Genomic DNA, 288,358 nt, shown 5'->3' on the forward strand with positions numbered 1-288,358 from the left:
GCATAGACATGCACAAACACACCCATTCTGTCTGTGCAATCCGAACACACTTTATCGTACACTTATTAAAGCGATTACTTTGATGAAAAGCAGCCTTAACTGGGGGAAATAATCAGCGTGAACTTTACTGTATGAATGAAGCAGCTGCAACAGAAATAGGATGAAAGATGCCCAAGTTCAGTCAATAATTCAATTAATCAATAATATAATAATCAATAATAATTGCAATAAATAATGATTCCACCATGTGATATAGTTGAAATCACACAATGCACGCATGTACTTTTCAGCACGTTTGATATAACATTTATTGATTCCGCCAAGTAACATACACTACTGTTAAAAAAAGTCAAGAGGTCAGCAAAACTTGTTCATGTTTTTGAAAGTCTCTTATGCTCATTAAGGCAGTAATATTGTAAAATATTACAATTTAAAATAGTGGTTTTCTATTTCAATATATTTTAAACCTGAATTTTCAGCATCATTACTCCAGTCTTCAGCGTCACATGATCCTTCAGAAATCATCTCATCTGCTGATTGGGTGCTCAAGAAGCATTTCTTCTTATTATTATTATTAATGTTGAAAGCAGTTTTGCTGCTTAATATTTTTGTTAAAACCATGATATTCTGTCAAGTTTCTTAGACAAATATAAATTTCAAAAGAACAGGATTTATTTGAAATAGACATTTTTTTGTCTTAAAAAATGGAAATCTTTACAGACAATTTTTTATATATTTCATGAATCTTTTCTGACTAAAAGTATTATTATTTTTTTAATTAAAAATGTCTGATCACAAACTTTTGAATGGTAGCATAGTTTAAAACACACAATGTGCAATATTCCATTCAGCACATTTGCTGTATGTGGCGTAGTCATATACACCCATCTGACTGTATGGAGGTTGTTAGCGCTGCTTTCACACATGAACGTTCATATTGTGCTCCCTAATCAGGCCGAGTAATGAATGCTGCTGTTGACTCATGCAGGTCTGCCCGTTTTTAAAGATCAGAAAGGAGACATCATTATAACACCACTCTGAGCATATGCTTAACTGGCTCAGTGCCAGCCAGCCTTGTCATTAGTCAGACGTATTAATCACGACTCTCCGCTCTGAAGAGCTCTCCGTTGCACGCTAACTCCAGCCGCCTTGTTTCTGCCACCTAGACTTTAAGAGCTATACCGGTAAGGTGTGTATGAGCGTCCTCGGTAATTGGGTCCCAGGATGCTTGCCCAAAAGCACAGCTTTGATCCAGTGATATCAGGCTTTTAGGACTGTGCTTTCAGGTTCCAACTGTATCCTGTGCTGGACCTTTGACCCCGATACGCTGGAGCAGAATGAACGTTCAGTTGCTTTTATCAGTCTAGAACTGATGGGCCAGAGAGACAGAGCTGGCTTGCGCTGATATGATTTTGGTGATGAGAAGCACTACAATAAGAGTGTGTGAAGTGCTGCCATTATCGGCTACTCATATTCATATATTAGCACTGTTGTTCATAACTGCCATTCATTTTGAAACTCTCAGCTGTAATGACGGTTATGGACATTAAATTGAGTGTTATGTTACACGTGGATGGATGATAGATGGATGGATGGATTTAAGAATGCATTATCGGTGTTAAATTTATTCAAATGGATATTGACAGCTTCTGTGGGGTGTGTCCAATTCAATTCAAATTCACACTGATGAGTGTAAAGTGAGATAGTTCTTAAGTTCTGAATCTTTCACAGCCCTAGTGCATATTATTAAAAACTTTTAGTGTTTATTCATGATTAAATGTTAAACAGGTTAAAATGTTTGTGTATGTGTGTTAGAGGTCTTCTCGGATCCTAGTCTGTACCCAACCCAAATCACTTCTTACCTGAACCTGATGTGTGCATAAATAACATTTTTTAAAGAATACCAGACCCGATACAATTAGACCCAAGTCTGACCCGACAGCATTCTGCAGTCAGTCAAGATAAATCCCGGTGCTGCTCACTTATTTGGCCACTGCTCCATTACTTTCATTTATTTATTCACTTAATTTATTATTACTTTATATTGTTGCCCAAGAGTCAAGGCCACTAATACTTAACCTGACCCGTTTCCGAGGCACTCGTCGAAGTTTTGGACCCGAACCCGGTTTGGGTCTCGGGTTTTTGGGATCCAAGTGGATTTGTGAAGACCTCTAAAGTGAGTGTTTGTCCTCAGGTGCTGGAAGACAATGATTACGGCCGTGCGGTGGACTGGTGGGGTCTTGGTGTGGTCATGTATGAGATGATGTGTGGCCGACTGCCTTTCTACAATCAGGACCATGAGAAGCTTTTTGAGCTCATTCTAATGGAGGACATCAAGTTCCCCAGGACGCTTTCTGCTGATGCCAAGTCCCTGCTGTCAGGTCTGCTCATCAAAGATCCCAATAAGAGGTACAAACCCAGAAACCAGATTCATCACAATACAGATCAGGTTGATTTCTTTATAACAGTTTTTTCTATATTTCATTTGTGTACAATCATTAGTTTCCTTCTGGCTAAATACATGTCCCGTCCTTTTATTTTTCCTGTCAGACTTGGTGGAGGTCCGGATGACGCGAAGGAAATTATGCGACATAGTTTCTTTGCTGGAATTGACTGGCAGGATGTCTATGACAAAAAGGTAACTTAGAATTTTTGCTGTCCTGCTTTCTCCACTACACATAAAGGCTCCCCCTTCCTTTCCCTCTGTACAGATAAAAACATTATTAAAATGATTCCGGTTCACATGAACTAACAGAACTAAAAACGATGTACTATGCGTGCCAGACAAGTAATTTGCTGGTCATTTTGTAAAGAAAACCTACCCAGCGCACATACGTATTCAATGTCAAACGCGCTTGCCTATAGACTAAACACGTAAAGCTTACATACATGCTGTCACCGTTCTCATAGAGTCACGTTTTTTGAAGTTTGCATTAAGATAATGGTATTGTTTCAAAACTTATTTAAAAAAACTTAATTTAGATCACATTTTAAAACATATTTCCAAGTTTGTGTTCTCAAGCCACTAAACACAGCTGCCATGCAAATGAACGCATTAGGAGTTTACTGTTTTGGTTGAAAATGGTGTTGTGTATGTGGCACCAAAGTAAATTATTATTTCCATTCCAAAAACTTACTTTAGCTGGAAAATATTTTTTTAGAGCTGATGTATAGCCAAAACAGTCTCTCTTCTATTAATTTCCTATTATCACTGTAAAGCTGCTTTGAAACAATCTATATTTAAATGGTGACTTCACACTCACTATTTGTTTAATGCTGTGCTGGATATTGTCCACCACTGCATCACAGTAAAAGTATATAATAAAAAAATAAAAATAACATTTTTTGTAATTGCAAATGTTTTTTGTAAGTGTGACTTTATCTCTTATCTTGTCATAAAAGAGTTTCTTATTTTATTTTTTCTTCTCGAGTCAGAAATGGGCTTCCACGAATATAACAATGGTCTTTCACTGTATCGAAGTTAGCAGTCATGACTTATAATTTAAGAACATTAAAAAAAAAATGTTCTATTGTTTTCTTTGTGTACAACTTTTTAATGGAGAAACATATTTTGTGTAACTTTTAAAATTGTCCATTAAAACTGTAAACAAAATACTTTTAATGCGGCATGTTAAAACAGAGGTTGTGTGTGACTCGATGTAATAATAGGTCACTGTCACTTAACCTGCCTTCTCAAATAACACAATGGCTGGCAGAGGAGGTGCGGTTCAGAGGCGTTAGATTGAGCCCTCCAGCTCGCCACACTATATGCAGTGTCAGATCTGCACTAACAGGTGCTCCGTGTTTTTTTGTTTTTTTTCATCCCCCTCTCTTCCTTCCTCAGCTGATACCTCCCTTCAAGCCTCAGGTGTCGTCAGAGACAGATACCAGATATTTTGATGAAGAGTTCACAGCTCAGACGATTACAATAACCCCTCCTGAAAAATGTGAGTTTGTCTGTTGTTTGTTTTTCTCTGCATATATTGACAATTCTGTAATGATAGAGAGCGCGTTCAGAAAACATACTGGCTTCGTGTAGTATTGTGCTGAATTAATTATCTTCTCAGTGGTGAGAGGCATTTTTGGCAAAAATCGAGATCACCTGAAAACTACGGGTGTTACTTTTTGTTCACACAATATTGTATAAGGTTTGTGAAGTCGTGATCTAGTTATATTCCGTATATTTCATCTGATCTTCATCTCACTTACACAGACCCAGACAAAATCTGGAGGATAATCGATTTAAAGATATTAAAAACTGCTTCTGAATACAATTAGTTGAAAGCATTTTCAAATTGGCCAAGATATTTTTTAGATTTATGCAATTTTATAAATTACAGTACAGGGCAAAAGTTTGGACACATTACTATTTGTAATGTTTTTGAAAGAAGTTTCTTCTGCTCATCAAGCCTGCATTTATTTGATCAAAAATCAAGATTTTTTTAAAATATTGTGATATATTACAATTTAAAATAATGGGTTTTCAATTTATTATACTTTATTTCTGTGATGCAAAGCTGAATTTTCAGTATCGTTCCTCCAGTCTTCAGTGTCACGTGACATCCAGTCTATCACATGATCCTTCAGAAATCATTCTAATATGATTCATTTTAAAAGTTGGAAACAGTTCTGCTGCTTAATATTTTTCATAACCTGTGATACTTTTTTATAATACTAAAAAAAGAAAAGAAAAAAGAAGCAAATGTTTTAAAAATAGAAATCTTTTTGTAAAAAAAAACAATATACACTACTGGTCAGTAATTTGGGGTCAGTCTTTTTTTTCTTTTCTTTTTCTTTTTTTAAATAAATCAATAACTTTATTCAGCAAGGATGTGTTAAATTGATAAAAATTGATAGTAAAGGAGATTTATATTATTTGAAAATATGTTTTTATTTTGAATAAATGCAGTTCTTTTGAACCTTTTATTCATCAAAAATATTAGGCAGCAGAACTGTTTCCAACACTCATAATAAATTAGAATATTAGAATGATTTCTGAAGGATCATGTGACAGACTGGATGTAACATGTGACACTGAAGACAGGAGTAACGATTGTGGAAGGAAAAAAAAGATAATTTAAAGTATGATCATTTGAAAACCCATTATTTTAAATTGTAATATATCACAATATAAAAAATCTTAATTTTTGATCAAATAAATGCAGGCTTGATGAGCAGAAGAAACTTCTTTCAAAAACATTACAAATAGTAATGTGTCCAAACGTTTGGCCTGTACTGTGTATATTTTGAGAAGTCTGAGACTCCTGCATTCTGAGTGGGCTTGAAAATGAATACTTTTATTCAGCATGGTTGCATCAAATCAACCAAAAGTGGCTGTAAAGACATTTATAATGTTACAAAAGATTATATTTTAACTTTTTATTAATCAAATAATCCTGAATAAAATGTATCAGTTTCCGCAAACATATTAAGCAACTGTTTTTAACATAAATAATAAGAAATGTTTCTTGTACAGCAAATCAGCATAATAGAATGATCTCTGAAGGATCATGTGACACAGAAGGCTGGAGTAATGAAGCTGAAAAATCAACTTTTTATCGCAGGAATAAAGGACATTTTATAATATATTAAAATAGAAAACTGCAAAAAAAATCTCAGTATTTTTCATATATTAAAAAAGGACACTTCGTGAGCATACGATGTTTCTTCCAAAAACATCCTAGTAATGACCTCTAAACTTTAGTATATACTTGACATTTTGTCTGTTACATAAACTCGTGATGAAAATGTTTTTTTCATAAAGGTTTGCAATCCAATATAAATGCTAAGCACTTCTTCCGTGTTTTAATGTTGTGATTCCATGACAGCCAATGAGAGCGAGCAAGCGCCACATACCGAATGTTGCTTGCTTCTATAGCTAAAACTTGGCAGTCATGAAAGTGGAGTATTGAGAATCATTTTTCACTGTAAAACGGAGCGTGTCCCAAGTGAGCCAGCTGACAATATAGATTGTCCCCCATTTGCTTTTCTTCTCAAGTCACGTTTGATCTGGCGAGTATCTGTGAGATCTCGTGTAAATGTGAAATCGTTCCAATCAACGAGTGTGTGGTCCGGCTGAATCATCTAGTGTGTGCATTCAGAGGATTATAATGCAAATAATAATAAATGGAGCAATTCCAATAGGGTCCTCACACCATCAATGCTCGGGCCCTAAAAATCAGTTGAAACTGCCCTTATGTCTGTGGTTTCCCAGTTTTAAAATCAGTTAAGATGAGATGGGCCTTATACAGCTAGTTTGATTGTTGTGGGTCATACAGCTGTACAGTGCTGTTATTTTTTTCTGAAGTCCACCAAAATCTCTCTTGATCAGAAGAGCAGCCAACTTTTTTTAATCTGTATTATTTTCCCTGATTTGAGGTTACTTTTTCCATCAGCGACCTTGACTGTATAAACATTTATTAAATTATATGCTAATCAAAAATGTTAAGCAGTTTTTGTGCTTCAGCTGCAAATGTTGGTTACTTTACTTCCCATCAACTGAATGCTAAATTATTAAATGTGTTTAGAGAGTGTGAGGCGAAAGGCAGTAATATTTTCAATTTCAAAGCCAAAACTTATAGAAGGTCTAGTTGATATTTAGGATGTGTGGGATGAATACAATTTTGTCCTCATAACCCTTTTAATAAAAGTAACAACCTTGTTTTCGCCTGCAAACTGTCTTCCACAGACTCCATATTCAACAGCTTGTTTCCTGTGTGTGGGTGCCAGTTTTTTGGCATATTGCAGGCTTTTTTTGTGACCTGATGGGAAGTGTAAAAGTGGCTCAGATAAAGTTTTCTTCACAGCTAACTGCAGAAAATATTTGATTAGCTAAAGCCTGGCTGAAAATGACCGTCAACATTAGCCTAGCCACTCTTGACCGATTGTCCTTGTGCCCTTCTCCTCAGTCGATGAAGATGGGATGGACTGCATGGACAACGAGCGACGGCCACACTTCCCCCAGTTCTCCTACTCCGCCAGCGGGAGAGAGTGAGCGCCACGCAGACGACACTGCCTCATCCTCCTCATCAAGGTCATCACTGGAACAAAATTAGGTCTTCAGCTTCTAACAGCCCCAGCCCTATTGACTCTCCATCGTCCATCTTGGTTCTTTCATTTGTTTAGCTAGACCAAGGGAAACTTCTGATTTAGGGTGATGGGAATTTGCACGTGGGGTCGGACCGAGGTCCAGCCCGCTCAAACGTCCTCACAGCTCCAGCCCAAAGGTTGGGTCGAGATGGGAGAACTTTTGCTGTTTGCTAGGAGTTTTGTATTTATTGCGTTTTTCTCTTTGGTTTGAGATGTTGCTCCACATTCCTTACTCAATGGGAACCGGTATCAAGACACATCCGTTCAGTTCAGATGAAAACGTATAACTGCATGGCTAGAGATTCACATGGGTTTTACGATTGCAATCTCTCGGGTACACGTAGTATAACTACACACGATCACTCCAGTGTCAGCTGCTTTTGTTGTTACTGTTTTTAAGGCTCACCTTCTGTTATATAAAGTTAAAACTGCCATAAACGGTTTACTCAGGCTTCACAGAGGACATCTGTGTTCAACTCCGTCATCAGGACTAGCTTTACCCCTCATCATTCCACAACACAGTATTCTTTCGTATATAGCCCTGTGAAACTGAGCTATGCAGTGCTAAAACTACCCGTTAGAAACGCTTACTCAGATTAATTCAACCATAAATGTGTTCACGGAAGGCTTTATTTCTGGCATATCACTCCCTAAGAAGAATTGTCTCAGTGTTTTATGTAAAAGATGGCACGTTTGACTGATGTGGAATGCAGTGATACATGGCTGTGATGTAGTTTCATATGATGAATTCCCCAAAAGCCCACATTTTTGTGAGAAACCCTTTCCACTCAACGCTCAATAGTGCATTCACAGTATAACAACAAGAGAAAAAAGACAGCATTAATGAAAAGAATGGCTGGAAGCACTATTTTGTTTGTTTTATAAAAATTGATGTATTTAAGCTATTTTAATTTATTTGTTTCTTTTTGTTTGTTTGTCCTCTCGTTTATTAAGAGTGCTTTCTAAGTCTCCTTTTTTAATGAAACGAATGCTCCTAAGAAGGCTTACGAATGTAGATGGGTCAATGCATTGGCCTTTGTTTGTTTTTTTTGTTCTTCCCTGAACCGTTTTCTTTTTACACCAGTGTAGTGTTGTTCTCTGAGGAGTTTCATTATCCTCCTCTGAGTGATGCTGAAATGTGTTGCTTGTCTTTCCACCAATGAAAGGGCTGTACAAGACCACACTGATTCATTCAGCTGTCCTCTGGCTGTAGGTTACTGTACGTGGAAGTCTGTAACAGAGCAGGACTCGCGTCCCATTTGCGTTAGCATTTAAACAACTTTGCACATTCTGGTTGAGAGTGAAATTTAAAGGTCCCGTTCTTCGCGTGTTTTCGAAGCTTTCATTATGTTTAGAGTGTGCAATATAACCTGAGTTTATGTTTCGTGTGCAGAAACACAGTATTTTTCACACAATTGACTTCTCTGTACAGCGCTGTTTCCTCTGTCCTAAAAACGGCCTGATGATTTCCTTGTTCTATGAAGTCCCTCCTTCAGAAACACGTAACGAGTTCTGATTGGGCCAGCACTTCCTGTGTTGTGATTGGACAGCAGCTTAGCGCACTTTGCCCGGAAAGGTCCCGCCTCTTACCATAACGGGGAGATGCAAGCGCTGAATGCACGCTCTTCTCCACGTGGGAGAGCAACAAGACCACGCCCCCTTTTTTGCGTGTTCTTGTGGGCGGAGGGTTAGTCAACAAACGGTTCTAGTGACGTGATTACATCCCTGCACTTCCTGCTGTTGTCCAAACCGGCCGTTCGCTGTAGGCTTTGAAAGGGAACTTCTGTTAAATAAAATATCTCGCTTGGCATTGAACTTTGAGCTTTATAATTTTACAGGTATTATTTATGCTCTAACAGCAACATTACACACTAACTAAAGTTTGAAAGATGGAATCGCGAAGAACAGGACCTTTAAGGAATCATTTTGTTTCATTGTAGGTATGGAACGGTTCAATGCTATTTTGAGCGTTAATATCATGTTCACATTCCTTCCTAAAATACTATAGTACAAAAATCGAATCCTTCCACGCCATTTAGATATTAGCTTACAAATTCTTCGATGAATAGCTAAAAAATATTTCTGGTTGCAGACTTGAAGCTTGATAAGGATAGGTGAGGGAACCAGGACAGTGATGAATGAGTTCAGATGGACAGTGTTCTTCAAATGAGATATTAAAGGGAAATATTGGAATTATTGAGTAATAATTGTGATATATGCAGTACATTTCTTGATAGTGTTCGGCAATAAAAGAATGTCTGTGGTGTTTATTCTCTGAGTGTAAAGATGGCTTATGTGCATGTTGCGTTTAATGTGTCCTTTTAATTTGGGCAGGAATGGCAAAAACTTAAACCTTGAATTGTGCGCCCTTGAATGAGTTTGGGGTGAGAATTTCCGTATTGAGGTGGGACATTAATGAAGAAGGAAGTGGTATACGAGGAAAGACTGTCGCTAAAATGATAAGGATGGCGTCAAAAGTGTGTACGTATATGAAAAGTGAAGGACTGTTGGTGAAGGTGTTGGAAGTTAAGGATTTGATGTCGAATGGTTAAGGATGATTTAGAAAGTTTCCGTCCACATCCCTCACGCCGAACAGAGCTTTCCAACCAAAACGCCTGCTTTGATTGTGAGCATTGTTCATTTTCCAGCGGTGTAATGTGATAATGTGAGCATGGTACTGTTGCTCTATTGCCAGATTTTTCCAGTCGAGCTTGAGGACGTTCTTGCGTTTAAAACTGTGATGTCCAACATGATGTTTTCTGATAGCACAGCGGTGGTACGGCAGGAAGATTCGCTGTTTGTGTCATTCTCTGTCTTCCAACTTAAACGTTTTCCTTTTGATCATTCCTTGCCTTTTTCCCCCATTCCTTAATCTTATTTTATTTATTTATTTGAGAAAGAGAGAGAAAAAGCGGTTAATGCCACTACCTGATATCATTTAACAGGCTTGTACTGCTGACTGTTAAGTGATTTGGTGTTCAATTGTGTTTGTTTGCTTGTTTTATTACTTTTTTTTATTTATCAGAGAATAACTTGAACATTTTTTTGTGTCTTGTTTTGTTTTCTGGTTAGGTAACATTTACAATTTAAATTAGCATTGAATAGGGAGATGAAAGCACTCATCTTTTTGTTGTTGCTCTTTAACTTTAGATAAACTGATTTGTGATTGTACGACATATTAGGATTATTTTATCATACTGTGACGCGTTCATCCACTTTAATATGCACTTGTGAGGGACCAAAGGGTTTTCCTCGAGACATGGAGAGGCAGAGAATGTTGACGTTCATCGGGGCGGTACCTTGCATGTGAAATGCGTACATTGGTAATAGTTTATTTAATCAGCAGAAGGGCCTTTGGCTTTGGCCAAATCAATCATACACTTTTGTAACTCCATATTTTAACACTTGGCTTTGTATCTGCCTGTAGTAGCACTTTCATACCCATTGCTCTTTTTATATAGCTCAGCATAAGAAAATATGGTCCCTGCGTTGGGGGAAAAAAAGAATACAGGAAAATAAACAAAAGGAAAAAAAGAGAAGAAAATACTTGAAAGCACAGATTCGCCCCTCATAGACCTCATGCTACATTACTTTTCCGAGTGATTGTGCTCCGTAATATGTAACAGCGTGGATGCAGAAAGACGTGAAATGCTGCCAGGAGACACCACCTTTGCCTGGTGACACAGACAGACTAATGTTTCCCAAGATTCCTAATGCTCTAGTGTTGTACCGGTGTCGTTTCAGAGGACAATAAAGACACAACCCAACCTAAAGTCATTATTCCCTGAATACTGAACTAGTGTGAGGAAGGGACCCATGGAGACATGGGCGGCACGGGCTCCATCCCTCCTAAGCGCACCTCAGTGTGCCACTGCTGCTACTGTTTGTACTGTCTACAACAGACTTTCTCTATATCGCGCTCCTGGTAGTGTATTATGAATGAGCATGAATTGTAAAGTATTTATTTAAAAACAAAAGACAAATCTTAAAAAAAATTATAAAAAAACAATGACAAAAAAACAAACATTTTATGTCCATGTAGCTTTAGAGTTTGTGACATTTCTTGACCTTGCTAGCTCTGTCATTAGATCCATGTTAAGAACTAGTCATGTGGTTAAGAATTTTACATGGAAGGGATTAACACAGAAAAATATAAAAATAAAGAACTGTATTACCATTCATCATATTAAATAATTGAAGAAAAAAAAAGTTTATTTCCTTGAATACAGTATAGGGCCCACGCGGATGCGGGAAGCTTATCTGCAAGAAACTGTTTTTGTACACTGTACATCCTAGTATTTTTACACGTAAATGTATATGATAGGGATGCACATTATTTTCCTTCTTACAGACTGCTTAAATAAAGCACTGTCAATCTGCTTTGGGTTGAGTCGTGTCTGTTTGACTTATTTGCTCCAGACAAAACAATCATGATTCTTTACACTCCTTAGAAACTACGGATGAATTCAAAATCAACATTCAGATGTTAGGAAATCATTTATAGATATTGAATAGTTACTATAAAAGGTATGTGCGTATGCATGACGGTATATATATATATATATATATATATATATATATATATATATATATATATATATATATATATATATATATATATATCATATTAAATAATGTAATTTTCCTGCTTCTAACACATTAATATATATATATATATAAGTTAATGTGTAAGAAGCAGGAAAATTACAACTCTTGTGAGGGGTTCCTGATCAGTATCTATCAAAAGTGATCCAAGAAAGGAACAGTGGTGAACCAGCGATAGGTTCATTGGCGGCATGTGGGAGCGAAGGCTGGCCTATGTGGTCCGATCAAACAGATGAGCTATTGTATGTATATTCACATATTTATTTCAGTTTTCACATAATGAAAATTAAAGATTTATCACATTTCACAATGAATATAATTCCAAAGCAAAATATCTAAATTATATTCAGAACTTTGATGCTGTCAAAAATAATCTGTCAAGCAATTGTTGAATCAATGCACTGCATTTATTTGTTTTCAATTAAACAAATGTTATTAGTGAATAAAAACACATTTACTACACCACGACCACAGATATGTGGTCCAGCAGAACGATGGAGCCATAAGTTTAACACTTTTGAAGTTTATTTGATTGTTATGCCTGGAATTTAGGTTAGTCAACCTTCATTTATTTGATGTTGTCTATTTTAAAGAGTTTATTACAGTTGTGCTTATCAAGCTGTTAATACTGTTATTTCATTGTGAAAATGTTGTTATGCACTTCTTGCGCAATGGCATGTTTGAAAAAGCCAAAACAATTTCCAAAATTGCAATTGCAATATTCATAAAAAAAAAGTGTAATATTATTCTGTCCATATTGCACAGCCCTACCAGATTCTACAGCACACCTTCAGGGGTCTAGTGGAGTCCATGCCTCGATGGGTCTGGGCTGTTGCGGCAACAAAAGGGGAACCAACACAATATTAGGTCATAATGTTGTGTAACGCATGTCAGGTCTGATGTGTCACACACTTGCATAAGGTTCAATATGAGCCAATTGATTAGAAGAAAAGGAGAAACTACTGGAGAGAGGGAGGCAACACAGCAGGTAGGTGAAAAGCAAGAGTCTTTTGTTCAGATTTAAATCTTGTATACATTGAGGGATTTCTTAATCAGAATTTAGTTTGGAGTGTGTCAATCTCAAATACTGTCTATTAAAGGTATATAGTTCACCCAAAAATGAAAATGTTATGTGTATCTGCTTACCTCCATGGCATCCAGATGTATGTGTGCTTGTTTCTTCAGTAGAAAGCAAATCAAGATTTTTAACTCCAACCGTTGCTCGTATAATGCATGTCAATGGGGTGTTTTATATGAGAGCCACTATGAGAGTAAAAAACACACAGACATACGAATCCATATTAAACCCTGCGGCCTGACGACATATTATTGTCTTAAGACATGAAACGATTGGTTTCTGCAAGAAACCCAAGCCTCACCAGCCTCATCTGTTTGTAACAAACAAAATAATATATTTTATATATATATATATATATATATATATATATATATATATATATATATATATATATATATATATAAACAATAACAAAATTTATACACAATAACTCAATTTGAGTAGTCAATTTGTATTTCCACTTCCCAACTTAATAAATCACTCCTTCAAAATGTAACAGTATTTTCAGCTAGATGAATCGAATATTCAAGATTCACTGAATTGATTCAGTTCATGTCAGTTCAAGAATCAACTGGCTCAGATCAAAATATTGTTGATTCTTTAATCGTTCAGTTCAGAGTCACTTTCTCTCCGTTTAAAGTTTGAAAGATAAATAGGCAAAAATAGTCTCAGTGAGTTCACACCCTGTTTGTCCAAAAACAAAAATAATTGCCTACCAGTTTCTAAGAGTTAAAAAGTCAAGTTCAATAGACAACGAATCCTTAGGTGGCTCACCATAATTAAATGCGTCTCGTGTCCAAGATGACGATCACAATTTCTCAGAAGGAAAAAAAACAGGGTTGTAAAACACAAGGCAGAGCAATGATTAATTCCCATCAAAACACTTTCATCAACAATAGCCTACCATGTATAGTCTACTTCAAACAACCTTTTAACTCAATATCTTGACATTTATACATGACATTTCGTCACTCTTCATTGACTCGTTAGTAAATACATGAAGAGTGACGAAATGTCATTCATTCGTTCGTTTTATTAATCGCTAAAGCTAGTCACATGTTAAGGGATTCTTCACGTGACTAGCTTTAGCGAGTGATAAAACGAATAAATGATATGACTGCATGATACAGAGGCTCAGCGCTTAGCTATACAATCATGCGCACATTATGATTTGTATTTATTATTTACTTATTTAAAATAACTGACTTATGACTCAAATTGAAGTTTGTCTTCAAACATTACTTTTCCATTATGTTGATTATGGAATGTGTCAATGATAGAAGTACTAACAGTGATCACATGATGGAGACGGCCCTCACATGGTCACCGTGCCCATTCTTTACTCAACGTGCACCTGTGGAGAAACTGACATACAGAAGACAACCATTGAGACTCATATAATAAGAAATACTGTACTGTACTGCCATGCTGACAACCACTGATCATATCAAAAGAAGAAGAATGAACCACACTGTCTTCTATATCATAACACTTTATTTACTTCAGACATCTCTGGCGGTCTGAGGGCTTCAGTGTGGCGGTCAGCGAGGCAGCATGTGGGTGTTCTTAGACAAATGCTCAGAGGGAGAGTCTGAATTACTAACTCGTTCTAATAACAAAGCAACAGCATGGTAGTATTAACAGAGCCGAAAGCGCCGGCGCTTTGCGGAGCATCACTCCATTTGCAATAATCTCCAACGAATGTCAGCATTCGGCGATTCACTGTCTGTTGCTGACGTGCCTCTAGCAGCAATCTGGATGAGCATCTGTGGGTGCCTAGTCTAGCGTGATGTGCAGCCATGGCTACCAGCTGCTGTGGTGCTTGTGTGTGCCTCTCTCTCTCTCTCTCTCTCTCTCTCTCTCTCTCTCTCTCTCTCTCTCTCTCTCTCTCTCTCTCTCTCTCTCTCTGTCTCTCTCTCTCTGTGTGAATCGCACAGAAACACACATTCAGGTCACATTTCACTTCAAAATCATAAAATTAAAAAAATATTATATCCAGCATAAATAAAACAAAGCTTGTATGACCACTTTTTAAACAACACTTTAAAGGGTTAGTTCACCCAAAAATGAAATTTCACCCTAATGTTGTTCCACACCTGTAAGACCTCCGTTGATCTTTAGACACAGTTTAAAGCAACACTGTATTTTTTTTTTTAGTTTATTCTTAGCTAAAAACAATTAGTTCTTTTAAAAATATATGTGCTCATTAATGTAAATTTACTTCTTTCAAGTAATAAAGTATTCTGGTAAGTTTATAATATGCCATTGAAAATACATACGGGTGAGGGGTTCGAATGCTGGTCGCCATGTTGGCCCTCCATCTTGAAAGTACATTAGCCAAAGAGGGACATACCTGTAAATTCAAGCTTCGCCTTTCGCGTTTTAACACTCGATGGCACTGTGTCGAATGTGAAGAGGGGGATTGCCATGTTAATCTTGGACTAAATCGGCCACCGTAGGAGTTGAAACGAAATCAGAATTGAGAGGAACAGAAACTATTATTCACTGGATTGTCATAAACCTTTTCACCGCTAGATGGGGGAAAATATCACACAGTGTAGCTTTAAGATATTTTATATTTAGTCCGAGAGCATATGCAAGTGTATGCACACTATACTGTCCATGTCCAGAAAGGTAATAAAAACATAATCAATAATAATAATAATAATAAATAATAATAATAGATTTTATTTAGAATGCACTTTTCATTAGTCCATATGTGACATCAGTTAGTTAATTAGAATCTGAAGCATCGAAAATACATTTTGGTCCAAAAATAACAAAAACTACGACTTTATTCAGCATTATCTTCTCTTCCCTGTTTGTTTTCAGTCCTCAAATAAAGATGTAAACAGTTATGAATCAGCGGATTGATTCATGATTCGGTGTCAAACTGCCAAACTACAGAAATCATGTGACATTGGTGATCCGAAGCATGAATCAATACGCTGATTCATGACCGTTTGAATACTGTAGAAGTCATTAATGACAGAAATTTTATTTTGGGGTGAACTAACACATTAAGCAAATTTCTCATTACCACAACACATCCAGATATTTAACTTAAAAAAAAAAATCATTTATCATCACTGTAATACCATCACAGATGCGCTATTACGCATCTTCCGGATCAAAACACAGGCGTCAGGTGAAGAAGCAGAAACAAGCCATTAACATTCAACAGCATATAAATCAAAACTGTTTAATGTTGCTAAATGAAATGTCAAGCCAGATCGAAGTATAGTATAAAGCTTTAGGGGTGTTGATGGAAGAGATTTTAGTCCATCAACTAAATTGAGTTTTTATAATCATCTTCAACAAAAAACATGCCTTTTCAGTGTTTAAATGTATTATTATTATTTAAAGGTAGGATAGGTAGGAATTGGTTAAAAAACGTTTTTTCTAAATTTGTTTAAACTTTCTTTATACATCAATACATTACTAAAATGTAAGTACTCTGAAAAAGAAAGTATAAAAATTGAGTGTCTGTAGACCTCTCACGACTGTTTTAAAGACAGCTCATTATTTCCATTCACTCCACATTCTCTTTATCATCTCTACTAATGGCTAAGTGTATAACATTGTAACTTTATACTAAGTAATATGTTATGTTAGCTATATTAGGCAGCTTCATGAAAACATAAACCCAAAAAATGTATAATCAAAATGAAAGATTACCTGTCCAGCAGAAATACAGCCAGCAATGAGTCGTTTTTTCAGGTCCCTCAGTTCTCACCATCGTTGAAAAGCCACGCGGATATTTACTCGCGTTTGATTTCTTTGTTTATCCAAAGACTTTCTGTGCATTGCCTTTACTCGGACGTTTTCCTTTTTTGCAGTTTGCCTTCGCTGACTGTAAAACCCTGCACTGTGAATTTTGAATGCTCTTTCTCTGCCATTATTTTGCCTAGGTTTCTTGCCTCTTGAACTGCTCAAATCAAACGAGCCCGCGCATGTGGGCGGATCCTGTAGCGAAAGCGGTGGTCACCATGGTAGCGAGAGAGTGACAGTCGCCCAAGCCAATCATTTGTTTCGTCCCGAACGAAAATAATGAGCGGTGTTTATTGCAGATTAAAAAGTCTAGAGTCACTCGATTTTTATACTCTCCTTTTCAGAGTACTTCCATTTTAATTATGTATTGACATATAAAGAAAGTTTAAACAAATTTGGACAAAAGTGTTTTAGATCAGTCCAACCTACCCTACCTTTAATTGAACTTGCATTCAGTTGTTGATAAAAAAGAGAATGCATGGAGCTAGAATACTTTTTTGTTGTTGTAAGCAGAGGTGCTGTTCTTTTTTTTCTTCTTTTTTTTATATAATTGCATGTTCAGATATTCATACTTCTGGAGGCCATGAAATTTATCTGAAAATGATCAAATATGCTGACAATGACTGGCAACTTAAAGGGGTCATGAATTGAGAAATCAACATTCCCTTGAGCTTTTGATATATAAAAGATCATCGCAATATAAGAATATCCTGTAAGTTTCAGAGCTGAAAACTTCCTTGTTTGTCAAAGGAAAGCTTTTATTGACAGCTGGTTAAGCAAACGATTCATCTGCGACTGTGAGTCCCTCTGACGTCAGAGTGCAGAAACGCCGTCTCAACCAAAGAAGAAGAATGCCTGATTCTGAAGCCCTGCCGACCAACTTGTGCCTGGCATGTTAGATAAATAACAGGCCTACATAGAGCTAAACAGGATCAAACTTCCAAGCAATAATGATTCCCTTCATTTCACTGTGGATTTGTTTGTAAGAGACTGGATTTGATTAAAACAGGATGAGATAAAAAAATAAAATAAAAAATAAAAAAACAATGCTGTGGCTGCTGGATCTGACTGGATGCAACAATTATGTGAGTAATTTTTTTTAAAATATGTGATAGTTGCATTGTTATGTTTGATATCTACTGATTATGTTTGTGTCTAACTAAATATAACTTCCACGTTGTCAAAGGCTTTGTGTTTGTGTGCTTATTGTGTTGATTCATTGTCCTGCGATTCGTGATCTTACTCGTAAACGTATGGGACATGTAGGAAAATATAATAGTGAAATACACCTGTGTGTGTTCTAGAGTTCGTGGTTATATCCACCGATTGAGCCGACCAAGTAATAAAAAGTAACATTCCAATTAATAAATCATTGTTTGTTTAAAAAAAAGACATTTTGTAAGCCCTTGGGCGAATCATTCAGGTTGCCATTTCTCCACAGTTTTCAAAACAATTCTTCACGTGTGATGACTGGGGAGCCGAAGCTCTTTATAATATGCAAAACTGTTATCCAATCATAGCAGTGGGCGTTTACTTCCAAGTCTTAAATGCGGCACGCATTTCAAGAGCTCGGCTCAAAACCAGGATAAAAAATAGCCTATTACTTATTCATTATGTTTTTGAATGTAAAAACCACACCACATCAGAAATCGGACCCGCCCATCCATGTATTCCAATGTCAAGTGAGACAAACTAAACAATCAAATTACATTTTACATAATCCCCCAACCCCCCCTTTTCATTTTACTACGCTGATGTAAGTTCAAGTGTTTGTTTTTTAAAATAAGTTTTTTTTAAATTATTATTATTTTTTTAAAATAATTTTGGTTTTAGTTATTTAATGCTATAATAATGGGTCTGAATCACCAATGGGTGTTTTCCAGGATTTTCAGGAGGAGACTGGAGCTTTAACTGATTTCTACATTTCCACAACTGTTTATTTCACACCAAACATAATGAGTTGTTCTGCAGTTAAGAAATACTTTGGGAGTGTGGGCAGGTTTTGATATCTCCGCTATACTTCCTGCTCTCTACTGCAGACTCTGGTCCCAAGGTCATTACTAAACGCAGACTCCTGTCCCAAATCAGCACAAGATATCAGTGCCATATTCTGACATTGTTGGCTTCACTCCAATAGAAGCTAGTGAAGAGACGTCGGTGTTGTAACGGTGTGGGGGATGTTTTCTTGGCACACTTAGTGCCAATTTGGGCATCATTTAAATGCCACAGCCTACCTGAGCTTTTTTTTTAAAACCATATCCATCCCTTTATGACCATCATGTACCCATCCTCTGATGGCTACTTTTAGTAGAATAATGCACCATGTCACAAAGCTTCAATCATTTCAAATTGGTTTCTTGAACATGACAATGAGTTCACTGTACTAAAATGGCCCCCACAGTCACCAGATCTCAACTCAATAGTGCATCTTTGGGATGTGGTGGAACGGGAGCTTTGTGCCCTGGATGTGCATCTCACAAATCTCCATCAACTGCAAGATGCTATCCTATCAATATGGGACAACATTACTAAAGAATGCTTTCAGCACCTTGGTGAATCAATGCCACACAGAATTAAGGCAGTTCTGAAGGCGAAAGGGGGTCAAACACAGTATTAGTATGGTGTTCTTAATAATCCTTTAGGTGAGTGTATATAAACAATGAAGGAGAATAACTGTGTTATTGCAGAATTTTTATGACATCACTTTCAATGCTAACTTTACTTTGAGCTTTTACACTATATTTTATCTTCCAAGCAGGGTTGTGTGTGTTTGTGTGTGTGTGTGTGTGTGTGTGTGTGTGTAGTTTTTAAATTTTATACACTGCCTTTAAGGCATAGTGGACAGATGACAAAAATATATATATATTTTGCCTATTTATTTAAAAAAGGACAGTGTACATTAATCACCATTAATTAATGTAAATGTACCCAAGTTAGCCCAACAGCTCATTTTCTTTGCCTGATGTTATTAGGCATAAAACTTAAAAAAGGAGAGAGAAAAATATAAATAACAAAAATAATTAATACAATCAGAAATTATTAACATATGCTATACAATAAGTTAATAATAATAAAAGGAAAAAAGACAGATATGGTATTATGATGACAAAAGAAAGTGATCAAGATATGAAATGGATTGATTTGAACCGGCATCTTCATGGCTCAGCATGTCTGAAAAATGACATATGATGTGTCAGTACTTAAAAAAAATTATGTAAATTCAAATATATTAATTATAATTTCATCAGTAATAATGGGAACAACAATGTTTTACATTTCAGTAATGTGACTGGTTGTAGAACAGTTAAAGCAGTTTTAAATTAGCTTAATTCAATTTAAGTTGAAGGAAGTTCTATAGCAGAGACTGACCTGGACTTGCAGGTTTTGCATGTCCTGCGCGAGCTGCTGGCGCTCCTGCATGAGCTGCTTCTGTCTGCTGAGGAGCTGCAGCACCTGCTGAGAGCTGGCCTGACAGTGCTGGTCCAGCTGCTGCAGTCTGACAAAACACAGACAGATGAAACAAACCTCCATCTGAGTTACCAGACTGAGCTTCACAAAGCTTTTCCTGGTCTGTTTTTTTCCCAACTGAATGTCACTTTTCACAAAGTGAACATTTAACAGATTACCATTAACTTAAAAGTCTGTACCCAAAAATGAAAATCCATCATTATTTTTTAATTGTTTATTATGTTGCATCATACATATTACTTTTCCCCCCTTGTAAAACATAAAAATAGATATGTATCAGTATGTACATTTTTCCATACATAAAAACTAAAAACTGGAGCTATTAATGTTCTTAAAGGACCATAAAGTCACTCATGCATTTGCCAGGGAAATCAATCTATGAATGGCTTACTCAGTCCACATTTAGCTAGGGTTCAGGCACGTACAGACCTCAAAGGGTACATAACACACAGTTTCTGTCGATCTATATACTCTATAGGTACTCACGATTAACACGAAATTGGCAGAAACAGGAATTGCATCCAATCCTAGAAATATAGACGCACCCTAGAATCTAATCTCCCCGCGAGTGTCGTCTAGCAACTCTCAATACCCCTCTGAGCTGTAATCCCCAAACTCTTGCCGGGCCAATCACATCGTGTATAAAGTCGGTGGGCGGGGCCATAATGATGACGGCCGAGTTGCGTTTGCATGCTTCTAGTAAACACAGAAACTGGCGAACGGCGGTCTTTCGAATCAGCTTTGGCCGCGACCCTGGAAGACTTGGAGTTAAGCTTTTCTCTGAGAAAAGAACAAAGAACGGCCCTGAAGTCATTCTTAAAAAGGGAGTTAAAAATTCTGAGTTTTGCCGACCGGATACGGTGAATGTTTAATCTATCAACAAGCTTTGTTTCCCCTTCGTTGCTCTGGTTGGTTGTAACGCTATCCTATCGCGTGCAGAGGGAGTTTGAAAGACAACCATTTATCCCGCCCCTCACATTGAGCCCTGTCTATGGTGAGTTTCCAGAACAAACATCTTGATGTGGGTCTGGCTTGTCAGGCTAATTGCATCCTTCATATCTCCGAGTCTTTAGTTTTATCAGATTTATAAAAGTCAGATACCCTGTACTGATTCTTTACGAAAACAGCCGAGCTCGTGGAGGTTTGCAGTGGGTCACACACACTCACTCAATACATCATGGAATTATCCTTGGATAACTTTCGATTCACTATACATTTGTGTTGTACGTTGTATTTGCACTTACACACCGATTACCAACAAAACAGATATTTGATGCAGTTTCACTCACCGCCTGCCTTTTTGACTCATGACCGGGAACAAACAAACACACTTGCAGAACTCTGTTACTGCTCCGGAAAAACAAACTGCGTTTTCTTAACGCTAGGTTAATTGGGATCCTGAAAAAGGTTATCCTTCCCTCACAACCAAAAACACACTTCTTTGGTGACATTGTTGATTTCGTGGCCTAAAAACAAAATGACAGCCGTAACCTAAACGAACCTCGTTGAAGGCCACGCTCTTCCTCTGAAAAATGTTTGGCCATGTTTAGCTTGAAAATCCAACTCTTTAACAGTGTAAATAAGTCAGAATGCATGAAATAGCATTAGACCCCTGTTAATCGGGTTAGACGCCATATATAATTTTAAAGCTGCTGTCCGATACTTATTTTGTGTTCAAGATTTACAAAAATTATATGATGAGAATGTACAACATGAATCCATTTTCCAAACCGTGTTTTTGTCTTACCCTGAATCATTATGGTACACTTATAATAAGTATTTATATTGGGACTATTTCAGGCCAGACTGGTAGGTACCGCTGCGGAGGAGCACAGTCCATGCGTGATCCGCCATAGACATAAACAGAGAGAAGACGCTCCGGCTGCAATGTTCTTCCGCAAGATGCATGCAGTTTTGTTTATTAACCACTAGAGTGCAAAAAGTTACGGACAGCAGCTTTAAGTGAAATCAAAACAAGACAGTGAGGGATAGATTTTCAGTCTTTTCAATGGCATGCACTGTATAAACGTCCTACATCACATCATTTTCACAACTGTTTTACTAAAAGTCTTTTGGAAAGATGGCTAAACAACCGTACAATCCATTGAACACACTGTAATTCTATCCCTCACAACCTCGTTTTCATTCCTGTCAGAAAAGAACTACGGTGCTACCCTAAGGTATTTCAATATCGTTACACAGTTTAGTATGTCCTGTGGACCTGTCCAGGATTCCAACAGAAGTGATGATGGCGAACATGCTTCCAGCTTCTCTAGTGCCAGAGCCATTTTAAAGGCTTTTCTTTTTCTCTTCTGTTTCTGCTGAAACTGTGTTTCTGCTTTTCACAATAATTGTCATTCACCTCTGATTCCTTAAATCCCATCTTATTTGGCAGTGTGAGCAGAATAGTTCTCCTGACTGCACTAGACAGCTTGTTCCTGTCCTCAGGCCTCAGTCTCGAGCGCTGTTCTTTTGTCTCCCTCGCCCTCATCCTCTTTCTTTCCTTTGATTTCTCTGCTGGCCTTCCTGGCGTGAGCTGGACAGGGCTGATTACAGGGCTGTGGTGGGCATCCTGTCCCATGCTCAGGCCCTGCTGTGTAGGGAGCTGGCGCCACTGCTGCCGCCCACCTCCAGAGTCTGGCAGCGCTCTGACACTGGCCCTAACCTCCTCCACAAACTACTTAGCTCCAAATGTTCTTCTGTATTAGCGCACTCATTCAAAACTTTATCCACACATTTCGCTGCTCTTCAGGTCTTCCACAAAGTACCATTCATCTGCTATTGTTTACCAAAATAAGAAAAAGAAGAAAAAGAAAAACTTAAGAAGTTAGAGCCGCAAGAACATCTCCATTATTTGTAAACCCGTTCAAGCTCTGTTAGTGGACCATCTGCTTTTTTGACACAGGGTTTTCTTTTCTTCTCAAAAATGCATAAGTTTATTGTTGAATACTTATTATAATTATTAATATGCAGCTAGAAAAACACACCCTAATCATTTAAAGAGAACATGCATAAACTTTACGTGCAGATTTGGCGTGATTTACTGTGACATATGAGTTGTATAATGTATATGACTTTGTACACTACCGTTCAAAGGGTCAGTACATTTTTCTTTACAGAAATTAACATTTTTATTCAGCAAGGATGCATTAAATTGATCAAAAGTGACAAAAAGACACTTAAAAATATTAAGCAGCCCAACTGTTTTCAACATTCATAATAATAATAAATGTTTCTGGAGCAGCAAATCAGCATATGAGAATGATTTCTGAAGAATCATGTGACAGAACACAAAGAAAATTCATCTTTACATCACATTAAAAAGTGAATTTAAATTTTATTTTCTATTTCACAATATCAGTTTTTACTGTATACTTGATCAGCCATGGTGAGAATACGAGACTTCTTTGAAAAACATTTTAAAAATTGTAGCGACTCCAAAATTTTCGTTATAAAAAAAAAAATATACTAATGGTAGAGTATGGGTCTAATAATATTAAAAGAAAAATATTTTGAAGAATGTCAGTAACCTAAAAGATGATGGCCTCTTTTGCCTTCCACATTATAGGAAAAATACTATGGAAGTCAATGGAGCCTATCAACTGTTTGGTTACTGAGATCCTTCAAAATATTTTATTTTGTGTTCAGCAGAAGAAAGAAATTCACAGTTTGAAAAACTTGAGAGTGAGTAAATGATGACAGAATTTGCACGAACTACTCCTTCAATGGAGTGACAATCAAATATCAGCAAAATCGAATTATGCCCGACATAAGTTCACTTACATATTTTTCAGAGAAATAATGAATATTTCTTGTTAAATCTAAAACAACGTTTGCTTTTTTATGCTGAGTGTGTCAGTATGTTAAATGAGTCCTGTACAATCAGCTCTGTGGCCTCAGCCAGTATAATGTCATGCATTCTGAAGCATTTAAAGCATGTTGTGTAATTCCGCAGCTAATTCCCTCACCTCACGCACAAGCCATCTGCAGCACCTTTGCACCTCTGGAGACAGACATGCTGCATTAACCTATTATACAATCACACCACCCTTAATAAGCAAATGTCAAACGCCTCTCAATCTCCCCCATATGTATCTGCTTTACAGCCACTGAGGGAAAAATCTCGAATCCGTCCAATGTGCACGACCCGTGCCCTTGTTCAGGGCCGTGTTAGTTTGTGTTTGACTCCCATAAACCATCCCAAAGAAAAAAAAAAGTAGAGGAGAAAAAACTCCCGTAGTCATCTCTGAAGCTGGACTCACAACGGGAGTCTGATTAAATTAGAAGACTGTCCAGCAGCTAAGGCTGCAAATCCAATAACCTCCCTCCATTTACTGGCACGCAACTTAATTAGGTTTTTAATACAGCTTAGTGCATGGAGCTGGGCTGAGCTGGCCCGGCCTGGACACTGCTGCCTCTGCCCGCTACTGAGAGAGCTGGAGCAGGGTTTTAAGGGAGAGTAGAGCTTCCCCGCTGACCCTGGAGAAAGGACACCATCTGCTGGCTCCCAGGCTAACTGAAGCCAGCACAACACACAGACAGGGCTAACCCAACTTTTGATGCGCTGAGAGAAAAGAGTGGTCAGGTAACTGTATTGGCCATTTACATATTTAAAAAATGCTTATTAGTTCAGAGTATGGGTTTTACTTTTTAAAGCAAATACATATGCAATATCTTGAATCTGTGTAGTCCATGAAGGATTTCATGTGGTCAGTAATTTGAATGGTTTTAATAAAAAAAAAAAAAGTGCTATGAATAATAATAATAATATTTATTATAACAGAACAATTCCCACATTATATTAAACCTACACTCAGCTTTGGTGACTAAAAATCTTAGTAACCCCGAACTGTGAATGCTATTACATTTGTTTTTAGAAAAATAATAGTAATATTCAGAAATATTATTATAATTTAAAATATTGTTTTCCATTTTAATTATTTTAAAATGCAATTTATAAGTGTGGTGGCTAAATTTTCAGCACCAATACTCCAGTCTTCCCTGTCACAGGATCTTTCAGAAATCATTCTAATGTGTTGATTTGCTGCTCAAAAATGTGCTGTTAAAAAAAAAAACTAAATCCAGAGTCCTCTAAGTCTGAGACGGAGTACAAATGTGGTTGAGACCGAGACGAGACCAAGACCTTCAAAGAAAATTGTCTTAAGACCAGTCTCAAATACTACAACCGTAATGGACAATGTGCCTCAGATACCCATGAATTTATAAAAACAGTAAAAAAAAAAAAAAGCTTTACTTATATGGATTTTTTTTGTCAGAAGAAAAAATGTATATATTTAAATTATTAAAATGTTTTACCATCCAAAAATGATCTGCAGGGGACAAGGCGTTGTGTGAGTTTGTATAATAAACGGTACGGGAGCGCGGGTGGCCTGCAGTGCTGCCACCTGTACTGCTGATGGACTGGACTGAAGTTCCTCTGCTCGTGTGGCCTCAGGGTATGTGATTTTTGTGAGTGATGTTCAGTGCTTAGCATATGTTTAGCGTTGGCCAAATGAATTGGCAAGAAGCAATGAATACACTTAGGTCTTGCGAAAAGACAAAACAAATCACAACTGTCAAATTTTGCCTTTCTTATATCATAGCTGACACACAAAAATCTGGTGAGACTGTACTTGTGTGTGTGTGTGTGTGTGTGTGTGTGTGTGTGTGTGTGTGTGTGTGTGTGTGTATGACCCTGCCAGTCATTTCGTTTGCAAATTGTTTTAGACTAAAATTATTTACATGTCATGTAAAAACTTTTTTTTTTTAAATGTGAGAAAAACAGTGCAGTTACACAAATAAACCCATTTATCTCTTTTAGGATATTCTAATGAGAACAGGGCTCACAGAAACAGCAACAATAGCAGTTACTTAGTACAGCATATCAGAACAAATGAGGCAGGTTTAGTTCCTTCGATGCACAAACAAACCAATAGAAAAAGATCTGAACAAATGGAAAGACAAATCACTAAATCCAGTGAATTTACGAGGCTCCCACCAGCAGCATGCTGCAGATAGATGCGGGAAGGGGTACGCGAGACTTGGAGGAAGGATAAGCAGTATAGAATATATGCAATCTGTCTTGGCCTGCCTAGTTAAAATGGGCCTGTCAGCAGCAGCGAGGACACAGTCCCTCACTCCTCCATAAACCCTCATGCACTGCCAGAGCCAAACACAGCTCCACTGACCACAGGCCTTGGAGCCTGATAGACTCGCCAGTATCCCTCTATCTGTGTTTTTATTTAAAGAACTGAGCTTGGTCTGTATGTAGATATGGTTTTAAAATATGAATGTTAACAAATATATATATATATATAGGGCAGCCCTATATATATATATATATATTTATATATATATATATATTTTTTTTTTTTTTTGATAATGAAACTAGATCAATTATAGGACAATAAATACATTGTTGTTTATAATATTTGTTTTTTATAACTAAATTTAAGGTTTTGGATTAAGGAACTCACATTGAAAATTAAGTGTTACTAAGTGGTTATGAAGATTATTTTTTCAGATATGACTATAAGTGTGGCCAGTGAATAAATGTGAAGACAACAGAGCCCTAGGATTTGGTCATTCCCTATGAATTGCAATGAATACTTTCCATCTAATAATAGTCCATCTAACCATATATGTTGTCGCAAAATGGCAGCATTCTTCTCCTAAAAAATGATAAATGACACTTGCATCATCTAATAAACCAAAACCAAAAAAAAAAAAAATCCATATCTGGAACATGATTATGATTAGCCTAGGATATTATTTGCATTATTTTTTATTATATATATAAACTATCATAATTATTTACACCATCATTTTTTTATTGTTTACTTATATATATATATATATATATATATATATATATATATATATATATATATATATATATATATATATATATATATATATATAACACTGAATAATAACTAAATAAAATGTTTTTTTTTAAATTAAAATAACTTTAAAATGACATTTGTCTTAAACACTACACAATGTTACGGCCATTAACAGCAGTTAAAAGTACTAGACTCCGTGCTACAACAACAATCTGCTGTTAAAAGAAAAAAAAAACATTTACATTCAGCTATACAACATATGTGATGTCCGTTCCCTACAAACATCATAAAGTTTGTTACCACCATCAGCTTGGACTTCCTTTTGAAAACTACGTACAGAGCTTGTGAAAGGAGCTAAGTGAGCACTTTTTGATGTTATAAATGGGGTCTTAGTGCTGAATAGGAAGCGCTTGGATGCACGACGAAGCGTTTTACAGTTCGCATGCCTTGGGATGTGCCCAGCACCCGCGTAAGCAGGAGCAGTAGAGCCACCGCTCCACAAGGCTCTGTCAGCAGGCCATGGAGCTGTTGCCCCCAGCAGTGTGGGCCAGCTGGCCCAGGAAGGGTAGAGGAAAGAGGGATATTAGGGTGATATTATATCCCTGCTGCCCCCTAGCTGCAAACCAAAAAGTGCAAAAATGTATGATTTTACACAATGACTTTTAAATACAGAGCATAATTTGAATTGAATGTGTCAGAAGTATCTACTGAAAGTGTTATCAGAGCAATCACTGATAATTAATTGATCAATAAATCACAAAGTTATAATCACGCTTCTGAAAATGAAAATGTCATTGTAGGATTAGTTTGAAGTTCTTACTGTACACTGCCGTTCAAACAGGAAATAAACGTAATTGATCAAAAGTCACAGTAAAGCAAATTTATAATGTTAAAAACTATTTTTATTTCAAATAAATGTTGAAATATATCACGCGGTTCCCAAAAAATATTACGCAGCACAACACAAGTTCAGTTTATTGAACTGAAACAACTGTTTTTAACATTAACATTAATAAAAAAAAACATGTTTACGAATTATTGGGCACCAAATCAGCATATTAGAATGATTTCTGAAGGATCATATGACACTGAAGACTGGAGTAATGATGCTGCATATATTTAAAAAATATATATTTTTTAAATGTATGAAAATAAAACACATTTATTTAGAGTTGTAATAATATTTTAAAATCTTAGTTTTACTGTATTTTTGATTAAATAAATACAACCTTAGTGAGCATAAGAGATTTCTTTCAAAAGCATAAACTCTTTCCAACCCCAAATTTTCAAGGTTACTGTATGATGATGATGATTATGATCGACAAGATAAAAGAGGGATGAAATAATATAATTCTCCTGATATTCTCTGAAGATAATATGAGCAGTGGTTCCACAATAATGAACATTATTAACACGTCTATGAGAGGGTTTCTATTACAGCTGCTCTGACATTGTTCTCTTTTCTGTCATAATCCATCTTTCTCAAATGGGAAAGCAAAAACAATACCTGCTAAGGTCTCCACTATATACGTTTACCCTGCTAAAGTTCCAAACACATAAAGAGGTCCATAACACACATCTGTGCTACCAAGCAGCACCATTTGGGGCTTTATTCATTTCTGAAGAATTGAGGTTTGAGTTGCCTGTTAAAATGTAATTCTTAGGTTGGAGGTTTTGAACTGTTGATCAGTTCTGCTTTAGAATATGCAGCTCAACAATATCAAACATAAATGACTTAGGAGAAGCTGGAAAGATATATTATGCTCCAAATACATTATTACAATCTTTGGCCTATTGGCTCTGTCAGCAAAGTTCAGATTCATGATTGTAATCTGTTGTCTTTTATATAAAGCCACTTGAAGCGCTATTATTATAAACAAGACTCTTGTTTGATTTAAAGAAGAGGACTCCAAAACCTTTTTCAAAAGCTTTTTTTTCATGCAGACTTATAAAAAATGCTAAAGGTATATCTGACCCAAAAAAGACAAAGATCAGCATATGGATGCTAAAGAAACAGTGACAAGCATCATCCACATCACACATGCCATCTCCTTAACTCCTTGCCAACTTCATTTGCAAGTGAAAAGTTTACTAAGATTTTCTGCTTTCAGGAAAAGAGGCACACACACAGAGTCTTAAACGCGGGTCCGTGTGTGTGTAAGAGAATGATGGGGTGTGCAGCGGGGGTGGGTGGCAGGGAACCAGATGAAGCAGCCCTCGCCCGAGGCCCAGCCATCTCCCCGGCAGCAGCGCGGCTGTTCTCGGCCCCGGCGCAGGCGGACATTTGTTCCATTGCACCATCTCCTCCAGCCTTTTCAGCAGCGCTCCAGCTACCGCTACACATGGCACTCCATCCACGCTCCCCTCCGCGCACATCCACACGCCACTACCATCTTTCTTTATGCGGCCATATGGCTGACAGAAGCCTGTAGATTTAGGCACACATCTGCGTATACGCTACAACACTCCTTTAAGGAGCAGGAGCGTGTTTGCTTCTGTGTGTGTTGGTGAGAGGGAGTGATAATTGGTAAAGACGCTCACCGGCAGATGCGTGTTTGTGGGGCTGAGTGGAGATGAGAGAACGTTTGAGGAGCTTGTGTGAGCAGGGACTCGGAGCAGGTGAAATTTTGGACAAATAATCCGATATCAAGCCAGCTCAAAATGATTTTCTATTAGGGTCGCTGAAAAACAACAGTTTTTTTTTAAATCAAGAAATATACATGTACAAGTGGATGTTAAGATCCTGTAACTTATTTTTTTTTTTAAATAACCTTTGAATAAACAGTTCTGCAGTATGACATAATTCTAAAAAGCACAAAAAGTATGTCTAATGTATTATAAGGTCATAAAAGCAGAATGAATGATTAATATAAAAAAGGGCTGTTTAAAATCATTTAGCCTCAGTATAGCATGCTGAACCGCAGGACCTGCCATCTTACTAAAAGCTTTTCATATTAAATACCCATTAATGCTTTCTGAAATTAATTTTGAAATCATTATAGAAATGGAAAAAATTCTAGAAATAATCCCTGTTATTTCCACTCTATTTATACAATGTTTGCCACCCACAAACGCATCTGCTTTCTCCATGCACAAGACAGTTAAGCAATAATAAGAAATTACAAAACTAAGAATTCACAATACATGTTTGTACAGCCTATATGAATAATAATAACAACATTAATACTACATTTAATACTTAAGGCATAACTCACTATGGCTCAAATAGCTTATCAGATATGTTTATTCGATTAAAGCTATATGTAATAGTTTATTGTGCCCTAAATTTCTATTAAAATATAATTATAAGAACAGTAATAACAGTATTCTCACAGTATTCACAAAATCCTTTCTAATTACATTCTTCATCAATATACTCAAAAATAACAACTTGTGTATACTGTATATATATATATATATATATATATATATATATATATATATATATATATATATATATATATATATATATATATATATATATACACACACACACATACACACACAAACTGTATATTGAGACTATGATTATTACATCTCAAAATTCCTTTTACCACACTAACGTCAACCATCTTACACAGCAGCGAAGCGATGCCCAGAAAGCATTTATGAAATAAAAATAGGATTGATGCGCATATGTATTATTGATGTTCTCCATAAAGCCGCGGCTATTACGCACAATCGTTGGCCAACACTCAAGCCTTTCATATATCACTGGCCCTAATCTCTAGGCAGAAAATATGCGAATACCACGTGGAAAATAAATAAATAACTTGCAGGAGTGAAACATTGTGTGCCGAAAACCCCTGTGTTGCTTGGCGTTGGCTCGAATGGTAAAAATAAATCAAGCTGATTTTCCAAATGTTTCATGCGTGCCACGCTGTTGCAGCTCTTCGCAGCACAGATTGTGCGCCCGATCAAGAATATCTGAGGTGGGGCCCCGGCTATTTGCATGTATGCCGAAGCCATTTGCACCAACTTATTAACACGTACACCTTAACCCACGGGCGATGGGGGTGAAGTGCCCTACAGAGCAGAGACACCCGGGGCACTGAAGACGCGGGAGGGACCAGACCTCTCAGTCTCTTACTCAGAGCCGAGGGCTGAAGTTTGGCTCCGGCACCTTCTGTCTTACATACCAACAGCAGGAGAAATGTGTGTGTCAGCGTAGCAGTAACCAAAGCATGTAAACAGCGAGAAAGGAAGGGTGCGATGCAGTAAACTCTCACAAATTGATTTCTCTCTATTTTGGTCAGGACATTAAATAGTTTTATTTGCCCTCTTGCACATTTGAAACTTTATCTTTGTTTGTAATTCTTCTCTAAAGATTAGCTATAAGATTAAATCCACTGAGGATAGCTCAAGAAAAGCACAACAAAAAAGATCTAATTGCAAAAAAACATCTCTAGCTTGTACATAAGTCAAATAAAAAAGCCGTTTTCCACATATCTTCTATGGTAAACATAACTATAAATATTTCACACATATAGATTCTTTCTAATCTCTCCATCTCACCTCAGTGCTCAGTCTGTGAGCTCTTGTGAGAAATGTTGCGTAATTGCAAAGGTGACAAACCATTTTAACAGCTCCAGTTATGTGAGGAAAGCTCACTTACATGCCCACACTGCAGAACTATCTAAAAACAACATGCTTTTCATTACGGGGCGGCAGTGGAAACGTAACTTTTCTCTGTATCTGCTTCTTTCTGGTTCGAGGAGGTGGATATTCGCTAATATGTAAAGTTGTTGAAGAAACAGAAGGATGTTGTTCTCCCAGCAGAAGCTCAGTTCAGGCTGGAGGTACTGTGCATACACCCACACTCACTCACTCGCCCACATGCTGGCTCGGGCGGTGTGCCAGACGCCCCTCAACCCTACACTCAGTGGCCACATGTGCCCCTGCCTGAAACACGCACACACGCAGTCTGAAGTGTTACGAGTGCACTGCTCACATGTATCAGATATAAAAAAAAACAGTATCTGATTCCAGTTAATATTATAGACATTGAGAGGTTACAAAGCTACAGCCTGCAAATCCAATCAATGGCTTCTTGAAGAGCCAGCTTTGTTTAACTCTGATAAAATGAATTCCTGATGAACAACATCAAATGTGTGAGGTCTGTAATGTTAGCTTTTAAGAAATTAACACTTGTATTCAGCAAGTAACCATTACACTGAGCAAAAGTGACAGTAAAGACATTTATAATGTTGCAAACGCTTTCTATTTTAAATAAATGCTGTTTTTAAACATTCCATTCATCAAGAAATCCTGAAAAAAAGTATCAGTTTGCATAAAATAGTAAGTAGCACAACTGCTTTCAACATTTTTTATAATACAAAATATTATTTAAGCACCAAATCAGCATGTTAGAATGATTTCTGAAGGATCATGTGACACTGAAGACTAAAGAAATGGCTGCTGAAAATTCAGATTTGCATCACAGGAATAAATTACATTTTAAAATATATTAAAATATAAATCTGTTAATTTAAATTGCAATAATATTTCATAACATTATTGTTTTTACTGTATTTTTGATCTCATCCTTGGTAAACATAAGACACTTCTTTAAAAAACATTACACAATCTCACCCAATCCCAAACTTCTGAACAGTTTATTTGAATATTTTGTTCATTATTTTTATACTAATTCATTGGCCTTGATCTACTTTGTGATTCGTTTTCATGCCTCCCATTAGTATTTGAAGGCTTTGTTCAGACAGGCAGCAAAAAAATAATTTTTACCATATCCGAATAAAATCTGATTGTTTTTTGTAGTCAAAACAGCATAAATACACACAAATCTGATGTTAAAAAATCTGAACATTGTGCAGTGTGAACAATGCCTGAATCTTAAAATGTTTCTGAATCGAAACTTAACTGAAAAGCTGTGAATCATGATTAAAACTGATTCAATGGCACCCCAAAGATACACACCCCTAATTGCTATTGGTTTTCAAATATAGTGATGCCATGGTGTTATACACTGCACAAGCTCCTATAGGGACTGTACATGTGACACTAAAGCGAGCAGGACTCGAGGTCAGTGCTGCAGGTGTGCGTACCTCTGCTTCATGCGCTGGTGCATCCTGCCGTGCTGCACACACTGCTCCTCCATCTCCTCACAGCGACCTCGCAGTTTCTCAGCGCTCTCCTGCAGGTGCTCTCTCTCCAGAGACAACTGCTCTATCTCCGCTCTACACACAAACAAACGCACACATACAAACACACTCTTACGTTTTATAATCCACATTTCGATACTGTTAAATAACGCTGCTTTAACTCTAATAATACTTGAACTGAAATTAGATCATTGAGAGCACTAAAACTTACAGAGCATGAACAAAACAGCACATTTTACAAAAACAGATGGTTCTTCATTTTATCGGCTGATATAAATATTTGAATATGATAAATTCAGGATCCATTGCCATATTTACATTCAGCATGTACAAGGGCCTATCAGGAAGTAACAGATAACAGTTTTTCTTCATTTTGTTTTTTTTTCCACTTTTATTGAAAAGAGGATAAATAAAGTAAAAGAAAGTATAGCTGCAAGCAGCAATCATCGGGGTACAAGCACTAATGGCTGATGTGGATGATTTACGATCCAATTGAAATGTATCTTATGATGTGCTTTTTTACAGCAAAGTCCATCTTGACTGAAAGTAAGGGTTTGATGAAACAAGATACATCAACACAGGTGTCAGAAGCAGCAACTGACTTTCAAAGGCGATCCCTCCCTCTTACTGTTACATTAAAAGAGTAAAAAGTAAAAAACACCCCTTTATTAAAATGTTTACTGTTGTGAGGCATGTGATCATAACATATGTGACGTAAGTGTGGACTTAAACATTTTAATATAGATGAATCGCTTGCCATAGGATGTCACAGGACGATTTCATATAAATGTGAAGATATTATTTGTGACTCAAAATCTTATTTATCTGAAGCAAAGGCTTTCATTTTTATAATTTATTTCTATAATATTTGTTGCCTTCTAACCTTATGCTTGCAGTTTAACATACCACAACAGTGAATACATTTCTTTGTAGAAATTTTATAGGACGTTTATTAAAGAAGATGCATACTAATTTTTAGGGGTGTGCCAAAAAAAAAATAGATTTGATTTTTCGATTCTCATATGCAACGATTCAGAATCGATCTGAAATGTCCAAGAATCAATTTAATAAATTAATAAAATCAGCTGGCTGTTCGTCTCCATTTTGTAACTAGCCTATACGCGATGTAGAGTCCTGCAACGGCATAAAAGTGGCAAATTGTGAAATTTATAAAAATCATGGGCGGGGATGCGGGAGGATAATGAACTCTGTGTGGGCGGGTAGTAGTGCGGATGAAAAATATGTGCAATATTTCTGTGGCGAGGTGGACGAGCGAGACCGGGGCGTGATTGTGAATGAGCGTCACCTGCGAGCCACACCGAGTCCTCCGAGGGAGCTCGGAGGCATATAAGGACGAGAGATCACCAGACCTGGATTTGACGTTGAGTTGTGTTTACGCTTTATTATGTGTGTGCGTGTGGCAGTTGTCCGTGAGGGGCTGCCCACGTTACTTTCGTTTGGTTTGGTTAAAGTCTTTTAAATGTTCGCCGGTTCCCGCCTCCTTCTTCCCCCTCGAACATTCTGTATTACAATTTCTATGTCCAAATTACCATTACACATACAAGCAACAACGATATGCCATTTGAACCATTACGTCACCACCACCAAGTTGCGACAGTGCAACTTTTGTTGATGCCTCTCGTAGCCCAGTCGGAGCGAGCGTTGCAGGAGTAGCAATGGATGTAGAAAGTAAAAAGTAAAGTTGGTGAGTGGAGTATATGAAATTGTTGACAACGAGTCTTTAAAGGCAGAGCCTGTTTCATTAGCCCATTCATGACGCTGTTGATGTTGAAAGGTGCAAGATAAATAATAAAGCATTTTAATTTGAATGATTTTAGCATGATTTATCGCGGGCACGGGTCGGGTAATGGGCCAAATATTAACGGGTCTGGGCAGGTGCGGATTTAATTTTGATATTTTCGATATAAAATCGAATAGTTTTGAATCGAAAATCTTTTTGAATCAAAAATCGATTATGAATCGAATCGTGGCCTCAATAATCGGAATCGAATTGAATTGTGAGATGGTAAAAGATTCCCACCCCTACTAATTTTCAACTTGAATTGTACTGTTGCGGAGTTATAACTGTTTTTAGTTGTAGCGCCTGCTATAAGCAAAATTTCACAAAACTTGGTGTGCGTCCTCAGAATTCCTGAAGTCCTGTTGTCTTTGTGTGTCAAGTAGGTCAGCTCATAAAAATAGGCATTACCTGAACAATTAAAGGTGTCATGAGCTGGCTTTTTTTCTTTTTTTTATACTGTTGTCTGAGGTCAACTAATGAAGTTTGTGTGGTTTTTACATTCAAAAACATCATAACTAAAAAGTAATAGGCTATTTTCTACACTGATTTTGAGGCGGTCTCCTGAATGCTGGGTTTTGATGGGTATGCCGCACTGGAGTCTTGGAAGTAAAGGCCAACGGCTAGAATTTGATAAGATTTGCATATTTAATGAGCTTCAGCTCCTGTCATATCTATGCCCGTCAGTTCAGTTCACATCAGGGAGGGGTTGTTTTGAAAGCAGCAACCAGAATGATTCAAGCACGTCTTTATCAAACAAACACAATGATTTATTTCTCATCCACCCGCAGTTGATTGGACTATTATTTTTGTATTACATAGCCTGCACGATCGTTCGATATAAGCTCAAACCGCACGCACACACACACGTGCGCGCACGCCCTTCAAATTTCAAGGCAAGAGAGAGAGGGAAGCGCAGAACAAGAAAGGAATATTATGAGATTCATCGGCCTGCCAACGGGCTCACGTTTGGTGTTTCGTTGCGCGATGACATATAGATGCGGACCCGATCGTTTGCTGGACCTGGTGTCTATTAAAGCTTTTCTTTGACTAACAAGGACGTTTTCAGCTCTGAAATTTACAGGATATTCTTATTACCATGACCTTTTAGCAAAAGCTCAAGGAAAAGTTGATTTCTCAATTAATCACCCCTTTAACTAAATTATATATCTGCAATGCTTTGATGAAACAAAATTCAGATTTTTTTTGAAAAAGCACTGTCCCTAGCTGCTGTCTGACAATTTTGGTGAAGACTGGACCAATGTCCTAGGAGAAGTAAAAAGTATGTTTTTAAGAAAATCTTTTTTTTTTTTTTTGTACTGTTGTAGGGCTTGATTCCGTGGGGGAAAAATGTTTGAAGCTCCAAGAGCTCCAAAGATATTATCCAAAATGCAAATTGCCTTATTATAGCGCCACCTTTCAGACCGGTGTGTGTCTGTGCGCCTGAGTAGCAGTGCACGATTGGGACCATCCTGGTGAGTTAGGGAGAATAAAATCAATACAAACAAAAGGAGAAATAGAGATGAAACATGGTTGGGAACTCTGAATGGGTCACAGCCAGTTTTGAACTTGCACTAATATATTTGCCATACTCAAATGACAGTAACTTAGGCTTTTTTTCTTAACAAGACCACACTCTCATTGCACCAGAAACACCTGAGTACTCTGCCATCAGGTACAGCCCTGCCAAGTCAACTCCATTAGCACTGTAAACACTCTGCTCTCCAATGTTAAAGAGCCTACACGGAAGACATCAGCTCCCAAAAACAGATCTTTGTTTTAATGAGTATACTTGTTTAATGTCCTAATGGGTCGTGTTTGATCAAACTGTTAAAGATACAAGTAATTAAATCCACCACTACAACTATCTTGGATGTGCTGCATTAGGCACGAGAGCAACCTTCATCTGAGTCTTATGCAGAATGAACCTTGTCACCTGCGTGCTGTGTGCTCATCTGGCTATAGGTTTAAAACACAACACTGAACAGAAGGCCACACTGTCACCGGATATAAAACAACAGGACAGGGAGATCAGTAGAGGGAAATAAATCAAGCGTGAGTGTATATACACCGCTCTTATTATATAAAATATTATTTGTTTTAGTTTTTTTTAAACATACTGCATAAAAAAGCATTGAAACTTTTACAAACCTGTTTGCATTAAATATGTATAGCATTAACTCTAGACTGTACTGAGATTCTGTATGTCAGCAGTTTATGATTAACATCTATATAAACTTTAGACTTTAACTTTTAGGTTAAAATGGTAATGCTTCACAATAAGGTCCCATTGTTAACATTATGTAATGCATTAACTAATAATAATAACTACAGCTGAGCAATGCATTTGTTACAGCATGTTAATAAAACAAATACAACTGTTCATTGTTACTTTATACTAGCACAGAACCGTGAGTGTAGATTACGCACTTTTAATAAAATGTATTTTTGTCCCCCGCACTTTTACTGGGTCTCACCGATCCTAGTCGACCCGCTCCGAGCAGGATTCAAACCGGCGTTACCTGCGCGGCGGCAGGCAAGTTAAGAGCGATGCTAAAGACAGCTTTCTCTAATCTCGGTTGATAGCGCGCCTCTTAAAGTCATGGGCAAGTGTATTTACATGGAAACTGAGAGCTGAATTTATCATCATTACTCCAGACCTCAATGTCACATGATCCTTCACTAATCATTCTCATATGAGGATTTCATAATCAAGAAACATTTTTGATTATTATCACACAAAAAAAATGAAAACAGTTGTGCTGCTTAAAAATGAGGAAACCATGATATAGGCCTACATTTTATTTTTATTTTTTAGGATTCTTTGATGAATAGAAAGTTCAATGGAAAGCAATTATTGGCATTTATTAAATAAATTATTATCTTTTGTAATATTAAAAATATCACTTTATCAATTGAATGCATGTATAATAAATAAAAGTAAGAATTTCTCTTTTTTAATTTTACCACAAATGTTAGAATGGTATGAATGGTAGAAATGTTTTGTTTCCACAAAAATGAAGCAGCACCATGAGCACCAAAACTTTTAAACACTGATAATAATCATTAATGTTTGTTGCATCAAATCCCCATGAGAATGATTAGTGACACTGAAGGCTGGAGTAATGATGATAAATTCAGCTTTGATCACATAAATAAATTGCACTTTATTATATTTTAAAAAGAACAGCTGACTTACATCAGAATAATATTTCACTGTATTACATTTTTTTTAGCATTTTTTATTTAATAAATGCAGCATATATATATATATATATATATATATATAAAAATAGGATTTTACACCGCATCAAATCTATGGAGACTTAATGCACAAGTGTTTGAAGTACATAAACCAATACTAAAATTGGCATAGAATATAGGATAAAAATATTATAGATATTAGTGGTTATTGATCAGCAGTGTATTTGATATCTTACCGAATAAAAAGCAAGATATGCAATAAATTATATCCGTCAAAAAAATGGTACTATGACATTTCTGTCCCCCTCACTTCTGAAAACATGGCTACGCCCCTGTACAGAACCATGAAATAATATTAACAGATACAACATTTGATTTTAATAATGTATTAGTAAATGTTCAAATAAATGTTAACTAAAATAAAACAAGAATTTTACAACATTAGTTCACTAATGTTGACAAATTTAACCTTTACTTGTAAAGTGTTAGCAACATTTTGGTGACCAAATTAATCAAAGAGACCAGTCACTTTCTCTTTATACATTTTAAAATCTCACTTTCTTCTTAAATAATAAAATAATTGTAACTCAGATCAGTATTTCATGGTAATTTAAAGTGTTATATATTTTTTGTTATAAATGTTATAATGTACAGTTGCAATATGTTATCATAAAATAATCCCTGACCCTGAGGCAAAGTGAACATTATCCCTTTACTGCATGTCAACAGCCTATCCTTGTTTGTTTTAACCTTTTATACTCATTCCATTCACCTAGTTTCGCAGAAATAAAGCTTTTCTTCACCTTTTGTGCTTCATTTTGGCTTACTTAAATAGTTCTCTAGTGTGACTAACTTTTAGAAGTAGAGCTATTCCATCAGGTCATAAAAATATGAGGTCGACTCATAATATGAGTTCATAAAAACTGCATGTATAATAATTATAAAAGAATAAAGTAAAATATGTCAGACTGCAGGACACTGACTTGCATTTGTCAACTACCCATGTGCATTTTTATCAGTCAACACCAACTGTAAATCTACAGTATGATCACAAATACGCCAAGATGATTCGCTGCATCCATCTTCTTCAGAGGTCTTCTTGAGTTCAGCGTGCGGGCGGAAGGGGGAGGGCGAGCAGCAGTGGCCTGTACCTTCCCAAGCTGGGCTGACTGACCATGGCAGATTGCAAGCTGCGATGTGAGTAATGCGCTTTACACTGTTTTAACAGCTGACTACCCCAGAGGCCTGAGGTGAGAGGCACATGTGATGGGCAGAGAGCAAAGCCTGCGCGGAGGACAGGCTGGCGTGTGCCAGGGTACAGTGACAGCTCCCTTACTGGGGCACAGACTAGAGCAGTATGGCACGGAAAGGATGCCACGCTCTGGATAACACACCGCGAGTGGCTCTGCGCTGAAAGTCGGACTCCGCGAAGATACACAATTCACAAAGCGTCAACAAGATCAAACAGTTGAGAAGACGATGTCAGGCAATCTGCATTTCAAACATGGAAACTGATTTTCACTGATTTCACTGCAAGGAATGGCACAGTTACACTGAGCACTATGTTTAGTTCAGCTCTAGATATGCTAGACATGAGAGTCATGACCAAAGACAATTTTTTAGAACAGTGAATTTACACTCATTTACTAAATTTTGATGATTGCTTTAGTCATTAATGAACTAGCAATTTCTAGTCAATTCAATATTTCAAAGCTGGTGGACAGTAACTAAGTACATTTACTTGAGTACTGTACTTAAGTACACTTTTTGAGTATCTGTACTTTACTGGAGTATTATTTTTCCTGAAAACTTATGACTTTTACTTCACTACATTTGAAAGACAAATATTGTACTTTTTACTCCACTACATTTCTATCAAGGTCGAAAGTCGTTTCTGTAGCAGCTCTGAAAGTCAGTGGATTTTTTTCCTTTTTTAAAAGTTTGTTGTTGTTGTTGTTGCAGACAGTCTATCAGGAATCACTCTTATAGGGTCATATACATTTTCCTCAAAATTTTTGAACACTGATCAGTTCATAGCAAAATGGAAGAAGACGGTTCTTAGGCACAAGTGTGTGCACCCATAGCCATACTTTGAAAGTATGTTTCAGTAAAAAAAAAAAAACTAGGATTAGTTTAGTTGGCATACACTTGATGCATGTCTTATAAAATATTAAAAATATAAACGTCTGGGAGAAAGAGAAGAGTAAAGTTGGGAGAATATCAGAAGTGTATCACTGTATTGGATCCATGCATTTGGCCTTAAAGTGACAGCAGCTTTATAGAGAGCTTTGTAACTTTTCTACAAGTATTTAAATGAGTTTAAGTTAGTCGTATGCTAGTATGTCCGATGGAGCATTACTGACTGGATTAAACCAGGATGGCATAATATGTATTTATACAACAATAATAAAATAATGCATTATTTTATTTTATTAGGCATAAAAAAGGAAATTTACTTTGATACTTAAGTACTTTTGAAAACAAATACTTCTGTACTTTTACTTAAGTAAAAATCTGTTTTTACAACTTTCACTTGTAACATAGTAATATTTGACAAGTAGTACTTTTACTTTTACTTAAGTAATAAAGTTATGTACTTTGTCCACCTCTGGAGCAATGTAACCCAACAACCTTTGCATGACCAAAGGAACCCTGGACACAACCTTGCCTGAACTTGACTGGGTTACATTTTTTTTTACTGAGTTTGTAAAATGAAAAAAAAAAAAAAAAATTTAAATGAAAAAATGAATACGGTATAAATAATCTTAAAGGACTGAAAGTGCTACGTGCCTGCTTCTCTGGGCCAGTTCCTCCAGCTTTGCCCCAAGTGTCTGACACTCCTCCTTTAGTTTCCCAATCAGGTTGTTCTGAGCACTCAGCAGCGCATCTGTTTCTCTAACTGTGAACATATAAAGTATTAAAGGGTTATTAGTTCACCCAAAAATGAAATTTATGTAATTAATGACTCTAAAAACATCAAAGTAGTCCATATGTGACATGAGTTAGTTAGTTAGTTAGAATCTTTTGAAGCATCTAAAATACATTTTGGTCCAAAAATAACAAAAACTACGACTTTATTCAGCATAGTCTTCTCTTCCGCGTTTGTTTTCAAACCTTGAATCATGAATCAATCCGCTGTTTCATGACCATTTGAATCTTTGTCTGAGGTTTGAAAACAAACGCGGAAGAGAAGACAATGCTGAATAAAGTCTTGTTTTGTGTTTTTTTTGGACCAAAATGTATTTTAGATGCTTCAAGAGATTCTAACTAACTAACTGATGTCACATATGGATCACTTTGATGATGTTTTTTATTCCCTTTCTGGACATGGACAGTATAGTTTGCCTACACTTAGATACGCTGTCGGACTAAATCTAAAATATCTTAAACTGTGTTCTGAAGATGAACGGAGGTCTTACGGGTGTGGAACAACATTAGGGTGACTCATTAAGGACATGAATTTCATTTTTGGGTGAACTAACCCTCATTAACACAGAAAACACATTGTGCTAAAATACACAACACAGGTAGAGCAACACAAAACATTATAAGAACTGTTCTTCCTGAGTCTAAGAGCTAAACAATTATTGAGTTCAGGGTCGTTTGTCAAAATCAGAAAGTGGTTTAAAAGTGGTTATCTGCCACTAAAAATAAAGTTTAAACTTTTTTTTGTTCAAAGCACAAGATTGTAAAGTGCAGTCTTTTCAATTATTCTTCCATTAAGATTTTCATTAATAACTAAAAAAAAATTTTTTTACCAACATGATGCAGCATAATAAGGAGGAAACACTAATATACAGTGGGGTCCAAATTTCTATAACCATTACTTAAATGGACTGCATTTATACTTAAAATGCTTTCATTTTAATATTTTAGTTATTTGAATGTTTTAATTTATATTAATGTTGTCATTTAACACATTATTTTAATATCATATTTATATCATTTTCAAACATGTTTTGTGATGATCCAAAGAGGCATCAATGGGAAACATCTGTACAGTCACATGATTAATGTCACACATTTACTTTTTTGAATAATGACCTAGAAATTTAGCAGAATCTGAAATATTTGTATTCATTTTCTCTCATTAAGTTACTTTCTTCAATTTTTTTCAATTTAAAATTCAAAATTTTCATTGTGGTTTCAGATTTGGTCTGGTATAATCTGTGTATATACATCTGAGCTACAGTATACAAATAGAATGTGAGATATGAATAGAAAATGAGAGAATGAGTGGATTGTGGTATTCATTACATTTTGTTTTCATCAAGTTAAAAAAGTTCAGAAGTTGTTGAAAGTTCACCAAAAGAATCCTACTGCGTTGCTGTGCTTTGAAACTAGCTGGGCATGTGCAGGCCACAGAGACACCACACACAAAGCAGGATAAAAGAAACAAACTGGACTCTAAACAAACAGGGCAGTGTTTATGAAAAAAAAAGAAAAAAAAAGTGCAATCATCTAGAGGCGATTCTGTCTTAACTACTAAAATCAATCCGTTTAGAGAGAGAGAGATAGGGATGGCGGGGAAGCAGGACAAAAATAATTAGCTATCGAGATTCGAGAGTGGCCATTATATGCTTAGAGAGGGAAGTGGTCTGTGGTATTAAAGGACTAATTCCATAAGCCCAGAGAGCTTCCTGCTGAGCCTCTGATGCCATTTCTCTTTAGACAACATGTGTGCTGTGCAACCGCGCCAGAAAGAAGCCCTTTGTTTTCCCTGCGCTTTGTTCTGGCAATCAGCATGCCTCAAGTTTCTGGAAACACAGGTAAATAAACTAAACTCGCCCATCCAGATGGTGCAACAGATGTGAGAGCAGCACTCTGAAATCAGCAGACAGTGGGCAGCGCTGCCCGACCCCCATTTTTAAACGCTAACTAATACGTAGCGCTGAAGCTCTGGAGCGCCGAGCATCTGCTCCCTTCGGCCAGCCAAAGGTTACAGGTGTTCCTGATGCCGTCCCGCACAGTGTGGCTCATGCCCGGAGTGTGCGGGATGAGGCAGGCGGAAGGGCGGGTGAGGCGGTTGTTCTGGCAAGGGGCAGCGCACCGGTGAACACCCACCACTCCTCTCGTGCTGCGCTTCCATTTGCTGGAGCGTCTGTGTCAGCTCACGTTCGCGCTGCTGTGCCTGGAAGGTCAGAGCGGCCATGTCCTCACCACAGCAGCGCTCTACCGCCTCCTTCTCTTGCCTGCAGAGTGAGAGAGAGAGAGAGAGAGAGAGAGAGAGAGAGAGAGAGAGAGAGAGAGAGAGAGAGAGAGAGAGAGAGAGAGAGAGAGAGAGAGAAAGAGAGGGAGATACACATGTAGATCAGTGAAACACACGAAGATAGCCACTAGTGTCACCAAATGGGACTGCAAAATTAATGTTTTCAAACAGGTTTTCTGATCACTCTCCTCTGTGATTGGTCAGACAATCAGACAGTCCCGCCCCAAATTCACAGCACTGGTTGAGCCAATACGTCTGTGCCAGGCTGGATAGGAATGCTCATATAAACAGAACAATGTTTTGAAAGAGCCAGTCACAGTGTTTATAGTTTTTGTCGAAAATCAACCTTTTTTTAAACCAATTACTATCAACCAATTACTAATCTGTCATCTCTCCATATATTGTAACAAAGCACATTTACACAATAAGATAAAAAAAGATGTGCTAATAAATTAGGTTAGTTCACCCTAAATACAATTCTGTTATCATTTACTCACCTTCATATCATTCCAAACTTGTATGTTATTATTTCTTCTGTAGAACATAATAAAGAGATATTTTGAGAACTGTCTCAGTATTTTTGTCCATAAAATGGAAGTCAGTGGTCATTAAAACTGTTTGGTTAAAGAAAGTCACAGGTTTCAAACGACATGAGTAAATGATGAAAGAATTTAAATATTTGGGTAAATTATCCCTTTAACTATGTCTTTCGTGTCAAGCCTGGTAATACTCTAACAAATCAAAATCCAGGACCAGAACTATCATACTGGGGCCAGAAATTAAGACAGCTCCAAATGAGAGTATAAGTTGGCCTAAATAAAAAGTTGGACAGTTTTAGGAACAGCGCATGGGATATCGGGTACTTTATCTGTCTAATAATGGAAGTGTTTGTGTTAATATGTACACAGAGTCCCCCTTCTCTGATCTTTTCAAACATGGAGCTTTTGTCTCTTTGTAATTACTGTAGATGAGCCCTTTTTTGTTCTCCAGAGCTTCATATGCCAAAACATTTGATCATTTTGATAAGAAATAGCATTTAACATGAATATATGACGCTGTGAGTGACACAATGATCTTTTGCCACAAATATGCAAGGTAAAAAGCAATTCTATAAGTGGAAAAAATACATATTTTTAAAATAACAAGACCCCCCCCCCCCCCTGTAATAATAAGCTTCCCCCCCAAAAAAAAACTAAAAAATCGGCACTGGCTGATACAGGCTGATAAATATATTCAGTTCACCTGGTATTGGCAGGTGTGGCAACAAGTTTATTTTGAATATAACGTATAGACAATACATTATACTTCAACACATCTCTCTTGTCACACTAAATCTTGTCACTTTACCATGCTCACACCTGACTCACCTGCGCTACGCAATTACTGGAACACTCTGGCAATATTGTGATCCTTCCAACAAATATGCAAATAGAGCTTTGTTGACTGAGCTTTGTTCTGATTCTCAGACAGAAAGACAAAAGTGAGAGAAACGTGCAATGTACTACGCAATGATATCTGAGTTTAGATACTGTATGACATTGATCAGCAGATCAACATTAAAGCACCTCAAAGGCAAAAACAACAGCACATGTTCTTTACCCAGCCTCCAGGTTGAAGAGCATCACGTTAATGATCAGCATGAATAAAATAACTAGTCTACGCGCCAAAGAAAGTAAGACGAGAAGGAAAAAAACACCCACAAAACTCAAGTCAAAGTGTGTTAATTAACAGTGAAGCCTGAAAACTTTTCTCGCACACTGGGTTTGGAATGTAGCTGGAGAAGTGACCGTCTCTGCAGGCCTGCTGTCGTCTGGAGTGTGAAGGCGCTCCGCCTGCGAGAGCTGTGTGAGAGAGAGCGAGCAGGGGGAGAGCGCTCGGCCCCCGCTGTGCTTGAACAGCGGCCTAAAACACCATCCACACCAGCGCTCAGCAGGGGCTCACAAAGGCCTCACAGCCAGCCATTTGTTACTGTGGCTTTCCAGGGGGCCCAGCCACTCACTGGGGTGCGGGGGTGTGGATGGAGTGGGGGGGTCGGGTGTTTGTCGACCAATTAGCATGAGAGAGACCGCCAGAAAGTTACCGCGAGCACTTTAGGGAAAAAGTTGGCTAAGCGAGAGGCCTTCGAGCGAGATACTGTGTTCAACACCAACGAGTTCAAAACTTTATGTATCTAAAGGCAATGAATATTTAAAGTAGCATGTGGCTAGCAGAGGAACAGAGGTGTTCTCATGCACTGATTGATAAGTACACAAATAATATTATTTGATTTGAAAAATATTGACTGATTTTATACACTAAGTATTGTCAATTAAATCAATGCCTAATATGAACTATAAATAAAAAGTCATATGTAAATTTAACAAGAAATCATTTGTGTATCAAAGAATCAAACAGTGCTATTGCTAAATGTATTAATCTTTAATTAGGCCAGTGTTTCCTGAGCTGTGTTTCAGCGGTGCCAATGAAATTATATTTCCAGAACTGAGTTTGTTGACTGAGTGTGATTTTAACAAACATGCATGAATCAAAATACATGTGATAGTTTATTTTTACTCAACCGCGTACAACTCAAAATTAAGCAAGAAATTGAGTACTTTTCACCCAAAAATGAAAACTCGGTCATTATTTAATCACCCTTGTGTCGCTTCCTCCAAACCTTTTGTGATTTTTGTTCTTCTGAAGATATTATGAGTAATTTCAGTAATCAAACAGTTTGGGGACCATGACCATTGACTTTTTCATTGTATGAACAAAAATAAACACTAAATATCTCAAAATATCTTCTCCAGTGTTCCACAGAAGAAAGAAAGTCAGGCAGGCTCGGAACGACATGAAGTTAAGTAAATGATCAAAGAATTTCCTTTCTGAATAAATTGTACCACTTTAAGGTTTGTGAAACTTTAAAAAAAAATACTTTTTTTAGTTCACCAATGCTGCATTTTTTGGAGGGAATTGAATTTTAACATTTCTTGTTTTCATCAAAATGCATTTTGAACGAATACCTTGATTGTTTCATTTGTGCCAATGATATCTGAAATCTCATCCGTTTCGAGTGTTTGCAGATGCATGGACGGTTCCAAAGGCAGGTCAGACAGCTCTGACTCACCTCACACCCTCTCCAGCCACCCCACAATAGCAGGTCAGCGAGTGTTTGCTCACTTCTGGTAATGATGTGAGCGAGGCCTAATGTCCTCCGGTTAGAAGCCATAGCCGGGTTGGTCGGTCTGCCTGGTAGGGAGCAGCGTAGAGACGCAGAAAGCAGTTTCCGTAGCTGGGTGCTGGTGGAGCGCGAGGGCCGAGGGCTGCCTAAGTGGGTACTATTCAAGCTGTTGCCCATTTGATTTGGACTACCACAGACCGCTCGAGCGCAGAGTTTGCAGCACCCTGTGGTGCTCCGTGATCCCACGCCAAAAATGACCAAATGCTACCGTTCCTAAAATGTGCGCAAATTGGAGTCAGCCGTTTGGCTTCATAAGCACTCAACAGTACACAAGGACACTTGCCACCGTTTGTATGTTAATATATGTGAGAGGAAAACTTTCAAAAGTTAAAAAAAAGTACAGGTTGCACTGCAGGGTAGGGACGGAAATGGACAGAAGGCGCTAATCTGGCATTTTAACATTCATCCCAGTTTTGTGATTACAGTTAGACGGACTTGATGTTAGATGACATACTCATCTCTCATAGGCTGTAGAAAGAGTACAATTCAATTTGAAAAGATATGAAATCACGTTCAAAAACTTGCGTAAAAAAGTATAGAAATATTTTGCTATTAAGATATTGAAGAGAACTTGGCTGACAAACTAATACAGTTAATACTGCGACATGTTCACTCTCACAAACCTCAGATGTTTTATAGCATTTATTCAGCTGCACTCATTCAGTGTCAATCGCACTCCTATTTCCTGTCTCCCACTGACACGCTCGCCCCCATCTCTCCAAGAGCGAATGAAACGGCCCAACCTGAGCCGCCAGTGTCTTGTCTGTGGTACTTGCACACTCTATATTTACATGACATCCAAACCGCTTCTATTAGCGTGCACGTCAGCCTCTCCATCGCTCGCCCCGTACCCCCCACCACCACAACCACACACACACACACTTCGTTTACCCCCCCCCCCCCTCCCACCCTTTTTCCTTTAACTAAACTGGCTCTGGCTCCCTCCATCTGGTCCCCTTTCCTTCAGCAGCCCCGCACCTGTTCACACCTCCTCTCCTGTTGGACCGCATTGAACATTTCCTCGGATGCCAGGGCTATTCTGGCACTCGCAACCTCTCTGTCATTCAATCCATCTGTCAGAAGTGAACTTTGTTTACCGCCAGCTTCTGCTTTCTTCTTCAAGAAGCGCAAAACCCCCTCAAGGTCAGAGGCAAAACGAATTGCAGACGCCACCAATTTACAAACAACCCCCTCCCTTTCTATAAGACACCCCTATCAACAAACCAACTAATCACGATAATCATTTTTTTCTTATGTATCCATAGAGAATCTGTTGTGATTTGAAAATGCACACAGAGGAAGCTGAGATGTGTTCACATATGCTGAAGAAATATCCATGTTTTCAGAGTAGGTCAAGAAATTGCAGATTTTAGATGTGTGTTTATGATAATGACCAGGATTTTCATTTTGACAGGAATATAGAAATAATATTGGATTTTTTAATAGCTTTTTTGAGAACAACAACATCTCTGCTTAAAAAAAATGTCATCGTATACTTTCATGTCATTCCGAACCAATTTAATTTTCTCATATGGAAGTCAAAAGGAGAAGTTTAGTAGAATGTCCAAGCTGCTCTTTTCCATGAAGTAAAAGTGGTGACCAAAGCTGTCAAGAAATATTTTTAGTGAATAACAAAAAATGATGACTGAGTAAATGATGACAGAAGTTTCATTTTTGAGGGAAATATCTCCTATTATAGTATGAACTACACGTAAGTTTAAAAATATTTAAGAGGCTTCTGTGATGTGTATTCTGGGACAAAACACAAACTGGGCAGAAATTAAAGCATAAAGATGAGGAGGAAGAGAACAAGACAGAGCTATCCCTGGGTGAAACAGCCTGTGACAGTGCTGTTGAGGCTCGCACTCTGAGCGTGACGCATTTCCACAGCTCGGGCTGACCTGAAGGGGCTTGTGCCAGACCCCCCACTCGTGTCACCTCACACAGGAGGCCCAACTAAACCGTGCTGCCTTCATCATCCCTCCATCACACACCAAAAACGCTTTCCAAAAACCCAACCTGCCCACAAAAAGCACATGGCCGGCAAAAAGCATAACAAACAGCGCTTTTAACCCAACAGGGTGTCACGCTGCCGGGTCTTAGGGTTATGCCGATCTCTTCCACTCCTGTTTCATGGCAGGTTTTTGCGGGAGGATGCCCGCTTTGTGATGGACTCCTTATGCCATCTGGAGAGTGGAGTAGATGTGAAGAGAGAAAGCCATGATGATATGGGCCACAGTATGTTTGATCATGTTAATATAAACTTGCTGATAATGAATTTGGACCTAATAAACAGACTACACAAAAATTGTGCAATTTGGGAGGAAAGATCCTTGATTAAAAGTGAGAAGAAATTCTGATACTCAGCTGTATCTGAATTTCTTCTAACTTTTGGAGAAAGTTTAATCAAGTGTTAATTTCAGTGAACCAAGCACACTAGAAAAATATGGCACCATTAATCAAAAATCAGCACTCTTGCCCCAGCTACTGCAAATATGGAACCTATTGGAATAATAATAGATAGAAGTCTATTATTGAAATTGCACTTGTAAAAAAGTGTCATGAAGACTTAGAAAAGAAAGAGAACAACCCAGCTTCCAGAAACAGTAAGTAGGGCACTTTCTCTGGGCAGAGTTGGCCCAAGTGAGAACAGTTGCACCCGACAGATTTGCTCCCACTTTGCCTCGGGACTGGCAACATTCTGTCCTGTACCATCATGACACAGAGCTGGGCCACGGCACTGGAGCAGCTCTCAAGACACATAGACATATAGTTTTAGTAGGACTGAGAGCATTTCCAAATTGAAAATGTACAATTAAATCATTTCTAATCACAAACATGATGAAAGGCTGTAACTTCAACAGTAAAAATATTTGCTCTGACAAATGGTTTGAATTGCAAATTATGATTTTTCACACAAAGATACACATTCATTTGATCAATGTACAATGAAAACATTAATATTGTGAAATATTGCAATTTGACTCATTTTAATGTGTATTATTATAATCGATGTTTTAAAAAAGTTGTGCTGCTTAATATTTTGTGGAAATTATAAACATAGAAGGCAAATAAAAAAATCTGCATACTACAAACTGCCATATTTGGTCAATTTAAAGCATTCATGCTGAATAATAGTATTAATCTCTTCAAAAACAATCTTTCTGACCCCAAACTTTTGAAAAGTTTAATAGATATATTAATTGAACAATTCACAAAAAATATCCTCAAGCAATGAAATGTAACTGGAAGGACACATTACAAGATAATTTTGTGGATTGTTACAACTGAAAATTATAAAGAATGAATGCATATATTATTATATGTGATGATAATTGGTATAGGGATTGTTATAGTAATGACAATTGATCATTAAAAACCACATTCAATTTTCATCACCGTTATTATCACACAGCAAGATAACAATAACATTAGTACTGGCATGTCATAGCTGCTTTAAATATTTCTACTAAATATGAAGAATTCTTTCATTTAGCAACTTTACAATAACATTGCAACTGTTAATGTTCATCTTTTAATGGAAAGTATGTGCCATGTTTGGACACATTTTCCCCTCCAATGTTTCAAACATATGCATTCTGTTGGCAAACACTACTAGCTGTAGCCGAGTATTCAAAATGAGAGAGTGTGTTCTCTTGTGTACACTACATTGTCCTCTTAGGGGCCTGTAAATAAATGACACATATGTAATTGCCTTGAACTTGGTTACACTGTTAAATAATGGAGCAAACTGCTGGCAATGAGTCGAGGGCTTGCTTGGTTGAGGGGCATAGCCTCTGGCATTGCATCTGGTCTTATAGGCCAGTGGAGAAACATAATGCACGGACAAGAAGAAGGGGAGGGGAAAAATCACTGCTGATCGATGAAAATATCACACAAACACACTGAGTTTGGTATTCATATTTTACATGCTCTTCATTAAGTTCTTTAGTGTGTTATTCCTCTATTTTAGAGTGAATCTTCAATTTTTAACTTACTGGCTTGTGCAATAAATTATGATATGATTTTCACTGAGAGATTAATTTGTTCCAAAACATTTTTAATTTATGTGGAAAAAATGGAGAAGTAATTTTGTTTTTCAATTGCAAAGAGATTGAGGTTAAGAATAAGACAAACACACTATAGGCCAAATGTGCACTTAAAAGCATCACTTGATAGCTGATGGACCAACTTCTGGAACATTTACGCTTGTTACATGGCTATAAACCGCTTGACCCAGGTTAACTAAGTCTAACTCCGCAATGCCGTCTCTAAGATGCTGAGAATAACAGAAGACAAAAGCCCTCTTCTTGCCCTTTGCCGTGTGAAGTGGAGGAGGAGCCGGAGGCCAGCAGCCCTGCCGGCGAGGCGTGAAGACGTGGCAAGGTCTCATCCCAGGCCAACGGGCACACCACTGTCAACATCATGACACTCACTGGGCGGCTCGCCGGCACTCTCCCGCATGGCCGGCAGCGGTCCCAGCTGCCCCATCCGTTACTGTCTGATTAGTTCTGCTAAGCAGCCCCTCCCTTCCATGCCCCATCGCCATCTGCTCCCCCAACAAGATGGCTGCCGCCCAGCACCGTGCACACCGCCCCGCTACCTGCCAGTGCCCGTGCCCGCACTCACCCCAAAGCGCTAACACGGCTTCTCGTGGCTGGCGGCGGCCCCCATTTCGTTCGCTACTACTTCTGACAAGGGGTGGCGGGCTACGCTCTTTTATTTGCTGTCGGATGGTACATGCGCTTCCCGCCGACTTGGTTTGCAGCAGTTTGATGGCACGGCAGACTTTGCTCACCGCGGCAGCCTCCCTCTGGCGTGGGGCTGCATCTGCTCACTCTTTTATTCATTTTCCGATTCTCCACCTTTCAGGGGATTGTCATCCTCCACGCGTTCACACACGGCCGAGGGAAAGCAGAGAGGCGTGCAAAGTTTAATGGAATTCTGGGGTGGGATGAAAAACTTTTTTAATGCCAACACTGCAGTTGGTCTCATGGTTCTTGTTTTGGCCAGTTTGTACAAGAACCTAGCGAGAGGACAAGTCAATGGCACACTCTTTAACAACCATACAAGTTCTGGGACAATGACATAAGACTATCCATGAGAAAAAAAGGGAGGGTAAAAGAGTTTAAAACACATGCCAAGTTCTTAGAAACATATGATTTTTTTATCAATGTTGGTTTCATTTGTTTTCTTGTTGACCGTTTTCAAGAAAAGTTTAAATTTAATGACAAAATTTCAATGACAAAACCTTCAAAACATGTGCATGTACAGATCTTAATCATTTAAAAAATACTAAAATATAAATATATTTCATGTTTAAAATGTTTTAAGGTATTTTATTGATTCAAAAACAATATAACATTTTTGGCAGGTCGCACAACATGACACTTAACAAACTGAACTAACCTTGCCCTACATTTTTTACATTATCTGTATTTTAAGAAACCTTTTTTCTTGTCAGGAATTTCATTCTTTTTATGAGACTTTTTCTTCATTATGATATAAAGACAGTTGAATCAACCTCACATTTTTAACTTTATCAAAATGAAAACACTTAAAATAGAAGAATTAATTAATAGATAGGACAAAACAAGCATCATGTCATTGAACTAAAAAAAACAATGTCTGGATATGAACCGTCTTCCTTTATGATTGACATGTTTAGCAACAGCACAGATGTCAATGTAAGCCAGATTCCCACATAGCTCACAGTGAGGCCTTATATTGATGTGGACAATCAAGCACCATCAAGCCTTTTGCTCAAATAATTCCACTTTACATACAAAGACAAGCCAAAGGGAGACGAGGCTGATCATTTCATATCCCCTAAAACTTCTAGCAGGCTTTTTTCTTGTAATTCTCACTCTCTCACACAACAACGCTGATTAACTAATCACTAGCCAATATGGTGGATGTAGCGTTGAGTATGAGCGTTTACCATGTGTAGAGGGCCAGGTTCTCTGCTAAGCTCTCGACAGAGAAGTTGTGAATATTTCCTACTTTCCGATCCATACTTATGCCTGAAGGTTCTCCTTTACAAACTGCAACATGGTTCTTATTGGATCAAAACTTCAAGCCCCGCTGCCAGCGTCGCCACTTGCTTACAAAATTTTGTGTTGCTGAAGAAGAGAGGGAATTTGGAACAAAGCGAGCCCCTGTGTCCTGTTCCAAACCACAGTGAACTCCAGCAAACACAGAAAAGCAAAGGGGAAAATCTGTTGCGGCTGGTAAAGCGGCACGGCAAAACAACGCAACTTTTTTTTTATATCGTCGCACATTTTCCTCTCTTTATTTTCACACCCTATGGGGTCTGCCGAATGTTGGGAGATGGGAGGGTGGGTACACGAGAAAGAAGGAGTGGGGGAAGGACGACAAAAAGGCACGAGCGCACAAAAGCAAACAAACAAACCGAATAAAGCCTGGGCTCAAAGCCGTCAGAAGGCAGAGAACAGAGCGGCAGGATTATGATAGATCCTCTGCTGCCCAGCGCACAGCTGGCTGATGATCCAATACTGGAGCCGCCGGCCCTCCCCAGCATGTGCACGGGGGGCCTGGGGGCCAGAGCGAGAGAAAAAACAGAAAAAACCAAAAGACAACTGCTTTGCCCATCCGTTTGGTGGGAGCTGTGATCATCCAAGCTGTGAGACGAGAACGGGAAAAGTCAAAGTCTGGCTTCAGAGGGCCTGATTGTATGAGCACCCACCAAAGGGGAAGAGACACAGAGAGGGTCCCCACATGACCCTCCCCCTGGGCTGCTCAGTCACTGGGTCCCCCACAGGTCAGTACACGTGTGTTTATGTATGTGCAAAGGTGGAATAAGAGAGTAAAGACAACAGAGAGATGGGAAAAAGAGGGATTAGCCTCAAGGAAGAGAAAAGAATGCACAGATGTCTGCTGCATCTGTGCACTACGCTGGCCCAAAGAACCTGCCCTGGCAGTCCACATCCACACCATGCATACAGTGGCTAAAAAGCTCTCTGCTGCCAAAAGCAGGGCCTGTCAGCAGCTTAACCACTCTGATCTTCAGCAGGCCATTTTGTTGCCTCATCTAGAAGAAGCAGAGAGCATTTAAAAGGCCAGCATCCTGCCCAAGCTTTTTCAAATCTGATTTAGCCACCGCGTTTAATCACCACAAAATCTTTCAATAATGCTCTGATCAAAAAACAGAATTATGGAACGGCCCCTTGATAGTGATTAGCTGTTATATATTCATATATAAATTTTCTTCAATAATTTAAGGACAAAAAGTTTCCAAAAGACTCTCTGATTAAATCAGAAATAAAATCTATAAATGGACACGCATCATCAAGAAAATGAATAATCGTCTGATCATTTCTGTCAGCTTACATGATGCAAAAATCTATTTCACAGGGTGTTTCAAGTACTTAGAAATGTTTCATACATTACAAAAGTCAAAATAATGTTTTCCATACATATGAAAATGTACACAACCTAATAACTGTTTTCCAAACATGTTAAAATCTATTTATAAACATACATACTGTATTATGTTTCACCATGTCATGAAAAGGTCAGATTATACAATATATTACGAGATTTACTGACAAAGCCATAAAGGTAATTTAATTTTATGTGAATTTATCACATGATATCTAATGGCTTTTCAAAAATCGAAGTCTATTTAAATGTTCTGACTGATAGATTTAGAGAACAAAATTTGGTAAAGCAAGACTTTCCAAATAGTAATTAGCAGAACCTTGGTTTGAGCTTGACATTTTTTAAATTTCTGTCCAACATTTTAAAAAGAAATTAAATTCATAAAATGCCAAACATCATCACAGAGGTGTATTCAAATTATTCAAGTTAACACAGATTTTTTTTTGCTGTTTTCTGAATTCAAAAATTCATTCAGAGCAGACCACAGTGTAGACCAAACAAATGCAGTGTCAACATGATAATAAATGTACACTAAAGAGGTGTACGAAACTAACAATGCAGGCTAGATTCATCTGCTGTGTAATAACGTCAAATGCAAGAGTTTGTCTAGACCTGCTGTTGCAAATAATCTATACTCCATAAAAACCATCTGGATCGTTTTCATGCACAGTGGTACTTTTCCAAATGTAAACAAATGACTCAAATTATTCACTAATATTTCTGCAACAGCATGCATCTTTATGGTAATTTATAAACAATACATGACCGAGTCTTAATACTCAAGTACTGAATTCCCTTGTGAACAGATGCTGTCCCTCCTCTGCAGCTGTGCAGCTCTGTGGCAGATGCTGTAAAATCTCCACTTCCTCCAGAGGAATGGAGACCCCAGTGCCATTCAAACCCACTGAGGCTTGAGCACTGCCTACGCTTACCGCTGGGGTAGGACACATCCACAAAAACATGGAAATGGATGACTTCATTGTGGGCCATCATTCAATGGGCATAGAACTGTCAAAGCCCAAACAGGCAATGGTTCCTAACTAGGTTCATGTAAACTCCAGGTTCCAGGGGGCACTTGGCAAGAATTCGATTTAGCTATGTCTATAAATAAAAATTGTGTGTGGGATGACATTGTCAGTTTAGAGGCCAAGTCAACACCTCAAACTCGATGTTGTGCTCCTCAAACCATTCCTGAACCAATTTTGCTTTGTGGCAGGGTCCATTATCTTGCTGAAAGAGGCCACAACCACAAGGGAATACCGTTTCCATAAAAGGGTGTATATCCAAACAGCTAAACGGGGGGCAAACCAACAGTTTCCATTGATTGTCTATTGCGTGAAACGGCCTCCTTGTCATTTCTGACTTATTACAAAATACCAAACAATGTCTAAAAGCTGATATGTGAAAGTGTACTTAAAACAAGCTAAATAAAATACCAGAACCAAAACCCCCAGAATTTTTTAGAAGCTGTTAACCCAAAAAAACAAGCATTTAAAGACACAAAAGTGGATACAGGCAATTGAGACAGAGCGCAACATATTATATTACACTGATAAATACGCCCACTGGAGGATAACATAATCAGAGACAGGAAATATAATATATAAAACTGACATTTGGATATTTTACAAAATGTTTAATGCACACATAGGCATACTAAGCTAGCCTAGAAATCTAGACGCATCCTAGCGGCAGCAAATTTAATCTGCCCGCGAGTGTCGTCTAGAAACTCTCAATACCCCTCTGAGCTGTAATCCCCTAACTCTTGCCGGGCCAATCACATCGTGTATAGAGTCGGTGGGCGGGGCCATAACGACGACGGCCGAGTTGCGTTTGCATGCTTCTAGTAAACACAGAAACTGGCGAACGGCGGTCTTTCGAATCAGCTTTGACCGCGACTCTGGAAGACTTGGAGTTAAGCTTTTCTCTGAGAAAAGAACAAAGAACGGCACTGAAGTCATTCTTAAAAAGGGAAGATGTATTCGGAGTTTTGCCAACCGGATACGGCGAATGTTTAATCTATCAACGAGCTCTGTTTCACCTTCGTTGCTCTGGTTGGTGCAGCGCTATCCTATCGCGTGCAGAGGGAGTTTGAAAGACGACTGTTTATCCCACCCCTCTGATTGAGCCCTGTCTATGGTGAGTTTCCAGACCAAACATCTTGATGTGGGTCTGGCTTGTCAGGCTAATACTAAGTGTGAGGATCCCAAAATGTCCTTTCTTCCTGCTGAAGTTTCATGTATTATTGCTTGTATTCACTTTTGCCCCCTAAAATGCTCGTTTTTTGGGTCGACACCTTATAAAAACTTAGTTCTGTGTTTTTTTTAGCTTGTTTACTGTACACCCTGTCACACAGCAGCTTTTAGACATTGTTCTGTTTTTTTGTTATAAGAAATCACAAGGTGACCACTTCACACAATACTAAGTCAATGGAGAGCACTGGATTGGACACGCACCCAGCCATCCATGTGATGTAAAAGAAAATGTGATTTCCACACCTGTTTCCACACCTGAAAATTATTACAATTTAAAATACAGTTTTCTATTTGAATATATTTTAAAAAGTAATTTATTCATGTAATGGCAAAGCTGAATTTTCAGCAGCCATTCCTCCAGTCTTCAGCATCACATAATCCTTCAGAAATCATTCTCACATGCTGATTTGGTGCTCAAGAAACATTTCTTATTATTATCAATGTTGACACCAGTTGTGCTGCTTAATATTTTTGTGGACACTGCATGGACATTTTTTGGTATATATATATCAGTATTACATTTCTTTGGTTGATGGAGTACTATCCAGTCTCTAAATAAAATGCATAGTTATATGTAAAGTTATTTTCAGCATAATTTGACTTATTGTAAAATAGGTGACAGAACAAATAAAGGCTCAATGTATTTAAAATAAATTAACTTCATACATCCACAAAAATCATCTAATCGACACCAGCCAAAAATTTGGCTAAAGATTTAGTTGAGAAAAGCATGATTTGTTTGAGGATGAAATTTTAGATCTAATGCAATTACATTAGCATTAGCATTAACATTACATGACTTAAGTGTCGACCTTCTTTTGGGGCCAATATACTATATGTATAGCAAAATAAATAAATAAATAAAGATACAGAATGTCCCCTTGGCCTTTGTTGGAAGTAACTCTAATTTATAGTAATGAACTGTAAACTGTTAAATTGCATCTAACGGCAATGTAAGTGTCTTTCTGTGCCAAAAACGTTCTCTCTCATATATAATAATAAGGGTGGGAGGTGTTAAATGTGATCTATTCTTCCTAATCTGGAGCTATAATCTATTTGCTTTCTAATAAACTGGGATTAGTTGAACAAATGTTACTGAAAAACACTGTTTATTCGCGTATCACCTACTCTGGAACAGTTTTAATCAAAGTTTGAAGAGATTTTTGCAAGAAGCAAATAAAAATAAAAATTAGAGGTCCAAAGCTTGCTCACATAAAAACAATAAATCAACATAAAAGGTGGCATTGATTCATAAGATCTTTGCTGTAATATCTTCAGATAAAATAAAAAAAAATGGTGATAGCTTCACATAGAGGGTCTGCTTTTGATTTAATTAAAATGGTGTGAATTTAATTTAACAACCAAAATATATTTATATTTATGTTTAGCGCCAGCTCATTATCATGCATACAAATATGAGTGAAATGTGCACATATGTGGAAAATGTATAAATGTATGAGATGCCACATATGCACTACTCAGTCCACTCAATTACACAAATAACGTCAGATTAATAATACATTTCTGAGGAGTAAACCTGTCAGAAGTCTCTGATTTCAGCTTTTCTCCACACTAAACTGACTGATGTTATCGAGAGAGACAGTATGTGCCCCTCTCCGGCCCTGTTCTCCTGGTGCGTGGTGGACTGTGGCGGTGGCAGCCGGTGGCTAGTGGCGATTTAATAAAGTGTGGGTGCTCTCCTGCTGGTGTGCTGGCACTGCATTGGGGCCAGTGGACGGGCGCAGTGTTGTGGCATGTAATAGGATTAAGGGGGTTACCTGGTGAGGTGCAGTTGGCGCTGGGCGCGGCTTAGCCCCTCGGCCAGGCTGGCTGCCTCCGTCCGGGCTCGGCCCTCTGCCCTCTGGGCCTCCTCCAAACGCTGCCGGTAACCGCTCAGCTCCACACCCAACTTCTGTACTTCCTGAACCCCGCGAGAGAAGAGAGCAAAACCAAGCGATTATTCATGTTGGCATTAAAACACTCCCTTATTTTTCACAAAAACTTCTAAAAATCCTTTTTTGCTTCCTATTTGTATATATGAAGCAAATATAATTTTGTACCAGTAACACTGTGAATTGCAAAATTGTTGATTAAAATAAATGCCAGATTCCCTCCCATATGAACGATCAAGTTTTGCTTACCTGCTCAACCAGTTCTAGTTGGCGGCCCAGTTTAGAACTGATGTCCCTCACCTCTCTCTCTGCCTCCTCTTTCTTCAGCTGGGCCTGGCTCAACAGAAAACGCAGCTCCGCACATACCTGACACAGCATACACGCGGCTTAATGCAAAATCCAAGATACGTTTCAATACTCCTATCTGCTGTTCGTGAGAAAACAGTTAATTCACACATTCTATACTGATCCATTGAGGAGATGTTTGCTGCATCTTTCTGTCGGGTCCATGAACTTCTACTAGAGCTTATGCTGCATCAACTTCATTAGATTTGCTAATAATATAGCTCTACTGCCATCTAGTGCCTAGATATTTTCCACACAAAGCTGACAGAACAAATAAATCTATATAAAGCAAGAAAAAATATGCCATTAAAATAAATGTTGAACCTAAAAGGTAAATTGACACCATTTGTTTTCTTAATGCACATTCCTGGTTTTATTGTGAGTGATTTATCAATGCAAGCTATTCCAAAGAACAAAAAGTCCTGTACTACATTTTTTACTTGGTAAAAATCATTTTGAAAGGCCCGCGCACTCAACTGAAAGTAACACAGAAAATGAAGTATACCCGGGCCTTTGGACTCCCTAAATAGAACTACTACAACTTAATTATTTGGAATTCTATGTAATTTTTGACTGTTTTGGGAAGGTTTTACAGCGGGCTGTACCTTGCTGCTGTCCATTTCTTGTGCAGTGAGCTTCTTATAAGCTTCCTCCAGCTGGCCATTGAGTGAGTTCCGGTCTCTCTCGCCCCTCTCTAGCAGACCCTCCAATTCAGCCACTCTCTGAGACAGACTGGTCACCTTACAGTTGGGAATAATAAAATGATACTTGCTATATTAGGATATTAACAGATTAGTTACATTAGCTATATTATAATATAATGGTTTTACATAAACACGATAAAATGATATAGTGCAGCCCAAAGAACACACTAAACAACTTTTTTAAAAGATATATTTAAAACTAAAAATAAACAGAAACTGTTAAGAATGTAAAAAATGTCAAAACCAGGAAGACTTATTTGCTTGGGTTTTTGATAGTAAAATAAGGTTTCTGGTTAACATAACTTGTTAATAAAGGACATAGGATGTTTTGCTCTGCAACATAAATTACACACCCATACTGAAAACACAAGTTTTGAAGCTGTTGTTTTTTATTTATTTATTTTTTCATGTGTTTTTGATGAGTAACTAGATATGAATGTGTAGGCTGTGAATGTGTGCAGTTTATGTTGCAGAACAAAATTTCAAGTATCATTAAGTTTTTTACCAACTGTTGTGAGACCTTATTTCACGTGTAAACTGAAAAAAACTATTATAAACCCCATAGGAAAATCTCTAGGAAACCAGTGCTGAATTAGTTTTCCTGGCGTCATCCCTGGACAACTCTATATGATTGAGCTAAAGGTCTTTTTTTTCCCTGAATCTGAAGTCATCTATCAAAATTTTTGTTGTGAGCCACAAATGAAATGACACTAGAGGGCAGCATAAACTAGCTTTGTCAAACCATCCAATCTTTGTGAACATAGACAGTCATAATAGTCAGTTGAATATCAGCATACATGTAAAGTAAGAAAACTAACATTCTGGGCGAGCTCTTCTTTTTCTTTCTTGCTCTCTGCACGTGCTGTCTCCCTGGCCTGGGAGATCTTGTCCTGTTCAGATGCCAGCTCTCTCTCTAGCCTCTCCCGCTGCCTAGTCAGCTCATTGTGGAAGTGCTCACATTGCACCAGAGCCTGCAGGTACACGGGGAAAGAACAAAGGTCAATGAGTACATCTATCTCTAGTCTACACAGTAGAACTCCATAGCATTTAGGGTCATGCAAAGCAGTAAAACTCATATTCAAATAATTTTGGTACATACTCTTGTCTTCTCCAGGTTTGCCTCTTCTGCCATCTCCACTGCCTGTTTAACCTGCTGATAGGCTGCCCACTCTCTCTGCTGGGCCTCAGTTTGACTGGCCCTTAGAGAGCAGAGCACGGTCATCAGCTCATCCCGCTCTCTAACAGAGACACAAACCCAGGCATCTCATTAGGTTACTGAAAGCAGTGATTGATCTGACACATAATCAGGAAAGCAGCAGATTAGCTTCATGACCATTCAAGAATTCTTTCAACCTTGCTGTGAGGAACAATAATTGACTGAATTAACACAGATCAATAAAGGTGGTCAAAGAAGCCTACCAGTGTTAATTAACCCAGATGTTTGGCTCCAAGGGCAAGGCAGTTACTACATCAATATCTGTCATGTGAAGTTATTCAGTATGAGTTTGAAAATCAACATGTAATGAACAAATATTTTGATATGGTTTGCTTTTTTTGTTGTTTGTTTACAACTCATAAATACTTTGGGGACAGTATGTTTTTTGTATTGTTTTTTTTTTTTTTAATTAACACTTTTATTCAGCAAGGACCCATTAAAATGATCAAAGGTAAAGCCATTTATAATGTTCCAAAATATTTCTTTATTAGTTTACACAAAAATATTTAGCAGCAATTTGATAATACACATATCACTGATGATAATAATAATAAATTATTCTGGAATACCAAATCCGCATATTAGAATGGTTTTCTAGGATCATGTGACACTGAAGACTGGAGTAATGATGCTGAAAATTAAGCTTTGCCATCACATGAATAAATCTGACCCCAAAATTATGAACGGTGAATAAAAAAAAAAATTCTTTAAAAAAACCTGCCTAACTATTCTATTTAAAATGTCTAATGTAATGATATTATTATTTTAGGTTTTAGACTCATATTTACATTGAAAACACACACATACACACACTTACTTAGTTAGTCTTTCAATGCTCTGTACATGGACATTGGAGTGCGTCTCTGCCAGGACCGCTTCATGCTGAGCACACTTCAGACACAGACCACCCACACGTTGACCGCTGCCCGCCGCCACAGCCATCGCTTCTTTGTGCCTTAGTCGTTCTTTCGTTTCCTCATATTCCTTCTGAATGCTCGCTAGGTCTTTCCTACACAAACACATGTAGATTGTTACATTATGCATAAATTGATGACTGATTGTTTCTATTGGTGGACAGCATCACAGTGCAAATATTGCAGATGCACGATATGTACAATGACTTTTTAAGAGCAAAAGACCAAATCACATTGACCTATACTCTGGCAATCTACACACACACACAAGAATGCACACTAAAATTATATTTTATGTGACATTTTGGTTCCTTTTAGCAATGCAAATGAATAAAATGTGTAATTCAATAAGATTGTAAGAATGCATTTTAGTGTGGTCTGAGAGAGAAAATATTCCAGGATTGGCCACTGATTGAAGCCCACTTACTTCAGGGAAACCACTTGAGCCTCCAGGGTCTCAGTTTGTGCTTGATAGAGACACTTCAGCTGCTCCTTAGAGATGAAAATCACACTTTTGGTGCATATTCAGACTGTTTATTCATGTCACATTTTCAGCTACATGAATGTTTAACCACAAATACCATTTCTTTCTTCCACTTGTGGTCCTCAGCTTGATTAAGGGAGCCAAGTCTTTGCTTTGAAGTCTTTTCTGGTGTGTGCCCCATGTTTAACTGAAAATGGTCAAATAGAGGACAGAGGCAACAAAATAAAAACCACAGTATATGAGACATTGAGACAGAATTCTATGTATATGTTTAAAAACAATACAAAAAGTCTACTGCATTTGTATCCACAACTTTCCCGCACTCTGACCTTTCCCATGATCGCTATGGCAACGTAGAACACGCCGGTAACGAACTTCCGGTTTACGCTAGTCTGTACTATCAGCTAAACGCTTGGTTGTATTATGAGGATTCAGGAGTAGACTTTTACAACAACGCTTCAGGCAAAATGATCACATGTCCCAGATGGTCGCATGGATCTGACTATCTTACAAGAACTTACTCATATCTGTAGCACTAAGCGATTCACCCGAGTTATGCGGTGCACACATTTTGCCACTGTGTAGTAGGCTTGGCTGTTTCTATGATCCACGCAAGAGTTACCTTCCGTCCATGCGCCTGTAAATCGATTTTATTTTATTATAAATAAAGGTTTATTTGTTTCAAGTTATTTATTTTTTTAGATATTTTCACTTTGCGGGAGTCCTGCAAAATAATTCTATTTTCCCGCGACACGCACACAATAATATCTTGCCACCCGCATCCGCATTCACCCATCAGATATGATCCCGCGCCGCACTCGGTTGTGCTGGGTCCCGCGGGAGTGCATGTCTCTATTTAACGTTAGGTTGTTAGAGCGGTCTTGCTACACAATAAATCTGTAAATTATTGAAAACAATAAACATACCCCTTGCAAAAAATTATACAGTTGTACTGTAGTATTTTAAATAGGTTAAACTAATATATTATATAAACTCAATAATTAAATTTACAGCAATGAAATGTTAATTTTTATAACAATGCACTTAAATTATTTGAAGTTCATGCATCTATTTTCATGTTGATTAAAAAAAAGTCTACTGACAATATTTCAACAATTACAAATATTAAAATATAAATATTACTTCTACATCACAATTCTTGAGTTTATTTGAAGCACGTTGGGCATTCAATGGAGTGCGAAGGGTGCTAGCAACATGTCAAACAGGTCCGTTTATGTTGCATGGTTTATGGAAGCAAGTAGGTTTCTGAGGTGAGAGACCCAGGCGCTCAGCGCTCATTAACCCCAGCGAGAGCAGCCTTAACTCAGCTCGTCCTTCTGACGACTGCCGCTGTCTGGCAGAAGCCCGTCCCATGACGCAAATTCACGTCTGTTGTGTAGTGAATGAAGCGAATGGAGTCATAATGTTCACGTGCCCATGTTCATGCGAATATTGCTATTATCGCGTCTGGTGTGAACGCAGCATAATTGTTATGTGTGCTAAACCGGAACTGAGATGCCGTCAACCGGAAGTATTGAGTGTCATGGCGACGCCCACTAAGACTTGCAGGAAAGTTGTGGATAGACTGCAAGCTATTTTAATAAATTGTGTCATTATGGTGTCACATTTGCCATTTCTATCAGCACCATAAAGAAAAGCTTCAAGGAAAAGAATACCGTGCTGTCTGCAAATGTGTATTCTTTAAGAGTGTCTTCAACTGCCTTTGCTTTAAGCTCCTCGTGTAGTTTCTCATTCTCCACGATTACCACTCTCACTCTCTGTTTCATTCCAAGAAGTTCATCCTATAGAAAGCAAACAACACAAACACACAATTACAACTACCTTAAAAGGGTGATGAATTAAGAAATCAACTTTCCCTTGAGCTTTTGATATATAAAAGGTCATGATAATATAAGATTATCCTGTACGTTTCAAAGCTGAAAACGTCTTTTTTAGTAAACAAAAAAAGAAGCTTTTATAGACACCAGGCCCAGAAAACGATCATGAGCTTCATTCTTATGTCATAGCGCTATGAAACACACACCTCTACAGAACGTGTAATTCAGTAGCCCGCCCACCGACTCATGGAGCTGTTCGGTCGATCACTAGCCAGCAGCAATAAACATGTGGAAGAAGATAGCAATATATTGTGGAAGAACACAGTCGCTGCATAAGCTTTCTTCGGATCATAATATTAGGAATGTGTACTCCTTCATTTATTTTTAATGAATCCTCTTATACTCGGCGCGTCTGCACGAGCATGAGGGTGCGCACGGCAAAAATAACGTCAATGCGGAGAGCGCGAGACCCCATTTCGCATGGCGCCGTGCACGCCAAATTTTGTAACTTTGCCTGCGGCTCCGCAACCGAAGAAGCACAAGCTCCCGACGAATCTGGCCGAGCTTGAGGCTCATAACACTGGCACCCGGTCTGCGCGTCGAGTTTAAACATCTACCCAAACGAGGCGCGTGCGCGCAGTCAACGAGAGAGACGAGGAAAACAATCAAGCATACAAATGGAAATTATCGCAGCCGGAAAAATTATCGAGCTCATTTTATTTATCGTGCGATTAATTGATTTATTGACTATCGCGACAGACCTATGTGTGTGTGTGTGTGTGTGTGTGTGGGTGTAAGCGTGCGGTTCACGCTTATAATATTTACCGATCGTGCGGGTGCGGGTCATGTAATACGATCGCGGGTGGATGAGAAAAAAATCATTGTGTTTGTTTGATAAAGACAAGTTACAGTTGCCGCTTTCAAAATAATCTCTCCCTCATGTGAACTGAACTGACAGGGGCTAGATTTGACAGTGGAGCTGAATCTTATTAAATATGCAAATCCTAGCCGTGGCCGTTTACTTCCAAGTCTCCGGTGCGGCATGCCCATCAAAACCCAGCGTTCAGAAGACAGCCTCAAAACCACTGTAGAAAATAGCCTATTATTATTAGTTATGATGTTTTTGAATGTAAATACCACACGAACGTCATTAGTTGACCTTAGACAACAGTATAAAAAAAAGAAAAAAAGCCAGCTCATGACACCTTTAAAATTAAATTGCAAATGAATTGCAATTACATGACCAGTTGAAGACTACTTGCTTTATCTAGGGAAAACTCCATTATCAAACCTCAGACTATATGACTTAATCCCAATTTATATTCTGTTTCGAGTGCATGCCGTAGCTACGTCGTAGACTGTGTTTTGCATACTTAGCCTACGATGTACCCTGACGTGCAGTCGTGCACCTCTCCAAAAATGTAACAACGCATTAATTCTAGGCGGACCGCAAGTGCTGTGATTGGTGTGCTAGAACCCCTCCCTCAGGTGTACATATGCTCCCTCTCAATGTGTAACTAAACGTCAATGCGGACAAGGACGCAGAAGTATAAATGAAAATTGATGCGTAGCCCACAGCGATTTAAGTATAAATCAGCTTTTCAGTTGACAGATAATTTCTGATGTTAACAGGACTGACCTTGCAGAACTTGACCTCAGCCTCCAGGTGCTGAATGTACTCAGATTGATTGTGGATGATGGGAACCAAGTCATGAACACCAGGCAGACTGCTACTGCCCTCATCTGTGACCCTTTGCTAGACAGCACAATTAAATTGGCCACATATTATATTTTTTTAAGTACACAGGAATGTTAACATTGTGCAAGTTATAAATAAAAGCAATACAAATTGACAAAAGTTGATGGTTCTTATTACACAATATAAGTATTGAAGGGTTTGGTTGAGGTTTCATGTAATTTCATGGTTTCATGTAAGTATGCATAATATACTGTTATTACTATGGTAAGTACATTTAATATATGTAATAAGGACACACAAAAAAAGTTTTACCTAATATAATATAATACCTGAAAAACTGAAAACAAAGGGTGCAATGACAACATAAACATTTAAACTCATTAGTGGTTTATCAGCCTAACTCTTTTGAGTTTCAATCATTTTTCAGTAGTTCTCTCGTACCAGTTAATGGTCGCATGCCATGCAAGTAAGCAAATAAAATATGAACGCATTTTTGTTAAGTTTTATTTTTATTGTTTTTTTTATTTTTACATTATGTATTTATTTAAATTTGACATTTTTATGATTTAATTCCTAATTAGCTTTTCATCAACTGAATTAAAGGGATCATTCACCCAAAAATGAGAATTCTGTGAATAACTATTCTGTGAATTCTCTGGTTTGAACTCTGGTTGCAAACATTCAACAAAACATCTTCCTTTATGTTCAGAAAGAAATCCATACAGGTTTGGAACAACTTCAGGGTGAGTAAATTATGACAGAATTTTATTTTTGGAGTGAACTAACACTTTAAGCAATAAACAATAAACGTTTCTGTACCTTTCCTGCCAATTTCCTCTTAGAAGGAGAAGGTGATTGAACATTTGCATCTTTGGACTGCCTTTGAAGCAAGGAACGCAGCTGATTGGCTGCAAAAACAAAAATAATAATAAACTATTTGCACACAAAATAAAGGATTCTTAGCTAGAAGATCTCTACATAAACTGAATTTTAATACACTACTAAAATCAGCCATGACGTCCTTCGTAATGATGGTTTATTAGAAAAGTAGCACTCTTCCAGCATTAAGTTATCTGTACCTGCTTCACTCTGTTGAACTGGCATACAGGGGTTTTGCAGCCGAGGGCTGAGCATGTCTTGCTGCTGCTTTGGTTCTGAAGACTCAGAGTCAGAGCTGTGGCTGGCCAACACGCTGGAGAGTTGCTGGATACTGCGGTTGGCTCGCTCTTAAACAATAAAATCACAAAGAAAATACATTGATTTTATAGCAAATAAAATGATAAGAATATAGAAGAAGATAACATGACATAAATAACCTATAATGTAACCTATAATATCACATATGTAGTAACAAGTTTGAGTATTTGTGTATCTAATTATGTAATTTTCTGTGGTTTAGTCCCAAAAACAAATGAACTCAGGGAGTCTGAATAAACTGGTTACGTTGCATAATTTGATTTCTTTCTTCTTTTTTTTTAATTACAGCTTTGTGGACAGTAATGCTGCCTTCACGTGCTATCGGACATTTCCGACTTCCCACTTCTGAAGTCGTGATTACGAGCTCATTGCAATCATATTCACGTTCATGTCCATTATTTTTTTTCATAGGAAACTTGTATTTACGATCCGACAAGCACGTGAAGGCAGCATAACACTTGGCTGAAGCGAAGCATCATATGCTCTATCTCTGAAAACATCACCTCTCAATGTCTTCTGTAATGCTCCTAACTCCTCCTCGTCGTCTGAGTCCAAGGACGGTTTCATTGTTGACTGAAACACGTAGTAATGTTTGTTTGTGAATATTCAACACAGTTTCTCACTCTCAGTGTTTACTGTACGTGTAGAGTGCATGTTTTGGTTTTCAATGAACGACGTCCAAAAAGACGTCAACGGTTGCATGGCAGAAGTACCCTTCCGTAAACCGCGCACAGACGACTGGAACTTGTAGTTTGTAAGACCTGAAATTGGCTAGGTCTGAGTGAGGTAAAAACTACATGACGGGCATTTCCGCTACCCGCAATGTTATTGTACACATCGTTTAGTGTAAAAAATACTTATTGTTGAAAATGTTAGTCCTAAATTAATTCTGAATGACCCCAAAAAATAAATAATCATAAATATTTTATACGTCAGCCATTGTAGGAGGACACGCCCACCGGACTGTGTTGGAACTGCAAACGCTGTCCTACTTGCCTGATTCCAGGCTGCCGTATGTCGCCGCTATTTGTTAGGAATAACGCTATTGCTGCTGAGCAACTGTGGCAAATAGGAGACGTGGGGATACACACTGGGCTGGGCTACGAAATACGAAAACCATTTGATTTAGCTGCTGCATTGATCCCTGGGATAAAACTGACAGCGAATATAAGAGCAAGGGTGAGTAAGCATTCTTTTAAAGAGCCTTTCTTATATTTAGTGCACATATCAATAATGGTGTATTCATGGTTTTTTTTCCGTTTTTAACGTATTTTGCCAATTGCCTGTGGTATACAGATGCACGCTTTTTCTTTCCTGTGATCCGATCTTATCGTGTGATCAGGAGAATACCGTAAATGTAACAGCAGGACACTGCTAGCCAGTTCTATCATACTGAACGAGTACATTAGCAAAAATATTGCTTGTCTTTATGTGTGTTTTAGCATACGCTGTGTGTCCTAATGCTCGCGTTACTTCATTGATATTCTAATACACGGAGGTATTAATTTGTATATTAAATGTATAGTGGCTTGACTATGGTGCACAAAGAGGACACGAGCACTGGTCACCAGTTTGCCCAAACGCATGGCATCTTGCTTAGTATCGTAATATTTGCTCTCGATCGCAGCGAACCATTTAAAACGACAATATTTCAATACTGTAAATCGAGTGTGTAAAAGATGTGGATGATTTGCCGGGTACTGCTGCACACTGTGAAGGGCACTGCGCAGAATCCTTTGTTTTGACAAAGGCTTTTATTTTGTTCTGCTACATCTGGCCTAACGTTACATATATTTTGATTGCACTAATAATGACTCTTCTCAACGCTGCAAAATGATTATACCTTGTTGTTAAGTGTTCGCTACATCTAGTTTTAGAGGAAAACTGTATCTTGTCAAAATAGCCAATCTTCTTGACAGTAAACTGTCCTATCGGATATGATGTTACTAAATGGTGTAGATTAATTGCTGAACACTGGGGTTCTGTGGTATTTGTTACTTCCCCAGATATTGCTATAAAGTACAATATTGAAACTAGAAGCCTAAAACAAACAGTTTTTCCAAACCTAGCTTACTTGGACAGCATTTTTGGGTTGAATTTTATACGTTAATACTTATATACGTATTTGCAACTGTTTTACTGATTAATTTAGCTACCCATACTTAATTTCAATATCAAACTATTAAGTGTCCAACATTGACAACAAAAATTATGCACAATTAAGTTATGGGCAGAGTGTGTTTACTTTTTTGTTTTAGGGTGTAACTCTTATAGCTTTGCCCATTTCCTCTGGTGTATTTTCATTAACTAATCTGTAATTTTCCCCTCATTATTTCAGTCTATGTTATGAACCAGCTGTTTGTTTATACATGTGGTGGTCCAGATCCTGTTTTCAATCTATCTTTTTTGGATTCCAAAATGCAAAAGTGTCAGTGTAATGTACAGCCACAGTAGTTTTGACCCTTTTAATTATTTCTTCTCTTGAGATAATTAAAAAACCTGAAACAAAAACTTGCATGGAATAGGTTTAATATTAATAATAAAATAATAATAATAATAATATATTTTATTTATAACTCACTTTTCATTCCGAAGAATCTCAAAGTGCAAAAATATATGTTTAAAGAGCTCATAAGACATCAGTATCACCTGACTTAATCCACTAAAAGAGAAAATGCAACAGCTATCTTAGACCCAGGCCTAAACATATCATAGTCTGGGGCTTTCACAAGAAAAAAAATCTTTCTTTTGTGAACCCCGGGCCTCAAATCATTAATTATTTATAAGTCAGCATCACATCCTCAGTTGGATCATGTTGACTGACCAATCCAGTGAGCTTCCTGTTGTTAAACGGAAGTACCAAGTAAATGTGGCTTCACAAAGAAGACGGGAGAGAATCGCATGTTTGCAGGGATCATTTCCCTCCTTAATAAATCATAAAAAAATGACCTTATATATGTTTTTTTTAAATTATTATCTTAAGCTTTTTGTTGGGTCTCATGCTGTCAGTGCTATATTGCAAATCCATATAAATGGCTGTCTATGTGTGTTGATCAGACTATTGCATTATTTCAGGCCAGTCTGGATTCTGTATGCCCACTGGCTATAGCTTAATTCTGCTCTTTAGTTCTGATCTGTATTTGTCCTCCATTATTTGTCCCCAGCTCATATCTGGTCTACTGATTGTAACTGGTAATTGAAGCCCAGCAGAAGCCTAAAGGTGTATAATGGGAGTCAGACTTAGATGAATGTTTATTGATGATATACTGAACACAGTTCATTATACAGTGGCAAATGGACTTTCAGTAAAACTTGGCTCCCTACAAAGGCAATTTATATATATATATATATATATATATATATATATATATATATATATATATATATATATATATATATATATATATATATATATATATATATAAATCGGGACTACAATCTTTCAAATAATCGTACAAATATATCTATTTACCTAATATGACTTATGACCTGAAATGTTGCCAGAATTATAATCATACACTGTTTGTATGTCGACCAGAAGAGAACTGGCACCCCGACTGAGCCGGGTTGTTCCCAAGGTTTTTTTCTCCATTCTGGCCTGAAAGAGTTTTGCTTCCTTGCTACCATCGCCATTGGCTTTTGGCTTGCTCAGTTGGCGACACTTAAATTTCCGATCTGCCCGCATTGACTCTATATGATCATTGAAATTAGCTGGATAACATCACCGTTTTCACCAGAGCGGCTGTACAGCCGAATCAAATTCTGTTGCATTATCTTCCTGTTAACACTGTGAAGCTGCTTTGAAACTTGTAAAAAGTGCTACATATATAAAGGCGATTTTTAATTTTGATTTGACTGAAATTCCAGAATCGTCAGCAAGCTGACTAGTGTTATGAATGTTTATGGTTGTCAAAGAATGGGATGCTACATATCATTTTGGCTTTAAAAAGATTTTCCCAATTAATAGGCAAGAATAATCCTGGTGTTCTTCATGGTTGCTGTTCTTTTCGACAACAAAGCACTTGAATGGAACAAGCTCATAATCACGGCAACATAATGTCTGCTGAAAGTTCTGCTTTGCCATCACAAGAATGAATTATATTTAAAATATATAACAGTTATTTAAAATTGTACTGTGAAATACTTTTTCACAATGTGTCTTACTGTATTTTTGATCAAATAAATGCAGCCTTGGTGAGCATAATATACTTTCAAACATTTTTTAAAAATCTTACCAACCCCAAACATTTAAACGGCAGTGTAATTCGCAAAATAAATAGCTCATTGTAATTCTGATTTGGCATCTGAACATGCAGCAGAAATTCCCCTTAGACAGAAACATTTACTTGACGATTTAGGTCTGTTAGGTCAAGTATGTCATTATGTTTATAACCACCCAACGGGCACATTTTGTGTTTTTTGATAAGGTCTAGTCACAAGTGTATTAGATTTGGATTAATGATGGATCTTTGTTACTGCTTCCACATGCTGATGATGTAAATGAGCTGTCTGTTTCTCATGGCCATATGGTACTTTTAAAGCATCCCCAAATGTGCTCTCTCAGCGCGTTTTACTGCATTGGCCTCATTTTCTCAACAGAGATGTGGCGGTAGCTATAAAAATGTATTGTCTTTATATTTTCAGGTTTATTTTACATAGACTGAACTCTATTTGTCTTTTTATAATTAAATGTAGTAGTGGATTCAAGGGTAATCGCTGATCATTATTGGCCGATAATCGTTTTTATCAGTGGTCTCTTTAAAGGCCGATCAGATAGCGCAAAACTCGCGAAACAAATGTTATGCGCAGCTAATATTGCTTCACTATATTTACTGGTCTGGCAGTTCTACTAGGTGTCTTAAAAGGACAATACATCTTCTTTGTTGAGATGTATGCAACCCTACAGCAAGAAATTATGGTGGTGTGATTTTGATTTCTTTCCTTCACAGCGGTGCGCTTTTGTTTCTCCATAAAAGACTAAACATATTGTTCAAATCGGCTAAATCAGTGGTTTGTCATAAACTGCTGTCTACTGTTGGTAAATTGCAGGATGTGCTCAATAAAGAACAAAACAACAAAAAATTGTTAACACAAATGTTCTGCCTGGCTCTTCCAAGCATTATAATGGCAGTGAATGGAAGCCCAAAATTTGATGCCCAAAAAAAGTGTATCCTTCCATTATATATGTAATCCACACGATTCTGAGGCCTTCTGAAGCAAAATTAATGGGTTTTTGAAAAATAAATAAATATTTATTTAACATGTTTCGATTCTGTATTTCTATTCCGTAATATATCTATTTCTATTTAACATGTTATTAAGTAAAATGTCTAGCTTAGACCGCCTTCCGTAGTCAACTTACGGAAAAAGTGTATCTGGTGCGACGATGGCGTTGGACGTAGTGTAAGCATTTTAAACTGCGAGACGCATTACACTTTGTAAGTTGGAACTTTAGTAAACGTTACTTTAGTAAATTCTGAAAGTAGTGTTTTTAACTCCAAATAATGGTTTGCGTTGGCCTTTACCAACATAGGGCAAAATATTTCCCTATTTATGTTGGTCAGATGAATTCACCATGCTGACCAACAGAAAGCTGCTTGGTTTGACGTATGTGTGAGTTGTGCTTCATATATCACTACACTATTGATAATGAACAATGGACCTGAATTTTGGACTGACGTTTCACTAATGTGACTTCACTTTTAGTTCTTGGAAAGGCATCATTAAAAATCATCCTTTTTAAAGCATTTCTGCTAAAGGCACAATGCATTGTATCTCATTTATCAATGTCAGAAGGATATGGTCTGCCGAGTAAAGTGACAGGCACATACATTGTTCGCACACAAGACACTAAATCTAGTCCCTTCCAGGGCAAACAGCTTGAATTATCTGAATGAAAGTCCGCTGTTCATTCTGTCAAGCCCACTCGCTGCATTCTCCTTCAGCATTGAGGTTGTCTGTGGATCGATTTCTCTCCCAGCATTAGCATAGAGATGCACTTAAAATAGATTAGCGTATACTGTCTGGTGACAAGTCAGAAATGTAGTCTGCTGCCTTCCTAGGTTTGAGACAGAGGGCTAAGATGCCCTTACGCTTATTGTTGCAGCATCTGTTTCTAGAAATACAAATATATTTTTTGACAAATGCAGTCCAAATGCTTTGTAAGAGAAACTGAATGATGATTTAATTTCTTTGTGTGGTGAGTTAGATAAAAGCAATGAACCGAGACAATCAAATGAACAGTTTGTGATGACTCAGTGAAGAGATCATAATGACAGCAGTAAGAACATTGACTTTTTCACTCGCCGTTTTAATAGTGTTATTATAATTCACAATGTTTATTTGCCTTGCAACATCATATTACTACCTTCAAGGACTTGCAACATTCACTAGGCATTCACAGACACAAGGACTTCACTGTATAGCGAAACGTTACATTTCTAAAAGAGCGACATTCATGTCACATTGCATCAGCTGTACTTAAACCCTGTCTGTCATGAAGTGTTAATCTCACACTGTAAGTTTGAAAAGAATAGTTTATCCCACAATCAAAATTCTGTCATCATTAACTCACCCTCATGTAGTTCCAAACATGACTTTCTTTCTATTGTGGAACACAAAAGGTGCAAAGTGTTCATGTGCTTATTTCCATATACCGTATGTTTTGGAAAATAAGCCGCACATGGTCAAAGTTGCACTGTTGAATCCAAATGAGTGAACTTTGTGCATGTTTTACATGTTTGACTTTGTTTTATATATGTAATTGATTGACTTGTTTGTCAAGAAATGTCATAATTTTAATTTTGGGATGAACTGTTCCTTTAAGAGTGTCTGTTTGCTAGACTGGGCTGCAGCAGAGATGGGTCAGGCTAGTACTCATGGGTCATGATATGAGGTCAGAGGATTCTTGTGTATCATCTGGCTGGAGTTCTCATTAGATGGGTGTAGACTCCATGCAGAAAGTCACGCAACAGCTTCATACACGAAAAACACCAGTCTGAAAAGAACGTTTTTCTTTTATGTGTAGCAAAAACATCACAATCTGTCACATTTAAGTTGTTCCAGTTGCTATTCATTATTAAAATGGTGGTTTCCAGCTTCACCGCTTCTTTTATTCCAGAGTGAATCAGTGCCTTATTCCTCTTAAAGATGACGGAAATTCAGAGATGAGCAGGAGAAAGCGTTAGCCACACTTCCTGTTCATTGCGAACACACTCCGTCAACCCAAAACAATCCATCTCTTCAGACATTGAGGCGGGAGGATGCACTCACAGCCAGCATGGTGAAATCACCCTTTCACCCATTAAAAACACCATATGTCGCTTAGTTTGGAAGAAAGGGGAGCTTTTTGGGGCACAGAGCTTCTTCAACAGAAAGTGATGTGTCTGTTCGGCGACTCATGAAGTATGTGTGCCTCTAAGAAGGTGAAGCTCACTTCTAAGTCAAGAGTAAAGTCGGTAGATTTTAAGCTTTTAAATTAAGTCTTTAAGTATTCTTATTCTCAAGATTGTCTCATTATGCAGAGATTGTGATGGGTTTGAAGATTGAGATTGGTTTGAATGCACGTGTTCATCAGGAGGACAGACGACCAACACTCTCCAGCTTCCAAAGCTCTTTCATGTCTTATTAAAAGAAAATTGTATATCACACCACATCAGAGCGCCTATGCTACGTTGTGCTTATTCCTGAATTCCGTGGGTAGTTGACGGGTATAAAAGGCTTTCCTGTGGTTGCTCGATTATTGCTTGTGTTCCAGAAAAGAGAAAACCCAGCTGCTTGTATTCAGCTATTCCTCGCAAGGTCCCAAGATATGGTCTATCTGTGTTGTGAAGGACTTCTCAGAACTTTATTGATCTCCGAAACATTGTCCCTAACCTGCTCTGTTGCTGAATAAAAGTTTTTGAACGGTCATTTCTTCTTTTTCTTCTTTTTTTTGCAGTCCTGGGCTTTTGAAACAAAATACATTCTTTCACCATGGAATTAAAAAAAAAAGAGAAGAAAAAAAAGGAATTTCCACATTTTTAATACAATTCTGCATTTTTTTCTCTCGCGAGTTTAGTTTGAATTTCAACATTTCTTACTTTTTTGTGTTTTTGAATTTGACTTGCAATTGCAAGCTTGACTTGATTGTTAGAAAGTTGCAATTGCGAGTTATAAAGTATGAAATGCATGATAGTCGCATTTGCAATTTTCTCGCAAGTGCGATATATAGCGTCATTTTGACTTTATAACAGTTACGTAACATCAAAATTGCAGGTTAAAAAGTCGCAATTATCTTTTAAATTTGTTCATTCCGTGGCGGAAACAAGCTTATGTTATCGCATTAGATGGAAAAAAAGAGTTATTATACAGTAAACTTCCTTTTTTCCTTCCTTCCTTTTTTCCCCTTTCATTATTATATAAAACAAATTCCTTATAAAAGGATAAAATACAGAAGGGAACATATAATGAAAGTACAGCTTTTTCACAAAGTACAGTAAACTTTTTATGAAAAATGAAAAACAAGTATAAAACCTTAAACTTTTTTTATTTTATTTTATTTTATTTTATTATTTTTTTAGATGTAAAAAATCTTGCTTACATCTACTTTACATACATAAGTGGACCTTTAGAACTTTTAAGTGGAGGTCAGCTATATTGTATTTCAGTGAGTGGATATTGTGTTCCAGCACCTCAAGCTGTATAATCATCTTGTGCTCTCAGCAAATATGGGGCCCATTTATCAAAATGGCATCTATTATTGATCAAGATGTTGTCATAGCGATATGCAAATAAAAAGGGCTTTCACAATATCCAGTGTGAAGTAGCCCTAGCTGCTTGTGTGAGTAGTGTATATTAGTGGTAAGGGTCTTCCAGGTGACACGGTGACAGACGTGCTCTCTACAGTATTCGAGTTATACAGAGACTTGTTATTGTAGTCAGATGTCAGTGAGACCTATTTTGTTTTTGTTTGTACATTTGAGGTGGTGCATAGCTGTAAATAATGTACAGACTACACAAACAACAACCTCTAATGCATTTTTCGACATATACCATTGAAATATTTTTTTCACTGTTCTACTATGGTATACGTTGGAGTACCATGTATTTTGTATAAATAAAAGGGGTTGAAGAGTATCATTGGGTCACTTAGAAGGTGCTAGTGGGTTTGTATGTCAGGAGGATACATTAAATTCCTCTTCCCAGACCATTTGCAGCTGTAGCCTGGAGCAGCTGAATGTGACCTCCTTTTCATAGAAAGGGGAAAAAAAATCCCAGAGCCCAGTAGGGTGTGCAGCCAAGTTGCCTACATCACTTCCTGCCGCATCTGGCAATGATCATAGGCAGCGAGGGAGGAGGGAAGTGTCCCAGGCTTCTATAGCTTCAGAATAGAGTCAGCATGCAGCAGATTTCAGCGCGGTCTAACGGATCACTCTCTCTTCCTCCACCCACATTCCACTGTCGGTTCAAATTTAAACATCTATGTGGGATGGACATGATCTCTTTATAAAAAGCCCACTATTGTTTTTTTAAAGTTTGTAAGTTTAATAAAAGCTTGTATGGACTGAGAAGTTGAATGTTATTGATAGAAAGTTCTTCATAAATGTCTCTCTTTCTTTATCTGTCCATCAGGATGACGTAGGGACTGAGGCTGGAGAAGAGTGCAGAGATGAGCCTCACGTCCTGGTTCCTCGTGAGCAGCGGGGGTACGCGGCACCGGCTGCCCCGTGAAATGATCTTTGTGGGACGTGATGACTGCGAGCTTATGCTACAGGTCAGGAAGGGTATCTCTCAGTGTACTAGAACTACTAAAAACACTTTCGTTAATTGAAGTAAAGCTGAAATATAAATATTACATGAAAAACTTGAAAAACCTAAACTTAAATTTTTTTTTAATCAAATTTGTAATAAAATAAGTTAAAGTACTAAAGTGACTAATACTAAGACTGAAATTAAAATAAATGTAAGTGTTTACAAGCAAATATTAATAAATATGAATCTGTTCAAAATATGAACACATTTTATAATAGTATTCTGTTGATATTATGACCATGTTTTTTGAATCATGGTCGTGGTTTGCATAAGTGTGTAATTTTAGAACTATTAGTATCACCCTGTAAAACTGCAAAAATAATGACTGTTTTCAAACAGGTAGTCCTACCTCAGACTGCTGTGTTAGAAATTCTAAAGCAGTGTTACATGTATCCTTCACTGAGAAGGCAATGCCAGTATGCATCTCTTCAAGCTGTTCCGTGGAAATTCTTTTTATATAAAATGGTGGATGAGACCAGAAAAATCGCAATTATTTGTTTCATTCAATAAAGAAAGAAAAAAAATATATATTTATAAATATATATTTATTTATTTATTTATTTATTTATTTATTTATTTATTTATTTATTTATTTATTTATGTAGTGACATGCTATTATCAAATTCCATCAGAATTAAATGTGAGTTAAGCACTAATTGTGTAAGTTGCTTCCTATGTAGAATGTTCCCAATCTGTCACTTATGAAGTTCATTTTTGGTTTGGATACTGCCTTGAAAGCAGCTTGTCTATGTTGGTAGAAGACAGCAAGGTTTTTAAGATCTGCTACACTACCATTTGAAAGTTGGTGTCAGTATGCTTTTTTTTAAATAAAAGAAATTAATATTTTATTCAGCAAGGCTGCATTAAATTGATCAATGATACAAATAAAAAAAGATCCATGTTTTCAGCATTGATGATAAAAAAAAAATGTTTCTTGAGCATCAAAATCAGCATATAAGAATGATTTCTGAAGAATTATGTAACACTGAATATTGGAGCAATGGCTGCTGAAAATTCAGCTTTGCCATCACAGGAATAAATCACATTTTAACCATTAAATGCATACTTCAGGTTTTTTAGTGACCCGTTCAGTACCTTCTTCCTCATTTATTATTAAGTTAGACATCAACTTTCTTAATATTCCTCAATTAATTAATTATAAAATGATAAAAGAATATCTGTTTTCTTATTTATTTTTTGTAAAAATTGTATAGGGTTGCTAACGATCCGTGTATATAACAGTGTAAGTATATATATTTTTCTGCAGAACAATAATTGAATCTTTGATGACTGAATAAGTTTAATTCACCTTTATTCCACAATATGGCATGTCTGATAAATGATGAAGTGACATTTCAATCATATTTACCGCAGGCAGAAAACAAAAGTCTAGAAAGTATCATCATTAAAACTTGAAATGGCTCAGCGATTTACTGCAGAGCAAGTACTGAGCTCTATCAGATATTAGTGTAACTGTCACTTGATGGTGGATCTGGTGAAAAGGCATTCAGCGATCAAAATATTGATTTTGAATATTTGTTGAAAAATATAGTTTTGAAAATATGTTTGAGAACGCGAATATGAACCAGATTTTGAACATACTGAAAGAAGCACTGACAAAGACAGTGATGATGCTGTAAAACATATGCTCAAACTGAACCCTTCCCAGCTCCAAAAGGTAACAAAATATGCTTTATTTTATTCTTCTGTAATTGTTACTCTACCTGTCGCAATAATATAAAACTCTTGATATTAGAGATCCATCCATGTTCGATATAGATCCGGGTCGTCATATACCCAAATATGTAATAATAGCGAAACAATCATGCATTTAAGGTTAAAATATGTTAAAAAGAACAATGAATGTAGCCTTCGTGAGCATAAAAGTCTTTCAAAAACATTTTAAAAATATTCTTGAACCTAAAATTTTGAATGGTAGTGTACTTCACAAGCTCTGTGTAATGATCATAGGAAGGATGGGGACAGATTAAGTCATACCCAGGAGGAATGTTGTGTTCCAGCTAAGTGGCATGACTGTTACTATCTACCTCTGCATCAGTATACACATGTTAGTCATACTGCTTTATTAATAGAAAGTGGGGCAAACAGCTCATGGGGTACTTTTAGATGTACTACAGTGTCGAACTACGAGATCATAGACTGTAATGCCAAACATTGAGGGAGAAAGTGTCAGTCATGTCATTAGAGAGCTGAGTAACCCGGTCCAACTACAAAAACAATCTTCACGTATCACAACACAAACTGTGCAGAAGATATAATATCTTCTTAAAGAAAAGCTGTGAACTGTGTAACTCATTAGCAACCACATAACAAGTTGCTAAAAACCTCTCACAACACCTTAGTTAGCAACTGCATAGCAACTCTTTTGACTCCAACATTTTGGTCAAAAGTCTCCAATGGCATTTAAGAAATGGCTTTTTTGTACTATTATTTTGAGGTGCAAAGATGATATATCTTTGCACCTCAAAACAATAGTAAAAAGCCATTTCTTAAATCCATTTACCAGTACACAATAAACAAAGGCTCGTAGACCAGCCTTTAAATGGAGAGTATAGTAGACTATAGATGAACAAACTGCTTTTAAACACTAGTCTCTGGTAGACATAAACACGGCTTTGTTTAGTCAGAATTCCCCCATTTCCCTCTTTGACCCTTCTATGCTAAGGTCAAAGAGGGAAAACAGTCTCGATCTGGTCATGTGATTGCATTATAATGTTTAGTGGTCACATGTCTCAATATAGATTGGTAAAGTATTATATTCCTTATCAACTGAGGATGCGTTCTCTTTTAAACTAGAGCCACTGTGCTCATGTACACACATTTTAGGTGCTTTATCGTCAGCACATATAGGTTCTACATCTTAAACTTGTGGTTTGCACTTTTTAAAAATGTAATGCTTGTTTTATGCTGAGCAACTTACACATGCCTTTACTCCTCTGCAAACGAGAGATTGGCCATTCCTCTCGTATTTAAATGAAGATACAGTGCCTAAAAATGATTTGAACAATTGAACAATGAATTGAATCCATTTTCACTGGCAAAATCCAGTCAATTCAAAAGGAATCCACGCAATCAGGAATTTCGCAAAAGAGTGAAAGATTTTCACAAAAAAATATACTGTGTTGACCAACAGAAAACAGCTTGGTTTGAAAGTGAATTCTTTGTGGGCTGTGCTTCATACATCTCTATGCTATTGACAATAGACAATGGAACTTTTTTGTCCACGAAATTTTGCTAATGTCACTTTGAGGCCACAACCAATCTGTAATACTTGTGTGAGGGAACATTTCTTGTAAGATGTCTGGCATGTTGCAAACTTGAGAAATGTCACCTTCAAATTCTATCATTACTATGAGATGAAATACTACTGTGACTGCAGATAAACTAGCTTCCAAAAATAATAATTCTTTGAAGTGAAAATGCTAGCGCAAACTGTCTCAGGTAGGTAACTCCTGCTTTTACCTGTCTGTGATTGCAGTCTCGCAGTGTAGACAAGCAGCATGCTGTCATCAACTATGAGTCCACCAGCGACGAGCACAAAGTGAAGGATCTAGGAAGCCTGAATGGGGTGAGTAAGAGCAAAAGTCAATGGAGTGGTACATTTCTGATAAATGAATGTCACTGCCTTTAAAGAAACAAATTGTGTAAAAACACAATAGTATAGGAAATTATAGTAAGTTCAGTAAATTAAATTTCCAGATAATAAAATGTGCTTTCTTCATAACGTCACTTTACAGTCTCTTTCTTTACGGTCTCTTACACAAAATTATTTAAGTTAAAAATGATCAGTGTTAGAGCGTTTAAGGCCATTAAGCACATGCGTAAAAATATATTATGTTTTATTTAGCAAGCATATAACCACTTAGATCATTCATTGAAAAGATTTAGGTGTCCTCAGAGTGTGCCCATACATATGTATGTAGAATTCGGTGTAAATATCGCATTTTGTTTTGAAGGTTATAGACACTCATATTTACGATTGCATAAAAATGACCCATGGGTGACAATGATTGGATTTGTTTACCACTTCCTATCAATATGTTGACATTTATTGTTTAGCTATCGACCTATGTTTTTGAATTTTCTGCGGTGGTTTTATTCTCGGTTTTGAAGATATTCACAAAAGTATGCTAAATCAGGAGTCTAAGGAAGCGACTCCTGTGAAAAGCGCCAATATAAAGCTTCTCAGGCTCCTTCAGGGCATCGTGCCGATGATGCATACCGAGTTTCATTCTGATCGGGCTCCAATAACCTTGTCTAATAGATGCTCAAATTTTATTGGCCGATGACGGCCATGTGCTTTGAGATACGCCAATGTCCTCATAGAGAGACCCTGGACAAAGAAACTGCATGGACATTTTCAAGTCAATCTGACTTTTTTCATACATATGTGTTCTGAGTTTAGTGAAAATATCTTGTTCCGTTCACGAGTTATAGCCCTTTTTAGTAAAGGAGTTTTTAGGAAAAATGGCCCCAATCACATCAAACATTTTGGCTAACCTTAGCGAATATTGAGCCAAGGATTTGGAGTTATGAGTCATTTCATACTTTTGACCATCAGGCCGATCGGGGCGAGCCTTGGTGACGTTGTAGGTGGTGGGAGTACTACCAGCCCTCAAAGTTTCAAGTCTCTACGACTTAAGGTTTGGTCTGCCTGATCATTTTTAGGGGAGAATGCTGATCCTTGGAAAAATGAACAATTACAATAGACCATTTCAGAATGTTTGTAAACAATGGGCACCAGGATACTTTCCGGGTGGCAGAACGCGAGCGGCTTCTATTGACAAACTGAAGAGATCCAGCCGGCTACTGTAAACAGTGACATAGTTAAGAACATTGTTGTTGATTAAAGTTGAAACTATGATGAAAACAACTTGTGTTTGGGGTTACGCCGTCAGATATACAGCAAAAGGTGTAGGATTATATCGATTTCATTCAGAAAATATATACAGCAAAACCTGTGGGTGAGGAGGCTAAAGCGAGTGGACGTTGTCAAAAGTGGCGCTACAGAGAAGTATTCTCAAAACGGTCCATCTACAATCTATAATTATCTTCAGCTGGGGAAATTCAAGACTAATATTAGTAAACTTTAGATCTCTTTTAAAGATCGAACTTATTGCCAGTCACTGCCTGAAGTAAAAGTAGGAAGAGACCAAACTTGTCAATGGAAGAAATGGGAAAAGCAAAACATAGTTGTAGGCTGATGGATGATTGATGCGTGTACCACACTGGCTTCATCATCACCACGAGTTTAGTTTGAGTGAATGCCTAACGTTAGCGGAGTAGCGCTAGTCTACAGCACGCTATCCTTTTGACCGTCAGAAGCTCACGTCTGTGCCATCTGATCCGACCCCGACCGAGCAACAGAAAACCATCATAGCTTTTTTTAGTTAGATAACAGGGAAATAGACCATCTACGATAGCCTAACATAGTCAAAACTCAACAGTCACTAAAATAACTACTCAATGTAGGCTGAGGCTCATTTAAAAATGATGGTATTAGACTAGCGCTACATCTGCCGGAGCAAGGTTAGGCATTTCATGTATTGCTATGTCCTATATTAGTTAATCAGTCCCTCAATAATCATGTTAACTATGTCTGAATCCCAAGCAATTTACTAGCGTTGCCACTGGAACGCTTCGGCTTTTGCCACCCGGAAGAGCGTTTATTACTGTTGTGACGTCATGGTGAATTGTCGTATAGGGTTTCATCGCTACGCACTTAAACCCCAAATTAATCACATCCATTTACTTATTTAATCAGTCAGCATGTAATATGCAGGATACTGTAAAGTCAACCAAATATTATTTTAAAAGATAAAGTCTAGGTTCTTTAAAAATTGGAATTATATTCATGTATATTCAGCCTGTTGTTGAATCAGATTAATACAAACTGACCTCTTCATACTTGATTCATGTACTGTGGTAGTACTAAACCTTAGTATATTGAGGTGCAGCCTGCTTTTCCTGAGTCTGTGCTCTGTGTTTGTATTAGATTATGTCTGTCTTTTTGAGGTCAGTAGAATCTCTCTGACTAAATCAGAACTCATGGGGCCACTCACACAAATTACAACCTCTTCCTGTTGAGTCATGCTTAAGAATTCCTCTTCCTGTCCTGCTTTGGCAGGAAATGACTATAATAGTGTGTGTAGCATATTATCCACTTTTTTGTTTAGCAGTTTCAGGACTGTTTACACTCATGTTGAGCAGGGATCTGTTTTCAACAAAACTCTAACAAAACAAGCCCAGACGTCGCATGAAACTACCATATTCCTTTAGTTGAAGTTGGCACGTGTTGAAAACTGAACAGAATTAAGGGAAATAACATTGCAGTCTGCTACTGAAGAGACTGTACAAATTCCCCTACTGTGACCCCACATTCCATCTTAAGGTCTTTGGATATTGTTGGAAGGACAGAAGAGGAGATTGATTCAGCTTTTCAATGGAAATTTTAAATAGAAATTTTTGCTCTAGAAAGTGCTTTGTCAGTGCGATTAGCCCCCCTCTTTGTTTGGCTCTGCAGGAAGCTGCTGATATTTGAGACAGAACAGACCTTACAGCTCATTATAATCACCTTGAAGGTTTTAGACATTGTGAGGTGGCTCTCACTGTTGTAATATGTTTAGAGAGACCTGAAAAACATGTCTTCGCTAAACGTTTGAAGTTGAAGAAATACACAACCTTCTTACTGTCTTAATGAATGGCAGGTGAATGGGGCGCAGTGTATGGTTATCTTTAGCTATAGGTAAAGTCTGATGGGGATTTGGAGATCAAGGAGATTTTGAGATTAAACCATTAGCATGTCATTATGACTCAGTTTGTATAATTTTAAAGTGGATTTTTAAAGAAAAGAAAAAAAGCCCAGATTTAGTTGCTTAATACTTTGATAATTCGGAAAAGGAAAGTCTTTGTTTTGCTTCACACTTCATTATTCCTGTACACAATACTCCCATGAAATCAAGTTTAGTGTTTTGTGGCTTTTAGTTTGTGTGTGTTACCTTTGAGATCATCTAAATGCTAAATACTTCTAAATGTTGATAATTCTTTGTTAGCATAATAAGCACATTTCAAAATTACAGTCTTTCTCTTCTGAGGAAAACTGCAAACATATTGATTCACTCATCCTGCAGTACACAGATTTTTGTCCAATCAAATGCTCTCTTAATGAGAACATTTTTCACTCTAATGCAATCTACAATCATAGTTCAAGACTGTATCTAATTAGCTACTGGTTATTTTCAATAGGAAATATATAAATACAGTTTAAAAAACTCTGTGAAGTTAATTCCCAGGTAAGCTAAGAGGGAAACATCTTGGAATACTACTTGCTGGAAGGACCTTTTGAAATAATCCCAGAAGATGCTCTTTGGTTGGATCTCAGTCATAAGCATTAGAAAAAAAGGTCCAACGCACTTTTTCTAGTATAAAACATTAAAAGGCTATTAAAGTCCCCATTAAACCGGAAGTTGCAACCAACTACACTTCAGTGTTGTTACGTATTTCCAAGTAAACGGAATATTGAATAGAGGAAGGGATTTTATTTTAGCGCACCTCCTTTTCATCCCTCGTTATTAGTAAACTGACGGTTGGAGCGAGCTAAGGATATTCAATCCAAGCGGGCAAACTGACGTCATCACAGGAGGAATGCCAAGAGCAGAAGTAAATTTTCAGATTTCTATTAAAGATTAATAGAAAAAAAGAAGAAGAAAAAAATTAACTTTCATTAATTAACATGGATTAATTGTTCACCACAAGACTAGTAATATGTGCTAAGTAAATAGGATCAATTTTGATTTCATGAGGACTTTATACTTTATAAAGGCTTTTTAACATTTTGTAGAAGAAGTCCTTTGGACCTCTTTTTCTAATGTTTTTAAGTAACATTAGTATCATAGTATCATTCATCCATTCTCCAAACCACTATATTCACATATTGTGAACTAGAAATGAACTTATGTGTCTGTGATGTGAACCAGTATAAGTTGAACAGCTCTCTAAAATGTGAATTGTGTTTGTCTTTTTTATTGTCAGACGTTTGTTAATGATGTCAGGATCCAGGAACAGATGTACATCACTTTAAAGATGGATGACAAACTGAGGTTTGGATATGATATCCTTCAATGCATCATCTGATATTTCTTCTGAAAGCTTTTAAGATCTAGGGCCAGGTTTACTATCAGCTTGCACCAGTGCAAACCCTCTTTCAGACACACAGTGAAAAGTGAACTATGAAAAGCTGTGGACTGGGTTATTTTTGCAGCTGATCTGCGTATCCATTTGTAAGAGTTTCCCTTTCAGACGCTACATTTATGAGGGGAGAGTATTTAAATAATCATGCAGAGTGATTTACTAAGGTTTGCGCTATAGCCAACATGGTATTTGCGCCATTGTTGCTTGGAAGGAACCACAGGAAACCAAAAGCACTTGGTAGAAGGAAGAAAACTACTCTCTCGTGTTAATTTATTTGAAATGCCAGAGGAAAACATATAGACGATTACCAAGCCACATTATTTTTTAATTTGCTCTGCTTTTGGTAGATTGCATTGGCCATAATGGAAATTCTTTAATTCACCCATTGTCAGTAGATCAACCCCAGAACTGTCCACTCCCATTGGTGCTTTTATAGGATTGCGGTCTCACGCTAATTTGCCCTGTTTTTTAAATCTGGCCCTTAGTGTTTATTTAGTATTTCGTAGTATCCTTATTTAATTTATTGGTATTTAATTTGTTTATACGGTCATAATTTGAAAGATGTGTGTGTTTGAGCATGACAAAGAATGAGATGTAGACTAGTATTTGCGGATGTGTGGCCCATGTGTGTGTGTGAACATTGTCCAAAAGGGTGACAGAGAGTACATTTTGAGCCTTTGCTTTGTGTGAATGAAGTATGAACATTCAGTATGTTTTAGATATTTATGAGACTGTCTTCCTTAACTTGACTCACATACCAACCTGTTCACTGTGGAACGAGGAGAGCTACATGTGCCAGAGGAGGCTCTGAAGGTAAAACAACCACTATAGCCAACTATATGCTGGTTCATCAAAATATTAAGATGTTGGCGCTTGTATTATCAGAATTGCACATGCTTGTCTTATGTAGTTTACTTATCTTCCTGAAGTAATGTCTGATGGCAGGTTTCTGGCACGCACTTTGTTATTCTCCCTCCTTTATATCAGCATGAGAAGTTCACCAGCCAACTTCAACTGGGCAAGAAGCCCACCTGTGCTGAGCCCTTAAAAACCCCCAAGTCTTCTCCAGACAAAGCCAAAGTGAAGAAACCAACTGAGCCCATTGCTGAACCAGCAGGCAAAGCTGTAGAGGCTAACAAAGGAGATGACAAGATGCAAGGTAAAAACCACCTTCATGATTTCAGGGTGTACGTTATGGATTCTTGTCTACTGTGTAGGTGATGCAAAACAATGTTTCATCGTTCAATAATGCAACTCCTTTAATGTGTAGATGTGCCCCATCTAACTATTCCAGTTACCCTTTTCAACAGAGCAAAGTGACATAAATGAGCTTAGTCTATTTTTATCAAGCAACTAACTAGTAGCAGGTGTACTTGACCTTCTGTCATCTCATCTCAGATCAAGCACCAGGGCAGTATTCAGAAAATTCAATAACTCCTCACAGAGAAGCAACACAAACATGTGACAGTTGTGAGAGATAAAAATAGCTCTCTGGCTAAAGGCACCCAAACACTATAAAATAATCTGATTTTGGGCCCAATTTTCCCCTTCCGATAATCCTAGGTAAGGTCCCAATTATCTTGATGGTTCTCTACAGATTATTTTATCAGATTTTCCTTTGGTGTGTTCAGAGTGATTTGAACCTGCCTCGAAGAACATCACAACCTTCTGCAAAAAGCAGTCCAAACACTATTACTAATTTCTTCTAGCCCGTTCTCTGCCATGATTCCAAGATTTCTCGTGTTCACAGTCAGGAATCACATTGCGACACTCCACGCACTATAGGAACAAAACTGTTTGTGAGTGAAAATCAAGTTTTAATGTTGTTTACACTTAATGTCTTAATGTGGTGTTTTAATATGCTTTAAGACAAACCATGTGAAAATTCATAAGTCAACACCATATTTTCTCCTTAAATTGTCACAAACTACCTTGTAACCAATCTCACCAACATGCGGGCATGCTTTATCATTAACGATGCTGTGAAGCGGGGGAGTTTTAAGAGAAGCCAGTATATTTTTCTGTTGGAATGAAAAATCGGGTACATTTAGCAACATAGCGAGTGAATGATGTATATGATGTATATTACGATGTTATGAACTATATGCCTTTCTCCACTGACATTGCACAAAGTTGTTCAAAGCGTTTCTAGTAGGCAGTTGTCTGACTCTGAGATGGTGAACGAGAACATGGTTTGTAACATTAGCAACACATTATTAGCTGTTTGATAACATAGTTAATCATATAATCAACAATAGGCTAATCATATTAATTACCTTTATGTATCGTTGTAAAAAGCGATACATAAAATGCATTACCGTTGTGATACATCGACTTAGACAACCCGGTATGAGTGAGTAGAGGTGGGGCTAATTTGCATAATAATGGATCCAGAGTATACATTTTTCACAGGAAAAAAAAACTTAAATATGTAATTTGGGTGATCAAAGATGTGTTTTAAGGGATACAATTATTGACTACAAGGGGACTTTAAAACTATGATTTTTTTATTGTCATGATTGTGGTCTCTTACATTTTAAAAATCTTTATGTGTGGGCCAGCCTTAAAGAGAAGATTGCATCTGATTTTTTCCCTGTAATGGAAAATGGAAAAAAAAAGCTTATCACAAATGGAAAATTAAGAATGACATTGTCAACTCTAAATGGCTAGCACAGTCCCATTGATTTTCCGTCGATGACCATTTGTGCTGTGGGCTTGAATGATACCTCAAATCATGCAGATTGAAGAGGAGAGTAGTTCTGTTCATTTTAATCAAAGACTTATTCACAAAGGTCATCTAGGTTTATAATTGGGATTGGCTCTTTTGACCAGTAAGCAACCACTGAGAAAACCTCAGCAACCACATACCAACACCTTGGTAACCACCCACGATGGTGGCGAGTTTAGCACTTCAAAGTATGTAATTTTTCTGGTCCTTGATTATGATTGGCTGAACCTGAGCATCATTTAAAGTTGTTGTCAAATACTATAAACGCATGCCTCTGACCTCATAACATCAGTATTACTGCCCTGCTGCTTTTTGTGTTTCTTTAGTTTTAAACATGGCTAAAAAATAGATTATTATATTTCTATTGCTGAAAGTTTATTTTATAAAACCTTGCCAGGTATATGTAGCGTAGCAACAGGCCTTATTAGCTGTTCTAAAATCACTGTAAACCACAGCTTAATGTGTTTTTATTTTTATTTTTTTTTATTTTTTTGAGACTTTAACCCACTGAAACACACATGTAGTTTATGTGTTACTCTATGTAATTAGAACTGTGGTTCAGCCCTGTCGTGAAGTGCTGGGGATTTAATAATAGGGAAGGGAAAATCGCTACGCCCATGCCTGTTTTTCAGCCATCAGTGTTTCGAGGGTGGGTAGCATTTAACATGCACTCTTATCTCATTGCCACCTGGTTATTTCATCCTGCTAATTGTCAGGCTTGTCTAAAAGTCCCTTAGTCCCCGGCTGTTAAAGTTGAAGATGCATCTGTGGAAAGCACACGAATAAAACGACTGAGAATCAAACCCACTGCAGCACTAGGAGTCACTGACTGAATCAATATTATGCATTCACAAAAGCATTCTTCCACAATTCACTTGATCTAAATGATCCTGTGCAAATGGAAATGTTCTGCCCTGCACAGATCAGAAACAGATTTATGTTTCTACTTATGTTAACAAATGAAACCTTTCTGGAAAATGTTATCTTGTTCATTTATTCAATCATGGTGCGATCAGATGCTAATGTGACATGTAAACACTAACATGAATGTACATGTAATACAGCATTGTATATACTGTATGTATGTGTCCTTGTGTCCTCAAAGCAAAGCTAATATTTTCATTTCTATAGCAGGTGATATAGCTGCCTTGCATAGGGGAACCCCACTGTATGGACAGCCATCCTGGTGGGGCGACGGGGATGCAGATGATGAGAATTCCTTTAAACAGGAGAATAAAACCTCTGGGAAGAAGCAGGAGAACAGTGGGACAGGTAAGACATCCCAGAATCATTTTAAACACTCTCTGTTTACACAAAATATATTTTTAAGTGGATTGTTTTACTAGAATAATTTGATTTGGCATAGAGTAAAAATATCCAGTATTTATGTCTTGTTTTACATTTAAAATATATATATATATATATATATATATATATATATATATATATATATATATATATATATATATATATATATATATATATATATAATTTGATCAAATATCACATAAAAAAATATTTCTAATTTACTTGAAACAAAATCAGATATTAAAATATTTTTTAAGCTTCCGAAGGCTATATTTATTGAATACAAATGCTATATAAAGCAGTAATATTTTGAAATATTATTACTATTTTAAATACCATTTTTCTATTGTAATACATTTTAAAATTAATTTAATCCTGTGATCGCAAAGCTGAATTTTCATCAGTCATCACTTCAGTCTTCAGTGTCGCATGATCCTTCAGAAATCATTCAAAAATGCTGATTTGCTGCTCAAGTAACAATTCTTATTAATTTTAAATATAGAAAGAACAAAAAAACAACATTCATTTGAAATAATATAACTCTTTTATGACATTATAAATGCTAATGTCACTTGTGATCATTTTAAAGCATCCTTGCTGAATAAGTATTAATGTATTAATTTATTTAAACAATCTTACTGATCCCACACTTTGGAAAAGTAGTGTATCTTCATTCAAGTTTGGATTAAGTTCATTTATCTTTTTGGGAATATTTAGGTATTTTACTGGAAATAAGAAAAAAGATTATTAACAATAATCTCAGAACTATATAACTCAATCCTTACATATGTCTACATATGTTCAGATAATTTCTGATTAGTCCATGTATGGCTGACTGATGTAGACCAAAAAGAACAGTTGTCTTAAATGAAGAGTTTGTATTGTTTGCTGTTTAATTTAGAAAAAGAGCGTAAAATATGCTCCCGATTGAAACTGGTGTGTTGTAGTGTGCTTTGATGCAGGGGTCTGGAATCCTATTAACTTGCTCCGTATAGGAGTAATGGGATTGTAGATTACTGAGGCTTTACCACAGCAGGAAATCATCCGTTTGCTTCAGACACTAAACCAGACAAGTGCACTCAAAATACAGCAAGAAAAAAACATACTGTGCACTTTGTCATCATTCCATTTTGGTTTATGTGAGATCAGACTATAAGATCTAGATAATGTAATTCTATCTCCACTTAGGTTGCCAGGAGAATGGTGCTTGTCTGATTGCATTGTGGCAAGTGTAAAGTTTGGTGAAAGGGGGATTATAGAATGGGGTTGTTTTTCATGGGTTGTGCTTGGCCCCTTAGCTCCCATGAAAGGAACTGTTAATGCCTCAGCATACCAAGACATTTTGGACAATTTAATGCTCCCAGCTTTGTGGGAACAGTTTGGGGATGGCCCCTTCCTGTTAGAGTTTGAATAGAGAGTTTGCCCACTGTAACCCACTGAAGCTTATTATACCGACACATGGAAATGTACTGAATGAGTTCTATATGTGTAGATTATGAAAAACATAATAGACAAAGATAACCATAAACATGTGTGTTTTAGGTTTATTTCTTCATCACATGTACTGGTTTTATCGTTGACCCCAGAATAGACCATCAAAGATCTTAAAGCACTCGTGCCCTTGAGCCCTCTTAATTTAATTCACTCAAAACAGCAACGTGTCTGTTTAAAGACACAAAATCCTCTCCCAGAAGAAGCCTTGTTCCCCTCTGAGGGAATGTTGGGTAAATATATCTCGAAGGGGTAGTGCTGGCACACTGAATGGCATTGTTTGACAAAACCTCGCCGTCTTGCTCAGGCAATGAATATAGGCTCAGGTTCAGGAGACAGCAGAGTTGGCAGAGGTTCCAAATGAATCAACATTATTTGTTTCAGACTTGATAAACCTCAGTGTTGCCACACACACCACACAGAGAGAGAGAGAGAGAGAGAGAGAGAGAGAGAGAGAGAGAGAGAGAGAGAGAGAGAGAGAGAGAGAGAGAGAGAGAGAGAGAGAGAGAGAATCATTCATGCAACAGTCCACCACATCAAAGTTCCAACACCTCCCAGAGCTATTTTAGGCGGCAGTCAAGGCTGGTTTTTTCGAATGCAGGGACTCACAGGCCAGTGTAGGAAAGGAAGAGGAAGAGAATGTAAAGGGAACCGTCTCCCTTAAGAAGTGAATAGGTTCATTTGTAGACAGGCCCAGCCCCCTCCATCTCCATTGTCATTGAGGCGTGTTTGCTTTCTCCTCTGTGACACCAGCGCCGTTCATCACAGAGGCAGCCACACATGCTACATTTGTAAGTATTTTGAGTATTTGAGTTGTTGTACTTTATCAAACATAGTTAATTGTATATTAACTTGCTAGAAAAAAAAGTGTATAGGACCTTGTGCCTCACAAGAATGTTCTTTGGTTCTACTAAACATTTAACAGTAGTTAAGTGAGGTAGAAATCTAATAATGGTTAGTGCTTTTCTAGTTGTGTTTTCTAGCTTACCAGAGATTTAGTTGAGCTAAAGGGAGGATAAGAAGCATTTTTGCTTTGGCTTAAAAGAGGAAGTGAAAAGTATTTTTAAAAAGAGGAAGTTTCAGCTGCACTCTGATTGGTCAGAGGATTAACTAGACATAAATGTAGGGGTGTAATTGTGGAAATTTAAGTGGAACTGATTCAGATGCATTCTGATGAACATATCATGACATTATATTTTGGAAAATGTTGCTGTGTCTGTAAATGGCTTGAGCTTTGAAATCACACCTCAATTAAATTAAAATGAAATATTGAGCAGTAAATATATGTTTAAAGGGAGAATCCCAAACTTTTTTTCTTCTTGAATGTTAGGTTATAACATTCTTACACACCCTTTCTCTATCTACATTACAGGGTTAACATACTGTTTTTTTTTTAGAGTCAGACTTCTATTCATCGAAGGATCACTATTAATATTAATATTAAGCTGCTTTCAACATTGATAATAATACTAAATGTTTCTTAAGCAGCAAATCAGCATATTAGACTAGTAATGATTAATGATGCTGAAAATTCAGCTTTGCCATCACAGAAATCAATTACATTTTAATTGTTATATTAATTGTTATAGTTTTATTGTATTTTTGATCAAATAAATGCAGCCTTGCTGAGCATAAGAGTCTTCTTTAAAAAAACATTAGAGAACGGTTTTGTACAATTAATATTTGAATATTTTTACATTTTAATATTTTAACCACAATATTAGCTTAAAAGTTAATACTGTGCATAGGACTACAGTACATCTTAAAAATAAAAACTTTAAAAAAATAAATAAGATACAGTTCATCTGGTGACCCTAGGGTTGAGAACCTGTTATCTATATATCAGTCATTTTTTTTCTTAAACCAACTAATCAAATGAAAATTGGTAATGTGGTGTAGCATTTGTCAGACTGTTTGTCATTCCCAGAATTTAGCACTATGTCTAGGGTGTCAGAGCATCTGTCCTCAGCCAATTAAGTTGTTATAGTGCCATTAGCCATCCCATTAATTATTGTCATGTGACAGAAATGAAACAGTGACTTTGTCCTGACAGTGATTCAAGTCTACAGTCTTGACATTTATATAGCCAGCTGATCTGATTTGGTTCCCTTTGAGGCTGTGACCCTTAACTCATAGATGGTGATGCTTATATTTCTTCTTTTTTCTGTGGCCCCACAGAGAGCAGAGAGAACAAGCGGGGTGATAAATCAAAGGAAAATGGTCTGGGCCCTGTAGGCGCTGAGGCCAGCTACTTTGAGATTCCCAACAAGGAGGGACAAATGGCACAGAACAGCATCCATGAGATCCCAACAAAGGACACTGAGGGTGCTGGGGCTGCAAAATCAGCCGCTGGCAATGCTGCCGCACAGACCAACACCTCATTCACCATTGAGTTTGACGATACTTCCCCAGGCAAGGTCACCATTAAAGATCATGTGTCTCGTCTACGACCCAAAAAATCACCTCACGTTGGCGGTAAAGACATCAGCACCCTGCAGGCAGCCATCATGGCCTCTGAGAGCAAGGTGGCTGACTGGCTTGCACAGAATGACCCTCCTCTAGTGAGGCGTGAGTCCACAGAAGAGGACAGTAAGAGCATCAAGAGTGATGTGCCTGTTCACCTCAAGAGGCTTAAAGGTATGCCATTACACTTATTTATTCATTTAGCTGACGCTTTTATCAAAGTAACTTATTTTGAGGCCCCTATTATGCTATATTAAAGGTTCCTAATTTGCTTTGGAGGTCTCCTATAATATGTGTACATGCATCCAAGGTCAAAAACACCTTAATTTTCTCATAATATACATTGCACATCACCTAATTTCTTAGAATCTGAAACCGGTTCATTCGAAGATTCAGTCTGTATACCTCTCCTTTCTACTCTGCTCTGATTGGCCGGACAGCCCAGTCTGTTGTAATTGGTCTAACACTTACAGTGCGTGTCAGAAACGTAACGCCTATTAACATCTGAATTTCAGCTCCGGAAGCTTCCTCAGAGCTTGATGCACAGTGATACGAACAATGGCATCAGTTTTACCGTACAAATTCCAGCATGTATGCAAAGTAGATTCGCAGGTCAGAAAACATGCTGACAACACGAAAAACACTTCCAGGCCTCAGTTACAACTATAGTGTTTGAGGACGGGTCTAAGTAGACGTTCTTTGCAGGCAGCCAATGAAGACCATAGGCTGGCATTACTCAAATTTGTTACGTAGGTACAGTATGTAAGAGGAAGTGAGACTGGAATTGCTGAAAACTTGTTTCAGCAGTTCAGAATCAATTCTCTCTTTTAGACTATAACTTTATTTGTCATGCATTTTGATCTTTAAAATTTGCAGACCTTTTACGTTCACAAACAGCTATATTACATGCTGCTTGAAAGGGGAAATTCAAAAAGCATAATAGGGGTGCTTTAAATGAGAAAAATACAAGCAATAAACCCTAAGTTAGAATGGGATATATGTAGCACATTTATGCAAGTACAGAGTAGACATTTTTTAAAGCTACACTATGTAACTTTTTCGTCGGCTGGGGGGCGCCTATTCAAAACAAAGGTGTAGTTTGATGAAGTTTGAGCGCAGAATCTTGGGACATGTGGTTTTCACCTAACAGCCGGTGGAAAAGGATCGGGATAGGCCTCAGGCAGAAATCATGTTCATGGATGCGGTTATTAACGTTACTGTAGTAGGAAGCAAAGCAGCTGTGGGATCTTTCTCTGGGAAAAAAGGCGTTTGGGGGGTAAAATGTGTGTTATTTTTGCAAGGTTGCCTGCTAAAATTCGCATTCCTATATATCACATAGTTTCCTATTGTTACTGTACTAGCATCTTGCGTTATCTAGACAATGCTGTCTCTCTAAGAAACTTTTAATTTAATCAGAAATAGTTTAAACAGTCAATAAGTGGATAAATCGCTACTTACTGCTTTCAGGAATACAGTTGTAATTGCCCCTTTCTTCAGTTTAAGACACCGAGCGAAGCTTGCTTGAAATGGGCCGAGCAAACAAACGATTTTTAATTAAATTGTTGCAGTATCTGATTATAATACACATCAACCATGACTGTTGACATTTTTTGTCTGTGGGAAGGGTATGAAAAGTCCTCACGTCCCTTGCACAGCCTGGAACATGACATTTGTGTCCATGAGAGCTGCCGTTTCGCTATCCTCACGTGACGCTTGTTCACCTGCAGTCCCGATTATTCGGCTCTGTCAGTTCCACCTGACAGTGAATATGTTCAGACAAATGTTGGGGGCGTACATTTTAATGATCCCAGCGATTGCGTCACAGTTGGTGTTATGTTGAGAAGCACTTATTTTTTCATGGTGTTTTTCATGCATAAGATTTACATAAGAAGTAGGAGGCAATGGTGTTTGAGACTCACAGTATGTAATGTCTATGGACTGAACTCTTATTATTTCACTATGGCATGGTCAACTCAATTTTTTTTCTAGGGCACCTTTAATGTCTCAAAGCCACAAGAGATTTTAATGGTCAATTCATAATGAATTTAAATGAAACTAAAGTTATATTTTTAATTTATTAATATAAATAACCCTAGGGGATTAGTTTGCCTATGTTTCAGTAGACAGATTATTTGTACTCAGAAGAGATTAGTATATTGCAGAGGAAATACAGTACACTGTGCCTTATTTAAGGAGCCCTGAAGGCGGGGAAATAGTTTTGACTTTTCTGTCAGCGTGAAGCTTCCTAAGATAATGCCTATTTTCTTCCCTCCTTCCATTCTCTGCTTCAAAAATGCATATGAGCAGGGGTGCAGTCATGCAGTGATTCATTATGTAGATTGATTAAAAAATGGCCATTGCGTGAGGCATAGCCTCTGAAATCTTTTTCTTTAGCTAGACTGCATTTTTTCTGAATTTCTCAAGGCTGTTAAAGGGATGCAGCAGTGATGACATCAGCAGATTGTACTGAACTCTCCAGCCGGTAGACAGGTTGTGTAGCGTCAGCTGCATTTCCCATTCCAGAGGATTATCTGCCACCTAGCACTTTTAAACCCCTTTTTTCCTTGCACCCACTGACAGAGCTTAGCGACGATTGCGGTTGACGCTGTACTTTCTCCTTAAACTCTCCTTAGGGAGCCATTTTTCTAGCCGTAGCAGAACTGCATCTATTTACGTTCTATTGATCAGTCTGTGTGGTGGTTTAGCTAGGCTATGAGATCTGCATTTGACAAGACCTGATTTATAAAACAAAATCATCATCTCCTTCTATGGGATGCTTCCCTCCGGTAGGACTTTTCTTTGTGAAAACTGCAGCATGTCGCTTTGGGACAGGAAAGCCCGCTCAGCTTGCCATCGCTTGAATCCGTAATGAAATAGGTGCTAATTTATGAGGAGCGTGTGCTTTGCAGCCAAAGGAGTGCGTATGCATTTGACAGCATATGAATCCACATGTGAGCTCTAAGAAGGATAATTGGTGATGGCTGGTGGACTATGCGGTCTATCCAGTCTCAGGCGTGGTTCTTTTAGTGCTTGTGTTTGCGGTTGCCTTTTGGAAACTGCATTGGTGCTGCTGTTTGTTTTGCTGGGAGAGATCTGAGAACTGGTGAGTTCAATTGTTGTATCGGTTGTCCACTGGTGAGTTTGAATTTTGTTTTGATCATTTGAAGGACTGGTTTCTTATTTTGAGGTGGGAAAATAGTGTATTGGAATTTGGGGAACTGGAGATGGAAACTAAATTATATCATAAATATTAAAATTCATAATCTCAGCATAGTTATTAAAGTTTTTCATTTAGTATTTTGGTTTTCAATTTCACTTTATTTTTAGCTAGTTTTAATGGTGCTGAACTTGTTTTGATTTTTAAAAAACATTCTATTGCACCATACTTAGTTATACATTTGATTTAAGCGTGTAGGTTATTTATTGTTTGAAGACATTTGGAGAACTAATTGTCTTTGTTTTCTTTTTAACTTTAAGATGCACATTATTTGTTGTAACCAATTTTATGCACTCTGTTATTATTGTGGTGTCAATGATTTCAGATTTACCTACTCTTAAAAATCACTTGCAAAACGCAAACTGCGACCATAGACCATAGAGCATACAGTTTCAACTGAAAATATTTTAAAGTTGTTGGTTTTTTATCTCCATAAGTCTGTTTAGTTTTCGTTAGTATTGTTTAATGTTGTTTTGTTTTCATCTTCTTCGTAATAGATTGTTAATAATAATGTTGGATCTCAGAAGATTAAGTAGATATTCTCCTCGTTTAATTTGTAGTCAATTTGTAGTTCATTTTAAAGATGCCTCTAATGTTCACCAAGGCTGCATTTATTGTGAAATATTACAATTTAAAATAACTGTTTTCTATTTGAATGCATGTTAAAATGTAATTTATTCCTGTGACCAAGGCTGAATTTTAGTCATTCTAATATGATGATATGATGCTCAATAAATATTTATTATTATAAATTTTATTCTGTAATAATATAATGTTATAATATGTTGTAACAGTTTTGCTGCTTAATGTTTTTTTGTGGAAACCATGATTAAAAAAATACAGAATACTTTGATTTATTTTTTTGTTACTGGTAATGTTTTACTGTCACTTTTATCTATTTAAAGGTTTAGTTAAACCAAAAATGAAAATTCTGTCATTAATGACTCACCCTCATGTCGTTCCAAACCTTTCATCTTTGGATATTTTTGATGAAATCTGAGAGCTTTCTGACCCCTCATTGACTGCAAGATTTTGCCAATTTCAAGGCCCAGAAAGGTTGTAAAGACATTGTTAAAATAGTCCATATGACTCCAGCGGTTCAACCTTAAAGGTCCCGTTCTTCGCGTGTTTTCGAAGCTTTGATTATGTTTGCAGTGTGCAATATAACCTGAGTTCATGTTTCGCGTGTATAAAAACACAGTATTTTTCACACAATTTACTTATCTGTACAGCGCTGTTTCCTCTGTCCTAAAAACGGCCTGATGATTTCCTTGTTCTATGAAGTCCCTCCTTCAGAAACACGTAACGAGTTCTGATTGGGCCAGCGCTTCCCGTGTTGTGATTGGACAGCAGCTTAGCGCACTTTGCCCGGAAAGGTCCCGCCTCTTACCATAACGGGGAGATGCAAGCGCTGAATGCGCGCTCTTCTCCACGTGGGAGAGCAACAAGACCACGCCCCCTTTTTTGCGTGTACTTTTGGGCGGAGGGTTAGTCAACAAACGGTTCTAGTGACGTCATTCATGCAAGGAAGCGCAGGGGTGTAGTCCAAACGCTTGGCATTGAACTTTGAGCTTTATAATTTTACAGGTATTATTTATGCTCTAACAGCAACATTACACACTAACTAAAGTTTGAAAGATGGAATCAAGAAGAACGGGACCTTTAATGTTATAAAGTGACAAGAATACTGTTTGTGCGCATATATTTGTGCACAAAATAAAATAAAATCAATAACAACTTTATTCAACAATTCCTTCTCTTCCATGTCAGTCTCCTACGCTGTTCACGTAGTAAACACAATTCAGCACGTCCGGGTTCTACATCAGAACGCTGGTTCACTATTAGCGACGCATGCGTGTTATGCTGACGCAGGAGCTGGCCAATACTGAGCCTCCGTTCTGGCGTAGAACCCGGAAGTGCTCCACTGTTTACTAGTCATTATTTTGGTTTGTTTTTGCGCACAATAAGTAGTTGCTTCATAATGTTAAAGTTGAACTACTGGTGTCACATGGACTATTTTGATGACCTCTTTACTACCTTTCTGGGCCTTGAAAGTAGCAATAACGTTGTTTTCTATAGAGGGGTCAGAAAGGTCTCGGATTTCATTAAACATATCTTTGTGTTCCGAAGATGAACAAAGGTCTTACGGGTTCGGAAGATATGAGGGTGAGTAATTAATGACAGCATTTTCTTTTTTGGGTGAACTAACCCTTTAACTTGTCTTGTTAAAGTAATAATAAATAAAAGAAATCTAACTGACCCCAAAGTTTTAATGGTAGTGTACAGTATACAGAGCTTGAACTAGGTGCAGTAAAACAATAATACAAGTTAATTGCTGTGTTTGTATAATTTAATGCACATGTTTGTTTAGCGTTATCAGACTAGTTAGAGTAAATGCAGTCTGACTCATAGAGGGCTGGTGGGGCCAGCTCTCCTCGTTCAAAGAACATGCTGTGCAACATAGAAGAGCTGCTTTGTTTCACGGTTTGTGCGTGAAAGGCCACTGTCGGAGTGGTGTAGTTGTTTCTCCCAGTCTCGCAGAGCAGAGGCTGTCACTTCTGACTGCATGCTGCTTCCTCAGCCGACGAAGCTGAAGAATAGACGACCCCCTCCTCCACCTCTTATTTCCTCGCCTTTTCTTTCCCGTGCTCTCGCTGAGAGTAGGGCTTAGTTAGCGCCCAGAGACTTAACTGGTTTTGTAGTCCAGCTTTAACGCCCATCACAGCCTCAGGGTGAATCGTATGGGGGGTTTTCTGTTAGCTCTGGTTAGGTTTACATCTGAAGTTGCACACTTGGTCGAAAGGACTGCCCTGTTCTGTGTTGGGATTTGCCGTAACACCTCGAAACGATCTTATGTTGCAGGCAGTAAACACGATGATGGCACGCAGAGCGATTCCGAGAACGGTCTGGGATTGCGCTTTGGCAGCAAACGCCACGCCGCACTGGAGGAGCGTCTGAGAGCCGCAGGAGTTGGTCGGGTCAAAACAGAGGGGTCGTCTCCTGTGAGCCGCACAGCCTTCATGATTGAGTTCTATGACGAGGATAACCCTCGGAAAAGGCGCTCCTACTCGTTTTCGCAGACCGCACCGCTCCTCGGAGGTGTGGCAGGGGAGGGACTTTGCCCTACACCACCCTCACATCCTAAGGTCGTCGCCACAGCAGCGGACGGCAGCAAGGGCATGTCATCGTCCCTGGCGGCGGTCGCCCCCACGGCTGCTCGACTCCTGCTCAAGCAGAGATCGGAGGAGCCAAAGGTGGCACAGAGCCCTGCTGCTACTGGTCAACCCAGTCCCACAGATGAGGCTCAGAGACAAGACGATGACCAGAGCGACAACGGCACGTACACCATTGAACTGGATAAAAGCAACCCTGAGGAAGAGGAAGCAAGGAGAATGATCGATAAGGTATGACAACTTCATTTTGAACCTTATTTAACACTAACCCTGAAGATATTGTCTGACACACACACACGACCATATCGATGTGTTTTTATCTGTTAAACACATTGGTTGTAAAATGGTGGAGTTTCCCAGTCATTAAACCTCATCGTTATTCACAAGACTCGTGTTGAGAGAGTCACTTCCCTCTGTGAGAAAAAGAGGAAAAAAAAAAAATGGATAGCTATATTGAATGCAGAAGTTAAATACTCAGGGTTAGAGGTCAGAAATATCGGAACATATCAATCCATATACAATGTTATAAGAGCTGTAATGATTTCCAACATCCTTCGCTGAGTGTATCGTGAAGGTTGTGTTTATCCTGGAAATCTGTCTCTGAAGATCAAGCAGTTTGAGTGCATCTTGCTGTGAAGCTCTGTCTAATGGCTTTATAATGGCTCTCATGTGGCCAACCAATCAACTCCTCCATTATTCACTTTATCTTCAGGGAGTTTTAAAGCTTCGCCTTTTAATGCATGTCTGGGTGCTATTACTTATGGAGTGTTTATGAATGTTCTTGCGTTTACTTAAAAAATAACATGGAAATATCGCACAGTGTTGTTTTTTTAAGCTATAAATGATGGGTGAATTAAAAAAATTCTTACATTTTTTTCTTATGATTTTTTACAAATATACATATCTTTATTTACACTTTCGTTCAAAAGCTTGTGGTTGTTAAGATTTTGTATTGTTTTAGAAAGACGCATCTTATGCTCAGCAAGGCTACATCAATACAGTACTATTGTTAAATATTATTACAATTTTAATAGATTTTTAAAATACAATTTATTCCTGTGAATTTTCAGCATTATTATTCCATTCTAATTATGCTGATTTGCTGCTGAACCGTTGTGCTGCTTAATATTTTTGTGATACATTTTAATTTTCAAGGTTCTTTGATTGATAGGAGGTTCAAAAGAACAGTATTTATTTGAAATCGAAATCTTTTGTAACATTATACATGTCTTTACTATGACTTTTGATCAATTAAATGCATGCTTACAGGAACTGTATGTAAGAAATGTATTTCAATACAGTCATCTGAAAGTGATCGCAGTACCAGTTTTGGCAACAATCTTACATACACTTCCTTTAAGTCTTTTGAAAACTATAAAAAATGAAAAATTACATTTAAAAACTAAATTAAAGCTGATTAAATTCCTCCAAATATTGCAAATTTTTATATTGACATCAGAATATCAAATATATGTTGAATATTCAATATATCATCCTAGTACATAGTCGGATGGATGGACATAAATATTCGTTTTAACTGAGTGTCTGTCAATAAAGCTGATGTAAGTTTATTTTTAAACATCCTGTGTTGTAAAGGTGTCTCTATTAAACTGAAATTAGTACTTCCTGTTCGTCCCTAAGATGTGGTTCTGGCTCTGTTGCTATGGAGTCTGTGCAGCTGTGTTTATTTGACCTGTTTTCGCCACAAAGGTGCTGCCATTGTGTCACAGCTCTTGATCCTCCACCTCGTGTTTTTGTGTTTGTCGTGTGTAGGTGTTTGGGGTGGAGAACTCTCAAGATCCTGGTTGGTCTGAGCAACGGGAAGCAGGTGGAAAAGTGAAGGAAGGCAAGAAGCTCAGTTCCACTGTGTCTGAGGTAAAGGTTGAAATCAACATATATCTGCATCCTATGTCAAGTTTTCATTTGTTGTGAGTTTTAGATTAGCGGTCTTGCATGAGCTATTCTGTATGATAAAAGTACCTTGTTTTTTACCCTTCATTTTTATGATGCATTCATGGAATTTACAGGAAGCTGATAGGTAAAAATTGTCAGCATAATGTTTTTTGAAATCAAGCAGCAGATGTAACAGATACCAGGTTGTTTCTGATGTTAATATTTGCTTTGGACTACGACTACATCGGTTGAAACTGTGTTTCACATTCTAGTTTAAATGATTCGCTTTGATGTTACTTGGACTGACTTTCAGGAAAACTGACACAGTTCTTTGTCAGTCACTCCCTCCACTGACCACTTCCTTGTTAGGCAGAAATCTGGCCACTTGCTCACTGACCCAGTTCAGGAATGAGAAGTAGTAGTCTGCTGCCTCAAGGCAATATCCACACACACATGCACACACACATAAGAGTAAGGCTACAAAAGAGTCCTTGTTTTGTATCCTTGTGGATCCACGCCATGTTTACACCCAGTATTCACTCTAATATGAGCAGAGACTCCAATTTGCTGATTATTGTTTTATAACTATTTATAGTGGTGCTTACTCGGGTTAACAAAATCAAATCAAAAGTGTAGTTTATATGAAAAACAAAATTATAAATGTAATGCCGATTCCAACTTAATGTATCAAACAGCCCATGTCATCACAGACATGGGTTGTTTGATACTGTGGACTGTACCACAGACAGCCATTGCAGGGGTGAATCAAGTGATTAGTACTGACTAGAGAACCATCTTTACTTCATTTGTAGAGACTTGTGGAGGATTCGGTTGCAGTTGGCAGCCCTCGCTGGGTTTCACAATGGGCCAGTTTAGCTGCTAATCAAACACGAACTGACCCAGAGGGCTCTGGAGCCGAACCGCCAGCTTTTGTCCATCAAGAGCGAGGTAATTTAGTGAATTGTATACATCTGCTAAAAATAATGCTAAATAAAAAAAATCTACAATAGCACCCAATAACGTGTATGGTATCAATAATTAAAATCGTGTAATGACACGATTACATATTCTAGTAAAGTATATGTACTAGTGTTCAAACGTTTGGAGTGAGTATCTTTGTTTACCAAGTCTGCATTTATTTGATTAAATACAATTTAAAACTGTAAAAGTAGTAATCTGAATAATTATTATCATTAGAATTTACAATGAGTTTTATGTTTTTAATTTTAATATTACTATTTTATTTACACATGTAATTTTTTCCTGAACTTGATATATGTTTGCATGACTATAATATGTATTTTCTTTTCCCACTTCAGACGGTGATGCTTTTGAGGCTGGCATCTCTATCAAGAGCACCGGTTCCACCACTTCCAGCCAAGCTGAGCGTAAAAGGAGGACTCTTCCACAGCTTCCAACTGAGGAGAAGATCAAGCGCTCTGAGATCGGTGAGAAGCAGGACACAGAACCCCAGGAAAAAGAAAGCCACAATGACCATAAAGGTGATGGCGAGTGCCTCAGCACTCCGGACAACAAGAACACTGAGTCTAGCCAATCCAAGAGCATCCAGCCGGATGGGAAGGCTGGAAAACAGTCTTCTGCGCGCCCCCTGGGAAGTGGAGAGAGGAGAACGTCAGAGGAGAGTCGCAGGAGGCGTTCTGAGGACAAGAGCAGAGGAAGTGACAGCGAGAGGTCTGGGAAACCGTTGGTGAGGCAGGGTAGTTTTACCATTGAGAAGCCCAGCGGTAACGTCCCCGTAGAACTGATTCCTCGCATCAATCGACAGAATGGCGGGAGGGAGCGAAGCGACTCGGTGGGCAGCATGGACACGGCAACTCTTCTCAAAGACACTGAAGCTGTCATGGCATTTCTTGAGGCTAAACTCCGGGATGAGAAGAAGTTGGACCCGGTAACGGCATCTAGCTGTCCCCCAGCCTGCCCTTTATCCCCAGAGTCTGATATCGACACGGCCAGCACGGTCAGCCAGGCGGCAGCCGAGGCAGATCGAAAGGCAGTTCAGAAGCGACGATCCCTCAGCAGCCTTTATAGAGAGAAGAGCAATGCAAGCGCCACATCAAAAACCACGACCAGCGCAAGAGAGCGTCTGGAGAGGAAGACCAAGACCAAGACCCCAGAAAGCCGCTCTGATGCTCGCCGTTCAGTTCAGACTGCCTCCCGTGGCCGCCAACCATCCCAAGATCTCACCGATGACGACCAGACGTCCTCGTTACCCATCTCAGACATCCTTTCCTCAGACCAGGAGATGTATTCCAGCCGCTCATACACCAAAGGTTACTTCACTTCCACAGATGACCTCTTGCAGTCCAAGCTCGATACCAGCAAATCCGCAAGGTCGGCAAAGCCGAGCAAAACGGTGCAAACTAGCTCCGCGGCCCCCGTGAAACAGGCTGGTCTCCCGCAGCCCCGTCCCACGAGGGCATCTCTGTTGCGCAGGGCTCGGCTCGGAGACACGTCGGACACAGACCTGGCAGACGCTGACAGGGTTTCGGTGGCATCTGAGGTGTCCACCACCAGTTCCACTTCTAAACCACCATCAGGAAGAAAGGCGCAGTCACGCATTGACATGCTAGCGCAGCCTCGACGCACCAGACTCGGCTCATTTTCAGCGCGGAGCGATTCGGAGGCTATTGTCAGTCGGACCACAGCAACACGTTTGTCGGCAGAGACGGCGCTTCGTCTGGGGCTGAGAAGCACAAATCAACAAACAGCGGACAGCAAGCTAACTGCACGCATGAGGGCTAACAGTGTCTCCAAGCTAACGGACCCCAAGCCGAAGACAGCACCTGTCAACAGCGCCCCATCAGGTGAGGAGGAATGAAACCTTTCTAATTGTTAGTTGTTCCTGCTAGCTTAGCAGAAGCCAGTTAAACCGAGGTAATATGTTTGGATGCCATATCTTCTTTTCATTTCAGATAAGTACTGAGTATGCAGTAGCGATGGAAGTCCGACAACTGACTACTCAATTAGTGAGGTTGATTAGTGTAGAAAACATACAGATGTTTTAAAAATGTATTTGTTTTTAGCAGTAGGGCTTTAATTAGCATGCTGATAGCATGTTGTGTGATTTATTTTTTCCCTGTTTTTTATTGTATTTTTTTAAAAACAGCCTAAAAAAAAAGTAATAGTAAAGGCCCATTCACACCAAAGACTAACCAGAATGATAACTTAAAGTATAAAGTTTTAATAATATTTCTAATTTTAAGGGGCACTATGTAGTATTTTTGCAGTAAAATATCCCAAAACCACCAGGCCAGTGTTATATATTTTGTTCAGATGAGTTCTTACAATATCCCAAATGTTTCCAACTTTGTGTAAATTGTGAGAAAATTATTTTAACCAAGGAGCCGTGACGTCTGAGGGAGTTGCCTGTTAATTGCGTCATATCTGCGTTACCCTCGGTTTCCGGTTTTATTTCGCAGAAACGCTTTACTCTTAGCAGTGTGCAACAAGTGTCATTGCAGCCGCCGAGCGAACGCACAGAGTAACGTCATAACATCATTTTAAACACACTTAAATGTATCTGATATGATAAACAGAGCTGCGTTACCTCACACTCACGGAAAAGCGAAAATGGCGCCCACGATGGTGTCCCATCATAATAAAAGTGCCACTGCTCGCGAGCTGTGTGTTGGATAATATTCCTCTAGCGACACTCAGCCCTGCTCTGCTTTATGCTACAGTAACGTTAATAATCACATCCATGAACATGATTTCTGCCCGAGTCCTATCCCGATTCTTTCCCAAGATTCTGCGCTCAAACTTGCCGTCATCAAACTATGCCTGTTTTAAATAGGCGCCCTCTAGCGGATGGAAAAAGCACATAGTGCACCTTTAAGAGAATAGCAAAGTCCACAATACAACTATAATGTTAAGAACTCAGATGAACAATAAAAAAAGGAGCAGAAGACATAGCTACAGAGTGTGCTTATAAAAAACAGAAAGTTATTGTTTATTGGTAAACGATATTGGTGTGAACAGGCCTTAGCCTTTAAAATGGCTTTTAATGTCATAACTTTGGAAGTAGCAACCATTTTTTCCCCTTGTAAAAATAAATATATAGGGCAGGACTTCAATCCATCAGTTGTTAATTGGATAGAGGCAGAAAGAGGTGGGGTTTACGCTGACTAAATAAGATCAATAACATGCATTTAGTAGTGAATTTCCATTTTTTATGTGTAAAATTAAAATAATGGTTGTATGAATAGAGTTCTACAGCCTACTAAAAACTGCATAGTTCCTTTAACTGAGCTTAAAATGAGATGTCTAGCATCCAGCAGAATTTAACTGTGCACTTAAGATGTTTCATGCGGATTGGATCGGTGTCTATCATCAGTAATGTACGTCTGTAATTGTCTGTCTCTGCATGCCTGTGATATTTATAAAGATTCCATTTTACACAGAAACTCAACTTGAGCCTGAAAGTATTCTCGCAGAGGAGGAGCCCATGGGTACTGTACCATCTCTGGGCTGTGTGTGTGTGTGTGTGTTTTGGGTTTTAATTCAATGAAAACACTAGAAACTGAAACTCAGCATGCTTTTGAATGCCATTCTAGTAAACGTGTCATCTCATTTTTTTTTATTTTTTTTTATCAAACTCAGCAGTGATGAAAAGGAGCTCAGCTAATTTGCTTTTCCTTTTAGAGAAAGATACATTTAGATATAATGATTAAGTGCTTGTATTGCTATATTTGTAGATTGAGTGCTCTGAGGAAACTTTGAGTAATTAATGAATTATGGGAATATTGAAATGTTGACTTCTTAGTTATTCTTTACTGCCACACAGTCAAAATCAGAGCAAAGTTATCTCATTTGCTGATGCAAGCACTGAGCAATAAGAAATGAGGGTCAGCAGATGTTAAACACATTCCCCCTGGTGGCACAAAGTTAAAACAACACGACAGCGAACAGCTTCACAGACGCAAAAAAAAAAAAACTTCATTGCGAGTTCACGTAGGCCACTTATTTTGAATTGCAATGCCAGTACCACTAAAACATCAAATGTCCTTTTCATCACTTGCTAGTGTCATATTTTAGAGATAGCTGTTCAGAAGAGCTTTGCTGTTTGCCTTTAACAAGTTTGATATCTGTAGCAGTAACTGCAATATTCAACCTCTTTTGCGCTAAGTTGGTTTGTTTTAAACTCTTTATACATAATTTGATAAATACACCTTTCTTTGCTCATCCCCATTTGAAACAAGGTTTTTATGGGAATCATTATAGTGTATAACATGTACAAATACAAACTTTACATTTAAACAACAACAGGATTGTTGTACAATGATAATTGAATATAATTATAACAGAATGTTTTAGTTGCTATGTTAATAAACCTTGAGCCAGTGGGGAAGAAGATTGTTGCATCATGTAATAGAGATGCAAGACGTTTGCAGACTGTGTGTTTGTAATACTGATACATTAACTGCTCTTAAATGTTTTTGAGGCCTTTTTTAAAATGTATACCTTTAACCCCCCACAACCCCCCACACCCCCCAATTCAACTTTATTGCTTGCACGTAACTGTATTTCTGCAAACATTTCAATCACACCTCTCTCTCCTTTCAGCCAATAACCGTTGGAGACGGCTGCCTCCTGAATACGCCTCTACCTCTGAAGATGAGTTCGGCTCCAACCGGAACTCTCCCAAACACGTTCGCCTGCGGCCGGGCACCACCCTTCGCACCAGCAGGCTGGGTGGTCCCGCTCCGGTCACTACCAGCCCCGGGGGTCTCCTCCTCAAGAACAGGATGAAAGAACAAGAGGAGTACATTCGAGACTGGACGGCTCACAGCGAGGAGATTGCCAGGTACTCATCAACTCTCTGTCCTTGTCATACAAACAAACAAACAAACAAACACATTTTTGTCTAAAAGGTGCTTTCTCAAATGCCCCATGGTTACTTGACAGAACAATGGTGGGATGTAGACATCTTTATGTTATGTTTTCACCAGTCTGTGTAGCACTAGAGTAGGGTCAAGGCAGCGGATTCTGAAAAACGTCAGATTTGTGCGTTCCACGTTTGTGCATTTGATTGATGCATTACATGGTGACAGTGTGTGCATGCGATGTGAGAGACAGAGCGAGAGCAAGCACAGGTTAATGCAAATGTATTTGTAGGTTATGTTATATATTTTTGATCAGCTTTCTTAAAGGGAAAGTTCACCCAAAAATTTTAATTCTGTCATTAATTATTCACCTTCATGTTGTTTAAGAACCGCGAGACTCGCTCATCTTCGGAACACAAATGAAGATTTGTTTTGATGAAATCTGTGAGCTTTCTGTCACTCCATTGGCAGCTACACAACTAAAACGTTGACGCTTTAAAAAGTTCATAAAGAGATCGTAAAACTAATTCATTTGAATCGAGCGGTTTAGTCCAAACATCTTTTTATATGATACATAGATTGAATTTAAGCTTTTCTTCATATACAAACTTTCATGAACGCACACATCAGTTATGATGAACGGAAGCTCAAGCATGTTCGCTTGACATGCGAGAACCAACGGGGTTACGCAACACATTTGAGCTTCCTCAAGAACCAATGAGGTTTGTTCTCGGATGTCAAGCAGGTTCGGTTGAGATTCTGTCTGAGTCACTGATCATGTTTAGATGCAAATAAAAGCCTAAATTTGTGACAGACAGCTTTTAGATTCCATTAAAAAAATCTTAATTTGTGTTCCGAAGATGTACAAAGGCATTTGGGTTTGGAACGTAATGAGGGTGAGAAATAATTCACAGAATTTACCTTTAAAGGTGTAGTTCACCCAAAAAAACCAAAGTTACCACATGATTTATCCTCAACCCATCTTAGCTGTGTGACATTGTTCTTTTAGATGAATACAATCGGAGTTATATTAAAAAATGTCCTGGCTCTTCCAAGCTTTATAATGGCAGTGAATGGCTGCTCACTGATCAACTGAATAATATTTGGTCTCCATATACATGTGGTTATGGCTGTGCAGACTGCAGAAACCTATGAAGGATGCTCTTATAGTTGTGCCATCACCGTTTAATTACATCATTGTATGTTCCGAAGTTGTTTGGTCCGTGTCAGTCACAGTGCCTTTTAATTGCTGTTTTTGATCTGGCAATTATTCATTTACAAATGAAGCACTGGGTCCAGGGGTCCACTCTTCTTACCTCACGTAATACATCTCAGATGATTTGACTAATGCCAGATTTTCTAATAGTGATAACTGATCTCTGGCAAATTTAGTTCTTCAAACCTTCTCTTAGCTGGAGTCAAGAATGCAATGACATAAAATGACAAAAATTTGAATAGATAAATGAAATGTGTTTGTTACACGATTCCCACTTATTTCCATTTTTCACTATTTCTGGTGTTTGTACAGGCTTTACACTTATTTCAATGTCAAGAGTGTATTGTCGATTGTAATTAGCAATTCATTTAATTTTACATTTGTAGCAGATAAAGCTTCTTAAGAGTAAATAACATATTTCAAATGGGACAGCAGACAGTATTTTGTACGTTGCATAATTCTTTTCCAAGTTCTCTAAATTTCTCGCACTGCATCAAGCCACCCGTATAATGCTGTCGCCGCTCAAATGAATGCACGGTTCATACTAACTGCATGTAATTGTGTAAGGCTCAAATAATATCACAAGATAATTATTCCCTCATGAATAAATCTCCCATCGGGTAAAACTGACTCTATTATAGACTACACAACATTATACAACTTTTTAAATTAATTTAAAAATAATTAATAGGTATAAAAAAAAATTCCATTTATATTTTTAATTATTTAATTTCAGTTCAATAGGGTGTTCTTGTAAGAAATTAGCAATGGCTGGGACAGACTTTTTTTTAACCTCACCTCAGAACTGGTTTGTTTGTTCAAGGTTTAGATCTCTTTACTGAAGAATCTTTTGAAATCTCTTTGGAGAAAATGAATGGGTAAAATACACTGAGAACCAAAGCTGCTGAAAAAGTGGGCAGTGACTGTTGTGTTCAGAGGTGGTGTTACATGAGGGCACCTAGTCTGTTATCTCTTGAGATATCCTCATATAGCATTAGTCACAGCTGGAACTGCAACAAGAGAGACTGTCTTCAAATCCACTGCTGCGGGGCACATATTAATATAACCTGATCACAAGCTCGCTCGCTCTCTCTCTCTCTCTCTCTCTCTCTCTCTAGAACAGCAAAATTGTTCAGTTACCGATGCCCTTGTAGAAATGCGCTGCAGTCAGCCATGAAAGTAGTATAATTCAGCTGATCATACGATCTCAGCATGAGGTGACCCCACTCAATGTTATGTTTTTATCTACCGACTTTTAGCTGAACCGCTTTTATTAAGCTACTATTTATTAGGCTCCTGTTAAAAGCTCTATTCATACCGTTCTATGTGTAAAATGAGTTTCTATGTTTTTAATGACGAATGAAATACGGTGTGAATTTACACTCTTTTGTGTAACAAAATAACGACACTGCCTCATCAGCCAAATTTGTGATCTGTTCATGAAACAATACTGCCACCGTATGGTTATTCTGATACCTTCAACATTAGAATACCATTTATTGAGATCTGTACACAACAAATGTGAGTCAGACATAAATGAGCAATCCTTGATCCGTGTAACAATATATACACTCCCATTCAAACGTTTGGGTAAGATTTTGTAATGTTTTGTCAAAAAGAAGTCTCTTATGCTTACCAAGGCTGCATTTATTTAAGCTATGAATAAAGAGTAATATCGTGAAATATAATACAATTTAAAATTGCAATTATTATTATTATTTTTAAATGTAATTTATCCTTGTAATGGCAGCTGAATCACTCCAGTCTGCAGTGTCACATGATCTTTCAGAAATAATTCTAATATGCTGATTTTGGTGCTCAAGGGACATTTATTATTATCAATGTTGACAACAGTTGTGCTGCTTCATATTTTTGTGGAAACTGTGATGAATAGAACAGCATTTATTTAGCATTATAAATATCTTTACTGTCACTTTTGATCAATACATATGCACATTTTTTTTTTTGTAATGACCCCCATTTTTTGAATGGTATTAAGTTAATATATTATATTTTTTTTATAAATGATGCATGTCATTCATACAGTACTTTCATTTGGCATGGGATCGCATATATGTGCATGTGCATGAATTGAGTAAGGACTACCTAATGTGAGTTTGCATGCTGTGTCTGTATTTGTGCTCCCCTAGTTTCTGAACACCCGTCTGAAAGTTTACAGGTTATTTCCCTGTGTGCGCAGGATCAGTCAGGACCTCGCCAAGGACCTGGCCATCCTGGCACGGGAGATCCATGACGTGGCAGGCGAAATCGACTCGGTCAGTTCCTCCGGCACGGCACCCAGCACTACCGTCAGCACAGCCGCGACCACGCCGGGCTCCGCCATCGACACCAGGGAGGAGGTACGACTCGCTGCCTTTCATTAAACTTCCTACACCATTTCAAGAAGTTTATTCGTTTTCCAAGGTTCATAATAAGTTTGTCTTTTTTTCCTTTCTCGTCTTCAGCTGGTAGAGAGAGTTTTTGACGAAAGTCTGAACTTCAGGAAAATTCCCCCTGTAGTTCTCACCAAACCCTCAGAGATCAATGGCAAACCAGTGGAGCTTCGTCCCCGGGCCCCGGACAGCCTGGACCCTCAGGCGGCCTTGCGTAGACGTACCTGGAACCGGGATGAGGTGAGACCGGTATGATCTTCTTAACTTCATTGCACCTTATCTTGAATATGTGTAAAGATTTAGCACACTTCTGGGTGTTTATTTTTGTTAAGTGTGTTTGTGGCTCCTGTTGAGAACATCTTGTTCAGTATAGTCTGGCGTGCGAGTGGTGACATGAAAACCAATTTGATGTCATTAAGTTTAATTACCTCTGTGTTTTATTGACTGGATGTTGTTTGTTTGGTAACTTATTGATTGGCAAGGTCCTGATGGTTATTCTTTTGTAGGCGGTGCTAGACAGTTTATTGCTGACGTCGGTTTCCCAACTGTCTTCCAAAATCCGACTGTCTGTAGATAAAACTGCCAGCAAAATCAGGTCAGTCATGGAATGGAATGTGTCCAGTATTGCTCATCAAACCAACTGCTGAAAATGTTACGGAAATCAAACTCATACATTAAACCTGCCATACTATATAAAGTATTTTTTTATAGAAAACTTACACTAAATAATTCATACCTAATTAAAGGTAATTGGAACCATTCAATCTTTTTATTTAACTTTCTTTTTCTTTTTTGCATGTAAAGCCTGTGCCATCTTGAGTTTAATGACTGAACTATATCCAGCATAACATTATGACCACCTTCCTAATATTGTGTTGGTCCCCCTTTTGCTGCCTAAACAGCCCTAACCCTTTAAGGCATGGACTTCACTGGACTCCTGAAGGTGCGCTGTGGTATCTGGCACCAAGGTGTTAGCAGCAGATCCTTGTCCCAGTCGTGTAAGTTGCGAGGTGGGGTCTCCATGAACCGGACTTGTTTGTTGAGCACATCCCACAGATGTTGAGATCTGGGGAATTTGGAGGCCAAGTTTAACACCTCAAACTCGTTGTGCTCCTCAAACCATTCCTGAACCATTTTGGCTTCGTGGCAGGGCACATTATCCTGCTGAAAGAGGCCACAGCCACCAGGCAATACCGTTTCATGAAAGGGTATACATGGTCTGCAACAATGTTTATGTAGGTGGTACGTCTCAAAGTAACATTCACTCGGATGGCAGGACCCAAGGTTTCCCAGCAGAACATTCCCCAAAGCATCACACTGTTGCCGCTTTCGATGGTGGAAAGGGTCATGACAAACTGTTTGTCAGCTTGTCTTCTTCCCATAGTGCATCCTGGTGCCATGTGTTCCCCAAATAAGCGGCACACATGCACCCGGCCATCCACATGATGTAAAATAAAACAAGATTCATCAGACCAGACCAGGCCACCTTCTTCCATTGCTCTGTGGTCCAGTTCTGATGCTCATGTGCCTACTGTTGCCGCTTTCGGTGGTGGACAGGGGTCAGCATGGGCACCCTGACGTGCAGCCCCATATGTAACAAACTGCGAGGCACTGTGTATTCTGACACCTTTCTATCAGAACCAGCAGCAATTTAAGATACAGTAGCTCGTCTGTTTGATTGGACCCCATGGGCCAGCCTTCGCTCCCAACGTGCATCAATGAGCCGATGACCCTGTCACCAGATCACCACTGTTCCATCCTTTAATCACTTTGGTCAGATACTGACCACTGCAGACCGGGAACACCCCACAAGAGCTGCAGATTTGGAGATGCTCTGACCCAGTCGTCTGAACATCACAATTCGTCCGCTTGTCAAATTCGCTCAAATCCTTACGCTTGCCCATTTTTCCTGCTTCTAAAACATCAAATTTGAGGACAAAATTTCCACTTGCTGCCTGATATATCCCACCTACTAACAAGTGCCATGATGAAAAGAAAATCTGTGTTATTTACTTCACCTGTGAGTGGTCATAATGTAATGCCTGATCAGTGTGTGTGTTTACTGTTGTAACATTTAAAATACTTTTTTTAATGTTGTCTGTTTCTTATTCACTATTTTAAAGGATATTGTTCAAAGACAAGGACAGGAACTGGGATGATATTGAGAGTAAACTCTGTTTGGACAATGAAGTTCCACTTCCAAAAACTACAAACAAGGTAAGGTCCTGAATGCATGAATGTCCTACAGTAATTGATGTTGATCTGTACCTTTTCGAATAATTCTTTGTGCCTATTCTTTAGGATATTTCATCTATACTAACAGAACTGAAGAGGGTAGAAAAACAGCTTCAAGGTAAGACTTACATTTAGCTTCTTGCATGTCTGCATCCGCTGCACAATGAAACTACATTTTTAATAAAACTATACTTCAAAACGTATTATTATTACATCAGTAAACTCATGATGATTAAAAAAAAACAGGCATTCACACTTTCTGATGCATTTCTCTATCCCTGCAGCTATCAATGTCATGGTGGACCCTGATGGAACCCTTGACGCTCTGACCAGCCTCGGCCTGACCAGTCCGACCACCCCCAAACCCAGAATAAGCCCTGGCTCTCAGAACATTTGGGGGCCCTTGCCCAGTAACGGAGCCCCCCAACCACCACCAAAAACAACCGTAACCAACCCCAGCCAAGAGAAACCCAGTGTAGGACTCAACTTAAACCGCACACACCCCACAGGAGAGGAGAGTGCCATCGCTAGCAAATAAAAAAAAAACGTTCTTTTTGGAAACTGGACTAACTACATATGTAGCTTGTTACTGAATGGATCTTTTATGTGTATGTATAATGTAATTATTCCTATGTGCCCGTCTACAGGATTCTGTATGAGGCCCGTTTGTTGTTTTACCCTGTAGCGTAACCTTTAGGATGACACCTGTGTATCCGGATTGACTGCTTGGCTCGGCTAAGCAAAGCCGCACCAAAACACACACAGCTGCATGTGACAGGAAGCAAGTGGCCATCCAAGCCCTTTGAACTGCCAGACGTATCCCTCGTGAACGGACTAAAGCAACTCCAGTGCCTGTCTGCTCTCCTCTGAGCTTACCTTTCTGTGTTCTGCACAGTGCAACAACCCAGTTTACCAAACCGAATACAGCAAACTATGCGCAAACTGTTGTAATTGTATTTGCAAATTTGTCTATTTAGATAACTGTCATTTTTGGAAAACGTTTTAGATTTTTGTGCACTCAAGCTATTCTAAATTAGCTTAATAATAATGTTCTTGTTTTTTTTATGTAAAGAATTTGTATAATTGGAACCTGAAATATGCATTGAAATTATTTGCATAATTTTGTAGTTTTCGATCACAAAAACATGAGGGAATTTGCAGATAAATGCATGGCATGCACTAATGGACTGGTAAACTGCACCCTGGCTAAATAGTTTTTTCCGCTCCTCGATCAGCACTGCTGAACGCTGAATCAGCCTTATGACTGTAAGCGTGTGTTTACTAACATTCTGCGCCGACGGACATCTCTGATATTTTACTAGCCTTCGTCTCTGTGTGTGTTTACTGTTTACCCGTTTCTTTCCTTCTGCTGCTTGTCTGTATTTTTAGGAGGACGTTGGAGTAAACCTGAACCATTTACCTGGCCTTTCTTTAGGAGCCCTGTAGGACACTGTAGACATAGACGATAGTGCAGATAGGTACCTGACAGAATACATCCAGTGGGCTTTTTTTGTGTTTTATACATGTATGATGTCACTAAGTGCCCAGTATTCTCAACTTACTCTTTTGGTTAATAAGGATAAAAAGACTGGATTCATTGTGCTACGGTTTCATTTTGCACATCAAAGGCGTAATGTGAAACAGAATGATTCAGAGCACAAGAAGGATTATGACACCACTACATCCCACTGTACTCACTACAAGATGCCTTTACAGTGGGACGCCCCGTGACAGAAAACAGCCTGTGTGACAGTCTGCCGCTGTACAAGGGGGTGGAATGGCAGATAAAGTGCTTGGTACATAGAGTTTCCCTGTGGTTTACACATTGTGTATCATATCAGTGTTTTGTTTCATTTTTTTTTTTTTTTTCATCTTTTTGTTGTTTTTAATGTATGGTTTATTTATTTATTTTTTGTTTCGTTTTTTTCAATTCATTTAATTGTTATGGCACTTTTTTTCTTTCTTTTTTTTACATAATTTTGCATATTCTCAGTAAAGGGGGGGACATATTAAATAAAAGTTTTTGTTTAATTCCGAAGCAGAGTAGTGTTTTCTGTTTAAATCATTTAGGGGAAATTAAAGAATACAAGGTTATACTGAAGTGGAAATGTGTACATATATTTATATAATAATTATATTTATGTGAAGATAATTATTTTCTTTATTATCTGTGTGTGTATATATTTATATATATATATATATATATATATATATATATATATACACACACACACACACACATAATAATTAATCACAGTACAAATATATATATATATATATATATAGATGTGATATATTATATATATAACCATCCTTTATTACATAATGGAAACATTATTTTTAAGTCCATGTGATACAGTAGAATAAGTTAATGCTGAACCTGCTGGTCTTCTGAAGGGTTTTGAATGAAATCTATGAATCTAGAACCAAACTTTTCCAGGACTTTGCTTGTTCTCTCTTGTATTGCTCCAGCTCCTGAGAAAAGAGACAAGAAAAAAATATGCTTATTGCTATGCAATATTAGCCTAGAAATCTAGACGCACCCTAGTGGCAGCAAATCTTATCTGCCGCCAGTGTCGTCTAGCAACTCTCAATACACTTCTGAGCTGTAAAAACCAAAATCTGGTCAGGCCAATCGCATTGTGTATAGAGTTGGTGGGCGGGGCTTAACATAATGACGGCAGAGTTCCGCTTGCGTGCTACTAGTAAACACAGAAGCTGGTGAACAGCTGTCAACTCTCTGGTTACCATACCATCATTATATCAAATATTTAGTTTTGTGTTCAGCAGAAGAAAGAAACTCATACAGGTTTGGAACAACACGAGGGTAAGTAAATGATGACAGAATTTTCATTTTTAAATGAACTAACCCAGTTTAACTTTTTTTATCTAATACTTTGTTTCAGTTCGTTTTTCATTTAAGTTGAAGTACTAAAAATACAAAAACTGCAATAAAAATTATAATAATACTAATAAAAACTGATCTGGATATTTTGGTCCATTAGATTTGGCTTTCTTCCTAACACTCTAAACTTCACACAAAGCAAGGACATATACTAAAAAGAAGAAGTTTAGAGTTTGAAAACATCAGTCACTGAATGACATACAATAGTGACCCTTTGTCACTTATATTGGCTGATTAGTGCAATCACTTGGTAGTCAGCAATAACAGTCTAAGAGCAGGTGAGAGGCTACTGAAGGGCAGCGGGGTGAGGTGCAGGGTAACTTTCAGTCATATACAGAACTCTAAAGCAAAGCAGGGCAGAGGATCGGTTATTGGTACAGTACAGTGTATAACTCAGCTTTACTGGAGGGATTATAAACGCACAGGACTAGAGGTTACTAGAAGACAAACATCTTAAGGCTGTGGTGATCTACCAGTGGCAATAAGGTGTCTGTACCTGGTCTTTCTGGGCTCTGATAGAGTCTATTAGAGGCTCACTGTACTGGGGGTCTTTGGCAGGGTCTTTCAGCTCTTTGCGTTCCTTGGTGTTCTGGAAAAACAAAAAGGATCAGGGTCAGAGAGACATTTAATATTTGTGTGTGTGTGGGTGTGTTCACAAAAGCAAAAAGTACCTCAAATGGGAAAACCCTTTCAAAAACTTTCTTCCAAAGATCTAAGGGATTTTTGGCATGTAGGCTCCCAATATCAATGTCAGAGGAAACTGGGGGACCTAGAGGATAAACAAATCCATGCAAATGAGAACTTTGCTACGTTTTAAAGTACAACTGATTTAAATTCATAAGTAAAATTCCATATTTAAGATTTAGGGATAGATATACTAACAGCTTGCACCGGTGCAAACATGTATAACATTTATACATTAATAAAATTATATATTCAAAATGTATTGCTTAATATAGTTATACACTGTAGTTCAAAAGTTAGGGATCAGTAATTTAAAAAAATAGTAATAATCTTTTATTCAGCAAGGATATGTTTAAATTGATTTAAAGTGTCAGTGGAAACATTTATTTAAAGAAATCTCTTTCAAAATGAAATCTCTTCTTTTTTTTAAACCTTCTGTGCATCAAAGAATCCTTAAAGGAATAAATTACATTTTTAAATTTAAATAGAAAATAGTTACCGTATTTTAAATTGTACAAATATTTCACAATATTAATGTTTTGTTTTATTACTTTGATCAAATAAATTCAGGTAAGCATAAAAGACTTCTTTCAAAAACATTTTAAAAAATCTTAGTGAACCCAAACTTGTGAACGGAAGTGTATATTAAATATGCTGATTTAAGATGCATAAGATGTGTCTGTTTGACTTCAACCAAAACAACGGTAAAATACATATCTCACCGATCTGACTGAGGGAGTCTGATCCTGCTGGAACAGCCAGAGGTTTGCTAGGGTCTGTAGAGATAGACTTTCTAACAGAATGGAAGATAAAAACTAAAACAAATGATCTTTATGAATGAAGAATATCTCAAATTTAAAGTGCATGAGAATAGGGAAAGTTTCATACGGTCTTTCAGTCCCAAATGCCAGCTGATTAACAAAACTCCTGCTTTTAGACATCGTGGATTCTGACTTGCTACTGGTGAACTATGGAGAGACAGAGAGCATTCAGAACAACACTGACCATTGCCGATTTGTTTTTTCTAAAGCTACAAATGTCTGAAAGTTACAATTTATAAAAAATTCCAAATTACATCAAACTGTGATAATTTCTGAATCTCTTTTGTAAGAGTTTAGGCTTACGATTAATGACGCTCCATAGAAGTGGGCTAAGAAGCGCAGAGTCTTACAAATCACCTTCCTCTTCTCAGAATCAAAGTCCTAGAAGGAGACAGTTCAACATGAATCAGATGATGAATATAACACTAGGTTATTATTCTAGCAACTATTTTTACTTTTTTTTTTCCTCAATATTTATTTTTTTTTAAAAAATTGGTAAAAAAATCCAGCTTTGAAGCGTTAAAGGGCAGGAAACTAGCCTGGTCTTACCAGACTCTCGTACATTTCATTTGTACAGGGAGTCTGGCCACTCTCTATTGACAAGCGCTAACTTCCTTGAAGATGGGTACTCTTTTGAAGTTTAAAACTATTGGATCTGCCCAGAGCCATAACCAATCACATCAACGTCATTGTTCTCAGCCACTACCTCTGTTTTCGCAGATTGGACCGGTTAAAGTTTGATCAGTGAAAACCAGAGAATATACCGCAATCCCAGATGGAGTACTGAAGGAAAATGAAAATTGAGCGGAAGAGCGTAGGAGCCAGGCTAGCAGTAAACAATTTCTAAAAAACACTGTTGAAAGTGGATTGGACGGAGCACCACAACACACTTGTAGCCAATCAGCAGTAGGCGGCGTGTCCACTCATAATGGAGGAGGAGAGAGAGCAGGAGGACGACTGTAGAAAGAGAGATGGCTGAGAGACATTACAAAAGAGAAAAGTTTAGAAGAATATCTCTAGAAAAAAAAAGAGTTATGCTCAGGCAAGAGCTTAAGGACCCACGGTAATATAAGAAAAGCTTTTCAGCACTGCAGAAGAGGGGAGGCCTGAAAAGATATTGAAGGCCTGAAGAGATTGCATTGTTTCTGCTCCATACATGAGTCACATTGGTTTTGCTTTGTTTCTCAGAACCAAGACACGCTGTTGTCGTAATGTTAGCGATAGTGACAGGACAGTTTTGAGTGTCGTGGAGCTGCTGGCGACTAACAACAAACTCTTATATTCTCTTGTGTACTGTATGTTCATTTTTTGTTCTTCCTTGTCATTTGTTCATCATCTTTGCTTTATTTTTCACAAAGAATGAGTTTGCTTTGCTTCAGCTATGATAAAGGTGTTTTGTGGGTGGAGCAATTAAGAGAGGGGTGTGTTAGTTTGGGTTGATTTCAAATATCAACAGTGTTACTCAGAAATCACTTACTACATCTTTAATTTGGTTGTTTACCATACTATTTACCATACTTTTATGGTTGTTTACCATACTATTTAAAAGGGAACCTATTATGCTTTTTACGCAAAACAAAGGGGGTAAGGCCTGGTTGACTTGCATTAGTGTGTTGTCACCCGAGCTGAAACTTGCAGTCAAGGTAAGGGGCAGGACATTTCTTGAACACCCTCAAAGTATTTGACCAATCACTACACACTGGTCCAGGCAACCAATCATAGCCTATTGCACTTTTCTGAAGGAGGGGCTTCATAGAGATTGTAACTAAACTGGAGATGTTTCTCAATGTCAAGGATGCTTCCTTGGAAGGACTGATCCTTCCAAGTCACTTCCTTCAGAAGCTAGGCGAGGCTCCTCTTTAGCATTCGGAGAACACGTAAATGGAACTGGCTAGCAAGTGCGCGTCATTGCGTCATTACGTTGTTGAAAAGGTCCGATTTCGGTATGAACACCTCCGTTTGTTCCTTGGTCCTTGTTAAAAAGATGAGAAAGCTATTAATAATGCTGTAAATGGTATAATATTAACGTTAAATTAATTTGTACAACTTAATAATTATTTATTAAAGAAATTGTTAAATGACAGGTCCGTTGGCCATCAATAACGTAATTTGTATATTTGTATGATTTTTAAAATCAATACGGTAGTAATATGTTATGGTTTGTTTATATTCTTATTATGTGTGTGCGGGCAGTCGTCCGTGAGGGACTTTTGTTTTGTTTATTATTTATTAAAGTTGTTGAACGTTCGCCGGTTCCCACCTCCTTCCTTCCCATCTACGAAGGAGTTAACGCGCCGACTCCCCCAACGTCTTACATTTTGAAGATAGCAAAGCTGCGTGCATAGGATTGTGGGTGATTTGAGAGTGGGAAGGCAACACATATGCATCCTCTCCTGTATATGGCATATTTTTCGAATGAAGGACTCAGTCCTTGGTTGAAATTCCGAGGATCCTCGACATTGGAACAGTCCTTCGACGGATGTCGATGACGTAGCATCCTCGGAATACTGGCTTCCGAGGATATCCTTCCTTGACATTGAGAAACGCCTAGAGCATTACAGACATACTGAGAAGGAGGTGCTGCATTAATATAAAATATGTAAAAAAAATGTTTTTTTGAACATTCAAACATGGAAACCTATTCTAGTAGACTTTATAAAAGGGCACAATATTGCCTTAAACCAATCTGTAGTATTCCGTGTATACTATGCAGAGAGCTAGCATTCTGAATCTGAACATTCCAATGCAGTGAAGTTTTACCTGAAAGATGTCAAATTTGCTGCCAATTATGAGAAGCGGAACAGGGAAAGGGCTGATGAGCTCTCGGTCCTGTTGAAGTGAGATCGTTTCATTTAATACACTGCAGCATTAATGCACACACTCGATTTAGAGTAACTGTATCATCCTCTCTACCGGATAGTCCTTGTGGAGGATTCGTGGGACTCGTTGTTTGCCTGATCTGGATTCTCCTGTCTTCTGGATGATGGCACACACTTTTTCCACCTGACTTCGAGCTGATCCGAGCAGCCTTTCCATGGTCTCCCACAGAGCATTAGGTTTAGACAGATCCAGAACAAGTACTACAGATAAAGAACTGCAAAAATAATTGTATTTGCAAAATGTTTGCCACGGCATTTAAACAAAAATTCAAATCCGGCAACTTCAACTTCTCAGATTACCATCCTGAGTATCTGTGAGTCTAACCTGACATTGTCAATCGTGATAGGAATCTGAACAAGGTCAGATAAGGAGATACCACCTCCCAATTCCCACAGATGTGCAATGTCTTTAGGCTGCAGAGAAGGAGAAAATAGACATTTATCTACCCAAAGATGCTTTTATATAGATTAAAAAGGAAATCAGTTCTTATAAAGAACTGAAGACAACATTGTAGATCATACCGTATTATGCCCTCTTGCTCGTCTACCAAAAGTGTACTCCAGTGCAAGAGTAGGTTTAGCTGCTTCATCTCTGGTTTAAACGGGGAAAAAAACAAATATGAGGCGACATGAAGACTCCTAAAGAACGTCAAATGCACAACATGACACCTCGCACTTACCTGTCAAGAAACCGCAGTAATATTGTTGTTTTGCCCTGAAATATAAGGTCAGATGTTACGTTCTTTATGTGATGTTGTTTTCTGACAATAGAGGCTAACATATTTTAACCCTATAAAGCCTACTGTATCATAGTTCATTTTAGTTTTTAAATTGTTAAACATGACCAAAACTTTGCTACAAAAAAACCTGTTGCACACAATTTACCACATGCCTTCTCACCTCTGATTCACAGTTCATACTTTTTAGCAAGTGGACTCAAAGTTCATACTTTTTACTGCACTGAAGAACCTTTGTTCGGTTTACACGATTATACGTTTGTTTTTTAATCATGTAAACAGGCAAATATCAAATATGATGCAGTGTTTATTTTATCATTGTATTGCATTGCATTACAAAACTACAGAGCACAATGAATACTACAGAGATTTGATCTCTGTTGATCTAGAACATTTACTTCATTTTATCGAGGGATAGACTGACAACAGATATTTATATGCATTTTATGTAAGTTAAAAATTCAAAAATACAAAATAACGTATTTAATGTTTATATTAATTTAACAAATGAATTGATTTAATTGGCCATATAAATATCAGCAATTGTTTTTGCTCAGTTTGAGGCTCTGAATAAATCTGAGGTGTTGTTCTTTCTTGTGTGAGTTACTGTACATGATTCCCTATATCATACAACTGTATATCGGCTATAAAAACCTAAATGCGTCAAATATGACAGTTTATTAACCCTGTAAAGCATGACAAAAATGGTCAAGAAAAGCTATTTTCCTAAATGGAACAGTTTATTGAAACTTTAGACTTTTTTTTAAACAAAAATTTTGATTAGACTTAGATTAAAATTTGATTTTTGTTTAAAAAAATGTCTAAAGTTTCAATAAGCTGCTTTTCTTGACCTTTTTTTATTTTATTTTTAAGTTATATATTGTAGGCATAACGTTACCCCTGCTTTACTGCCCATAAAGAAGACTGTTCTCTGTGTGAGGGAGTGTGCGTCCTCTTCTGCATCCTCTTCATCAGTCCTGTTCTCTCTGCCACGCACTTCCGCTGCAGCAACGTCCCATAATGTGTCCGAACTAAGAGACAAAATCATCTGAATAGTAGCATCTGCATGTTTACTAGGCGGTAACTCTTATTCTTCCTCATTTGGGTAAGTTAGCTAGTAAGCTAGTCAACTTGACCGAGAAATAAAATAGCGTGTAAATAGCCCAACTGGCAACTTACTTTATTTTAGGCATTATCACAAGTTGTTTTTAAAATGGTCAACATCGAAGAAGCGAGTTTTGATTTAGTATAGTCCTGCACTGATGCCTCAGTGTTTTATAGACTGGACTGAAGAGGCGCCGCGCTTGATTACCGTTGCGAGGGGTAACGTCACCGTTTGATGATGAAGGCACTTAGTGCACTATGGGAAATGAAGTTTTTCTTATTAAAAATGTGTTCTTATTTTTCATTCTCATTTGTTTTTATTTGTTGTGAAAAAAACTCTATATAAATGTGGACTGAAGCTTTTGGGTAGAGAACAAATCTTATAGCTAATATTTTGATGCCGTCAATATGATCATGGTGTATGAAACATACAAATAAAACTTGGCACAACACTCAATGGAACTTCTTTCTGTATACAATTAATACAATTGCTATTCCTTTACTATACAATTAAATTTTACTTCTTTCTAAATTTTAAAAGATTGGGATACACATGGTTTATTTTTTTATTAAACATTTATGTATAATAGAGCATTTACAGTCACATTTAAAAAAAATCACAATATATACCACAAATAGTAATGGTGAACATTGCGGAGAAAATAGATCTATAACTGTGGAAAAGGTATGCATTGAGCTTTCACATTTGTTTGTTTGTTTGTTTGTTTTTTATATAATCAACATATATGATTTAGGGATATCCTATGTACAAAATGTATACACATTTGCTTACAGGCACAATAACACACACATACAGAAGCTTAGCGTCTGATGAGGTGGTCTCGTATCTTGAAGCTGATGATGCCCAGTATCACGAGCGCAGGCAGGAAGGCGTAGAGCAGGAGGAAGTCTTGTGTGTAACGTGAGAGAGCTCCAGGATAACCTTCTTCTATGATCATATTTCCACTGTCTACCAGACAAGCTCCTGGCAAACCAGCTAAAGGGGCTAAGAGCAAACAGTTAGTCAGCGGATGTCCATTTATATGTTTTAAAGATCCCATGAAACCAAAAGTAACATTAATCCATATCTATCCATGGTAGTCCAGACTTTCTATATGATTCAGACAAAAAATGGATCAGTACTCTTTTTCTTTTCTTTTCTTTTTTAAGATATTACCTTTTATTCTGCAAGGGAATCAATTTGGATTTTTTTAATGTTTATTCAAAATTATTTATCCATGCACATAATTATTTTTAATATACAAATATGCCCTCATCATTTTGAATCAAAAACTTTTTTCATTTTCAAAATATTGTCTTTTCACTCACATAAAAAAATAATTTTCTGATGCATGCGACTTTGAATTGATCAAATTACATTAAAAACATTTATAATTTTTAAAACGTTTTCTATTTTAAATAAATGCTTTTTTTTAACCTTCTGTTTATCAAAGAGCCCTGAAAATGCATCATGGTTTCCTCAAAAATATGAAGCAGCACAACTGTTTGAAACCTTGAAAATAATAAGAAAATGATTTCTGAAGGATCATGTTACACTGAAGACTGGAGTGATGATGCTGAAAATTCAGCTTTGCATCACCGGATTAAATTAAATTAAATTACATTTTAAAAAAGTTTTTTAAGAACTAATACGATTTAGCAATATTCAAGTTTTACTGTATTTTATATTTAAAATATATTGAAATAGAAAAGGTATTTTAAAGTGTAATGATATTTCAAAATATTACTGTTTTTATTGTATTTTATTTATTTATTCAAATAAATGCAGCCTTGGTGAGCAGAAGAGACTTCTTTCAGAGACATTAACAAATCTAACTGACCTCAAACTTCCGTGTGATGGTGTAAAATTTTTAAATTCACAAGGTCCTGGAGGGCCACTGTCCTGCAGAGTTTAGCTCAGACCCTGATCAAACTCACCTACCTGCAATTTCCTTGTACCTGTGAAGACCTTGATTAGCTTGTTCATGTGTGTTTGATCAGGGTTGTAACCAGGGATGGAAATGAACTTTTTTGTCCACTGGCCACTGTGGCTGGTGGATTTCAAAATCTACCAGCCACTCAATGTTTTTACCAGCCACCTTCTTGTTTTTAACTGATAATGTGTAACTGTATGAGAAAATTAATACTACAAGCTCTACAATACTTAAGCAGTTTATTAATGAAAATTAAAGTCTTAATGAAATACGGACATTTTCTCTTTCTCTCTTAAACACACACAAACCATGAACTGATTTACATTTCATTAAAGGAGTAGGGCTCTGTGCTCTGTGCACCCTTAATTTATGTGGCATTTGGATGATTCTTGGTCTTTTATGGCTTCCAGTTTTAGGTTTTTAGTCCCAACAATAAAACTATTCGTTTTTTCTGATGAACTATTCATCTTCTGAAGCGTGTTGACGACATACCGAGCAGAACATTGTCAGTAGGGAATAGGATGCACCGAAATCAAAATTCCTGGCCGAAACCAAAAAAAAGAGGAAACCAAGGCCGAAAGCCAAAACACTTAAATAAATTATGCTAATTATTAGTACCATTGCATTTATGGCTAATGCTATGACTGTGTAAATTTACTAAAAATCAAGGCATTGCAATTGCATATATTAATATTAAAAGTTTCAAATAATAAATCAATTACACATTGCAACAATCCACAGTATAAAATACAATTCAAACTAAAATGTTTAACTTGACCTCACTCATGTGTACATTAAATAATAATGTACAGGCCTACAGAAAGGTACAGAAATTGAATAAAGTAATCAAATGTAAAATAACTGCATATTTACCTGTTTAAATGAAAGATGAATATTTATTAAACTTACGAAAGCTATGCAATCAAGAGCAGTGAGTGATGTCTTTATCTTTTGTTTGACATTAAACAGACAGCAGTAAAGGCTACTGCCCCTTTAAGAGCTAATGCAAGAGCGCGTCGTCTTTCTCGACTGTATAATGTTCACTTAAGGCATATACAAGCGCAAGACTTGAAAGATAACTCAATATTTGCACGCTGTGAGACGTGTGCGCGCTTCCGGATAACAGAGAGATCTTCTCACAGTGCGTGCGAGTTCTCATTCACGTCTTCTGGCTCTACATCCAGATGATGACGGCGAAAACGACTGGTCATATTCGAACATACAGCAGCACTCGCATGCATTGAACAAAGTTTACAAAGAGGTGAAACAGTATGCTATTTTTATTTACCTGCCACGGTGGCCGGTAGGTGAAGCGAGTTTACCCGCCACAACTCAAAATCACCCGCATTTGGCTGGTGGCGGGTGCTAATTTCCATCCCTGGTTGTAACTAAACTCTGCTGGACAGTGACCCTCCATGATCGGATTTGAGGAACCCTGGATTAAAATAACAAGCACTTGTCCCATATCAACCTCCTGTTTTAATGGGAAATTCATCAAAACTTCAAGCCATTTTATAGGGTCCATTTTGAGAATGCATGAGACTGAAGAAGACAATGATTTTTCTTACTGCAGGTGAAGTTTAGGCCATAGAACTCAGTGACGATAAGGAGCTCACAGCCGTACTTCTGGAAAGTTAGATAACTCAGCCACTGGAATACTACAGGCATTTGTTTAAAACCCCTGAAAGAATTATGAAACAAGACATTTTTTAAGAACAAACTTTGCACATGTGCATTATAATCTGTTATCTATGAGAGTAGATTTAAGTCAGTACTGTGCGACATTCTGAACAATCACGAACAATAGTGAATTCCTTCAGTACAAAAAAAGAAAAGTGAGTATCAAAATCATTTCTTCACCTTAGAAATCCAGAGCCCACCATGATTCCAGCTATATTGAGCAGAGCGACCCCACTGTTGACCATATTGGGGTCTTGAACGACACCCAACAAGACCAGCGTTAAAAGTTCACCTACGATGTGAGGTACCATGACCACTGCTGAAAAACACAGGAAGCGCAGGGGATCTGGGTTCATCCCAACAACCCTAAAACACCAAACCACATGCAAAGAAACAGTCACAATCCATAAATCAGTCATTTTTATTTGATTCTGAGGACATTCCCCTGGGTTTGAACCCTAATTACCCTGGCCTGAGCTCTGATGAACTCAAGGAGCTTTGCACAAACACACACCCATACCTACCAATACAGGAAAGAGGTGAAGATGAACACACTGATAATACTGAAGGGCAGGATATGGATGATGTATGCCAGAAACATCTGCCATTTCTGGTACAAGCCATCTTTACTCTCCTGGTCAGCAATGGCCCTTAAAGCAGGAACTGTTTTAATCAAGAAATGACAGACAACATTAGACTATTATTCACACTTATTAACTTTTCTATTTATTTAAACTGCAAGAATAGAAAGTGAAAATACAGTAGCAGACATGTCTTGTGTTACTAATTATAGGCTATCTCAAGAGCTCTATGTTCAAGGTCAAGCAATATTTTTTGACATGCTGGAGCCATTTGTGAGGCAATACACCTCCTGTGAGTTTCTCTCTCTTATCGAGTGACCTACAGTGCACTGTGACTCGTATCACTCATAAACTGATATATAAAGGACAGGGATTACAGTTCCCTAAAGCATTGAATTAATCAGTCTAAGGTGCTGCATCTTCTTTACCATCAACTCTGCCCTATAATCTGTGATTTGGGAATATATAAGAATTGTTTATGCACTCATTTGTATGATACATCAGAAAAATGTGCATAATATTAATAATGCTGCCTTTTTGAAATGCAATGCCACAAATGTTTTTTTCTCACTGTTTTTAAATATCATACAATGTTATTTTACTGTCCGCTAGAGGGCGTCTATTCAAAACAAAGGGTTCTGTAGTATGAAGCAGAGCAGGACCGAATGTTGAGGGAGCTAAGCAAGGCCGCTGGAGCGATTGTTGAGCAATTTCATTTTAAAACTTTTTATTATGACGGGACACCGTCGCGGGCACCATTTCCGCTTTTCCGGTCATGAGTGTGAGGTAACGCAGCTCTGTTTATTATATCAGATACATTTAAGTGTGTTTAAAATGATGTTATATCAGTGGCTGCTGTAACACTTGTTGCACACTGCAGTAAGAGTATAAAGCGTTTCTTCCAAATAAAACCGGAAACCGAGGGTAACGCAGATATGACGCAATTGACGCTCCCTCAGACGTCCCGGCTCCTTGGTTAAAATAGCAATTTTCTCACAATTTACACATAGTTCGAAACATTTGGGATATTGTAACTCATCTGAACAAAATATATAACACTGGCCTAGTGGTTTTTGGATATTTTACTGCAAATATACTACATAGTGCATCTTTAAATGTGAAATGTCTAACAAAATCTCAATATAACATGTCTTCTGGCTCCAGAGGTATTTTTAGGCACTTTGACTGAGGAAGAAATACTTACATAGAGCTACAGCATTCAGCATGCCGGTATATGGCGATGCACCCATAGCTTGGTAGATTATGCCGATTCTGTCCTGCACAGCACCTTTTGTTACATCCTTACCCAGCTTCGTGACAAAAAAAGCAATAAAGAGGCCATAGATGAGATTCTGAGAGAGGCGCATGAGAATGCCCATCCTGTCACGAGACACATTACGCACGGTCCGCCTTTGTGCGAGTAAAAGAGAGAAAAATGAATGAAAAACTGAGGGAAAAAATTGCTCTAGCTCTTTAAAGCAGCACTGTAAAAAATGTTAAGTAACAGTAAAGGTACTGGTAGCTCATTGCCCAGACATTATCCAGTAATTTTATGGACATTTACGTTAACCCTTAAACAAAAGTGGAAAATTCAAAATACAGGTAAAAAACCCGTAAAAAAAAATGTAATTTTTTTTTTTTATGTGTTTTTATCATTCATCTGCTGGAAAAAGATCCCTCTGAAAGTGATTCCAACAAATTCGTTTCTCTGTGCCATTATCATTATAGTTGCGGTGTGGATACTGTTATTCTTTAATATTTAGCAATTTTTAGAACTATTTTTATCATTGTAGCTTTTGTCCTTGGTATGTCGTGGCCACTGTTTACCTCAGGAGGACATTCAGTTTGGACAGGCAATTGGGGGACTCCTTGCTTTTGAAGGGGATCATGGTTTTGTCTGGTCTCTGGCAAATTTGCTCGATCCTTCCCAGCATTCTTTTGTAGATCTCTGAGTTCTGGTAGGCTGATGTGATGCCGTGCATGCGGCTGTAGGTGGCGGCTTCCCTCTCGCTGCAGCGTGTGTCCACAGAAGTCAGATCAACTGTCAATTACAAAGGATGATTTAATAAAAGCTTAACTGTTTCACTATATTTTAAGCAGCAAAGATGTATATCTTATAAACAGGATAATTCTCTCAAATTCAAGCTGAAGTCTTAGGTCATCTTCTAAAGTCCTACCATAAATATCAAAGGGGTTGCAGTACTCAGGACACTCGTATCCGCAGCTGCTGAAGAAATCAACCATCTCTTCAGGCTGCCCACAGAACACCAGTTCCCCTCGGCTCATGATTGCTATTTGGTTAAAGATCTGTACACATGTATACATATTTCAGTCATTTGATTAAGCATAATCTTGATAATGCCACTTTGATGTAAATCATTGCGCTGAATGTAAAACATAATACTTTAATACAGCTACTGTATATTGTCATATCAATGGTAATGCTATAACAGTGAATTCAACACATTATGTCATGAAACAGGTTCAATTAATATGCTGTAAATAGCAATTTATTCAAAGCAAATGTTAGTCAGCAACATTTGCCATAATGTAATTGTATACCTTACAAAAGCATTAAAAGAATTACTTTTAGCCATAATGCCTCAAAGTCTGAAACCTTTTATAAACTGAAATTGTGTATAATTGTGTATTGTGCAACACAAATAAAATGTATCATTCTTGAGTGTATTATGAGTGCATGCTGAGTCCTCAACTTTTTTGTCAACATGTATGAGTAAACTAGCATAGAGAAGCATCATGGTCTAAAAGTCACATAACTCAAAGACACATTGGCTGTACTGTAGGTCACATGGCTGATGGGCCACGGCCTGCTTCTTACTTTTAGTTATCGGCCCTGAGTGTTAGCCAGAGCTAAAACAGTACAGAGTCCACTCACTCGGAATAGTTCTGAACGGGGCTGGTGGATGGTGACTATGACTATTCGATCTCTTCTGGCCAGCTCAGCCAGCAGCATCACTATCTGATTAGCCGTCATGCTGTCCAGTCCTGTGGTTGGCTCATCCAGGAGAATCACCTCTGACGTGGCATAACGCACAATGGAAAAACAGGAAAAGAAATAAAAACAAACTTTCCAGAAAGTCCACTCTCTGCCTTTTGAGAGACAACTTTGAGTGTCTTATTAATTCAAGTAATTAAAGCAATTAATAGATTTGCCTTTGTCTGAAGTTAGAGCCAAATTAATTGGCTGATGAATTAATTTACTGCTTGATTGGAGAAGGCAGCAGATGAAAGCCACTTATAATTGCTGGTTTGTGTTCAGTTTGGAGTGGCCTCAACTAATCCTTAGTCTACGGTCCCAGGAGACCCCTGAGGTCCAAAGAGCCAGATAAAGGATCCAGAGGGACCCTCATAGACCTCCACTTAATATTAAAACTGTGATAACCAACTTTTAATATTCTACTTCAGTCCCTTTAACTCATTTGTCCATTCCTCAATAATCCTTTGAGGGGCTTTGGGTCACTGTGCTGGTCGCTCTGCATTTAAATAACATTTAGACTTTAATAATATTTCGCAACTGCAGCACATGTGAGGGTTGCATCATCTGAGGAAATCAACACATGCTATACAGTGTTTGTACATTATACCTAAACAAACATTACACTAGTATGACTTAATAAGTACTGACTTGGGTCCTGAAGCAGCTGGCTAGCAATGGAGACCCTCCTTCTCTCTCCACCAGAAATACCTGGGAAAATGCGGCCTCCAATCACACTGTGAGCCACATGTCCCAAACTCAACTCTGCCATGACAGCGGTTACCTAGGGCAGGTCACAGTGGGATATGGTTATTAAAAATGTATGAATGGTAATGTCTCTATCATAACTTCCTTCTCTACAAAAATATATGTATTTGAGGTTTATTCAATTTATTTGATTTAATTATAAATTGTGAGTTTTTCCAAATATAGACAATTTGTGGTGACGTGGCAAATTAGTTGCGTGTGTCTGTGAAGGGAATGAGCTCACCTTCTTGCGTATGGCCCGAGCAGAGTGTTTTCTCAAAGAAAGTTGAGCAGTGTATGTCAGAGTCTCCTCCACAGTCAGGTAGCTCAAGAGATTGTCACTCTGAGAGAGAGAGAGAGAGAGAGAGAGAGAGAGAGAGAGAGAGAGAGAGAGAGAGAGAGAGAGAGAGAGAGAGAGTGAACTGGTTAATGTTAGCTAACTAAACAATTTTCTGAAAATAAAAAGTTTGAAAATTACCAAAAAATATTGTTTATATATTTATTATTGTAAAATATTGTAAATTATTACTTTTTTTTTTTTTGGGGTGAATTGTCCCTTTAAACATGTTCATCCAATAAGAGCTGACCTCTGGTATTCTGTATGTGAGATGTGCAGGTACAGTGATGCGTATCAGCTGTAATATGCATTCTTAGAGGTAATTCTGTTAATGTATTAATGGTTGACATTATCGACACATACAACATTTCACAATTTGTAAACTTTGCTCCTGATTTGGCAAGTGCTCTTAAAGGGTACATAACACACACAGTTTCTGCCAATCTCATGTCAATCTTGAGTACCTATATAGTATTGCATCCTTCATGTCTCCGAAGAGTCTTTAGTTTTATCATATTTATAAAAGACAGATATGCTGTACCAAATCTTTCCAAAAATACCCGAGCTCTTGCAGGCATGTGAGCAGAGTGTTGTGTGAGTGTGTTCTTTACATTATACTTTTTGCACATTTTCATTTTATTTGCAGATTGTCAACAAAACACAGACATTACAGCTTAACTCAACTCATGACTGCGAACAAACAAACACACTTGCAGAACTCTTGCTGTTCCGGAAAAACAAACTGCATCCACTGTTCTCTTAACACTGGGTTATTTGGGAAGCTGAACAAGGTTATCTCACAACCCAAAAAAGCACTTTGTGTTTCATGGTCTTAAAACAAAATGGCAGCACTGCCGATGGCTACCGTAACCCGAACGAACCTCGTTGATGGCCTGGCTCTTGCTCTTGCTCTGCTTGATGTGCACAGCATATGCTCATCCGGGAGAAGTGCCCATACAAGCAATTTCACCCTTTATGATGTCATACAGAATCATACTCAGAAAAACTGTATTTGGCACAGAAATACTGTTATACGTCCAACTCATTTTTGTTTTGTTATTTTGGCCATATTTAGCATGAGAATCCAACTCTTTAACAGTGTAAATAAGACAGAATGCATGAAATAGCATTAGACCCCCCTTAAAATGTCACTGCTTTAAGTTCTTATCTGTATCAGGAGTTTATGGCTTGTACAGCCAAGTTCACTGCAAAAAGTATTTCTGCAATTAGCTTTTATGATTAAAAACTTAGAGAAACATCCCTGATTTTATTTTTCTTGATGTAACTAAACAAAATCAACATTTTAAGGCAGCATGAACACTTTTTTACAGTGCTATTGAAAGCAGAATTTAAAGGTATTTTTAAAAGATAATTACTGAAATGAACTACTATTTGGTAAAAAAGTACTGCTGAAATGCTGAAAAGTACTTTCTACATAACATCACTTTCAGACAGTGTCTGTACATTTAGCCCCGGAGACATATTTAATTACTGGATTAGGTTATAGCTTCCTTGCGTCATAAATTAAATCTGCAAAAATTACCTCTAATAATGGCAGTCTTGCCACGTTTATTTAATTTACCGGAAGATATGCAAGAATAGCTCTGAAGAATATTACAATGAACTCATGTGTAACGGCTAAATTCAGAGTTCACTCTAGATGAACTTTACTGCAAACTTGACTGTATTTGTTTAAGTTTGGTTGTGGCAGACATGACCTCTAGATACCTAATCAATCGCTCTTTTTTAGCTATATATAACTTCTACATGTAGCCATGACATTTAGATCACACACACACGTTTGTTTTTGTGACATATGGGGACATTCCATAGGCGTAATGTTTTTTATACCGTACAAACCGTGTTTTCTATCCCCTTACACTGCCCCTACCACTTAACCTACCCATCACAAGAAACATTCTGCATTTTTACTTTATCAAAAAAACTCATCCTGTATGATTTATAAGCATTTTGAAAAGTGGGGACATGGCCAATGTCCTCAAGTCACCCTCTCCTTGTTATACCTATGTTATACCTATGTCATTATACACATTTGTGTCCTCATATCTCACAAAAACATGCCCACACACACACACACACACACACACACACACACACACACACACACACACACACACACACACACACACACACACACACACACACACACATTTGTTGTCACATTGTTTTATGTTGGATAATATTTTAAATTTTAACAAAAACAAATCTCACCTGAAGAACATAAGAGAAACAGTCTTGAAACTGCTCTCTTTTTAGCTTTCTTCCATTCACAAAAATCTCTCCCAGAAGGTTCCCAGAATTTCCAATTCGCCCTGCTATAGCATCTAACAGAGTGGTCTTGCCAGAGCCTTGAGAAAAAAAGGTCAACAAGTTTATTACTTTAAGATATGATATGACATTGACATTTAAAGAAATTATCTTTGCAGCCTTACGTAATGTACAATTGCACTATAAGTGGCCTTGGCTTGTACATTATGTTGCTTACTGTTTGTTAACATTTTAACTTTTTTGTTTGTTTGTTTTGTAAACTTTTTTGTTTTTAAATGTTGTTAGTCATCATGCACTTAAACCCTATAATCAAGCAGAACATCTGCATTTCTTAAAATGTCACATTAACCATTACATTATCATTTTAAATAACACAAATGAACTCATAGCATAGCTGAGTATTTATTTCATAATATCATATTGTGGGCTCTGTAGTAAAAATGTGTTCAAATTCTAAGGAACGTAGTCATTTTGCCTCCCAGGTTTACAGTCACTTACCTGAGTTTCCCAGAATTCCCATTATCTGCCCACTGTCCACATGAAATGACACTTCATTCAGTATTTGCCTTGTCCACTTTTTTCTAAAAGATGAAAGGTCCCACCAGGGTCCTACGCGTTCACTGTAACACACAGCAAATAAAAATGTTTATGAAATAAGAAGTCATTTTAAATGTGTCAGTATTTTGTTTCAATGTCAGCACAGAAAAGAGTAAAGAAAAACACATGTGGAGATGATACACTCTAAATCATGGGTTAACAGCAACAACACAGTTTGGGTAGTTCTTGAACAAACACAGTACTGGGTAAACACAAGACCAAACACATCGTGGGTTAATCGACTGAGCAAGCATACTTTCATGAAAGACTAAGAGCTGTTGCCATACAAAGAGAGAGATGGCTGTGGCATTTAAACATTTGTTAATTGATCATTTCACGGTAATTGCATGCTTAAATATCACAATATGCTCATAACTTAATAACTTAAATAATTCTGCACATTTAAAAAATAAAAAATGTAGGCATTTTAAAAAAAATAACTTAAAAATGCTTAATTTTAACATTGTGTTGAGATTAATAAATATAGTTTGTAACAACAAGCTTCTATATTTCAAAATGTCTTTTAATTTTTTCTTTTTTTTTAACAATATATTACATCAGTAAATACTTTCCTGTTATGCGTTATTTTGATTAATTAACTGAATTAACACTATTAAGTTAATCATGTATAACACATTTCAGTAATAAATAATATTAAAATTCCATCTAATAGAATTGAATAAACCTTACATTTTAATTGAATAATTGAACAATCCTAATGCTATTATTTAATTTAAAATATGTAAGGATTATTCAATTTAATTTGATGGAATTCTATTATTAACTGAAATATGTATATTTTAAATTAAAAAAGTGTTTTAGGGTTTCAAGTTTTAATGAAGTGGTTCAAAAATACTGTTTATTGTGTAACGTTATATGAGTATTAGAAAGCTTAACTTTAAAAGTTCAAAAACATTGGCATTTGACATGATCTTAAGTGAATGCCATTCATTAAAATTGATGTTTGGACACCTTGGTCAGGTGCAGTGATGTTAACAGCTGGACTCAACATATTCGCTCCTGAGCAAACACAGAACTATGTTCATCAAGTACTTAATAACAGGTTTACCATTAACCCGGTCCTAAATTATGGTTGAAGATTCAATGTTAACTTGCATAGTCTGTGAATTAATACAATCATCGATTTCACTGGTTTCATTTCATATCAATGGAATATTCCTACCTCACAGTATAGGACACTTTACTGACGCTCAGGCAGCATGACGGATCTGTGCAGTCTGGGTTTGGACGGGCCGTCCCAGTCTCTGACACCATCTTAAAAGACCCATTCAACCCATTCTTCTGGAAATCGTCCTGCAAGGAATAAGATCGACTCATTGTCTCTCATCAATGGTCAAACTAGCTTGAATATCAACGTGACAGTCAAGTTCACGTCTTCAGCTGTCTGAACTCTCCAGCTCGCATTTCACTGATTAAGCTGGAACCATAAACAGTGACTCTTATCAGTGGAACTTTGCTCCATTTGCAGTATAGAGCTGCTTTGCTCTGCCACATCTCCTCATTTTTTTTCAGGACAACAAGAGGAGCAGGTACTTCTCTAAGCAGGACACCAGACCAGAGGGGCACAGACCCCTTTTCACCACATCCACCATGTCAGACCAGAGTGTTTTCCATTCAGGAGACAGCTTCAGCTCTAGAGAAAAGACACAGAGCAGGGTGAGTTCATAATGGACTATAAATATACAAGCAGTCGCTACAGAAAAGTTAACCTATATCCAGAAGAAGTACACATTTTTACAAGAGCTGTCTTCGATTTCACATTCATAACAAAAGAATAGTATTATTTCTATACTATTGATTTACTTAGTCGAGTTCATTGAAGGTGATTCTGTGCAAATGGCTCTATTACATAAATGGACCCTGAACCATGCAGACGACTCAGTCCAGTTCTCTTATCTGCTGGCATTTGATAGATCTGATAAATAAAATGTGACAATAATCAGCAGAACCTTAATTAAACCTGATCAACTTTAAACCGAAATGGCTGACTCAAAGAACCAAAAGTAATAGATGTTTAATGTAAATGAATGATTAAATAGTTTGGTATTATAAGTGACAGGCATTTAAACCGTGCATCAACTGGATGTTTCACCACACACAGGGTCGAGACACTCTTTTCTCATCTTCAGAGGAGGACAGCAGTCTGTATTTCACTTACAGCGGAGGTCGCAATGAAATAGAAGTCCGCAATCTGAACTATGAGGTAATCTTTTCAGTCTCATTTACATTACAAAACAAATTACTCCTTATATTACAATTTTCTTTCTGTTTTACGCTAAAGTACTTATGAAAGAAGGTCCTAATGCATTTTAGACATTTTATACAAAGCAGACATAAAACATGCAGTGGGCCCAAAAAACTAATTAAGACATTTAAAATTAAAATGAATTAACTAATTAAAATATACAAAAATCTTTAAAATATATGAATTGCAATTAATAATGTGTATACACTGCATTTATTACTTGAGGTCAGTAAAAAAAAAAAAACTGTTTTCTTTTTGAATATATTTTAAAATGTAATTTATTCTTTTGATGTCAAGTCAACTTTACTTATAAAGTACTTATACAATGACGACTGTTTCTTCACAGTGTTAAACAGGAAAATATTGCAACCAAATTTGATTCGGCTGTACAGTCGCTCTGAAGAAAACAGTGATGTCATCAGCTCATTTTAATTTATTATATAGCGACAATATCAGTAAGATCTGTCATATAGTTGATATAGTTCATTTAGTAATTAATTTTATTTGGTATACATATAAATATCAAATTAAGTGGCAAAACATTCTAGGCATTGTACATTAATAAAATATTGTTCCATATGACAAAGAAAAAAATTATAATTTTCTGATTGTCAAACATTAGTTAATGTTTTTTTTTATCCTCAAAAAAAAAATCAGATGGCTGAAGAATGGCTCAGAATCAGAAATTGAAGTTAGTTGCCACTTTGTATATACAGCTTGATTTAATGGGGTCTGGCAATTATTGTTTAATCTATAAAAAAAAGTTTTTAAAATAAATCTGTGTTAAGCAAAAATTGCAATATTAAGTTCTTACTTTCACCAAATACAATCTGTAACAAAGTCAAAGATAAGAAGCTAAATGTATCATTGGTCATCCCACATTAAAATGTATATTTTTATTAATTATAGGCCAGGCTTAAATCTGAATTCAGTTTTATACAAAATAGGATCTCTGCTCTATCTTTGCGTCCACTAAAGGGGTCCTTGTTCTGTAACAGTTTGAAGACCCCAAATCTAATACAATAACATTCAAACATTTTAAGGGCCCAAATAATTTCATTGAAATATTTGCACACAGCTGGACACAGCGGCACAGATACCCTGGTATGAGAGGCTGTCCGAGTTTAAGATGCCCTGGGAGATGCACAGCAACAAGCAAACGGTTATAAAGGATCTAAACCTGCGTGTGCACAGTGGCCAAATGCTTGCTGTCATTGGCAGCTCGGGTACATCAAACTTTATATGTGCAGAATTCTTTAACAAAGCACCTTAAATTAATAAAAGCATCATAAATATCCAGAAAGAAACAAGGTGTGTTTGTTGCAGGTTGTGGGAAGACCTCCTTACTGGACATCATAACATGTCGAGATGAGGGTGGCTCCATGAATTCAGGAGCGATTCTGATCAACGGAAAACCTTCCACACGTTCCCTGGTGAAGAAAAGCATTGCTCACGTGCGGCAGGATGACCGCTTGTTACCTCATCTCACTGTACGAGAGACGCTGGCTTTTGTGGCAAAACTGCGGCTGCCTGCACACTTCACACAGGAACAGAGAGATCAGCGGGTGAGCAACTGAGATCCTATGGTACTCTATAAGCATAATCACCCAGTTAAAGGTTATGCGTGACTAACTGTGAGCATCCCATCTTGCCTGTTTGGGGGGGTGTTTGACCTTTACAGGTAGATGAAGTCATTGCGGAGCTGCGCCTGAGGCAGTGCGCCCACACACGCGTGGGGAATGAGTATGTGCGGGGAGTGTCAGGTGGCGAGAGGAGGAGGGTCAGCATCGCTGTACAGCTACTCTGGAATCCAGGTGAGTCTTTGACACACAAACATAGACCGAAGAGACTTATGCTTAAAGTCAACAGGAAATCAAATGTGACCTTTTTTACATTAAAGCATTTAGCAGAAGCTTTTATCCTAAGTGACTTTGCATTTAAGATAGCCTATACACATTTTATCAGTTTATTAATCAAACCCATGACCTTGGAGTTGCTATAGTGCCATGCTCACTGTTTAAGCTTTCATAAATGTTTTTTTTTTTTTTTTAGCATGTTCTTAATATTAGTTTGGATGATTCAATCACATTTTTATATGCATAAAAATGTTTTGTCTTTGAAATCAAACGAAAAATAGTTCCGAATAGCTCTTATTCAGAGCTACGCGATGACAGGAATGAAAGCAAGGCTGTGAGATCACTTATAATTTTTGTAGTTCTTTTGTCTACTGAAATTTCTTGGAAAGATCAGCAGAACGATCAAAAAACACATTAAATTACAGTACAACCACTGAAGAGATGTATGTCTACCGGTATATCCCTCACGGTAAAACTTTCATTTTCTTAAAAAAAAAAAATTAAAGATGGCGCTGCTGTAGGTAAATGATTAGCTGGCTACGAATCGAATCTTCGTGCGATTATGAGGGTGATGATACTTGTACGCAACAGTTAACGTTAAATGAACAAGAAGTTAATATCAAGTAACTTACTGTACATATTAGTTATGTTGTCTACTTTTGTTTCGCCAAACAGCCAAAGCAGAACCGTTGAGTGAGTCTCCGAGCAAAAACAGTGTTTTTGGAACCATGGTTTGAACTATCGGTTGACGGAACTATTCTGACTCGCCTGTTTTTGTTAATTTATTGATTATTTCGAATAATTTTGTTTTTATTAAATTAATTAAGTCTACGTCTTGAACGGAAACCCGAAGACGGCATAAAAAGCTAAAAAGATATTAAACCAGCTAAATTAAAATTATAAGGTAACTCGAAAGTAGTAGGGTCAACTGCACACCATTTCATGCAGATTTTAGAGTCATTAAAGAGTGACTTTAATAGTCATTACAAGAGCAATAATATATTTAATTAAATCTAAAAATAATTTTAAAAAAATACAATAAACTGAATAAAAGTAAAATACTTTTATATTATTATTTTATTGCAACTATTGCCAAGACAGCATTAGCTACTCAACCAGAATAAAAAATAAAAACTATATAGGTAGGCTATTTTAAAACAAAACAAAACAATAAAAATGACAAAAACACAATAAAATTACTAAAACTTTGACTAAAAATTAAATTTTATTGAAAAATATATAAAATAACAATTAATTAAATGTTTATAAAAACGGTATAGTTACAATTATACTAAAATAGCACTGGTCAACTCAGAAGTTGAATCATGACTTTGATGTGTTTTCAGGTATTCTCATCCTAGATGAACCTACTTCAGGTCTGGACAGCTTCACGGCCCATAATTTGGTTATTACATTGTACCGTCTGGCTCGCGGGAACCGCCTGGTGTTGCTGTCAGTCCATCAGCCTCGCTCGGATATCTTTCAGCTCTTTGACCTGGTGGTGCTCCTGTCTTCTGGTTCAGCCGTGTACTGCGGTCAGGCCAAAGACATGGTTCCTTACTTCACTGCTCTTGGGTACCCGTGTCCAAGGTTCTGCAACCCCTCTGACTACTACGGTGAGTGGGACGGAGAACCGATGCATTTAGTTGATCATGTGGTTTGGTATTGTATCTGAACTGTGAACTTCTCTTGCAGTGGACTTGATAAGCATTGATAGGCGCAGTCCTGAAAAAGAAGCACAATGTTTGGAGAAATCCAGGACGTTAGCAGCCCAGTTTGTAGAGAAGGTAAAGAACACAGAGGATTTCATGTGGAAATCAGAAGATTGTGGTCCTCCAGCACTGGACACCACTCAAAGGTCAATTTTGATATTGGTATTGTTATTTGTTCTTTCATACTGAATGTTTTATTATAATAACCTCAAATACATCAATGAAAATAAAAAAGCACAGCAGCTGATTATACATTTTCTACAAAACAGTGTTCCTCCTGTCTCGACAAACGAATCAGTGGTCACAGTTTCCAAGCAGAAGGATCGCCTGCCGGGAAAAGTGCATCAGTTCACAATCCTAATCAGGTAAATAAACTGGAAAACACTTTTTATTGTAAAAATGTTTAGCTCAAAGTGTTTCCTGAAAGCTGTTTTGCTGTCTTTTTTCCCCCCCAGGCGGCAGGTATTTAACAATTACCGAGACCTTGTGACGCTGGTGGTTCATGGTTTGGAAGCCTTGCTGATGTCACTGCTCATTGGTTTCCTTTACTTCGGAGCTGAGGATGTGGGTCTTTCTATTCAAGATACAGTGGCTTTGCTCTACATGATTGGAGCTCTAACACCCTTTGCTGTGGTGCTGGACGTCATCGCAAAGTGTGGGTAAACTAGCAGTTTTGTGTGTGTGTGTGTGTGTGTGTGTGTGTGTGTGTGTGTGTGTGTGTGTGTGTGTGTGTGTGTGTGTGTGTGTGTGTGTGTGTGTGTGTGTGTGTGTGTTTGTGTGTCCTGAAGTCCAGTGGTGTAATATTTTGTTTTTTTACAGGTCATTCAGAAAGAGCCATGCTTTACCATGAACTAGAAGATGGCATGTACTCGGTCACCTCATACTTTTTTGCCAAGGTAGATAAACTGCATTATATAAGAGCTTCAGAAATGACAGTGGTGTTGACGTGTAGACCTTTGGTACATAGCAAAGCATCAAACGGTCATGAATCAGCGGATTGATTCATGATTCGGATCGCGTGTCAAACTGCTGAAATAACATGACATTGGCGATCTGAATCATGAATCAATCCGCTGATTCATGACCGTTTGAATCTTTATTTGAGGTTTAAAAACAAATGCGGAAGAGAAGACAATACTGAATAAAGTCATAGTTTTTGCTATTTTTGGACCAAAATGTATTTTCGATGCTTCAAGAGATTCTAATGAACTAACTGATGTCACATAAGGACTACTTTGATGATTTTTTTATTCCTTTTCTGGACAGTATAGTGTGCCTACACTTAGATCCGCTGTCAGACTAAATATATAATATCTTAAACTGTGTTCTGAAGATGAGGTCTTAGGGGTGAGGAACGACATTAGGGTCATTAATGACATCCATTTAATTTTTGGGTGAACTAACCCTTTAAGGTTAGATGAGATACTTAAAGCTCCAGTTTCTCTTTCAGGTCCTTGGTGAGCTGCCAGAGCACTGCGCCTTTACACTGGTATACGGTGTGCCCATCTACTGGTTGGCTGGGCTCAACAGCGCTCCTGAGCGCTTCCTTCTCAACTTCCTGTTGGTGTGGCTGATGGTGTATTGCAGTCGCTGCATGGCCCTATTTGTGGCGGCAGCCCTCCCAACATTGCAGACCTCGTCTTTCATGGGGAATGCTCTCTTCACTGTCTTCTACTTGACTGCTGGCTTTGTCATTAGTCTGGAAAACATGTGGCTAGGTAAAAACATCACTGAGTTAACACGACTGAAACAAATCTGCTAGTATTCCTTGAATTAATACTGATTTTCATCACTTACAGTGGCATCTTGGTTTTCCTACATATCTTTCATGCGCTGGGGTTTTGAGGGAATGCTGCAGGTTCAGTTCCGTGGGACCAGACTCCCAATCTCTATCGGAAACCTCACTGTAGAATTTGATGGTATTAAGGTGAGTAACACTGACCTTACTGAATAACTATCTGGTTTATAACCATTGATACAATTACATTAAATGTTCCACTTTGTTTTCAGGTCGTGGAGATGATGAACATGAACCAGTATCCGCTGTATTCCTGCTACCTGGTGCTTATTGCTGTCGCTTTCGTTTTCATACTGCTCTATTATCTGTCACTCCGATTCATTAAACAGAAATCCAGTCAGGATTGGTGAGGAGGACAAATCAAATCAGCAGCAGAAAATCTGGTCCACAATGCCAAGAAACCAATGTTATAACGACAGATCTTATAAAACAGTCAAGTAAAATAAAGCTCTAATCAATATGAATATGTTATGACAAATATGTTGAAGATTCAAAGTATGGAACTCTTTACAGTCAGTTTATTCAGTGCACTTATGCATACTGAGTTCAATCACAACAGAACAACCTCTGGAATTTGAAGCTATCGTCTGAGATATCTGGGTGATGAGGCTGAAACTACGTTAACTAATATTGAGTTTCACTACCACGATCTGCCGCTGGATGGCAGTAACATACTATGTCTTTTTTCTCACTCTTTAAAGTTGACTTAATTATTACTTTTTTTTGGTAAACCACCATACGTCGCGTTTGTAGCCACCTTTGAACATTTTCAACATATCAACAATTTACTGTAACATGTCGCAATGTAGATTTAATTTATGTATTACCCTTTTTTATTTGTAAATCATAATCTTTTGTATGTATAATGTTATTAAACAGTGTACTATACAAGGAGCTTTGAAAGCTTTGTTAAATGTTTAGAAACCCAAATTCTTGTATTAAATAAATGTTAATATGGACACTGCACTTGTGCAACATACAGATCTACATGCTAAGATTTAGGCTTACTAATTTGCTACTCAGAATGTATTTGATTCCACGTTCAACATATATATTATATATATGTTATATTTTTAATGCAGCACGATGTTAAACACAGAGAGAGATACAAATAACTACAACTGGAAGAGAAATAAAAACGAAAAAAACAGCTGATAAAACATTAGGCTACTTGTGTTTAACATTTTAATACACAACCTAAAGTCAGTGTCACAGTAACAAATTTATATACTAGAAATATTCCGTCTGATGTCTCTTTATAAGAGATATCGGTAGCACTGTTCCCAATGTGCATGTTTATGTACTTATTATAGGCCTGTGTTATAGCTACTAACCCTGAACCTATACCCCTAAAGCTAACCTTAAGCATTTAGTTACCTTTATACTACTTTGGTAGGGTCTGTGCTAATTGATTTCTGTAAAAATGTTTTTATTGACTTGGCATGGTGGATCAAAAACGAAAAACGTTTATTTATTTATTTATTTTTGTATCTACTCCATGTTCATGTGTTTTTGTATTCAACATTGCTTTCCCCTAGCCTGACAACAACCCTGACATTTAAATGTGTTACAGGAAAAAGTTAGGAAAAAGTAGGACAATCCACAAAAAAAAAAAAAAAAAAAAAAAAAAAACGAAATGGCCCATGCTTGTATAAGACTTAAGTGTGAGTTTCTGTGAAGACAGATCCACTTGGAAGTATAATTCCAAACTGTTTTGATATCATCACTTATATATCATTTTAAAATGTAACGATGCTAGTGAGCTTGCTAAGAGCTCTTGAAAGACGCCATCTCATCAGCTTTTACTCTGCCATCTGCATTTGGCTTGAACAAATCCTCTGGTGTTCTCCATCTCCACCTCTCCTGGGCTTCCTGACCGAGAAGAAAACAGCCATCTTACCTCCCTTAAAGACAGACAACTGCAGGAAAATGAGCTCCGCTGCATTACTACACATCAAAAAACACTAAAACATGCAGGAGTGTTACATAATGTAATAGTATATGCTAGAGATATAATTCACAGAAAAATATGACCAGAGTGGCTGTCACAATATACACAAAGTTTGAGGTCAGTTTTTATTATTTTTATGAAATCATACTTTTAAGACAGGATGTATTAAATGGATCAAAAGTGACAGCAAATAGCTACATTTATGTTGTTACTAAAAATGTATCTCTCAGGTAAACACTGTTCTTTGAAACTTTCTATTCATCAAGAATCCTGAAAAATGTATTGATAAGAAATGTTTGGTGCGCAGCAAATCTGAAGCTGCAGTTTCACAATACATGAATTACAGTTATGAATAACAGTAAAATGCTGCAAATATTTTTTTCTTACACTTGAAAGGCAATTTACACCTTTGCAAAACTAATCCTGTGCATGCAAATTTAATTTACGCTTGCAATCTTATGTACACTTTCACAAATCTTACCCTACGCTTGCAATTCTATATGGCATCAATTTACCTTCATAGTATGATTTCTGAAGGATCATGTGGCACCGAAGACTGGAATAATGATGCTGAAAATTCAGTTTTGCCATCACAGGAATAAATTACATTTTAAAATATATTAAAACATAAGTCATTTTAAATTATTACTTTTTTCTTTTTCTTTTTGATCAAATAAACAGCCTTGGTGGGCATAAGAGATTCAGTTACACCATTTAAAGGTGTCTTTTTACACTGTAGTTATACACTTAAGTACCAAGTCATTTTAAGTAACCACATGTACTTAGTATAGGGTTTGGATTAAGTTCGGTTTAGGGTTAGTTGCATGTAATGCATTATTTGTGCTTGCCAAAATATACTTAAGTGGTTTAATATCAAAATGTTCCTTTTTTTAAAGACTTAATTTTCAATGTTGTCTATATTAGAAAATTGAAGCACATGCTCCAATATATTACTGGTATTCAATAAATTTTGCAGTGACAATGTTGTGATATATGAGGGATGTCAGAGGTCAAACCCACACTAGTAAAGACACCAGGACAGACGAGCTGGTCCTCCAACGGTCACACAGAGATCTCTTCAGACTTCAGTTGACTCCCACTGGATGGCAGCGATGTTCTGTTCATTGCCTTCTACACTTTCCTTCAATTTGGCAAGAGATTAGTGCTGTGCTTTGGTAAAAACGCTTCACTTTGTTCCACTCTGAATGTTTATTTACATAAATAGTAGAAAATTTTACTGCTCAAAGCATGCGTGTTATGTCAAAAAAGATTTTAAAATGTTTTGTAAGTCACACCAGAAACGCGTTTTTGTTTTAGAAGCAAGATAATGTATATTGTTTGCACTTGTGCCAAGTCCTGATAAACTTTTCGGGAAAAAAAATAAAAATAAATAGAAAGGATGCATGTCAGCTGATCCATGATTGTTCCAATGAGATGTTTATTATACAGCACTCTATATATTACTACATAAAGCATATGTGTAATAAACTGGTAAAGAAATGTATTGAGCATTTCACAAATCTTCTGATTTACATGAAACACATTCTCATTTTGAGAAGTCTTGCATTTGTTGAAAATGACACTCATTTGAGGAACAAAAAAGAAAAGCTAAAAAAAAAACTAAAGTTTTGGGTTTACATTTATTTGCATAAATATTTATGTACACGTTAACTATATCATGACATTATGAAACATTATGGGCAAAACAAACAAATCACAGTATAACACACAAGCTGTGCACATTGGTTGTACTTATATAAAAAAAAAAATGAAGGAAGGAAGGTGATTAGTCGTCAGCCGGCCCCACAGATTCTAAGCGCTGCTTTTTCAGTTTGTCTGCGTAGAAACGAAATGACTCCTGTGGGACAAAAAACCAAAGCATTTTATATATATTTTAGTCAGTAAAAGGCTAAACACACCAAAAACTTCCAATACAATTGTACTTTGAGTGAGTGTTGTGTTGTTTTCCTGTCAGAATCAGTGGGCGCTGTGTGTAGTTGTGTGCTTCCTGCCCTCTAGGGCAAACTAATAACCACACGGTCCAAACAAATCCTTCGCTCTCGTTTCATCTTACAAACCGTATTAATTCACAAATAATATATTTACTCATTCCCCCTCCCGTAATTAAGCAACACGGGCTCTCTATTTTTGGAAGGTGAGTGCTTTTAGAAGATTACCATTTTTCCAACAATGTATATTCCCTTATTAATGGGGTAATTAAAGTCGATAAATAACAGCTGCTGTGTACGAGAAATGAGGCCAGATGTGAACGTCACCTCAAATCTCTCCTTATCGCCTCTCTCCGGAGACTCTTTGTACTGTGGTATTAGCGACGGCCGCGGGACCGAAGAAGGAAGCAGAGTTGAATGGAGCGGGATGGAGTGCTACCTGAGATTGCTTTGTGAGAACTTAAAAGGTACACTGAGAGCGGAGCGGTGCGGTGAGGTTTGTAGATGGCTGGCAGTCTCCTCTAAAGCGCTTCTGACAGGTAGTAAACAATACACAAGTGTGAGGTGGACTCAGGAGGCACTTATGCTACTATAAAAGTAGGGGTATTTCAGGTCATGAGTGTGACTTCAAACTGGACCCGAATCAATTAGTGCTTGACCAACTTCATAAATGGTTATTAAATTTAAAAAAGCTTTACATACAATCATGCTCAAATCACAATTGCCCACACAAAGGGTACAACCAGCATATGTAGTTCATGAAGAAAGTCATGTTTAGACGTGGGCAATTTCTTGCATAATTCTACCTAAGCAAACATCTACATATACAGTCTATTTGAATTTTCTTTTAAAATGTAATTTATTCCGGTGACGCAAAGCTGAATTTTCAGCGTCATTAATCCAGTCTTCAGTGTCACATGATTATTCAGAAATTATTCTAATAAGCTGATTTGCTGCTCAAGAATCCTTCCTTAATATTATGGATGTTAAAAACAGTTGTGCTGCTTAATATTCTCATGGAAACCATGAAACATTATTCAGGGCTCTTATGATATTACGTTTAAATGAACAGCATTTATTTGAAAAAAAAAAAAAAAAAAATTATATACACATATATATATATATATATATATATATATATATATATATATATATATATATATAAAATGTTTTTACTGTCAATTGAATGAATCCAAGTAGAGCTGAACGATATATATAAAATATTCACTACACTCGTGATGATTTTGCTGGAGACATCATGAATATCACAAAGATTTGAATGTGCTTACAATTTGGCCATTAAAGTTCTCTTCCCATCTTTCCAGGTCTTCCTTATCTCAACACACCAAATGTGAAAGTCTTAGATTTATAAAAGCATCTCAAATTTATGAAAAGCAGTAGCAAAAAATGGCATTTGAGTGGCTAAGTTAGATTAATTTCACCGAGTCAGTTCAAACGGTCCATTGAAATGAATCTATTCCAAATTCTAAATGAACAATTTGCCTGCATAATCGGAGCCGATAGACTTGTGGGTAGCACTACTAATGCTTTTCCACTGCATGGTACGGTTCACTTTTGGTGGGGAGTGGGTCCACTGTGTACAGTACCAAATACTTTTTTTTAGTACCAAATTGGTTGAGATTCCATGCGAGCCATATCGATACTAAAATGTGACGTATTAACACTGCAGATCACTGATTGGTCAGAGAAAAGAGTGGTCTACCAGTGTCATTGGATTTGCGTCATGAGACATCAAACCCGCTAGATTTAAACAGTCAGCAACAGCCATAATTGTTTAAACAACTTTGTGCTTTGTGTTGTGTGTTTGTTTGTGTCGCATTCACGATGATAACGGCAGTAGAGGCGGCGCAACTATAGCGATCAGTCTATAATCCCACCAAATGGTTCTAAAAAAGCAAACAGAGCCAAAGTAAAGTGAGCCGAGTGGTCTTTTGGTACATCTAACTTTAAAAGCACATGAACTTTAAATGACATCCCATTCTCAATCCGTAGGATTTAATATGGAGTTGTCCACCCTTTGCAGCTATAACAGCTTTAACTGTTCTGGGAAGGTTTCCACAAGGTTTAGGAGTGTGTATATGAGAAATTTTGACCATTCTTCTAGAAGTGCATTTGTGAGGTCAGGCACTCATGTTGGACGAGAAGGCCTGGTTCGCAGTCTTCACTCGAATTCATCCCAAAGGTGTTCTGTCAGGTTGAGGTCAGGACTAGTCAAAATCCTCCACACCAAACTCGCTCATCCATGTCTTTATGGACCTTGCTTTGTGCAGTGGTGGGCACTCATGTTGGAACAGGAAGAGGCCATCCCCAAACTGTTCCCACAAAGTTGGGAGTTTCATTTAGAGTTCCTTTCACTGGAACGAAGAGGCCAAGCCGAACCCTTGAAAAACGACCCGCACCATAATCCCCCCTCCACCAAACTTTACATTTGGCAAAATGCAATCAGGCAAGTACCATACTCCTAAAAAAACATTTTATGTGGCCTACCACTTTGTGGCAGTTGCTCCCAATTGCTTCCACTTTGTTATAATACTACTAACAGTTGACAATGGAATATATAATTGTGAGGAAATTTCACGAATGGACTTATTGCACAGGTGACAACCTACCTCGGTAACACACTTGAATTTACTGAGCTCCTGAGGGCGACCCATTATTTCACAAATGTTTGTAGAAGCGTCTGCATGCCTACGTGCTTGATTTTATACACCTTTGGCTATGGAAATGATTCGAACACCTGAATTCAATGATTTAGCGGGGTGTCCCAATACTTTTGGCAAATTAAGTATATATATATATATATAGTAGGTAATCCGGGAACTGTTTTATGAATACTATAAATTCTGAAACTACTCAGCTCAGATGCATTTTTTTCACATTCGCATTTCGTATATAGTATGCCTACTTTCATATTCGGACAAAGTGTATGCTGTGCTCCTTTACCAAGACATCTTTAAACATTTCAAATTGACTTGTTTGGTTTAACTGAATCCTCTCATTTTAGGGGAAAAAAACTAGTGCTAAAATTACATGTTCAATATGTATTAATTGTTAATGAATGTAGATGATTACCGGAGGCTCTTGGAAGGGAAGAGTTTCTCCAGCTTCCCTGTATAGTAGCGCCAGTCTTTTGAGAGTTAACTCATCCGGCGTCACCCCCTCAGTCTGCATGCGCTCATACAGAGCCTTTGCTGATATGAGGTCCTTATCCAAACCTGTTGAGAGAGAAGCAGAACAACAGCTGTGTTAAACAACCCATATTTCATTCTGCACATATCAGGCCTCATGAAATAGTGATGCTGCAAAAGGTCTCTAAGTACTGAAACGTGTCAAAGTTCTCACGGTAGGCTGGCTAAAGTAGCCCCTCATTAGGGAACATGTGTTTGTATTAGCAAGCGCGCCTCCTGTGAGTCAGTCAATGCGTTCCGCTTGTTGCATTTTTAATTGGCAGATTATTAACGGACTAGCTTTGCTGTGTGCCAACAGTGGGTCGACTCACACAGACCAGTGAGATGAGGACAGACTTAATGCCATTGTCCAACAGAAGAATCACGTAGCTGTTAATAGGGATCATGTTCAAATAAAACACAACTAAATAAAAGGGGAAGCATAACATGTACTGCTCCAGATGAGTAAAGAGTTACACAATGGGTCTCATTCACTAAGCATGCGTAAGCACAAATTTGTGCGTGAAACATGCGTACGAACAAGTTTAACCTGTTAACTGTGACCCCCCTTTTTGAAAATATACATGAAAATTCACTATCCAAACTTAAATGGTTGCAATTCAGGAATGCTTTGGAATATAGACATAAGTTTGGTATCATTGTAAAGAAGACAGTCAGCAGAGTATTGCTCAAGTGAAATAACTTCAAAAAATTAAAGTATAAATTTAAATGTAAATCAAATATACTGTACTAGATATTTAATATAAAATATGTTACAAAATGATTTGTACTCTAAAATGACTATCAAATTAAAGCCATATGTCTAATCAATTTTGGTTCCAAATTTGAAGTTGATATCACAAAAATTGAAGTTCCCATGAGATTATGTTTAGGCGCTGTACCAAAAATAGCCACCGGGCGTCATAGAAATTCCGTCATAGAGATTTTTTTAATGCAATTTCATGTGTCAAAATTATATATTTTTTTCCCAAATATCACAAAACAGTTTGTAGATATAGAACCGACGATATGTGTTTTGTCAAGATTAGAAAAGGTTTTCATTATGAAGTAGTTAAATAAATATGAAATATGACGACGCCTCTTGGGGAGGAGCCCGCTACAATAATTTAGAGCACAGTTTCCATGGTAACGCAAGGTCCAATTTCAAAACGGTTTGCACAGGATGAATCTTGAGTTCTTAAGCTTTCGAATTATATATAGATTGTCAACATTAGATCAGAATAAATATAGGATATAATTGTTTTAAACATGCAATGGCAAATGGGTCCACCGGTGGGCCAGTGACACTTAACAGGTTAAGAACAAAATCACAATTCACCAAAGATTCCGTAATTTTTTTTCTAAATTTACGAAAAAATATTGGTACAACTGAAACTACACACACGTAAAAAGGATCTAAAGTTATATTTCATCCTAACATGACTGTAATTGCATTGAAGTATATTGCATCCATTGTATTATATAATCCATTAAACAATGCAATTTAATCTTAAATACATTCGATCATATACAGTTAAAGAGTAAGAAAAGCTGCGTTATAGCTTTAGCTGTGAGGCTTCTCTGGATAACGCAGATATACGCCTATAGACAGCTGGCTAATGAGAGCTCTGTAATCTGGGTCTTAATAAAAGGTGTTTATTTTGAGAACTGGTGAGAATGGCACGCTTGTGTAACAGAGGCAAGTTAGTAGTCACTGTGCAAGTAAACCTCACTCCTCTGACCTCAAGAGATGCTCTAGCGAGTGATGTTAACCTCCTTGTTAGAGCGTCCGACTCTCATGCCCGCGGACCAGGGTTCGAGTTCCACTTGGGGCAGGCGGTTCGAACATTAGTGCCGTGACCCGGATGGGAGTGAGGTTTAAGGGGGTGAGTGTAAAAGAGGCCATCTGCTACACTCCCGGATGGGAGTGAGTAGTCACTGTGCAAGTAAACCTCACTCCTCTGACAACTGGCGCTAGAGGTTGCAGCCTCCTTGTTTGTCCGACTCTAATGCAGGCGGACCAGGGTTCGGATCCCGCTCGGAGCGGGCGGTTCGAACAGAAGGGCACGCTTGTGTAACTTGGCACTGCTTGAGGATCCGGGCGAGAGTGCGTCTGCAAATGGGCAAGTTGGACGAGAGTGACAAAAGGCTGTAAGGAAAGCGTGTGCAGAAAGCCCTTATATGGAGATGGTTTGGGTGCGTTTTATGCAAATTACTGAGTGAGTATAGAGGCCACTTATTTAGAATACTTAGAATTCACTAACATTAGAACAAGGTTAAGAACAAATTAATGAGCGTACGAACGCTTTGTGAATTAGCCGGAGATTTTTCGTGAGTTCTCCTGTGCGTACAAATACGAAAGAATCCACAAAATTATTAGTGAACGAGACCCATTAGCACTAATTGTTTCTCAAGTTGTGGTATCATTTACTTTTGTCATTTTCACAGGCGAAATTCAGTCATTTAACCCGCACGGATTTCACAATGGGTTCAAATTGGTTACACGGATTTGTCGCGTTGATGAATAGAAAGCTGCTTGGTTATTCACTAATGTGGCCACACCTTTAGATGACATCCATACAAGAAAAAATATGCATGCATATTATATTATGGATGAATTTTATAGATTTTTTACATTTTTGAAAAGTGTTTTATTCTCACCAAGGGTGCATTGCATTGATCAGAAATACAGTAAAACCAGAAATATTGTGAAATATTATTACAACTTAAAAGAAGTCTTTCTGTTTGAAAATATTTTAAAGCATAATTCATTTCTATGTTGAATTTTCACCATCATTATACCTTTAAAAATCATTCTAATATGCTGATGTGGTGCTCAAGGCACATTTCTTATCAACTGAAAACAGTTGTGCTACTTAATATTTTTGTGGAAAATGAAACTTTTTCAGCACTCTTTGATGAATAGAAATGCGAAATATTATGTTACATTCTAAATGTTTTTACTTTTTTGATTCACTTTGAATACGTTTTTGTTCAATGAAAGTATTAAGTTATTTAAAAAGATATTACCGACTCCAAACTTTTGAACGGTATATATGCTGTTTTTGACACTGGAAATTAAGGTCAATACAAATGGTGGTCTTACTGTGGCATTTAATCAGGTGTGAATAGATATTCTCCTTCTCTGTGAAGTCAGGAATCAGCTCAGCCAGTGTCTTGATTTTAGCAGCCTGTACAGGAAGGAAAATATAGTGTCGTAATTCACATATTGTGCCTGATTTGGTGACTATGTGCATGCGTTTCATGAAAGTTCAGAGAATGAAGGCTAGAACAAACTGGGTTTGTTTACCTGTCCCGGTTGCTGAGCCGCTCGTAACATGTACGTGAACATCATGTCCTTCTGCTCGTTGACAGCTGCACAGCGCTAAAGCAATCAAAGAAGCACAAGAGACCTTAACACTCTCAAAACAAACATTTACCTCATATCATAACGTGTGCGTTTACATGCAAGCACGGTATCTGCCCTTGAGCAAAACATAACCCTTGGTATGAAAACAATTACTTGTATTTTCCTGTATCCACACCGCACGCAGTTAAAAGAAGGCAGAGGGGGAGCGTATGGAGGTGTGTGGAACAGCATGATGGGAGCATGTGTTTTCAAATGTATCCATCTTCCATTACATCCTTTAGCACTCAGTGCAGCGCTCTATAGTTGAGGGTTAATTATACAGCTAATAAGGGAGTCAGGCAAATAACCACTTATTTCTTTATGAAAATTAAAATGTACAGTGTCTGCCCAATTTAAAGTACAATTATCTACACTTAGCCGTATAAAGGCTTTGAATTGCATCAGCGTGCTCCTGAGCTTTCAAGCGCCGGTGTGCAATTTTCACACTCTTTAATCAGGACAATATAACACAAAGTTAAATGAAGGCACAGTGAATTCTGGAAGGGTAAACTGCTGTACAGAAACTGTAGGTCTTGACAAGACTCTACAAACTTGAGTAGCTTTGTCAGAAAGTATGATGCTTTTTATGGATTTCGTGAGCATCTTTGAAGCAAGCATGAACTAAACTAAATATTTTATTCAAGTTACATGCATTTGTGGCATAATGTCCGATGTAAAACGTTTTTTTTTTAATTATTTATTAGGATTATTTACCATTCTAAGTAAAAAAAATTTGATCTAGGCAGATGAGCTTCATGTTAAAATAAGTCTTTCTGTCTACCTGTCTCTATATATATATATATATATATATATATATATATATATATATATATATATATATATATATATAAATATTTTCTTGCTAGGTTTACCATCTCAACATGATTATAGGAGGAGTTGAAATCTGGATTAAATGTTAAAACAAGGTTTAAAGATATTTTTATTGAAACTTGAGAGATTTCTGTTCCTCCATTGAAAGTCTATGCAAACTTTCAAGCTTCAAAAAAGATCATAAAGACATTGTAAGAGTAATGCATATTTAAATATGGTCAACAGCAGTTTAACCATCCTTGCTTGAAGCACGAGAATGAACCTTGCAAGTCAAAGGACCATGATTAAGCTTCCATTTACCATATTTGATAAGCTCAATGTGCGGTTTGCGCATGGATTAATACTTTTATGTTAATAAAAGCCTAAATTACACCTTTTCATCATATAAGACTCTGATTAAACCTCTTGCTTTATATGTATAGAAAGTGTCTATGACTTAAAGCCTTGTTAAAACATTAAAATACATCCTAACCACATTTAAGCTAAGCCCCTTACTTCTATTGCAGGTGCCTCACTGTAACCACAATTTTTCCCTTTGTTAAAAATTACTTTGTCGTCATCAACATTATGCCACAAAATCTAATACAGTACAGATTCATTTGTATTGCACTCAGAAAATGTCTGAGATGCTTTAAAAAAGTCTTGTGTGTGTTGGTATGCGTCTTTTGAAACTGTTGGACTGCCCTGCGCTTTCTCTGGGTTCAGCGGCAATGAGGTCACATTACAAGCCAATCGTGAATGCTGTGAGTTTCTCTTGCTGAATTAAAGGCCGAAGGGCCTGGGAGGCTTTTAAAAGGCTGCTATATTAAAATGAACGGAGGCTGAGGTGGCCAGAGTGCCTTCACGACAATCAGAGCAATTAAAACTGCAGCCCAGCAGCTTCACTCTGGTGACTTACTCTCTGATGTGATTCACGACACCTACAACACGACGAACAAGACCAAACCGAACACGCTAATCTAAGACTATGTTAAAAAAAAAAAGTACCTTTAAAAAAAAAAAAATCATCTTTTGATATTTAGCATTCCATCTCAGGGATACTGTGAGGCAAAGCTTCCTGCTATTTCCACATCTCAAAGGATATTACTCACTCCTGGGTTTAGTGGTAACTTAATGCAGCCATTTTGTTCCTCAACTCGCTAAAGTGCTTTTTGAAAAAGGGAAAGATCTTGTACAAGAGCATCTAAGCAAGTAAAAACGACTGAATGATTAAAATATGAGAAAGCAAGAGGTCAAAAAGAGCAGCGTTCACTTGAGTCAGAATTGTGGATGGCAACAGGGTCAGCTAGTTTCAATACCAACTCAAATTAGATTCAGCAATTTAGCAAGGTCACATAGACCTCATGCATATCTGGGTTTGTGAGAGACGGTACCTGCAGGAGAAACTTGGCCTCTTCTGTCCTGCCCGTGTCCAAGTAAATCAGGAAGAGGTCTGTAGCGGCTCTGTAGGAGGCAAAGTGATTGCAAAGCCTTTCTGCCATGGCACTCACTGGACATAGAGAAAGATGTCAATCAATCACCTGCTTAGACAGTGATTACTATGTTACATCAGTTGATGCTCTAATGTTTCCCCAAACCAGAAATTCGCAAACAAGAGCTGGAAGTCAGTTTAGAAGTACTCAAATAACATTGTGTATGCATGGTTCCCAACCCTTTTCACTTCGAGACTCCCATTTGAAGACTCTACCACCATGTAAGCCATTTACTTTTTTTAAATATATGCCCTTGTAATCTTTAATAAGAAACATTTACGTGCCACCGCCCCATGACTCGCATGAAACAATCGCCCATTTAGTCAGCAACACTCGCATTCTACAATCCAATCAATTCCTGACTGACCAAATCCGGTCCTACTCAACATTTGTTTCCCTCATTCAAGTAATTTCAGTCTGATGTGTCACAATAGGAGAGAAAACTTGCAGGCAATTTCCATTTCATGCCGACTTTAACTAGGAGTGTCAAAAACAAGTATTTTGTTTAAATATTCAAAACTATAGAGATGAAGAAGTTTTAAGAACTACATGTTCTTCAATAAAAACTGTTGTTGATGGTGCGGTCTACTGGTTGAGAACCACTGATAAAGATGAAGAGTTGGGTGTGTGAGTCTCACATTTATCTAGTGCAGCATCATTGTTGGCATCTAGAACTTTGCGGAAGACAAAGGAAATACTGGCGTTCTGATGCTCTGTGTTCTGGGTATAAACGGACTCCAACAGCTCCACTGCACTGTCAATGTCCTCACTGCAGAGGGAGAAAAGAGATCAAACTCAGTGTTAGTGATTAAAATAAACTCAGAAACACTCATCAAATTTCTTAGGGATTTTATACATTAAAAAATACTTTATTTTACTACTGTCTGCTGTTTACAGCTGATCAGACTGCATATGAGATTTAAAGCCACACTATGTAACTTTTCCGTCCGCTAGAGGGCACCTATTCAAAACAAAGGCCTAGCTTGATGACGGCCCGTTTGAGCACAGAATCTTGGGACATGAGTTCTTCACCTCTCAGCCGATTTAAAAGAATCGGGCTAGGACTCGGGCAGAAATCATGTTCATGGATGCGATTATTAACGTTACTGTCGTATGAAGCCGAGCAGGACCGAATGTTGAGGAAGCTGAGCAAGGCCACTGGAGTGATTGTTGCAGAACACACGGTTAGTGTGCAGCAGGACTTTTATTATGACGGGACAGTCGCTAGCCACTTTCATTGGAATTTGCTCTTCTCCATTTCTTTGTGACCATAAAAAATACACTTTCTCTGCTTTAAGTTTTAGTCCTCCAGGTCCCAGCCCACCACAGTCCAAAGCATGCAATGTTGTGACAATTATGCACCAACCGGGGGCAACTCCCAAACTGGATACGAGTACATATTTTGTGACAGAAAATCAAAAAGTTGTTAATTATGAAGGCTATATTCAAAATAGGTTGGCACTATATGTATATATATTGAATCTGAATATCTTCACAAAAAAGCGATGCATGTAGGAATAAATTGTAATGTTTTTTAGTGCCATTTAAGGCCTTAAAGTAACTTATGCTTTTAAATGCCCAGCAGAAACCCTGTTTAAATATATACCGCTGGTCCCGACACCAAGCCCTTAATTCATACTCAACTAGTTTTAGGTTTATTCTTCTTGAATGAACAAGATAGCTTGTAAAACATGCTTGTACAGTTCACACTAAAAGGCAGGCAGAAAAAAGCAAGCCATGGGAAAATTTCCATTCCATTTCCACCTTCACTCCATCCCCCAACTTTCATTTACAGAACAGTAAGTGCATAAAACTTTCATTTGGCCACATTAATATTCCCGGCTCAGCCATTGATTGTCATTCTTTGCCATTCCCAAAGTCTTGAGACAGCGTAGGACAGCGGAAGAGCAAAGCGCTCCTTACGGCTGATTGGGCGGCATCCCTGTTCACACAGCTTCGTCCTGTCGGGGTGAACTCTGACCCCCGGGGGACATAAGCAACAATGACACGTATGCTGTGTGCAGCTGAGCCAAGCTGACTGGTTAAGAGGCGAGATGGGGGCTCCGGAACCCAGGCACCACATTAGTATGGCCCATTGTGAATTATTCAGACTACATAGTCATAGCCATCACAGCAGATTTGAGCCTTTAATAATAATGGGGAAAGAGGGGTGAAGGAGATGGAGGAAAGGTAAGATGAAAGAACAGGAAGATGAAATTGAGGTGGGAGAAAAGACCACATGAGCGGGCGGTCCTTTGTTACACAACAAACCTTTGATGACACCAATTTAGTCAAGGTCAAACCACTAAAAGGGCACATTTCATGGTATTTACAGAAACAAGGGTGCTTCATTGTTCTTTTCATGAATTTGTTTTCACAAAAATAACCAAGAAAAGTTTGTGGGGGTAGAATCTAATCTCACCTGCCAGACAGTCTGCTAGCACTCGCTTTGTTAGAAATACTTAGCATGTAGTTCAGAGTTTCTAAGATAATACAATTCAATCAATTCTTTTTCATAGTCAATCACAGTCTTAACCTCCATGTCATCAGCATTCCTCCAGATGCAAGGGTGCCAATTTATGCCACATTTTGTTTTACTGTGCATCCGGTTTAAAAACATCTGAATGACTGCTCATCTCAAGTATTGTAAACCTTGCTTTAGTAGCCAAGACAACGGATAAGGAGATCTTTGAGTCTTGTAGCTGAATACTAAATGTTGGTGCATTCTTAGAAACTCTAATGCTGGTGCATCTCAGAAACACTGCTGTTGAAGGTGGTTGCTTCCACAAGTGTGTATTGATATTCTGGTCATTAGATATGGTTCATGTCCCAATTTTCAGAGTTCCCATAACTTTTAACCATTGATTGCCATGATTTTTCATTTGACTAAGTTGTTCATAATTACTGGATGAGGATTTTAAAAAAAGAACGAAAAAAACCCTAACATTTTCTGCACCTTGAAAAATGTTCATGTCTTTTAAAGTGTTTTCATTTGCTTTCTGTGAAAATATGCTTGAATTTAAAAACTCCCAGATATGTTTGTTAGCTTTTCTATGGTGGTGAAAGAACGCTACATGTACGCTACTGTTCAAAGGTTCGGGGTCAGAATTTTTATTTATTTTTTATGGAAAGAAATTCATACTTTTTTAAAACAGAAATTAATAAAAAATATTTTTATTTCAAATTAATGCTATTCTTTTCAGCTTTCCATTCACCAAAGAATCCAAAATGGATCACGGTTTCATATTCAGCAGCACAACTGCTTTCAACATAGATAATAAGAAATGTATTGCCTCCTGAACATTTATGTCATATTAAAAGAATATTTCACAATATTACAGTTTTACTGTATCTTTGGTTGAAAAAATGCACTCTCAAAAAAATTCTTACAGACCCCACACTTTTGAACAATAGAGTAAGTCTTATAGATATTTCAACAGTTTCATTCACTATCAAGCATAATGATTGCCTCTTTTTTTTTATTATCTTAAGCCTCACTATGTAGTATTCCATCCATGTCCAGATTACAAATAGTGCAGGACAAGTCATGTGACCACTTGAGATAACTTCTTAACGCCTCAATGAGCAATAATAGTGATGCTTGACTGAGCGAAAAAAAATTAAAAAAAATTAAAATAAAACTTACTTTTTAATATGAGCGAGAGCAGAATTGTTAACAAATAACATGCTGGATAGCTTGATGGAGCCTAAAGTCTTCACCAAGGCCTCCACTTCCTGGATGTCCTGTGTGTTTCCCTCACTAGCAAGACCCTGAACCAGTCGAGTGATGGCCAACTGACTGGGCACCTGGTCAGCCTGTAACATGCCCTTAAGAACTTCCATGGCATCTGTGAGCAGGGACAGATCATGGTCAGGTTTAATAAAACAAAGCCCAGGAAGAAACCTAGACAACCCACAGTATTCATAACTAATTGCTGAAGTGAGAGAACAGATCATGGTTTTGGCTTACCTTTCATCTGGCATCTCTTCACTTGAGAGATGATGAGTAGGTTGTTGGCAATGTCACTTAAATTAAACCTAGGAATATGACCGGTAGCACTGAGAAGACAAAAGGAAGATGGGTACTGGTTGAACAACTGTAGTTTGTGAAATAGCAAAGTGTTTTGTAGGATCAGCTATATTTATGAATAATACATGATGTTGTTGTATATTCATGTTGATGCTGAGAGCTATTTCTTAACTGTTGAGCCTAAAATTGTGTGCATGCATGTGTGTGAGACTGAACAAAATCCAACAAATCTGGACCCACTCTCCCAGTTAATTTTCCCCTCCTCCCTCACTTAAACCTCAATCAAAGTCTTTTTTTGTATTACCCTCACTGGCCAGATTAATCCAGCCGTTCAATTGAGCATCAACCGCCGCTCCTTATCTCCACGGCGACCGGCCAACAGCCGCTCGTACAGCAGATTGGCCCAGCGACCATAGTCAGGGTTACTCTTATCAATCCTAAGAAAATCCTTGTGTCCTTCTCCTTACTCTCGTCTAGTCCTCTTAAGTGCTGGACAATCCCATCCCTCGCTTCTCTCCTCCATTCTCAATCCCCTTAATCTGTCCTTAAAGCACCCCGCTGGCCAAGACCAACGTCCTGCCAAACATCTGCTTGTAGTCCACCACACATATGCACAGCTTCCAAGCATTTTTAAACACGCTGCATGTGATTTCTGAAGGATAAGTGAAACTGAAGACCGGAGTAATGAAGTAATGGCATATTCCAAAAAAGTTCCGGGTGTCATTTATGAGTTCCATTTTGGTTAAAATGGTGCCTTAGAAAACAGCTTGTCTATGTAGACAGTAGACAGCAATTAAGCTCACTAGGTTATGAAACAGAGCAAGCCTGTTATAGTCTAACTGACTGAACAATTCAATGACAACTTGCAATTGAAGATACACATTCACCTTCGGGGTGGACAGAACTCTGGATGATTGGAAACACTGTAGTGTACATTACACATTATCTGTTTCACTCAAAAGCCTTGAAGTCTTGATGTTTCAAGTACTTTTGCAACATCAAAAGCAATAAAGGCGTAATATAGTGGGAGATAATGTTAAGTACATGCACTACAAGTCCATGAATAGGGTCAGTTAACACCGACCGCAATGGCTATAGTGTGGATGGCCTGGTACAAAGACGTTTCTGAATGCTTTTTGAAAGCATGTACAAGATTATAGGGGCGACGGCTTTCTTTCATGAGGATATATCATCAGATGTATAATGCGACCAAGTAAACCCTCAGAGCTTTATGGACAAATCAAAGATCACCAGCGCAAACACTAATACAACACAAAGATCTATTACTAATCGGCAAAGGACTGTCATTTTTGCATCTTGACAAGCTTTTCTGAGAACACAGAGATTATCTGGTAACGTTGAAAGGGCTTAAACCATAAGACTGCTCGTTTTGAATGCATGTATGTGTGCGTGTTTGACTAGACGAAGCTTCTTATAATTCAACAAAAAAGATGGTAGTATTCTGCAAAAACGGGTACATTGGCTAAGGCCCATGACCTCAAAACCTGTAATTTAGCAACGTGAACATCTATACCATTCAAATGTAAAGATACTGGATGCACAGACACACTTACATGTTTTTGATAGTGTTGGCATCCTCTATGTTGCCTCTGGACAGAAGGGCTTTAATGAGGGTATCATATATAGAAGGGCTAAAGACCATGCCTCTGCTACTTGCATCCTTCAGGATGCCATAGGCCTCTGAAGAACAGAAACAAGAGTAGTCATAATCTACTTGACAAATTTAGATTACTATGGATAACACTGCATATGAGCATCCTTTAAAACAACATTTAGTTTCATTCCTAAAAAAAAAATTAAGATGGTCACGCTGATTTTTACTGTAAAGCTGCTTTGTAGCAATTTGTATTGCATAAAGCACTTTATTAATAAATATGACTTGCTTTAGAGCCTGGCATTTTTACCAAAATAAACTGCATTGTGAACAGTCAATGTATTGCAAATATGACGCTATACAAACAAAAATTATTTTGTTTTATTATGGCACTGTTGCTTTCCCTTTTTGGCTCAAGGTTCATTTAGTTGTGGCTTCAAGCTACTATGACCCCTTCCTCTGCATATAGTAATAGCATGGACTTTTCCCTTTATTTACAAATATGATATAAATAAGCATAGATGGTACAGTCTGCAGTTTCCCATAAAATCTGTCCCAGCAACTCTAAAATATAAGTGATTATTGTATGCTTATAGTTATTTAGGGCAAGGCAAAAACACATTTTTGAAGATGGTTATGTCCTCACTCATGATTTAGTTCATTTCAAACCAAAAGGTTAAATAGTGTAGATTTAAAGAACAAACCTTTAACTTTGCCCTTCTTGCAAAGAGACAGGAGTTTGAATTTGCAGTCCTCAACCGTGGCCTCTTTAGAGGTTAAAGCAGTGTCCCTTTTACGAGAAGCCGTGAGTCTAGATTCTTGCTCTAAGAGCATCTCAGGATGACCTTTAACCTCCTCAAACCACACCTACACATAAAACAGCCACATTAATACACCATAATGCTTCCGTTAATTCTGGATGTTAATTCAAGGTTTCAACCCCCTACAGTGATTATCACTGAAAAGGGATTCATTTGACCAAAAAGAAAAAGGTTTTGTTTCAGGAACCAGATTTTACATTGGGTATCGAGTTTGCTCTTTTACCTCAGGCACCTCAAAGGGCACCTCCTGGTTATTGCTTTTGAGGATATCAGCAAGCAAACGCAGTGTTCTCTCTCTTGGAGCCAAATTCTCCTCTTGCATTTTCATCCAGGTCGCCTCGGCCTTACGCCAGTCATTGGTCTCCTCTGAAAAGAAGAAGGAAAACAGCGCTGAAGCGGTCATCCACTGTTTGGAATCTCAGGTCCAACACACACAATACTTACTGCAGAGACGGAGCAAATAGTGGTACATGTCATCTCGGTCACACTCAAACAGCTTGACAGTCATGTCCACCATGTTCTCAAGGGGCTCCATCTGGAAAAGAAAGATTGAAACCGGGATACACACTCTATTGATTTATAGCAAATCAGTTTCTCAAGAGAGAACAGCAGGGAAACACTGACCTGTTGGGCCATGATGCATTTTTCTGCAAACCACTGCAGACGGGTCACTCGTGCCCTTAGACCAGGAGTCTGAAAATGTATGCAATCTCAAATTAAACCATCACAACTCACAAACACTGCACTAATAATAAAAAAAAACACAAAACATTAGGAATGGCACTGACTGAATATAGATCTAGCAGCATGCTTAGCTTTCACATTTAATAATAGAATCATGATGTTCTGGCCCATTTACAATAAAATATTTTTCACACAGACATAAAACACACACACACACACACACACACACACACACACACACACACACACACACACACACACACACACACACACACACACACAGATGTCTAAATTCCCATTGTCTCTCCTCTTGGAGGATATTGTACCAGCAGCATCCAAACGGAATTACTCTCCTACAAATCAGCCTCCTGGCTAAGTTCAAAATCTCTCCAGCTTTCCTCAAGCCTAATCTGCTTAGCAAATAAGACCAAAATTAAACCGCTACACAGTCGTAGTCTTTTTTTATTTTATTTGCAGGAGCGGCCCCCGGGCCTGATGCATAAAACCCCGTGGGGCAAATCTTCCCTTAAGTAAATCCAGGATGATGAACACCCCTAGCCCTCCGATCTTCCTACATAGGGCACACTCAACACACACTCACATCAATTTGACCCAAGCACACACACTTTCGCTCTCTCACTGCACAGCCAATACCCAAAAGAACATCTAGGTCAGATGATTAAGAAAATCTGGAGTCTGGAGCAATATAAACTCAGTGACATGTAAAGACATACAGTGACAGATGAGGTACTGCAGTGAAATATATTCTTTAAACTGCACATGGACACTAAAATATGACACTCTAAAATTTGAGAAAAGTAAATAAAATATGGATGATTCTGCTGGTTATGTATTCGTGGAAGTCATTTTGTAATTTTTAGCTCAGTAAGAAAATTATTTTTTTCTTAATCCTGCAGTTGGAATTATTATTCAGGTAGCAATTAGGCAGTTTCTATAAAAACAAAGTTACAAAATAGGTCACAAATAGAAACTAGAGCAGCTCCGGTTGAGAACAGTGACAGGATCAAAAACCTTTAGATGACACATAGATCATATCTCTGTTGCTGCAAGTTACTGAAACCACACATGAAAACCACATTCTTCCGCGTGGTTGCGGATTGTCACTCCCGTAAATAACTGAACTGTGTGTGAATGCAACCGTATTAAGGACTCTGAAATACAAGACAGACAACAGAATTTGCTGTTGTGTGAACATGCATGCATGCATACACACACATATATACATACACACACACACACACATATATATATATATATATATATATATATATATTTTTTTTTTTTTAAGATGACTCGATTTCACCAAGGCTTCATTTATTTGATCAAAAAACAGTAAAACAGTAATACTGTGAAATATTAAAATATAAAATAATTACAATTTAATTTAATTAAATGTGACAGTGAAGACTAAAGTAATGGCTGCTGAAATTTCAGCTATGCCATCACAGGAATAATATATATTTTTTTAGGTATCACAAAAGACACCAGTTCATTTTAATTGTAATATTTGGCGTCTATGTCCATGTAGTTCATATAGCTCATATGCCCATATGAGGTTTGCAATCCTTGCAATTTAGAATATATGTTGTTCATGCGGTTTAAAACCATTCTAGCCATAAACTCCCATCAACTGTTAAATACATTCAAGAACACATACTGGATAAAATCCTTCTAAATTCTAAAACCACATCTAATCCGTCTAACGAAAGATTACGAGTCTTAGCCAAAAAAATCCAAGGGGCACCAAAGTGTATCATATTTATGCCCTTCAAAAGTTACAGTAAACAAAACCTCCCCATTTATTCAGAGTCAGACCTTTGAGCAAAAACACCTATCACACTGAAGATGTCATCATTCTCTCAAACACGGGTCACACACTCAGAAACACTCACACATAGTGTGACAACCATTTTAATTACACCAAAACCTTAACCAGCATTTCATTTAATTACCACCATTATTAATAATCTGACAATTATACACAGCGCAATCTCCTGACCAGCACTCCATCACTGTACTTAAAGTTTCTATTAGAGTGTGGAGTAGAGCTCTGTGACTGCTAATGCTACTTAGATATCAGTGTTTTTAATTATCCAGCTCTGGGTGGAAGAGAGGCCATGTAGAAAACGCTCCACAGAACGAGAGGGGCTTTTGACCCGTCAAGCACAAGGACGCTCGACGAGCCACCATTAAACACTAACTTTTAGAGAGTTTATAGTGGGGGAACTTCAGAGGTATAAAACTATTGGAGCTACCTGGTGTAGAAAGATATCCCTGAGGGCTTTGTTTTCAATGAATGAAGGCAAATATCTAGAGGATGTCTATTCAACACTAACCAAATGCACCTTCAGGACCCCATAGTTTTAATGGTTTACAGTATTTACTCATTTTATCTAAAAAGAAACGAAAAAGAAACCAAACTGGTTTCAGAATGGACTCAATGAAGAGCTTTATATTGTGCACAACCACAAATCAGCTAAAATGTTATACATTTCCATCAGGGCCTATCATTTTCTAGTAAAACACTGACGTGGTACAATAGTAGCCGATTAAAATATACTTTAAGTTTAATAGCTATATGAACCTGGCATTTGGACCAATCAGATTTTAGGGCGGGGCTACCCAGCACAACAACATGCAGTCATGCAAACATTCAAGAGCAAGACATGAAAGAGATCTCGAGGTGTGTGTGTGTGTGTCCTTGTTTATATTACATTTTGGGGACCAAATGTCCATCACCTACATTGTGTGGACCAGCCATCGGTCCCCACTTTTCAAAAGGCTTATAAATCATACAGGATGAGCTTTTTTGAGAAAGTAAAAATGCAGAATGTTTCCTGTGTTGGGTAGGTTTAGGAACAGGGGCAGTTTAGGGGGATAGAAAATACGGTTTGTGGTATAAACACCATTACGTCTATGGAGAGTCCCCACAAAGACAGTGAACCAGACGTGCGTGCATGTATGTATGTATGTGTGTGTGTGTGTGTGTGTGTGTGCGTGCTCATCGGAAGCACAGACACGGCACGTTGCAGATAGCACGCAAATATTGAGTTCTCTTTCAAGTCTTGCGCTTCAATGGACAAATTCACACAAAAACTGTCAAAATGCCCATCTTGGTGAGTATATCTAGTACACATGTCTTAAGTGACATGTAACCAGTCGAGAAGGACGTGTTCATGTCTAATAGTATGAACCGAATCAATGCATTATGTCTTAAAAGGAAAGAAGCCTTCCCCTACTGTCTGTGTTTTAAATGTTAATCAAACAACAAATGACAAAGGAATCACTCACTGCTCTAGACTGAACAGCTTTTGTAACTTCAATAATAATTCATCTTAATTTATACAGTGAAAATTATAATATGCAGTGTTATTTAATTACTTTATTCAGCTTCTGTAGCTGAAAACTACTGTTAGATAGCTGAAAAGGACTGTTTATTTTATATGCTTTTATATCTTTCCTCTATTGTATGTATTTGTTGTTGCTTGTAGTTATTCGTATTTTATTTATTTTTATTTGAATATAGCCAACTAATGTCCCTGAACATAGCACATACCACGCACCACAACAAAAACAAAAAATGATAAAAACCAAACCATGAGTAAATTGAACACCCCTAAATAGAATCTAAGTGACTAACAAAAAAAAGAAAAAGAAGAGTTAGTGTCATCTTTTTCCTGCTTAGACAAAAATGTAAGCATGGAAGAGATGCCAAACATAGTTCTATAATGTCAAAAGTGACAAAATACCAGTGTTATTGTATGGCTGTTACAGAGTCAACTAAAACCTAAAACCAGAGTTAACTATAACCAAATCCTTTTTTTTTTTTTCGGAAGCTGAAATAAAGCTGCAAAAAATATTTAATGAAAACCTTGCCATGTAATGTAGCCTTGGCAACTAACTGAAATACATTTAAGTTGAATAACTAAAATAAACAAATAAAAAAAGGAACGCAAAACTACTCAATTAAAATGAAAAATAAAATTGAAAATATAACAAAGGCAATTCAAAATTTTTATAAACAATATTCAAATAATACTCAAATAAGTGCCAAATACCAGCTTATGTTTCCCCTAGTCAATATATATTTCCATCAATACAACAAATCAGTCCAGCTAAACACATGATAAACATTTCAGTGCTAATGAAATTAGGTGCAAATTGATTTCTCTTTAAATGTTCAAGTATTTTTTGTGTATTGGTTCAACTATCTAAACTGTGCCTTGTATGAGTCATGCAACATGAATGATTTTAAACTCATTTGACCCTAGCCTAAGATGATATAAGAGCAGTATTGGATTAGTATATTTCTGAGAGAGAAAAAAAAAAGAACAAATGCTTTAAGAGGGATTTTAACTTGCATCCCAAATTAACATCTTAAAACAATAAATGTAAAAGCTGCTTGAGATTGTTGTATCCTGAAGTGACCATCGATAGCTTATCGGCTAACAGTCTCTATGATCTGCTGTATATATGAAAAATGGATAGATTCGAAAAAGTAGATTTGCAGACACTCAGGGCACTGTCTAGAGAAAGGATATTGTCTTGGATAAAAGCCCCTGACTGATGGATCTGTAATATCCAAGCTCAGGCTTATTTTTAATCCATACAGACAATGATACAACAATTAGCACAGATAAGGGTTTGTGGAGGACAGACACAGAAAGACAAGGATAAAGAGAATGCTGCATAAGGTTGGAAAAATAAAACGACACTGAAAGGTAAAACAGCCTCAGATAAAGAGTATGCATGATAAACCAGCAGGAAGTGGCTTGACTAGTCCTGACATTCCACCGCACTCCCACATGGCAGCGCTGAGGGAGTTGAGTGGCGTCGTATTAGAGCGGTTGGCTAATTGAACATCTAAATGGCTTTGTCAGAGCTGTTTCGCAGTGGAAGTGTAGACTCCCGAGACACTGTATTCTGAAAGAACAAGACAGAACACAGCCTAGAGATATCCCCGTAGACCCATCCTGGACGAAGCGCTCAAAACACGTCAAGCATCTCAAAATCAGTTACGCCTCGGACAGAGCATTCGCTGAAATGCCTGACGTGAGAACAGAGATGCTTAGTGTCTCCAGACAATTAAAAGACATCTGCACATGCTGAAAACTTCACAGAACGGAGACAGGCTGAGAAGTTTTGCTGCCAGTTGTACTTTAAGCCAAAGCTCTTCTCATTTAAAAAAGCCCAGGACAGTGTGGGTGTGCAAGACCTTTATGAAGGTTCAGCAAGGTAAAAGTATCTAGGTGTTGGGGATGTATTGCGTTTTTATTTCAAGAATGAATGACTTGATCCACGATTTTCTATGGATGGAAGAGATGCCAAACATAGTTCTACAATGTCAAAGTGACAAAATACCGGTGTTATTGTATGGCTGTTACAGAATCAACTAAAACCTAAAACCAGAGTTAACTCTAAACAAATCCTTTTTACTTATGCTTAAAGGGGGGGTGAAACACTCAGTTTCAGTCAATCTCATGTCAATCTTGAGTACCTATAGAGTAGTATTGCATCCTTCATATCTCCGAAAAGTCTTTAGTTTTATCATATTTATAAAAGAAATATAGGCTGTACCGAGTCCTTCCGGAAAAAACCGAGCGCCTGGAGGCGTATCGTGTGGGCGGAGCTAAAGAATGACAAGCGCGCAAAGCGGTGACGTCCTCAAGCGTGGAGGAACCCATCGCTATGTCAGCTAATACAGATAATGATCCAGAATCAAATCTGAGGGAGAAATAAATTGAACAGGAGAAACGGCAACATCAGGACGTCCGTCTCTGTGGTATGTAAGTTACTGTATTTAATGGCCTCTCCACATTTCTGTGTCTTTACTCACAGTGTATGAGGACATGATTCGGTTTATGGACTATTGTATGCGACTAGACCTTAGAAGTAGCAAGCAAAACGGTTTTGCACGTCAGAATACTGTAACGTTATACAGAACAACAATGGAGTAACCGTTAGAGCATTTGAATGACGAAGCACGCGATCGTGTCGTTTACTGATGTTTACTCATGCGACGGTAGCCAGTAGCAGAGACATTTGAAGCAGTTTAACTCACCGGCTGCTTCCAAAGCAGGACCTTTATCGCTGGGACCGCTCCGTCAAAAACATACTTCTTTGGTCTGATTTGGTGAAGTTCTGTGACAGCAGTGGCGTGTAAATCCATTTTGAGACGGAACTGAAACGATGTTGTGAAGCTTCCCGTCATTTCTGCGTTCAAATCGGTTCAAATGCAGCGCTGCCTTCCCGGAATGCTGTGCTGAAGCGTTGAAGCCGCTCGACGTCACCCATAGGAATAAAGTGAAGAGCGGTGCGACAGAAGTGTTCACGGACGACTGGATCTGCATCTGAGAGACTGTTTACAGCGTGCTCTAGTCACGCGCGCGCGCACCCTACCGGGAGAAGAGCCCGTACGGCCCATACAAGGACCTTCCGCTCTTTTTAACGTCAAGTCGACCCATACTCGAAAAAAACTCTCCGAAACTTGTGAGAAACCGGAAGGAGTATTTTTAACACAGAAAACGCCCAACATTAGTTTTTGAAACTTTGTCTATGTTTAGGATGGGAATCCAAGTCTTTAACAGTGTAAAAAGCTCAGTATGCATGAAACAGCATTTCACCCCCCCTTTAATTTCCATGTATTCCATTTTATTGTAAAATGTGTCAAATTTTCCTGAAAGAATTTGTAAAGATACATAATATTAACATAAATATATATTCAAAATTGCAGCGACAATACAAGTTTGTTTTACACATAATGTGTGTACCGTGTATAAATGTATATATATTTGAATACACACACAAATATATTTAAGAAATATTTGCATGTATATATATATATATATATATATATATAATATATATATATATATATATATATATATATATATATATAAAATAAAAGTTATTTTTTTCCTCATGAATGTACACACAGCACCCAATATTGACAAAAACATTGCTGATATTTTTGCAGATTTATTAAAAAAGAAAAACTGAAATATCACATGGTCCTAAGTATTCAGGCCCTTTGCTGTGACACTCATATTTAACTCAGGTGCTGTCCATTTCTTCTGATCATCCTTGAGATGGTTCTACACCTTCATTTGAGCCCAGCTATGTTTGATTATACTGATTGGACTCGATTAGGAAAGCCACACACCTGTCTATATAAGACCTTACAGCTCACAGTGCATGTCAGAGCAAATGAGAATCATGGGGTCAAAGGAACTACCTGAAGAGCTTGAAGACAGAATTGTGGCAAGGCACAGATCTGACTAAGGTTACAAACAAATTCTGCTGCACTTAAGGTTTCTAAGAGCACAGTGGCCTCCATAATCCTTAAATGGAAGACGTTTGGGATGAATAGAACCCTTTCTAGAGCTGGCTGTCTGGCCAAAGACACATGAAAGCCTGCATGGAGTTTGCTAAAAACACCTTAAGTTTCAGAGCTGAAAACTTCCTTGTTAGTCAAAGAAAAGCTTTTATAGACACTAGACTCGGCAAATGGTCCTGTGCTTCATACTTACGTCACTGCATGACGAAACACACCTCTACAGAACGTGTAATTTATTAGCCCCGCCCACCGACTCAAATGGCTTTTCAGATCACAAGCCAGCAGCAATAAACATGTGGAAGATAGCAATCAAGATAATGTGGAAGAACACAGTCGCTGCATAAGCTTTCTTCGGATCATAATATTAGGAATGTGTGATACTTCATTTATTTTTAATGAAGTTCCAGCTCACGTGGGGAAGACAGTGGTGTTGACTTCATTTCACTGCAGAATCGTTTGTAAACAAGCCTCTGGTCAATGCTGGATTTGGAGCCGACAGGAATGGTACAACACACTTATGTGTGTAAAACGTGTTTTTATATGTAATAGTAATGCATTGTTATAGATCGTTTTGCTTATGTGTACGTGTCTAACAGAGCATAACTTCAGCAAGCTGGACTCGTATGGGCCTGGGCTCGCCCGGCAGGCCGATGAATCATTGTATTCCGTTCTTGTTCTGCTATTCTTTTTCGAGTTGACATCTGAAGGGCGACACGTGTCGAACGTGTGTGTGTGTGTGTGTGTGTGTGTGTGTGTGTGTGTGTGTGAGAGCGCGCGTGTGGTCCGCGCTTGTATCATCCTATCTTGCGGGCTATGTGTAATATAAAAATAATAGTCCAATCAATCGCGGATCAGTGAGAAATAAATCATTCTGTTTGTTTGATAAAGACGTTTATGAGCCCTGTGATCAAGAGAATCATTCTGGTTGCAAAAATGTGAAAAATTCTATGTTTTTCTGTCAATATTGGTGTTTACATTAATGAGAGAAAAAAAAATATTTTAAGATTTTAGCAAATGGCTGCAATATAACAATAAATTTAAGGGGGTCTAAATATTTTCCGTACCCACTGTACGCATGTGTGTATATATATATATATATATATATATATATATATATATATATATATATATATATATATATATATATATATATGCACACACATATACACACAATATATTATATAAATATTGCATCATTTTCACTCCTATTACTTTGTTGCTAACATTTGTCATGTTCTGCTTTCAAATGAAAATGGTTTTATCAAGCCAAAGCCTTGTAATGACAATTATTAATAATAAAAGCAATTGGCATAAGTGCATTGATTCAATATAGTGACAAAAACAATATCACAAAACATCCCAGTAAGCGGTTTTAAAAACAAGTGGTCTTTGTAGTTGTCATTTTCTCCCTCACACTCACACAAAACATTGTACCTATTGTCTTGCATGAATGGCATTAGTGTGGCTTTGAAGCCAATCTAATTTAAATGTGGAAATATCAGTGTGGCAGTAATTAAAGCTGTTAAATAGCTGTGTGGTTTGAACACAATAACAGTAGTCCCACCTCGATGATTTTGCGTGCCTCCTTGTAGCGGCCCGTTTGCAGGAACGCAAAGTAAAGGTCATAGAGCATCATCATCTCACCCCGCTCCTGACTCAAAAACTCCATGACTGTTAAACAAAAGAGAGAGAAATGGGCAGGTGAAGAAACGCATCACATTTGGGTACTTTTTTTCCAAAGCTAATCTATCAACTTTAAGCATAGTAAATTACTACTTTGAGCAGCCCAACACTTTATTTAAATCACACTATCAACAGTAGCGTACCGTGGGGTTTCAGTCAGGGCCTTCACTAACGATCAACACGCCCCACGCCATAACAACACGCACACACACACACACACAAACACACACACACACACACACACACCCCCACACACACACACACACGATCAACAAGCCCCACGCCGTCGCCATAACAACACACACACACACACATACACACCCCCACACGCACACGTTTGTTTTTGTGACATATGGGGACATTCCATAGGCGTAATGGTTTTTATACTGTACTAACCGTATTTTCTATCCCCCTACACTGCCCCTGCCCCTAAACCTACCCATCACAGGAAACATTATGCATTTTTACTTTCTAAAAAAAAACCTCATCCTGTATGATTTATAAGCATTTTGAAAAGTGATATGGCCAATGTCCTCATATTTCACCCTCTCCTGTGTGTCATAATACACACACACACACACACACACACACACACACAAAATACAATAATGCACTGTACGCAATACTACTACGAACTTTGCTTTCATAGTGTTCGTTGGGAAGGGGGCAAGCAAAAAGTACACGCGAGACAAAAAGGCAATTTGACTATTTATTGATGATAACTTACTGCACTCACGTGTCGCCGTTTAGGCAAACGGTGAAAAGAATCAAAATCAGCTGGCACAAATACTCTTAAACAAACAAAAATACGGACCAACAGAACATCCAAAGAAACAGAAAAAACACTGCTTGTTAGCTAACATTACCGGCTTGACATCAGGATCGATCATTCGCACGCTGCCTGTCATCCGCGGCGGCCATAGTTTATTTCACACAGAATTCTCACAACCCGCGAAAAGTTCAGACGGCTGATGACATCAGCAGGGGGTAGCACACCGACACATCGCTGGGCCTCTGGGCCGTTCTATCACTACACATCAAATTTTGATTGGCTAATGACCCACGTCAGTCAAAGCTATGGTCCAATGGAAAATAGCAGCTTCAATGGAAGGCAAGCTATTCTACTAGTGCTGGTCCTCGGGGCTGTGATGCGTTTAGATGATGACATATGGAAAATACACCAAAAATAAATACATTCTTTCTGGAAATATAATCGTAACTATATATATATATATATATATATATATATATATATATATATATATATATATATATATATATATATATATATATATATAATGATTTTGACAGGGCCAGCAGAGAAGGCCCTGCTGGCCCTGACGGCCCACCACTGACTATCAGTCAGGTGTAAGTGTATGTGAGAAATAGAATATTCAGAGCATGTGAATTGTATGTCTGTCCATGTAGTCGTGGTGTTCTGATTCCTTTTGAACATGCATGCGCAAAGAAATTTGCTATAAATTACCATTCTGATAGATGCTTTTCCTATATCTCTCTATTGAGAGTATTGTTTGAATACAGTCAGATTTAACAGATACCTTGTGAAAAATTGCCCATTTCAGATCTTTCCCTTGGCACTCAATTTAAACTCATTGCTTGCCACTTCAGAATAGTCCAGAGAAGCCACAGCAACACAAAAAGGGTGAACTCATGCAGGTATATGTATGTTTACGTCTATGAATGAGTTTGCCATGGCACATGCAGAGTGCTGGGTCATTGGGGCCGTAAAGTGGCCCTCCACCGTAGAGGTCTCACTGCCTTAACACTTCAAATCCACTCACCCCCAACACACAAAGCACTTAACCCCTCCACTAACCCTGATAAAGACAGAGACTATTGAAACCACCATCATCTAGGTTGTCCAACATGCCCTTTAGTGGGTGGCACTCTTGAAAACACAGAACCCACACTTTCTACATATGACCATCTGAACAGACAGCAGACACACATTGACACACTACTTGTGACTAGTAAGTGACAGAGAAATGTAATTAACGGGCTGAACGTGTAAGTGGGCGTTACACACCTTTCTGTAATAGAGCGGCATCTCCTTTTTCCACCAGGCTGCAGATGAGGTCATGGATTTTGGGCATCTGGTTGTATTGTTTATGGCACTCCACGACGGCATCGAAAGCACCAGCAAAGTTCCCACTGCAGAAGAACATGACATATTCCAAAACTCAAATCTTCTTAGCATTAATAGTGCATCTCACGGTACTGCATTTCATTACAAAAAGAAAAGTGAAGTTGTTCATTGAACTGACACATTAAAGGAACTGTATGTAAGAATTGTATTTCAATTTATCATAAAATGACCCTGATATGCCACTAGACATTAAGAAATCATGTTAATTTCAAATACTTATATCACTGACAACAGTTGTCCGGCCAGGATATTGCCATTTACAAGTTGTTGTTGCAGGCCTCAACTGATGTTGACATGTTTTTTGGGCTGAAGCTCCACCCTCCACCGATCAACCAATTACAAAGTCAATAGTGTTTCAGCAACCGGGTTGCCAGATCTGCTCTAGTTACCACAACTGCAGCTACAAACGTTCCTCCTGATCCTACAGCCTATCTGGCAATCTCGAGCTAGGGGGGGAGGGGGATAGTAATTGCAGTACCAGTTTTGGCCACAATCTTAAATACACTTCCTTTAAGCGGTTACATTTTTTTAAAATCATTTTTGAATTATTTAAAATATGCAAATAAAAAAATATAAATGAAATTTAAAAATAAAGTTAATATGGTTAAAATGTATTAAAAAGAAAGAACTTAAAAAAATGTATATATATATATATATATATATATATATATATATATATATATATATATATATATATATATTAGAAGTTCTTTCTTTTTAAGACATTTTAACCATATTAACTAAATATATTATATATATATATATATATATATATATATATATATATATATATATATATATATATAAAAATATATATATAAAAGTCGAGTGCTCACTATAAATCAGAAACATTTAAAAGAAAGAGCACTGGTCAAAATACTTTCTTGTTCTTAAAGTTGCCGTTACTTTTTTTTAAACGTTAAATTTAATTAATAATTAAGAAACTATATAAACATTTAAATAAATATACAAATAAAAATGCTAAATAAACTTTAGATAAAAAAAACTCAAATATTTCATGGTCATGTGCGACAAAGGTTTTTAGCTTCTTGCAACTTCCTGCGTTTCCTCTACAGCCCTCTAGTGCCCTCACCCCCAACCGGGCCGCTTGGCAGAATATGGCAACAAAATTAGATCTGCTCTCTCCCCTCTCTCACATCATCTTCCCTCTCTTCCTCCAAATCTCTACCCCTTTCTAACAAAGAGCTCAGTGCCAGGGCTGACAGAGGCCTGACAGAGGAATAAAGCAAAGGAATAGACGAGAAAAACACCACTCCAATCACTCTATTGTGACTGCTGTGGCAGCCATCGAGTGATTGGGTAATTACCACGCCAATCACACAGAGGTCAAAGCAGAGAGGGCACCGGCAGGAGGGGCGGGTGTAGAGGGAAAGTGAACCGGTGGGGTTTTAACAGGTGTAATTTCAGTAGTGTTTTCGACCCTGGAGATTATACAGTCAGGGAAGGAATATGTGCTTTAGAGAGAGATGACCTTGGAAGGTGGGTTGAATGGAAGCAGGAGAGGGGGTGCATGAGGGAGACGGACAAAAAAAACAGGCCAGTGATTGAGCCGGAGCGTGACGCCAGCTCTTAGGCAATCGCACTTAATTGGAATGAAGAGCGACAATATTATTCATCAAGCGGGAGTCAAGAGCCAATTTGAACACACACTGGATGATTGCGCAATGCACTTGAACATGAGGGTGGGGTGGGGGGTGGATGTGGGTTGGGACAGTGTTTCATTTGTATGACATTTGTTTTCAATGCAGTAATTCATAATTTCATATTTGTTTTCCTATTTTTTGTCACAAATTACTGATTGTGAATCACAAGCCTATTACAGCATTTTACAAGTTAAAGAAATCAAAATAAAACATTTTTTAGCCTTTAGTATGTTACCCTTAAGGTTTGGAATAAGCTGGTGTGTTCCAAAACAATAACAAAATTCGCATTTAGGAGATATAAGCATTCAAAACTTGAATGAAATCCCATTTTGATGACATCATCGCAGTATTTCTCTTCTCATCATCATCTGTCCAATCAAATGCTCTCTAAAACCTGAAGCGCCCAGCCCCCCACACTATAAAGAGAATTGGCCAGCCGTTCACACATTTACTATTTTCTTCCTGGTGAATGGCACATTGCCCACTATACAGTCTTGTTCAAAATAATAGCAGTACAATGTGACTAACCAGAATAATCAAGGTTTTTCGTATATTTTTTTATTGCTACGTGGCAAACAAGTTACCAGTGGGTTCAGTAGATTCTCAGAAAACAAATGAGACCCAGCATTCATGATATGCACGCTCTTAAGGTTGTGCAATTGGGCAATTAGTTGAATGGGGTGTGTTCAAAAAAATAGCAGTGTGGCATTCAATCACTGAGGTCATCAATTTTGTGAAGAAACAGGTGTGAATCAGGTGTGAATCAGGTGGCCCCTATTTAAGGATGAAGCCAACACTTGTTGAACATGCATTTGAAAGCTGAGGAAAATGGGTCGTTCAAGACATTGTTCAGAAGAACAGCGTACTTTGATTAAAAAGTTGATTAGAGAGGGGAAAACCTATAAAGAGGTGCAAAAAATTATAGGCTGTTCAGCTAAAATGATCTCCAATGCCTTAAAATGGAGAGCAAAACCAGAGAGACGTGGAAGAAAACGGAAGACAACCATCAAAATGGATGGAAGAATAACCAGAATGGCAAAGGCTCAGCCAATGATCACCTCCAGGATGATCAAAGACAGTCTGGAGTTACCTGTAAGTACTGTGACAGTTAGAAGACGTCTGTGTGAAGCTAATCTATTTTCAAGAATCCCCCGCAAAGTCCCTCTGTTAAAAAAAAGGCATGTGCAGAAGAGGTTACAATTTGCCAAAGAACACATCAACTGGCCTAAAGAGAAATGGAGGAACATTTTGTGGACTGATGAGAGTAAAATTGTTCTTTTTGGGTCCAAGGGCCACAGGGAGTTTGTGAGACGACCCCCAAACTCTGAATTCAAGCCACAGTACACAGTGAAGACAGTGAAGCATGGAGGTGCAAGCATCATGATATGGGCATGTTTCTCCTACTATGGTGTTGGGCCTATTTATCGCATACCAGGGATCATGGATCAGTTTGCATATGTTAAAATACTTGAGGAGGTCATGTTGCCCTATGCTGAAGAGGACATGCCCTTGAAACGGTTGTTTCAACAAGACAATGACCCAAAACACACTAGTAAACGGGCAAAGTCTTGGTTCCAAACCAACAAAATTAATGTTATGGAGTGGCCAGCCCAATCTCCAGACCTTAATCCAATTGAGAACTTGTGGGGTGATATCAAAAATGCTGTTTCTGAAGCAAAACCAAGAAATGTGAATGAATTGTGGAATGTTGTTAAAGAATCATGGAGTGGAATAACAGCTGAGAGGTGCCACAAGTTGGTTGACTCCATGCCACACAGATGTCAAGCAGTTTTAAAAAACTGTGGTCATACAACTAAATATTAGTTTAGTGATTCACAGGATTGCTAAATCCCAGAAAAAAAAAAATGTTTGTACAAAATAGTTTTGAGTTTGTACAGTCAAAGGTAGACACTGCTATTTTTTTGAACACACCCCTTTCAACTAATTGCCCAATTGCACAGCCTTAAGAGCGTGCATATCATGAATGCTGGGTCTTGTTTGTTTTCTGAGAATCTACTGAACCCACTGGTAACTTGTTTGCCACATAGCAATAAAAAATATACTAAAAACCTTGATTATTCTGGTTAGTCACATTGTACTGCTATTATTTTGAACAAGACTGTATATGCGATAAGAAATGATTCAGACAGTGTGAATATGCTTTCAGTTGAACCAAAGGAATTCTGGTTTTACGTTAGTTTCACGCGCACCGCCCCAGCACACACACACAGCCTAGACCAGGGCCGTTAACTACAGACACGAGATCGCAGTGCGGATCATATGCACGAGTCGGCGGAGACAACAAAACATATCGGAGCCATTTAAAATTCTGCACAGAATGCTGTATTTCTAAGCGATATGGAGGAGATTATGATGATGAACGGTTATAGATTAGGAGGAAACTGACTTTACCAAACCGAAAGGCTCTAGTCAAACTGGGGTATTAACCAGACTCTGTTGGCCGCTTCAAAAAAGGGGGAGGAGCTGCTTACAGCTGGAGCCGTTTCAGGGGAAATTACATCAACACTTTGAATAATGCTGCGTTTTTCAGTGGGCCTTTAAACACGTATGATTTTTTAAAATTAGATAAACACATCTGTAAACAAGTGAAGCTAGACTAACTTCACTTTTCAAACCTGATAATAAATCTATTGTGTAATAACTTATTTGAAAAACTGTTAAATGTTTCGCATCAAAATAGTTTCTCTGCATTCCTTCATTTCGCATACCCCTCGGTTTGATATTGTTATATAATAAAAAGACATTCATAGAGTGTTGCTTTTGGGGACAGTGCATACATAAGGGATAATTCATGGCTAGGTGTGCATTAAATTATTTTAATGCATGACGTGGAGGTAAAGAACCAATAATAGTGCATTCAAATTATTTAAAGGGCTCATAATGGCACATGCACTTTTACAAGTTGATTGTATGGAAAGGTGTTGGCAGTACCTGTACACAACCATCCTATAATGATAAAAATCCATCCAGTGTTTTTTGTATTTTTTAAATCTCCTTAAACGTTTTCCCCCATCTCAAATCAAGCCATACGACCTGTAATGCCACACGATCGGACGCCCCTCCCATGACTGTTGATTGACAAGCAGCGTTTCACCTCAGACCCGCTCTGAGCGAGTTGTCATCATAGTCCGCCATTGTTGATACGCTGGAGCAGAATGGCGTCCAAGTGATTGCGGGGTTCTGTTCTTGGGTGTAATAACGAACACAGCAGTCATTTTGATGTTCCTAAATCCAATCCGCTGAAGACGCAGTAGCTGAGTTTGGTTTTTGAAGAGAATATTCCCTCGATCAACGCCAATGCTTTCATGTTTGTGCGTATAAAGCAGGTTTTGCTAAGAATCTACTCCTGAAAAAAGAAACGGTACCAGCTATTCCTGTTCCTGCTGCACATTACGTTACAGCATGCTTTCTATGCATGACTTTCTCAACATAATTCATAATCCCACGTTTATAATGAACAACGCATTAAGGTTATGTCAGTCTGTCAGTGAACTAACGTATACATCAGTAAACGCATAGCATTTGTATCTCACTACGTTAGCGTTACCCTGCCAGTGCATACAAAGATGGAACAAAGTGACATTACGTTAAAGGGTTAGTTCACCCAAAAATTAAAAATGATTTAGTTAATTACTCACCCTCATGTCGTTGGACACCCGTAACACCTTCGTTCATCTTCGGAACACAAATGAAGATATTTTTGTTGAAAGCTGATGGCTGAGAAAGGCTTCAGAAAGGCCTCCATTGGCATTCAGTCTTTTTCCAATAACCCACTCACAAGACCCATTAAAGGCACTAAAGACTTCATTACAAAAAGTCTATCTCACTATAGTGGCTTTACAATAATTTTATGAAGTGACGAGAATAGTTTTTTTGCGAAAAAAGAAAATCAAAATAATGACTTTATCCGCCAAGATATTGTCTTCCGTGTATTGAACGGTGGAGCTGCATCATATTCTCACACATGCGTCAAGTTTACATCAATAACTTAGTGGATAAAGTCGTTATTTAGATTTTTGTGCCCACAATAACTATTTTCGTCGCATTGTAAAATTATTGTACAGCCACTGTAGCAAGATGGACTTTGTAATGTTGCCTTTAGTTCCTTTATGGGTCTTGTGAGTGGGAATGTACTGAATGCCAATGGAAGCCTTTTTGAAGCCTCTCAGCAATCAGCATTCAACAAAAATATCTTCATTTGTGTGCCATAGATGAAGGAAGGTGTTATGGGTGTCCAACGACATGAGGATGAGTAATTAATGAAATAATTTTCATTTTTGGGTGAACTAACCCTTTAAACAACCATCCATTTAGAAACGTCCTGTGTGAGCCTCCGGGTCTGACTCTGGTTTAAATTGATACAGTTGCAACGATTTGTGCACAGATTAATTTTTAATTAAAGTATATTACAAAGTTTTCATTCAGACACTAAAGAATCATGAGGAGAGGAAACAGTGCACCTTCCAGCCAATCAGAATCGAGTATTCAGACAAACCATGGTATAGGGACAATGTACAGTCAGATTGTCATTATGACAAAGAGACACAAAGCTGATTATTTTTCCATATTGATAAGCTGACTAATTATTATTTGATAAGTAGACATGCCATACATAGGATAATGTAGAATTGAAATTACTTCATAATGTGAGGGGAAAGTTGATTGTACAGTATTGCAGTCATTCCACAAATAAAATTGACCACAGCTCTTGTACACCGTAGTACTTACATCTATAATGTAATTGGTCGCTACTCCAGAAAAACTATACATACACTAAATGACAGGCCTATTATAATGTAAAATGTCTAAACTCAACAGAACTTCTAAATGGATCTGTTTACAAGGCCTGATGGTAACAGAAATAAACTACATTTATTTACAATGCCACTTGAATATGATGTGACACAGATGTTACGCTTCCCAGCCCCCCAAAGCATAGCCGGCATACAACCAGAAGACTTCTTCACAATTCCCATCAATATGAGATGAGTCGCCCACAACGGCAATTACCCCACCCCCTCCCTCAAAACCCAGCCCCCCTTCTCCATCCTCGCCTAACTAAGCTCCCCAAAAAAAGAATTAACCATGTTGAAGGCTTCATAATTTCCCCGGATACAATTTAGCTGTCAGTGGCGCTCAAGCTTACTGCAACATGTTCCTCTTAATGTCACTAACTTTGCATGTCAAGCACTTTCCAGCCAATTAAGTTGAAGGTGAATAAAAAAGCGAATGCGAGTGCTTTGCGCGAGGAACCTGAAGGATTAGACAAGAAAGCTAATTTCATCCACCCCTCTTCTGAACCTCCTCTTCTCGTGACACTCTCCCTACATCCCTGACTCCCATCTCTTTTGTTACCGAGATTGGCACCCATGTTATCACCCTTTCCACTTTCAAAAGAGAACGACTGCTTTTTTAAATGTCTTTTTCCCTTTACATTGAAGTGTGTGTGTGTGGTGGTAGTAAGGGAGGGTTAATGCTCAGTGATTTGACTCAAATACACTGATCAAACTAAACGAACAGGACATGGCAATGACTTAAAATTAAATGGTCCCGATTTAAACTTTCCACAACATATATGTGCAAGTGAGGCAGTTTATAACAAACATCTGATAGCCGTCAACATCCTCGCCCTCTTTTTAGAGTTCCTGTCCTTTCCACAAACACAAAAAGTTCTGGCAATTCCCTTTGTTAGGCTCATTAGAGATGGAGGATACGGATTGGGAGCGGCGGCTGCTGTTGTCGTGGAGACGGGCTGACGGCTGTCAGAGTTAATCCCATAGAGAAGTGTTCATTAAGTCATTACAGTTGACATGCTGACGAGACACTGACACACACCGCTTTGTCCTCTTTAGTGCAGCCCAGACCAAAGAGGAGACAGAGACGAGTGAAGAGAGATGGATGACAGCAGAACGGAGAGAACCTTCTGGAGCATTTTATCATTCTAGAGATGATAAGAGTCGTCTACAGCAGGGGTGTCAGAGTCATTTTTAGGTCGAAGGCCCGATTGGATAAGACATCATCTTATGTGGGTTGATTTTTTTGGTGCATTCATGATGTGTATGCACAACACATGCTGTTTTGAAGATAATAAAGTCCTGATTCAACTTCATGCGGCTTTACTCGCCAACATTTGGATCCAACAAAATTAATTTACTAGTAATATAATTTACCAATGTCCTTTGACATATACAATATTAAGCAGATATTAATAAAAACATATTGACACAAAAGCACTAACTGCTAACCAACTTTAGTAAGTAATTTTAACTGAATGATTACAGCAAGTAAAAAAAAAAAAAAAAAACTGCATTAAAGATTTATTTTTATGCCAAACTCCATCATCGCTAAAGTAGTATTAATATTGCTGTATATTTAATAATTGTGTTTATCAGCAAACAAGTATACTAACTATAATAAATACTATCCAGTGCTGTAACTGTTAAAACTAAACAATTTAGAATGTTTTTTTGTAAAGTTTTAGTTTTTTTGTAACTAAAATAAAGCTGAAATAAAAAATAAATATTACATATATGTGCACATTTCAATTTTTTTTGTGTTTTTTATTATATATAATGCATATGCACATGATGTCACCATCAGCTGGAGTGACTGCAGTTACACCCACTGAGTGGCAAAAAGACTAAGGCAGCATTGGTTTTCATCCTGAATGCCACGAAAAACACACAAAACACATCTAAAAAGGGAAAGAGCTTTGAGATTGACTGTGCAAATAGATTTGACAAGAAATTTTAGGAATATTTTTACAGACTGCCGAAAGCTACAGAAAAGAGAAGCAAATGGATCACAGCAATTCACAGAAACAACTCCAGGCAGTGAAACATGGATTTGCATTTATTGTGTGTCAATATGTTGAATTTTGGGGTAAAATCATATTTTGTAAAAACACCCTATTATGTACTGTTATATATTGTATTGACAACTCATCAATTAAACGTTTACCATCATATTCTGCATAATTGGATGCATTTAAATAAACCAAAACTATAAAAGTTATGACGATATGACAATGTACGCAAGTTATCACCCAAATTTACACCTACCTATATTGTATTTAAATGATCTCGTACATTTCATTTGTACATAGAGTCTGGCCACTCTCCATTGACAAGCATTTACTTCCGTGAAGGCGGGTACTCTGAAGTTTAAAACTATTAGTGTTTTGGTCATGGCGCATGTCATGCGCCCTTCGCCTGTTTCACACATGGAAATCCGTCGAAATAAATGTGCAGGTCACCTCAGTGATAAAACTATAGGATAAAACCTAAAACTCGAGCATTCGGATTGTGATTTATTCACGCCACGGTGGAGGGGAGAGTTTTGTGATCGGGAACGCGCCGCTCACGTGGTCCGTAACATGATTGTATGCTGTAAATAAAATGTCATATGCTTGGTATGATAATAAATGCTGCTATAAATAATGGACCAATGCAAGTGTTCACATGCTTTTATTTTAATTTTTCTGAGCGGTGATTAAATATATTGCTTGTGTAAAGACTTGCCAGCATTTGAAATAAATCCAAGTCTAGAAATGCATCCAAATAACAGCAAAGCACAACCGTACGGTGCTCTGCAGTGTTCAAAAATGATTATAAACAGTGAATTTTTAAGTGATATATTCTTGAAAACTCAGAGATGTGGATTCGGACAGCTATTACATCACCACACGACCTTGTCCAAACAGGGCTTCAGCCAACTCCGTCACCACTAACGGAGTGAGCTGGAAAATCTAACTTTTCCCGAATTCATCCTGTTGGGGAGGAGGGCCACAACATCATGGCCACCAACAAACCCCAGAAAAGATTGTTATTGCTCCGGCTTTAACTTCTGGATATTCGGCAGCGTTGTCACAACGGAATTAATGGTTTCGTTCGCATCTCTCTTCGCCGCCATTACTGAACTACAAACTAGTGCACAACATCAATGTCATCATTCTCAGCCACTCCCTCTGTTCGCTGATTAGACCAGTAAAAATTTGTTCAGAGAAAACCTAAGAATACGCCGCAGTCCCAGACGAAGTACTGAAGGAAAATGAAAATTGAGCGGAAGTACGTAGGAGGGCAGAGGGCAGGCTATTTAAATGAAGCGTTCATAGGCAAATTTGCTTTATGTATTTCCCCGGGAAATCAGGCCCATTTAAATTTAAGGAAACAACTTCTGGCTGCAAGTCAATATCCATAAATAACTGGATCTTTGATAAGGTGTAAGGAACACTGTCGAGTCCAACCTTTAGTTTAAACTGAGAATCGTTTTTTTACTTGCGTTTTCGCAATAAAAATCCAGTCATGCAGAAGCTCTTCTGCCACTCAGTCCAGCTGAGGGTGTGTGTTCCAGCGGGAAAGTGACATCAATGCATAGTACCCACCAGAATCCCTCACCCATTGCGTGTTTAATTTTATATTTTAGCCAATTTCACAGTGCTTTAAAGGTGCACTATGTAGTATTTTTGCAGTAAAATATCCAAAAACCACTAGGCCGGTGTTATATATTTTGTTCAGTTGAGATCCTACAATATCCCAAATGTTTCCAACTATTTGTAAATTGTGAGAAAATTGCTATTTTAACTAAGGACCGGGACGTTTCAGCATTGCGTTTGAGGGAGTCGCCTGTCAATTGCGTCATATCTGCACTACCCTTGGTTTCGGGTTTTACTTGGCAGGAGCGCTTTACTCTTAGCAGTGTGAACAAGTGAACACACAGAATAACGTCATAACATCATTTTAAACACACTTAAATGTATCTAATATGATAAACAGAGCTCCATTACCTCATAATCATAACCGGAAGAGAGGGTCAGTGCAGGCGCCCAGCGAATGTCAGCGAATCTAGTCCCGTCATAATAAAAGTCCCGGTATATGCGAGGCAGGTATTTGTTTAACAAATCGCTCCAGCAGCTATGCTCAGGTCCACAACACTCGGTCCTGCTCTGCTTTACACAGTAACTTTTATACAGTAACGTTAATAACCGCATGCATGAACGTGATTTCTGCCCGAGTCCTATTTTCCACCGGCTGTGAGGTGAAGACCACATGTCCCAAGATACTTCGCTCAAACTTTGCGTCATCAAACTACGCATTTGTTTTGAATAGGCGCCCTCCAGTGGACGGAAAGCTGCATAGTGCACCTTTAAGCCACCAATGAGCACAGAATAACATTTAACCATGGTTAAATCCATTCTGCAGAATTCAACCATTTTTTCTGCTGAACAAATTTGATATTTTCCTAGAAATCAGCATCAAACATGCTCAATTAAATATTAATAGTAAAAAACCTTGATGATGATCTGGCCCTGGGCCATAAATATGCCATTAAAGGTGACCACAGCATATCATACAATATCACAGACATATCAGACAGGTACTACATAGGTTCCTCAAGAAGGCCGTATCCAAACAGGCCTGGCTGCTCTGAGCTCTGAGACAGTTCTCCTCCGCTGGGATTTGGGGCTGCCAGTCAGAGCGGACGTGCGTGTGCGTGCGTGAGCATGTGTGTGTGCATGTGTGTGTGACGTGAACGTTCCCGGTTTATCAGAGTCTCTGCTGAGACGCTCTGATCTCTCCGTATCTGCTCCTTAATGAACCTTAGCTAAATTGGAAACCTTATCGCGCACAAGGCAGCAATTAAAGCTTGCACGTGCCAGTGTGGTTGTGGCACTCAAGTGACAGAAAAACAAACAGTCTCTGAGGGGCACCCAGGAAGCCCGTCTGTGTATGTGTGTGTTGACTATAGAGCTATCAGTGAAGGTGTATTGCCAACCTCAATATCCCACAGTGGGGAGGGGGAAAGGCACTTACGCAGTGCACCGCATGGCCCAGGAAAATCCAGTAATTAGCACAGGGTGCATAATTAACATGCAAATGAGTTGATCTGCTTAAAAGCCGCTCTTACAAATAGACCTGAACGAATGGGGGGGCAGAACAGAGGGGCCCAACTTGTGGAAGTTAATTCCTTTTTCCCCTCATGCTGCATTTTGCTATAAGGTAATGACAGATTATAAGAAACGAACAGTGAGACGACAAGCTTAGGGAGGAGTGGAACTCTGCCCTTTACAATCTAACATTGTTATTAATGTTTGTTTTCAGATTATATTCTCACTACTTAAGAAAGGTCATATCACCATTTCCTCAGATCCTCTTATAAATGTTAGTCAAGGTTTCTTGCAACAAAAACAGTCTGAATTTAGTAATACATTATCAATTTCCAGCCTCTCCTTGCGGGGTTCTTTCCCCAGATGACTACTGAGCAAATGGCATCTTTGAATGCAAAATGAATTATAGCATGTTTACAGTCTGCTGCGGTATCGCTATTGAGTCCAGAAGTTTGTGCAGCCCTATTTTGTCTGATAACAGACTGAAATAATTGAAGTCTGAATTAAATTGTGACAGGTTTACAAAAAAAAAAAAAAATCAGCACTGAAATCTGCTAAAGTTAAACAACCTTCCCAAAGGTTTTAAAATCTGAACATACCTTTTGCATTCTTGGGTTAGTGACCCAGTCGTAAGCTTAATAAACATTAACTATGTAATATTTTTTAATTAAAACCATATTTCAACCATTACTACATTTTGATTAAAAGAAAAACACCCAGTTTACAGTTTTCCCCCATATTAAAAACTAATAAAATTTGGTTTCACTTTCTTTTGTGGTGTCACAAAGATGGAGTAATATTAATTAGCGTGTAGTTACTACAAGATTTGGTTTAGTTGCTTGCAATAATGTATATGTTTACTGTTATTACTATAGTAAGTACATAAAGTGTTACCACAATATTATAGTTCATAAATGTATCTGCTTCAAAACTGACCCAAATGCAAAAGGAGGTTAAATGGAAGCCTTGTTAAAAAGAAATGTCAGCCATTCGCTTGCAATGCAGGGATCTTTCGGAAAGATTTGCAGATCTGTAGGTGCTACACAGTCAGGAAAGTCAGAAGTCTATAGAGTTTACTAACTTACCTCTCCAGATAGCAAGTAATGAGGGGTGAGCAGAGGTTATTGGATGGTTTGGCCAAGCCCAAGGTGAAGATGGTCTCCTGGAGGCGTCGAACAGTGTTGTCATCTCCTTTCATTGCAGCTGCATTCATTGTGAGGCTGAGCAAACTGATGGAGCCGTCCCTCAACGGCACATCTTTTTCCTTCATCTCCTTCAGCATGTCGATCGCCTCTTTATGACGCCACGATGTAGAGAGAAAGATAGATTGGCAAAAATATCAGTCATTTTGATTAGATAACCAACAACCGACTTGGCATCACTGCACATCACTGCTTGAAACTTCCATATGCAACTAGTGATATCTGGTATATATAGCAACCACTAAATAGGAGCTTGTACTGATAGCATTGTCTAATAAACAGCAAGTTCATACAACAGTTTAACCGTTTCGTTGACTCTTTCACAGACTTGTGGATATATATATAAATAATATACACGTGTGCTTTACCATCTCTGATGGGCCGGAGCCAGACGATAGTGCGCGCGAGAGAGAGAGATAGAGTGAGAGAGGGGAAGAGGTGATAAAAGCCCCCTTAGATAATTTCATGTGGGGAAAACAAACCGCTATTAAAACAACATTTTACACCCAGCGGGGATGCAAATGCTGTCGTATAATGCCAATTCGCCGCTAATTACTACTTGCATTTCTAAACGAGACTACAATTACAGAGGCCCCCACAATAGTAGGCTTTTTTTTCACGGTTCCCTGCAAAAGCATGCCGGGAAATTATAGGTGTGCAGCTAGTGCCCGGCGTGAACTCGGCGGGCTCTGGTCGTGGATACGCCACAGCTCCGCTGCGGTAATGGAGGCTTTTTACTGGGCGATGCTCCCATCTGGCAGAGGGGCGAGGGTCCACCTCCACAGCTGCTCTGTCACCAAGCCAGATAATTAAGATGTGTTTACGCGCTGTTTAGAGGCTAGCTAATGGGCTGATACCGATAGGGCCTGTTTGCACTGGCGATACTAATCATCTAGAACCGAGAGGGAGCGAAAGAGAGAGAGAGAATGAGGATACTATCATCACAGCTGTGTGAATATGGAAGTCTGTGTTGGCCACAGGCAGTCATACAAACTCCCACATTCCTATGACTCACAGCGGTACAGCTGTTGTTCATCTCCATTTCTTTATAGTACTTAAAAGTGATAGCTTCTGTGTCATTAGAGAATTGCAAAAATAATGACATCTTCTGTTGGTTAATAAACATACAGTCCCGCCCAAAACTCGCTTGATTGGGTGAACAATTGCTGTTTTGCTGGGATACTCGAACAGAATAATGTTTTAATTCCACCACAGTATTTACACTTTCCTGGGAATCTACAAATAGCATTAATCGGCATAAATTTAACCTGCTTTTTTAAACTTTCTACATAAACATTTAAAGGTCCCGTTCTTCACGTGTTTTCGAAGCTTTGATTATGTTTGCAGTGTGCAATATAACCCGAGTTCATGTTTCGCATATAAAAAAACACAGTATTTTTCACACAATTGACTTATCTGTACAGCGTGGTTTCCTCTGTCCTAAAAACGGCCTGATGATTTCCTTGTTCTATGAAGTCCTTCCTTCAGAAACACGTATCGAGTTCTGATTGGGCCAGCGCTTCCCGTGTTGTGATTGGACAGCAGCTTAGCGCACTTTGCCCGGAAAGGTCCCGCCTCTTACCACAACGGGGAGATGCAAGCGCTGAATGCGCGCTCTTCTCTACGTGGGAGAGCAACAAGACCACGCCCCCTTTGTTGCGTGTTTTTGTGGGCGGAGGGTTAGTCAACAAACGGTTCTAGTGACGTCATTACATCCCTGCACTTCCTGCTGTAGTCCAAACCGGCCGTTCGCTGTAGGCTTTGAAAGGGAACTTCTGTTAAATAAAATATCTCGCTTGCCATTGAACTTTGAGCTTTATAATTTTACAGGTATTATTTATGCTCTAACAGCAACATTACACACTAACTAAAGTTTGAAAGATGGAATCGCAAGGAACGGGACCTTTAAGTGAAAATATGCTGACTATAGTTAAAGGGTTAGTTCACCCAAAAATGAAAATTCTGTCATTAATTACTTAACCTAATGTCATTCGACACCCGTAAGATGGAACGCAAATGAAGATTTTTTTTGTTGAAGGTTTTCATTGACACCAATGTAATTTCCTCTCTCAAGACCCATAAAAGGCACTGAAGACATCGTTACAAAACCCAACTTACTACAGTGATTCTACAATAATTTTGTGACGAGAATAGTTTTTGTGGGCAAAAAAACCCTAAATAACGACTTATATAGTGTTGGGCTGATTTCAAAACACTGCTTCGAACCATTATGAATCAGCGTATTGATTCATGATTTAGATCGCCAATGTCACGTGATTTTAGCAGTTTGACACGCGATCCAAATCATGAATTTATATGCTGATTCATAACAGTTCGAAACGGTTTTGAAATCGGCCCATCACTATAAAGTCGTTATTTATGTTTAATTAACATAAAATTATTGTAGAATCACTGTAGTGAGATGGACTTTGTAATGACGTCTTCAGTGCCTTTTATGGGTCTTGAGAGAGGCAATGACATTGGTGTCAACGAAAGCCTTTCTGAGCCATCGGATTTCAACAAAAATATCTTCATTTGTGTTCCGAAGATAAACGAAGGTCTTACAGGTGTCGAACGACATTAGGGTAGTAATTAATGAGAGAATTAATGAGGTAGTAATTAATGAGAGAATTTTCATTTTTGGGTGAACCAACACCTTTAATATGTAGAATACTAAATATTTGTTTATTTTAAAATACTATTAAAAGTATTTTTTTTTAAATCATTAAGGAATTAAATTATGGAATATACAGGAATATATTATTAGTCAGACATATCATTTTTACTGTATTTTTGATCAAATAAATGCAGCCTTATAGAGACTTTGTTATTAAAAAAAACACAAAGAAATCCCCCATAATTTTGGACAACTGAGATAAATCACAGAGCGAGAAGGAAAACACCAAAACACAAACACCTACTTATATTTACAGGTAAAACTGTGGATTTCAGTAGCAAAAAAAACAAACTCTCCTTTACCCAACGAGCATTCCTACAGTGTTTTGACAATAACAAAGACCTCAAGTATGAAGCGTAATGGTATGCATATGGAAATATACGATGCAGGTCGACCTACAACAACACAGTTCACTTCAGTCTCCACACACGTGCACACACACTCAAACAGAGACAGCCAGCTTGTTTTAGCCCACAAATTCCAATCTGTCACTTCATCACCCTGCAATTTTTGTCCTGTTGTTATGCAAATGCAGCGCAACGCTCCGTACTGTCAGGAAAAGTGATGAGCCAAAAGGAACAGTGAAGCGGGGAACAGGAGGTTCAGCCGGGTCATGCTGAGTTTTTAAAAGGCTGCTTTTGTAAGATAAAGCTCTGTTCACTTATCTACTCAGTCACGCTGTTATTCGGGCACAGATCTCATCCTTTACTGCTTTTTTTTTTAATTTTTGAGGATTGTTTTATCAAGATCCCAGCAGTCAGCCCATTTAAATAGAGGCTTGTCATTTAAGAAGCGCTCTTGTCTAAAAAGTGGCACATGTTATGTGTTAACAGCTGGATATGAATTGAAGCAATGGAGGTTAAGTGGATCGCCGGAGGGCGTCGTGACAGCGATACCCACGAGGGGATTAGAACTAACAACCTCTTGATTCTCAGGCCGTCGTTCTAAGCACTCAACCATGTACTTTCCTTATAGCCCAGGGCTTTAACAAGCATTGTTGTATAGCAGCTCACTGATGGAGGACAACGTTTAAGCCATATAAAATGAGGCTATGCGCTAAAGCTGGATGAAAGTCATACAGAAAGGGATCCATTTGCCTTAATGTACCTCCCAGTGTTCTACTGAAGTACTCGCCTATTAAACACCTTTTTTGGGGGGTGGGGGGGCTTCGATTAATTTGGGCTTCTATTAATTTTCTCCATAGAGAAATTGACTAACATTCAAAATGAACCTTTCTAGACAAACCTACCATGAGCACAGAGGTTAAGTGATGATATGAGAAAAAAATGAATTACTGAAATTACATTACCTATAATCCTGTGGCAAGATACACCCAACAAAGGAGTGACTGCCCACTCCCATATCTAAACTATTTAAATTAATTAGATACATCAAACAAAACAACTATTAAACAATTAAAAATTATTTTATGATACTCTTTTCCTAAAGCATAGTGATATTAAAACTGTCTACTTTATGATATATATAATATAAATCATAAAGTAGTCAATCAATCAATCAATCAACTTTATTTATATAGCGCTTTTACAATCACGATTGTGTCAAAGCAGCTTCACAGTGTCAAACAGAATAATATTGCAACAAAATTAGATTTGGCTGTACAGTCGTACTGGAGAAAACAGTTATCAGCTTATTTTAATTCATCATATAGCGACAATGTTCGCATATCAGTATTATAGTTTATAGAATTAAATAAAACCTAATTCATAATTTTTTTGTATAATTATTGAATAACTTTAATCATAATTTTAGTCATCATAAAGTAGACCGTTTTAATTTCATTAATATCCTATGCTTTAGGAAAAGTCTATCATTAAATCATAAAAGTACTTAGTACATATTTTCTTAAGTTTTTGGTTTAGATTTGATGTAGTGTCATGATTCTCAGAGCTGGCTAATAATGATGATGACAATGATAATGATGATGATATTTTATTTGTCCTGCTGAGGGAAATTTGTTATGGGCACATGTAGCTATGTAACAATACAATATCATGTCATGCACACTAGAATTCAACAATTTTATGGAAACGTCAACCAGATGAGAGTTGTTGGAACTCTGATAAAACAAGACTTAAACTTCTTTAACCCAGAGTTTAAGATGAGATTTATGAAAAAGTAATCAGTCACTAGCGATGTTTCCATCACCCTGTTTTTAATGCGCATTTTGAAGCATCTCATCAGAAACGAGAGATGGAAAATCTCTTAATATTTGCAAAAAAATGTTAACACTTGTTTGGTGGTTTCGGACGGTGCGAAAAAGTTGCAAATAATGTTTGATGGAAACGCTTTTGCTGAATATATACTGACATATCGAAAAAGACTAATTTTCCGCTGATAGTGTTTTATTTACTGTTGGTTACTAGGTTACCCAGCTAGTGCTGCACTCAATTTAAATCAATCATGAGTGTTGAGTCCATCAAGCACTCCAAATGAGGAGCTCAATTTGTATGACGTGTGAGCAACTTTAAATGAAGACGCTGCCAATGTATAGCGTTTCAAAACAATTACTTATCCTGCCTTAGAAGGTTGCTGCCTATATAGGCAGTAAGCATCAAGTCAGACACCTTTGCTTTGGAATAGAGCAGAAAATGTCACAGCTCAACGTGACAGTACACGTGCTAGGCCACTGCTCTGAGGTGTGTAAACTTTTGCACAATACAAGGACTTGAACATGTCCTGAGGCTATGGATGAACGAGCAAGACAGACTTCTAAGTTGCAAATGAAGCCCCTCAGACCACTCTCTGGTCATACGGAGCACAGTTCACACATCACTGGACCACAAACAGCAACCGAGCTGAACCGAGCTTCAGCCGTATGAGAAAGCTCTGTGACGGCAGACAGCTCGAATTCTTCCTATCTGACAGAACCACTAATCAAACCCAATCAGCTGTTGGTGGTAAATGGGCCCGAATGGATGACTAGCAGCGGAGCATCCCGGCCCACTGTCTGATACCACACACACTGAGGTAAACAAATATCACACAGCCCATTAGTCCTCTGGCTCATTCTGCGGCCTTCTGCCAGCCTGTGAACCGGCAACAGCGTTTTACGAACTCCATAACAAACGTGAGGACATGAGGAAAAAAACAAAAAACAAAGTAGGAAGGAACAACAGGGGGAGAAAAGGTTTCAAACAAAAACAAGGCCATTAAAAGCCAGGGCAGTCGGTGCGCTACGGTGCCACGAGTCATGATCTTCAAGCGGATCGGGTTGCGGCGGCGATGCGGGCAGGCTGGGGCGCTGAGGTGTGTTAATGTGAATGACAAGCTCCGAGCACACACCGGCGGGCTAATGGCCACCGGCTCGCTCTGATGGACACACATATACATACACACACACTTTCCTCATCACACACTTTCGCCTGAATTCACATGCAAATGTGCGTGTGTGTGTGAAATACTCAAGCACTTTCCCCGACATGATATGCCATTAGTATCAGGACGGATTTCGGTAATTCTGTTAAAGTGCATTCGGTCCTGTAATTTCCCCTCGCTCGGTGACAGGATGAGTCCGAGCGAGAGGGAGGGGGCAGCCAAAGAGTGACACGCATCGTGAAAAGAGAGACAGAGCGTGTATTTTCACCATCACTGTGTGCACAAAGCAAAGAGGAAACACTTTTATTGTAATTGCGTCTTACATGAGCATGGAGAAATCCACCGTGGAATTCAGATAATGGCTGATTAATGTCCCCGTGTGGATAGACAGGTGTCTCGGACCTCACTCCCTCACGCAGACGCACGTGCACCAGCCTTGATTCGGAACGCCGCCTTTAAGAAACTAATTAAGCGAGAGGCAAGCTTTTGATAGCGACGTGATAAGTAATACAAAATTCTCATTGGTACCTTGACATCCTAAGTGGTTTAAAATGTGAGGCATGGCAAACCTAATGTGACGGCCCGCATTATTTGTGACAAACTAAACTAAATTATTTCATTAATCCGAGATGGTGAAAATAAGAGGGCATCTGCAATTATTTCAACAGGGACCGAAGCTTTCACATGGACACTAACCTTCCAGCTTGCCGTGTTTGGATAGCACTCGGACCAAGGCCACATACTTCTGAGCATCCAGCGCTACCTCCGAGTCCTTGCGAGCTCTGAAACGCCAAAGTAAGAGTAAACACAGGCTGACAAATGTGAAAGTCCTTTTCTTTGTGCTATGAATGCTTAAAATTCAAAGAGATAGTTCACTTGAAATAGTCATATGCATTTGGAACAACATGACGAGGTGAGCAAATAATGAGTTTCATTCATGGAAGAAAAAAGCATTTGAGTTTTCTATTTTGGCTGAAAATGGTGTTTTGTAAGTGGACCCAAAGCAAATAACTTATGATTGTATACAGCGGAAATTAATCAAAAACTTACTTTAGCTGGACATTAACTTTTTTCTAGAGCTGTTGTCCTTCAGCCGATAAAGGTTGAAATCCCGTCTGGCTAGCGCGCTTCCCATTATGTTCACACAAGTTAGAAGGCAGAAAGTAGACCTTTTGTGACCATCCAAACGATTTGACAACATGAGCATCTATGCTTTTTAGAGCCTGTTTACACCTTTATTTAGCGTCACCCACGTATGATCCAATCGACCAAAACGCATCTTAATACCAGGTGCAAACAGGACTTGAAATTGAATGCCTTGCTTTTCCCCATTGTGACGTACACTCACCTAAAGGATTATTAGGAACACCATACTAATACGGTGTTTGACCCCCTTTCGCCTTCAGGACTGTCTTGATTCTACGTGGCATTGATTCAACAAGGTGCTGAAAGCATTCTTTAGAAACGTTGACCCATATTGATAGGACAGCATCTTACAGTTGATGGAGATTTGTGGGATGCACATCCAGGGCATGAAGCTCCCGTTCCACCACATCCCAAAGATGCTCTATTGGGTTGAGATCTGGTGACTGTGGGGGCCATTTTAGTTCCGTGAACTCATTGTCATGTTCAAGAAAACAATTTGAAATGATTCAAGCTTTTTGGCATGTAGGGCTGCAGCTATCGATTCTTTTTGTAATCGATTAATCTAGCACTTAATCGATTGATTAATCGGATAATAATTAACTTTTTCTTTATTAAAGTGCAATACTAAATATATAAGAGATAAGACAGGTATCTTAAAATTAACATCTAATTTGTATTCTTTTTAGAAAAATTAAGTTTTATTGTGGAGATTGCATACATTAATAACTGTGAAACCAAACAATTTTAATGCATTCAATTTCCATATTAAATTATATAAAAATCTATTTCAAATTACTTTAAAAAGGTAAACATAGTTCAAGCTAAAACTAAACCTACACAACCAAACCAAAATAACAGTAAAATAATAACAATAATGCCTAAACATTGTATTTATGTTAACTTAACTTTCATGTTTCGGCTTCAGCTCAGGCATGACATAAGCCTTTACTGTTTATTTACTCCTTTTCGCATCCTGAAGCTCAACACACAGTTGTCTTCATGTAAATCGAGACTCATCAGACCAGGCAACATCTTTCCAGTCTTCAACTGTTTAATTTTGGTGAGCTTGTGCAAATTGTAGCCTCTTTTTCCTATTTGTAGTGGAGATGAGTGGTACCCGGTGGGGTCTTCTGCTGTTGTAGCCCATCCACCTCAAAGTTGTGCGTGTTGTGGCTTCACAAATGCTTTGCTGCATACCTCGGTTTTAACAAGCGTTTTTTTCAGTCAAAGTTGCTCTTCTATCAGCTTGAATCAGTCGGCCCATTCTCCTCTGACCTCTAGCATCAACAAGGCATTTAGTTACTGGATTTTTTTTCCTTTTCAGACCATTCTTTGTAAACCCTAGAAATGGTTGTGCGTGAAAATCCCAGTAACTGAGCAGATTGTGAAATACTCAGACTCATCTGGCACCAACAACCATGCCACGCTCAAAATTGCTTAAATCACCTTTCTTTCCCATTCTGACATTCAGTTTGGAGTTCAGGAGATTGTTTTGACCAGGACCACACTCCTAAAGGCATTGAAGCAACTGCCATGTGATTGGTTGATAGATAATTGCATTAATGAGAAATTGATCAGGTGTTCATAATAGTCCTTTAGGTGAGTGTATATCCAAGTGATACGACTTCTCTAAATGGAAAAAAAATGTAGGGAGGGACTTGATTACGTCCATAGGGATCTTAGAACGTGAGCGTGAAAACTAAATGGAAGATTGTTTCATGTAAGTGACAGGTTGCAGGCGGGGAGGTATTATAATCCTGTTCTCACACCAGTGCACACATCAGAGAAGAGATGTCATTGTGAGAGGGAGGGGACATTAAAGACATTAATAAAGATAAGGGCACATTTCTTTTTTTTATAATTATGTACTTTGATAAATCAACCCTGTTGAAAGGATCAAGTGGCTTGGAGAACGGATGGCTGGATTGATAAATGATCTATAAAAAAAAAACCCCAATGAAATCAAACAATAAAACAATAAGAATTGTGAAATTTAGGGAGACATTAACAGCTCATTGAATGGAAGCATTATCGCGAACAAACATGTAAATCAGAAGATGAGAAATAGTCATATAGACTTATTTTATTGGTGCTTTTGTGTCCTTTTTGAGGCTTGAAGCTACATCTTGATTTTAAAAAATGGCCTTTCATGTTCCACAGTCTTACGGGTGTGGAATCATATGATTTCAATTTCTTGTTTTGATTTTTCGACAATTAAAAGAACAGTTCACCAAGAAGGTTATGATGAAGATGATATGTGCGTCAAACTTACAATTCCCTTTTTAGTTTGATGGCTTCCTCAGCATTGTCATGGCGACAGCAAAGGTTGATGAGCATGGCATAAGTGGCAGGAGTCATATCTGCTTCATACTGAATTTTAAGCTCCAGAGCTTGCTCCAGTTTCTGATGAGAGCCAAAGTTCAAGGGAAAAGTCAATTATACATATACACAAACACAGATAATAAATGATTCTGGCTGGTGACAGGCCGACATTAACTTTTTTTTGCAGACGTAAGCTATTTGCTGCGAAAGTGTGAGACTTCCGATTCATTAGCCGGAAGAGGTAAATAACTAGAAGGATAAAGTGCAGGTAGTGGTGAAGCTATTTGCACTACAAACAAACGTGTTTATAATTAAAGGGATAGTTCACCTGAAAATTCTAATTCTCCTTAATTACTCATGTAAGGCCTTCGTTCATCGTCAGAACACAAATCAAGATATTTTTGATGAAATCAGATCTCTCAGAGCCCCTTCATAGACAAGTAACCAATTACCACTTTCAAGGCCCAGAAAAGTAGCAAAGACATCATTAAAATAGTCCATGTGACTCCAGTGGTTCAACTTTAATTTTACGAAGTGACCAGTATACATTGTGTGCAAAAACAAACAAAAATAACACCTTTATTCAACAATTTCTTCTAGCCTGTGTCAGACTCTTACGCTGTTGACGCAGTGTAAACCGTAAACAGTGCAGCACTTCCAGAATGTCAGCATACCATTGGACGACAACACCACTCACGGGAGCACCACGAGACGTTCTAATGTAGAACTAGGAAGCGGTGCTCTGTATGCTATGTCAACAGCACAAGAGTCTGACACCAAGGTTTTAACGATGTCATTACTACCTTTCTGGGCCTTGTGTTCATAAAATTGCTGTCTATGGAATTCATCAAAAATATCTTAAAGGAATAATTCACTTTAAAATGAAAATTCTTTCATCCTTTACTCCCCCTCAAGTTGTTTCAAACCTGCATGACCTTCTTTCTTCAGCTGAACACAAAGGAAGATTTTTTGAAGAATGTCAGTAACCAAACAGTTAACTGGAGCCATTGACTTCCATAGTATTTTTTTTTTTCCTACTATGGAAGTCAATGGCTCCAGTTAACTGTTTGGTTACTGACATTCTTCAAAAAATCGTCCTTTGTGTTCAGCTGAAGAAAGAAGTTCATACAGGTTTGAAACAACTTGAGAATGACAGAATTTTCATTTTAAAGTGAACTATCCTTTTAAGATAATACATTTAAATAATATGATAAATAACAGTTTGCAACATCATGCAGCAAATGGATGGACTGTTTTGAACAGATTAAAAACTAGCTAACACAGAAAGCCTTGCAAATGAAAGTTAAAAAGACAGAGTCAACTCTTAAATCAAAAATAATATACATAATTAATTGTATTTATTTAATGACCAACTATAAAGGACTATAAAAACTAGACTAGAACATTAACAAATCTGGAAAGTATTTAAGAGAAGAATAGCCCTCACCTCCTCTGTGCACAGCAAAGCGATAATTTTTTTGAGGATGGAATTGGCGGGCTTGCCCTCAGCTTTCAGCTCTGCCAAGGTCTTCTCCAAGAATGAAAGTCTCCCCTCCAATCCCTGACACAAACATAAGGATATTTGACTGACAGCTCATCTGATGCATTGAACACATTTGGTTGAAGAATAAAAATAAATAAAAAAAGACAAACACTTACTCTAAGCAGTGGCACATCAGTCACCATCCCATTTTCCTTTTTATCCACAAGAGCAAGCACATCCTGAAAAATAAATGATGCCCTGCTCTATTAACAGTACATCACAGACCTGAATAAAACAATCAAAACTAGATTTGTAAAGTTTTGAAGAACACAGTGATGTTTGCCCATGCAAAACATGCCCTTGATGCTAGGATGCAAGGGCGGTTGCAAGTGCATTGTTAGGCAGTCTATTTAGCGTGGTTGCTAAGTAGCTTCTTACTGATTAACAAGTATCTCTTTCAATGCGAGTGTAAATGTTTTTTGTGGCCTTATGTTTTTGCCAATATTTAGATATAACTAGCCCGAAGTGCAACTGCACCACATGTCGGAGCACTTGGCCACTCGGCTATGGGTCCAACTAAGACATTTTTTTGGTTGCCCATTTTATTGTCTACCAGAGAAAAAAACAAGTTATGACAATTTGTAAAATTATACTTGAAAACAGAATTAATAATAAAATACCTTGATGAGCTCTGGAACTTGGTAGGCTTCCAGAATGTTCCTGATTCCTCTGAAGATATTCAGTGAGATGTTTATATTCTAAAAAAAGCAAACAAATTATTGACATGACATATACACTTCCACTTCCACGTAGAATCAAGACAGTCCAAAGAATGAACTGAATTGACACTAACAAGTAATTTCAAAATGGTCTTTAACTTTTCTTCAGTGCCCTCATATGAATGCATGCATGTTATTTTTCTGACCACTAAAGTCTTTTAAATGTTACATTTAATAGTAAACAATCAAAAATGTAGACGTGGAAATAAACCTTCCATGTTCTTCAGGTAGTTTTTAATTTTTCAAGCCAAATGCTCAGTGCACTAGCTTAGCATAGCACTAATTGATTAGCCTGCTAGCTTAGCCTATGTTTTATACTTTACCATCCACAAGTATGGGATACGTTTTTAAAAAGAAGTCTCTTATGAGGCATTTATTTGATTAAAAATATAGTATAGACTAATATTGCAAAATATTATTGCAATTTCAAATAACTGCTTTCTATTTGAATATATCTGAGAATGCAATATATTCATGTGATGGCAATGTTTAATTTTAAGCAGCCATTACTACTATCTTCAGTCACACAATCCTTCAGAAATCCTTCTATTATGGTGATTTGGTGCTCAAGAAACATTTCTTATGATCAACGTTTAAACCGAAGTGATGCTTAATATTTTAGTGTAAACCATGATACATTTTTCAGGATTGTTTAATAAAGTTCAAAAGAACAGCATTTACTTGAAACAGAAATATTTTGTAACATTATAAAATGTCTTTAGTCTCTTTTGATTTGTTTAATACAAAATTAAATAGTCTTAACCCCAAAAATTTTGATTGCTAGTGTGCGTTTTTGTCTGATAAGGCGGCATTGTGAACTGCTACTCCCTGGGGTCCTAGACGGACTTATTTAACAGGCAGACCGTTTACAGATGTACCATGTTCTTGAGCAGGCTGAAGTACTCTCTAATCTTCTCTTCTTTGGAGTGCACCTCTCCCTCGTTCATGGAATCAATCAGGTTGTAAAGCAAGTAGGCCACATTTTCTGCAAAAGGAAAAAAGAGCCAATTTGACAATTGCTGCTTTTAATAAATAAATGAATAGTTATATGAAATCACAATAGGAGCTTCTGCAGAACCAGAACAACAAAAAAATATTGCAATCCAGCAAATAAGCTCTTAAACTGTATAAGTGTGTTGTGCTGACACGGGCAGCTTTGCCCCAGACTTGACTGAAGTCAGTTTTAACAAATGGCTGGCAGCTGACAGCCTCACGCACACATTTCCGTTGTGCATAGTGATGGGATGAGACAGAGAGACCGTCTCCATCGCTCCCACCTGCTCGGACACCAGCGCGAAGGCCCGCTCCGGTGCAGCGAGACGACAGACACTCACAGAAGCTCTGTTAACTCAGCGCAGAGTCAGCAAACAGACAGCACTCACACAAACATGCACACGGCTACTTTTCAGACTGCATCAGACACACACACTTAATGCAAAGTACAGCTGTCAGGATGAACTCCATCACTGCCAGAAACCCTACACACACACACACGATACTGCCAGTGATAACCAGCTCAGAGGACATATAGGCACAGAGATTTTGTAGTGCAGTGTTGCCCAATCTCTTTGTCTTATACTATGCAACTCCAGAACTGGTACTGTACTTTCACCAATAATTAGCATTAATATTAATTAAAATAAAAATAAAATAAAAACTGAGTGGAAGTCATATGCAGCATGTTATAATTTATTAGGCAACTGTAGATAGAATTTTTCTGACTCTTGTAAAATGAAGTCCTTTTTGAAAGATTTAAATATTGTTCTATGAATACTGCGGGACCATTCAAATCAACAGAAAAGTGATTTTAAAATGGCGAGAGAGAAAAACATGGGTAATGCGAGCAGCCAATTGTGTTAAAAACAGATACATGCAGTTAACAGAGTGTGAAAAATAGTACTAGCAACATACCAGATGTTTCAGGGTCAGCATGATTGAACCGGGCATCTTTATAGAGATGCTCTGTGATCTGTAACATCAGATTAAGAGGTTACTTTAACAGAGGTTTTTTACATTTTTCCATCATCTTTCACAAAATCTCTTGGTTTCATCTTACCTTTGCCATGAGCTCCACGTCATGGAACCTGTAGGGGGCAGTAGAGGATCAGAGATGACACACATTCAGACATGAATTAAATCATTAATTGCAACTTTGAAACCGAACATTTCAAAATCTAACATCTGACAAGACAGTGATATCAAGATATCAAGTATACATTTGGTGTGACAGGGCTTCATTTGACCAGTGAGAACCTATAGCAGGGGTCCCACACCTTTTGACCAATCAATCTCTATGATCTGCATAAGGAAAACAGTTATACAGAGACTGCACTTGAGTCAAAATATTTTATAGCCAAGCATAACTAAAAAATAATGATATAAAATGTGTATAAGTTAGTATTTAAAAAAAGCAAAACCGAAAGCCCGTAGAATGTCCATGCCAAATACTGAAAAAGGAGGTAAATATTTACTTGTGCATTAGCTAAAAAAGCATACCAAACTTCAACAAGGAGAGGATTTCGCACACGTAAAATAATATTTCTTACAAATGCAAACAAAACATTTAATTTGGCATCTGATAAAATTTACATTTTTGTAAATATTATAGTAATAGTATTTTTTTTGTCTGGTATACTTAAGAATATGAGTGTACATACTTTTTTATGCTATTAAGGTATATAAAAAAATAGATTTTTTTGAGTTCACTTTATTGGATGTAAAACATTATTAATTTATTGAAAATAAAGTAGTTTTTTTTTCATGATCCTTCCTTTTGATCCATTTAGAGGATGGGTACATGATGGTCATAAAGGGATGGACATGGTCAGAAACAAAGCGCAGGTAGGCCGTGGCATTTAAACGATGCCCAAATGGCATTAAGGGGCCTAAAGTGTGCCAAGAAAACGTCCCCCACACCATTACACCACCACCAGCAGCCTGCACAGTGGTAACAAGGCATGATGGATCCATGTTCTCATTCTGTTTACGCCAAATTCTGACTCTACTATCATCAGACCAGGCAACAATTTTCCAGTCTTCAACTGTTTAATTTTGGTGAGCTTGTGCAAATTGTAGCCTCTTTTTCCTATTTGTAGTGTCTTCTGCTGTTGTAAGCCCATCTGCCTCAAGGTTGTGAGTGTTGTGGCTTCACAAATGCTTTGCTAGGTTGTAACGAGCGGTTATTTCAGTCAAAGTTGCTCTTCTATCAGCTTGAATCAGTCGGCCCATTCTCCTCTGACCTCTAGCATCAACAAGGCATTTTCGCCCACAGGACTGTCGCATACTGTTTTTTCCTTTTCACATGATTCTTTGTAAACCCTAGAAATGGTTGTGCGTGAAAATCCCAGTAACTGAGCAGATTGTGAAATACTCAGACCAGCCCATCTGGCACCAACAACCATGCCACGCTCAAAATTGCTTAAATCACCTTTCTTTCCCATTCTGACATTCAGTTTGGAGTTCAGGAGATTGTCTTGACCAGGACCACACCCCTAAATGCACTGAAGCAACTGCCAATGTTATTGGTTGATTAGATAATTGCATTAATGAGAAATTGAACAGGTGTTCCTAATAATCCTTTAGGTGAGTGTATATATATATATATATATATCAAAATATCATTGCACCAGTAGGTGGCGACAAATAACTTAAAGATTTTTAGCATTGAATCCTTCAATCAAGAGATCAGAAAATTCTGATTCATCAAGTAATGAAACAAGTGAAATTATTCAATCATTCATCCAAACAGATTTTTTTTTTTAAAATAATGAATTCAATTTTTTTTTTTAATAGACTAGAGCATTAACATTTTGTCAGAACCTCTAGTAAATTAGGCTATGTTATTTCGTACATATTATGCTTACCACAATTTAACATCATTATAAATACATTTACAGTATATCTCATGGATCTTAAATGGCTCTAAAAGCTCTTTCTAGAGCCTCGGTGGTCACATATATGCAAATTCACATACATCATGAAATCAAGATGCAGCGCTGGTAGGGAATGTTGATGGCGGAAAGCAAGGAGACGATGAAGGAAAAAAGATTCATCATTGTTTAATGATTAAATTATCTAGTGACCTTGACTATTACAAGAGCAGGTCGCTAAGGAGACAGGGCCCCGACAACCCCCTCTACCCTTCTGACAACCCCAATTACAAACCTGACATCCATCGCTGCCGGCAACCTCCCTGCTCCTCTTTCACATCTAAATGCTTTGCTAAATACAGAGGACAGCAGCATCTGCTGCCCTACGGCCTGTGTTCAAATCAGAGTTAAAAACAGAGCTGGTCCTTAACTATTGTGCATGATGGGATTGATTTTAGATCCAAGCTGAGTGAGTGCACTAAGTGATACCAGAAGAAAATGATGAGATGGATAAAATACCATGACAGGTTTATGAGTATGTGGGAGCAATGAGGTGATCGTCTGAGGGAATTAGCCAAAAAACAAACGCTGACAGCCATGTTGATGGGTAAAATGCGGATGTGAGCACTTGCATCTCTCCATCAGTGGCAGTCAGGATAGTTAGTAGTCTTTCAGCATCGGACAGTCAGGCATCAAAACAACAAAAAGGACAAACTCTATTTGCATTCTTCCCATGCTGTAATTGGGCTACAGATGACTGTGTCCATATGCATGAGATGACGAATGAGCGGCTGTCTAGCCAAAAGGCAGAACATTTTACTTGCGCACGCACACACAAGTTTTTTTTTCCATTACTTACCCTCTAAATCCAGAGATCAGACTGGATCTGAAAGAACTGAGGTCAATGGCTGGGAGAGCAGGTGAAGACACTGCAAGAGTGAGAATATACGAGTGAATGTCATGATAGCAGAAACATTTCACCTCACAAGCACTCAGTAATGATCTTTCGGCTCTATGTCCTTTAATATTTTTATCAATGCTCAATGCGCTTTTAAGCTCTTTCGGTGTATAGCTACTCTCCCCCACGCAAAAAAAAAAAAGAAAAAAAAGAGGGCTTTATTCCGATGATGCAGATATTTAACGGTAGAACAGACACGGTGGTGAGCAGCAGAAGAGATTAATACTTTTATTAAAGGGTTAGTTCACCCAAAAATGTACATTTTCACATTAATTACTTACCCTAATGTTGTTCGACACCCATAAGACATCTTTGGAACACAAATGAAGATATTTTTGTTGAAATCCGATGGCTCAGAAAGGCTTTTATTGACACCAATGTCATTTCCTCTCTCAAGACCCATAAAAGGCACTAAAGACGTCATTACAAAGTCCATCTCACTACAGTGATTCTACAATAATTTTATCAAGCTACGAGAATCATTTTTGTGCGCAAAAAAGAAAAAGAAAAGACTGACAGTGTAGTATAGTATTCGGATCGTGTGTCAAACTGCAAAACTGCTGAAATCACGTGACTATAGTGAGCCGAATCAAGAATCAATACCCGCATTCATAATGGTTGGAAGCTTTGTTTTGAAATCGGCCCATTACTACAGAAGTCATAATTTTATTTATTTTCTCATCGCTTCATAAAATTATTGTACAATCACTGTAGTGAGATGTAACGACATTTTTAGTGCCTTTTATGGGTCTTGAGAGAGGAAATGACATTGGAGGCCTTTCTGAGCCATCGGATTTCAACAAAAATATCTTCATTTGTATTCCGAAGATGAACGGAGGTCTTACGGGTGTCGAATGACATTAGGGTAAGTACTTATTGACAGAATTTATTTTTGGGTGAACTAACCCTTTAAAACAGGACTCCGGCCGTTCATCTACAACCAAGCTTGTGACAAATTAATAACGTGGAGCCTTTACACAAGAACGCTTGTCTACATTTAGAATGATCACTTCAGTATATTAAGAACATTTCATAAACAATGTTCTAATTGGGGAAATTATTTTGGACCAGCAGTATTAGCATTGTTACATTTGAGGCCACGTCAGCATCTGTGTCTATATTCATGGCAAAAACTGAAATTACAAAAATACACAAAAGTAAACACCAAACAAGCATTTTTAAAAGAATTTTAACATTAACGTGATGCAAATTCTAAAAACGTTTTTGCTAAAATACTTACAGGGTTAGTTCACCCAAAAATAAAAATGTATGTCATTAATGACTCACCCTAATGTCGTTCCACACCCGTAAGACCTCTGTTCATCTTCAGAGCACAGTTTAAGATATTATACATTAGGTTGGAGAGCTTTTCTGTTCCTTGAATTCAAGTGTATGCACACTTCTTTTTGGACCAAAATGTATTTTCAACGCTTCAAGAGATTCTAATTAACTAACTGATCTCACATATGGACTACTTTGATGATGTTTTAATTAGCTTTCAGGACATGGACAGTATAGCGTGCATACACTTTCATTGAAGGAACAGAAAAGCTCTTGGACTAAATATAAAATATATTAAACTGTGTTCTGAAGATGAACGGAGGTCTTGCAGGTGTGGAACAACATTGGGGTCATTGCATTGTAGAGTCATTAATGACATAAATAACATTTTTGGGTGAACTAACCCTTTAAGTCCTTTAGTGAGCTTACTTCATAAAAAAGTGGTCTAATTGCATTAAAATTGGGAGAGTTCAATAAACGGACCGGCAAATACTACAGCTGTCCACATACAAATGTATAACTATTCCAAGAAAGTACTGATCTGACCTAGGAAAGAGAGATTGAACCTTTTGGAACTTTAAATGAACACCTCTGACTTAAAAGGCCTAATGGAGACGAAACTGCTTGGTAGAGAGTGGGCAGGTTTGAGTGGCTATGCATGTGTAGTCCTGATGGCCGGCAATTAGTCTCCAAGTGATGAACACAAACATACAGAGTACATCTAAAATAAACTCTACAGAGTTGTCTGTGAGAAAACATGAGAATATATATAATATTTATACACGTGTATATACGTACGTACGTTTATGTGTGTGTGTTGTGAGGAAAATGTAGAGTAAATTTTCTTAGAAGCTAATGCTTACTCAGAGAGAGCAGCCCAGCGAAGTTTCCACGTGATGCTTCAGTTCGTAATTCTGCTGCAATCATGCTATCTGTGTCCATGTCAATACCGGCCTCCTGCAATTATTAACCCAAGGTAAGAGCGTTTCATAAAATGACTGTTCTGAAAAACTCCCAAGTTTTCCAGAACAACCAATATGCATATCCAGCATAATTACCTTAAAAGCAGTGCGGGCACTGTTCACTGATGGGAACGACGGCAGGATATAGTTACTAAAAGTATCAACGTCTGCTGGGACGTCCAATTCTTGCATGCCTCTCAGAGCTTCCATAATACCTGAAAGGAAACAAAATGTGATCTATTCAGACATGGGCACCTTAATATGTAATTCATGACGTACAACAGTCGCGTATGCACCAAAGTAAGTTCAAGGATGGATAGTCTCAGCTTTTAGATGTGACGCACACAGACCATTAGCTAAACGTCTGATGCATATGGCACATCAAATTAGAAACACTTCAAGAGTAGTCATCTGATTGGCTGAATTATACAGGATTACAGGAGACGTGTGTGTGTGGCATTCTTTAATGGTCCGCCTGGGAACAGAAACGTCATATGCCCACACATATTTATATGTGCACCGGAACAGGGGATTGCGGCTTTGAAATCGAGTCCATTTGAGCTTACTTTTCCAAACTGTCAGTAGTTGTCAGAAAAAAACTATAGCGCCTCAAATGGCGCCTTTTTTACCGCTCTGTGTATGAAGGAACTGTGCGAGAACCACTTTCGCCTTCATCACAGAAACCATACAAGATGACAACACAATCGAGTAAAATGTTGGTAACCTTCATTATCATGTAAACATAATGGGCAATATATTGCATCACAAAACATTATTGAGGTCATGTACATATATTGTGCGATATCTCAATATATTGATTATTGCGACAGGCCTACATGTCACTCAGATGGCCTCTGGGTGGTCCTAAACCAATGAAAGCTGCTATGGAGTCCAGACCTTCTGCAGTCAGTCATTAAGGATGGATGACTGTCTACGGAGCTAAATATGGCCCTTTAGTTCTGATGAAACCTAAAAAGTGACAAATAGGACTTCATATGATCTTGTCAGGCATGGGATAAGCCAAGTACAAAAAGGAAAACCTGTGTTTTACCCATTTAATATGACTATACAACAACAACAGCAATTTTGTTATTAAAAAAACTAAAACAAAACATGCATTTAATACATTTGGTTAACAATAGATTCATGAATTACTCTCATTACAAATTTGGGATGATGATTAGTTTTTTTTTAAACCAGCAAGCAAAAAAAAAAAAAAAAAAGCAGTAATAATAATAAAAAAAAACTCAGATAATTAGAATCATCACATCTGTCTTCCTATGGCGTGGCCTGGAGGTGCACCCCCTTAAGGGAGAGGATTCAGGCTTGCACCAGGCTCTCCAGCAGGGCCCTTCACTCCTGCCTAAAGCGCCACATGCATATGGAATAGTCTCTCAACCTACTCAGGCAAACGTCTCTGTGTGTGGAAACACGTGAACCAGCGATTTGTGTTCTGTTTACTCTTCACCTTGGTCCTTAGCACTCTGTATCGCAATGCTCAGGGGACACCTACACACCTGAATAAAAGATAAGAGCTGCTTTTATCTGCCATTAAAACCTGCATCTGGCGCCAGGAGCGAACCACCACCGGTGTGCAAGAGCATTAGCCAGGTAAAGCACCTGGAGGCTTCATCCATCCATCCCATCTCTCCATTTCATTCTCATCTGTGCATCTTTCTCCATTCATCCTTTATTGCAATTCAGTAGCTCTTTGCTTTCAAGCAAACAGTCAACCAGACGCACTCTTCTCAATGGACCCTGAGAGCCGTCTATCTATTCATTCTTTCATTTTTATGAGAGGAGCACACCTGTTTGGCTGTTAAATAATCCATCGATCCATTTGTCAGCCATAAAAGTTGGCTCAGACAGTGCAGGCCGATAGGCTGCATGTGAATGGAAAATGGATAGCCAGTCACATCACTCGCTGATTCAAGACTTCTCTCAATTCAGAAAGTGTTTGAGAAGGCTTTTATGGAACAAATCCGTTTCAATGAATTCTCTGGCGACCTCCAGATTTCTGTTTGCTACATCACTGGGTTTGATTGAACTAAGTGTGGGAAGTAACCACGTCTGCGGTCTCTTATTGAAGGGGCACTATAGGGGAGAGGTCAGGTTTCAAACTGTCAACAGAAGCAATATCCCCAAACAAGCTCAATTTTAAAACAAAATGGATTTAAAAAATTTAAAAAGTGAATCGTATATTCAAGCAAATACTACAAGCAAAAATTGGAGTGTGCTTAGGTCTGTTGAAACAGTGAAGCAGACGTACATTATATTATCAGATAATAAAAAAAAAATCTAATTCAGCAAAGGCTGAATCAAAGGTGCAATATGTAAAAAATATATATAATAATTAAAATAAATTATTATCAGTAAAATGTCACAAAAAAAACTAGGCCAGTGTTATACTTTTTGTTCAGTTGAGTACTTACCCAAATGTTTCCAACTATTTGTAAATCGTGAGAAAATTGCATGGGTGTCGGAAGCAAAAATGTGGATGGGTCCTCTCTCAGAAAATGTTTACTGGAGTAGATGCCCTTTACATTAAGGACAAATATGCTGTATTGTTTACTAAACATCTAGTTGGGCCAGACAAAATTACGACATTCATACAAATTATGAAATTAAAAAAATATACCATTATTTGCGGCAATAGTGTAGGGGTAAGACGCATGGCATCTAGTTGACGCAAATCAACCTGAGGTTAAAATCCGCCTTTTTTCCGAATCCGTCTGCAGCCTAATTCTCTGCTGTAATGGGATCTCATGCATAATACAGCATAGTGGTTTAATTGAAAACAATTTATTCTCATGAATAATGTGGATAAAAGCTTAAAAACTGATGATGTAAAAGCATACTCTCCAGTAGCCAATCACCACGTCAAATGAATGCAAATATATTAATTAATGACCATTTTTTTTAACAAGAACTAAATAGCTCCAATAAAGAAAATAACCACTTTTCCCTTAATGAGTGAAAATGTATGTACATATCTGTAACATTTTTTCAAAGGGTTTCATGACCCTTAAAAAAAAAAGTATCCAATGCAAGTTAATGGCAAAAAGAGGTAAAAAGAAAAGATTTTCCCAAATGTGACTAGTGCAAGAGCATTTAAGATGCAGATGTAAAAGCCTGTTGTTTGCTACATGAGGGGCTGAGGCATTATTCTCGCACTATGTCACAAGCAATGAGCTGCATTGCTTCTTGAAACTGACAAGAACCGCTCGCTCGCGGCTGCCAAGACAAAGCTAGCATATGCTTTTTCAAACTTGCCTGCCCAAATCCACACCTCATCAAAATGCAAACTTTTCCCCCTCTCCACACTCGTGAATGGGTGGACGGAAAACCGTTGGGTGGAAAGGGGGATGGTGTCTGCCCGCTGGTGACACCTGTGGACAGAATGTGACATGGCGCTAAATATTTCATGGCCGTGCACAGCGGCGCACGTAATTGAAAGTGAATTCCCTCAAAGCGCTCGCATTTACATGAGAACCAGTCACTACAAATTCTGTCATGCAACCTTCACGTATTGCAGACTTCAACACTGAGCAAACAAAAAAAAACCTGTACAGGAACATAAAGGTGAGAGTGATCCTGCATGTTTCATGAAGGTTATTTGTTAAAAAAAGAAGGGAAAAAAAGAAAATAAATTAGATGTTTTATTTCTCGTTGCAGGTTGCAGCAAGATTTATCCGGACATGTTCTTTTGTTAAGAACATTTATTTGTAACTTTGGAACAGATGGAAGTATAAATAAAAAAAGTATTTAACTAAATATCTAAATTGACAAACTTTTTATTGAGATGTCAAAGAGAAAGATATTTTTTGTATTATACAACAAAAAACAGCCCACTTTAACTCTTGTGACTTTTCACAATCCATTCCAAGCCCAATGGACAAAACCAATCAGAAACACGTCAGACTGTGGAAGTAAAATTAGATCCAACATGCACAATAATGACTGTTGAAAAGGAAAACGCAGGCTTTTTGGGACTTAAGCTTATTCACCATATCCCCCAGATTTATGCAGCCCTCACGTGCTATTGGAAATTTTATAATTCCCCCTTCTGAAGTCGTGATTATGAGCTCATCGCATTCAAATTTGTACCCACCGCTAGCCTAGCTCAACACAAAGACCTGAGGTAAACGGCTCCATCTAGCCTTCTGCTCAATAAGTGACAAAATGATGGCAACATTTTGCTATTTAGATGTTGTGATGTGTATAGTTACATCGTTTACTAAAAGCGACAGAAAATTAAATTGCATATGGGACTAAACTCTCATTCCTGCTTAATAATCAAAGAAACTTTGCTGCCGTACCATAGGTTGGGTTCATCAGGCGCAATATTATTACACACGGAGGTAAAAATAAGTTAAAGTTCCAAAAAGTTGCTGTGTTCTTTTAAGAATGAGGCTGGATCAGGGTCGTAGTTTATGGGAGGAGGTAACCCCCCCAATATTCAAATCCATCAGTTAGTATAATCTCTTAACATATTTTTTATAATGGGGAAATATAGCAGCAGGGTGTATAGCAGTAGAGAGGAGCAGCAAGAGATCAGGTAAAGAAGATGCTATTTGGAGGGGGGAAGGGAAGGGAAGGGAAGGGAAGGGAAGGGAAGGGAAGGGAAGGGAAGGGAAGGGAAGGGAAGGGAAGGGAAGGGAAGGGAAGGGAAGGGAAGGGAAGGGAAGGGAAGGGAAGGGAAGGGAAGGGAAGGGAAGGGAAGGGAAGGGAAGGGAAGGGAAGGGAAGGGAAGGGAAGGGAAGGGAAGGGAAGGGAAGGGAAGGGAAGGGAAGGGAAGGGAAGGGAAGGGAAGGGAAGGGAAGGGAAGGGAAGGGAAGGGAAGGGAAGGGAAGGGAAGGGAAGGGAAGGGAAGGGAAGGGAAGGGAAGGGAAGGGAAGGGAAGGGAAGGGAAGGGAAGGGAAGGGAAGGGAGGAAAAGTTATAAAAATAAAAAAAAATAACAATGTCCAAACCAAATCTACGCCCTTGGGCTGAATGCTCAGGACTCACCAGGAATGTTCTTGTCTTTCTGGTGATGAGTAAACAGGGGCCAGAAGTAGTGAGATCTGAGAGGCAAGCCTTCCTCCTTCATCCTCCTCATGAGTGCAACAGCCATACCTTAAAAAGAAATTATATAATTATATTTCATATATCTTAAAATGGAATTATTTTCACAGCATATTCACAAAACCAAGCTGTGCCATTATCAAATATATGGGTGTGAGCCGGCGTTCTGATGTAGAACCCGGAAATGCTGTACTGTGTTTATAACGTGAACAGCGTAGGAGACTGACACAGAAGAGAAGAAATGATTAAATAAAATATTTAAAAGTTTTTTTTCTTTGCGCACAAAAAGTACTCTTGTCTATGTTGCGTCAGAAAGCTCTGAAGGTTTGAACATTATGGGTTCCGTAGTTTTGGAACAGCATGAGGGTGAATGATTAATGTCAGAATTTTTATTTTTGGGTAAACTAACCCTTTAATAACGTGATTTAATTGTATTTAATTATCATACAAGTATTAATATGACAATTTTGTTCCAATAAAATTAAAATCGACATATAAGCTTCAATACATTAAGCTTAAATTAAAAGCCTGGAGGTTAAGAAGACAATAAACAAGGATTAATTAGTCTTTTGAAACGACGAATCTACTGCATTGTACTCACTGGTGTTCTTGGCTTCCAGGGCACACTGAAGGGTGAACTGCAGTGGCGATGAGTGCAGACCTGAATCTTTAAGATCTTTGCAAAACCCAGACAAGTTCTCCACAGACTGCAAGAAACACACAAATTAACTCTTACCTGAAATTCTAACAAATTCAACATACAGGTACAATTAAAGGCACAATATGTAAGATTTTTGGATTAAAATATCTAAAAACCATTAGAACAATGTTACACATGTTGTTGACTTGTGTACTTACATTATCGCAAATGTTTCCAAGAATGTTTAAATCCAGAGAAATAAGCAATGTTAACAAGGACACGAGCATGCAGTGCGTCGCCTATCAATGACATCATACCCGAGTTACCCTGAGTTTTATTTTGTAGAAACCATGAAAAAACCAAAGACGCTTTAATACATTAAGTGTTTTATTAGACTGCAACTTTTTGAATACATTCATCGACAGAAAACGAATCATTTTATATAGCTCAACATGGTTATTGTCCAAATCTCATTTTCTTGATTTACCGCAAGTAACATGTTTAACCACGCCTAATATCGATCTAGCTTACAAGAGTCTCATAGAAACCGCGGAGCAAACGCACAGGGAAGCATTATAAAAATGTTCAACACACTCAGATAATGCATCTAATATGATAATTTGAGATAATATGATCGAATATGCGCTGTGTTACCCCACACACAAATGACCGGAAGCGGTCGCCTGCGGCATAATAATAACTCCACGAAATCAAGGGGCTTTTGTTTTGAATAAGTGACATCTAACGGCGAAAAATTACATATTGTGGCTTCAATATGCACTCGGAAAAATGTTTCGATTCGGTCCCTTACCTTGTCCATATTGACACAGTGGCGAAGAAAGAAGTTTCCCAAGTCTGGGGAATCATTGTTCTGTGACTCTACCAGCAGGCCAGTGAAGCTCTTCAACACAGAAAACGCTGTCTCTTCATGTCCGTGGGTAATCAGACTCAAGCAGAGGTTCATAGCATCTGAGGAAAATGAAACAAATTGGTGCATCAGTATCAAAATAAGAAAAAAAAATATGATTAATCATTAATAACTTTCTCAAAATCCAACAACTTCATCTCATCAATATTGTAAGCATCCTATTTCTCTAATTGGCTTGGGTTCATATTTAAAACACTTAAAATAGAATACTGCTATGAATACATAAGGGACCATTATGGCTCACTATGGGCCACTTTGCTAAGTGCTGAAGGCAAAATTCAACGCTAATGGTTCTATATGCCCTTCTCTTTCATGACAGCCGTCAGAGGGCGCACCTGGCACATATCCCCTCTCGTGACGCATGCGCTCCACAATCTCGGGCACATACTGCTGATGGCCGGCCTTAGTCAGACTGAAAACCACCTGCATCAAATCTCTGTCCATCAGATGGATATCTGCATTCTCTATCGTCTCTAGAGTCTAGAGGACACAAAACATATGACAGAAGATATTAAGATCTGCAAAGGCTATATTACTAGCTAAAAGAAAAAGGAAAAAAGAAAATCAATGTCTGTAATATTGAAATTCTTGACTATATTATAAAAAATAAAAGACGTGAAATATATACACAAGCATTCAGTTTTTTTTCTTTTATAACTTTTATTCAGCAAGGACACATTAAATTGATCAAGTGTAAGTAAAGACAATACATGTTACAAAAAAAATTCTATTTAAAATAAAATCTGTTATTTTTAACATTTTATTTATCAAAGAGTCCTGAATTTTTTTTTCACACAAAACATTATTTTCAACTGATAATAATAAGAAATGTTTCTTGAGCTCAAAATCTGCATAATATCTGAATAATTAGGAAAGTCAAATGTAATTTCACATTTTTGGATACAATTCATCGCGTTTAATTGTTTGACAGCCTTAATTATAATAATTATATTATTATATAATAAAACATTATTTATTTTTCATTGGGGTGGGCTGCCGTATGTTGGCCAAAATATTGAGATCACATGATCAGCCATATACAACTTGCTTTATCTTGCTACTTATATTGACTTAATTATAAATCGCATTGCAAGCTGCATAATTAAGCAGTAACCAGACAATACACGATTTTAATCTTATTATCTTATTAATTTTAGTCTATTTCATCTCCCATAATCACAGACCTGTTTAATTTGAGTAATATCGCCTTTCTCAGCGTACACGTTGAGGAGAGCCAGGTACGTGTCTGGGCCAGGCTCAATCCCCGCTCCCTTCATGACTGATAGGATGCCTTCAGCACTGTCCATGTCCCTGCACAAACACAAGTCACTCAACATGTGCGCCAAACACACAGAAAAAGTCCGTCACTGACATTGCCCACTCACCCTGCCCTGGCATGGCCTGTCACTAGGGAGTTGAACACTGCCTCTGTGATGGGCAGGTCTTTGCTCTTCATAAAGCCCAGGATTGTACTGCAAGAAGTTGAGATATAAGCAACTTTTCTCTTGTGACAGCAGAGTAAATACTATTTCTATTTTTTAACAAGATTTACACCATAAGGATAAACTCATTTGCTGAAAACCCACCTTGCACCTTCAATGTCACCATCCTCACAGTATGCTGCAATGAGTCTCTGATAGGTCACCTAGACAGTAACAATATCACAAATAAACATGGAATCCAATTCAATTCCCTATCTAGCATCAGTGATTAACAAAATTAATTTTTTACCCATTGTTTTTTGCACCTTGTGTCAGTTTCAAAGTATAACGCCTTGTAAATGAATTATTTCTGCAGTGAATTTGTTTAAAAGAAGTTAGCAATGTCCCAAGCCAATCTCAAAGACCAGTATCAGGGGCCAATTAACCATTTTATACCTGATCGGTATCGGCTATCCTCAGTCTGACCTTTTATTTTACATCAGGCATCACGCATATGTTGGTGATATGCAGCTTCAAGTGGGTTTGTCAACCACCATTAAAAGGAAAAGAAGCTGAAACGTGTTGGCGTGAGAGCCATACTTTCAGACTTCAAATTTGTATGCAATCTTTTGTAACAAATCACTCAAAAAGTAATTTATATACTGTTTATTTCTATCTGCAGTCAGACTTTCTGAGATGCCATTGCCATAATGTGTTGCTATGGCTAAATAAAATAAATAAATTCAAATTAATAAATTAAAAATTATATAATTTTTGTGTTAGTGATATATGCTCTTATTGTGACCCCAGACCACAAAACCAGTCATAATGGAGAATTTTTTATTTATTTAGTTAATTTATATATGATCTGAAAGTTGAATTAAGGCTGGGAGTTTTTAAAAGCCTCAGGAATCTTTTGCAGGTGTTTAGAGTTAATTAGTTGATTCAGATGATTAGGTTAATGGCTCATTTAGAGAACCTTTTCATGATATGCTAATTTTTTGAGACAGGAATTTAGGGTTTTCATGAGATGTATGCTAAAATCATCAGTATTAAAACAATTAAAGACCTGAAACATTTCAGTTGGTGTGCAATGAATCTAAAATATATGAAAGTTCAATTGTTATCATTACATTATGGAAAATAATGAACTTTATCACAATATGCTAATTTTTTGAGAAGGACCTATATACACAGTAATACAATATACATTTTTCCCTCTCAACATTACTGGTTAACTAAAATAAATAGCCTGAATATTGTTTATTTGTAAACAATGATACTCACTCTATTTGGCTGAACATTAGCGGCTTCCATTTTAGCAAGGAAGTCAGTTGGAGAGAATTTGAACTCATTCTGCAGGTGAGTCTTGAGCAGGGCATTGTAATGGCTCACATCAAAGGAGGCGCCTGCAGCGAAAAGCAATATAAAAGTTAAAATCACAGGTTTAGAAGTACAACCAGTAACTGTTCACAAACTCTTTAACACATACCAAGTTCATGAAGCTTATCCCAGATCCGTTGTGCCAGCTCTGTGCGCTCAGCCAAGGGAACCTCAGGAAGCAGTGAGCCACAGCTTCTCAGCAACAACAAGGCTTGATTTCCACTTGGATATCCTATTTGGAGTGATTTTAGAGATGTGACATGAAGAACAAGTAGAGATTTCTATACGGAAATGGATCCAGGAAAGATCCTCAAGCAAAGAGACAAGTACCTGTTCTGCAGATATCATGGAAGATGCGCAGCAGCAGTGTTTTGGTGACCCTGCCTGTCCTTCGGACTGAGCTGTCTAGTTTCGCCAGAGCCCAGTCAAACTGCTGAGCCTGCTTGGAACGGACTGCCACACTGGGCTCATCCCTCACCAGCCCCCTCTGCTCCGGGACAACTCCATACTGACGAGAACTCACACAGGGCAACACTGATCTGTATGAGAATGAACTGCAGAAGAAGTGTCTGCAATAAGTTTACATCCTCAGCAGCACAAGAAATGATATGTTAATGTGTGCTTACTACAAAAACAACTTGCATTTCATTAAAGGGTTAGTTGATCAAAGTAGTCCATATGTGACATCAGTTAGTTAATTAGAATCTCTTGAAGCATCGAAAATACATTTTGGTCCAAAAATAACAAAAACTAGGAAGAGAGGACAATGCTGAATAAAGTCATAGTTTTTGTTATTTTAGGACCAAAACGTATTTCCAATGCTTTAAGAGATTCTAAGTAACTGACTGATGTCCAATATTAGGGTGAGTCATTAATGACAAATTTCATTTTGGGGTGAACTAACCCTTTAATTGAACGTAATAAACAGTTTATGAATGATTTAATAATAATAAATAATAATAATGTGTTCGATTTATATAGCACTTTTCAAGGCACTCAAAGCGCTTTACATTGAAGGGGGGAATCTCCTCAACCACCACCAATGTGCAGCACAGAGTGATGAAGCCAGTCAGGAGAGGGGGATGATTAGGAGGCCATGATGGACAGAGGCCAATGGGCAAATTTGGCCAGGATGCCGGGGTTACACCCCTACTCTTTTTCCGAAGGACATCCTGGGATTTTTAACAACCACAGAGAGTCAGGACCTTTATTTAACGTATCATCCGAAGGACGGTGCCCTTTGACAGTATAGTGTCCCCATCGCTATACTGGGGTGTTAGGACCCACACAGACCACAGGGTGAGCACCCCCTGCTGGCCTCACTAACACCTCTACCAGCAGCTACCTGGTTTTCCCAGATGGTCTCCCATCCAGGTACTGACCAGGCTCAGCCCTGCTTAGCTTCAGTGGGAAACCAGTCTTGGGCTACAGGGTGATATGGCTGCTGGCAATGATTAAATTTAACACAATTTAACACAATTTAATTTAAAACAATGATTTCTGACAAAATCCCACATTTATGATGAAATCCTGCTCTTGTTTCATGTACAAGTAGGGATGGGCTATGTATTGTCTATAATAATATCGTAATTGTTGTTTTTCCACTATGCAAGTTGACCGTATCAAGATGTACCCTATTAGAACAAAAAAAAAAAACACATTCGAGGGATACTGCCCAACATAGTGGTGTTTAGTTAGTAGTTTAGTCATTCAGTAACTTGTCAGTCATCAGCCACTTGACTTAAGTACTTAACTTTATGTAGATATTAACTACCATAGATGATGAGGGTCAGAGTTAAGCTATTTAGGTCATTGTGGCCCTAAATGGAGTAACCAACATGTAAGCAACTGACATATTAGATGTTGGCCAATAAAATGTGCACTATTCAGATGGCTTTAAATGACCTTGACGTGTTGACAATTGACTTTTGGCCCATGCTTATATACAGTTCACATCAACATTAGTACTAGCCTAAAATAACGTTACACAACTATATTTATATGGACATATACATTATCAACTATATAATTAGACTAAGGCTTTATGATATATATTTTAATTTTAAACTAAGACTGTTTAAAAAATAAACAGATTGATAAATGCTACACGCATGCCACATTATAAAGAACCCGAAAAAGTGTAATGTGTATTCTACATTCATATATTCTGCAGTGATATTTATGGGTGACAAGCACCCTTATGCAAGAAAGCCATATTCCTCTTATATAACATCATTATATGACCAAATGACAATATTTAGAAATGTTCGTTAATATTTAGAAAAATAACCTGCATACAGGACCTTATCAATGCGTTATAGTGCAGTTAGAGGAGTGATCACCTCTCAATGACAACTGCATGATCTAAACACGCATGGCATAGAGTCATGCTGCGTTATACCTGTTCACATTTAACCTTCCCGGGAGTGTCTGACGCACACAAAACCCTGTACGTGAAGTCCCGACCGCTCCGCTGTAGAGGCGACCGGCTGCCGGTGCATGTCTGCTGTTTCCTATGACCTGAAGCAATGAAGCCGATGAATATTTGAGGAACCGGGCTGATCTTAAGAGCGCAGCCATGTTTAGCCTGCAGAGAGAAGAGCGAAGGACATCCGCACCACGTGACAGGTCAGAGCGCAACGGGTTAAACCATTGTTTTCATAGGGGGGTTCAGTATCTTCACACGCGTCATTCTGTCATTCTTCTTCAAAAACCCTAATTTAACCAGATGTAGTTGTTTGGTAATTAAGTTATAATACGCAGTTTACAAAATGTACAATGTTACACAATATAGCATGTTGTTAGGCTAGTCATAACTAAAATATTATTTTAAAGAAAAATATCAAATACATCATGAGTTTTTCACTTTCCTAGTGAAACTACGTGCTGTGTTGTTCGATTCCCTGGGGGAAATAAACTGGTATTACTTTGCCTAATGAATATGAAAACATTCTTTAAAGGTGAATAAATAGTTTTTCTTAGGATACCACAGACATATGCTTAAAATAATCTGACCTAAATCAATATCAGTTATTTTCTTTCTATTCAAATAGTTAAACAAAATTGTAGGTCTATGTACAATTCAAAATAGATTCTTTATAACTAAAAATAAATACACAAAACATTTCAATGCACTTTAGCTGAATGTACAATTTGAGTTTTATGTTTATATTATAGATTACCCTGTCTATAATAGTCTACCCCAGGGGTTTTCAAACTGGGGTCCGGGGACCCCCAGGGGTCCTCCAGATGGTCCTAAGGGGTCCCCAGAAAATTTCAGAGACTAAAAAAGAGACACAAAAAAAATGTGATTCTATTCTATCTAATTCTATTCTGTTTCATTTCTTAATGTTTCTCTCATGTCTTGCCATATAGGCTACTTTCCAGAATTGTGTATGTTTGCTTTGTATCTTTCTAGTGAGTCCCCTTTATCTTGCACACTGGGGTTGTAACGCAGTATTTTTAACACAGTATGTAAGCTGCTGTGTTAAGAATTATAATAATTTATTGTGAAAGATGTGAATACGAATCATTTTTAATTGAATGAAATGTTCTTTAGGTTTTTACAGCGAATAATTTATTAATTTTGGAAACAATATTTTGTAGTCATAATATCACAATTTGTCTAACAGTTTAAATGTTTTTTTCACAGGCCTACATAAAAATAGATAGGTTTTAGGAAGGGGGTCCCTATAAAATATTCATCATATCTGGGGGTCTTTGGCATCATAAAGTTTGAAAACCCCTGGTCTACCCTATACTTAAATGCCAGTATACATTTGTTTGTTTGTTTGCACAGTATTATTTTAATATTATTTATAGCCTATACTATAATAGTATTTGTTAATATTTGGAATTAGCTTTAATTTTTTAAAACATTTTTAAGTTATAGTTTTATTTCATCAAAGAAACATGTATTTAGGCTTTTTTGTTTTAATATTTCTATATAGTTTTTTCAGTTTAAGTTAACTTAAACATGTATATCTCAGTTAGTTGCAGCAATATTTCTTATTTTTTAAAAGTTTTTTATCTAATATTGTATTTCAAAAAAACAATAACATGTCGAAGTAAACATTACATACAAGATTATTATTATTAAGGAAAAACAAGAGCAGTAAAAAACTGTGCTTTGCCTTCAATATTTTGAAAACTCACTGAATTTTGACAACATTTTGCAATGTATTGCTGATCTTGTTTAACGACGGTAACCATTCCTTATTATATTGTCCTTATGAGTAAAACTTAATTTAAATTTCAGTAATGTCTAGACACATTGTTTACAAGCATATTGAAGCGGGTAGCTGATTGGTGGCAGCTTGAGGTCAGTTTTGGAAAGGTCAGCTAGGTGGGGTGTTGTCAAGCACGGACTAATGCCCACTGGGCCACTCAGTCTCGTGCCGGGCATCAGGGGCCAGGGGGCCCCAATTTGTCAGACGTGTGCCATGCCAAACTCATTTCCATGGCTGACACACACTGCAAGCCACCCGCACAGCAGTACACACTACACAGCTGACAGGTGACAGTGAACAGGCATTGCCTGCCAGGCATGTTGTTTCACCCGTTTGAGAGTCCATCCCTGCCTGGATCTCACTCTGTCAGCCCCTGTCTGCCGAGCCCACCCACAGTGGGGTGATGTTTGGGTAGGGACGATGCTGAGTTGCTTTGGCATGGCATGGTGAGCAGCAAAAATAGTGCTAATGTGTGTCAAAAACTAAAGAGTGGAGCTTGGTTAATAAATAAATAGATAACGCAAATGCTTTGGATGTATGAAGTAGACAGGCACTATGGAATCTATTAAAGCAAGACTGAACTGAAGACATCCACATCTGGACCCTAATACTTTTCATTATGCTTTGAGCAGCCGCCATTTACACTTAACCTTGTATATTTCAAAATGTAATTGTGTTTATAATATAGTATATGAGGTTGTTAGCTGATATGCAGTCTAAAGCGCTGTGACATATCACTCCGCTTACCTGTGATTGCACGTTCCAAACAGTCAGTTGGCGAATCAGTTGTAGGGTTATCCCGTTGATACCAGTAGCTGGCGAAAAATGACTCTCTTTATAAATTAATCAATACTGTATTCACCTTATGTTGCAACGGGGAAGTAAGCTTTTTTTCTGTGAATGTGTGGCCACCCCTTCATTCACCCCTAATAAAAGAAAGAACAACAAAATATTATAGTAAAATGGTAGAATGATTTGCGCTACAAACCAATGTGTTTGTGATTACAATAACACTCTGCTACACACTCAAAAGAAAAAAGAGCACATCATTTTAGGGCGTAGTTTAAGAAGGTGAATTGGGACACAGCACTAGTGACTGTCACTGAATCATTCTAGAAATCTAATTCTAAAACAGTGATTTATTCAGAGATGAAAAAGTGATTATGAGTGAGTCATTGAATCATTCACTCAACTGATTAATTCAAACAAGTGACGAATGTACTTAATGTAAACCACTGGAAAACAAGATGGTTGTTATTGCCTGACCTGCATTAATTAATGCAGTTAACACAAATATTTGTAATATAAAGTGTTTTTTTTTAAATAATTGACCTAATTTTAATAGTATTTTCGAGCCCGGTCTCACGAAAATGCATATAAATAGTACGAGTGTGCAATCTCGTGGAATGTATACGCCAAAATGAGTTTTGGAGTGCATATGGTACACGGTTTTTCACGTGCATATGATACGCACTTTATGCCGGATTATATGTACGAACACCCCACCCCACCACCCTAATCCAACCCAAGATTGTGTCATATGCATGCCATAAAGTGCGTATCATATGCGCGCAAAAACTGTGTAGCATTTGCACGCCAAAACTCATTTTGGCGTATCCATTCCATGTGATTTCACACTCGTACTATTGATACGCATTACCATGAGATTGTGTTGGTATTTTCACGCCGTGAATACAGGGGGGAAACATTTATGAGCCATCTGTACTTACTAGACGTCTCAGTCTAGTGTTTAATGCTGAGGAGGACTCTAGCCTATAAGTCTCCAAAGGACTGGACAAGGAATGACACAGCCTCAAAAGGATGCAGTCTTCCATTTGAGAAGCACTTATAATTGAGTCACTGAATCATTCACTCAGCTAATTTGTGACACATCCATAAACAAAAGAAATGATTTATGAGTGGCTCATTTAATCATTCACTCAAATTATTCTTTCTAAAAAAAAACAGATTCATTAAGGAATGAAACTGTGGGTTGCTTGTAGATATGCAAAAGTCTGTCCTGCTTTTGGCTTCGTTTAGAAGTTGGATATGTTTTCCATTTTGAAGCAAATACTCACAACTGGCAGGGCTGTGTCTAAAAATAAGTTAATCAATATTAACTTCTTATTTATTGAACTGCTAAGCAGAGGCAGACAGTAGTGGAGTATTTTAAGTACATTTTTCATACTTTATCAGTGTTTTTCTTTGAAAAAACTTTTCACTACATGTCAGAGCATAATATGTAATGTCATACTCTTTAACTGCACTACATTTCATAAATAAAAGTTGTTGTTTTTTTAACCTTTTACTCTTAATTATAGTACTTTCTTGTACTCAAGTACAATTTTAATTACTTTTACTTGAGTAAAAGTATACAGCACTACATTTTTAATGTAATTAAGTATTAAATGATATTCAATATGAAACGCAGTGCAGTAAAAATGACAATATTATGTTTTGGAATGTTGTGAAGTTAAAGTTTTCCAAAGAAGAACACCAATAAAGTACATATACTTGAAAAATACAATTACTTAGAAAGTAAAAATACTCCACTATTGTCAGCCTCTGCTGCTAAGCAATATCACATTTTGCTTAACATAAACCATGTATCTCAAAGTTTGTTTGTGTCACTAAGCTGTTAAAGAATTAATCATCGGCCCTCACCTGCAATGTCAGCGAGCATGTGCCACTCCCAGAGACTCATACCGTCAGTTTACTTCTTATTCCGAAGGGAGCCCTTGCTTTTCGTTGGCATGAGAGCTAAAAGTGGTGAGCTCAGGGGAAGAAATATCTCAAGGTCACTGAATTATAGACGAGAGGAGATGAGGTGAGCTGAGAGGAAAGGCCCGCTCCTTTCCCCTTTTTCTGTTTGCTGAATGAACTCAAGAAGGGTCTGTTCTGTTTTCTGCAGCATGAATGCATCTGTGTTAGTGATGTATTATTCATCAAAAACTATCAATTATTAACTGATTATTTTCCCTCTTTTACAAAAGATTTTTGCTGATCTTTCTTCCTTCTAGCCATAATTGAAAACAGTGCCCCACATATCGTTCTCATTTTCTTAGTCAAAATACTTTTTTAGCAACAAAATGCAATTAAAACATTTTCGGCAATAGCCTAAAAAACTTTGTGACTTCCTGTATTGTTTATGACTTAATAATGTCTGTCAGGTTGCCCAACAAGGGCACCAGTATCCTGTCACCTGTTATGTCCAGAGGCCTCTGCCATTCCGTATTTCCGTATATGACAGGAAGGTGTGTTGCCAGAAGCAATGTATGTAACTTCACAGTCGAGTTATCTATTAACCAGCCTAAGATTATGAGCTCATGTTTTTTGGGGGGTGGGGGTGGGGGGATTCTGCCCTAAAAATGTGACTCTTATCCCAATGATGCATAGTGACTACTAGTATACTGGACGATTCCTTGAAAGTCATTAAGAGTGTGGTGTTACATCCAAAACAACACAGATTACCCACAATTTGATGTTATTATTTATGAAAAAATACCTCTGGAATATTGCTCATACTGTTCAAATGCAATTTCTGAATTCAAAAATAAATAAAAATTATTATTATTTGCAAATCAAAGCCTCACAGACTGGACTGTGCTGAGCTACAGAGAACAGAGAGAGCTGAAGTGTTGGGAAAAGAGAGAAAACAGGCCGTCCCTGAGGATTTGTCCATTTCTGTGTGGATCAGAGAGTGTGAATGTGATGGCAGTTGCAGGGCTCTCTGGTGTGAAGAGTGTTGTTTCTCTGAGATCCTTGTGAACTTGAATGTCACACATGAGGATAGAAGGCAGAACCTTGGCAGGAAACGACACCGCAAACACATGGAAATCTCGAGGGGCTGAGAGACATAGAGGCAGCAGAACATGTGCGCACAGCATGACAGTTCCAAGCTGATGTTTTCTCGCATTGTAAGTGCTGACCCAAAATCTCAACCACAGCTTTTATTTATCACTGCTCCAATAGAAAAATCCAATAAATCCGACAACATTCATTTCCATAAGAAAACATTGACATTTACTGAAGTTATATGGTGTCTGTGTTTGGGTTTTTGTAGTTTAACATTAACTCATGTTGGCAAGACCTAAGGTTGCAGCAGAACGCATCACACTTCCTCTGCCAGCTTGCCTTCTTCCCATAGTGCATCCTGGTGCTATGTGTTCCCCAGAAGGTCCAGGTCTGATGTTCATGCACCCACTGTTGGTACTTTTGGTGGTGCACTGGGCTCAGCATGGGCACCCTGACTGGTCTATGGCAATGCAGCCCCATATGCAACAAACTGCGATGCACTGTTTATTCTGACACCTTTCTATCAGAACCAGCATTAAATTCTTGAGCAAATTGAGCTACAGTAGCTCGTCTGTTTGATCGGACCACACAGGCCAGCCTTTACTCCCCACGTGCATCAATGAGCCTTGGCCACCCTGTCGCCGGTTCGCACCGTTCCTTCCTTGGACCGCTTTTAACTGACTACTGCAGACTGGGAACACCCCACAAGAGCTGCAGTTTTGGAGATGCTCTGACTCAATTTGGCCCTTGTCAAAATCTCTCAAATCCTTTCACTTGCCCATTTTTCCTGCTTCTAACACATCAACTTTGAGGATTTTTTTTTCACTTGCTGCCTAATATATCCCATAGTGCTATTCACTTCACCTGTCAGTGCTCATAATGTTATGCTTGTAATAATGTTATGTCAATAGGTGTATATACTAGCCTGAAAAGCCAGACCCATCAAGATGTTTGGTCTGGAAACTCACCATTGACAGGGCTCAATCCGAGGGGCGGGATAAACGGTCGTCTTTCAAACTCCCTCTGCACGCAAAAGGATAGCGCTACAACCAACCAGAGCAACGAAGGTGAAACAGAGCTCGTTGAAAGATTAAACTTTCACCGTATCCGGTCGGCAAAACTCCGAACACATCTTCCCTTCTTAAAGGTAGGGTAGGTTGGACTGATCTAAAACACTTTTGTCCAAATTTGTTTAAACTTTCTTTATATGTCAATACATAATTAAAATGGAAGTATTTTGAAAAGAAGAGTATAAAAACCGAGTGACTCTAGACTTTTTAATCTGCACCGCTCATTATTTTCGTTCGGGACGAAACAAATGATTGGCTTGGGCGACTGTCACTCTCTCGCTACCATGGCGACCACCGCTTTCGCTACAGGATCTGCCCACATGCGCGCGCTCGTTTGATTTCAGCAGTTCAAGAGGCAAGAAACCTAGGCAAAATAATGGCAGAGAAAGAGCATTCAAAATTCACAGTGCAGGGTTTTACAGTCAGCGAAGGCAAACTGCAAAAAAGGAAGACAGTACTAGAAAAGGTAACGCACAGAAAGTCTTTGGATAAACAAAGAAATCAAACGCGATTAAATATCTGCGTGGCTTTTCAACGATGGTGAGAACTGAGGGACCTGAAAAAAGACTCATTGCTGGCTGTATTTCTGCTGGACAGGTAATCTTTCATTTTGATTATACATTTTTTTGGTTTATGTTTTCATAAAGCATGTATCACTAGCACATGAAGCTGCCTAGTATAGCTAACATAACATTACTTAGCATAAAGTTACAATGTTATACACTTAGCCATTAGTAGAGATGATAAATACTCAATATGTTTAGCTCAAGTTCATCGCTGTTGTGTTGAATTTCGCAAAATTTAACTTTAGATAACAAAATGCATGTGTAAAAGCTAGTACACCGCATCCAAGAACTTTTTTTTAGTACTTAGTTAGCTTTAGCTACTACTAATCAACAATGCTTTCATCATGGAAACTCTTACATGCAAAACACCGTATGTTATGAATCTTACACGAAATTCATCTTCATTACAGTATAACTGATGTTATTGGAATAACATGATGCCACACGTTTTCTTTGCCTATATAACTAGCTCATTACCAAATCAAACAAAAACATATTTTAAACTTTACCAGTACCGGTATTCTAGCTTGATAGCAAGTACTAAAAGACATCTTATTTGTTTATATTCATACTGATGAAGTTCGATTTTTTTATTATATTCTGACATGATGTGACTACATGCACACTGCTCCTCTGAGGTAAATAATGCGCGGGAACCGATACAAACACAACAGCAGTTTGGCGCGAACCGAACTGCTAAAATCACGTGACATTGGCGACCCGAATCATTGATCGATTCACTGATTCATTAACCGTTTGATTCTTTTTGGAGGCACATGGAGGAGAAGACAATGCTGAATAAAATCGTAGTTTTTGATATTTTTGGACCAAAATGTATTTTCGATGCTTCAAGAGACTCTAATGAACCAACTGATGTCACATATGGACTACTTTGATGATGTTTTTATTATCTTTCTGGACATGGACAGTGAAGTGGGCATTGACTGCATTATGCTATCGGACTAAAATATAAAATATCTTAAACTGTGTTCCGATGATGAACGAAGGTCTTACGGGTGTGGAACGACATTAGGGTGAGTCATTCATGACATCAATTTCATTTTTGGGTGAACTAACCCTTTAAGAATGACTTCAGTGCCGTTCTTTGTTCTTTTCTCAGAGACGTTCGCCAGTTTCTGTATTAGCACACAAGCACAACTCTGCCGTCATTATGTTAAGCCCCGCCCACCGACTCTATACACGATGTGATTGGCCTGACCAGAGTTTGGCTTTTACAGCTCAGAAGTGTATTGAGAATTTCTAGGCGACACTCGCGGCAGATAAGATTTACTGCCGCTAGGGTGCGTCTAGATTTCTATGTATACACACTATTCAAAAGTCTTGTGTCTGTAAGATTTTTAGATTTATTTTTTTTGAAAGAAGGCTGCATTTATTTGATAGAAAATACAGTAAACTGCTTAAATCTAATTTAAAATAACTGTTTTAATAATGACTGTGATGGCAATTTTTTTTGGAATTTTCATCAGCCATACACTTCAATGTCACATGATCCTTCTGAAATCATTCTAATATGCTGATCTGGTGCTCAAGACACAATTCTTTTTATTGAAAACACTGCTTAATATTTATATTTTTGCAAGCTTTTTTCATTCATTGGTAATAGTAACAGGTACAGAATGGAACAGAATTTATTTTAAATATTTAATATACACATACTGCATATTTAAACACCCCTGTTGCCTCCTCCCTTTGCAAGATGGGAAATTACTCACAAACATGCATAATTCCTTATTTTCTGTGTGCAAGTGTAAGTCTCTATGTAAACATTGATAGTAATCTGACTGATAAGACTGCATTGTGGCATTTGCCATCATCCATATTACTTCTATCATTATGTTATTATTGTCATCCAGGGCCATTCATGCATCATCACTTGGCTCTCCGCTCCTCATGACTCCAGTCCTGTCGGATTCCATCTCAGTTTCGGTGTGCGGCGTCCAGCTCCGTCCCTCCACTGACCTGTTCAAGCGTGACAGTAAAGGAGAAATCATATATTTGCACACTCTCACATGAGACTGCCTGGCTGATCTCATGACAGGCTGGGATCTTGTGACTTTGGTATAGGAGAGCTGTGCCCGAGCCAGGCAGGAATGATGTGATACACTACTATAATGATGCCTCGGGCAGAAGAATAATCACCTGAGAATTATACATGCCTCTGTGATCAGTGACAGGGCTGTTTCTGCTGCACTTCCTGTGACCGGGAAAGGGGCTTGACAGCACATACATACACACCTAGCATTTTATCCTATATAGGATGCAGTGAAGTGTGCAAACAACACTGCAGGCTGTCCCCCTTAATGAGATGCACATGGCTTGCAAATTGTAATATAAAAAAATAGGCTTGTTGCGTTTGTGTTTCATGTTCTTTCTTTTTTTTACTGTTTGTACGTTGTTGTTTTTTGCTTGTGTGTGTGATAACTGACAGAGAGCTCTTCTTAATTGTCACTTTGTTGCAGTGTACACAAATAATTTGTAAAATAAGATCAAATAATTTGCGCCTATAAAAAAATTACATTTGTTATTATTTAATTTGTATTTAATTATTATAAATGTTATTTAAAAACACAATATTGACAATATTAGGTTACACCACACCAAATTAACTAAAACTAAAAAAAAATGTGTTACTTAACTTTAAAGTTTATGTAAATAAAATTAAAAATTAAAATTAAACATATTTTATTTCATCTACATTTCTCATTTTTATTTAGTTTGCTATGTATGTACACTAAAAAAAATTAAAACTTTTTTAAGATTTATGCATTTCAATTAATAGTCAAATTCCATTGAATTGAATACTCCTTATATATTTATTTAATTTAATGATTGTTTAAGTAGCCTATTGTTCAGTTATTCTATTAAAATATGTAAGAACTTTACAATTAAATTTGATGGAATTTAACTATTAATGGAAATGTGTAAATCTTAAAAAAAGCTTTACGATTTTTTTCTGACCAGAAATAGTTAAATAAATAAAAAAACTGAGAACTGAAATAAAACTATAGACTTTAAAAAATGTTTAACCAACATTAAAATAAAATAAAAATATTAATAGATTCTAGTATCTCAATCATGATACAAAAAAAAACAGCTGCATGCTCTATTAATTTTTTTACAGGCTACATTTGACAGTTCAAAACTGTTGTTTCAAACTTGCACCTGGACTTATTTTCTTCTGTGGAACACACCAGGAGAAGAAGACATGATGTGCAGACTGCTGTCTATGCAATTACAAAGTATATAAAGGGTAAAAAATAGGAGAAAGCTTCAGGACGCATTTTCTGAGAGAAACAGACCATAATGAAATTGTTATCCAGCAACATAGTGTTGGCCCAGATCCATCCCACATCTAGTATGCAGATCCGGGGACATGTGGAGACCAGATGTGGGCCAGATCTGGGCCGACACAATGTTGCTGTCTGGGATTCTATGGTGCGTTTATACCATGTGAGTTCCGTCTGAGTCATTCTTTTTTAGTTGGATCATTTCAAGTTTGCTCCTTGCTTGGCTGTGCCTGTAAAATCCTGGTTTAAAAACGGTCATGTGACAAAATTAAGCACAATTTTCTTTTTCAAGGGGGCAACACAGACTGCCATCTGACTCATCTTACCCCAGTCGTCCCCCTACTGTGTTTCTCAGCATCTTATGTGATGTAGAGGCAACTCCCTGAATCCCACGCAGTTTAACAAACATTCAGCTCCATCACATCCCTCAGCTGTCCTCTCATAGCACCTCACATTTCACACCCTGAATTAACATAATGCTGTAATGGAGTTGATTACTAAGAAACAATTATGAGCAAGGCATTAGAGGATGCAAGTGCTCAGTCAAGCATATGCAAAAGCATGTCAACAGCCAAGGAAACCCTGAGAGCGACATTGAGCAGAGAGAAAGAAGTAGCCCCCAAAAATGCACGGTTGCCCTTCAGCGTATCTTCATGGAGTCGTCAAAATGAGATTGTCAGAGCATCTTAATTGACATCCTGCAACACCCCGAGAAGGATTTCAACAAGTGTCAAATATAACAAGGAACTGCCACTGTAAACCTTGAATTCAAATATTTAAGGATATGCATCACACTTTTATGGAAATTGAACTATTTAAGTTGTAGAAAATTGGGTGTGGATTTGCCGAACCTTTTAATAATGATCTGGTCACACCCCATGAGGCTTAGGTTTAGGGATGGACCTTCGCTTAATTTAGTTTTTTTAATAAAATGATATGCTTTCATATGAATCAAATCATACAAATTCATATGAAATTGCCAACTTCAAAACTTCAAAAAGTTTTTCTCATGAGATCTGGTTGAGAAACTCATGCCTCCAAATAATTTAAGTTAAAGTGTTCTCAAAAACTTATGTCAAGTTCACAGAAAAAAAGAAAAGATTTGTACTACTTTAAAATTACTCAAAATTTAAAATACTGTTCAAATGGGTTGATTAGATGAGCAAGCAACACAATTGCTATTCATTTTGTCCTAACTTAATTTGATTGTGTTCAATACACTTACGTATAGTCAAATTGAAGTTTACTTAATTTGTTTGTGTTGCGATTACATGAATGATTTGTTTTGCATTAACTGAAACTGGGCGGTTTGTTAGTTCCCAGCATGCTTTGCATATGGCTAAATCAAGAGAGAGTAAATGTTGTTATTTTAAATGTAAAAGTGTTATATTATGTATTTTTGAGCAAGATGAGAAAGGGGGAGACTTGATTGTGTTTAATAGTGTATAATATTACATTTTTGTTGGAATTATCAGAACAATTTAATTTACAGTGGTCTACCATTGTGGAGAAGAGTGGAGCATTTGCGTTAGCTGCGGAATAATAAAGTTAATGTCATGCCGTTATTATTATAATTCAGTTGTGTAACATTAAAATAAATGGAATTGAAGGATGGATGAATGAATGAATATATGAAATTGAATGCCTCAATCATGTCAGGGAGCTATATCAAATTTAGTTTGAGACTAACTGGGTCAATTATGTTGATGTTGAAGTTACACAAACAAATTATGTTTAACTTAACTGATTCATGTGGGACCAATGTACATAATTAAATCATGTAAATCCAACACACTTTTTTCAGTGTTCATCTAATATGATATTCTCCAAGAGAAAAAAATAATGTATATAATTAAAGTAATTAATTTATTACAATTCATTTTATTGCATGGAATTGAATAGTACAATATAATATGGACTCTGTCCAAGCAATGACTGCATTTGATTCAAACTTAAACCTAAACCTAAAACCTCTATTCATTCTTAATACAAATATAACATGCCCCCATAAGCTTTACTTGGACAAAGCATGCATCATCACATTATTATTATTATAATTTATTGTTTTAAAATTTGTATTTGTCTTTTGAAGCTAATATTTGACATATTTCAAGTACTGTTTTGTTCGAAACTCTTAATTGGTTTTGTTGACGTAGGGTTTATGTGCTCAATCACTCATGTGCCCCAAAGCGGTACCAGTCTAAAGACTGGAGAAATCAAGTGCCATAAGTAGACACCTGAAAACTGAGACAGACGTGCTGACCTTCTTCCTTTGGCTGTGTGGTCTTCATCACCTCCGCTTCTTTCCTTGCCCACCTCGTCAAAGCCCGTCCCTGAGAGGTTTAGCCCAACCCTTCTGCTTTTTGGCCCAAGAAGCCTTAAGCCACATGACATTTTGGAAATGTCTCTTTGTATTTCCTCTCTGATTCCCCTGTTTTTTTGCATGGTGTTTAAAGGGGGGTTTAGAAAATCCATCTTGCCTCCATCTCAGTAATGACAGCACCAGGAGTAGGTGTGGAGACTTCAATCTGACCTGACCTTTTCCTCTCTACTTTACAGCCTGAAGCATCACGTCTTCTGTCCTCAGTCATTAGAAATGATGCCCTTTCCAATTTCATCAACCACACTCGTCTGCTGTCCGTGGCTGTCATGAGATAAATGCAGCTTACTCAGACCAATCATTTACAATTTACTGAAGTGCAAGTCATTTCACACATATTGAGAGTCTATTACGGGATATTATAGATTTTTGTGTTAATTTGCCAACATAAAATATATATATTTCCTATTTGTAAAGCTACTTCTTGGTTGCAACTCCCGTTTTCCAAAACATTTAAGGAAATACATTAATATATGGTGCCCCATGCTTTTCAGATTTTACCTTTCATGCAGTGTGCAATAGATAGTTTGTGAATGTAAAAGGCCTGCAATGTTTCAAAGTGTACGACAAATGGAATTACTGTCTTCCAAAAGAAAAGAAAAAAAGATTTTAAACTTCTTAAAATCAGTCATCGGTAATTCTAGTCTTACTTCCTGCACAAACCTATGTAGGTTTGTAATACATTTGCATAATGCCAGCCTAAGGTCTTCATTGGCTGTCAGTGAACAGTGTACTTTGACCCACTGTTCACATCACACCTGCTGAGGAAGCCTCTGGAGCTGAAATTCAGACATGTGGTGGAAGGGGTAGACCAATCACAATGAGCCATCTGACCAATTATAGCAGGTCTTGCAATTCTCAGATCTTATGAGACATTAAACACTCTTCCAAATGGCCAGCAATGACCTCTATTGATGGGCATGACTCTTGTGGAAAAAAAAAACACTTTTAGATTGGAAATCCTCAGACTCTCCGTGTTTCAAAGTTTGGTTGTGTGAACTGTTTCATGTCAAGCCGAGGATACGTTCCTTGGAGTTCAAATCTCATCGTCAAATCCAAACAGTTTGGCAGCCCTTCATGGATTTCCTCAAGTCTGAATATTATTATTGTTCTCACTGTAATAATCCATTGAATCTTCTCTCTCTCCCCCCCCCCCCCCCCCCCCACACACACACACACCTTTTCTTAGGATGAGATAAGACATGATTGGCTGATTGGCTGTCAGTTTTTGAAACCTTAGAGAGCTCAGTTTAATAATCCAAACATAATAATTCCTCGCAGGATGCCAGGGCACCTAAAACACTCCTCGTCATCCTCTCTCGCAGTTAGTTTGAGATGCTCTCCATCATTGGCGTCAGTGTGTAATGTCAGCCGTGTCGTGTCAGATTACCGGGCTGAGCTCTGAGGGGATGCCGAATGGCCTTGCGCTCTGCTGAAGACACCGCTAACGGAATAGGTTCTCCCTGCTCTCTGGCACTTATCAGTAAGAGTCTGTGTGTCCTGAGGGAGAGAGATTGCTGTCATGATGCTGCTACCTTCCTGCACATCACCAACACGACCCTCCGGGCCTTTTGACTGGGGTGTGAGAAGATCATCATTTATTATTATTATTATTATTATTATTATTATTATTATTATTATTATTAACCTGTTTGTGTAATTTAAGGTTATTTTAACTATGAGTGACTGTCAGAACCTTAATGGTCTTAATGGAGGAAGATGCTTTTTAGAACCAGAGTTTATACAACTAAAAATGAATGTATAAATACGGCATCAGTGTTTCAGGTATTACAGGATGGCCGGTGCCTTCATCTTTTACAAATATTAAGCTTGTTTTATTTTTTATTATTTATGTTAATATACTAATCAAATTACTAAAATATGCGTTCTTTGTTCAAAATGTACTGGTGGTACAACAGAAAGCCACATAATGAATAAAATAAGAATAATCAACAATTTTTTTTTATAAAATACACTGTGAAGTGTTATGTAAGGATGTTTTAGTACAGGGGTGCTATTATACTTTTTTATTTTTTTATTTATAGTTTTTTTTTTTTTTAGCTGAGCGATTTTGTCCATTTTAAAACTTTTACTGCCTATGTTTTTTTTTAGTTTACTTTAAAATAAAAATATCCCCATTCCCCATTATTCACCCTCTAAAAAAACTCAAAAAAGTAATCTATCCATCATAAACATACTCCACGCGGCTCCGGGGTGTTAATAAAGGCCTTCTGAAGCCAATTGATGAGGTTTTGTAACAAACATATTTTTGTTACAAAATATATATATTTTTTTCATATTTAAAACTTTATAAAATAAAATATCTACCACATTCTACCACCAGACCGCCTTCAGTATTCAAAAAATTGGAAAAAGCGCAATGTTTGTAATGCGCAAGGTGTAACACTTTTTGCGTAAGTTGGCGATTGAATCAGTTTTTTTTATTACGTTTTTTTGTCTGGGTCAACACCCCCACCCCCCAAGCTTCACAGTCCTATACCACTTCCTTGTACAACATTTCATTCGGTAAAGTTAGGCAGTTTTGATTTATATGCCATTTAATGTATGATGATCCAACCCGATCTCCCAGTAATTTCTACGTATTTTACCAGGTGGCTAATTCATACAAATTTGAACGAGCTCACTTTTTTGCTAAACGCATTTTTTCCGTATTTTGCTGTACGTATTTGACAAGTTGCCATTTCGTATGATTTCATACGAATGACCTAACTCAAACCCCGTCTTTGAACCTACTCTTCACTGCGGTTTAGACAATTCGTACAAATTCATAGTGAGGTCATATGAATTTGTACGAATTAGCCACCTTGTACAAATATGTATGAATTGGTTGTGAGATAGTGTTGGTCTCAGACACAGACGAGGACACAGATGGATTAGTGCAAGTGCAAAGTTTATTATCAGAGGTCACGGACACAGGTGATACTTAGATGGATGGTGACAAAGGACGATGGAGGTGAAGACGATGATGGTGATGATGAAGAGGACGATGATGATGAAGATGGTACAGGTAAAGGCTTTGATGAAGGACAGGTAGTCACGGGTGGATCGGTGCAAGACCAGACAGTGAGTGTGAAGGTGAGGAGTGCTTAAGTAGTGATGACTGGTGATGGTGCACAGGTGATCAGAATGCCGGTAATGGGGAACGAGTAGGTGTGGCAGTGTCTGATGGCTGTGAGGGCGTGACAGTTGGATGATCGTGGGATTATTATTTTATTTTTTACATATACATCTGCTTGCATATGCTATCGCTTGTTTCTGCTTCTTTTTTGTCTGTTTTGGTCTTGGATATTCAGCACTGTTTCAGAAGATATAGCGCCCTCTACCATATAACAGTTAAAAAAGTGTTTATATTTTTTTACAAATTTTATTTCAGTTTTAGTTTGAGTAATGTTAGTATATATCACGTTAAACTAAATCAAACTGAGAAAATGTACTTTGGCAACTATCTGAAATAAAAGAAGTTATTTTATTTTATTGTATGTTATTTTAATTCAAATTTTTTTTTTTTTTTATGGTTCTCACCTCCTTAAAGGAAGGGCTTAAAACGGCGTAAAAGGGCTAAAAGGCTAGCAAAGTATAAGGAAGGGCTTAAAAGGCTAGCAAAGTATAAAATCTCACTCTCCCTTCAGAGCGTCTCCAAAGCCACGCCTCCTTCAAAACACATGAACACGTACAGCAAGGAAACAACAAAAGCACCACGAAAGACAGCGTTAAACCACCTCATGTCTCAAAGCACACAACATTACAATAATAATGAACAAAACGACCTAAAAATCACTGACCATATCATCCAACTGCTGCAGATTAATTTTAACATTGATAGTTTTGCCATTGAAATACATAAGTTCAAGTCATGAACAGCTCTGAGTATAACGTGGTGTGTTTCCATCTCTTCCAAATTACAGTATGGCGTGAATGCGGCATAAGCTCATTGTTTTGGTTCAGGAGGAACTGTAAAATGTGGCCGTCGTTTAAGTTGCTATGAATGAGGCTGTTTTTGCACAGAGTGAAATGCGTTGATTATGTGTGATGATGCCTGCGCGCAGGTGTGCAGAGGTATGGAAATACAAATGGTGACGGGCAGGTGGGGCATTGTATAAACGCATTCAGACCGAATTCAATGATTGGATGATCATTCATTTAATGATTCTATGCCTTCCACAGGAGATATAAAAATATCACTTAACTTGCTATCAGGATGTGAAGAAACTTTCAACCAGTATAACAAAAAATGTTTGTGGAACAAATCACCAATACTGTCCTTATGAACTCCATGATCTGATTGCCAAAATAATCTCATCTTATCCAAGGTTTACAGAGTTTAATATTTCAGAAAAATTAATTCAGTGATACCATTCATATAATATCACGTAGCACATTTAAATGAGTTCATCTTGTATATATAGCCTAGAGGATATTGACTATACTGTCTGGATCTCATTTGTTAATGAGTCAGTCCTAAATGTTGCATTTTAAACCCAATTATATTTGTATACAGTGTGAACAAGGTCATGATCAGCTTCTCCAGATGCTTTCATCTTAGCGTCTTGCCTCCTGTCTGCTCCTGTATGTCAGAAGTCATGTACTCATCTTCAGTTTCTCATCTCTCTCGTTTCTTGTCCCCACTCTCTGTACAATATCTCTCCCTCAGCCCTTCATTTCCGCATCCTCATATCGTTCTCGTGGCAAGAATCACATTAGATTCAGGGCCTAGACTGGCTTTGTTGATCCAAACTGCCAATCTGTCACAGCCTCTCCTCACTCCATCAACCTCTCCTAAGGGAGGTCTCAAACCTTATCAGCCCTCATCTTTTTCATTCCTTCCATCCGTACTCTTATATTTGTCACAAAGATCTCTTGACCCCTAAGTTGAGTGACTTGGCCACGACAGTGGACAGCTGTCTGCTAAGCCACCTGCCCTTTGGTGCTCTGTCTGTCTCTGTATCTGTCTGTGCACTGGCCTCCAGTGCATCCGTCCGTTATCCAACCATCCGTTGCAGGACTTCTCTGTTTGCGTAGCCCCTGGCTACTTGGACGAGCAGGGCAGGGGTTTATGATGGGCGGTTGTCAGTCAGAGATGGGAGGGGGAGTTGCCGAAGCCGTCATGGGCTTTCAGGATCATATGCTGGGTGTCACCTTCTCGCTGCCCTTGAGCAACGCAAAACCTTCAGTCACATGCTCCCAAACGTACAAGTACTCTTTAAAGAGCATCTTCAGCTCTGTCAGAGAGATTGAGAGAGTTTACTCTCAATACAATAATAAATACATGCATATGCTCCAAGGTTTCAGTTGGTTTTACAGACTGATGCCACTTTTTATTCTCTAGTTCTTGAGAAAACCATATTTTGGTGTCCTTTTTTTACGTTTAGATTATTTCTTATGAATGGACAGTGTTTTACAGTTGTGTTTACTCCTACTCTGTGACTGTAAGTGTAAGGAAAAGGAAAAATGTTTTGAAGTGTGGCTGTTGGGTGAACTCGATTTCTTTTGTTGATCCTGGAACAACATTCCAATCAACCAATCAGATTTGAGGGGCAAGTTACAGTTTATTAGCCTGACAAGCCAGACCCACATCAAGATGTTTGGTCTGGAAACTCACCATTGACAGGGCTCAATCCGAGGGGCGGGATAAACGGTTGTCTTTCAAACTCCCTCTGCAAGCAATTGGATAGCGCTACAACCAACCAGAGCAATGTGAAGCGGAGCTCGTTGATAAATTAAACATTCACTGTATCTGGTCGGCAAAACTCCGAACACATCTTCCCTTCTTAAGAATGACTTCAGTGCCGTTCTTTTCTCAGAGAAAAGCTTAACTCCAAGTCTTCCAGAGTCGCGGTCAAAGCTGATTTGAAAGGCCGCCGTTTGCCAGTTTCTGTGTTTACTAGAAGCACGCAAGCACAACTCTGCCGTCACTTTGTTAAGCCCCGCCCACCGACTCTATACACGATGCGATTGGCCTGACCAGAGTTTGGTTTTTACAGCTCAGATCTGTATTGAGAGTTGCTAGACGACACTCGCGGCGGATTAGATTTTCTGCCGCTAGGGTGCGTCAAGATTTCTAGGCTAAGAGTTTATGTCAAGTTTAGGCTTACAACCAGGGTTAGGTGCTTCTACATTAGAGTTATTCACCTATCATCTATCACTAGGGCTTAAGTGGGCTAAATGTGTATATCATTCTAAAGGTGTACAAAACTGTAGTGATGTTACATGGGACTTGCATGAGGAAGTTCACTGGCATGCATTGTGCGGATGAGGTCGATTTCTTCTTTTGCACTTTAGTTGGTGTGTGGTTTAATCTGGTAGCCCTGTTTTGGCAGTTTATTTGGCAGAGCATTTGCCTTTTCGATTTTCCCATGAGTTTCATAATAAATTCGGAGCCTAATATGGGGGAGTTTTCCTCATTTTACTTGATCGGCCTACTGGGAAAGTCCCTGTGCACTCGATGGCCAGTACATGCACTGGCAGCAAACAAAATTGCATTCACTTTTGAGTTGGTACTTATTTTGAATAAGTAATTACCTCACAATTGCTACAAAAGTATGTTCCATATAGAATGAATGTGTGTAGTATAAATGTAATCCAGACGTACTACATTCTAAATGTTGTCATTATCACATGACTAGTAGTTACTTCCATTCAGAAATCCTCTCCCACGGCCTCATGGGATACTAAAGCATCCATTATATGCACACTTCAGAATCTCACCGGAAGTGGTGGGTCATTAGTGTACTCTTTACCTACTTTTGAGTACTGTGAATGCGGACATATAGTTTTGTCACAGTGTTTTTTGGCTATATAGTAGGGAAGTTTGGGAGTTTGGGATTTCGGATATGACTCGCATAGGATATTCGGATATCAGCACAAAATTATGAGAAAATTAAAAAAATTTAGTGAAATGCTTTTAGCATTGGAGGTTCATTTAATCTCAGAACAATAAGCAAACTACACAACCACAACAAAAAAGTTATTTTATAAATTGTTTAATTTTTTTTAACAATGCAAATTAAGATGTCAGTATTTCACTGTTATCAAAGTATACGACACTGCTTTCAGTATGTATATTTTAAAGGTCAGCTCACTTGTAACTTTAGCTGCTTTGCTGTATTGCTGCCAGTCACACTGTGTTTGCTGAAGTAACTGCTTTGACACACACACACACACACACACACACACACACACACACACACACACACACACACACACACACACACACACACACACACACACACACACACACACACACACACACACACACACACACACACACACACACACACACACACACACACACACACAATGATTGGGTAAAGCATGTCAAGCTCTCAATACAGACAGTCTCAGGGGACGCACAAAGTTCCTTGCATGCGACGTCTAGGGACAGAGGGTCATTGGTGAATATCCATCTCACACACCAGCAATCATGGCATCGATCTCTCTTAACCACCCTTTGACCTTGGCTTCAAAACACACACTCTACCTCATCCATACCATCCCTCAGCCCCCACCTCCAAAAACTTTAGCAACACCATCCAGTTTTGTGCTTTAATGCGTGCAATAGTATGCAGTTTAAATAGTCAGCTCTTCACATGCACTTGCAAAGGCTTGCGGATCATGTTGTGAAGTGTGTGTGGGTTGAAGGCTGTGAATTCTGGGGTGGATTCCTCCGAGACTGAGGGGAGATGGAGAGGTCTTAACCAGACGCATAGCTGTCCACTCACGTTAGTGCTAGTGAGCTCCTAACTAGATGAATAAGTCAAGAAGAGGCAGACTGGCCTCATGTTAAATGTAAAAGGGCTAACAGATCGAGCCACCAGTTCACCAGTGTGCCTCTGGTCGAGGCATTTAGTTTTGTGTACACATGGGTAGAAGCGCAGTTTGATGATATACACCACATATATGACTGCAGTCTATAGACATTAATCAGAATGCATTGAGGACAAGCACATCGTACATATTTAATGCATGCGCATGTGTAGGTTGCATAAAACACTTTTCTGCTTGGGCCATGCACTATATGATTGTAATTTTTACTGTAAAAGACTGTAGAGTGAAACTCTGTTAATTAGTTAACATTAAGTTCCATTATAAATATTTATAAAGGAAAAACTTATAGATAATAGACTAAGAGATAATAACTAATATACTGTTAACTTAATACTGTTAACTTGTTTTTTGGAAGTAAAATAGAGCAAGTCATCTTATAATTTACACCATAAACACAGAATTTCCTGTGTGACAGTTCACATTTGATTTTACATTTTTTATAATTGTATAAATTGTGGCATGTGTTACCATAATAGTGTCATGTGTCTTCACTTTACTACAACAGTGGTCATCAGTAGATGTTAAATGTACAAGCCAGATTTTAGTAGCATCAGGACGATGCTACTTAAATGTGGCTTGTATAGGCCTATTTAAAATCTAGACATGGTTTAAAATCAAATTATTTTAAAATTACAGTTTTAAATTGTACAATTTACAGGCTGTTCTTAGATATGTACACACACACACACACACACACACACACACACACACACACACACACACACACACACACACACACACACACACACACACACACACACACACACACACACACACATATATATATATAGTTTTACAGAATTCTTTTGGCAACCACAACTGCCAGTTTTTCTTTAAAAACGACAGGATTTTTTTACAGTGTGCATTATGGTGAGTGTACTAATTGTTAGCTCGGTGGGACAGGGAACAGCTCTGCTGTATGCGGTCTAGAGTGCTCCCAGCCTGAGGACCCTAGAGAGTGCCCTCCAACCTCCCTGTCAGCTACTGTTAGATCACACATCCATGGTCACAGACTGAGACAGCATGCACACACTAACCCAAACACTCAGTCACCAAACATACATGTTGGTAGCCCTATAATGGGCTATCAGACTGATGTGTTTCCAAAGTTACTGATATCGTAAATAAAGCAAAGCTTTTTTTTATTTTTATTTTTTAAATGTCATCATAACATGATTTGCATATGTACAACCTTATTTGGTGATGAATTTTACACAGGTTAAGGGAAACAAAACAAGAACAAACAGATTGTACAAACACGATACAAAGAGGTTCCTTATAGCCTTTCAAAAAAGAGAAAGAAATGTAGGATACAAGATCTATGTGGTATACAACAATTTAACGTACATTTATTTTACACTATACCTTTGTGTTATAGACTTGATATTAAATTACAAAAAATAATTAACACTTTCTTCTTTCTCTTTTTGTTTTTCAGCCTCACTACTGCAAACTTAAGTCTCGCGATCCTTCAGAAATCATTGTAATATGCTGATTTGGTGCTCAAGAAACATTTCATATTATTGACAAGGCTGAAAACAGTTGGGCTGCTTAACATTTTTGTGGAAACCATGATAATCTCCATAAAAGGAAAATTATTTATTTGAGATATAAATATTTTGTATCCTGATAAATGTCACTTCTGATCAATTTAATGCATCCTTGCTGAATTATTTTAAAAATAAATAAAACACTTAACCCAAAGTTTATACTGCACTCTACAGAAAATATTATTCAAAATATGATTTATTTCTAAACAATCAGTTTCTTTAATGCTAGAATAAATGTATAACAAAACAGTACCCTTCTTGGGATACTTGGTAGCCTCTTTTGTCCTGCTACATATTTAAATGACATCATCAATAATGGACGGTAAATATCAGTGACAGCCGCATGGACCAGAGGAAGCATGCTACACCGATATACGTTAGGCTCTCTCACACACATTTTGCGGGTCAGTCTGCGATTTGCATTACTTATTTAAAGACGAGCCTCATTAACCCAGTTTGCCTCATTAGCTAAATGCTCACTTTACAAGATTCAGTTTATGCAAAGTGGCTATAAGGATTAGCATTACATTTTTGGGCAAATTAAAGCTAAACTTTATCAAATAACAGCAAATGTCACCTTCAGTAAAAATAGGTGGTTTGTCTGTGGTTATGGCATTAAAAAAATGTTGTTCAATGTAAATGGCAACTAAAAATCAGTTTATTTGTATCTAATAGCCTAATCAAGAATGCTCTAACGTTCTAGGACACAAACCACAGAATATTATTTCCTCCTCTCTGACTATAAAGATTTAGTACAAACTAAGTTCACTCTCAACAGTCCCCACTGCAGTTCATTCAGTAAACAAATCTGGCTTTTTCTGCTGTGGAGATTAGATCAATGAGCATTAAATGGCAGACAGAGGCAGAAGCGGTTTGGTGCAATGCTCTTGAAAGAGGCAGCATTCAATCATTAAATGATTTCTTCTGGCTGAGCTGCTTCTGAGAAACACTCCGAGGAATGTGATACAAGGATGAAGGGTTCATGATGTTATTCTGGGGGTCACTTTGATGACATTGCAGATTTTTTAACAGTATGCAGGCTGCACATGTATTCATTTGGAAATTTAAAAAAGAAAGTTCAATGCTAAGCTTTTGTTACCGACCAAGAACAGCCGGAATTCCACACTCTGTAAAAAAAAAAAATTCTGTAAAACAGGTTGAATCGCTTCGGAATCCGGGGCCATTTTCACAGACATCTTAAGTGCCTTGAAACATTATTCAGTCCGTTGAGGTCATTTCCGCTGAAACAGGAAGACAGGGCGGGAAATATTATACAGCTCCTCCCCCTTTAGAAAATAATCACAGCTCAGCCAGAGCGCAAGTGTTGCTCTCTGCAGAGTCAAATGGTGTCTAGCTCCACCTCTCTGGACATCTAATGGGATGGCGTGGTTGGATATTCTAGCTCCTCCCTCTAAGCCGAAATTGCATTCGCTCCTCCTTGCTGGACGTCTAGCGAGGGGGTGATAGATATAAGCTCCACCCATTTGCTCTGCAGTGAGCAGCCTCTCAGCTGTTGAGCTCAGTAAAGCCGCAGTTTCCTCCTATTCTCTAACGTTTCTCTTCTTAACCTCTCCACATGGCTTTAAATGGCATTCTGTGCAAAATTCAAATGGTCCGATATGTTTTGATGTCTGCGCTGACTAGGGCTGCACGATAAATTGCAATAAAATCGCACGCGATTTGGCAGAGGCTGCGATAATTGCATGCGCAGCTTCTCAGGACAGCACAGCTGTGATCAGTAGTAAACACTGCTCCGCAAGCCAGAGGGCGCTCTCGCGCAGGGAACTCCAAGTATATCCCGCAGAAGTACGATAGCTCACGTCATTCACGGAAATCGCTATAGCTATGAACATCATACTATCGGTGAGCTGAATAAACATATTAAAACGCTTGTTGCTTTTTCAAATGCATGTTATAAGCAACTCAAACTTGCAGTGCTTTTAGATGGAACAGCATTTACTACTGATCACAGAGCCGTCCTACACTGAAACCCCCCCCCCATAAAAGATCATCGCAGCCTTTGCGATTTGATAATCACGATAAGCCAAATCGCGATAAGCATGTTTTCATGTAAAATGCGATTTATCGTGCAGCCCTAGCGCTGACGCATATGATCCGCTCTGTGCTATTGTGTCTCTGGATCAGAGCAGACTCTGTGTACTGCGGCGGTTCGCACAACACTATAATGTGAAACCAGACTTAATTTGCCCGAATGGAAAGCATATTTACAGTAACTGAATTGTTTCATACCCCCTATATAGTGCACTATGTGCCAATCATCATGTAGAAAATGGCAAATGTGTGAAGAAGATTTTAGCCGTAGCTTCGCCGTCTGTTTATAATGGAGGGGGCGGGATGCTTTAGATTCTAGAGAGCTTTTGATTGGACAATCTAATGTGTAGAGTGATGTCATCAAAATGTATCCATATTGGTGTGAGAGACTGTAAGTTCTGAATGCTTAAACGAGAATTTTGTCATTGTTTTGGAGAATACTAGCTTATAGATAACACTAAGGCTAACATAATCATACTTAAATACTAAAGTTAAATTTTGATTTCATGGGGACTTTAAGGCTAAAAGTAGCTCCTAACTTGCTTAAACTCTTAAACCAAAAAATGAACATTCCATCATTAATTACTCACCCACATGTTGTTCCAAAACCAGAAGACTTTTGTTCATTTTTGGAACACAAATGAACATATTTCTGATTAAATCCGAGACCCCCAGACAGTAATTTAATTACTACTTTTAAGGCCCAGAAAGGTAGTTAAGAGATTGTTAAAATAGTCCATGTGACTTCAGTGGTTCAACCTTAATTTTATTGAGAATACACAGAGAATACATGTTGTGCAAAGAAAAACAAAAATAAAGACTTTATTCTACAATTTCTTCACATCTGTGTCAGCCTATTTCACAAACTATTTTAGGGCTAAAATCAGCTCCTAAATCTGTGAAAAGTTAGGGGCAGTGATTTAGTCAAGATAACTCCTAAATCACTACGACCATATCACCAACAGTCCTAAAATGGATGTTGCTGGAAATCCACCTGGCATGTGCAATAGGCCTCGGATGCTGAGCCTTTTCTTCATAAATGCAATAAAGATTTTGATTAGATTTTAATCTGCAATGACATAACATAAAAGTTAATTTATTTACAGTCAATATGTATTGAAAGATGGAGAAAAGACAAAACATGGTCTCAAAATATTGGTTTAATGGGACACAAGTGAAGGCAGTGCAGGAAGTCTGTCTCATTCTTGTTGGATTACTCAGAACCGCTAGATGGTGCTATAAGCTTCTGGAAAAAAAAACATACACCATCTGTACAATGTCTGCACCTTCAGTCACTTTGTGTCATGACACAAAACCATTGTAGACATGATTTATGGTAGGCCTAACTTTCAAATGTGAAGTATGAAAATATGAACAATAAGTACAGCAATCACACATATGTATGTATGTATGAGAGAGAGAGAGAGAGAGAGAGAGAGAGAGAGAGAGAGAGAGAGAGAGAGAGAGAGAGAGAGAGAGAGAGAGAGAGAGATCAGCCTATGAAATTTGACATCTTCACCCTTTATTGAAAATATTAAAAAGGTGTTTAAAAATTGCCAGGCTGTCATACATTAATTATGAACATGCACAAAACAACAACAACAAAAAAAGACAGAACAAATGAAATATTCATAGCTGATCAGGATAATAACTGATTAGGTTATAGTCAATATATGCTTTCTTCTGTGGGCTTTTTAACAAAAAAAAATTAGCTATTCTTCCCTCATATTTAAAAATATATGAAATATTTTTCTCACATTTTGATGGTTCTAACATTGTAAAAGTGCTATATAAATAAAGTTGACTAGTCATTAAAAGAAATCTCATCTGGACAACACTTTTGGCGACTACTATAGGCCTATATTGATAGGCAGTGTCATGTGTGGAGTATAGGGCTAGTTTTGATCAGACAGGCAGCTGGGGTGGTTCCCACTATCTCTCCCCCACCTGGCGCTTATCCTGTGCTGTTTGCCACACATCAAAATGGGTCTTAACATTACTGAAAGGCAGTGAGAGTAAAAAAAAAAAACAGACAGCTGTTTATTGTAAGTATTACAGAGAATTTCAGATGGCGACAGTGTGGCATGTTTTGCATATGGGTGCCCAGAGAATTTTTTTTTTTCTGTAAATTGGTTTTGTGGCCTGGTAACATATGAGAAATGGATGTCCAGACAGATATGTCCTTATTCCTTCAGGATAAAGAAAAAGCTAAGTGGATGACCTGAGGCAATGAGGGATACATTTTCTTTTCTTTTTTTTATAATAAAAATGTAAATTTCAATCAGGGAACCCTTTGTAGCAGGAGAGGTTATGAGTGTGTTAACAGTCTGTAGTTATCATTTGTCACATTTTCATTATATTAATTATAGCATTATATTAATGTTATATTATATGTTTGTTACAGTTAGCAAGCCTACAATGATCTTTAGCCATTTACAAAGTTGTGCATTTTTTCAACCAGTCAGACTCTCAATGAACCCTCTAATATTAAAATATAATTAAATGAAATATTATATTATATCATAATAACAATTGGTTAGTTGCATGTAATTATGCACAATTAAAATGTATAACTATGGTAAACATGTAGCAATGATACTGTAAAATTGTTACTAAAATATTTGAAATATAAAAGTATAAAAATGAATTATAATAATAACACTAATCAAAAATTAAATTTTTATCATGGTATTTTCCACAATTGTTTATATGGCCTCAGATCACATGACCAATGACCTCTCTTCAAAAACTTTACTTATATCATTTGGCTCTGTCTTGAGTGGAACGTCAGGTTAAACCTCACACAGATTTTAGTAGCTTCTATACAATAATTGTCAAAGAGAGCACTTACCTCTGACATCATTTGTATAGCTACTGAATATTAATATGTGCTCATGTCATCTGCCGCTTCTTTTTCTTGACCTTTTATTGGTACTTCATAATAATTTCCTATAATTTCCCTCTTGATCTCCAGGTCATGACATTTAACTGCATTTTTCAGACATCTCAAATAGCTCATTCACAACGATTCTTTGGAGGATGAAATAAATGTGACAATAATATCACAAAGATTCATTTGAAAATAACAAAGAAAATGCCTTGATGCGTTAACCAGAATGTGAAATATATATATATTCTTATAAGCAAAAGTCATGAAATGATAATATAATTTAATGTACACAATTTTACAAATATAAGCAACTTTTGTCTTCATATTTTAATTAAGTGAATTATTGAAAATGAAAATTCTATTATAATTTACTCATTCTCATACTTAAAAAAAACCAAAACAGTTTGAGTTTTTCATCTGTGCATGGAATAAAGGAATTTTAATCTTTGAGTGTACTATTCCTTTAAGTAAACAAAGTAAAACTTAGAAAAACATGTTAATATCTCTGGAGGGATCTGAGGTTGTTTTCCTAAAAGCCACATCTGCAGCTGGACATCTACAGAGCACCTGGTGTACTTGGCAAGAATTAAAGTCTAAATCATTTCTGGAGGTGGATTTCTTCCCCTTTTTCCTCAGGGGCTGTTAACTGTTAGCAAAAATGGCTGCCCACTGCTCTGGGTGTGTTCACGGTGTGGATTCAATACTCACTGCTGTGTGTGCACTTGGAGTATAAGGGACACCCATCATGTCACTTTCACTTAACACAACAACGTTGGAAAACTAAAATGGAAAACTTTTAATGCGTTTTGAGAATTCATTTAGGGTAAATTTACACAACAACATTGTACTAAAAGCGGAACAGGTTTTCCTTTGTGTTTTTGAACATTGTGAATACACACGACAACGTTCAAAACTGGGGAAAAAAAGCTGTATTATGCATGCCAGGCCAGGCCAGTAGTTGGCCATGTAACTTTGTAAAGAAACGCTACGCTTCTGCGTATGCATTCTTCTACAGAGCGGTAAACACAAACAACTAAGCAACAAGAAGCAATTTTGTCTGGACCGATGCCTACATGTGCCGATTACTACTTGTGAGTCAAGTTATGTACACTCATGTCTAGACTGCACAAGTAATATGCATGACGTCACCGTTTTCACAAATTAAAACAGCGTTTTCAGGCCCCCCAAAAGCCATTGTTGTGTAAATGAACAGCCAAAAAACATACAAAGTTTTAAATCCAGTCATGCTACAGGTTAGTTTGCCAATGTCTGGCTGAGGGGCTGTGTTCTGGCGGGAAAGTGACGTCAATGCTTACTCTATAGGCATTCAGTGCTTCTTTAAATAGTGACATCACCAATTACTGGCCTGGCAGCATAATGTGTTTAGTCATTTTCACAAACGGGATTGTTTTGACAACGTTGTCTCTTTACATGAAAAACGCAACAAAGCTTTTCAAAACTCTGAATCAATTGAACCAACTGTTTTACAAAATTATTCACGGTTTCGAAATGCTTGAAACACCACTAGTAACTGTATGTAAGAAATTCAACTGATTTTCAATTTTTCAATTAAAGCAACACAGGGTAACTTTTGCTCTCGGGGTCCCCCTACAGTTGGGAAAAAATAATGTCCTCAACTACTGTCGTACTCTGTCATCCTACAACAGGGGATGCCATCGCGTGTGCATTTGTTGACATGACAACCCTGATAGCCCTGAACTAGTAATGCGCAGGTCTCATAACCCGCGGACCCCGTATGTCTATTTAATGGTCGCGGGTGCGGGGCGGGTTGTAAAAATATATACAGTGGTGCGGTGCGGGCCAAATAACTTCATAAAAGCGTCCCCGCGGGTTGGTGCAGCACTAACAGTTACCCTGAACACTGCAGGAGGAGTTCAGAGTTCTTCTGGCGGCGCGTGTGAAATGTCTTCATCCCAGGTAACGTTACAGTCAGTGGCATATGCTTCAGCATGTCATATGAATATAATTTCATGGGTTTTATTTTTTTCAAACGGCAAATAATCGCGATGCTCACGTTTACAAGCCAGCGTCATTATAGTAGTCTATTGGTTACCGTTTTACAGAATCTATATGATAATGTTTGAGTGGTAGCTCATCGTAACAAGCATGACAGCATCGGTCGGGCACGCCTCCTTCAGCTCACGCCGACGAGCAAACGCTGGTCCAATGTTGATCCTCGTCCTGCCTTTAATCCGATCACTTTTTCGTTTCCTCTTATTGCTTTCCTCCAACAAAACCTTTTCTTTCTTATTTGTCTGTGCTGCTTCGGACATGACTATATTATCAGACGAACAAAGTTGGACTTGCACGTCCGAATTTAAAGAAGTGTGGGTGTTGGTGGAAGTGACGTATATGCCTTAAAGCAGTCGAATTTTGTAGTTCTTTTTGTTCTCGGGTTACTACCCGAAACCCGAAGTTTAAAAGTACGATTAAAAACGATACAGAGCCCATCAAGCTATGGCAGACGTGTCATTCAACCTATTGTAAGTTGATTTATCATCACAAGAGTCTTAAAAAATATATTATGAAGGTTGAAAAGTTACCTGGTGCTGCTTTAAAGGGTTACTTCAGCGATTAGCATATGGCTTTGTATCAGTAGAAACCTTGGAGTATAATCAAATGACTCAAATACAGGACTGACTACTGCATTCTGCTGCTGTGTGAACATGGCCTGAAAACATGACCTTTTAGCCATTGCCACAGCCACTAGGCTACAGCTACCATTTATCCTGTTTCAGAATAACAAGATATAATGTTAGACAATGCTAGTCTCTATGGTGATTCAAACCACTTTGCAGTCTCCATAGCAATGCTTTATCAGCCCTTACGAGGTGCAGGTTTTGTACTTGGCCGACTGTTTACTGCAACTAAATTAATGGGTTAGGCCTTTCTGACATTATTTTATACCCATATCCTGTTATATATAAATTCATAGACTGATGAGATCTTTAATGTGATCAGTGTGGAGTTCATCAGCTGGCTCTCCAATAATCTAATCAGTCTACTTTGGTCCTGCTATGATCTAATCAGTGATATGATGTCATCAAAGAGGCAATAAGTATGTGCCCGGATTACTGATGAGGTATTACAGAGCACAGAACACATCTTTATGATGACATAAAGAAGGGGTTTAGCTGCTTTAGTAAAAATCTGCAAACTTTTCAAATGTTTAAAATGTACATTGTGAAGAGCTGAATTTGATTATGTTTATTAGACAAGCCTATATATCAGCAAGTGCATGGCCAACTCTATAAAATCAGAAGTTTGGTCAGTTTGCTGGTCTGGACAATTCAGGTGTGTTTTAACACATTGCCAAGGAGGAAAGACATCATATGATCTTAGAGAAGCAATTGTTGCTGCCATCAATCTGAGAAGGGTTATACAGCCATTTCCAAGCAATTTGAAGTCCATCATTCTACAATGAGGTTCTACAAAGTCAGACAGACAGTTGCCAATCTTCCTAAGACATCCCAGCAAATTCAACCTAAGATCAGAAAAGAGGCAAGAGTGCAATGCCTAGAGAAATTGCAGCTACACTGCAGACTCTACAAGCCTCAGTTAACATGTTAAATGTTAAGGTTCATGGGAGTACAATTAGAAAAAGACAGGACAAGCATGACATGTTTGAAAGGGTTGCCGGGAGAAAGGTTCTCTCTAAAAAGAACATGGCAGGATAGCGTTTGCAAAGTTGCATCTGAACAAGCCATATGACTTCTAGAACAATGTCACTTGGACAGATAAGACCAAAGTGGAGATTTTTGGCCAAACGCACAGCGCCAAGTTAGGCAAAAACCATACACAGCATATCAGCACAAACACCTCATACCAACTGTACATCACGCTGATGGAGGGTTTATGATTTTTGGGTTGTTTTGCAGAAACAGGACCTAGGCACCTTTGAGCAGTCATTGATTTGACCATGAACTCCTCTGTATACCAAAGTATTCTAGAGTAAAATGCGAGGCCATCGATCCGACAACTGAAACTTGTCCGATATTGGGACATGCAACAAGAAAATGATCCCAAGCACACCAGCAAATCTACAACAAACTGTCTGAAAATTAAAATAATCACAGTGTTACAGTGGCCTACTCAAAGTCCAGACCTAATCCTGACTGAAACACTGCGGGAAGAACTCTGCATAAACAAATGCCTACAAACCTCAATAAACTGGAGCAACGTTGTAAAGAAGAATGTCCAAAATTCCTCCAGAACAATGTGAGAGACTGATTAAGTCATACAGAATATTAATACTTCACATTATTGCTGCTAAAGGTGAATCTAGCAACTGAATCATAGGGTATCCTTAGTTTGTCACCCATGGCTTATGCATTTTGGTTTTATTTTTGCTAAATAAATACTGACACAGTGCGATATGTCATTTGTTTTTTGTTCATCAGCATAAAGTGTTATAAAGTGGAAAGGTGTGCTTAAGGGACAGGGACAAATAATGTCCCAATAAGGCAGCATCCATTTATGATTTTCATATGTATAATCATGCACACTGAAAATGTTAATTGTTATTATTGTATACTGTATTACACCGAGGTGTATAAGTATCTGCCATTATTTGCACTAAGGACCAATTGAAGATTTCTATGCAACCTTGAAATTTGCATTTGTTTGCCGCAGTGGCTCTACTTTTTCCAGAAGGTTCATGTCCAATTCAAAAACATCCTAAAAAATCCAAGAGCAACTTGAAGTGAAATTTGTTTATATTTTCCAACTCTTCACGACAGTATGATGGATAGCTATATATTTATTTAATTTGAACTGTAAAATATTTGAGCTGTCATCCAATTTAAATTATATATATAAAATGATTCATGTAAATGCAGAATAGCCCATTTCTAAAGTTGTTGAGGTATACAACTATCTTCTGGGTAAGATGACCCCCCTGGGAACCAGATTCTGTCACCAATACTAATCAATAATTAAGGAAGATAACTGTGAAGAAACAGAGGAGGTGTAAGATTATCTGCAAGAGTTGAATCGGTTGATGCAGAAATGTGAAGTCAGCAATCACAGAAATGTGAAGTCAGTTTAACTGATAAACTTTGGAACAGTAAAATCTAAGTTTTAAATTCATAAAGGTACAACATTTGCATCTATAGGATAAAGTTTCGGTGCCATTTATTTGTCTCAAGATGCACACAAGGGTTTGTAACTTTTTGACTATTTTTCAAATAAAAGATTTCCTGTATTAATAATCTATGAACTTTTGCTTAAAAACAATAAAAAATGCATTATTGCATTAAAATGCATTATGCATAAGTTTAAAAAGGTCACCCCAGATAAAATTTTTGGAACAACCACATAACAAATCACTGTACCAGTTTCTTAGAGCAAAAATCAAGAAAGGAGTGAATAGTTTAAATTTTCATTGGACATTTAAATGTATTCTTCCATAATTTTGTGACTTCTGTGGAAATTATCACTATTTGCTCCCTTCTTCCTTGATTGATTTCTGCTCCAAAAAACGGTACCGTCCAATAATTCGTCCAATGATGCTTCTATATAGGCACATTTCCTCTTCTTCTGCGCGAGTGCTGATATCGCACTAGATTATTGGTCCAGATGTGACATTTGTGTGATAACAAATATAAAAAATTAAAACTAAACTAAACTAAACTTAAAAACTAAACTAAAATAAACCCTGTCTGTGAAACCAGGCCATAAAGATGTACTTAAAGGGATAGTTCATCCAAAAATAATAATAATGTTTGTGAACTTAAGTAGAACTTAAAGGGATAGTTCACCCAAAAACAAAAATGTTACGTTTATCTGCTTACCCCCAGGGCATTCAGGATATAGGTGACTTTGTTTCTTCAGTAGAACACTAATAAAGGTTTTTAAAGGTGTCATGAACTGGCTTTTTTTTTTAAAAATGATACTGTTGTCTGAGGTCAACTAATGATGTTCGTGTGGTTTTTACATTCAAAAACATCATAACTAATATGAAATAGGCTATTTTCTACACTGGTTTTAAGGCTCTCTCCAAAACGCTGGGTTTTGATGGGCGTGACGCACTGGAGACTTGGAAGTAAACGCCCACGGCTAGGATTGGAGAAGATTTGCATATTTAATGAGCTTCAGGGAGAGGAGAGAATGAGGGAGAAGCGGCAACCAGAATGATTATCTCGATCATAGGGCCCGTGAACGTCTTTATCAAAACAAACACAACGATTTATTTCTCATCGACCCGCGATTGATTGGACGATTATTTTTATAAGCACGAACCGCGCGTACACACATACACGTTCGGCGTGCACGCCGCCCGTCAGATGTCAAAAATAGAGAGAGAGAGAATAGCACAACAAAAACTGAATAATAAGAGATTCATCGGCCTGCCGAGCCCTGGCCCATACGAGTCCAGCGTGCTAAAGTTATGCTCTGTTAGACATGTAACATACACATAAGCAAAACGATTTATAAAAATGCAATACTATCACACATAGCCTATCAAAACACGTTTTACTCACATGGTGTGTTGCACCATTCCTGTCGGATCAAATCCAGCATCGATCGGAGATTTGTTTACAAACGATTCTGCAGTGAACTGAAACATGTCTTCCCCACGTGCTAGCCTGACGTGGTCATACTCAATTCTAGTCAGAATATGAGTTTGAAATTGCTCCATTGGGCTGTGATTATGAGGCGTGTTTCAACCGAACCAGGAAAGACCTCAATTGGATAGACCTACAACCAATCAGAGCAACGAAGTGACGCATTGCCAAATGTCAACAGAGCTGAACTGCACTGCGTTGCCAAGTCCGCGTTTTTTTCCGCGGGTTGTTTTCTATTGGGGGTTGAAGCGACTATTATGTGATATATAGACCCATGAGTGCAAATTTTAGCAGGCAACCTTGCCAAAATAACACACATTTTACCCCCCAAACACCATTTTTTTTCCAGACAACCGTTTCATCGCGCACTGACGTCAGTAGAAGCACAGGACCGTTTGTTGAGCCTGGTGTCTATAAAAGCTTTTCTTTGACTAACAAGGAAGTTTTCAGCTCTGAAACTTAGAGGATATTCTTATATGACCATGACCTTTTATATATCAAAAGCTCAAGGAAAAGATGATTCCTCAATTCATCACCCCTTTAACTCCAACCGTTGTAGTCTGCCATTTGTATAATGCATGTGAATGGCAACACATCAGAGAACTATGAATGAGAGTTAAAAAAAAGTATGCACATACAAATTCATATTAAACCCTGTGGCTCGTGAAACAATTATGATCACGAAACGGTTTGTGCGAGAACCAAGCAGTATTTATATAATATAATTTATAGCCTATAATTGACCTCACTTACCTGAAGGAACTTAATCCCGCGCTGAAGGCTGTTGGACATAGTGGTGTATTAGAGGTAAAAAAAATTATATAAATACTGTTCGGTTTCTCGCACAAACTTAAAATATTATGCCTTAAGACATCAATGTGTTGTCACGAGCCGCAGGGTTCAATATGGATTTGTGTGTGCATGTTTTTTTTTAAACTCTCATAGTTCTCTAATGGATTAGCCTACAATTCACATGCATTATACGACTGACAGACTACAACGGTTGGAGTTAAAAACCTTAATTTGTGTTCTACTGAAGAAACAATAACCTATAACCCACTTACCTGGATGTAAGCAGTTAAACATTTTCAATTTTCGGTGAACTATCCCTTTAAGATCTACTTAGGTGGACAAACATTGTTATTTATTTTAAGTGCTAAAGTGTAGGCTACTTCTTGTTTAGCCCGGTAAAGGGAACTACAGAACATAATAATGCAAGATTCACGATATCATAACCAAAACAATGAGGTTTCATTCTCACCCTCTATTAAACATTATTATTTCAATCATTGAGGCGATGGCCCCTCCCATCACACGGAACCGAAGCGCGCGGCCGTCAATGGCACTGAGTAGTGCACGTCACCTGTCTCTAACATGTAGCTAGAAACGCTAACACGGCTCGAAATTCAACTCAGATGACCAATACCCGGGTCGCACTTGTGTTTTCGTTGAGCCGAAGTGAAACCGCATGTCAAAGATGTTCGTTACAGCTCGTAATCCAAGCTGAGAGCCGTTGAGGGCAGAACTGACCGTGTGAATTTAACCGCATTAGCTAGCCAGCTAGCTGGGTTTACCTTTAGCTGCTCTAGTCGAAACGAGCTAATATCACCAACGTTCACAACATAGATGTTCAGCGAGTGGACTCTCGACCATAAAGGCACTTTGACGGCCGCCTGGAACGTGGCGTCTTCTGGAGAGGAAATTTCAATCAGAAACGTAAGTTACACCACATTTGTCAGACCTACTAGCAAGCTAGCGTTATCTACCGGGATGGACGTGTGTTTTGTGGCTGCTGCACCAAGTCAGAGAGCCCGTACTGTTGCCTGCTTTAGGAATACGACCTGTTAATAGCTGTGTCGCAAAACCTAGTGAGTTGCCAGTCTTGCCAGTATTTTTGGGTATTGTATCGTAGGTTTACAATTTGAACGCAAATTGACGGCAATGATGTCCCAGATGTTGACTACGTTGATGGCTCAGTCGGTTTACACACACACACACACACACACACACACACACACACACACACACACACACACACACACACACACACACACACACACAGCCCATTACATAGACTTTACAAAGAAAACAATATTCCTGGCATTTAATTACTCCTGGTGGTTTTTAGCTTTATAAGATGTAAATATAGGTTATTCTATTAATCAGTGCACAAAACACGGTTATGTTAGCTGGTTATATGTGTCAGCAATTAACTTGAAGCCCTTATTCTAAACATATACAGTGTCACCCTCTCATAATGTTATATGTACGAATAGGCCTAAAACCGATTTTTAGTCTAAAGTTAAATGAAAAAAAAAAAGTATTTTTTGCCCATAGCATTTTTGTCAGTGTTGGTCAGATTGATTCTTCAAACCCTGAAACAATTTTGACCCTGAGTGATGGAAATTAGCTAATGAAAAGTTCATGGCACAAATAATAAAAAGAAAAAAAATTATACCGGTAATTCTCTTTTCCTTCAGTGCGTAGCCCTTGCACTGCTTGTTCTGTGGCAGTGGACATTACTTGTTATGATGAGTTGGTGTAAACTAGTTACTATATTATTGTACAGCTATTTATATTTAAGTATATCCAACTTTACCCACAAAATTTTAACTTTATTGTCACCCTTCTCAATTTGCCATTAAAGGGGTGGTAAAACAAGATTTCACTTTTCTAACTTTAGCTAGTGTGTAATGTTGCTGTTTGAGCATAAACAGCTTCGTCAAAGTTACAACGTTCAATATTTGATATTTGCTTTTTAAGAAATCATTTTGTAAGGACTACAGCAAACGGCCGGTAGGAACTACAGCCTTTTCCTCCTGACTCGCTGACATCAGCGTGCTCATTATTTACATAAACCCCTCCTTCGAGAATATTAAATAAGGGGGGGTGAGGCCATTTTACAATGCAGACAAAACGCCGGATTGTAGGTCCACTTTGTTCAGCCTTCCTAGGGACGGGGGAGTTAGGGATCAATGGTTAACATTTAAATCTCGCTCTCTGTGCTGCACGTTTTACGGAGGAAATAAAGCTCACAATCGTCGCAAGTTCAAAGCGGGATTCGGCCAACGGCTTGTCCTGAAAGATGGAGCAATTCCAACTTTAAAAACAGAAGCGTTTTACGGGCCATAAGTATGATTTATTTTTCTTCGATGTGTTTTCCTGTAATAGTTTGTATTTTTAATTCTAGGTTTTTAGTCAGGAAGTAAACAAATGACAACGCTGTTTGCCTCTGCAAACCAGTTTGTTAACCCTGACACGTACGATCACATTCTAGGCTGGCCCCTGCGTACGATCACATATATGATTAGAACATTCAGCGATTAACTGCCAAATTCAAAAATGTAAATCTGCTTTAGCGCATTGACTGGCGCTAAGCCAGTCAATGGGTGAGTGAGAGACTGACTTGAGCTCAGTGTCTTTTAATGTTTATTTTAGGTTTCGTACACTTCAAATTAAATTACACAATCAAAAAAATGTCACATCAGGAGAAGTGGATTATCTTCGGTTGTAAATCCAGCAGGCCCCATCTCTGTCAGTGTTTAAACATATACTGGCAGCCGGACGCCCATAGCCCGTGATAACTATACTGATCAACCAACATGATCATTTTCTACCCTGTTCCCTCACGTGATGTCACATTACATATATCGGGTGAAGTGGATGATCTTGTATTGTAAATCCAGCAGGCTCCGTCTCCCTGTCAGTATTGAAAATACATAATGGCCGCGGCCTGCCCACAGCTCATGATAACTTACTGATCATCAAACACGTGAACTAGGAGGTTAGCGATTCAGAACACAGCTTGGCCAGCTAACCAATCTGAGCCCATTGTGTATTTTTGAGGCACTGGCTTCATATAACCTGGAAACCATCAGACCGCTTTTACAAGAAGGGACAGAACAGTGTAGAATAAAGGTACATTTTATGAAAAATTATGCAATTAAAAAAAAACATTACAGTGCACCCCACAAACACAATCAGGCCTTCGGAAGAATGTGTTTTATCATTATTTTCTGTAAAGCTACGTGGCCTGATTCGAGGCTTGTTACAAATGACTTTTCGTACAAAAACATTCATTATGTTGTGTCATTAAGTTTATTTTACTGCTCCTGATTGCATTTTTAAACTATTAATCCTGATTTCTTACAATTAAAGTTATCTTACTGACTGACCCATATTAGGCTGCTGTCACTTAAAGAGCTAGTGCACGGATCAATTACACATGCAATTTCTTTCTCAACTGTTTATTTAACACATAACCTACTGTGTTTTTGAGGATACTTGCCAAGACTAACATTTTGACCGTTTAAGTGCAATAAAACGTGAAAAAGAGCTGTTTTGTTACTTGCGAGCCGTTGGGAGGCGGCTTTTATGTGTGCCGAGAAAACATCTCTCAGAGAGGCTGCGAGTACTGAATGGTTAATTTAAGTGATGATTTTCATAGATAAGGATTTCCTAAAATGAGTTGAAATGGTCTTTTCTGGACAGTGAACACATGTTGTGGAGGCTTGTCTAATGTAAAATTAGTATTGATTAGTAGTACAGTCAGTGTTTGGTAGTCCTTTAGTCTTTTCATGTAACTGCACAGTAGAATAAAACTTCCACTCATGGAATACATTTTGGTCAAATTCATTAAAATTCCTTTCATGTTTACCCAAGCAGTAAAATATTTTTTTTCACTGGAATTTTAGACTTTTGCTTTGCAGCTTGCCACCTATGTATCATACAAAGGTCTTCTCCTGCCTCATTCTGTAATGGCACCTTACACAGACAATGGCATGGGCGCAGATGATGCAAGGACCTAAAATAACTCTGAAAGTTTATGGAGTGCTTGGCCACTGATAATGGGCATGGTTTGTTGGTTGATTATGGTAGGCTTGCCTTGGTCTGGCTGTGTAGTAACGGGTATGATCAACACTGCTGCTAAAATGTCGTTCCTTAAGATTACCTGTTAAAATGGAATGCATTTAGTTTTTTAATGAAAATTAACGTTCCAGAATCAGTTTGATATTTGTTTTTATTTTTTTAGGGAAATTAATGGGTAACTAAGGGCAACTTGAATATGTTGTCCCCAGTGCAAAATCCATGTCCCCAGGCTATATGATTTAGAACAGTCAGATACATACTTGTATATGAATGCAGATATGAGTGCTTGGCCAACATACTGCCAATGTGTGGCCCAATTGAAGATCCGTCTAGATTATGTATTTCCATGGAAATTCCATATTTTGAACCATATCCTTATGCTGAGTTTACACTGCACGATTTTAGCCCCGATTTTCTCTCGCCGACAGATTTTGTGAAATTCGCAGACAATTGCCCAAAATCGGAGTGTTTTCACTGGAAACCTTAAGTAAAACTATAACATAACATTTTAGTTTAATAATAACTAAAGTAATTTATGCCATGGCATGTCTGAATATTCGATTCTGATTGGCTGGAAGATGTGAAATAAAATAGCTTGATGCACAGTTCCAGATAAATCATCGATCTACAGCAGGTCCTTCTCAAAAAATTAGCATATTGTGATAAAGTTCTTTATTTTCCATAATGTAATGATAAAAATTAAACTTTCATATATTTTAGATTAATTGCACACTAACTGAAATATTTCAGGTAGTGCTGACGTCGACTACGGAAATACGTCGACGTTTGTGAAATGCGTCAGCGCGTCGCGTCACACATTCATCTCGCGTAATGTTGGCTTCTGCACCTGGGAATGGAGAAAGTTCTCCATTCTATCACAAAAACCTAGACCACGAATATCAAAAGTATGGGAATACTTTAAACAGAGGCCAGACAGTGTTACCCACACGTAGACTAATTTGTGGCGGACCGCCACATAATCAATACCGGCCGCCACATATTGATTCTTCATTCATTCATTTTTACGCTATTTAAAAGACGCACGCATGTTCGTTACGCTGTATTTCCTTAAGTTCTCTCTCCGCCCTTTTGCGCATCTCTTACTCACTCACACACACACTCGGTGCATGCATTCGACCATAAATCTTAAACCAGTTATTGCATTTTGGCGCATTTAGTGTGACATAGCTTTTAAAACCAGAGCAGTTGAATAACAGAGTTGCGACACGCCTTCATCACACGCAGCGCGCGGTCAAGGCGCTCATTATAATTCTAAACAGACCAGCTCGGTGTCAATCAATACAGACCAGTGTTTCCCAAACGGGATCCCAAGTAAAAGGTCCCGGGACGCACTTACACCGCGGTTCATCTCACAACTGATGACGCATCTTTAATATGGGTTGTAACTTGAAAATAATGCTTTCTGTCGATGGATACACGTGCTAACTCCTCAGGTATACACTACAACAGCGATAATAAAAGAAAAACGTGGGCAAAACGGTCTCTCATTGTAAACTTTGTAAAAGGCATGCGAGTGCTGCCGTACGTCCGAATATGAGCAGTCATTTTCACCGTCATCACCCCAGTGTAGCCAGGAGACGCGAATGAGAAGATCTGTCTCTGTGCAATCGTCCCAAAGCGTGCAAATATTGAGTTATCTTTCAAATCCTGTGCTTAAACGGACAAACTCACACAAAAAGTATGTCAAAATGTCATAGCCTACTCCGTATATGCCTTAAGTGAACTTTATACAGAAAATACGACAACTATACTTGGGTCTTAAAGGGGCAGTAGCCTTTACAGCTGTCTGTTTAATGTCAAACAAAAGATAAAGACATCACTCACTGCTCTTGATTGAATAGCTTTTGTAAGTTTAGTAAGGATTCATTTTTAAATTTAAACAGTTAAATATGCCGGTATTTTAATTTGATTACTTTATTCCATTTCTCTACCTTTGCTTTGGTATCACTAAGCTTTGATTGTTTGGATCAAATGATCCGTGTTGATTTACCATTGTTTGCTTGATCTATCCTTCTTGAAAGCCTTTGCACAGTAGCTAATCAAGTACTGCATGCATCTCATGAGTGGATTATTACAAATTGAGTTAGCTTGTTAACCCCACTATCTTGAATCCTTCTGACCCTTTAGGAGACCTGCTGATGTTTGCAAACTCTTTGATTAATGATAGTAAGATTACATTTAGTGATGTTGCACTCCTTGGATCCATATCTAACGTGACCTTGTACTAAAAAGCCACATTGATTTACATTTTGCCTTTTGATTCCGATGCATGGAGATTTGACTTTTACTCTACTGGCGTAACTATAGGGAGTCCGTAGAAATGTTGCAATCCTGTAGGCTTAAGAGACGGGGTTTTATTAATAAATGTAGACTGATGTGAAGTATGAAATAAAAATAAGAATGGTTGATTTCAAAAGCCAAGAGTCAAAGGATTGTCATTGGTTGCAGGTACTTGTCTTGTTAGAGTCTTAAATTACATCTCAAAATACACCGTTGCTCATCTGTGAATCAGTGGTAATGATGCAGCTGCTCTTATATTGATGTATAATACATTTGTTTGTCCTTAGGGCTTCATAAACAAGGCAACACAAGGCCAGCAGTTTACAACTCACTGCCCGTTTAGTGGCTGTGACATTTGATACACTGGCCTTTTAAAGTTTCAAATTCGAGGAGCACATGGTGTGCGTGATGCCTAGCAATGGATATGTTCACACAGTATTGTAATTGTCTCACAACATTGTTAGTTTCCAAACCCTGCACTTTGCCAGCTGTTCGTAGCTTCAGTTCAATTAATACAATTCAATGCTAGTTTTGTTTGTAGGCTATATCGCTGCACTTGCAATTCCAAGGGACTGGTCACAGGAAAGATGCACTGAAGTGCCCTGTTGAAGCTCTCTGTTCCCATAGAAACCACTCTTAGCTGCCACTCCAGGCACTGTAGGCATGGAAACGGAACATATGACAGTGGTCCAATGGTTACATCATTGCAGTGCCATAGATCTCAGGAGTGTGTTGAACCGCTCTCTTCACTTTAGTGGAATGTGGAAATCTTGAATGAGCAACCTGTCATTTGGACGCGCAACTCTTGAATGCAGGCCAAAGTTTGGTAAGGTAAGGATCTTTTTATGGTCATAAACTTGCCATAATAGCCAACCAAGCTGGTAATGTTGGATATTAATAGAATTCCTAGAGTCAGGCTTTAGATTCGTTCCTGCTTGATAAGAGGCGGTTGTTCTGAACATGTATTCTGGGTGATAGCCTGAACTGCCTGGTTAGTGCTGACGTCTTTTATTTTATTTTATTTTTATTCATTGGCCACAATGGCCCTTTTCCTGGCTATAATGAAGATATCATGATTCATAACGATGAGGGGACGTGGGTGATGGTGGATGAAAGTCACTGTTGTGCACAGGTGGTCTGAAATGGAGAGTCGATGAGGACCAGGTTCTTTTTCCTTTTGTTGGGTCACAACATTGGAACACTCTTCAAAGGTCTAGCCCACTTCCTGTCTCTTCAGGATACGTTTTATTTGTTTGTTTTAGTGCTTTGGCACACTGTGCCCTCTGCATCCGCACACATTCATAGGCAATGAGTTATTATCATCTGGGCTCTTTTAGTTTACTGTGATGCTAAACAGAGCACATGATCAAAGCATGGCTAATCTGGAGTCAAGGCACAGGTGCTGGAAGCGCCAATGGAACGCTATCGTTAATACAAGTGCGCAAGAAAGTAGACTTCTTTTTTTTGTTTTATTTTATTACTCTTATGTACTATTATATGGGTTAATACATCTCAAGTGGTCCAATGGAGGTTGCTTGAATATTTTAATTGTACTTATCTTTATGAGTGATTACCTCTGTGAAATGGTATATGCGTTTATTATTTTAATTTTATTTGTTTTAGCCACAGCAGCTGTCTTTGTGTCATGGCCCACAACTCATTTTGGTTATATAGAGCTGTGTAAAACCTCAAAATCCTTTCAGAAAGGTTGTAGCTTTTTGTTCAGCCCAAATCTTTTTTTAGGAGGTATCCAGTTAAGTAAGCACACTTGTAGAACAATTCAGATTTGAGTGTGAATGTACCGTTTTTATTTCCGTTCATTTTGAGACTAATGACTATATTAGATACATATTCTATGCACTCTGATGGTGAAGATGGTTTTAGCTTCGGCTGCTTTAGAGGAGCTTACCATTGATAAAAACTTTGAGTGTTTGAGCCTTTGCTGAAGACTCAGGATCTGGGTAAAAGGATAGGGGTTTGTATGCAATCCTATCTGGGTTTATTTATAGTGCAGTAGGCGTGAGGTGTGGCCAGCTCAGACATGCTGTTATGTGACATCATTGCATATTTGCAGCTTTCTGAGCAATAGCGGTGTCTCTTTGGTACAAACCAGATCTTCTATATGTCTCATCTAGATCCTTTTGCACTTTGATCATGTAATAATCCTCTTGATTGGATCCACAATCTAATTTCGCAACACTGAAATAATGGCGAATAGAATAATTCATCAACATGTTCCCAGTAAGACAAATTAGCACATGAACCTTAAATCAGGTTTTTTTTGTACATCTAAACACACACTTTCGCTGAATGGATTTTCCTTGAATTACTAACAGCAGCAGTTGTATGAAATGTTCTACCAAAATATTTAGAAGAATATCTGTAGGAAACTCTTTTACATGCATTTGAGAAACATTATGAATGAAACTTAATTGACACTTGAACATTTGCTATATAAACAACCATAGTCTAGTTGACTAGTTGGATGTTCATTTTCATACGTCCATGAAATTAGTTGTTGTGCACATCTCTTGTCTTCCTTGTCCTGATAAATGGAGATTTTATCAATGACTACACATTTTATATTGTGCCTGGGTTGACAATGTGAATTGTCAATCAACTAAATTCCCTAACATTGCAAATATTGTCTTAATTTTAAAGTAAAGCTGTACAGCACAACACAACTATTCTTGTGTGTCTCTAAGGTTCTTACTGAGGCTAAAGCAGCTTACATCTGCTCTAAAAGTTGTAATCTGTGTGAGCTGTAATCAACCAAAGACAATCTTGGTCGACTGTCAAGTCCTGAAATTTTTTACTAAAAATCGACAACAAAATTGTTAGGAATTGTTTTTTTATTTTAATTATTTAGCTGCACACTGTGCAGTCTTGGTAGCCTTGTTGTCTGATTAAATGAATTATAAGTAGGGCTGGACAATAATTAAATATCAATATATATCGCGATATAATTTTTTTCAATAACAGTGATATGATTTTTAAACACATTTCCGATATTTCGATAAACATTACAGCATTCCTCACTGACTGACGTTCAGGGCGCAGCCGTCAGAAAGAGCAGAACATGATTGGCTACTTGCGCGATGACGTACACCACAGAAACGCAGTCAGTGCTCAGCATCAGTAGGCTGATAGTAGGGCTGCAGCTATCGATTCTTTTTGTAATCGATTAATCTACCACTTAATCGATCGATTAATCGATTAATCGGATAATAATTACTTTTTCTTTATTAAAGAGCAATAAGAGACAATAAGACGGGTATCTTAAAATTAACATCTAATTTTTCTTCTTTTTAGAAAAATTAAGTTTTATTGCTGAAATTGCATACATTAATAACTGTGAAACTAAACAATTTTAATGCATACAATTGCCATATTATATTAAATAAAAATCTATTTCAAATTACTTTAAAAAGGTAAACATAGTTCAATCTAAAACTAAACCTACAACCAATAAATCTAAATAGTAGTAATATAAATAACAGTAATGCCAATATAAATAATATAAATATTCTATAAATTCTATATAATATAAATATTCTAATATTCTATAAATATTCTATAAATAATATAAATAACTAAACATTGTATTTATGTTGTGCAACTTAACTTTCATGTATCAGCTTCAGCTCAGGCATGACATAAGCATTTACTGTCTTATTTACTCCTTTACTGAAGCAAAACATATTGGACAGGTTAACCTGGAACAAGAGATGTGCGGATCAGCTCTATTGTCACCGAATCAGCTGTTAGAAGCAAACCATCCACCCGCACCCGATCGTCACAACTTCAAATCCTCCGTGTTAAGCGCGATGCTATCGTCACATATTAGCTACACTGAAGTAGGTTGCTAAACAAAACAAAAAAAATTATTTTGGCAAAATTACATTTACATAAACCAGGGTCGACAACCTATACATCACACGGAGGAATAACCGCTAGAACGTGATCAAACGCGAGATATGTTTAATTCAGTTAAAGTACATCACACATGCTGATCTTTTGAGCTAATCATTCATCATTGTAACACAGCTTGCTTTAAGTTAGTAGCTATAAATATGATTAAAGTGTGATATTTAAATTACACAAATCAATGAAATCACGCAGCTCTGAGCTCTGAAAGCACGAGCGCTGCTAATCACACACACACACACACACACACACAACACGCACACGCGCGCGCGTGCGTTACAGCTTGTTCTGATATTTGTTGCGCCTAGTATTGAGAACATCTAATGGTGCATTTCGAAGATATTATCAAGTAGGATATATAAAGTCTCATTTCACACACATCACAATGACGGTGATCCATGTGCAAAGCTGCAAACTCCATCGAGTTCATGTGTTTGGAGTTGCTCGTATCTCCTCAGCTGACGCGTGAACTGCCGCAAATGAAACTTAAATGTTCAGCGTCGCATCCTGAAGCTCAACACACAGTTTTCTTCATTTAAAAACAGCGATATTAAATGATATTACCAGTGCTGATGCCCACCCGCTCTCTCTCTCTCTCGCATTGCGGTCTTTGGATCTCGACATGAGCTGAAAACGAAAATTAAAGAACGACACGCATTCATTGCGTTTTAGCGTGATATGAGAGTTCCGCGTCTTTATTAAAATCAACATATTAACGATTTCTCTCATCCACCTGCAATGTTTGGGATGTTTACGCACCTGAACCGCGGATATAACCGCAATCCGCTCATACTCCGAGTCCTTACACAAAAAATGTCTTTCTGCAATATGTGTGTGTAGTTAAATGGACTAAGCGAAGCGTCGAGGCAGATGATTTTGCCTCGAGGATTTTTTTGATTCGATTAACTCGAGTTACTCGATGAATCGTTGCAGCCCTAGCTGATAGATCCAACGCAGCAAGTTTTAGCTACAAAAAGAGTTTCCCTGACCGCAACACAAATGTGACTGAACGAACTTCCACAAGTAAGGAGAAAGAAATAGTTGATTAGAGGAGAAAGACTAACGTTAATTCAGTGGGGTGGAAGTGGTTTGGCGTGTCCCCCGCACTTGATAAAGTGTATTTTCATCCCCCGCACTTTTACTGGGTCTCACCGATCCTAGTCGACCCGCTCCGAGCGGGATTTGAAACAGCGTTACCTGGAGCGAGGGCGGGCAAGTTAACAGGGACGCTAGAGACTGCTTTCTCTAACCTCGGTTGATTGCGCGCTTCTTGAGGTCACGGGCAAGTGTATACATAGAAACAAACGTGAATACATCAACATTTAATTTCAGAGACAAAAAATAATCTATGCATGACCTGTCATTTTATTCGTATCTAAATATGAGGAGGGCGCTCTCACAGAAAGTCCAAAAGCGGATTCGTAGAAACTTCTGGAGCGCTGGAGCTGCAGCTGAAGGAAAACAATCGTTATGAGCTGAAAGGTGACGACGACAGTCAGACGATTGCGACAATATATGAAAGCAATGAAGGAGCATCATGAGCAACAAAACTGTTTTCAACACTGATAATAATCATAAATGTTTGTTGAGCATCAAATCCTAATATGAGAATTAGTGACACTGAAGACTGGAGTAATGATGATAAATTCAGCTTTGATCACAGAAATAAATGACACTTTACTATATTTTCACGTAGTGAACAGATGATGTAGATCAGAATAATATTTCACTGTATTACGTTTTTTTACTGCATTTTTAATTAAATAAATGCAGCATTAAATATATGCTATAGTTTTGCATAAATGGAAAATAGAGCGCTATGAATTGTTCTTCACTGAAATTTAAAACTTAAAGAAAATGCTCAATAAACTGCGTCTGCGGCATAGGAGCGCTGTACGCTGTGAAGCAGATCCACCATCTGAAGCAGATCCATCCGCTAGAATATTCTGAGTCAGGCTGAATCCTGGCTGAAGCACTTTTGTTTAATCTATATTAAGAATAATATAATCAGCCTAGGTTATATTTTAAACTTAAAGATATTAATATTAATAAAGTGAGAGTCTTATGTTTATTTGATGTTGATTTCACATTTCTTTTTCATATAAAGACTAAATACAAATAAAAGGTGAACATTAATTTATTTGTACTGGTTTTATTTCTAAAATATTATATAGTTTTATAGGAGGACTATTCATAGACTTGGCAAATACATTTTTCAGAAGTTTGTAGGTACAGATATCCTTTGTGGCAGTTCTTAGTAGTTTTTTCTAAAGCTTTTATATAGTTCATATCAATATCGGAATTATATCGTATCGACCGAAATTAAGAAAAATAGCGATATGAATTTTGGCCATATCGTCCAGCCCTAATTATAAGTAAATATAAAAAACTAGTAGGCTATTTGAAGTATATAAAATAGTTTTTGACCGGATTATTTTGCACTAAAATGAGTCTGACACGCGAGTCTGTCGGCTCTGACAGCATTGCATTACGTGCACCTGCACAATATCATAGCCTATGATTTCTGAAAATATAGTACTATGTTGTCACCTAATGATATCATCACAAGATCTTTTGAGGAATATGCAACATAATTTAAACAATTGTTTTTGTCACATGTATTATAATAACTGACAGACAATATCATTTCAGCTGCTCTGTGCAGCTCGAACATTGAAGCTCAGCTCAGCTTCACGGCTGAGACACGAATAGACTATTAACTTAAAGCTTTTACTTTTAAACACAAAAGGCACGTCCATTTTAATATATAAGGAATATTTATTAAACAAGCCAGATCAAGAACAGAAATGAAATTAAGTACATAACTGAAAAATAAAGCATAGGCTCAAAATGAATACAAAAAGTGGGCACAGTGCATCGTGCATTAGGCTCTAAATAAAAAATAAAATAATGCGCCTGCAGTTATAAAATGATTATTACACTAAAACATTAAAATATGGCAATTGTGATATGCATAGCCTACTTAAAACAGATGGGGCAACCTAACGCCGACGAGTTAGCTTACTGTTTTTAGGTGATATGACATGTTTGTCGCTTTTCAATTTTGCTTTCAACTTTTTTCGCCATTTTCTATTTTTTTAAAAATGCTGCCACACTGCCTATGTCTTTGTTGACAAAACGCTCTCACAATTAAATGAATAAGATACAAGCAAACTAAGTAGCCTACTTCAATCTGTCTCTCTTCTCCAGTGGGTTGGACTAATCCAAAAGAAGTGAAAACAAGGGGGGTGTTCTGAAGAAAGACTTACCTGTGAAACAGGAGAGCTCTGAAAACACCGCCATTAGCAATTAGTGCTTTCCACCTGATGAAATGAACGCTGCAAAACCGATTAAATGAACACAGCAAAATCGATGAAATGAATGCTGCAAAACTAATGAAATCAGAATTTTGGTCAAGCCTGAATGTATCGACTAACAATTGACCGGGAGATGACTGCCCTAAATCTGTGTGTTCACAGGGGCAGCCTGTTTGCCATTATTTACATGACAGGTTTTTACATTAAATTAAAGGGTTAGTTCACCCAAAAATGAAAATTATGTCATTAATTACTCACCCTCATGTCGTGGGCACCTGTAACACCTTCGTTCATCTTCTGAACACAAATGAAGATATTTTTCTTGAAAGCTGATGGCTGAGAAAGGCTTCAAAAAGGCCTCCATTGGGATTTAGTACATTTCGACTGACCCACTCACAAGACCCATAAAAGGCACTAAAGACTTCGTTACAAAGTCCATCTCACTACTATAAGTATTTACTATAATTTAAGTTGAAATTACTTATACAACCAAGTTGATTGTCTTTAAAAGCAGTGATGGGAATAACGGTGTTATAGATAAATGGTGTTACTAACGGCGTTAATTTTTTCAGTAACAAGTAATCAAACGAATGACTGTTTCCCCCGTTACAATGCGGTTACCGTTACTGAGAATAAAATGCGGTGTTACTATAATTGCGCTCACTGAAGCGGTTTTCATCCGAATGGGCGCGCACTCTGCCAGCGGACCTGCAGCTGTGTGTGTGTGAGACACGCACGTGTGCATGCGATCTGGAGTCAGAGCGATGGCACGTCCAATGACTTCAAAGGTAGCTTTCGCAAACTGGAAGTATAGGCACTACTTTTCCCTCGTTGAGGTGAAAGGTAAGAATGTTTATGTAACATGCAACTTATGCCCAGGAGAGTCTCTCCACGTTGGTGAACGCAAAGGATAGCGTGAGCTCCGCTACCAAAGGAGGCGACGGAGCCACGACATTAAAGCAACCAAAACTGTTTTTCTCTACTGCAAACTCTTATCACCCAGACAGAATTTAACAAAATAATATCTGGATATATAGTTGGGGACATGCTGCCGTTGGCGGCAGTTGAGTCGGATTCTTTTTAGTCAATCATTGCAAAAATACCAACGAGAAAGGGGGTAAGCCCGCCATACAAACAAGACTTCAGAGCACTTCTTGTTAGTGTTTATGTGAGGAAGAAAATACTTCAAGCAGGCTACAGTATGTATGTTTACCAGTTATGATGTTGTGTGACAGTTTTGTTTTAATGTGCACTACAAAGAGTCTAGGCTATGTAGGTTAGGCAATTCTTTTTTTTTTCTTTCTATTTTTGGTAGACTTTTCTTAAGGAGCATCATTTACTTTTAGATTTGTTTGATGGGCAGTTGGGGTCTGTGCAATAAATATTACAGTTCTAAACAATCTATTTTGTTTTATTTGTCCACTATATTACTGATATTTACAATAATGTATTGAATTTGATAGGTGTTTTTCACATTGTCCCACAGAAACATTAAAATAGTGTAGATTAGTGTACAATGTTTTATAATAATGTACACTATTTAGTGTCCATTTCATTCATTTAACATTTTATATTGGGGGCATCCAAGTTATTTTACATATTTGAACATTTAAAAAAAGTTACAAACACTTGTCTGTTCTACTCATTTCATCTGACTTGTGAAAACTGGTTAAAAAAATCTAAATTCTATGACTTATAGCAACTATTATTTTTTAATTTTTTAACAGTAATGCAAATAGTTACTTTCCCTGGTAACGAGTTACTTTTATTATAGAGTAACTCAGTTACTTTTTGGAACAAGTAGTGAGTAACTATAACTAATTACTTTTTTAAAGTAACGTTCCCAACACTGCTTAAAAGTTGAACTTGATGGTACGTTTACACGAGTCACACGACAACCATGTACTAAAAATGGGAAAAAGTTTTTCCAAATTGTGTTTCCACAAATTCCCAGGTTTGTAGTTTACATGGAGATGATAACAGTATTGTTTGCAAAAATCTCAATTTGAATCCTGTTTTCAAAAGTTTTCAGGCCACCAAAATGCTGCTGTCCTGTAAATAATGGCCAAAATGCATAGATCTTTTAGTTAAAAAGAGTGTAGCGTAAACTGCACCTGAATGCTCTGCAAGCCCTTTCTTTGTCATTCCCTACTTAAATTGAACCAAGGGCTGTTACTGTGTTACGTGTTAAAGCTTGTGAGGTTTACTTAATGAAATTAATGACTGCGTGCTTAATCATAGGACAACATGTTGTTAAAGCTAGCTATAAAAGGTTGTTTGCGCTGCTGGAAAAACTTGCAAGTTACTTGGATTAGTGTTGGACTTGAATAGCTTATGCAGAACAGTAGTCAAACTTTCACAGTGGAAGTAACCTATTTGTCCTCATTTCGAATGGACTTGGAATTGTTATACATTTGTGTACTTCTGTAATGTTTGCTTAGAATTGAAGCTGTAACCTGTGAACAAAAAGAGCTGTCGTGTGACTGATCTGGCAGGGTGGCTGACCTCCTTTCACCGTTGGCTGACTGTGAGCTCTGAGTTCCAGAACACTGCTAGCACTGTTGGATTAAACCTGTGATACAGAGGTCATCGCAGCATGAGTAAATAGGGTCACTTTCACCCTTTCCTGTAAATAGATCCGTGAGTTTGTCTCCTCCTCTCTAAATCTGACCAGTTTCTTAGCATGTGTGTTTTTTCATGGTTCCATTATGGAGGACAATAAATGACTTGAGTATAAACCTTGATCTAGCTGTGTTCGCCGGTCTTCAAGACACAGCAGCTAGGGCTGCACGTTTTCAAGTTTTTCATTAACCGTTAACCGAGGCCCTTAGCGGTTAATACTCGGTTAACCATAGTGTGCGTCAGGGTTATTTTTATCTTATTAATTTGACGACCACCATCTCCGTAGTGAACGCGCCTATATAGAGAAATGCACATCATGGATTACATAATCAGAGAGTAGCCTATTTCTTTTCGTTTTAAATTGTTAAAAGACATTTCAAGTTTCTTAAGATCTATTTCATGTCTGCGAGGCGTACGCTGAGTTTCGTTAAATTAGGATGAGATGCGCTCCAGTTCACGAGCAATGCGAGTGGCCGCGAGGGCGCCTGCACGATTAGAGCATGTAACGTTAGTAAAATATGCAGCCGAGAACGATTCACACAGACACAGCGTTTGACTCGCTGTTGACTCTAGTTTGACTGAGCCTCTCCCGGCAGAGAGTTCAAGCATCTGTGGACTCGTTCCTTCAGCTCTGGCCATCTTGCTCTCAGTCTGCGATTAGCTTTTTTGTTTTCTTCATTACAGTTAAAGTAACGTCTGCTTTTCTCTAGTCATTCACAAGTTTCTCACTTCAAACTTTCTTTCTTCTGATCCGTTATGAACAGCGCGCGCGGCTCGCGCTCTGCTTCTGCCCTAATGCGACTTTTAGTCCAGTGCGCAGAAAGCTGGTCATGACTTATTCTTGTGGATATTACAAATGTCTGGGAGCGCTCTGGCGGTCTCTAGGGGTGCAAACATATATTACAACTAAATTCAAGGCACGTCATTGACGCCACTTAACCGAGCAAAATGTTTCACTCGGTTACGCAATTTTTAACGGTTAATCGGTCAATCGGTTAACCATGGACACCCCTAACAGCAGCCCATCTTCACATGCGCTCAGAAACGGAGACAAACATGGGGCGCCCACTAAACCCTTTACTTTCGCATGTAATCGAGGCACACCTCCTTTTAGGACACAGCACTGGATATAGCAAATTTATTTGAAGTGTGCGAGAGAACAATTAATCCGGGAATGGCACAGCATGGAATAAGGTTATAACATTCTGTCAGCTATACATTTTGATGACCCTTATATTTGTTTAGTGAATTTATACTCATATGTTGTGAATTATTGTAACTTTTCAAAACCACCTCCATACCTCCTCCATTACCTATTCTCAATTTATTTATAACCTCTATAAGGTTGATCATTTGCACATTTTTATGCTGTGTCAATTTAAATATCCAGGTGCACATAGACAATAGAAAATGTCTGCATCTCTCAAGTTGTTACTTGCCCAACGCTGCAACACACATCCTAAGCGTGCCCAGAATGCTGAATAATCTTACACATTTTTCTGAGCATTCACTCACATAAAATGTTTACAAAATTGTCAAATTGCCTTGTCGATTATCATCGTAAACATAGTCGGTTATGTCATAAGTCAGCGCAAACATAAAATTTCAAAATCCTTCTGCACGCGATAGGATAGCGCTACAACCAACCAGAGCAACGTGAAGCGGAGCTATAGTTGATAGATTAAACTTTCGCCGTATCCGTGTCAGGAAAACTCCAAACACATCTTCCCTTTTTAAGAATGACTTCAGTGCCGTTCTTTGTTCTTTTCTCAGAGAAAAGCTTAACTCCAAGTCTTCCAGAGTCGCGGCCAAAGCTGATTCGAAAGACCGCTGTTCACCAGCTTCTGTGTTTACTAGTAGCACGCAAGCGCAACTCGTCCGTCATTATGTTAAGCCCCGCCCACCGACTCTATAACACGGTGTGATTGGCCTGACCAGAGTTTGGCTTTTACAGCTCAGATGTGTATTGAGAGTTGCTAGACGACACTCGTGGCAGATTAGATTTGCTGCGGCTAGTGTGTGTCTAGATTTCTAGGCTATGAAAAAGCAGTATTGTGAGCAAAAAGCTGGAAAATCATGTTTTTGTCAAAGACTTCAGCTGGATCAGATTCAGATCGATGATTGGAGTTAGATAGCGTCCATCAGCACCTAGTCTCAGTCTCAAACACCAACTGGTTGAATTGGCTGAATGTCTGATGCATATGGCACACTTGTCTAGAAACACTTCAGGAGTTTTGAAGTGGTCGACTGAAAATGCTGTAACGGCAAACACCCTTTGTTGAAGAAGAATGACATTATGACAGTGCGCTTACCATGATCAACTAAACGCTGGATTTTCAAAAGTATGTAAAGTTTGCGGCTCCATTGTTGTAGTAAATTTGCACAACATTCTTGAATGAATAACTTATAGATGTGTACTGGTCTGTTATTGCAGGGACCCCTTAAAGGGTTAGTTCACCCAAAAATGAAATGTATGTCATTAATGACTCTCCCTAATGTCGTTCCACAGTGACCTCCGTTCATCTTCAGAATACAGTTTTAAGATATTTTATATTTAGTCCAACAGCGTATCTAAGTGTAGGCACACTATACTGTCCATGTCCAGAAAGGGAATAGAAACATCATCAAATTAGCCCATATGTGACATCAGTTAGTTCATTAGAATCTCGTGAAGCAAAATAAATTTTGGTCCAAAAAAAAAAAAAAAAAAAAACTACGACTTTATTTAACATTTTCTTCTCTTCCCTGTTTGTTTTCAATCCTCAAATAAAGATTCAAATGGTCATGAATCAGCGGATTGATTCATGATTTGGATCACGTGTCAAACTGCTGAAATCACGTGACATTGGTAATCCGAATCATGAATCTATCCACTGATTCATAAGCATTTCAATCTTTGTTTGAGGATTGAAAACAAACATAAAATAACTTAAACTGTGTTCCGAAGATGAACGGAAGTCTTACGGGTGTGGAACGACAGTAGGGTGAGTCATTAATGACATCAATTACATTTTTGGGTGAACTAACCCTTAAACATATCATGCGAAACAACACGAACTGTGATTGGTTGCGTTACATGTCAGTCAAACATCCTCTTGGGTGGTCCTTGAGCAATGAATGCTACAAAAGAGTACAGACTCAGTCAATCAATCAATCAATCAATCAATCAATGTGTATGTATAGAGTAGGGATGGGACGAAATATCGTTTGACAAAATTTCGCGATACAAAACTTGACGAAACGCATCGAGGTTGAAAAAAATGGATCGCGAAATAAAGATAGATGGCACTGCTGCATGATTTGCGTAGTATATAAATAATTTACTGTATTATGTGTGTGTGTGTGTGTGTGTGTATGGGGCAGACATAACAAAACGCAGCGCGCATTTTCTGTTTGATCTGAGGCATAGTTGGAAAAAGTGAGAGCAGTCAGACGCAAAGGATGCAGCAGCAAACATTAATAGGGAAAGAAAAGGGTTGACATTAGCATTAATATTCTAAACCAAAAATGCAGTTATTGCCTACATAAGCTACCATATTTTCTGTTTAACTTTTATAAGACTCCAGAAAGAAAATGTGTTTTTTCACTGAACACATTCTCTGGCGTCTGAGCGCGATGCACTGCAGCTCACTCTCGCTCACTCTCACTCTCGCTCGAGGTAAATCATTAACACCATAACCCCTTACAGAACACGTGTTTTATTGAGCTAAATACATTACAATCGGCTAAAACTAATGCACAGGTTACTTTCTTGAACAAGCGCGCTTCCGAGTCGTCCGTGTTCTTCACACTGTCCACGTGAATCACGGCCCAGTTCGGCGCGCACGCAAAATACCGGCAGTTCAATAGGGAATGCAGATCTCTTAAAGGGGCCACACTATATTCCTCCTCGTGTAATATGGACCTCCTCCAGGTATGGTGTGGTTCTGGTGCGCTCACTGGTACACATTAACAATTTTTCATACGAACTTTTCCCTGTTCTGAATTAAACTGCCAGTGTAAAAACTCCCTTTATATTGTTAAAATGAGAGAAATCACTACTTACTCATTATTTTTAAGTTTAGGCTTAAGAGACATGAACAATTTCTTAGATAAACATATCTATGACCTTTGATATGTCTAGTCTTCATGCTGTATTGATTATTATTGAATAAGTATGGTTTCACTAATAATAAATGTACATTTGCATAAAACATGCATATTTGTCCATACCTATGTTGATTAGAATATTAAAAACTTAATTTAAACTTAATTTAAGATACATTTACAATTGCTAAAAAGGTGCGATTAAATTGCGATTAATCGCGAGTTAACTCATGACAATCATGCAGTTAATCGCGATTCAATATTTTAATCGATTGACATCCCTACAGTGCCCTCCACAATTATTGGCACCCCTGTTTAAGATGTGGTCGCAGACTTCTAAAAATTCTCTTTTTTTAAACAACATAGAACCAAAATCCAAAAAAAGAGAAAAATCCTACCTTTCGTTTTAGTACATTACTTTGGTGGTTAAAAAAAAAAAAATCATAGATTTGGAAAGACTTTTTTTTTTGATATCGTATCGTGACATATCGTATCGTAACCCTGGCATATCGAGGTGCATCGTATCGTGAGTTTAAGTGTATCGTCCCATCCCTAGTATAGAGGACATTTAAACACAACCAAGGTTGACCAAAGTGCTGTACAAGGTATAAAAGAAAACAAGAAAATAAAAAAGTATAAGAACAAGAACAAGAACAGGCCGTCAACTGCCGTCAGCATTCTTTTACATATGCATCTGCTTATATGAGATGGCTCATTTCTGCTGCTGCTTCGCCTGTATTTTGATCTGGAGATTCTATACTCATTCTGTATTAATTTTTGCATCAATATTTCTCTGTATATGCATTTTTGCATGCAGTCAGTGCAGACAACACAATGGAATGTTGTTGACTATTTGTCAATGTTATTTTGTGGCACCCAGTCTTTCTCGCTCATCACATCTCATACAGTTCAGTCAGCTAAAAATCTGTAAGGCATAATGTACAGTCAGCCGGTTGTTATCACAAAACAAACAGGACCCTAACGTGAAGCTGAGGGGTTTACTTTTTTACCACTTTGTGATAATGATCTGCTGACTGTACATTATCCACCTTATTTAATGTCTACCGAGCAAATAAATGCACAAGAAATATTGTAGAGTGTGTAAAAGTGGTCAAATATACAGAATTTAATGGATTAGCAACTTGATTCACCTCAGAAGTGAAGCAGCAGCACTACACTGCTCATACAGAGCCATGTAATATGTATTTTTCAGTGGCTAACACTTGAATAGCAGTGTAGGATACACTGCTATAGCAGTAAAGCAGCCCTGCACAGGCAATTGGATTATCTGGGCTGCAGTTTGTTGATTTTCAGAAGCTACGCCCACTCAATGGCTTCAGAGCCAAGAATCTCTACGTTTATTGCACTCAAAGTTTGTAGTTAATAGAAATCCGTCTATTGAGCACTAAGACTAAACCTTCCACATTTGTGTTCACTCTGCAGTGGGTGTTTTTGGACCATATGTGCTGGGATTTTTCTCCTCTAGTTTTAATCATGTCTGAAGCAGTGCTATTGATGTGGCGCTAAAGTGTTGATTTTTGAAGTGTTGCAGTGTGAGGGGATGCTTAATGTTTGCTCATGCTTTTAAGCTGCAGAGATCATACGTTTCTTTTGTGCTGCACTTTCCATGCCTTTTTCATATTGTCTACAGTGTTTGTTGTCTACATACTCAAAGGTTGTTTCTCTCTCTGCAGACGGTGGCTTGAGCCATGGGGACGTTTTTGGACAAACCCAAAACAGAGAAGCATAATGTTCATGGAGAGGGGAACGGCCTGCGTTTTGGCCTCAGCAGCATGCAGGGATGGAGGGTGGAGATGGAGGATGCGCACACCGCAGCTGTAGGCCTGCCTCACGGTCTGGAAGACTGGTCCTTCTTTGCAGTCTATGACGGTCACGCCGGCTCACGTGTTGCTAACTACTGCTCTAAACACCTGTTGGAACACATCGTCGCCGCGGGGTCGGCAGATGAACTGCGGAAGGCCGGTGCTTCGGCACCCGAGACACCAGCCATAGAGGCGGTCAAGAGGGGTATCCGTGCTGGTTTCCTGAGGATCGACGAGCACATGCGCAGTTTCACAGACCTGCGGAATGGCATGGATCGCAGTGGCTCCACAGCAGTGGCTGTTTTGCTCTCTCCGGAACATCTGTACTTCATTAACTGCGGGGATTCGCGGGCCCTTCTCTGCCGCAACGCGCACGTCTGCTTCTCCACGCTGGATCATAAGCCCTGCGACCCACGGGAGAAGGAGCGTATACAGAATGCTGGTGGCTCTGTGATGATCCAGAGGGTTAACGGATCGCTGGCTGTGTCCCGAGCACTGGGTGACTATGACTACAAGTGCGTAGAAGGCATGGGTCCCACAGAGCAGCTTGTGTCTCCGGAACCAGAAGTATTCGAGATTGCTCGGTCCGATGCGGAGGATGAATTTGTGGTGCTGGCGTGTGACGGTATCTGGGATGTGATGACCAACGAGGAGCTTTGTGCCTTTGTTCGATCGAGGCTGGAGGTGTCAGATGACCTAGAGAGAGTGTGCAACGAGGTTGTGGACACTTGTCTACACAAGGTACAGTACCTTACCCCCACTTAAGTCTCTTATTTTGCATAAATGTTTTATTCTCAAGTGAGATCATTTTCTTTTTTCTTCTTTCTTTTTTCTCCTTCAGGGTAGTCGAGATAATATGAGTATTGTATTAGTATGTTTGCCAAATGCACCCCAGGTGTTAGAGGAGGCGGTAAAGCGAGATGCTGAGTTGGACAAGTACCTTGAATCCCGAGTGGAAGGTGAGAAACGGAAGAGCTCATTGATCTGCCACACGATACCTTGTCTGTTCATCATCTGGGGGCCATGCATGTCGCTTATTCAGCTTTAAAACCTCTAGATAGGCCATTGTCATATTAAAAAACAAAGATTGAATAAACCTGGAACTGAAACTGGTTTAAGCAAAGTGGACATAACTAAAATATACCCAAATTAATCAATCTGAATTGGAATGTATACTGAACTATATTAAAGTCAGATTGAAGATAATTTAAGGCCTGATATAGTGTTGTTGCAGGGGAATAAATCACCATATCATCAGCGTATAATGTTAATCTCAGTATTATTTGTATGTAATATAAATATTAGTGGCCCAAAGACCGATCCTTGGGGTATGCCTTTAGTCACACTCAAGGTTTTCGAAGTAACCAGTTTTTTTTTTTTAATCCTGTCCACAATATTACATGAATCCTCAATACTTGATGGTAATTATAAGTTTTAATATTTTTCCCAAAAAAGTTTTTGGATTATTAGAAATTAGAAGGACAGAAAGTGGCGTAGATGCCATTTGCTTGGATATATTTTAAGTTTCTAAATACGTGAGGCCACTGTTTATCTGTCCAGATTAATTAATTGCAGCATATGCATTTTATTAAAAAGAAATGTCCTTTTCCCTCACACTTGAACATACTACCCTGTCTCCACACCCTTTCATCTTCCTCTTTTTCTAGTTTAATATCTCCTGGTAGGTGATAGCCTGAACCCATTTCTTTTTACCTTTTTTTTGGACATTGATCATATTCTGGCAACTGTTTGTTCATTTTCTGGGGTTTTGGGGGTTATGTAAGCGCTTGGCTTTGGGCAAAGGTTGGGGTAACGTTGTTGTAATGTTTGGCTGGTTGCTGAGAGGGCCTGAGGGAGTCGTCGGCACTACTGCTGTAGTGAGGAATGTGCTGGCTGAACATTTAACTGGCGACAGGCCTAGAGACGCCCAGATCAGCCCAACTGGGCCACACACTTTCCTTTTAGAGTCTCACTCTTGTCTCTCATTGTCTTCTTTCTGTCCTCTCCTCTCCTCTCCTCTCCTCTCCTCTCCTCTCCTCTCCTCTCCTCTCCTCTCCTCTCCTCTCCTCTCCTCTCCTCTCCTCTCCTCTCCTCTCCTCTCCTCTCCTCTCCTCTCCTCTCCTCTCCTCTCCTCTCCTCTCCTCTCCTCTCCTCTCCTCTCCTCTCCTCTCCTCTCCTCTCCTCTCCTCTCCTCTCCTCTCCTCTCCTCTCCTCAATGCATCACTCATTTCTCAATACACATATACAGTAGGTCACGTATACATTACGTCCTACTTGCGTACATTGTAGTGTTCCATTAAATGGAACAGTCAAATAAATAATAAACCTGTATTTTATCCTTTCTGTCTCTTAATCAGAGCTCATAGAGAAAGCAGGGGAAGAAGGTGTGCCTGAGCTATTGATTGTCATGAGCACCCTGTCCCAAGAAAGCATCCCGAATCTCCCACCAGGGGGCGGCCTTGCCAGCAAGTGAGTAAATATCATAGTTACAAAGCACACAGAGGTTCTCACCAGCACAAACACGTTTACGAGACACAGGGTTCCGCATCTAATGTGTAAGAATTTGGAATGCTAACACAACATTTGCAGGTTCAATCTCAAATTGGCTTGACCCAGAGTACAGCTTAACTGTATGTATAGACTTTACCCCAAAATCTTTGGAATTTTATTATTATAATAATAGTTTTTTTTTGTTGCAGGCACAGTGTTATTGAAGCAGTGTACAACCGGATGAACCCCCAAAGAGAAGAGGATGGTGTGAGTATGAATAGAGTCTTGGTTTTTAAAGGTTTAGAACCTCTCGGCGTGATGTCTGTACATTTTGCCCATTTATGGTCTTACCATAAAAGGTAGACATTAGAGGTGTAACGGTTCAAATTACTCACGGTTTGGTTTTTATCACAGTTCGGTATGTTCAGGGAAAAAATGACTATGGTCATATAAAAATATAGAAAAGATCTAATCAGACTATGAGTGCACACGCATAAATGACTGGTCATATTAGAGCATATGGCACTTGCATTGAACAAGTTTAGTGTACCCATCGACAGAAACATGCATTAGCCTAACTCTGTCTGTCTGTTTTAGGTGTTATTTTCAACAAACATATATAATAGATGTCGTCAGATTTTAAATGAACCGGGGTGGTAGTGCATGCCGAATGGTGGTTGGAGAACTGAGTGGTTCGACTGTTTTACAGAGAACCGTTACATCCCTAGTAGACATGTGTAAATGTTACCGTTCCCTTGATCTTTGAATTCATCTCATCATGAGACGTTACCTTGTTTTGTGCCTCGCGCCCTGGACCCATTTATACCTGGTATTAAAGGGATAGTTCCCCCAAAAATGAAAATTATTCCATAATTTACTCACCCTGAAGCCACAATGTATATGACATTCTACTTTAAAATTAATACAATTGGAATTATATAGAAATGTCCTGGCTAATCCAAGCATTATAACAGCAGTGAATGGCAGCCCAAAAAAGTCCATCCATCCATTATAAAAGTAATCCACATGGCTCTGGGGGTTAATGAAGGCCTTCTGAAGTTAACTGGTAGGTTTGTGTGAGAAAAATATCATAAAATAAAATATCTAGCTTCCGGCGGACCGCCTTTTGTATTCAACTTATGAAGAAAGTGTGTGCTTATGAAGAAAGCTCTGTGTGCGTTTAACACTTCTCGCAATTCAAAATGCTTGCACTGCGTCCGTCGTCATCATTGCGCCAGCTGCGCTTTTTTTGTAACTTGAATATATGGAAGGCGGACCGGAAGCTAGAATTTTGACATTATAACATGTTAAATATTTATATTTTTCTTGCAAACACCCGTCAATTTGCTTCAGAAGGCCTTTATTAACTCCTCGGAATTGGTGTGGATTACTTTTATAATGGATGGATGCACTTTTTTGGGCTGCCATTCACTTCCTTTATAATGCTTGGAAGAGCAAGTAATTTTTTTTTATATAACTCAGATTATATTCATCTGAAAGGAGAAAGTCATATACACCTAGGATGGCTTGAGGGGGAGTAAATCATGGGGTAATTTTCATTTTTGGGTGAGCTATCCCTTCAACCAGTCTCTCTGTGTTCTTTTCTCTCATCAGAGTATTCTCTCTCTCTCCATCCTACTTGCCTGCTCGTGATTTATTTACTGCAGAGAGTAAAACATCCTGCTCAAATCACAGCTGTAATGAGCTCATTGAAATTATCCTCTGGCCCAAAGCACAGTGGGTGAGATCACCACACCACAAACACTCCTAATACATCCCATCAAGGAGATGAACTGAGATTTATCAACCTGTAATAATGACGAATCAGACATGATTTGTAAACTAACAAGTGTTATTTTAATAACTTATAAGTAGGTTTTCGAATATGCCATTATGAACTCTTCTTCAGCCATGTCTCATGATGATCATGTCTCTGTGTGATCTGGCAAAACTGCAATGGGGATTGCATGTTGTAAAGCCTACAGTTGTATGTCTGTCTTGTTGTTGTTTGTTTGTGTGTGTGAGGTAAACACCTCAGGAGTATGTGTCTTAGTGTTTAATTAGTGAAACACATTGTCAAGTATTAGTCTGAACACTAGTTGGAGGGAGAGAGGGAGTTCTCTATGCTCTTGGACTCTCATCCTCAGGGTTGTCACAATACCAATTTTTTTGTTTGTTTTTGTATTTGATAACTGCCAGTCAGATTTCAGGATTCTTAATATTCTTTTGCTGCCACATAAACAATTAATCTATTGATTATAGATATTAAATCCTTTATTTAAAGTTCATATATTAACAAGTTTAATCGAAACAATGGAATGTATATTACCAGTCAAAAGTTTTATTTTTATTTAAAGAAATTGATACTTTTATTCAGCAAGGGTACATTAAATTAATCAAAAGTGACAGTAAAGACGTTTATAATGTTACACATTTCTATTTCAAATGCTGTTCTTTTAGGGTGTGTTCACACTTGTCATGTTTGGTTCGATTAAAACGAACCCTGGTGCGGTTGCTCGGTTAGTGCGGTTCATTTGAACATATGTGAACGCTGCCACCCGAACTCTGGTGCGCACCAAACAAGCGGACCGAGACCGCTAAAAAGATGGGTCTCGGTCCGCTTCCAAACCAACTCTGGTGCGGTTCGATTGATATATGAACGCAACACGGACCAAAGACATGTAAACGGACCAAAAACCGGACGTATAATATGTCACAAGATGCCACGCATAATGCAGCTGATTTAACGACGCGGAAAGATCGGTGTATCCAAAATGAGTAACGTTAACGTTAGAGGGCAAACGTAGAGCAACGAGGAAGAGCCTCATCAATATTTGGTCTGACGAGCATGTTTCGAAAATGCTAGAAAAAACACACAAAAAGCATACCTGGCTCTTCTCATCAAAGTTCCTGTGTTGCCCATTATTAGCAGGTACAGACGACAGAACGGCCGTCTCTGTTCTGCACAACGGAGGAAATACTGCTGCTGTTTTGAATGTTTTGAACATTTTATGAGCTCTTCATGAGTTCTCAGCGGGTAAAAATAATGCCACATGTACACGCATAAAATTATCGCGTTTAATCCAGCTTCCAGCACACAGCGTTGTTTTGAACATTTCATGAGCTCTTCATGAGTTCTCTGGTAAAAAATAATGCCATATGTGTTACACGCATAAAATGATCGCGTTTAATCCAGCACACAGCGTTGTTTTGAACATTTCATGAGCTCTTCATGAGTTCTCTGGTAAAAAATAATGCCATATGTGTTACACGCATAAAATGATCGCGTTTAATCCAGCACACAGCGTTGTTTTGAATGTTGTGAACATTTCATGAGCTCTTCATGGGTTCTCTGGTAAAAAATAATGCCATATGTACACGCATAAAATGCCCGCGCGTGTAATCCGCACACAGCATTGTTTTGCATGTTCGGTAAACGAGCTCCTACGTCATATAAACCGACCAATCAGGTTGTGAGCGTTTCCCTGTGCCTTTGGTTCGGTAACTTTAGGTTCGCTGTTAAAAATGCCCGTGTGAACGCTAAGCGGACCAGGACTATTATGTTTGTTTTTGTTTTTTGGTCCGGACCAAACTAACCAAACGAACCGAACTACAAGTGTGAACGCACCCTTAAACTTTTCACCAGAACTAGTCCAGAAATAATGGATCAGATGGATAGATAGATGGATAGATAGATAGATAGATAGATAGATAGATAGATAGATAGATAGATAGATAGATAGATAGATAGATAGATAGATAGATAGATAGATAGATAGATAGTAATTTGTAATTTTAATATTTCAGAAATTATAGTTTTTTACCTGTAATATTTTTCAGCCAAATTGCAGCCTTGTGCATAAGTGACTTCTTTCAAAAACAACCCCAAACATTCGATTTCAAGTGTAGCTCAGGTCTTGTTTTTAATTAATGGATGCATTTTATTTATTACAGAATTATTGATTTGAATTATTCAAGTTAACATTTAATAAAGCTGATTATTAACAAATAACTTTCCTGTCAGTATTGTTTTGATACATTTTATTATAATAGTGAGAGCAGTACAGTTAGCATTAAGTTTTAAACTTGATCAACAACTTGGTACTTTTGACATTCCTAGGCCTCATCAGCGAGTGATGTTTTGTTGTGAGAAGTAGACTAGATCCTTGTGTTTCTCTGTGATAGCCAGTGACGGTGTGTGGTAAGCTTTTGTCAATAAAAGTACTCTAAAATGTTTTTCACAGCCAGATTTTTACATTTAGAAATCGTATTCTTGGTCATGATCATAATTATATTCCTGTAGTTTACACACACAAAATAAAGGTTGGTATTTATATCCAGAACACACATAGTTAGAGACACATTAAGAGGATACTACACATTTACAGAACTAATGATGTATGTGTTCACCCTTTAATTAATGCAGCCCACCTGTTTCATTTGGTAAGTTGATTACTAATTGATACTAATTTCTACAAAAAAACAGCGACTTTGTCTGACAGACTACCCCATATGTACTGAATTTATGAATGCAGCGGTGGTTGAGGAGGGAATTTTCCATTTATTTAATTGCTGGTTTGCTGCTATCCCTGTTAGTGTCATGCCATTTGCAGTGTGACCAAACTGTCAAAGTAGTGCTATATTACCTGTTAAACATTTAAGCCATGTAGATAATTCACTTCTTTATTTGTGTTTTACATTACCAATGCAGTATTGTTCGTGTCAATGAATGCAGATGACTTATTTAACTTGGATTTCATTTCAAATCCTGCACACGTGTGATCGTGCCATGAAATGGCTTATCAAGAAGTGTTCTTGAAAGTCATATTAGAGAAAAGACATATTATTCACTAATTGGCCATTTAGGGTCTGGATCAGTTTTTCCACAATCTTTCATGTTGATGCTTTGCACATGCATGTTTTTCTCTGTGATGCAGGTGTGTATCTTTGGATTCTGAGAAAAGTAGGAAATATTGTCACAGTAGAGGAAGAAACACCAAATCAAAAATCCAAGATCTGATTATCAAAAATGTATTTTGTTTTCTGAATCATGTCCTTGCCTTATACAACACAATTAAATCTTTGATCTTGCAGTGTAGAAATTATTACTTCACAAGTTTTCCACTTATACAAATTAAATATTAGACAAAGAAACAAGAACTTGACAATTCTGGTTTCAAGGTTCGGTAATCACAGTAATGGTTAGCTGTAGTGGAATATGTTCTTTTTGTTTAGAGTTTTTTGCTGACACTTTGCTATAATTATGTGTTTGGACATTATTTCATTAAAGTAGTTTAAAGTTTGAGACCTGATAGACACATGACCTGAACTTTACTGAGCATGTGCTGAATATGTTCATATACAGGCTTAATACATTTAATGTATATTTTAGTAAAGGATTTAACCCAATTTATATATTCATACTGTAGGTCTGAGTTAAACTTTTGATCATTTTTCTCAGCGAAAAGCATATGTGTGTTACGTAACTGTTGAGTAATGTTGAGGTGTGCACTACTGTTTGAAAAATGTGGGGTCTTTTTATAATGTTTTGGAAAGAAGTCTCTTGCAATCATGAAGGCTGAATTTATATGATCAAAAATACAGTAACACATTAATATTGTGAAACCTTCCTGAATATATTTTAAAATGTAATTTATTCCTGTGATGGCAAAGCTGTATTTTCATCAGCCATTACTCTAGTCTCCAAACCACAGCCGAAAAAGTGACGATTCTCTGTCAACCAATTACAACCTGAAGTCAGTCTAACTTCACCCTTTACTACCAGACCACTGTGGTATGGTACGGTTCAAAATTAGGGTACCAATCACAACTTCTGACAATGGAAATGGCAATAATGGCATACAGTACCGCTTGGTGCAAACCAACCGTAGTAGTCTGATTTGGTGCTCAAGTAACATTTCTTATTATTAACAATGTTAAAAACAATTGGGGTTTTCCTGGCTATAATCCTGCTTGGCCTGGCCAAACCGAATTTAATCCTTTGCAAGTCATCATTTTGCAGTCTAGATTACAGCCAACACAGAAATATTAATTCAGTTAAGTACCATTCATATATTTCCACATCTCTGTTGAATATATATACATCTGTGTTTGGTGAACTAATGGTCACTCTTTTATTTGTTAAACACAATGCAGGATCCACTAAGTACACACTTCTTCATTACAAAGAAATGAATAAAAATATTATCATAAGCTATGACAAAAAATAAAACAAAAAAAATCAACTAATGAGTGTATAATTAAGCAGCAAAAAGTAATTCTTGAGAAAAATCTTGGTACGAATTTTTATATATATATATATATATATATATATATATATATATATATATATATATATATATATATATATATATATATATATATATATATAAATAAATTATGTATAGGGCTACACAAAAAATATAAAAATCAGACGTTGATTGTAACCATAATGTGCAGCTTTTTAATAGGTCAACAAGATAGGCTTTTAATAATCGTTCAGTGCACAAAACAATAATATGAAGCAAAGCACTTAAAGCAACATGGTGTCAGAGCGCCCTGCGGAAGTGCACATTGAAAAGTTCTTGGGGCAAAGAGAATGTTGAGCGCACAAATCCTAGTGTATATCTGTCATTGCTGAATCAAAGTATTAATTTCTTTCAAACAAAACTCTTACCCCAAACTTTTTATAGTTAGTGTAGAGCATGTAATTGTTTTTATGCTGCAAGGGTTACAATTGTCCCAATCGCTGTTACATTTGGTGGTTACACTCTAACTTGTATTAGATCTGACAACATAATGTAGCCTTTACTTTTAGCAAATGTGCAAATGTGTTTCATAGCAAAAGCTGGCAGGTAGATTGGGTTCGGGTTGACCCCGGTGATTGTGATAACGCTGATTTGATGACTTTGCCAGCTGACGGTTTTCTCTGTGTGGACTCTCTCTGCAGAGCGCTGCTGATCTTAAGGACCCATGGTAGTCGTCCAACCCTTGAGGGAAGAGAGCCCCTTTTCTACACAAGACATCAATTGTTCCATTATTTCTTTTGTTCCAGTGAAGAATCAACGGACAGTCTTTCAAGAGTCACAGCACAGTGGAAACACAGTACAACCAAAAGCATTACAAACACTTTTTTTCTAATACACGAGGGAAAGAATGGAGTTCCAGTTTTAAAAAAAAAACCTCAAACACAAAAATAACAAAATGCACATCATACAATAAAAAAAAACATTTTTCTCTCTTTTTTTTGTGGTGGCCGTGGGTGTTCATTTTAAAACCTAGGATGTTTTGCGGGATGGACACATATACGTGCTGTGGTGCCTTTTCCAGTCGGCTGCAAATTCGAGGGAGGTTTGCTAATGCCAGATGCCCTGAGTCCAGGATAAAATGTATAAACTTGGCAGCCCCTGGTACGGGCTTATGGATCATCACTGGGTTTAATTTGAGGATATATTTGACTGAGGAATGTGTGTGGAACTTGTTTTAAAGAATGGCTTCATTACTACATAACCTGCGTGGAAAGGATTGAAGCTTGTTGGCTTTTTCCACCTTCCCTCCCTCCTCGTGAGCGCTGACTGACCTTTAGATAGAACCGCGGACTTGACTCTGCTTCGTTTCGCAGGTTATCATTTGAATGGTTGTCAAAAGCTTTTTAATCCTGCTGTTTCAGAGAATATAGAATATATAGATAAATATATATAAAATCATATATTTTTTATTTTTCCCAAGTTTGACGTCTTTGTCGCTTATCGTGTGAAGCAATAGAGTAATGTTGGTGGCGACTGACAAGCGTGCCACATTGTGTGAAATACTTAAGACACACTAAGATTATGTACTTGTGTAACCCAGGAACTGTGGGTGATATTGGATAAAAGGGATTGTAACTGCCCACTAAAGCCACGCAGCTTTTCTCAGCTCCCCCCTTTGTATTATATCTCACAGTATTCTCTCCTTATCGAATGCACACTTTCGAATGCAGATGTGAACTTACAGCAACCTGCTTTTTTTCTTTCTTTTTCTTTCAGAGTATATTGTAAAGTGGTGTCTTTTTTTTTTTGGTTAGCTGAACATGAAAATACTAGCTTTGTGATGAATTCACAGATTATTTTTCTGATCTATCATACAAGTGTAATGTCGGTCTTGCTCAGATATGTTTTCAGCAGTCCATTGACTACATTACTCATTGGCCTCAGAACTTGAAAGGTGATATTGAGCAGAACAATAAAGCTACAGGAAAAAGCAGTCTTGCTCCTTATGTTTAATGAATCACAGTGGGATAGTTCTAATGGCTGAGATTCAACACTTTAACTTAACAGTAAGCATTAGTTCCATGTTCCAAGAGACTGGCATGTAAAGCTACCAACCAACTGTAGGTTGCCTTGTTTTTGTGTGCACTTTTGTGGTAAATAGCGCAATAATAGACTGTCATGGAATTTTTTTTTTTTTTTTTTTTTACAAATATGTATGGATGTTGTGAATGAGTAATTCTGAGTTCTGACTGAACAATGCTAAATATACCGTGTTGATCTACCAAGTGCCACAAACAAACAATAGCATGTTTCAAAGATTGGATGTCTTTTACTCTGGCAAACAAATCTAGTGTTCACTCATCGTATCAACTTTGCCAGGCGATCTGAGAAAAAAAAAATGTGTAGAATGTGCATCAGATGATCAGTGAGCAGACTAAAGATGCATTATTGTCAATAATATGTGTTGTGTTATCTAGGGTTTCATGAAAGCCTGTTTTAAATATTGCAGAATAAGTTTATTTATTTGTGTGTTTTAATTTGATCAAAGAAGATAAACAAAAAAAGTTCTGATGTACCTGTAACACTGAATGAATTGTGTAGTAGTTGAAGAGTGAAGGCCTATTCACATAAAAACAAATGTTCAGCATGTGATCCAATTTTTACATGCAATTTGTCTGTTCAGATCAATGTATGAGAACCTGCAGATGGGCATGCAATTAAGATGCAAAATCACTGTCTGACAGTAGGTGGTGCTTATAAAAAAATCTATTACTTGAAAATCTCCACAAATGAACACAACTTTTGAGTTTTGAAGCCTAAATAGAATGGCAAGAAGTAAAAAGTTAGGGTATAGACTTTAAACGAACTACAAGGTAGGCTATAAACGAACTACACCGCAATTACGACTTCAACATCACTAAGCTTCCAAATATTAGAAATTCTATAGAAACCTTAGGAAACTAGAAAATATAGAATGGTTAGAATAGTTTATAAACTGTGCTTAAACAAAATAAGTCAATGACTAGTAACTTATTCAGCCTTTAAACCAAAAATCATAATTGATATTTGAAAACATCATGGCTTTGGGATGATGGAACCGGAATGCTAACTCGTTCCTGCGTTTTGGCCTACAGAAATGCATCATCCCTGCAGCACACTATGGTATTTCTACTGATAGAAAGTAACCCTTTAAACCATTCCTGAACCATTTTTGCTTTGTGGCAGAGGCAAGGCGCATTATCCTGCTGAAAGAGGCCACAGTCACCAGGGGATACCGTTTTCATGAAAGAGTGTACATGGTCGACAACAATGCTTAGGTAGGTGGTATGTGTCAAAGTAACATCCACATTTATGGCAGGACACAAGGTTTCCCAGCAGAACATTGCACAAAGCATCATATTGCCTCTGCCTGCTTGCTTTCTTCCCGTAGTGAATCCTGGTGCCATGTGTTCCAAATGTAAGCAACGAACACACACCCGGCCAGTGACTTTAAAGAAAACGTGATTCATCCGTCCAGGCCACCTTCTTCCATTGCTCCATGGTCCAGTTCTGATGCTCACGTGCCCACTTTTGGCGCTTTCTGCGTTTACATGGGCACCCTGACTGGTCTGCGGCTTTGTAGCCCCATATGCAACAAACTGCGATGCACTGTGATCGGACTACATGGGCCAGCCTTCACTCCTCATGCATTAAAGGGCGGTTCACCTAAAAATGAAAATTGTATGTTTATCTGCTTATCCAAGATGTAGACGAATTCTTATCTAGTATTCCCTATCGCCATTACTTCCGCTGAAGGTCAAAATCCCGGTGCGATCATAGATATATTTACATAAATGCCTCATTCGACTTATCTGCACATGAACTAAGAGGAATATATATATCTTTGATCGTGTCGGTTTTTTGAACTTCTATAGCCCCTTTCACACTGCGATTCCGGCAAATACACGGATAATGCGAGAGATTTGGTCCATTCACACTGCCAGCGAAATACCGTAACGTGTGCTTTCACACACAACCCGTAACGGTCCTGGATCGAGTTGACACGTGACATCCGGATGTGACGTATAATGGCGAGCGATCTCAGCTTCAACGCGGATAGTAAGGAGCTCCATGGTCTCGACTTGTGTCCAGTTTGCACACATTTCTGCTTGTTTAATTTTAGTTTCTTTTGTATACGAACACTCTCTGCATTTAAAACACTGAGCTCTTCTGGCACTGCAGGGTTGTATTATTGAAAAAACAAGCACTAGGAGTCGCACGATAACTACGTACACGTTGCGGCATTAGTTTTGGCTTTTGATCACACAGCGCTCGTCCCGGGTCGAATCCCGCAATGTTACTAGGTCCCCGACCCGGGTTCAATTCGGTAATCAATTCCGGGACGTGGTTGCTTTCACACAGAAGGCGACCCGGCAATGTTCCAGGAATATTGCGGGTCCGACGTGCAGTGTGAAAGGGGCTTTAGACTGAGGAAATGGTGATGGGGAATACTAGATGAGATTCGTCTGATATGAGGTAAAAAAAAATAACTGTTCGGTTTCTCGTAGAAACCGATCGTTTCGTGTCTTAAGGCCAGAGATGGACAGTAAGCAAGTACATTTACTTGAGTACTGTACTTATAAGTACACTTGTTGGGTATCTGTACTTAACTTGAGTATTTTTTTTTAATTCCAGAAACTTATGACTTTAACTTCACTACACTTGAAAGACAAATGTATTTTTTACTCCACTACATTTCTGTCTAGGTTCTCGAAGTCGAAAGTCTTTTCTGTAACGGCTTTGAAAGGCAGTGGATGAATTTTTTCGTTTTTAAAAGTGTTTAGGTTTTTGCAGAAAGCTTTTCAGGAATCACTCTTGTAGAGTCACGTTAAGTTCAATGATTTCTCCGCATTTTTTTGAACTCTGATCACGTTATAGCAAAATGGAAGAAGACGGATGCCAAAATGTTCATTTGTCGAGTGTTCACATAAATAAAGTTGATTATGTCTTAAGTGAATGTAAACAGTTGGGAGAATATCAGATGTGTATCAGTGTATAGGATCTGTGCATTCAGCCTTAAAGTGACAGCAGCTTTGTAAAGGGCTTTGTAAATTTTATACAAACTTTTATACAAGTTTTAAATATATATATGAGTTTAAGTTAGTCGTATGTTAGTATGTCGGATGGAGCATCACTAACTGGCTTAAACCATGACAGCATAGTGTGCATTTATTAAGTTTAAGTTTACTAAGTTTAAGTTTATTAAGTTTACTTTGTCTAAGTTTTTATTTATTTTTCTTTTGTACTGTTTCCACCTCTTCTTAAGACATCAATGTTTTGCCACACAGGGTTAAATATGGATTTGTATGTTTTTATTCGTATAGAAAAACACCCCATTGACATGCATTATACAAGCAATGGTTGGAGTTAATAACGGTTGTATTCTACTGAAGAAACAAACAACATCCAACATCTTGGATGGCCTGGGGGTAAGCAGATAAACACTGTTTATCACTGTTCCTTCCTTGGACAATTTTTGATAAATACTGACAGGAACACCCCACTAGAGCTGCTGTTTTGGAGACGTCCTGACCCAGTCGCAATTCACAATTTGTCCCAAACTCACTCAAATTTACGCTTGCTAATTTTTCCTGCTTTTACACATCAACTTTGAGAACAAAATGTTCACTGGCTGCTTAATAATTGCCACCCACTAACGTGCTGTGATAAACAGATAATCAGTCATTCACTTCACTGGTCATAATGTTATGCCTGATTGATGTACTATTATAGTATTTATTACAATTTCAGCTTTTTTATATTTTCAGTTTTTATTTTAATAAGTTTTAGTGATTGTTTTAATTATTTAGCTTTAGTTTTATTTTAGTGCTTTAACTTATTTCTGTTAGTTAAAGGCAACAGTAGGCCAATTTTTGCTAACACACAGAAGGTTTTTGATCTAATTTCACTTACGTAAAACATTTAAAAATGTATTTAGTTTTTGTTAATAATGCTGATAAGATTCAATTATTTTGCCCCAAAACATGCAAATTAGGCAATACCACTTTTTCTCTCAAAAATCAAGATTTTTTTTGGTAATGATTAGTCTTTAAATTACTTTTTAGAATGATTATACGGTAACTGACGTGATCTTGGCAGTGTGCATAAACATCAATAGAATTGTATAATCAAGCTGTGGTTTACAATCTAGTTAACCAGTTACAAGTTGGACCAATTTTTATTTTGTTCATTGTAGAGATCGGATTTCAGGCAAAATCTGTCAGTTGAGAAACTAAAGGGTTGTTCATATGGTAAAAGTTTGCCATCAGTTTTCTACTTGGTGAGAAAGTTCTCGGTTCAGTGGGGTGTGAAAATCCAGTGACAGTTGTCCGCAACACGAAAACCTTGTCCATTATAGCCAATGCCACCATGAGTTACCTGACTTTTCAATAATATGTGGCCAGGGCAGTGTGTGATTGGCTTTGCTAATCTCTGCCACATTCCTCTGGGAGGGGTTTTATTGTGTTTGTGTGTGTGTGTGAGAGAGAGAGAGGATGGAGACTGAATGAGTGCTCTGCACTATGGACTTGTGAATGCCTCTATTTAACAGGACTCTGGCTGTGTCGGCTAACACAAGTGTTGTTCCCGTGCTTTGGGATTGAACGAATCAAGAAAGATGAGCTCGACCAAAATCACAAACATTGACACAGTGGAGCTGCAAGGGGTCCAGAATGCAGCCTTTCAAGAAGATGATGAGGATGAAGATGATGACGCATCCTACTCTCGAGAGCACCAGGCCACCGGCGTCTCCGTCACCAGGCCAGAGGAAAGCGTGTACACTCAGATCAAACCATATGCTGGGATGCCCAAAGAGGTTCTGATGTTACACTCGAGCAAAGCCTGCTACCGGATACCACGAGAGATTCTTTTCTGGCTGATCATTGCGTGCACCCTGGCTCTGATTGCCATGACCATTACGATCGTGGCGCTGTCGCCTCGATGCATGAGCTGGTGGCAGCTTACTCCGGTCTACCAGGTTTATCCACGATCGTTCAAAGATTCAAATGCTGATGGTGTTGGAGACCTCAAAGGTAATTTTTGATCCTTAAGGTGGGGTAAATAGGGTAAAAAAATCCCATGATGCAATGTAAAGTGCAATGTAAAAATAGAAAAAATCTATTTTCAGTTTTTTTATTATTATTATTAGTGTTTGTTTTAAATAATCCCACTTATCTTATTATTTTAATTTCCGTTTCAATCATTTTAGCTTATTTGACAATACAACATTTCAAATTTTCTTATATAATTTTAAATATCTAATATTTATTTTACTTCAGCTTTATTTTTATATATAAATATGTTATACATATTTTATTATATATTATTTACCTTTATATATACCAAAACAACATTTAATAGTTTTAGTTAACGAGAACAACACTGCACTGTAAAAATATTGTTGGTTTAACTTAAAAAAGTAAGTAACCTGGTTGCCTTAATTTTGAGTTCATTGAAATTAAAAATTTGAGTTGATACAATGAAAGAAATTTGTTTAATAAATAGAAACTCAAAATATTTTTGTATCTGAACCACATACTTTTTAAAAAAAGATTTTATTCATATAATTTATTTTAATATAATTTTCTTATTGCATAGAATGACCGTATATTTAAATATATGTAAACAGTTTTTTCTTTTTTACACAGTAAAAAATTATTTAGAAAAAAAGTTACCTGGTTGCCTTAAAATTTTGAGTTAATTGAAATTAAAATTTTGAGTTAATACAATAACAATTTTTTGAGATTCGACAACCTTTATTAAAATATTATTAAAAAATTGTAAGCATATTGGGTAATTGTGTGTTTTATTTCTGATGATGCAGTGAAACATGCCAAATAGTGCTATTTTCATGATTTATCAAAAATTGTATGTGGTTCAGATACAAAAATATTTTGAGTTTCTATTTATTAAACAAATTTCCTTCATTGTATCAACTCAAAT

At 37.9% G+C, this 288,358-nt stretch overlaps 9 protein-coding genes and 1 pseudogene across 17 annotated transcripts in view; 5 read left to right on the forward strand and 5 right to left on the reverse strand.

Annotated features, from left to right (window-relative positions):
• The window catches only part of akt3a (v-akt murine thymoma viral oncogene homolog 3a), a 109,327-nt gene extending 97,858 nt beyond the window's left edge, over positions 1–11,469 (forward strand). For all 4 annotated transcript variants that reach the window (XM_067422062.1, XM_067422065.1, XM_067422063.1 and 1 more), the window contains 4 exons: positions 2,195–2,409; positions 2,551–2,638; positions 3,845–3,947; positions 6,909–11,469. In XM_067422062.1, the coding sequence (XP_067278163.1) occupies positions 2,195–2,409; positions 2,551–2,638; positions 3,845–3,947; positions 6,909–6,994 (492 nt within the window). In that variant the 3' untranslated portion in view covers positions 6,995–11,469. The remainder of the gene's footprint in view (positions 1–2,194; positions 2,410–2,550; positions 2,639–3,844; positions 3,948–6,908) is intronic.
• Positions 11,470–13,834: 2,365 nt separating this feature from the next.
• Positions 13,835–67,067, reverse strand: sdccag8 (SHH signaling and ciliogenesis regulator sdccag8). The gene is made up of 18 exons (XM_067422066.1): positions 66,858–67,067; positions 66,237–66,383; positions 65,977–66,065; positions 65,098–65,214; positions 63,297–63,422; positions 61,718–61,807; positions 61,564–61,628; positions 61,040–61,231; positions 60,106–60,244; positions 59,825–59,977; positions 58,908–59,042; positions 58,207–58,323; positions 57,844–57,986; positions 43,045–43,172; positions 40,771–40,879; positions 32,922–33,053; positions 19,913–20,039; positions 13,835–14,137 (listed from the first exon to the last, which is right to left on the reverse strand). Exons 1-18 carry the CDS (start codon positions 66,919–66,921, stop codon positions 14,096–14,098), a joined length of 2,115 nt encoding a protein of 704 aa, XP_067278167.1. The 5' UTR covers positions 66,922–67,067; the 3' UTR covers positions 13,835–14,095.
• Positions 67,068–67,345: 278 nt separating this feature from the next.
• Positions 67,346–114,355, forward strand: cep170aa (centrosomal protein 170Aa). Of its 2 annotated transcripts, none has more exons than XM_067422494.1 (20): positions 67,346–67,533; positions 75,967–76,108; positions 79,646–79,735; positions 84,199–84,277; positions 85,112–85,170; positions 85,345–85,516; positions 88,220–88,357; positions 92,063–92,521; positions 98,427–98,968; positions 100,511–100,612; positions 101,443–101,578; positions 101,950–103,455; positions 105,052–105,099; positions 106,214–106,454; positions 109,869–110,049; positions 110,155–110,331; positions 110,589–110,677; positions 112,206–112,299; positions 112,384–112,435; positions 112,602–114,355. In XM_067422494.1, the coding sequence occupies exons 2-20, from the start codon at positions 76,004–76,006 to the stop codon at positions 112,853–112,855; spliced, it is 4,524 nt and encodes a 1,507-aa protein (XP_067278595.1). In that variant the 5' UTR covers positions 67,346–67,533; positions 75,967–76,003; the 3' UTR covers positions 112,856–114,355. The 2 variants fall into 2 exon arrangements, with proteins under 2 accessions (XP_067278595.1, XP_067278594.1); XM_067422493.1 differs by having other exon boundaries at positions 67,347–67,533; positions 88,217–88,357.
• A 266-nt stretch (positions 114,356–114,621) lies between these two features.
• dync2li1 (dynein, cytoplasmic 2, light intermediate chain 1) lies at positions 114,622–121,666 on the reverse strand. Its single transcript, XM_067422496.1, has 13 exons — positions 121,523–121,666; positions 121,242–121,374; positions 120,287–120,321; positions 120,129–120,198; positions 119,932–120,020; positions 119,641–119,821; positions 119,488–119,556; positions 117,031–117,108; positions 116,795–116,874; positions 116,629–116,699; positions 115,894–115,991; positions 115,719–115,811; positions 114,622–114,792 (listed from the first exon to the last, which is right to left on the reverse strand). Exons 1-13 carry the CDS (start codon positions 121,534–121,536, stop codon positions 114,730–114,732), a joined length of 1,074 nt encoding a protein of 357 aa, XP_067278597.1. The 5' UTR covers positions 121,537–121,666; the 3' UTR covers positions 114,622–114,729.
• Positions 121,667–121,999: 333 nt separating this feature from the next.
• Positions 122,000–133,961, reverse strand: abcg5 (ATP-binding cassette, sub-family G (WHITE), member 5). Of its 2 annotated transcripts, none has more exons than XM_067421583.1 (13): positions 133,791–133,961; positions 132,509–132,630; positions 131,954–132,090; positions 129,629–129,727; positions 129,289–129,421; positions 128,539–128,678; positions 127,820–127,949; positions 127,470–127,683; positions 126,847–127,052; positions 125,586–125,724; positions 125,242–125,427; positions 124,950–125,062; positions 122,000–122,453 (listed from the first exon to the last, which is right to left on the reverse strand). In XM_067421583.1, the coding sequence occupies exons 1-13, from the start codon at positions 133,943–133,945 to the stop codon at positions 122,269–122,271; spliced, it is 1,959 nt and encodes a 652-aa protein (XP_067277684.1). In that variant the 5' UTR covers positions 133,946–133,961; the 3' UTR covers positions 122,000–122,268. The 2 variants fall into 2 exon arrangements, with proteins under 2 accessions (XP_067277684.1, XP_067277685.1); XM_067421584.1 differs by lacking the exon at positions 122,000–122,453 and adding an exon at positions 124,719–124,855.
• A 189-nt stretch (positions 133,962–134,150) lies between these two features.
• On the forward strand, positions 134,151–141,370 carry abcg8 (ATP-binding cassette, sub-family G (WHITE), member 8). Its single transcript, XM_067421582.1, has 13 exons — positions 134,151–134,284; positions 134,730–134,831; positions 135,952–136,099; positions 136,200–136,438; positions 136,555–136,687; positions 138,076–138,345; positions 138,425–138,587; positions 138,711–138,806; positions 138,897–139,096; positions 139,261–139,337; positions 139,892–140,159; positions 140,241–140,368; positions 140,452–141,370. The coding sequence occupies exons 1-13, from the start codon at positions 134,219–134,221 to the stop codon at positions 140,587–140,589; spliced, it is 2,028 nt and encodes a 675-aa protein (XP_067277683.1). The 5' UTR covers positions 134,151–134,218; the 3' UTR covers positions 140,590–141,370.
• A 2,240-nt stretch (positions 141,371–143,610) lies between these two features.
• lrpprc (leucine-rich pentatricopeptide repeat containing) lies at positions 143,611–215,038 on the reverse strand. Its single transcript, XM_067420917.1, has 38 exons — positions 214,825–215,038; positions 212,754–212,977; positions 212,533–212,655; positions 212,328–212,449; positions 211,206–211,264; positions 211,005–211,091; positions 210,804–210,930; positions 209,955–210,099; positions 209,503–209,660; positions 208,653–208,758; positions 207,995–208,102; positions 203,082–203,200; positions 202,887–202,980; positions 200,644–200,713; positions 197,972–197,999; positions 197,827–197,884; positions 196,794–196,900; positions 195,817–195,894; positions 195,313–195,375; positions 195,101–195,214; positions 193,604–193,734; positions 190,882–190,967; positions 184,053–184,260; positions 171,277–171,401; positions 169,111–169,217; positions 160,130–160,198; positions 159,950–160,040; positions 159,729–159,871; positions 159,389–159,551; positions 158,644–158,770; positions 157,010–157,098; positions 156,686–156,887; positions 153,678–153,808; positions 152,941–153,056; positions 150,638–150,712; positions 150,434–150,518; positions 147,233–147,375; positions 143,611–144,048 (listed from the first exon to the last, which is right to left on the reverse strand). The coding sequence occupies exons 1-38, from the start codon at positions 215,001–215,003 to the stop codon at positions 143,977–143,979; spliced, it is 4,332 nt and encodes a 1,443-aa protein (XP_067277018.1). The 5' UTR covers positions 215,004–215,038; the 3' UTR covers positions 143,611–143,976.
• Positions 213,756–213,872, reverse strand: LOC137045754 (5S ribosomal RNA; annotated as a pseudogene).
• Positions 215,039–250,001: 34,963 nt separating the features above from the next.
• ppm1ba (protein phosphatase, Mg2+/Mn2+ dependent, 1Ba) lies at positions 250,002–282,371 on the forward strand. Of its 4 annotated transcripts, XM_067422026.1 has the most exons (7): positions 250,002–250,411; positions 271,512–272,381; positions 272,482–272,599; positions 273,998–274,109; positions 274,340–274,397; positions 278,557–278,573; positions 281,080–282,371. In XM_067422026.1, coding segments are annotated over exons 2-7 (1,161 nt in total). In that variant the 5' UTR covers positions 250,002–250,411; positions 271,512–271,526; the 3' UTR covers positions 281,081–282,371. The 4 variants fall into 4 exon arrangements, with proteins under 4 accessions (XP_067278127.1, XP_067278124.1, XP_067278126.1 ...); XM_067422023.1 differs by lacking the exon at positions 278,557–278,573 and having other exon boundaries at positions 250,003–250,411; XM_067422025.1 differs by lacking the exons at positions 250,002–250,411; positions 278,557–278,573 and adding an exon at positions 256,561–256,691.
• Positions 282,372–286,728: 4,357 nt separating this feature from the next.
• The window catches only part of slc3a1 (solute carrier family 3 member 1), a 9,902-nt gene continuing 8,272 nt past the window's right edge, over positions 286,729–288,358 (forward strand). Inside the window, exon 1 of the mRNA XM_067422032.1 lies at positions 286,729–287,448. Within this exon, the coding sequence (XP_067278133.1) occupies positions 287,034–287,448 (415 nt within the window). The 5' untranslated portion in view covers positions 286,729–287,033. The remainder of the gene's footprint in view (positions 287,449–288,358) is intronic.

The sequence above is a fragment of the Pseudorasbora parva genome, chromosome 17 (assembly GCF_024679245.1).
Source record: "Pseudorasbora parva isolate DD20220531a chromosome 17, ASM2467924v1, whole genome shotgun sequence".
Classification (NCBI taxonomy): Eukaryota; Metazoa; Chordata; class Actinopteri; order Cypriniformes; family Gobionidae; genus Pseudorasbora; species Pseudorasbora parva.

Excerpts from the sequence above, each read along its gene's own strand:
- sdccag8 (XM_067422066.1), bottom strand. The coding sequence starts at position 66,921 with ATGAAACCGTCCTTGGACTCAGACGACGAGGAGGAGTTAGGAGCATTA. Across the intron at positions 66,066-66,236 it reads AGTTCAACAGAGTGAAGCAG|CCAATCAGCTGCGTTCCTTG; the intron begins GTACAGATAACT and ends TTGTTTTTGCAG. Across the intron at positions 57,987-58,206 it reads AACTAGAACTGGTTGAGCAG|GAAGTACAGAAGTTGGGTGT; the intron begins GTAAGCAAAACT and ends CGCGGGGTTCAG.
- cep170aa (XM_067422493.1), top strand. The coding sequence starts at position 76,004 with ATGAGCCTCACGTCCTGGTTCCTCGTGAGCAGCGGGGGTACGCGGCAC. Across the intron at positions 88,358-92,062 it reads GCAGGAGAACAGTGGGACAG|AGAGCAGAGAGAACAAGCGG; the intron begins GTAAGACATCCC and ends GTGGCCCCACAG. Across the intron at positions 112,300-112,383 it reads TTCCAAAAACTACAAACAAG|GATATTTCATCTATACTAAC; the intron begins GTAAGGTCCTGA and ends CCTATTCTTTAG.
- dync2li1 (XM_067422496.1), bottom strand. Across the intron at positions 120,199-120,286 it reads TTACTGCGGTTTCTTGACAG|AGATGAAGCAGCTAAACCTA; the intron begins GTAAGTGCGAGG and ends CGTTTAAACCAG. Across the intron at positions 119,557-119,640 it reads TCCTCCACAAGGACTATCCG|GACCGAGAGCTCATCAGCCC; the intron begins GTAGAGAGGATG and ends TCACTTCAACAG.
- abcg5 (XM_067421583.1), bottom strand. The coding sequence starts at position 133,945 with ATGAGTCGATCTTATTCCTTGCAGGACGATTTCCAGAAGAATGGGTTG. Across the intron at positions 132,091-132,508 it reads GGGAATTCTGGGAAACTCAG|GCTCTGGCAAGACCACTCTG; the intron begins GTAAGTGACTGT and ends TTTTTTCTCAAG. Across the intron at positions 127,950-128,538 it reads CCCGTTCAGAACTATTCCGA|ATCTTTAACCAAATAGCAAT; the intron begins GTGAGTGGACTC and ends ACATGTGTACAG.
- abcg8 (XM_067421582.1), top strand. The coding sequence starts at position 134,219 with ATGTCAGACCAGAGTGTTTTCCATTCAGGAGACAGCTTCAGCTCTAGA. Across the intron at positions 138,807-138,896 it reads CAGTTCACAATCCTAATCAG|GCGGCAGGTATTTAACAATT; the intron begins GTAAATAAACTG and ends TTTCCCCCCCAG. Across the intron at positions 139,338-139,891 it reads CCTCATACTTTTTTGCCAAG|GTCCTTGGTGAGCTGCCAGA; the intron begins GTAGATAAACTG and ends TTTCTCTTTCAG.
- lrpprc (XM_067420917.1), bottom strand. The coding sequence starts at position 215,003 with ATGGCTGCGCTCTTAAGATCAGCCCGGTTCCTCAAATATTCATCGGCT. Across the intron at positions 212,450-212,532 it reads GGATAAGCTTCATGAACTTG|GCGCCTCCTTTGATGTGAGC; the intron begins GTATGTGTTAAA and ends TTTTCGCTGCAG. Across the intron at positions 203,201-207,994 it reads GAAAGACAAGAACATTCCTG|GTATTATGGAAGCTCTGAGA; the intron begins GTGAGTCCTGAG and ends GTTTCCTTTCAG.
- ppm1ba (XM_067422023.1), top strand. The coding sequence starts at position 271,527 with ATGGGGACGTTTTTGGACAAACCCAAAACAGAGAAGCATAATGTTCAT. Across the intron at positions 272,600-273,997 it reads CCTTGAATCCCGAGTGGAAG|AGCTCATAGAGAAAGCAGGG; the intron begins GTGAGAAACGGA and ends TCTCTTAATCAG. Across the intron at positions 274,110-274,339 it reads GGGGGCGGCCTTGCCAGCAA|GCACAGTGTTATTGAAGCAG; the intron begins GTGAGTAAATAT and ends TTTTTGTTGCAG.